The sequence below is a fragment of the Lissotriton helveticus genome, chromosome 2_1, assembly GCF_964261635.1.
Source record: "Lissotriton helveticus chromosome 2_1, aLisHel1.1, whole genome shotgun sequence".
In the NCBI taxonomy this organism is placed as follows: Eukaryota; Metazoa; Chordata; class Amphibia; order Caudata; family Salamandridae; genus Lissotriton; species Lissotriton helveticus.
In genome coordinates, this window is record NC_136059.1 from 1556817582 (window position 1) to 1557052070 (window position 234489).

At 44.8% G+C, this 234489-nt stretch overlaps 1 protein-coding gene across 2 annotated transcripts; it reads left to right on the forward strand.

Annotated features, from left to right (window-relative positions):
- The first annotated feature begins 12001 nt into the window (after positions 1-12001).
- ZBTB5 (zinc finger and BTB domain containing 5) lies at positions 12002-193442 on the forward strand. Of its 2 annotated transcripts, XM_078676524.1 has the most exons (4): positions 12053-12139; positions 25646-25751; positions 89309-89449; positions 190117-193442. In XM_078676524.1, the coding sequence occupies exon 4, from the start codon at positions 190121-190123 to the stop codon at positions 192140-192142; it is 2022 nt and encodes a 673-aa protein (XP_078532650.1). In that variant the 5' UTR covers positions 12053-12139; positions 25646-25751; positions 89309-89449; positions 190117-190120; the 3' UTR covers positions 192143-193442. The 2 variants fall into 2 exon arrangements, with proteins under 2 accessions (XP_078532648.1, XP_078532650.1); XM_078676522.1 differs by lacking the exon at positions 25646-25751 and having other exon boundaries at positions 12002-12139.
- Positions 193443-234489: the final 41047 nt, after the last annotated feature.

Consider the following 234489-nt stretch of genomic DNA (forward strand, 5'->3'; position numbering starts at 1 on the left):
CTTACGTCTCCGGTCTGCACCATGACCTCACGCATCTGCACGTGCAGGACTTATGACCGGGGCTATTGCATCACAGGTGTCTGCACATGCAGTACTTGCAATGGGGACTGCAGGTCTGGTTACAGCACATACAGCGCTTCACTCTGTATGGAGTAGGCACGGTGCACGCAGCGTGCACAGTGCTTAATTTGTAAAAACAATAAGTGTCAGGGCCCTCGTCAGGAGGCCACTGCAGATTGCACCACCTATTGCCCCTCCCAGCGCTGCCAATAAAAGCACCAGCACCACTGTGTGAAGAGCAGCTGCTGTTTGTGCGTTTTATTGACAACTTCTGTTTCTTCCATTGAGATGAAATACCGCCAGTGCACGGGTCCCTTCATTCTGTGACAAACAATGTCTGCTTTCAGCTGAAGTTGCTTTCCGTTCAGTATTCCGAGGTGCTTTCATCTGCGCCAGTCAGGGTGTTTGCTCTTCACCTGATATATCTAAAGCGCCCTTTCTGTTGGTATAGATGGGGAGTATCCTTGGCGCAACAACACCAACTGTTGCATGGCTATACACTTATAAGGTCCCAAAGGCGTGACCTATTGGCTATGCTAATGCTTGTTATTTTTCAGGTCTGGACTGGGGCTCTTTGTGGGGTGACGCTCCTCCACTCAAATGGAGAAGCCGCCCCTCCGTCATACCCACAGTCGACCAACAACCCCATTTTTCTTACAATGTTCAAAAACAATTAAAACGTCAAAAAGGACTGCCCCCTTTACTAATAGAGGTTTGTATGTTTCAGTCTATTATTGGTGGTCTCTGTAAGAAGGTCTATGGGTACACATATCACTGGTTGGGTAACCTGGTGCTCTTTAAGGTCATCATCTACTATTTACTGTGCTTTGAAAGTTGATATCATTAAATATGTAATGAAAAATGTGCTTTAAAATGCACCATTTTGGTCTGTCTTTTCCCAAAATATTCCCCCCCCCCCCCCAGTAGTGGTAATATGCCAGGACTGCTTTCAATTCCCAGTCCGGCCCTGCCCGTAGTACTCACAAGACAGGCACCTTCTTACATCAGTAGTACGCCCGCTCTTCCAGGGTATGTGACGACCAACCGTCCGTAAATTTCACGGACAGTCTGTAATTTCGGCTGTCTGTCCGTTAAGGATTCTTTAACGGACGCCATTTGTCCGTAATTTTAACCGGGCACCGGTCTCACCACCCGAAAGCCGGCACAGCTTCCACTCACCTCCCTTCTTGACTTGACATGACGCATTCAGGGCTGTTTGCATCTGAATAGATGCCCCTACTCTTGAAGCTGCAGCCCCCACCCCTCACACCTCCAGCCCTTGATGAGCTGGTAAGAGGTGCTTGAAGGTGACTGAGAGGGAGGGGCTGCAGCTTCAGGAGCAGGGGCATCTATTCAGATGCAAACAGCCCTGAATGCGTCATGTCTCTGCAATTTGTGTGAGACATTCCCTTTCTGCCCAGGGCCCCAAACATCCTACAACCGGTCTGGATTACACCGAGGCAGCACGTGGTTAAGAAACTTCGATTCTTCAAACATGAAGTCTTTAATGTTATAAAATAAAGAAATTGCACAATCGCACCCACACTGATGAATAAAGTAAGGAGGACAATCAGTTAAATCAGTTCTCTTGGAGTATCTCCTTTAAGTACTGTACATCACAGTGGGGGATGGCAAAAGTAACATTTTGGAAGGAGAGACTGACTTCTCATTGTCTTGTCCAGGAGGGGGTGAGGAGTCCTACCTGGAAGAGACCAAGATGATACTAGAATACCGAATGCCCACCCCTGTGCCCACCCTGGTGGATCCTGGTCCCCCTCCTGCCCCCCCCCCCACCCCCCAGTGATGACTCCTGTCCCTCCCCATCCCCCCACCTGTGGTGGGTCCAGTCTCTGCCCTGGGTGGCTTCTGTCCCTGTCCAGGAATGGCTCCTGCACCTCAAAAAGGCTCAGCTCAAAATTAATATGAAAAGGTGGGCGAGTGAGTAAGTGAAGGGATGGGTGGATGGCTGGATGAATTAGTGAAAGGGTGAATGGATGAATGAAAGATTGAAGAGATGGATAATAAAAGAGGATTATGGGGACATTAATAAACTTACCTGGAGTGCTGCATAAGGGTCCACGAACGCCGCCACCGCCCGAGAGTCATTCTACGCATTCCATCGCGCCGCCGCCCCGGGACCACAGTTCCCGGAAGCCTCAGCGGCGGCGCGCACCTCTGACCTCGCGCCAGCGCCCGGAGGCGCTTTAAATCGGCGCTGAGGTCGGCGGAGCCTGGGGACATTAATAAACTTACCTGGAGTGCTGCATAAGGGTCCACGAACGCCGCCACCGCCCGAGAGACATTCTACACATTCCATCGCGCGGCCGCCCCGGGACCACAGTTCCCGGAAGCCTCAGCGGCGGCGCGCACCTCTGACCTCGCGCCAGCGCCCGGAGGCGCTTTAAATCGGCGCTGAGGTCGGCGGAGCCTGGGGACATTAATAAACTTACCTGGAGTGCTGCATAAGGGTCCACGAACGCCGCCACCGCCCGAGAGTCATTCTACGCATTCCATCGCGCCGCCGCCCCGGGACCACAGTTCCCGGAAGCCTCAGTGGCGGCGCGCACCTCTGACCTCGCGCCAGCGCCCAGAGGCGCTTTAAATCGGCGCTGAGGTCCGCTCCGCGGGACGCCCGGGGCTAAGCCCGGGCAAAGGGCGGGCCCTCTGTAGCCCTCTAGAGGCCCGAGGAGCCTGGCCTGGGCCATAAACCCTGCCTGACTTTTATTAGCTTGTGGACTGTGGGACATCAAAACTGTAAGTTGGCTATTCATCCATGTTACTTTCTACTGTGAGCCAATAGGTTTTTGACATTTCGAGATTGGCTGTGTTCATTTGCCAATACTTTCTTCAGCTTTACTGTTGGGTATTTTATCGGGCCTGCCATGAATTGCCCAGAGACCAGAAGCATGGCAGCTGCAGGAGTAAAGAAGCTGACTGGTACCCTCGACGATTTTATCGTTCGCACCCATGCCTTAATTGATGAAGGGATTATACTCATGGACAGAAGGGTGTCTCAAGATCTAGCCTTTGCTAGGCGCTCTTCTTTAGGACTTATCGCGCAAGCCTGCACTCCTAATAGTGCATCTGTCCCGAACGCTCTTGTAATGGTACATAAGGAGGGGGACTATAACGCTCTAGGTTGCCAGGAAGGCCTGGAGGCAACCCCTAATCTCTCTTTGCTAGTGGATAGTGGCCCAGCTGAAAATGAGACTGAAAATCTATCCATAGCTAGTGTTTTAAACCAAAGGGGTATGAAAGAGGGAGCAATTCCTAAACAGAAGACTAATAAACAAAAGACCATTAAATCTACCACTCGCAAAGGGAAAAAAGCCCATATTAGCAAGAACCAAGATCCAACTAACTTAGATCCGGCGCCCTTGATTGTGAGCAGCAACCCTGTTGCACATACTAGTGACATTAGGGGAGGGCATCAGGCCAATGTTGGCCTACCATTAAGTCTCCCAGACGAAACTGTCTTAGATAGCAGCTTGGAGGAAATTTTGGAACTAAGTGGTGTAGTAAACAACCAAGTTAGAGGTAGTGAGGACAGTGGTAGCCTGAGTATGGTTAATAATAACATCTTTGAGATGCTAAAAATTCTTCTCGAACCCATTGAGGCCAGGTTATGCTGTTTGGAAACAATACTGAAAAATATACATAAAGATATAAGTGCCCCTAGCTTCACCTTAAATAATAAAGTTCCACAAGTAAAAACTATAACGAACAAGCTACCCGTAGCTGCTAAAAGTGTCCCTACTACTAATCAACCGCCAAAAACTATACCAACACTTAAAACTCCCTCCCCAACGGACAAAATAGTGTCAGTCCCACAAACTCCAAAACCACAACCGGTTAAAGATAACCCAGTAAAAAGGGAGGTGCGTAGAAATATACACTTACCCCCAAAAGCTGCACCATATGTTGTGGTTCTTACTGGAGTCCCTCAACTAGATGCAAAATCAAACGAAAATAATGGGGGACTTGTAAATAAAATTATCCACTGGCTGAATGATAACTAGCCTCTCCCGCCAGCTATCAGAAGTAATATTCTGATGGTTGAAAGGGCTCCATGGATTGGGTATAATAAAAAAAGGGTACACAGCGATTGTGTGGTGATAACATTTGAGAACCCACGCACTGCCGAATATATTACAACGAGGCCCCCAAGAAACCATGGTCTGTGTATTGTGGCCAGGGCACTATCCTATTTTTACCCTGAGGGTGAACACCCGGATAATAGGTGGAGTTGGACTAGGGACAACCGACACCAAGGAGATAATAATGGTCAGGTTTTTGATAGCAACCATTATAACACGCAGTGGGGAGGGAGGAATGAAGATGGTTGGAATGTAGTGAAACATAGAGGGAGGCCTCCTTACCTTCATCCACAAAGTTATGACCCAGGATGGTCTGGCAATCTGCAATTTCCTCCGATCTTTCCGTGTTATAACCGGTTTGACTGTTTGGAAGCGGTGGATTGACTCCCCAGGACAAAAGAAGAGGTTTCTAAGACAACTAAACCTGTAGACTTGGGGTTGATAAACCTTTCGGGGTGTGAGGAGACACTTGAAATCCCAGTGGTGGACGAGATTACACAAGGGAGCCAGGGTAGACAAGCGGGGGTTATTGCAGAAGCTTTACCCATAGAAGAACATTGCAAGGTGGTCTTTTGGAATGTGGCAGGTTTAAAACAGAAAATTTCCAATCCATCCTGGGATGATGTTATTACTGACGTGGGCATACTAGCCCTACAAGAAACTTGGGCCACCGCACCGATACACCTCAATGGCTATAAAACTTATTTTACCCCTGCGGTGGGGGGTGCACATGGAAGACCCAAGGGAGGATTGACTGTGTATATTTCTAACCTGCTAGTTTATGATAAAATCTCCTTTTCCCCTGGATCCAGTTACTATCAGAAAATAGTGATTGACACAAGGATGGGTCCAAAGATTGTTCTTTTGAATTTTTACAATAACTGTTCAAGTAGCATGATTAAGGATGTACTTGTCACTATAACTGCAGACATACAGTATGAATTGGATATTAAAAAAAGGGGTGAAGTTATGGTATTATGGGGGGGTGATTTTAATTGTACTCTGTGTAAAAAGGGTCAGAAGGGTATTTGCGGCCTGATGTTGGAACAGGACATTAACTTGACGCATTTTGAACATACCCTCTTAGGGGACTCATTAAATGAGATGATTTTTAATTTTGATTTTGGGTTTACAAATGAGTTAGCCCACCACACAATGCCATTTGTTCCAACCTTTGTGGGGCGGGGGGCTTCGTCTATTATTGATTTTAGTTTGTGTACACATAGCTCTGCGGGTAGATTGCTTAGCTCTAGTATTATGGACTTACCACTGAGTGACCACTACCCACAGGTAGTAAAAATGGAGAACCTATTTGCTGCACCCGATCATATAGCAGGTTCTAAGCATATGGTACAGGATGTGAAGCTAGGTACCCAAAATGGTTATAGCCTTATATGGAGTAGAGTGGTCCCGGTTGATTTTTTGTCTAAAATACTGAATAAGTGTATGAGTAGCTTTTTGATCTGTTTGAATGAACATGCCGAGAGTAATGAAATCTTAACCCATTTTAAAATTATTTCTACCACAATTAAGGAGGCGTTGTGGGTTGCAAGGAAAAACTCCCTAAAGTCTAATAGGAAATGGTTTGACAAGAAGTGTACTAAAGCCTTAACAAAGCTAAGACAGGCGATTCACAAAAGACCACGGGATGTTACCTTAATTAGAAATTTGAGGAGGGACTATAACATAGTACTGAAGGACAGGAAGGTCTCGATAAAAAGGGAGGCTTGGGACGAATTATGTGCATCGTCACAATCAAAGGATCCGGCTGCTTTTTGGAGGGTTATTAACACCCCCCTCCTATATGAAAAAAAGGCACGCATGGAGGTCGCCGTTCCAGAAGATGAGTGGGTGGCTCACTTTTCCTCCCTTTATAGGGCTGTGGAACCAGTCCTTGATATAGGCCAGGACCCTATGTTGTTAAATTTAGATACATCTAAAGTCTTGGTTGTAACCCTTCCTGAAGTTCTTGCGAGTTTGAAGGCAACTAAAGGGGGTAAGGCGGCTGGACCAGATGGTATACCAGCAGATCTCTATAAGGCCAACACCGAATTATGGTGGCCATTGCTAGTCCAGCTTTTTAATGTTGCTTTGGCAAAAGGTCTAATTCCCACTTGGTTTACCTCGATTATAGTCCCAATCTTCAAGAAAGGTGACAGGCAGAATTGCACGTGCTACAGGCCGATTTCTCTATTGGACTCTTCTATAAAAAATTTGGGGAGAGTGGTTTTAGTTAAGTTGCAAAGCTGGGCAGAAGACAACGGGGTGTTAAGTGATTTTCAATTTGGGTTCCAAAGGGGTTTAGGGACTATAGAACAAGGATTAAATTTGTTTATCCTGCAACAGAAGTATATAAGGGTTAAAAAACAACGTCTATACCTCACTTTTGTTGACTTATCGTCAGCTTTTGACTGTGTGTCACACAGTAAATTGTGGGCGATTATGGCCGAACTGGGGGTAGACAATGCTATTATATGCTTCTTGAGAGATCTATATTCCGGGGCCACTGCAAGTGTCCGATATGGGAAAGATGGAGAATGCAGTAGACAATTTGGGATTGGTCGGGGTGTACGCCAAGGGTGCGTTTTAGCCCCCTTTTTATTTTTGTTATATATAAATGGTCTGGAGAATTGCCTCGTGCAGGAGGGTAGGGACATGCCTATGGTGGGTGGGAGGCCTGTCCCTGCCCTGATGTATGCTGACGATGCTGTTCTGATGGCACGCACCCCAATGGCACTACAAACTCTGGTTACATCTTTTAACAGTTTCATGCTTGGCTTAGACTTGAACATTAATTGTTCCAAAACTTTGTCTATGTATTGTGGGTCAAAAACAAGCAAGCATCTGAAGCCAATTTTTATAAATTCCAATCCCTTAGAAAAGACCTCCACCTTCCCATATCTGGGAATTTTGTTCCATGAAAGCGGCTCATGGACTACAGCAATTTATGCTAGATCTCTGTTATTTTCCAAAACTATCATGGCCCTACAATGTTTTATGAAAAAATTAGGAAAAAAACCCATAAAGGAAATTTTAACTATTTATAAGGCGACTTGTTTAGCTGTAGCCACCTATGGATCGGGTTTGTGGGGTTACTCAAATATTAGTTCAATTCAGACTATGGAAAATAAGTTTTTATGCCACATTTTGTCCGTGCCTGAAAGTACTGCGACTATGATATGCCATGCTGAATTAGGAATGCTTTATGTTACCGATACGATTAAGATTCAGCCAATCCTTCTTTGGCACAGGGTTTGGACAAATGATGAATGTGTGGTTAACCGGGCCATTCTAAAGGACATTTTAGTATTGGACAACATTAATGACTTTAAATGGATTTGCTATGTCAGAAACTTCCTCGAAGAATTAAGCTGTCCCCAATACTTCGAGGATCCGTTATCAATGGCATACATATCAAGAAGAGACCTGAAAAATGTGTGTATTGCCTATCTCAGGGACAAAAGATATTTAGAGGAGGCGAGGAAAAAGACTGTTTCTGCCCACCAGGATATTTTATGTGGAGAGAAATTACAGCCATATTTATCATTGTATATGTCCAATCATGAACGTTTCCTTTTAACCCGGTTTAGACTTAACATTGTTTTTAGGTTATTATCTTTTCCTGTAATGAATTGTTGGTCAAAAGATCTATGTTTTTGTCCATGTGATGATGTGTCCCCACAATCTGATATACATATTTTATTCTTTTGTAAATTTTATACTTTTTTCCGAAAGAAACTTATCATCCCTATTCTTAAAGATTTAAACGTATACAGATGTCGCTTAGCGTTTTTAGAGTGCCAGAAAATGGAAACTGTTTTTATGGTAGCTTCACTTGCTGAATTTTTTAAATCAGCTTTTAAGTGTCGTAAATCGATTCAAATGAATTAATTTTTATGTTGCTGCATATATGTACTTAATTTTGGTGCTTTTTTCTGTGTGATCTTATATAATGATTACTTGACCCCTTTGTAAATTGTATCTTTTCATGCTACTTTTATGGTTATTATTTGTTTTTTTAACCGAATAAAGTATTTTGAATCTGAATCTGAATCTGAATGGATTCATGAGTGAGTGGTGGAAGGATGGAAGGGAGAAAGGGTAAATAGCTGGATGTATGGGTGGAAGGGTAGCTGGATGGGTAAAAGGGTGGATGGATGAGTGAAAGGATGGATGAGTAAAAAGGTGGATGAGTGAGTGAGTGGGTGGGTGGATGGATGAGTGAAATGATGGATGGATTGATGAATTGATAAGTGCAAGGGTGAATAGATGGACAGATGAGTGAAAGGGTGGATGTAAGGATGGATGAGTGAGTGGAAGGGAGGGTAGATGGACTAAAGGATGAATAGATGAGTGAAGGAGTGAAAGGATAAATGGATGAGAGAAAGGAAGGGTGAGTGATAGGGTCAATGGATGGATTCATGAATGGATGAGTAGATGGATGGGATGGTGGATGGATGGAAGGAAGGATTGCTAAGTGAAAGGGACGATGGAGAGAGAAAGGGAGGATGATGGATGACTGAAAGGGTGGATGGGTGGAAGGATGAGTGACTGGGTGGATGGATGAGTAAGGGAAAGGATGGCTGGATGGGTGAAAGGGTAAATGGCTGGATGGATTAGTGAATGGATGGATGGGTAGAAGAGTGGATGGATGAGTGTAGAGGTGGCTAGGGTGAAAGGGTGGATGGATGGATAAAGGATGGATGAAGGGATGAATGAGTGAAAGGATAGATGGAAGGATACATGATGGATAGGTTTGAAAATGGTTGAATAGGGGGAGGAGCCAAGATGGCGACCGGGACGGTCGATTAAACCCTCGGCTCCTGAAACCATCGCCTCCACCGCATCTATCCTGCCAGCGCTCCTGCATGAAAACGGCACGAACGTGTGTCCGATCCCCTCCGACGCCCGGCGGTGAAACTCTGAAGCCTCTACCTGAAAGCTAGCGGTAGCGCCGCTCGAATACGTCCTGAGGCCTGTTGTGGACTTGAGGCCGGGACCTCTAGTTGAAATCCAGGCCGGCCGCTGAGTGAACAATAGCGGATGACTGCGGCGATTGGGTGCCGGCCGGAGCACCTCCACCTGGAATTGGCCGATTTTCGAGCTGTGCCTCCGCTGGACGAGCGGCGAGGCACGGGGTGTTCTGGCTACTTTTGGGCGCATCTCTCTGCTATCCACACGGCTTGCCCGATCACAGTGGCGGCTTGTATTTAGCCTGGCGATCGGCCGGCGACTCCCACCCTATTGTTTGCTTTCACACCCGATGGGACACTTTGCCCTGCGGACAGCTCTCGAGGTTCTGACTTCCTCTGCCACTACCGTGGCCCTACGCATTTCTCCCGGCCTGAGACGGTGGGACCGTGCAGAGTACTGTGATGGATATGGATATCGACAGCCGAGAGGAGACTACATCCCGAGTACATTCTGGACGGCTGCAGCGGACTGCTGTAGTTGGGGTGAGGCACAATAGAGACGGCCGATATGGTGACCTGATGTCGGCTGTTGCTGACCTCCGCAGTGCAATGGAATATTCTGCTCGGGATCTTGCCGACAAAGTTGATGCGCTTGGTTCTTTAATGGGGAGTCTGCGGCGGGCTGGACAGGCAGAGCACAGCTTCACACCGCGTCTCCTGCCTCTCCATTGCAAGATGGCGGCCCCGGGTGCCATTGTTGAGGCTCTTTGTCCGATTGTGCCCCTTGCTGCGGAACTTCTACATCCAGACCACGCGGTGGATCCTGAGCCGGACTTGCGATTGAAGCGCCCGCTCCGATCCTTGCCCCCTTCGTATTTGGAGTCGCCGCTGCTGCCGTTGGTGGACTTTGTGTCTTCCTTCTCTGACCCAACTCTGTCACATGCCACCCTGCCTATCTGCTTTCGATCCTGGTTGGAATCCCCGGAGCGCCTTGAGGCGGCCGTGGCTGATGCCCGGTTGCTTAATGTTGGTGTTTTTGGACTGAGGATTTTGCCCGTGCTCCATAATGCGAAGTTGGTACCCTTTCTGTCGTCTCTGGGATCACCGGTTTTTCTTCTGTGCGACACGTCTGGGTTTCCATACCACTGTGACACTTCTGGACTACCGCACACGTCTTCCTCACTTGCATTGATGTGCAGTGGCGGTAAGGAAAGAACGGGACAGGGATGACCGCTTCTTCTTGCGGACTGGCAGATTCATCGTTATTGACCGTGGCAACTGGGTGGCATGCTGTTTTCTCCGATGGTGCGATGTCTTGACTTTGTGCTTTACACCGTTTTACTGCGAACTGTTTCTTACCGCCGGACTATTCACTTTGGGTTAATATTGTGTTTGCGGGAGGGTGTAGTGGAGGGACGGCTTCCTGTTGGATTTTCCTAGTTTGCAGTGGTGGGGAAGGGAGAGTGGGTCGGGGATGTGCGCTTGTGATCATGATTTGGTGGTTTCCTTGTTGCTGCCCTGGACGGGTGGGTTGTGGATGGCTGCACTTGATTATGCTGCGGGCTGCCTTTGTGCTTTTACTTTCTTTTGGCCGTTAGGCCTGTCATCGCCGGACACTATATTTTGCGCTGTTATTGGCCATACGGGAGGGTGGAGCCGAGGGACGGATAGTGGACTCCTCCCCGCTTTCCTTAGTTTATAGGAGCTTTAGATTAGGTTCTTTATCTTACTCTCTATATTTCGGGACTCCTTTTATTGGGCGACAGGCACGCTGCAAGGGGGGGGTAGGCCGTAGCCTCTGCAGGGGTGCAGGGTGGATTGGGGGGGGGGTTTGTTTTTATTTTTGGTTCTATGGGCCTTCTATTCTTTTTCTTTTTCTTCTTTTCTGGGGTTAGACGTTTATCTTCTAGGTGGTGCGCGGCGAATCTGGCTGCTTGTTACATTGTGCATTTGACTATCCTGATCGTACTTGGCCGGTTCCAATCTGTTGTGCTGTAATATCCTGTTCCCGTCTATCCTTCAGAAAAAACCTTTAAAATTTAGACCTCATTATTCCTGTATCAGATCCTTTGCGCTTATTGTGTTGCAATGTACTGTATCTGTGAGCACTTTGGGCTCTTTACTAAGCTGTATTTGCGAATTTCTGTCAATAAAGGTCTTTAAAAAAAAAAATGGTTGAATATGTTTGGATATGGCTGGGCTTACTTATATACTATTGCGCGACCTCTGAAGTGTCTGTAAAACTTATCCAATTGTCCTGAATTTTGGCCTCCTGTCCTGAATTTTTACACTCACCGTCCTGTTGGTCACCCTATCTATCCAAATACAATTAACATTGCAACACGTGCCTGTGTGACACCTTCGGTCTTATTATTTAGCGAACAGCACTTTGCATATAGACGTGCGTTATCTTTCAACGTAGTAAATATGGGCTTTTTAAAAGTCCCACCTTGCAAAAAGCTGAAGGCTAACAGCCATGACTGACTGAAAGAACTATCTATATGTGACCTGGGACCACTTTTCTGCTCCTGTGTGAGGTGGCAGCGTTCAGCACTAAGCAACGTAGAGCTAGCTTATCCACTTCAGCAATCAGTTGTCAAAGATGTTGGCCGTCACTACGTATATCGCTGGTTCTTACTCTTCCTCCACCCCTGCGCCCCCTCCTCTACGCCTCTTTGACGGCGAGAGGGGGCGGCGGAAGGAACACTCGTACAAAGATCCTTTCAGGACGCGGCTGGCTAGACAGGGACGGACCTGAGTGAAAACGAGGCGTGAAACGCATCTACCCCCTCAGCGCCGGTATTCCTCGTTCTTTTCTGCATTGTTGATGATGGCTGTAGATCAGGTCGCCGCGCTACAGTGGCTCCTGGGGCGAGGCGGTCCTCTAGTCCGTTCGGCTGCCGCCTTCCACCCTGGTCTCAGCAGTAGCCCCCCTCCCACCCCTATTGTCCGTTTATTGTAAACTGGAGACTCGTCTGGCACCGACGTCACTTCCGGCCGTCTTGGCGGCGCAGGAGGGAGGCCGCTGTCTGGTGGTGCAAATGGGAGTAAGACCCGCGCCCGGAGCAGGTGAGAAACGAGGGCGTTCTAGGGCCGGGGTAAGAGCGACACTGTTTTTCGGAAACTGGGCACAGTCCCCCTTGCCCTCGGCGATAAAAGGGGTTATAACCGGAGTTCCTGCTCCCCTTTAGAGCCGTAACGCTAGCTCACACTCCACTGTAAAAGCCCCCTTTCCTGCGAATCTTGATCGTCCACATGCAGAGAGAGTTGAGCTGCCAGAATTGCCTGCCCAGCAGTGACAACTGCCCTTGGTGCATCCCTTGTTTACCCCCTGCAGCTGTCAACCTACTTACTGTACGCCCCAGTGCCACATTTTATACAGACCAGCACAAATCTTCAGCCGTACATGTGTAATATAAGATTAACGTCAATAGCTCCACGTTTCCATCCTGTTATCCACTGCCTTACTTACTTCCCTTTCCTCAAACTGTCACTCATGCAAACCCGAACCAGGATGGCATCCTGTCTTCTGTGACTTACCTTTCACTGGTCTCCTCTGGCCTTACAACTCGCCAGTGTTTCATGTGCAACCTTTGCGGAAATTACCAGCCTTAACCTTGCTTGTGAGTGTGATAGATGCGTGTCTTGCTGTCTCGTTTAATCTTGTGAGCCCCTGAAAAACCTTGCATGTCGTTAATGTTACTTGTATTCCATAAGTGAGCATTTCGACTAGAAATGCCGCACATATCTATTTGCCTCATGTGTGGTCTCTGGAAATTGGATGACGTGACAACAGATTCAGAGTAAGGCACTCTGCCTATACAGCCGGTGGGTCCTTGACTGGTCCAAAGTTTCTCTCTGACATCATCACGGTATAGTTCCTGCATGCCCCGTAGGAAGGGACCTGCTCCTAGTCCAGCGTTTTAAGAAAGCTTTTTGCACAGGGAGAGCTTTTGGTGTTGTGGGTTCACAGTGCGCTGCTTGACCAACTTGGACCATTGACTGATAATGTCCTGTGTTTCCCCCTTTATACACCTCTTGAAACCCATATCTTCTGATAACCATATCCCCTGGTTTTGCTACTCCCCATGTAGTCCCAGCTGATTTGACGTCCTTGCTCAAAGATGCCTCTAATGAATGATGCTTAACTTGTTTTATGATTGCTGGAAACCATCTTATCTCCACTACATACTTATATATCTGTCATTACCATTGTATATATTCAGTGTGTTGTAATCCTCTATAATGCCTGACCAATTTTGTACAGCAAAGGATAGGTTTAGGTCTTGCCAAGGCAGTGCATGCACTGTCTTTTTCGAGACGTGGTGTATATACAATATGGGCTTGAAGCACCACCCATCTTTTTAATTGGTTCCTTTTACTGTACTTTGTAAATATCTGCGTTTGTATGGTGAATATGCTTAGCAGTCCCTCCTTTTCGTCTTTTGTAACCCCTGTTACATGTATCATTCCACCTGTCCCCTTATAGCTACTGCTAAAGGAACTTTTTTTGTACTTGTCTAAGAGCAGTTCACACAAGGGAGCGCTCTGTTTTCACTCCGCTAAACCTTTGGGCAAACAGTGCCGTAATTTTTATTTCGTTGCATTTGCTGTTCATGTGAAGACCGAGATCAAATGGTGGTTTCTCTGAGGGCGCTTGTTTATTTTTCTTTACCTACATTTGATCTGTCCTCTTCCTATTGCCCACACACCCTAGCAATCTGCTGCCTGCTTGTTTCCTCAGTCTCTGCATTTATGGAAAGGCGGGTACAGGCTCCCGGATTTTCATACACATCAAGCAGCAATGAATAATTCACAATGGTTATTTCAAAAACACTTTGACACTCCAATCTAGAGTCTGATTCGCTGATTGCGAACACATTAGATTTCGTCACGAGAGAAGCATAGAGCATAACAATTGGAACTGCAGGTATCTTAGTTTGATTACAATTTCCTATTAAAATAGCAAAATAAAGCCACCTTCTACGGAAGCCAAACTCTTTTACCACCCTGTGACAGCCTGGTGTGACTGCAACGAGCTGGCCAGATGGTACAGCAATTTGATCTCTTTGGAAGTCATGCGAAGAAAATGCGTTTTGCTCACTTCATGATTTATTTTAGTTTCCGTGAAATCTTTGGAAACTATTAATTCATCTTACACCTTTTACATTGGTGTCACTTTGGATAATATATTTATTAATAAAAAGCAGGCTATAATTTTTTTTAACCATTGCATTGCAGCACAATCGATTTGTTTATAAAGTGTTGTATAGCGCGAACATGACCCTAGTGGCTATCAGAGCACTTTACATGATGAAAAGTACGGTATCAATTGGACTGGTAAACAAAAGACACATGCATGAATGACAAACATATATGAAAGTAAATGTAGTAAAACGCTGGATCTCAATTATAGTCAGTAATAAGATGGTCAAACATCTAAAACGTGCAGTGATGTTTGTAGTTTCAAAAATGTTATCAGAAGTACATTAAACAAGGTAAAATAAAAAGTAAAGCGGCGTATCACTCACAAGCCTTTCCTCAAGTGGTTGAGTTACATCTGTGAAAAAATGTATAGTGTGGGGTTAGCGTTATACTGGGTGTTTAGCGCGGGAAAGCTTCAAAAAGGGGCATCAGCCCATCCGCTGGTGAAAAACGAACCTGATGGGTTGGGGATTTAAATCCGTGAAGAAATCTTCTGTAACAACAGCGCGGGCGAGTTGCCGGCGGTGCTTTGGTATGTTGTGAAAGTTCCGATCACGTGAGCATAAACATGGTCAAAAGACTATCGAAAACTTCAATGGGAATGTTAAGCGGGAGGGGGCTTCAGGTAAAACGTGAGGTTGAAAAACAAAGATGCGTTACTGGAATGGGGGTGAAAAAATTAGTATGAAAAAATAGGGAAAGCTGTGGGATGGTTCAGAAATGATTGTAGTAAAGAAATGATCAAAAGTAAAAATAACGCTGGCGGGACTCGAACTTTCAGGTGGCCATGTTGGTTGCGGGGAAGCTCTATGTGTAGAGCTAATCTGGGAATGGGTAATGTGTTTGTATTTGGTAGTGTCTAGTGGTAGATGGATCTAGCACAGTACAGTCATGAGAACAATAATTATGTTTATAAGTAACATGCCAGTTCAATTCTTTCATTTAAACCTGCCGGTTTCTGGGTAGACAGTCTATGAATCCAAAAGTTCTCTCTTTTGAGGAGGTGTTTGGTGTTGTCTCTCCCCTCTATTCTCTGGGCTGTCTCAAGTATGATGAACTTGATTTGGGAAACGTTGTGGTTTGCTTCTGTGAAGTGCGCTGATAATGCTGACTTCATGTTTTTCAATCGTATGTTAGATTTATGTTCTGTTAGGCGCACTTTTATTCGACGTTCTGTTTTCCCGACGTACATCTTGCCACATGGGCATCTTATTCCATAGATCAAGTTGCTAGTGTCACATGTAGCATTTACCTTTAGTTTTATAGGATGACCTTTCATTGGGTGGTTAATGGTGTTACCTCTTATTATACTGTTGCAGTTGCCGCAATTTAAACAGGGTTTAGTTCCTGAGTATGTGATGGTTTCAGAAGGCTTGCTCTGTAGAATCTCACCAATATTCCTACCTCTAGTAAATGCAAATAGTGGTGGAGTGCTAAAAGATTGTTTGAAGTCTGGTTCCATGTTTAATATTGGCCAATGCTTCAGAATCACTTTTTTGAATTTCTTGCTGGCTGTTGAAAATTTTGAGACTGCCACAGTTCGCTGTTGTAGAGGTTTGCTTCTAGGTGTTAAAAGTGTTGTTCTATCTATTTTTTCGATCCTTGTTTTGGTGTCTTCCATTAATGTTTGAGGGTACCCTCTGTTGATGAATTTTTTGGTGGTTTCCTTAAGTCTTATGTTGAGAGTGTTTTCCTCTGAGGTAATTCTTTTGACTCTGGCCATCTGAGAGAAAGGTAAATTTCTTATCAAGTTGGGTTCATGAAAACTTGAGTATGATAACATGTTGGTTTGACATATAGGTCTGTAGAGAAACCCTGTGGGGTTGTAGTAACTTTAACATCCAGAAAGTTCACCGTAGTATCTGACATTTCCCAGGTAAGTTGGATTCGTGGGTCTATTCTATTGAACTCGGTTAATTCGGTTTGCAGTTTTTCTTCTGTGTTTGTCCAAATGATGAATAAATCATCAATGTATCTGATGATCATTTTCAGATTGTCCGTCCATTCTTTTTTGGTCAAGATATGTTGATTTTCATACCATTGCATGAAAATGTTAGCATACACGGGTGCTGCAGAATTGCCCATGGCCATCCCTGTCAGTTGTTGGTACCATGATTCTTTGACTTTAAAATAACTTTGGTAGAGGGTGAAGTACATCAGTTCCATTAGAAAGGTCTGGAGGTCCTGGTCTAATTCTGTGTTCATAAGTGCTGCTTCCATAGCTTCAATCCCCATGTTATGGGGTATGCTAGTATAGAGGCTACGCACATCTGCTGTGCAGAGTATGATTTTGTCTTGTGGGTCCCATTTCACTTGTTGTAATTTCAACAGGAATTGTGAGGTGTCCTTTACATAAGTTTGCATTGCTTGTACTGTGGGTTGTAGATATTTATCAAGTAGTTGGCCTATTGGTTCATGAAGGCTCCCACATGTCGATACTATGGGTCTCATCGGTGGATCGATGGTATTTTTATGTATTTTCGGTACCATCCGGAGGGTTGGACTTTTAGGGTTTGAAGTTATGAGAAAATTTCTTGTCCTGTCTGTGATGGTTCCTTGTTTATGAGCCCTATCGATGATTGTCCTTAATGTTTTGGAATATTCTTGTGTCGGGTTGTGATCCAATTTGCTGTATGTGTTAGTATCATTGATGTGTTCCATCACTTTGTTGACATACATGTTTTTGTTCATGATGACAATTGCACCTCCTTTGTCCGCTTTGGTGAATATAATATTGTCATTAGATGCAAGTTTGTGTAGTGTGTCCAGGTCTTTTTGCGTAGTATTTCTATGCTTGGGTTTGGTATGTTTAAACTTGCTTAGGTCTTGTTTGACTAGGTTCTCAAATAAGTCTAATGTTTTATGGCTTGTGGGTGCTTGAAAAGTACTTAATGGTCTTAACCCTAATAGTTGATCCTTCTCTTGTTGTGGTTGTTCTGGTACAATGTTGTCAAAGAAGTGTCTTAGTCTTAATTTACGCATTAATTTGAAAAAACTGACTTCCAGTTCCAAGTGGTCTGTGGTTGTCGTCGGTACGAAAGATGTTCCCTTTTGAAGCAATCCTAATTCGTATGTGTTGAGGTGATGGTCGCTGATGTTGATCACTAGTTGTTCTATGTCTGATTCCTTTTGGGTCTCTTCTCTTTCTCCTTGTCTTTGAGTATCCCTGTGGTACTCCGTGTGTTCGGTGGCTCTCTTTCCTTTTCCTTTTCTTTTCCCTCTCCGGGGTCTCCTTTTTGGGCTTGGCCCTGTTCTAAAAAAGGATTGGTTTCAGTTGTTGCGCTGGTGGTAGGGTGTTCAGCTGTGTCTTTGTCTTGTGGTTGTTGAGTGGGCTGTGCCCTTCGTGGTTTTTGGCTGGAGTCACTACCCGTTGATGAAGTGTCCGTGTTGGATTGGTATGGACGGTTCCTCCTTTTTTGGGCGTAGATGTCTGCCCATGTGTAGACTTCACCAAGTCTGTAATCAAGGGTATCCCTCTTGAATTTACGAATTTTGCGTTCGTTAATCTCCCTGGAGTGTCGGTCTATTTGATTTTTTTATGTCATCCAAGGTTGTTTTTAATTCCTCTTCAGTCAACATTCTGGATAATTCAGTTGATACTTCTTGAATTTCATTATTCAGATCTTCCAATATTGTAGACAGTTCTTGTATTATAAGTAGAATCAGGTCTAGTGAGCATTTATTTAAAATTTCATACCAACGTTCCTGAAATTTCTTTGAATGTTTGCAGAGGGATGGTTTCAGTGAAATTCTGAGGCCTCGTGGTATCCGTTGATTACGGTGATATTTTATGAGGGTACTGGCATGTAATTGTTGGTTAGTTTTCCTTTTTGAAAGGTACAGTAACTGTCTCACATTCTGCTCTTTGGACCGAGCTGTGGTATCCTGTGCTAGTTCCTCCCTGATAAGAGAATAGATTTGATCCACATCTTTTGCTTCAAATGCAAAGGTGGAGGCTCTGGCCTCAGTGCTTTTAGATATATCTTCGTAATTGCTCATTATGAAAACGTTCGTTGGGCTGGTAAATGCGTGCTACCTGTCCCCGGGGACTCCAGTCTTTTGGAACAATAATAGAATGTTGGGTAGATGCACAGCTGTGATTATAACAATGTTTGTTGAGGTTGGAAATGTTTTTATGGTGCTCCTAAAAGTGACGACGAGGGTCCAACGTCGTCTCGTTAATGCTTAAATGTGAAATCGGATGGTATCCAATATCATCCTTTTAAGGCACACATGTTGGTTGTCTTTCCCATTGAGGGAAAAAGTACTTTCACTCAATTCAGTTTCAGTTGAATATATAAATGATTTAATGAAATTAATCTTCTTTCATATTTGTCAACTTCTTTACATATTTCATTTGGATTAGGATCCAATGCATTTCAGGCAATGTCATTATATGGTATCCAATGCATTTCGGGCACTTTACTCATGCCCTTCATCAGGGAGTCGACACTGAAAACATAATGTAATACTGGTTTGTCAAATGGTAAGAAACAAAGAATAAAACATGTTCACGGTAATTCATTTCATACAGTAATGGCTATACTTCGTATACATCTAAAACGTGCAGTGATGTTTGTAGTTTCAAAAATGTTATCAGAAGTACATTAAACAAGGTAAAATAAAAAGTAAAGTGGCGTATCACTCACAAGCCTTTCCTCAAGTGGTTGAGTTACATCTGTGAAAAAATGTATAGTGTGGGGTTAGCGTTATGCTGGGTGTTTAGCGCGGGAAAGCTTCAAAAAGGGGCATCAGCCCATCCGCTGGTGAAAAACTAACCTGATGGGTTGGGGATTTAAATCCGTGAAGAAATCTTCTGTAACAACAGCGCGGGCGAGTTGCCGGCGGTGCTTTGGTATGTTGTGAAAGTTCCGATCACGTGAGCATAAACATGGTCAAAAGACTATCGAAAACTTCAATGGGAATGTTAAGCGGGAGGGGGCTTCAGGTAAAACGTGAGGTTGAAAAACAAAGATGCGTTACTGGAATGGGGGTGAAAAAATTAGTATGAAAAAATAGGGAAAGCTGTGGGATGGTTCAGAAATGATTGTAGTAAAGAAATGATCAAAAGTAAAAACAACGCTGGCGGGACTCGAACTTTCAGGTGGCCATGTTGGTTGCGGGGAAGCTCTATGTGTAGAGCTAATCTGGGAATGGGTAATGTGTTTGTATTTGGTAGTGTCTAGTGGTAGATGGATCTAGCACATTGTAAGCACAGTACAGTCATGAGAACAATAATTATGTTTATAAGTAACATGCCAGTTCAATTCTTTCATTTAAACCTGCCGGTTTCTGGGTAGACAGTCTATGAATCCAAAAGTTCTCTCTTTTGAGGAGGTGTTTGGTGTTGTCTCTCCCCTCTATTCTCTGGGCTGTCTCAAGTATGATGAACTTGATTTGGGAAACGTTGTGGTTTGCTTCTGTGAAGTGCGCTGATAATGCTGACTTCATGTTTTTCAATCGTATGTTAGATTTATGTTCTGTTAGGCGCACTTTTATTCGACGTTCTGTTTTCCCGACGTACATCTTGCCACATGGGCATCTTATTCCATAGATCAAGTTGCTAGTGTCACATGTAGCATTTACCTTTAGTTTTATAGGATGACCTTTCATTGGGTGGTTAATGGTGTTACCTCTTATTATACTGTTGCAGTTGCCGCAATTTAAACAGGGTTTAGTTCCTGAGTATGTGATGGTTTCAGAAGGCTTGCTCTGTAGAATCTCACCAATATTCCTAGCTCTAGTAAATGCAAATAGTGGTGGAGCGCTAAAAGATTGTTTGAAGTCTGGTTCCATGTTTAATATTGGCCAATGCTTCAGAATAACTTTTTTGAATTTCTTGCTGCCTATTTCTATAAGCACAGATATATTGTCTTAGGGTAAAAACTTAGTCAGCCGAAGAGATTTTGCTTCTTTTTTGAAGGAGGCGGTAGAGGAGATTAGGCGAACGTCCAGTGCTAGAGAGTCTATATCTTAGGTGCAACAACCGAGAATGTTCTGGCGCCCATTTTCTTTTTCTGGGTTTGTTGGGGTTTTAGAAGCATGGTGTGCGCACTTCGCGAGGGTCTGCAGCCCCCTGAGTTTTCTAGTTTTTGAGCAACATATTTGGAGGTATTGAAATGTAGCGCTTTATGTGTCGTGCATCCAATTTTTTTATTGGATTCTTGCTTCACGGTGGCCAGTTAATGGATTTTAGGGCTGGGGAGGAATATGTCACCTTACCTTGCATGCTTTTTTTATGCATGCCATTACAACGCAGTCAGTACAACAACGGCGTTGTAACAACGCATGCTATCACTCCGCAAGTCGGAACGACGACTTGCTCTGGGGGGGCGGGGCGCTGGATGGTGGAATAGTATAATTTGCTATTCCAACTCCAGTCTGTGCAACAGTAGGGAAGGTGTTGGATTTTAAATCCAACACCTTCTGACCCCTAGAGCAAGTCGTTGTTCCAACTTCCGGAGTAATGGCATGTGTTGTAACAACGCGGTTGTTGTAACAACCATGTTGTAATGGCATGCGGTGTTCCGGTTTCCACGAGGGAGATGTATGTATTTCTTTTTGTACCGGCGACATGTCTGGCTGCCGTGTTGAGGGAGGCTCTTAGCGGGGCCAACTTGTATCAAGGTAAGCCACATAGTGTGGCACTACCATAATCCAGTCTGGGCAATGCAAGAGTTCGAACCGCTTGTTTTAGGTCTTCATGTGGAAGGCAGGGTTTAAGTTTCAGCAGAATGCTCAGTTGGTAATTAGCTTCTTTGGTGGCTACGCTAATGTGATGCTGCATATTCAAGCGTTTGTCTAATGTAATACCCAAGGAACTAGCAGCCTATGATGTGAGGAGAGCAGTTGAGGGCTGTAATATGTTTCAACCAAAGATATATCTTGGAGATGTTATCGGGCGGTGAGATGAGAATGAATTCGATTTTGGCAGCGTTGAGTTTGAGATGGTTATCCGTGAGCCAGAGATGTGTATTTTGCAAGGTGGAATTGAGGGATATAATGTCCTCTGGGGAGGCATTTTTAAATACAGTAAGTCTCATCAGCATACATATGATAATGGATGTTTGCAGATTCTAAGGGGTTTTCCAGTGGTTCCAGGAATAAGTTGAAGAGAATGGGTGAGAGCAGATCCCTGTGGAAGAGTGATCGTGTGAGGCTTAGACAGAGATTGGTTCATTTTGACTCAATGGGATCTGTTTTGGAGGAATGAGGAAAACCATTGCAATATGACCCCTGATAAGCCCGTTTGTTCCAGTAGCTTCAGTAGACTATCATGTTTGACCGTGTCAAAGGCGGACGATAAGTCAAGCAGTATCTGAAGGCATGATTCATTTCGATCCAGCATTTTTAGTTATGTCATCCACATCATGAGTAAGTGCAGATTCAGTGCTGTGACCTTGACGGAAACCTGATTGGTGTTGGTCAAGGAGTTGATAGTTGTCTATGTGATTGCAGAGTTGGATCTGGACACATTTTTCAAAGAACTTTGCAAGAGTAGGGATGTTGGAGATGGGTCGGAAGTTAATAGGATCAGAGCAGTCGGCGTTGTTTTTTTTTTTTTAACATGGGGGTTACTTGTCCTGGTTTTAGGCAATCGCTATAGTCCCTTGACGTTAGTGAGGCATTTACAATCTTAGTCCACAGGGGAAGAATACATGCTTTGATCTCTTTGAATATGGACGGAGGTAGAGGGTAAGTGAAGTGATTAGATGGGTTTAATAATGAAAGAATGTTGTAAATGTCATTGTTTTTGGAGGGGTGCCTTGATGGGTCACTCCCTTCAGTATACTTGTAGGTGTATGAGAAACTGAATGAGGCAGCCGGTAGTAGTTCATTCGCTAGTTGTAGTTCGTTCTCTATCTTTGTGTTTTTTTCCATGAAGAAGGCAGCCAGTTTTTCGCAGTTTGGAAGGGTGGTGGATCAAAAGTCTAACGGGTTTGATACGTTGCATGATTGCTGCTTGACTATTTCGAATAGTTTTTTTGGGGCCTATTTCTGGCTTGGTCAGGCTGTGCTCTAAAGAAATTAGCTTTCACTTGTCTTATTCTTCTGTTGTATGTGTTCTTCGTTGATCTTAAGCGTTTTAGAAGTTCCATGGAATGGGAAGATCTCCAGAGTCTTTCTGCTATTCTTAGATTGCGTCTTTCGGTGTTCAACTTGTCGTTGAACCAGGACTTTGAGTTTTTATTGGACATATTTTTTTGTTGAAGGGGAGCGACAGTCCATAACTTCCAATATGGAAGTATTGTAGATGTCTGTGAGGTCGTTGACATCATCCATGTTGATCTGTGGAATCAAGGTATTATTGCAAAGGGTAGTTAGTTCATTGTGGTTTATATTATGAAATTCCTTTTCCAATGTTTTATTTTCTTCGGTTGCCCATTCTTTGGGATCACCCTTAGATTGATGAGGAAGGTGATGCATCCAGTCACGGGGATAATGGACTCCAAGGAGATATTGTCCGTCTTTGAGATTATAAGGTCCTTGTGAGTTGGCCTGTCACAAATTCGGGACAACTCATGGTTTAATAGGAAGGCCTTTAGGCTATTCACTGATTGGTCATTCAGGTAGTTCCAGGGTAGGCTAAAGTCTCCCAGGAAGATCTGGGGCCCTTGAAGACTGTCATTCATTGTGATGACTTCCATAATTTGTTTGATGAGCAGTGAGATATCGCCTGGATGGTGATAGAAGGCATGTATATTACAAATGGATTTATTTTTGCAAGAGACATTGATGCTAAGCTATTCGCATGTAGTTAGAGCGATTGTTTTCGATTGGAATTATGATGGTGTTGGGGTAGATGCATGCATGGGTCTATCCTGTCGGATGAACTTGTGACTAGGGGGGACAAGTAGGTATATAATGGGATGAGATGAGCTGTTTAACCACGTTTCCGTGAGGATAACTATATCAAACTTATGTGAGAGGATTAGGTTGTATCAGTATTTGTGCATTTATATTTCAATGTGCACTGCTTATTAAAGGAAGCACATTTGATATATATTCTGGACAGATCCACTTATTGTTGGCTCTTATGTATTTATGTAGTTACACATTTCCTTAATTGTGTGTTTAATTGTACAGCCATGTACCCCTGTGACACAGATATTTTATTTTTCCTGTGGCGCCAAAGAAACCTTGGAATTGAGGGAAAGCTTATTAACCATTTTAACACTTAACCTGTCAATATTGGATTTCTGAGATTCTTGTGTTATGTATCCATTCCATTCCATTACTGAACTCCTGGCAATTGCTTTGAGTGGGGCATGTACATCTTTACAATTCACTAACTTAGATTGAGTAGCTTCTGAAAACCCAGTGCTAAACATCTAACTGAAAGTATCTTAACTTAAATCACAATTGGCCTATTTACGTTGTTTACTTGCCCCTGTTATTGTATGTCATGTGCTGCTAAAAAGACATAGTTAAACTGTGGGGCGTATGTGAGGTAGTTCAGTTGGTTAGTGCACTTGATGCAAAAGTCATTATGCAACCTGTAAGCTACAGGGAGGAATTCCTTAGATAGAACGACAGAAGCTCTCAACTGGGAATATACTGAAACTGCCATCTGCCTTACAGCACCATCTTACTCCTTGACCATGAGGTAAACTGCCAATGCCAAACAAAATATATTTACACAGTCTCAACAGGTATAGGGTTTCAAGTCGTCTGTGTGGCGCCTGACCTTTTGAAGTCCCTGCTGTGTTTTCACTGTAGAGTCAATCAGTGGCTATTAATCACTTGCATTTTAACTCCCCGAACCTGCCTCCCGCAGACGTTCATGCATTCTTCCCAGGTCAAATGGAGTTGGCAACAGCACACTGAATAATTAAACTCCACTACATAATTCTCCATGACACAAAATATCATTCCACATATTTTCACTCCATGACATTCAGTCCCACTCCACATTTTTCCAATGCGCTCAATACCACATAATTACTATCCACATAATTCATCTGAACACCATGCCATGTAAGCCCACTACACCAATCCTCGCCACACCACACAGATCCACTCCACACCAAGCCACAATTAACAATTCCATTCCAAACCATATAATTCCACTCCACACCATAACATATTGGAAAAAAACATTTACAACACTAATCGCTCTAGCTGTCATTTTACTTTCTTTTGTAAAGCACATACTTTTGCCTTAGGACGGCTGTTTCAATTACAAATCCTGCATAAAATCCGGTTTGGGGGTCACTTTGTAGGCATTATCTGTTCATTTTTCTAAACTTAATATTTTAGGTTATTTGGAAAAAACTTTAAAAGGTTTACTTTAGTTAAACACAATACACACATACAACATTTACAATTTTTTATAGCTACTATTGGTGTGTGGGAGAGGGGTTAGTGCATTTTAACTCTTTTTTTTTTTTTTTTATTATAACTTTTCAACTTGCTCCATAGCAGCCATGCTTCTCTACAACATAGCTCAATGACATTGGCAAAGCCAATAGCTCTGGATAATCACTTTTAACGTCCCAAAGGCAAAACCTATTGGCTATGCCAATGCTTGTTTTATTATGGTACCACTTAGCGTTGGTTGACTTGATTGGTGGTCTCTCGTTTTTCCTCTTTACAGCACTCTTAAATCCAGTTAGGTCACGTTTGCGCTTTACTAGGCAAAATATAAGTGTCAGCCTACCTTATAATCTAAAGCTAGAAATAGGTGATAGCCTAAAGAAGATGAAATGGTTGAGGCTGTAGGGCACACATATAGTGTGTGTAACAGACTACAGCACTTTTTTTCAGGATTCTGGAATAGTAGTATGGGAAACCGTTGCAGAGGTTGTTACAGTAATATTAAGTATGATCAGTGACTTAGAAAAGTGAAAGTTGAGGTGAGAATTGAAGATGTGTAATAAAAAAATGCAGCAAACTAACAGTAAAAAATCTATTTTAATCATAATGTATGGGAATCATAAGAATATAAAGAAGAGTGGAAAATGAGAGAGGGAGACAAAGGAGTCAATTTAAAATTTAGATTTCAGATGCACAGGGGACGAATATTAGTATACATTACTTGAACAGCAAATAAATACAAGTTCAGACCATATCGAGGAAATTATTCAGAGATCTAGAAGGTCTTGTAAATTTTCTTAAATTGAAATAATCAGAGATTCCGTTAAGTTTGCTAGGAAGAGAATTCAATGTCTTAGTGGCAGCATAGTAGAAGGAGTGGCCTACAACGCACTTTTTACAGATTTTAGGAACCATCAATTAGTTGGAAGATGTATTTCACAAAGCCCGAGTAGACTTGTAAAAGGTGAATGTCTTCTCAATAAAAGATATGGTCTGGCCAAAAATCAATTTGTAACAAATGCGGAGTTTTGAACTTCATTATTTTCTCCACAGGAAGCCAGTGGATTTGCCTCTGATGATGGAGAATATGTGTCAAATGTGCTTAGTGATCCTGGCTGACACATTTTTAATCAGCTGAAGCGTCTTGATTTGATATTGGGTAATGCCAAGATAAGTGCGTTGGCATAGTCAAGTCATGATCCCACAGCAGAGCAGGTTACCATAAATCTGTGAGGCACAGGAAATCCCCAGCATTTCTAAAGGTGGTTAAGGCAAGAGAATGTGACTTTAGATACATAGCTTATGTAAGTTAGATTGTCATAAAAAGTAACCCCAAATTACACACATAAAAAATGGAATATGGACTAGAACCTAAAATAGGCAGACCGAATTCATGTAAGATGTACCTCCACTAATCTCCCGCCCCCCCATTTTGTCGTTTCAAGCAGTTTTGTTTAATTTAATTGGCAACAACTGTCATTCAGGCTACCAATGATTAGTCTATTATTAACATTCACCTTCCAAATCAGCATTTTTTCTTTCTCAGTATGGATAGCACAATATTTCCCCTAACTTAGGCCACGGTGTTTGCATTTCTGCAGCTTTTGAATTCATAGCACCTTCTTTTTATCAGCAGAACTTGAAGGCTACCGTTCTAGTTCAGCTCTGTCTAGCTGCTTTTTTTGCTCTCTTAGCATTAATAGCATTTGCACTTTATCTTTTTTAACGTAGATTGTTTGCACCTTGTATTTTCTAGCTGTTATTTAGAGCACCCTTCATTATTCCCTTTATTGCACTTGCATTTATACCAGCGGTTAATTTTTTAGGTTACTTTGATGCGATGGAGTCCTTTGGCATTCTTAGCACTTGGATTTTAATTCTTTGATTTGCTTGCATTTATATTAACGTTTTTTTCTGATTCATGGTGACATCGGGTCTTTGGATATTTATTGCACTTGCACTTTAAATGGTTGTGACTTGAGATGTCTGCACTTTTATTATGTAGCCGCAACTTATTTGATCCTTAAAAAGACTGTGAACTGTATGTTATTATCTCTCCTATTTTTGCTCATTCTATCCATCAGTTCACACTGAATCGTGAAGAGCTTGTGTCTGTGTTAGCATTGTTCAATATTTATATTTACATATTATATTGTATCTGTACTGTTTTAATTGATGATTTGAAATGATTTTGATTAATCGTGCAAAAAATAAAGAATCCTCTATTTCAGTTATGAAATTCTTACCATGAGCAGCAAGCAAATACTTCTCCATTCAAATAATGTTTTGTGTGTCTGTCACGCCAGTCATGAAATCCAACCTGAATGACCCGATTAGTTAAGCCTAAGGGGGTAGGTATATATATATATATATATATATATATATATATATATATATATATATATATATATATTCACTGAAAAAACCATAGGTTATAGACCATATATAGTTAGGAATTAGCATTTAAAAAACCTTATTTTACTCACACAAAACCATTGAAATTCCATATATAGTTAGTTGCACTAACTATATATCGCGCACCCGCAATCCACTGCTGATCATGTCACATATTACATCATTCATGACATGGTCGGTGACATCACTGATGACATCACTGATGACATCACTGATGACATCTCAAATGACATCACTGATGACATCACTGATGACAACATCCAGTGACTGTATGTTTCTGTAAAGTTAAAATATGTCTTACATATTGAAGAATGAGTGGATGTATAAGTGTCTGGATGAAGGATTTAGTAGGTGCGTGACTGACTGTATGAGTGAGTGATTAAATGTGTCTCACTGAATGCATGGGTTAGTGACTAAACTGTCTTAATTTGTGCATCATTATGTCTGTTGTTCTGTAAACTGCTGCATGTGTTGATCATTAGCTATACGAGAGGCTATATGTGTTATTAATTGGTTGCCCAAGTATTTCTATGGGAGATTGAGTTTGTGTGGGGGTGGCTGGAAGGTGTGTGACTCTATGCATAGATGTGTGAGCAGTTTATTCACTAGGTGTATGAGTTCAAGAGTGCATGTGGAAACAGCTACATGGGCAGTTGACTGTGTGCATGAGTGTATTGATGAGTGAATGGATATCTCAATGCTACATGTCATAGTAAGTACATATGTAAAACACAGTACATGTGAGAGTTGGCATACATAAATAACTGTGCATGAGAGCCACTGAATGAGTGAGTGGTTGTATCGATCATTGTGAACTTGTATCAGGGATTGTATAAGAGAGTAAATATGTGTTAGTATATGTTTCAATAAGTAAGGTGTGTTTAACTGTATAGTTGAAGAAATGGAGGTGAGATTGTTTCTTTGCATGACTGACTGGGTGTGTGAGTAACTCCATGGATGAGTGGCAGTGTGTGAGTGTCTGTATACACTGAGTGTATCTAAGGTTATATTAGAGTCTGAAGAGGTTTATCGTATTAGCACAAGAATGATGTCAAATGAGATGTCAAATGAGATGTCATAGGTGATGTCATCAGTGATGTCATTTGAGATGTCATCAGTGATGTCATCAGTGATGTCACTGACCATGTCATGAATGATGTAATATGTGACATGATCAGCAGTGGATTGCGGGTGCGCGATATATAGTTAGTGCAACTAACTATATATGGAATTTCAATGGTTTTGTGTGAGTAAAATAAGGTTTTTTAAATGCTAATTCCTAACTATATATGGTCTATAACCTATGGTTTTTTCAGTGAATTTTCAAGGTTTTGTAAATGCTAATTCCTAACTATATATGGTCTATAACCTATGGTTTTTTCAGTGAATTTCAATGGTTTTTTAATAGCAAATATCATAAGCTGTCGAATGTCAAGTACGTGGTAAGTGAAAACATTTTCGTGTTTATGCACACTGATCTGCTTTGAATGGTGCCCCCCCCCCTCATTTCTATTAGGAGTACTCTCTCTTTGCAGATAGTGAAAGGTAGTTAACGCAGGCCTTTGCCCCCGTTGTAATCCGTCGTGCCTGCTTCTCTCTCCATTTGATTGATTGTTATCCAAGTATTTACTGTTTTAGAATTAGTTCTCTTTGGTTCATTCTCTATTTACAAACAAACACAGAGTCGCAATACTCTGTTTAGTCTTTGCAGATAACGAAAAATCGTGTAAAAAAAAAAGAAAAGGAATCGAGCAAAATCAGTAGGCCACTAATGGGATCTCTTTTTGACCTCGCTAAAAATAGAAACATTAGGAACAACCCCTCATGACAAATACAAAACTAGTGAGATGAACTGAACTCCACACAATGATGGCTGCAAAACAGCTCGGCTCCGCCACCCACCCCGCCCAAAATAACGATAAAGAACGGCTGCCATGATTGGTTGCGGAATGACCACGACGGAGCTACGAAATGGTGCTGCTCTCATGCTAACCCCAGCTTCAGTCTGAAACATCCAGAAACACTGTAGACTACCAATTCGATCAGTTCCGGTAGCGCCCCAATGTAACCCGGTAGAGAAGAACTAGCCCTCTCCTCTTTGACTGATGGTTCTTGTTGCCTGTCCCTTCTGTTGTCATTTAACAGAACTATTTAGCCTGCTGAAAGGGGTTGTGTTCCGACCGCTGGTTGGTGGAGACATTTTGACTATATTCTGTACCTGCGTTGTCGCGTAATGCGTCATATGACGCGCCGCGTTAGCGCATCCGGAAGTCATCCGGGGCGCGCAGCGCGTAACGTAAGCATAACAAGTCATGTGACTTGTTAATAAAACTTTTCATTGGTTCATTTTACTTTTCTTATTGTAATGATGAAAGGCTTGGTCATATGACCTAAAAATTACGCTTTTCATTACTTCCGAACATTATTTTTTCTTAAATATGTTATAATGTTCCAGGCTAATGTACTTTCCCGGAAATTTTACAACTGTCCTGCAAATAAAATATATTCTTTTTTCGAGAAAAAGAGCGTTTCTTCGTCCCATGACGGAGCCGTTGAGCAAAAGAGGGTCGACCTGCTGTCTTAGTCGCCGATACGCCTGAATATGAGATTCTTATCGATCACTTTATGTTGCAGGAATAGAAAACACAACAGCCCTTGACCATTTATCTTTACTGCGTTCCTTCGTATTATACCTTTTACCCTTCATGTAATTGGTCTGCTTTATTTCACTTGCCTTTTAATGATTCTAAAACAGTCACTATTATTAAAAACTTTACCAATGTATATACTACTACCATGTTTTTTTTTAAAAACCTTTATTGTGAAAATTTCATTATACAAATACGAGCCTATAACCACGTGGGCCTGCCACAGAGCAAACTGTAATCGTATATGATGAATAGACATTTACACTGTAGAGGAACGTAACGGGCGGGCCATTAGGTTGCAAGAACTAAGGTGTCTAACAGTTACGGAATCGGTGGACGTGCATTTTATAATTAAAATACGACAGGGCCAGTTACAATAAAATTATCTAGATATACATTTGCGGGCAAGTACCATGGGTGACGTTAATTCGAACTTTCAACAGTACAGTAATCAATAACACATCAGAACTTAATATCAATAGGGATGTCGAAATAGTCAATCAATTCTCGTCCCCGCCCGCCATGTGCTTCAAAACTGCATACGTATCTCGTGATTTCAAGATTCTGCAACCAGTACACAACAAGGAGTTACGAGTCCCATTTATTCCGGCGCCATTTTGGGCGAGGACGGGCAGGTCCAGGATATAGTCAAAATGTCTCTACCAACCATCGACTATGATGATGTTCATATGCTGTATTTATTAGAGTAACACTCATCTGTCCACATGAAATTAATTTGCCACAATCTAAACATGTCATTTTAATCTTTCCAAAGTTCTTCTAAATATTTGGGACCGTTTCCCTTGCCTCTGAAGCTCTCAGTGCCACTTCTTTGATGAATGTACTAGCAGGTCAGGGGTTCTCCTCCAAATCTCTCTTTTATGCAGCACTATAATTAATTGGTGCCACCTCTCCATATGACGATGCCTGGTATAGTTACCACAACTATATTTTTTTTCGGTTCCTCTGGAGAGTTCATCGTGGCAGATGAAGCGTGTAACGTACCGGGCATTTACCTTTTTTTGCATGTACAGGAAAGGAAAAAAAAAATCGAGCGTCCGAGTTCTAAGGTGTCCCAGGGCCATTTTAGTGGACCAGGCCCAAATCCAAAGAACAGGCCGCCATTTTGAGAGTCCTCTTGCAGCCGCCTGTCGCTGTAGCATCAAGAGCAGCCGAAACTCAGCTGAATGGCAACTGAAACGGTAAAGGGGCGCCCCACTACAGCAGACGAGCCTCCACCTAGGAAGGCCCATTCACGCCGGCTCCCCCCCCCTTCGGGCACCCCACGCCGTTATTTGGAGCAGTATTGTAGGATGGCCACACCAGTGCGGCAACTTGCTAGACATCACCTCGGTGGTAACCGAATCTCAACGCCTTGTGGTGTCTTCTATTCAAAAAACATTGTTATGCTGCCTTCGACCTATTCGCCGCAAGTGCGCACACAACTCAACTGCATAGCTTGCTAGACACCACCTCGGTGCCATCCGGATCTTGGAATGTCAGCACCTTTTGGTGTCTTCTCTTCAGAAAATATTGTTGCGCTGCCTTTGGCCCCATTCGCACATCAGTCCGCTACTGACGCCATCTCACAGGCTAATGGGGCGCCCCACGCCGACTTTCAGCATTGTAGAATGACCACACCAGTACAGCAACTTGCTAGACATCACCTCGGTGCCATCCGAATCTTGGCATCTCAACGCCTAGTGGTATCTTCCATACAAAAAATATTGTTACGCTGCCTTTGGCCCCATTCGCACATCAGTCCGCAACTTAGACATCACCTCGGTGCCATCCGGATCTTGGCATCTCAGCGCCTTGTGGTGTCAGTCAGAAAATATTGTTGCGCTGCCTTTGGCCCCATTCGCACATCGGTCCGCTACTGACGCCATCTCACAGGCCAACGGGGCGCCCCACGCCGACTTTCAACATTGTAGGATGGCCACAGAAGTGCGACAACTTACTAGACACCACCTCGGTGCCATCCGGATCTTGGCGCGTTGTGCTGCCTTCGGCCTATTCGCACATCGGTCCGCTACTGACGCCATCTCACAGGCCAACGGGGCGCCCCACGCCGACTTTCAGCATTGTTGGATGGCCACACCAGTGCGGCAACTTACTAGACACCACCTCGGTGCCATCCGGATCTTGGCGCGTTGTGCTGCCTTCGGCCTATTCGCACATCGGTCCGCTACTGACGCAAACTCACAGGCCAACGGGGCGCCCCACGCCGACTTTCAGCATTGTAGGATGGCCACACCAGTGCTGCAACTTGCTGGACACCACCTCGGTGCCATCCGGATCTTGGCGCGTTGTATTGCCTTCGGCCTATTCGCACATCGGTCCGCTACTGACGCCGCCTCACGTGCCAACGTATTTTCTCCGCATTTTATACCCTATGCCGCATAACAGGTCATGTGACTTGTTTATAAAACTTTTCATTGGTTCATTTTACTTTTGGTTTCCTAATGATGGAAGGCTTGATCATATGACCTAAAACAACACTTTTCATTGGATGAAAACTTTTTTTTTTTCCCCAAACGATGAAAGCCCCACCTTGTTTCTGGATGTTTCAGACTAAACTGGCGTCAGCATGAGAGCACCACCATCTCGTAGCTCCGTCGTGGTCATTCCGCGAGCAATCATGGCAGCCGCTCCCCACCAGAAGCCTGCAGGAGTCTGGGCCCCCAAAACTTTTGATGAATTCTCAAGGCGGAGGGGACGCTTTCGAGAATGGGGTCCAAGACCTAGCAGACAAGCGTCCGATTTCCAAGGTGTCCCAGGGCCATTTCAGTGGACCAGGCCCAAAAAGGAAAGAGCCTGCCGCCATTTTGAGAGTCCTGTGACAGCCGCCTATCGCTGCACCGCAAGAGTGGGCGCAACTCAGCTGAATTGCGGCTTTTGACACAGTGGACCAAAAACGGACGGAATGGCAACTGAAACGGTAAAGGGGCGCCCCACTACAACAGATGACACTCCACCTGGAGAGGCCCGTTCACGCCGCCTCCCCCGGGGCGCCCCACGCCGTTATTCGGAGCAGCATTGTAGGATACCAAAACCAGTGCGGCAACTTACTGGACATCACCTTGGTGCCATCGTTCTGCTGCCTTGGAACTATTCGCACAACAGTTTGCTACTGATGACCCACCCCGCGCGACGCCCCACGCCGTTATTTGCTGGGTGGCAACTTACTAGACATCACTTTCGTGTCATCTAGATTTCGGCGCGTTCTGCTGCCTTGGAACTATTCGCACAACAGTTTGCTACTGATGACCCACCCCCCGCGACGCCCCACGCCGGAAATCTGGACGTTGTGCTGCGTTGGGACTATTCGCACAGCCGACCGCTACTTGAAATAGAATATGTGTAACGTGTGTATTCAGATACGGTCATTCGCGTGTTCCCCCGCTTGAGGCCCAGTTGCAGCCCTGATTGATGTTAGCAGGCGCGTGTGCCCCCGCTTGAGGCCCAGCTGCAGCCCTGGTTCATGTTAGCAGGCGCATGTAATTAGTTTAGTGATCCGCCGCCTGAGCCCGGCTACAGCCCTGGCGGATGTTAGCAGGCGCGTGTAATTTGGTTTAATGTGATAGTTCAGTAACAGCGCGCGTGAGAGGCTGCAGTAATTGTCCCCTCAGCGGCCAGCGGCGACCGTCTAACAATTAGAATTGTGTGAGTCTTGAATGATTGTTTCCCGCTGTTCTTTTTTTTTTTTTTTTTTTGACCCACACCGACGCTGTTCGGCCCGAGTGCTTTTTAGACGCACCCAGGCCAAGCCACACACTGCGTTCGGCTGTTTCAGACGCGCCAAGGCACACACTGCATTCGGCACCCCCAGTATGTGTGAGACAACGGGCAGTCCCCCAAGGGAGTCTTGCGAATGGTTACTTACCACGCTTCGAGGTGAACGCCTTTGTGACGCCCCCAGCACACGGCCACAGCAGACGATCTGATTACTGTACGACCCAGATGGCATGAAGTGCGGAACGTAGCACACGCCCCCAGCGTGCCCCTTGATGCGGCGCAATTGCATAATTGGCGCTTCACATGGCATGAAGGGCGGACACACACCCACAGCGTTTGTCACGGCCCCAGCGTGTCACGCCTCCAGCGTGCCCCTTGATGCGGCGCAATTACGACTCTCATGGTGTGAAGGGCGGAATGTACCACACGCCCCCAGCGTTTGTCATGCCCCCAGCACTTGTCACGCCCCAGCACACGCCCACAGCAGAACGCAGACACCCCCAAAAGGGACTACTTTGCTGGCACGGTTCTTTTACATTTTAAATGTATATGGTGGCCGTCTGCATAGCCTATGTCCTTCTGCTGCAACTGCCCTTTCCAACGCTGTATTGGGTGTTGTGATTGGTGCTGTGGTTACTCAGATTACCCGCCTCAAAGGTTTGGGCTCCTTCTTTAAAATATATATATATATATATATATATATATATATATATATATATATATATATTATATAATATATATATATATTATATATTATATATTATATATATATATATTATATATTATATATATATATATTATATATTATATATATATATATTATATATATAATATATATATATATATATATATATATTATATATATATTATATATATATATATTTTATATATATATATATATATATATATATATATATATATATATATATATATATATATATATATATATATATATATATATATATATATATATATATATATATATATCCTTCAGATGAGCCCTCGGTGGGAAACAGCAACAAGTCGGAAATTTGGATCCATTTCAATCAGGATCAGATGCAGCACGAGACGCACTCCGGCACAGGCATCTCTCCTGTTCCTTGCCAAACCGGTTTCGGGATCGTCCTCCCTTTGTCAATGGCAGCTGTTCACTCGAAGAACCTGGTGTGTACTATCATACTTAAGAGCCGGCCCCAGTGGGCGTGTAGGACTTGGCGGCAACCCACAGAGATTTGACTCAGTGCACTACATCAACCAGCATTCCAAGGTGCATACGCCCACTGGGGCGGAACATTGAAATATGCGCAGGTGGTGCACTTGCTGCTTTTCTCTTTGACTGCCAGTGAACAAGGGCGACTCCACGCTCGAAACGCGTCTGGCTACAAACAGTGCTTTGGGGAGCAGCTTTCCTTATGTCCTGCATTCCAGAAATAAAGGCATTCAACTCGCTTTGTTGTGGCTCCATCATCTGTGGCACCTCTTCTTTACATAATTGCGGCCAGCCTGACCGCGATGGAGCCCCACTGCTGACATAGCGGGCCCCGCAGCGATAAAGACTACGAGCGCTGCAGGGAGGGCGGGGCCGCTTTCTGGATGGTGTATTGGCATGACGGCAGGATCGTAAGCTCCCTAGCAGCCCACTTGGGATATTCACAGAACATTTGGGGACTTGGCGGCAACCCACAGAGGTTTGACTCAGTGCACTACATCGACCAGCATTCCAAGGTGCATACGCCCACTGGGGCGGAACATTGAAATATGCGCAGGTGGTGCACTTGCTGCTTTTCTCTTTGACTGCCAGTGAACAAGGGCGACTCCACGCTCGAAACGCGTCTGGCTACAAACCGTGCTTTGGGGAGCAGCTTTCCTTATGTCCTGCATTCCAGAAATAAAGGCATTCAACTCGCTTTGTTGTGGCTCCATCATCTGTGGATATATATATATATATATATATATATATATATATATATATATATATATATATATATATATATATATATATATTTCACTGAAAAAACCATAGGTTTTACACACGTTATAGTTAGCTGGAAATTTTATTGATATAAAACCAATGAAATTCCACGTTACAGTTAGTTGGACTCACTATAACTTGCGCGTGTAATGCACTGCTGATGACGTCACATATTACATCACTCATGACATCACTGATGACACCATCCAGTGAATGTGTGTCTTTCTGAAAAATAAATATGTGTTATATATGTATATATTATTGAATATCTTAGTGAATACATATATTACTGAGTAATGCTTAAATATTTAAATATATGTATTAGTGTTTCACTTTGTGTATAAGTGGCTGCATGGGTTGATGAGTAAATACATGTGTATGTATATAGGTTATTAGATGTTTTTCTTAGTATCAGTATGAGTGTTTGCATGCTTTGGTGGAGGTATTACTTAGTACATAGATGCAAGAATGACTGAGTCTCTGTTTGTATGTGTTTTGAAGACAGCATATGTGCAGGACTGTATGGGTGGATTAGTGTGCATATGTCTGTGTTAGTGAGTGAATGACTGTCTTTTTAGTGTCTTTATCAGTAACTACATTTGATTTAATGTAGTATATGTGAATATTGATGTATATAAGTGACTATATGTGAGAGTGAAGGATTATAAGAGTTCCTCTTTAAATTAGTATGTGTTTCTATAAGTGATTTTTTTAAGAGAGTAAGTATGTGTAAGTTTCCTTAGAACTAAAGTAATAGTGTGTGTGTATAGCTGTTTATTTTCAATAGTTTATTTGCATGTGTGAGTATGTGTGTGAATAATTTTTGGATGACTTTCGGTGTGTAACAGGATGTGTAGGTGTATCACTACATATGATTACTGAATATATTTATGAGTGAATATATAGAACTGTTGGTGAATTAGTGCATGTGTATATAGATGGTGGAATTATTGAATTGGTTGTTGTAACTGGTATGGGTATCTCCATTTTTTTGAACATTTTAGTTTCTATTTTTGAATATGCGTTTCAAGGGTTAGATTACAGTGAAAGGAGGTCTGTCACTGTGTCACAAGGATGGTGTCATCAGTGATGTCATGAGTGATGTAATATGTGACGTCATCAGCAGTGCATTACACGCACAAGTTATAGTGAGTCCAACTAACTATAACGTGGAATTTCATTGGTTTTATATCAATAAAATTTCCAGCTAACTATAACTGGTGTCAAACCTATGGTTTTTTCAGTGAATTTCATAGGTTTTGTAAATGCTAGTTCCTAACTATAACGTGTGTAAAACCTATGGTTTTTTCAGTGAATTTCATTGGTTTTTAAAATGCTAATTCCTAACTATCTCGTGTATACAACCTATACTTTTGTCAATAAAGTTCTGGCAATATTTTTTTCGAAAACAAGCCGTTTTCTTCACTGTTCAAGTTGCATAGAGACTCCTTGTAAAACGATACAGAATTAGAAAGTATGTACCTTGCCTTTTTTTGAACGCATTAAAATTTGTCTGTAAATAAAAATAGCCTTTCTAAACTTTCGTGCGCGACCCGGTGTGCGCACTCTTGGCAACAGTTCTCAATAAAATGGATAGCGCATTTCCAAGCTTTCGTGCGCGACCGACTGCGCGCACCCACCTATATATTTTGTGAAAACTTTGCAATCTGAACTTATTGAATTTCTTCATAGACCCATCAAAGAACTTATAATACGTCAAACAGACTAAACCTAGGCTTATTTTTTAATATTATGAACATTTTCATTAAATGGAGCCGAATGTCTTTTTAAACTTTCGTGTGTGACCGAATGTACACACCTTGGTATTTAAAAAAAAAAATATAAAAGGTTTTATACTTTAACAATTGTATGCTTGAATCGAGCTCAAAAGATATATTAAATCCGAATATGTTTGAATTTACTTCTTTTCACGTTTTGAAACTTCGCTGAATTAGACCGCTACTTCCAAATGACGTACGTGACTAGATACTATCACCGCGTACACGTCCTGAGACGCGCATGTGAAGTCATGTGACTTGAAAACAACACTTCCAATTGGTTCTTAGTAGTTTCTATTCTGCAATTTACACGGAGGACTCCACCCACTTCCCTCACTATCTTTTGTACTCTCAAAAGAGAACAACGTTCAACACCCTTCGGAAGACTTTGCTGAAATGGCTGCCGCCCCGCATTCATCTTCCGAATCTGAAGGAAATGAGCGACTACCTTTAAAAGGAAAAAAGGAATCTTTTATTTGGGAATTTTTTACGTATCCTGAAGAATTAAAGAAAGTAAATGCGCCAAAAGTTACCTGCACGATATACAATTCGGTTCTCTCAAGAGGAAATCCAAGAAAAAAATATTCCTTTTCCATACATACCATGATGCGGCATGTCAAACAAGTGCACCCTGTGGAATTTGCAAAGGCATCGACAAGAGCCCTGGCCACGCTATTACCATCAGAGGTGGCCAGCACATCTTCTGGTGGACGACCTGTATCTCCATCGAGTGCTGTGATGGACTTGAGACCATATCTTGCAAAGGTGCACATGAAATGCAACGAGTGTGGAGAAATTCTTATGTACGGAGAGCAGAGCCTCATTCTTACTAAACTAAAAATTGAGAGTCATAAATGCCCCGAGAAAAGATAAATTTCTTCATTTCATTTTGATCCTGTGTCACACTTGAAAATGTTGTTGCAAGTTTAAAAAATAAAAAACAACATAACAGTTGTTTTAAAAAAAAAAAGTTCTTTTCAGAACTAACTCATTGTACCAAAAACAGCTCCAGGAGCATATTATAAAGGGCGTTTATCTCTCGTTTTTTGGCTTTCGATCGTGCGCGACCGTGTGCGCGCACCCGCCTATATATTTCGGGAAAACTTCGCGATTGCAACTTATTAAATTTCTTCATAGACCCATCATAGAACTTATACTACTCAGAAGATATATTAAATCCGGATATGTTTCGATTTACTCCTTTTCACGTTTTGAAACTTCCCTGAATTAGACCGCTACTTCCAACCAGATACTATCACCGCGTACACGTCCTGAGACGCGCATGTGAAGTCATGTGACTTGAAAACAACACTTCCAATTGGTTCCTAGTAGTTTCTATGCTGCGTCAATACCTACGCCTGCTTCAAACACATGCACAGTTTTGAAACAGCATGGGCCTGAAAGTCACTGAGTGAAATATCATACATTACAGTCAGCCACTTTCAAGACGCATTCCTTCAGAGGAACACTTACCGTTTATTAGAGGTAGATCGTCCGACTCCACCGGAAGACACCCCTAATAAAAAAGACATATATATATACAATGCGGACTAGCCGCTGTATCGTACTAGCAAACTTTAACTTAAAAATCGTTAGAGAAAACAAAAGGAATCGAACAAAATCAGTAGGCCACTGATAGGATCTCTTTTTGACCTTGCTAAAATAGAAACATTAGGAACAAACCCTCATGAGAAATATGAAACTAGTGAGAGAAACCGAGCTCGACGCCATCTTGCCCCCTTTTAGGCCCCATCACGAACATAGATAGCCCCACATAGCAAAACGTGATCTTATCGCCTGCCCAACTTCAGATCTGACCCCCCCCCTTTTGCTCTCATGTCCTGTCGGAATGTCCGGCTGTAGATTACAATCACATGTTACATTTGGGAGGGGAAACGACATCAGAGCGACAAATATTAGGAATATACCACACGACAGCAAAATAACAGGTTAAAACGTTTTTATTCTTGAACAAAAATATATTAAAACAACTATGGAGAACCATTACGCGAATAGTCCGGAGGCGACACCACGCGCCAAGGCCTGTCCCCAGGATGAACCAAGGGATCCGTTCCTGGGGCCGTGGCAAAGAGCAGCCGGCCGTCATCGGCCAGAGAAGGCATGGGCCCGACCCAAGATGTAGTTGTGGTCCCATTCTCTTCCTCTTTCGGCGCCTTGCAGGCCACGAGGGGGGATGTCTTGCATATGCCTCCGACCCCCCCCCCCCTCTCTTCATCGCCTGGTCCGGCCATAACAAATGTCAGCAAGACGCCGTGGGGTGCACTGGGAGGGAGAGGCGGCGCGGACGAGCCTCTCCCGCCTCCCCACGTGGAGGCCCCTCAGCTGCACCCCCAACGCTCCACGCACCCGTCAAAGGACTCGTCCACTCTTGCGGTGCAGCGACGCTCTACGCACCCTGCAAAGGGTTCCTCCACTCTTGCGGTGCAGCGACGCTCCACGCACCCGTCAAAGGACTCGTCCACTCTTGCGGTGCAGCGACGCTCCATGCACCCGGCAAAGGACTCGTCCACTGTGGCGATGCAACGATGCTTCGCCCGACAGGCTTGAGTCCATCAGCTCCGGCAACCCAGTGACTGCCGGTGGTTGCAGATCTTTCCTTTCAAAATGCTGCCAACAATATTTTCTGAATGGCGTAGCCACGAGACGTTGGCGCTCTCATGCTGACGCCAGCCTCAGTTTGAATGACCAACAATACGGGGCGCGGCGCGGAGCGCGTAACGTAAGCATAACAGGTCATATGACTTGTTAATAAAGCTTTTCATTGGTTTAGAAATATTTTTATGAGCATATTTGACTATTTTATTAAAAACACTACACATAACCTGTTTTTCAAGTTATGTTTAATTTTAAATGAAACGGTTTACATTTTCACTTTTTATTTACAGTATATTTTAAAAATAAATGTTTATAGTTCCATATGCTGAAGCACGTCAGCTTCCCACCCTATGTCATACAATTCTGACAAATTTGCATCCTCATCATGTTCTTCATCATCCTCAGGATTTAATTCATCTAAGGGATCCACTTCCACTGACGTTTCAATGACCAGTTCAACGATAAGATCGAGATCAACGGATTGCTTATTATCACTCATGGTTAATGTTGTCGTTATCTTTAAAGAAAGAGAACAACAATGAGATGTTGCAGAGTAAGAGACAAATCTCAGAGACTATAATAGTAATTTTTTTTAACAAGAGTAACATTTTGCAGCTATTATTTAGCCATGTCCAGCGATGCTGAGGAGGTGAGTCCTATGTCCAAGTTTTCAGTGAACAGGACTCCTCTCTTTTTAACCTTGGATAAGCCTCACCAACTCTGTGTCCCCTGCTCATACTTAAATGTAAAGGGGCAGATTTATGTTAACTGGCGCATCCCCAGAGATGCACCAGTTAATGTGCACCGCTGCTCTGCCACCCATGGTGTGCCGCATTTACAATGTGGAGCACCATTGAGCAAAAACAACACAGATGCGTCACGCACCTGTGCCGCAAAAGCAGCACATTGCAGGAATCACGTCGTAAGCACGACATGTCTACTCCAATGCACAGGAGCAAGCCACACATTGCATGGTGCATCACTCCTTATGCCTGTTTCAAACAGGCGTAAGGATTTGATTCAGGAATGCTATAAAGCTGACTCAGTGAAATCTTCTAAATTTCACTGTGTTAGTTTTACAGGGCTTTCATGCAAATGAATGCCTACCTGCAACAAAACGCCTATATGAAACCTGACGCAGGTTTCATGTGGTGTAGAAAATGTATATGTACATAAGCGGCGTTCATTTGTGTTCACCCTCACCACTGTTGGAGTTAAAGCGAAAGTCACGGCACAGTGGCCCCGCCATCTTGCCCCCTTTTAGGCCCCATCACGAACATAGATAGCCCCACATAGCAAAACGTGATCTTATCGCCTGCCCAACTTCAGATCTGACCCCCGCCCCTTTTGCTCTCATGTCCTGTCGGAATGTCCGGCTGTAGATTACAATCACATGTTACATTTGGGAGGGGAAACGACATCAGAGCGACAAATATTAGAAATATACCACACAACAGCAAAATAACAGGTTAAAACGTTTTTATTCTTGAACAAAAATATATTAAAACAACTATTTACATGACAAACGGCCGCAGCAACAAACCCACAATGCATTTCGCCGTCTACTTGACGCCGTCCCTGTCCCTCCTTCCCCAAAGTAGCAATGTTGGGCTACTTTTGGGCTGCTTTCTAGTAGGGTTTTTGAGCGTCAGAAAGTCTACAAAAGCCGTCGGCAACGGCCTGGGGTGGAGAACCATTACGTGAATAGTCCGGAGGCGACACCACTCGCCAAGGCCTGTCCCCAGGATGAACCAAGGGATCCGTTCCTGGGGCCGTGGCAAAGAGCGGCCGGCCGCCATCGGCCAGAGAAGGCATGGGCCCTACCCGAGATGTAGTTGTCTTCCCATTCTCTTCTTTTTTCGGCGCCTTGCAGGCCACAAGGGGGGAATGTCTTGCATATGCCTCCGACCCCCCCCCTCTCTTCATCGCCTGGTCCGGCCATAACAAATGTCAGCAAGACGCCGTGGGGTGCACTGGGTGGGAGAGGCGGCGCGGATGAGCCTCTCCCGCCTCCCCAGGTGGAGGCCCCTCAGCTGCACCCCCAACGCCCAACGCTCCACGCACCCAGCAAAGGGTTCCTCCACTCTTGCGGTGCAGCGACGCTCCACGCACCCGGCAAAGGGTTCCTCCACTCTTGCGGTTCAGCGACGCTCCACGCACCCGGCAAAGGACTCGTCCACTCTTGCGGTGCATCGACGCTCCACGCACCCAGCAGGGTCTCGTCCACTGTGGAGGTGCAGCGACGCTTCGCCCGACAGTCTTGAGTCCATCTGCTCCTGCAACCCAGTGACTGCCGGTGGTTGCAGATCTCCTAAAAATGGCGGTCGACTTTGCAGGAATGGGCCTGGCGTGAAAAGTTGGCCTGGTCGCCTGTTAACCAGAAAATGGGCCCCTGTCTTTCCTTTCAAAATGCTGCCAACAATATTATATCAGACTCTGCATCGGTACTTACTTATAAATGCAGAAACAACTCAATTAACACAAGGGCTCTTTTCAGAGCCACCTTATATCAAAGCACTCAAACTTCTGATTTATCTCCATTTTCACACTTTTGTAAATAGTTGTGCGCGCCCGAGTGCGCGCACCCCGCAACTTTTTTCGGGAAAAAAATATATATTTTCGCGTTTAAGTTCCTTACTGCACACCCTGAGAAAACCTACGCAGCAAAACAATCTCTACCTTCTCCCCTTTCCATGTTCCAACGCTTTGAAATGACAATATATTTACTCGCAGTGACAAAATGGCGGTCAACACTTCCTGATTTCCTTCGAATCGAACGTTAACAGACGTCACGCAGCAAAAAAGAAAACGGGCGCAGCAACAAACCCACAATGCATTTTGCCGTCTACTTGACGCCGTCCCTGTCCCTCCTTCCCCAAAGTAGCAATGTTGGGCTACTTTGGGCTGCTTTCTAGTAGTGTTTTTGAGCGTCAGAAAGCCGTCGGCAACGGCCTGGGGTGGAGAACCATTACGTGAATAGTCCGGAGGCAACACCACTCGCCAAGGCCTGTCCCCAGGATGAACCAAGGGATCCGTTCCTGGGGCCGTGGCAAAGAGCGGCCGGCCGCCATCGGCCAGAGAAGGCATGGGCCCTACCGGAGATGTAGTTGTCTTCCCATTCTCTTCTTTTTTCGGCGCCTTGCAGGCCACAAGGGGGGAATGTCTTGCATATGCCTCCGACCCCCCCCCCCTCTCTTCATCGCCTGGTCCGGCCATAACAAATGTCAGCAAGACGCCGTGGGGTGCACTTGGAGGGAGAGGCGGCGCAGACGAGCCTCTCCCGCCTCCCGCCTCCCCAGGTGGAGGCCCCTCAGCTGCACCCCCAACGATCCACGCACCCGGCAAAGGGTTCGTCCACTGTGGTGATATAGGGACGCTCCACGAGCCCAGCAAAGGGTTCGCATACTGTGGCGGTATAGGGACGCTCCACGAGCCCAGCAAAGGACTCGCCCACTGTTGCGGTACATCGACGCTCCACTCACCCAGCAGGTTCTCGTCCACTGTGGCGGTGCAACGATGCTTCGCCCGACAGGCTTGAGTCCATCTGCTCCTGCAACCCAGTGACTGCCGGTGGTTGCAGATCTTCTAAAAATGGCGGTCGACTTTGCAGGAATGGGCCTGGCGTGAAAAGTTGGCCTGGTCGCCTGTTAACCAGAAAATGGGCCCCTGTCTTTCCTTTCAAAATGCTGCCAACAATATTATATCAGACTCTGCATCGGTACTTACTTATAAATCCAGAAACAACTCAATTAACACAAGGGCTCTTTTCAGAGCCACCTTATATCAAAGCACTCAAACTTCTGATTTATCTCCATTTTCACACTTTTGTAAATAGTTGTGCGCGCCCGAGTGCGCGCACCCCGCAACTTTTTTCGGAAAAAAAAAATATATATTTTCGCGTTTAAGGTCCTTACTGCACACCCTGAGAAAACCTACGCAGCAAAACAATCTCTACCTTCACCCCTTTCCATGTTCCAACGCTTTGAAACGAGAATATATTTACTCGCGCGCACCCCGCAACTTTTTTCGAAAAAAAAAAATATATATATTTTCGCGTTTAAGGTCCTTACTGCACACCCTGAGAGAACCTACGCAGCAAAACAATCTCTACCTTCTCCCCTTTCCATGTTCCAACGCTTTGAAATGACAATATATTTACTCGCAGTGACAAAATGGCGGTCAACACTTCCTGATTTCCTTCGAATCGAACGTTAACAGACGTCACGCAGCAAAAAAAAATTCCGCTTGAGTGCGCGCACCCGTCCGCGCTTATAGATATATAATTGACTTTGACTTTAATTTTCTCAACAACTACTGAACGGATTTACACCATTCCACAAAAAGCGTAATCTGCGAGCCGGACTCTACAGTTTTGCCAAATTTCTTATAAATCCATTCAGCCGTTCGACCTGTAGCCGTGTCTAACTATAACTACCTACTGGCGACCGCCAGTAGGATATGGATATATATATATATATATATATATATATATATATATATATATATATATATATATATATATATATATATATATATATATATATATATATATATATATATATATATATATATATATATATATTTCAAGTGCAGAGTAGCCCCATGAAGACAAGCCACAAGAAATTACTTCACTCGCCTTTATTCTTTCCATCACTATATATATATTCGAAAAGTTGCCTAACAACGGAGAGGTCCAAACACCAAGTGGATTCAGCATGGTGAAACGCGTCTGGGCGAGTATTGAACAATGTTGGGCCAGATGATTGTAACTTACATGGCAGCTTCCAAATAAATACATGCTGAATCCACTTGGTGTTTGGACCTCTCCGTTGTTAGGCAACTTTTCGAATTTATATATACGGCTGGCCTGAAGCCGTGGAGACGTCCCGCTGCTAGTCAGACCCGCGGTGCAGCCAATGTGGTGAAACCAGAAAACGGGATCAAGAGCGAGTTTGGAGGCATAAGACGCTATTGAGTACAAACGCTGTGTCTGACCACCCACTGGGGGAACAATTGATAAGAATACATCATGGACTGAGGCTGCTCACTGTAGCGAGATGTGAACGCACTACGAGCACCAGCAGGCTGTGCGAAGCAGCAACGCCCACTGGGGCAGGTGCCGATGATTATGCTGTGCGTTAAAACCGAAAAGCCGAGGCAGAGATGTTTTAGCCCATTGAGAAAGTGCAGGAGTACGAAACGCGTCTGGGCGAGTATTGAACAATGTTGGGCCAGATGATTGTAACTTACATGGCAGCTTCCAAATAAATACATGCTGAATCCACTTGGTGTTTGGACCTCTCCGTTGTTAGGCAACTTTTCAAATTTATATATACGGCTGGCCTGAAGCCGTGGAGACGTCCCGCTGCTAGTCAGACCCGCGGTGCAGCCAATGTGGTGAAACCAGAAAACGGGACCAAGAGCGAGTTTGGAGGCATAAGACGCTATGGAGTACAAACGCTGTGTCTGACCACCCACTGGGGGAACAATTGATAAGAATACATCATGGACTGAGGCTGCTCACTGTAGCGAGATGTGACGTCACTACGAGCACCAGCAGGCTGTGCGAAGCAGCAACGCCCACTGGGGCAGGTGCCGATGATTATGCTGTGCGTTAAAACCGAAAAGCCGAGGCAGAGATGTTTTAGCCCATTGAGAAAGTACAGGAGCACGAAACGCGTCTGGGCGAGTATTGAACAATGTTGGGCCAGATGATTGTAACTTACATGGCAGCTTCCAAATAAATACATGCTGAATCCACTTGGAGTTTGGACCTCTCCGTTGTTAGGCAACTTTTCGAATTTATATATACGGCTGGCCTGAGCCGTGGAGACGTCCCGCTGCTAGTCAGACCCGCGGTGCAGCCAATGTGGTGAAACCAGAAAACGGGACCAAGAGCGAGTTTGGAGGCATAAGACGCTATGGAGTACAAACACTGTGTCTGACCACCCACTGGGGGAACAATTGATAAGAATACATCATGGACTGAGGCTGCTCACTGTAGCGAGATGTGAACGCACTACGAGCACCAGCAGGGGCAGGTGCCGATGATTATGCTGTGCATTAAAACCGAAAAGCCGAGGCAGAGATGTTTTAGCCCATTGAGAAAGTGCAGGAGCACGAAACGCGTCTGGGCGAGTATTGAACAATGTTGGGCCAGATGATTGTAACTTACATGGCAGCTTCCAAATAAATACATGCTGAATCCACTTGGTGTTTGGACCTCTCCGTTGTTAGGCAACTTTTCGAATTTATATATATATATATATATATTCACAGAAAAAACCATAGGTTATAGACCATATATAGTTAGGAATTAGCATTTAGAAAACCTTATTTTACTCACACAAAACCATTGAAATTCCATATATAGTTAGTTGCACTAACTATATATCGCGCACCCGCAATCCACTGCTGATGATGTCACATATTACATCATTCATGACATGGTCAGTGACATCACTGATGACATCACTGATGACATCACTGATGACATCTCAAATGACATCACTGATGACAACATCCAGTGATTATGTGTTTCTGTAAAGTTTAAATATGTTTTACATATTGAAGAATGAGTGGATGTATAAGTGTCTGAATGAAGGTTTTAGTAGGTGCGTGATTGACTGTATGAGTGAGTGATTAAATGCGTCTTACTAAATGCACGGGTTAGTGACTAAACTGTCTGAAAGTGTGCATCAGCATGTCTGTTGTTGTGCAAGCTGCTGCATGTGTTGATCAGTAGCTATATAAGTAGCTATATGGGTTATTGATTGGTTGCACAAGTATTTGTATGGGAGACTGAGTGTGTGTATGGCTGGCTGGGAGGTGTGTGACTCTGTGCAGATCAATGTGTACTTGTATCAGTGATTCTATAAGAGAGTAAGTATGTGTTAGTATATGTTTGAAAATGTAAGGTACTCTATGTTTAACTGTGTAGATTAGAAAATGGAACTGTGATTGATTCTTTACAGGACTGACTAGGTGTGTGAGTAACTCCATGGATGAGTGGCAGAGTGTGAGTGTCTGTATAGGTGTATGAGTGCATATGATAGTGTTGTAAAGATGAGTGATTGTATGTATGAATGATTGTATGGGTGAATGAGTGAATGTGTGTGTAGACGTAGGAATCAGTGAGTGCGTATGTAGTAACTAGTATTGGTGTGTCAATGGTTTCAAAAATTATACTCTGTATTTAACACTGGGTGTAACAGAGGTTATATTAAAGTGTGAGGAGATGCATTGTATTGTCACATTAATGATATCATCATTGATGTGACCATTGATGTCAAATGAGATATCATCAGTGATGTCATCAGTTATGTCATTTGAGATGTCATCAGTGATGTCACTGACCATGTCATGAATGATGTAATATGTGACATCATCAGCAGTGGATTGCGGGTGCGCGATATATAGTTAGTGCAACTAACTATATATGGAATTTCAATGGTTTTGTGTGAGTAAAATAAGGTTTTCTAAATGCTAATTCCTAACTATATATGGTCTATAACCTATGGTTTTTTCAGTGAATTTTCAAGGTTTTGTAAATGCTAATTCCTAACTATATATGGTCTATAACCTATGGTTTTTTCTGTGAATTTCATTGGTTTTTTAACAGCTAATATCTGTAGCTGTAAAATGTATTCTTCTTTAAATCCAAAAATATATTTTATATGTTTATGAATAATTTTTTTTTTTAATATTTTTTTTTCTACGTTCCCGCTTCGCGAATCGGGAAGCTTCCCGTTAGCTGACCTTGATGCCGCGAAATAGACCGCGAGCCGGTAAACGTTTCTTTACCGCAAGTGCCGCGTTAGAAAACAACATCGTGACGCCTCCCGTCCGCATGACGTTCCACGTTGTCGCGTGATACGTCATATGACGTGCTACGTTAGTGAACTGGTACGCGAAGCGAGTCGCAAAGCGCAGGTTTCTGGAAGCAAACCGTGAGGCCCTGCAAAGCGCTTAACGTAAACACAGCAAGTCATGTGACTTGGTAATAACACTTTTCATTGGTTCATTTCACTTTTGGTTTCCTAATGATGTAAGACTAGGTCATATAATCTAAAATGAACACTTTTGATTGGTTGAGAACTCTTGTTTTTCCCAAATGATGAAAATCCCTCCTTCTTTCCTCACTCTCACTTTCATCATTGTGAGAGAAAGACCCTTTGTGATCACTGAGCAATGGCTTCTTTAGTAGCTTCAGCTGGTGCTTCCCCACCACCTCCACCACATCCAAGGAAGAGTGGACCACCTGCTCAAGTTATAATTCAACAAGAAGAGGAAGAAGAGGAACAGGACGACGAGCACGAAGAGAGGCAGTTTTTGCCTGAGCAGCCCAAGACGTCTCACCGGAAAGAAAACTTCATTTGGCAATTTTTTAAAATTCCCAAAGGTCAGAAAAAAGTAAATGCAAGATACGTAACTTGCCTTATATGTCAAGATAGACTGTCCAGAGGAACCGAGAAAAAATACAGTTTCGGAAACTACACAATGCATCGCCATATGACTAGGTGGCATCCTAACAACTACAGTGCTGCACAGTTTCGGAACGACCTAGATAATCTCCCTATTGTGGCCAGAAGATCTGTTGTACCGGAAGTAACGGGACCAGAGGGCAGGGAGATGGTGCCAAATATACAAATGAAATTTGGTGAAGTAAAACACATCTGCGTATTTTGCGATGGATTCATTTCCTACGGAGAAAGAAGCATCACTCTGATCAACAGAGCTATTGACTATCATATGCAAGTTTGTACGAAACGCCCAAAATAATAAATACTTCTTTTTTTGTTTTGTTGCTCCTGTTGAGCCCTTTACAATGAATCGTTTTCATTGCCCCCTCCAAGAAAAACCCAAAAAAATATAAAACTGTTCAGAAAAATTCAAAAAAAGTAAAAAAATGTTCCGAAAAATAATAAAAAATATATAAAACAACAAAAACAATAAAAAAAAAAGTTCTTTTCAGAACTACCTCCCCGTTATTAAAAAATTGGTACAATATTTGGAACTGTGCCAACCTCTATTTCTCTTAGTTCGCTTCCCAGTTCGCTCGCCGGTACGCGAACCGGAAGCGAACCAAAAACAGTAAGTATAAGGGAAGGAAACAGACACTTATGTTAAAAGAAAGACAGCTATAGGGGAGTAAACTAGAGATACTATTACCCGTAATCCACTGCTGATGATGTCACATATTACATCATTCATGACATGCTCAGTGACATCATCAGCAGAGGATTGCGGGTTTTTTGGCAACGTGCCTTATCCACGGTTTAATAACGCTGCCTTTTGCTTTATATAAGTTTTCAAATTGTATGAAATATATACCAATAGGTCGTTATGAACCTTTAGGTAGTGCTTTTCTTCATGAGGTCTGGTCGCTTCCATACACATACAGATGTTTCAAAGATGATCAAGAAGTTTATCTGAATGGAGAGGAATGCACTGAGACGCCAGATCATTCACTAATGTGTAGGCACATACAGTTACACGGTTCATGCAACAAACACCGACCAAATATGGCTTGCGTGTTGCAAGGCACGCCAGTTCCTGCTATCATCCCCACGTTCAAGTTGTTGGAAAATGGTAGTTATTTGATGCTCAATAATGAAGATTGTTCTGAGTTAATTAAAAGTATTCCTTTTATCGTAACAGTAAGTGAACGGGTTATTTGCTGCAGAAATGTTCTATTTCCTCCCACACATGAACATAGGGAGTTTTCAATCTGGCCACAAATACCAACCTTGGGAGCACATTTCAACGGCATGGCAAGAATAAGAGCTCTTTTGTCTCAGAGAGAGGTGGCCTTGAGTTCGGCCCGTGAAACTTTCGTGCTTCACATAGCGAACACCCGTACAGAGGTGCAGACCCTTTTCAATTAAGATTTGCCTTTCAATTTCAGCAAGATGGTTCCGACTATCTTTAACGCATCCTCCACAAAGGCCCTGGCGCACTTTTTTAAAGTTGTTACCAGTGGTCTCGTGACTTCATTTGAGAAAATCTTTGGAGTCATCCCTGCTTCCTTTCATTATATTTTCTCCACTCTGCTTCGTGGATTGGCATTTTTACTTGCATTACCAGCGGACGCTCTTGTGCTTTTTTACATTTTTAAATATGGATGTCCCTCCTATGCAACCTCCCACCCTGCAGATGCTGACACTGTTCCGCAATCGCATGCTAGAATATTATGGCACAATGCCGTTGGCGATATTAAGCACGGCATATGGATTATCTTTTCGATTCTCCTACTTCACCTGTGTCCAGCCTGTATTTCACTGCCTGACCTGTGATTTCGATTGGGCCATTGATTTGTGTCTCTGCGGACCGGTTTCTCCTGACGTCGACTTTAATCAGCTGATGACTCCTATCATTACTCACGAGTTGGTTTGTCCTGGCGAAAGGATTATGGCTGTGGCATTGATGCATGGACTACTTGGTCCCTGGAATTTACTGGCGGCAGCACAGTCTTTCTTGGAACAGAGCTTTCTTGAAAACCCACCGAGCTGTCCTCTGATGGTGATAGAGGATCCGGTGCTGGGAGAGCACGTATGTTCTTTTCCGCTTTTAAATTGGATGGCTGAACTGTTTTCGGATGAAGACGGTGACTTCCTATTGGAGGCTGTTGCAGCTTATTTTGCATACACAGTTATGTCATAGACCTTTTTCATGTTTGATATGCTGAGTACTAGCATTTCATTGACAATTCATTGACTTATTTGTCAAGTTTTTATTATTTACCTTGCCTATTGGCTTAAGACTCGATAAAGTACTTGGCTGTTTTATTTTTCTTTAGCATTAAATTTTCCTAGTTTTTAATGCTTTACCTTGCGGACCGTCCACATATAAACTTGCAATCTACTCTCATGAGATGGCACTTCTATTATCTTATTCAGTTCGTTTCCGGATCATGGGGAGGTGTCATCTAGGTCCTGGATATCTTTACACCGTGTTAAGTTAGCATGGGCTCATTACCGGTTTAAACGCCATTTTTCCTTTTTTGCAACTTCTGCACACGACACTTAGTTGTTGCTTTAGCTTTCCACCTAGTAGTTCATCGTGGTTTACATGAGAATAATATGTTATTGCTCTACTATCTGCTTTGCTTGTTAAACTATATCTGTACAGCGAGTGCTAAAGTTTCAAGAACAACACGATACAGAATTGTTATGAGGTCTGATCTCCACGACTTCATACTCATAACATAAGTGCAACTTCTGCCAATTCTGGGCATGAGGCGGGTTTTATATTGCTTTGCCGAACACACATACACAACAGTTGATGCGGTTCACATGAAGAGAGAGCTGGTGTATGCTGATGTGATTCCTTCAAATCTAAGACACTAAAGTATGGGCACGCCCTAAACCAACACAAAGAGACCTTCTTAGCAAATAATATAATATGTGTATTAGGGAGGGTGAGATATAAGCAGCCGCGGGCCGTGGAGGGAGTTACGGTGAGGCAGGGAGGCGGGGAGGGGGAGAAGCAGGGTGGAGCCCTCTCTACCTTGCCCCTCCCCCTCCCCGCCTCCCTGCCCCACCGTAACTCCCTCCACGGCCCGCGGCTGCTTATAAGTGTTGCTAACTCTTATTCATTTACAGCATGTTAACATACTGTCACCATTCGCTTTTTATGTACTAGTAACTATGCTGGTAATTTTGCTACTGATAATATGTGTACTTGTATTCTCCACCCTGCTTCTCCCCCTCCCCGCCTCCCTGCCTCACCGTAACTCCCTCCACGGCCCGCGGCTGCTTATAAGTGTTGCTAACTCTTATTCATTTACAGCATGTTAACATACTGTCACCATTCGCTTTTTATGTACTACTGACTATGCTGGTAATTTTGCTACTGATAATATGTGTACTTGTATAATCTAAGATACTACGCCTCAGAGACGGCATTAGTAAATAAACATTTCAAATACACATGTGTTCTTCTTAACTCCATGTTCTGGTTTCTAAGAAATATATAACGACCGACTGTTCATGAGTTCCACGTATCCTGAGGTACTATAAGTTCATATTCTGGATTGTCTAAACATTGAGAGTTTGTTATATCCAATGTGACACTGTACCTAGCTTGCTAAGGAGTTTTTGATTACTAACGTGAGTTTTGGGACACCCTAATTCGCCGAGGTTCCAATCCTCTGTCCACAGTTCTGTGTGAGAACAGAAACCCTGCGACAGGGGCACCCCCGACCCTTGCTGGAGCTTCATCACACTTGCGATACAACTCCAGCAATGCGCCACCTTTACGGCACAGATACATCACGCATCTGTGCTGTTTTTGCCCCATGATGCGCCGCATTGTAAATGCAGCACACCATAGGTGACGGAACAGCGGCACAGAATGACTAACACATCCCTGGTGATGCGCCAGTCATCATAAATGTATCCCTATGCTTCTTATCTTGTTAGAGATGAACCGCCATATGTATCATCAAAGTTTTTTGCATTTCCTAAATAGCGAACTTTAAGGAATAAATAGCGATTCTTTACCATTCCTAGTTTGCGATTAGCTATTTGCTAATTACAAATTACCCATTCATTTCCTTCATTTCCATAGGGCGGTTGGACTCACTTTTAGCTCGAACGGCTGAATGGATTTGCACGAAACTTGGCAAAATTGTAGGGACTGGTAGCCCGATGTGCCTTTGCTATGTCTCAAGATATATGCTCCAGTGGTTTTTACGAAAATTAACTTTGAAAAATATATATTGGGCTACATTGGCCTATATATATGTTGGAGCCCAAATGTAGCCCAATGTAGCCCAATGAAGCCCAATGTAGCCCAATGTAGCCCAAAGATGGCCGCCAGACACACAAAAAAACAAATGTAGCCCAAATATCAGCCAGATGTAGCCCAACTATAGCCCAGTGACAGAATGACCAATCCGCTTCGCAAACCTCCGTTACGCGAGGCGGAGCGCTGTTACAGATATATATCTTTTTTTGAACGTTAATTTCTCAAAATCCACTGGAGCACATATTTTGAGACCTAGCAAAGGCACATCGGGCTACCAGTCCCTACAATTTTGCCAAGTTTCGTGCAAATCCATTCAGCCGTTAGATTATTATTATTATTTTTTTTTTTTTGCCCCGCGGGGCCCTTTTAAAACCTCCACATCAAACCTAGGGGGTCAGCGAGGATCTACTATTCCCCCTTATGGTCATTTGCCCCTTCGCTTTGGCCTCCTCTTGTCTCTCGATCCTACCGAGAGACAAGATGGCGGCCGCTACGGACTGTTTGGAATGTTGACAGACGCCAGAGAACCAATCAGCTTCGCTTCACAAAGCTCCGTTGCGCGAAAAGTACGCGTCCTGGGCCGCTGCCCGGTCCGCTGTTACAGATATATATCTTTTTTTAAACGTTAATTTCTCAAAATCCACTGGAGCACATATATTGAGACCTACAAAAGGCACATCGGGCTACCAGTCCCTACAATTTTGCCAAGTTTCGTGCAAATCCATTCAGCCGTTCGGGCTAAAAGTGAGGCCAACCGCCCTATGGAAAACTCAATGTTAAAAACACGTTTTGGGACCCCCCTTTTTTCTCGGCCCCCACTGGACGAACCCCCCCCCAAATTTTCAAGGGCTGCTCAGAAACAAAATGTGCCATTTTCCTGAAAATTTCAGCCAATTCCGTCCACAAACGCCAAAGTTATTAGACATAGAATTTTCAAAAAACCCATAGAGAAAAAATCCTAACTATATATACCTACTGGCGACCGCCAGTAGGTAATATATATATATATATATATATATATATATATATATATATATATATATATATATATATATTCACTGAAAAAACCATAGGTTATAGACCATATATAGTTAGGAATTAGCATTTACAAAATCTTGAAAATTCACTGAAAAAACCATAGGTTATAGACCATATATAGTTAGGAATTAGCATTTAGAAAACCTTATTTTACTCACACAAAACCATTGAAATTCCATATATAGTTAGTTGCACTAACTATATATCGCGCACCCGCAATCCACTGCTGATGATGTCACATATTACATCATTCATGACATGGTCAGTGACATCACTGATGACATCACTGATGACATCATCTAGTGTCTGTGTGTTTTTGTAAAGTTTAAATACGTTTTACATATTGAAGAATGACTGGATGGATGGAAGACTGAGTGTGTGTGTGGCTGGCTGGGAGGTGTGTGACGCTGTGCATATCAATGTGTACTTGTATCAGTGATTGTATAAGAGAGTAAGTATGTGTTAGTATATGTGTGAAAAGTATGGTGTTCTGTGTTTAACTATAGATGAGGAAATCGAAGTGTGATTGATTCTTCACAGGACTGACTAGGTGTATGAGTGCATATGATAGTGTTCTAATAATAACTGACTGTATGTATGAGTAATTGTATGGGTGAATGAGTGAATGTGTGTGTAGACGTACGAATCAGTGAGTGCGTATGTAGTAACTGGTATTGGTGTGTCATGATGTCATCAGTGATGTCATTTGAGATGTCATCAGTGATGTCATTTCAGATGTCATTAGTGATGTCACTGAAGTATGGTGTTCTGTGTTTAACTGTATAGATGAAGAAATGGAAGTGTGATTGATTCTTTACAGGACTGACTTGGTGTGTGAGTAACTCCATGGATGAGTGGCAGTGTGTGACTGTCTGCATAGGTGTATGAGTGCATATGATAGTGTTGTAATAATGAGTGACTGTATGTATGAGTGATTGTATGGGTGAATGAGTGAATGTGTGTGTAGACATAGGAATCAGTGAGTGCGTATGTAGTAACTGGTATTGGTGTGTCATGATGTCATCAGTGATGTCATTTGAGATGTCATCAGTTATGTCATTTGAGATGTCATCAGTGATGTCACTGACCATGTCATGAATGATGTAATATGTGACATCATCAGCAGTGGATTGCGGGTGCGCGATATATAGTTAGTGCAACTAACTATATATGGAATTTCAATGGTTTTGTGTGAGTAAAATAAGGTTTTCTAAATGCTAATTCCTAACTATATATGGTCTATAACCTATGGTTTTTTCAGTGAATTTCATTGGTTTTTTAACAGCTAATATCTGTAGCTGTAAAATGTATTCTTCTTTAAATCCAAAAATATATTTTATATGTTTATTAATAATTTTTTTTTAAAATATTTTTTTTTCTTCGTTCCCGCTTCGCGTATCGGGAAGCTTCCCGTTAGCTGACCTTGATGCCGCGAAATAGACCGCGAGCCGGTAAACGTTTCTTTACCGCAACTGCCGCGTTAGAAAACAACATCGTGACGCCTCCCGTCCGCATGACGTTTCGCGTTGTCGCGTGATACGTCATATGACGTGCTACGTTAGCGAACTGGTACGCTTACCGAGTCGCAAAGCACAGGTTTCTGGAAGCAAACCGGGAGGCCCTGCAAAGCGCTTAACGTAAACACAGCAGGTCATGTGACTTGGTAATAACACTTTTCATTGGTTCATTTCACTTTTGGTTTCCTAATGATGTAAGACTAGGTCATATAATCTAAAATGAACACTTTTCATTGGTTGAGAACTATTGTTTTTCCCAAATGATGAAAATCCCTCCTTCTTTCCTCACTCTGACTTTCATCATTGTGAGAGAAAGACCCTTTGTTACCAGTGAGCAATGGCTTCTTTAGTAGCTTCAGCTGGTGCTTCCCCACCACCTCCACCACATCCAAGGAAGAGTGGACCACCTGCTCAAGTTATAATTCAGCAAGAAGAGGAAGAAGAGGAACAGGATGACGAGCACGAAGAGAGACACTTTTTGCCTGAGGAGCCCAGGACGTCTCACCGGAAAGAAAACTTCATTTGGTAATTTTTTTAAATTCCCAAAGGTCAGAAAAAAGTAAATGCAAGATACGTAACTTGCCTTATATGTCAAGATAGACTGTCCAGAGGGACCGACAAAAAATACAGTTTCGGAAACTACACAATGCATCGCCATATGACTAGGTGGCATCCTAACAACTACAGTGCTGCACAGTTTCGTAACGACCTAGATAATCTCCCTATTATGGCCAGAAGATCTGTTGTACCGGAAGTAACGGGACCAGAGGGCAGGGAGATGGTGCCAAATATTCAAACGAGATTTCATGAAGTAAAACACGTCTGCGTATATTGCAATGGATTCATTTGCTACGGAGAAAGAAGCATCACTCTGATCAACAGAGCTATTGACTATCATATGCAAGTTTGTACGAAACGCCCCAAATAATAAATACTTTTTTTTTGTTTTGTTGCTCCTGTTGAGCCCTTTACAATGAATCGTTTTCATTGCCCCCTGCAAGAAAAACCCCAAAAAATATAAAACTGTTCAGAAAAATTCAAAAAAAGTAAAAAAAATGTTCAGAAAAATAATAAAAAAAATATAAAACAACAAAAACAATTTAAAAAAAAGTTCTTTTCAGAACTACCTCCCCGTTATTAAAAAATTGGTACAATATTTGGAACTGTGCCAACCTCTATTTCTCGTAGTTCGCTTCCCAGTTCGCTCGCCGGTACGCGAACCGGAAGTGAACCAAAATTTTTTTTTAAAAAAAAGAACAGTAAGTATAAGGGAAGGAAACAGACACTTATGTTAAAAGAAAGACAGCTATAGGGGAGTAAACTAGAGATACTATTACCCGTAATCCACTGCTGATGATGTCACATATTACATCATTCATGACATGCTCAGTGACATCATCAGCAGAGGATTGCGGGTTTTTTGGCAACGTGCCTTATCCACGGTTTAATAACGCTGCCTTTTGCTTTATATAAGTTTTCAAATTGTATGAAATATATACCAATAGGTCGTTATGAACCTTTAGGTAGTGCTTTTCTTCATGAGGTCTGGTCGCTTCCATACACATACAGATGTTTCAAAGATGATCAAGAAGTTTATCTGAATGGAGAGGAATGCACTGAGACGCCAGATCATTCACTAATGTGTAGGCACATACAGTTACACGGTTCATGCAACAAACACCGACCAAATATGGCTTGCGTGTTGCAAGGCACGCCAGTTCCTGCTATCATCCCCACGTTCAAGTTGTTGGAAAATGGTAGTTATTTGATGCTCAATAATGAAGATTGTTCTGAGTTAATTAAAAGTATTCCTTTTATCGTAACAGTAAGTGAACGGGTTATTTGCTGCAGAAATGTTCTATTTCCTCCCACACATGAACATAGGGAGTTTTCAATCTGGCCACAAATACCAACCTTGGGAGCACATTTCAACGGCATGGCAAGAATAAGAGCTCTTTTGTCTCAGAGAGAGGTGGCCTTGAGTTCGGCCCGTGAAACTTTCGTGCTTCACATAGCGAACACCCGTACAGAGGTGCAGACCCTTTTCAATACAGATTCGCCTTTCCATTTCAGCAAGATGGTTCGGACTATCTTTAACGCGTCCTCCACAAAGGGCCTGGCGCACTTTTTTAAGTTGTTACCAGTGGTCTCGTGACTTCATTTGAGAAAATCTTTGGAGTCATCCCTGCTTTCTTTCATTCTATTTTTTTCCACTGTGCTTCGTGGATTCCCATTTTTACTTGCATTACCAGCGGACGCTCTTGTGCTTTTTTACATTTTTAAATATGGATGTCCCTGCTGTGCAAGCTCCCGCCCTGCAGCTGCTGACACTGTTCCGCAATCGCATGCTAGAATATTATGGCACAATGCCGTTGGCGATATTAAGCACGGCATATGGATTATCTTTTCGATTCTCCTACTTCACCTGTGTCCAGCCTGTATTTCACTGCCTGACCTGTGATTTCGATTGGGCCATTGACTTGTGTCTCTGCGGACCGGTTTCTCCTGACGTCGACTTTAATCAGCTGATGACTCCTATCATTACTCACGAGTTGGTTTGTCCTGGCGAAAGGATTATGGCTGTGGCATTGATGCATGGACTAATTGGTCCCTGGAATTTACTGGCGGCAACACAGTCTTTCTTGGAACAGAGTTTTCTTGAAAACCCACCGAGCTGTCCTCTGATGGTGATAGAGGATCCAGTGCTGGGAGAGCACGTATGTTCTTTTCCGCTTTTAAATTGGATGGCTGAACTCTTTTCGGATGAAGACGGTGACTTCCTATTGGAGGCTGTTGCAGCTTATTTTGCATACACAGTTATGTCATAGACCTTTTTCATGTTTGATATGCTGAGTACTAGCATTTCATTGACAATTCATTGACTTATTTGTCAAGTTTTTATTATTTAGCTTGCCTATTGGCTTAAGACTCGATAAAGTACTTGGCTGTTTTATTTTTCTTTAGCATTAAATTTTCCTAGTTTTTAATGTTTTACCTTGCGGACCGTCCACATATAAAGTTGCAATCTGCTCTCATGAGATGGCACTTCTATTATCTTATTCAGTTCGTTTCCGGATCATGGGGAGGTGTCATCTAGGTCCTGGATATCTTTACACCGTGTTAAGTTAGCATGGGCTCATTACCGGTTTAAACGCCATTTTTCCTTTTTTGCAACTTCTGCACACGACACTTAGTTGTTGCTTTAGCTTTCAACCTAGTAGTTCATCGTGGTTTACATGAGAATAATATGTTATTGCTCTACTATCTGCTTTGCTTGTTAAACTATATCTGTACAGCGAGTGCTGAAGTTTCAAGAACAACACGATACAGAATTGTTATGAGGTCTGATCTCCACGACTTCATACTCATAACATAAGTGCGGCTTCTGCCAATTCTGGGCATGAGGCGGGTTTTATATTGCTTTGCCGAACACACATACACAACAGTTGATGCGGTTCACATGAAGAGAGAGCTGGTGTATGCTGATGTGATTCCTTCAAATCTAAGACACTAAAGTATGGGCACGCCCTAAACCAACACAAACAGACCTTCTTAGCAAATAATATAATATGTGTATTAGGGAGGGTGAGATATAAGCAGCCGCGGGCCGTGGAGGGAGTTACGGTGGGGCAGGGAGGCGGGGAGGGGGAGGGGCAGGGTGGAGCACTACCAAGCATGAGCCACCACCAGAGAACATAGCCTGCTGGCTGGATGGATACTGTTGTTCAAACAATTACAAACATTGCCCTAACATCTGTGGATATGAATACACCATGCAACCAAACCACTTTTCTGCCAGAGGCAAACAAGGCCTACTTAATGTCCCCTTTGTTGAGGATGGCGCCTCACAAGAAATCTCACACTCAAGATTACAGTCTGTGCTGATTCGGTTTTGTTTCGCTTGTCTAGAACATCTAAGTTTTGATTACGCTGCAGATATCATTAGTACTGTTAAATGAGAAAGTTATACAAAGTTACTGTTTTTAACTCTAGCAGCTTGAGCATCTCCAGATCAAAAGACTCAATCTTGACGTGTGCTTTAATGATTACATCAAACTGACAATATACTGAGAGCGAATTGCTGGATGGAAATTGAATATTATACCAAAAAAAACTTATGAAAAGAAGGACTTCTTACTCCATGCATTCCTTATTTGTTGTTTAAGTGTATACATATCAGCCAGAAATCTCTTAATGGTTCATAGCCTCCGGCTTTGATCAGTTTTAGCGAAGGTGTTGGTAGCCAGAACTCTAATCTAGGTAAAGCTTGCTGAGTAGGTGGCCTTAAAGAAAAATATTAAGAATAGCTTTACACCCGCATTTATGTACTTTGCCTTCAAAGGCTCCATTTTCACATCTTAGACTGTGTTAGGCTGTTAATGCTTTCAGCATCCGAATCATGCTTTGCACATATCTGAAGGTATTATATTGTAGGCATTTCTCTTGATCTAGTCAGAGGAAGTGATCAATGAACCATTGATGTTTCGTTCTAAATGGTTCTACGAACTCACTACATCTAGGGACGAATTTCCCAACTTCCATGTAAACTTGCGATTCCTCGAGCTGATGCACCTCCTTTTAGTTTCAGACATGTACACTTAAAAAAAATATATATTTCTTGATTCACTTCTATATGTGTTCCTGTTAAAAACATTAAGGAAGCATTGGCAAATCCAATATATTTTGCTTTTTTGCTTTACCAGTTCTTTTTGCCAATGTTGTTCAGTATCAGCAACATTAAAAAAGAAAGGCTCAGCATGAGGATCAATATGCATGCATGCACATGTACTCCATGATATGGCAGCCTTCTTTTAAGCAAACAAAAAAAAAACATTCTCTAGATGTCCATTTTGTTATTTATTAAAACAATTTTTATTTTTAATTGAGATTGTTCGGAGTATTTATAGATAATTGGAATTTCATCACTCCTTGCTTTTACACATCTCAAACGCGGCCCCAATCTGATCACCTACCTACCCTTCCAAACCCTGTTCCACCCTCTTTGACTTAGCCCAATTGTGCGCCGACCCACATCATGTGTATTCAGGATGCCTCCTGTCCTCTTCTATGTATACTGTTGCCCTTGGTTTCTCCTGTATGGTATGATGTCTAGTGCAGTAATTCCAAACTGTATTTTCCCGCTTGAACCTACATGCAACACTTCTGTTATGTACAAGTCGCACCCTATGTACCCCAAACGTTTTCAAATTTCTTCATGCATCCCCTGCTCTTGTATATCTCTATATCCAGTAACTTTCACTGTTCCATACCCTGTCCCGATATTGAGGGGGTGTCTGATCGCCCTATTTCTGGATAATATTGCATTTGGCCACCACGCAGCCCATGTTAACCAGGATCTTCTGGCCCCTCTTAGATCTCTGCTACCCCAAATCCCCAGTATAGCAACCCAGGGTTGTAGGTTCTGAGGCGTCTCCATCACTTCCTTCAATGAGTTACACACCTGATCCAACATGGATGCAAGGTGAGACAGCTCCAGATTGTGGGCAGTAGTGTGCCTTCCATTCCACAAACTCGCAAGCATCCTCCACTCACAGCTCTTCCTATTTTGTGAAGTAGGACCCTTGTGTAATATGCCCTAAGCTGTATTTTAAGATGGATCAGTCGGTAGTTTGCTTTTATTGCAGCTTCTGCTGGGAAGCCAGGTGCCGTTTTCCAGTCCTCATTACTATCTCCCCCACATCCTGTTCTCATCTTTCCTGCAATTGTGTAAGAGGACCCTGTGTATTTCTCACAAGTATGTTATACGCCAGGAAGGTACGGTATTTTTCCCCTATTCAGCCATCCAGCAACCGCCCTTTTTTCCTCCCTGGGGATGCTTTTGCTGAGTGCTTGCTTCAGCTGTCTGCACCTCAGCCATTGTGTCACTGGCATTCGGTATTCCTCCTGCAAGTGTTCGAACAAAACCATTCAATCCACATCCCAGATATCAGCAAGTGTAGAAAGGCCTAAGATGTCTGAAAGTCCTGAAGCGTGGCCACCGGCGGCGTTCTGGTGCTCTCTCACAATGGTGTTTTGGGAGTCAGTCGCTTGTCCCACTTCATTACCCTGTAAAATCTAGATTATACGTCTACCACCAGCTTGGTCGCAGGTCCCATGCTCGGATACAGCTTTTCCCCATACAGCACGTGTAAGTAACTCCTGTCTCCCATGCTGTACTTATCTAACCGGAAGGCCGAGTCATCCCAGTCAGAATAGGTGCATTCATTGACCACCCGGACCTGTGCCGCCTCATAATATTTCCTCAGGTTGGGAAGGACTATACCACATCCTATTTACTGCTCTGGAGGACCCCAAGCCCACAGTAGTGTTCTGATTGTCCTATCTACACCGTAGCAGAAGGCTTCCGGAATCTTGCGCAGGACATTTTGGAGGATGTAGAGTAGCCATGGCAATCCAGTCATTTTAAACATGGCAACCCTGCCCATAAGGAACAGTTGTAGCTTATGCTGGTGTCTCACACCCCCTTCTAGTCGTTGAAGCATTGGCAACCGGTTTGTGTCAGTGTGCAGTCGCATTCCTAGTGATCCATATCCCAAGGTATTTAAATGTGTGGGGTTCTATCCGTGTTGGAAGAGTCATCACTCCCATCTGCACCCATCTTCCCACTGGGAATAGTAGGCATTTCTGCCAATTGATTGCATAGCGAAGTATCTACCAAATATCTGGAATATAGTACTCAGGCGAGTGAGCGATTGCTCTGGGTTAGTTAGATAGAGTACGATATTGTTAGGATACATGTTGTTAGCATACATGTAAATACACTCCTCCCATCCCATACCTCCCAACCATCCCCAAACCGGGGCGTCTACTTACACCCATGCCATCAGCACCTCTATCGCCAACGCAAACAGCAACTGCCACAGTGGGCACTCCTGTCTGGTGCCCCTTTCTGTCAGGAATGTTTGGGAAACACACCCATTGAGTTTTACTATTACCCTGGGTCGATTATATGTCTGCCTTATCCACCTGATGTACTTGGGGAGACAAACCCTATAGGGCCTAACCCTAGGGCCAAACCCTATTTTTGCCAAAATCCCTATTTTTGCCTAAATCCCTAACATGTAGGGCCACTCCACTGAATCAGATGCCTTGTTGGCATCCAAGGACACTAAAATTCTCAGGTCCCCAGTCTCTCTATCTGTAAAGTTATTATGTAGGCGTGTCCGATTCAGTTTGGTTGAGCGACCTGGCATAAATCCATTTTGGCCTGAGTGCACTACATTAATTGTTACTGCACTCTTGTGGATAATGCCTTTGCAAGTATTTTGATATCTGCATTAATCAGTAATATTGGTCTATAGGACTCACATTTATCGCAAGGTTTCCCTTCCCTGGGGATTAGCACAACCATTTCTGTTTGCTGATCCTGTGTTAGCTCTCCGCTTTCAAACATAGCCAAGTAGGCGGCGTGTAGGGAGGATGCTACTTGTTTGGACAGCCTACGAAAAAGTTCTATAGGTAACATCTCCCCAACTGATAACGCCTCCCGTGCCCCCCTCTGACCTGGGTTGAGACAACGCACTGGACGGTCATTAACATACTCCAGCACATCCTCCTCAGGAACCCTGAGCTTGGTACCATAGAATAGCTCCAAATAGGTTGCAAAAGACAACGCAGCCTCTCACATGTAATTTCTCTCTTTCTTCACTACCAATCCACACCAGTAGTTTCCCAGCCTTATCCACAGCATCATAAATATGCAGTTGTTTAGCAATGTGTGCAGTATTTACCTCATTCCTTGCCACTATTTGGTATTCTTCCCTTGTTAATTCCATCTCCATTTTCAGTTGGTGAGTGAAATTTGTTGCATAATTCCTCTATTGTTGCATCAGTCCTTCCTTCAAGAGAGTCAATCTACCATGACGTTCCCTTCTTTCCCCCATTTCACCTTAAATAATCACCCCCCTGATAGTAGCCTTTTATGCTTCCCACAATGTAATCCAACTTAGCACTGACCCTTTGTTCTCCTTAAAATAATATTTAGTGGCTTTATCCAGCTACCGGACCTCCTGCTTATTAGTGAAGTGCCAGTCCTCCACTCCTGGGGAAGCTTACATCTGTTCGGGAAGCACGTTACCTGTGTGGGGGGGGGGGGGGGGGGGGAGTGGTTGCTAACCCCTCGTGCTAAGACGTGAGCGATTATGAATTTGTGTAGTCTAACCCCAGGGGTGAAGAAGTAGTCCAGTCTAGATTGCATATCATGCATGTGTGAGTAGATTGAGTAGCCCCTGTCCTACTCATTAAAGGCCCTTCAAATGTCACACAGTCCGATCACCTAATCAAATCCTTCCATGGTCCCCCTTGTCGCGTTCCCTTCCTGTCTGGTGCTCTGTCTGTCTCAGTGTGTATTTAAGGCACGTTGAAGTCCCCCCTCCAAACCACTACCCCCCCCCCCAAGGATCACAACTGTCAGAAGTACATACATCAATATGTTTCCTAACTTTCCTAGCATCGCTGGCTGCAAATCCGGCGGGACATGCACATTTAACAACACAATGGACTTTCCTTCCCAGTCACCCGTCAGGACCGCATAACAGCCACTGGTGTCCGTCCATGTACACGATATGTGGAGGAGCAAGGATCTCTGATAGGGAATCGCCATCCCCCTGGAGCCTGATGTATTGTGAGAAAAGCAAGCCACCTTCTATCTCCCCTTCCCAGGCACTGGAGTTGACTCTCTAGTAGATGTGTTTCTTGCAGGAATACAAAGTCGGCTTTATACCTGTTAAGGGCTTTTGTGTCCAGGCCTCTTTTCACCTTATTTCCTATTACGTTAACATTCCGTGTGAGTAGTGGCAATTGTTGTATCTGCATCTTGGTGGTATGAGATCCCTAACCCCCCTCTCTCCTGCCGCTCTTTGACCTAGCAGTTCCTGTCATAGTATATTGATTCTCTGATGTTGCATGAATTTCCCCCTTAGCTACCCCCGCCCTACCTTACTGTGCAGTGATCCTGAAACTGACCACCTCCCTAACTCACTGTATGTGTAAACCCAAAACACAAACATTATAAGTGCTGAACACCCATGGCTGGATCGCCGCCTGCGGTTTCTTAAAAGGTCGCTGATCACCTTTGCACTTGTCCAGACCCTGGCCGCCCTATTCAGACCCCGGAACCCAACTTTGATGCCCAATTGGCATTAATTCCACCCATAATAACTCACAATAAGTACATTTTACAAAATAAGTGGATTGGAGGTGCTGCCAATGGGAGTAGCCCGTGTCCGGGAAGAGATTTCATTTAGGACAAGAACCTTCATTCACCTGAGGGTGACATGCTTCATAATGGGTAGGGCTCCTGGCTTTATGGTATTTATTTTTCTACCATTCCTGCCTGTATTTATCCATATTTGTTTTTTGCTAATTGTTTCTGTATTTATCCATATTTATTTGGGGTTTTGTGGAATATTTAAGCTAAAATTAGCATGTTTCCACATTTATTTAACCAATAAATATGCACTCATGCTTGAAGGTATGCCAGGTTTCAGTGCTGTGAGCACCCGCAGAAGATAAATCAGTGCACTTATATGAAAATATGCAAATTTCACTATCAACCTTGTGCATATCTACTGCTGTTAAAGCCTCATTACTAAAACCCCTTTCTTTTTTAACCTTCTTTTCTATCAATCCACACATCTATTGGCCTGGCAGTCATGGCAGACAGTATTTAGAATCACTCAGAAAGCAACCCAATTTCCATTTTATCCAGATTTAAAAATAAATAGAGACAAGAAAATGAATGTTTTCTGTCTATATTTGTCTGTAAAAATCAGTAAAAACGGAAAGCAGGGAGCCTTAATCATGGGGTACCCTCCTCACGCCAGGGCCACAAGGCCACAACTCTTTTGGGTTTTAAGAGGAGCTGAGGTGTTTTCAGGTGAAGGGCTAGAGGTCCAGGCAGCCAGGGGCAGGGTGCCAAAAAGGGGGAATTAAAACTGTCTCCAGAAGGCCAAATAGGTTTTATTCTGCAGATCACTGGAACAGGGTTAAAAAAGAGAGAGGACTAGGGGTTCTCAACAAATATACTCCTAAAAAAGGTCAACCTGTTTCTGCCCTTGGTGACCCTAGTCAGGGTTCATGGCCATTGTTCTTCAAAATCATAAGTGTCCGCATTAATGGGAAAAAAGGTGTGTAAGGAAATATACTGGCACCACCAGGGGGAGGCCTACTCAATAGTACGTTGGCCCTGGAGTATGAAAGAGAAAAGGGTCAAACATATTATCTAAAAGGGTTTAAGCAAAGTGCCTCTCTCCAGCCTTGTAGGTGACTCCACTACTTGCACGGCTCGCCGGGACACACACGAACCAGAGAGCGCTGACTGCTGTTGCAGCCCCTCCAATCCACTTCTGTTGTGAAACGTACTTTTTGTGAGTTATCTTTCGGATAGGGAGCAGTACGTTCTCCTGGATAGGTCCTCTTCCTTGGATCCGCAGTGTGATTATATATGAATTCCGCCCAAAGAGGGCCAGTATATGGGCCCTTCCTACAGCCATCCATTAACATTTGCATCTTACCAACCCCACGTGGGAGCCAGGCATCTCAGATTAAAAAGTCCAAGGTTATTGGGGTGACATCTGGCAAGTGTTTTCCCCATCGGTTTCCAATTACCATCCACACTAACTCTCCCTCCCTCGCCGCCGCCCCCCCCCCCCCCACCCCATGCCAGGGCTCTCCACTTGTTATCGAGGATACTGCCGCATTGTTTGATCTCTTCAACTGTTTTGGCCTGTTCCACCTGCATTTGTGCCTTCATCAGTGTGGCTCTCTGTTCATTTCGCCTCCTGTTTTTGCCCAGTTGTGTCTGCGAGTCTGTCTCCTTGGCAGATGACTCAGCTGGTCCAAACCATAACCCATGGTGTTCTAGCCAGTCCCATGTGTCCTGCACTGAAAGCAAAACATGCACTTTTTCTATGTAAACAATCCTCAATTACTCTGGGAAGATAAGCACATACATTAGGCCCAGCTTACACAATACTTTTTTTCACTGGAATAAACGCTCCTCTTTGTCTCTGGACCTGGGTAGTGTAATCTGGTTAAATGTTAACGTTGTGACCGTCAATTTGCTATGGGCCATCCTTGTGCAACAGCTGTAGCATCTTAACCTGATCTCTGTGATTCATTAGCCTCACTATGATTGGTCAGGCGGTGGGCACACCCGGAGCCGGTGCCATCGCTGGAATTCTGTGAGCCCTTTCCATCAAGTAGAAGTGAGTTGGTTTGCCTTGTAATGCAGTTTTTCAAGTTTGTCATCAATGAATAGTTCAATGTTTGGGCCTTCCGCCCTTTCAGAGACCCCCACCAGTCTAATATTGTGGCACCATGATTGGCCTTCTGCATCTTCTACCTGGCCAGAGAGTAGTTTCAGTTCTTTCTCCATGTGTGCACATTTCCTCGTGAGAGCCAACCCCTCCGGGTGTGTCGCTTCAATCTTAGTTTGTTTCCTTTAACTTTTCTGCCATTTTATTCTTATTGTCCCTCAAAATTCTCACTTCAATCACAACCACAACTATTTGTGCTTCAAGAGACACTTTATTGTCCTTAATAGCCGCCAGAATCACTGCTGTGTGTGTTGCCAGAAGGTCTTCATTCTTTTCACGCTGTTCCACATTATACTCTTCTCCATGCATCGTGTTGGATTTTCCCTTTTACTGGCCGAGGTTTCCCCATAGCAGTCCAATTCCAACTCCCTCCACTGGTGGAGAGAGACTGGTTCGGGGGGAATCGGGATACTGAGGACTGAGGAAAGGGTCCATGCAGTCAGTTGTTTACAGCTGGGCTATTTTACATGATCCGGCATCCTGCCCGGGAGTCTCTAGTTCACCTGCCGCTGCCATTCCCTTCCCCACCTCTGTTGCAATGTTCCATTGGGCTAGAGTACAACCATCACCCCCCCTCCCCCCTCCCCATGGGGCGTCTGAGCATCTCTCAGTTTCTGTGCACACGGGAGCTCTGATCCCCCTCCAGCATGGCCAGTTCAAATGTATATTCTCTGTACCCTCCTTCCAGTCCCCCAGACCAGCTCCAGCCATCACTCACCAGAGGTAGTCTCACAAGCTGCCCACTGTTCAGGCTTCCCTCTCAATTCAGTCTTTAAGAAGTGAAGCATCTCTTCCCCGAGCCAGTCTTATTCCGTTCTCCTCTCTCTCAATGTAAGGGGCTCTGTCTCCCTTGGGCCCACCGCAGCCAGCTGATGGTTTGGATTACTCCGAGAGCGCACTGGGCAGTCTTTTGGAGTCGGGAACTTCTAATTAGGTGCCACACAGTTACAGTGGACGCCGATCCCCGATGCACTAAAATTCGTCATGGGCCGCCAGCTCACTCGCTCTGCCATCTAGGTCCTCTATTATGCCTACCTTCGCTGCAGACCCTTTTGTATTTACCGGGGGAGAGTATGGCTCTCAGTCTCCCCTGCTGCCACTGTGCACGTTCTGTTCCCGGGGCACTAACACCATTCCTCATGTCGGTGACCCTTCAGGTTCCTTGAGGCACCTTCGGTGTGTGTTGCACGTCCGAAGCAATTACAAGCACTGTTCTTATTCCAAGGGGCGACTTCACCACTCGGCGCGGTCCCGCATAGTGCTCGCCCTCACTGCGGGTATGTCACCCTGCATCCAGGAAGGGAGTGGAAGGTGAGCCGCTGGATCAACCCTGTCACCACTGTCCTGAGGGGTTTTCTTATGGCCCTGGTACTTCCCTGTAGGCAGCTGACCCTACTGCCTCCTCAGTCTGCTGTTGGTGCCATTTTGTTGTGCCTCTCGTCTGCGACTTCAACAAGTGGCAGCCTGTTTCTGCGGTAGTTTCACTGTTGACGGCGAAGAGCGATTTCCCCCCACAGTTCCGGGGTTCTCTCTCACCGTTTCCCTGGTGGCCAATGTGTAGGGGCAGGATTATTGAATTCTAAGGCTCGATTGACCACGGGATGCTCAGCTGAGCATCTCCACCTTCTCTGCCCGGAAGTCCATGCACCATAGCCCCCCCACCCCGATGCCCATCTTTGAGCGCTAAATTTGAAGGTTTTTAAAAAGTGCATCAGAGCACTTTTTTATTTATGTATTTTTTGTTTTGATTTTGAAAAGAGTGGCTGGGCGGCAGTAGATTGCAAGTGGCAGACCCTCCTGAAAAACAGAGAATAAGAAAAGAATGCAACAGGTAGGTGTGGGATAGTGGGGGTTAGGAGAGGGTTTAAAAAGTAACTGCTTCCAAAACAAAACCACACAAGCCGAGAAAGTGGGGGAATAACAGTGAGGCAGTCTGAGGTAGGGGGATAAAAAGTAAAAAAACAAAAGAAAAAAAATAACAAGTGAGCGGGATAGGGGGCAAGCAAAGCAGTAGATTAGCTTGGGGAGGAGTAGCACAGCACAGCACAGTTAGGGGAGGGTGACAGCGCATGGGGCAGATAGAGCAGTAAAACACTTGCTTTCATGGAGTGCTGAAATAAGTGCTGTGCTATGAACACATGACCAGTCGCTAAATCAAAAGAACGGTAAAGAAGCTATAATCCAGGGTAGGGACAAATACAAAAAAGGATGGAAAATCATTGTAAGATTGACAAGATAGCCAACCAATGGCAACCTATTGTAAGAAGTGGTCTCGCTTAAAGTCCTCTGTAAGCATTGGTATTGTCCATTAAAGGTCTTAGAGAAACATCTAAAAGCACCTTAAGTGGATGGTTTAAGAATCCCTTGTGGCTATTTACATTTTCAGGAATTTTGACCGTTTGTACCTTGGGTAAAGAGTATTTGTGTTTGGAGTTAAAGTGCATGTTTTGTTTTTATTTTGCATTGACATGCAACTTAACAGAAAGCTTGTTAGAGGCATCACCCTCTAGAAGTCAAAACAAGTGATGGCTATGTTATAGTGTCTGCACATCTAGATGCTGCTCACAGTCAGGAAATGTGATATTTAGTATTGATGGTAGCTGACCATAGGTTGGTGCTCTCCTGGTACGTTCAGCCTGCCACCAAGGAAGAAATGGCCGGTCTGGAACCGAAGTCCCAGAATGGCAAACTTGTAGAAAAGAAGTACCAAAGCACACTAAGAAGTCCAGTTAGTACCGCTTATATGCACCAAAGTCCAGGTGAGTGTCGATTTACGTTTATTCTTCTCAATTTTTTCAGTCATTGCAAGTGAGATATGACATCAAAGAAAACAGCAACTGCTGTTATAAATGGTCTCTACTGGACTTCTTAGTGTGCTTCGGTACTTCTTTTCTACAGCCCTCTAGAAATCAAACCCTACACCACACGTCCAAGACAGGAACACATTCCACTGGGCTATCTGATTCTTCTTGTCAGTAGAAGCCTTGGCCTCTCTTTAGTTGGGCACCGTTTTGTTACAAATAATTACTAGTTTCTGGCTCGTATAAAGGCCTTGATGATTCACAAATCACAGAAACGTTTTACACAAGTCGGTTTCTGTCTCGAATGGTCCTGTAGGCTTAAATGTATAACTGTGCTGCTTTGCCCTGCTCTTGGTCAGCACATTATTAATCTTTGCGAATTCGTAGTGGAGGGTGGATGAACTGATCTTTTGAGACTCTGATGCTAATAGTGATCACTGATAGCATACCAATAGGTGAATCTTCAAGGTTGAACTTAACAAATACACAATTTGTTTGGAACACACAGTGTGCCAAAGAATGCTGTTAAAAACAGCTAACAGTGAATCTTAGAACACGGAAAGTAGATGGTGATGTAGCCTACTAACTAAATTGTTATCCATATTTCCACTCTGCAGGGTCTCACCAGGGCTTGTATCCAGTAATAGGTCACTGTCAGGCCAATTAAGTTGGTACATAAATTGCACACGCCCAACCATTTGGCAAGGAGTGCATTGGGGTCAAAGAGAATATTTTTTCAATGAGAGGTAATTATTAGAGGACTAAAAATACCTTCCCTGTAAAGTCTCGGCACCAAAGGTTATATGAATTCACTAATGTACTTTAAAAAATTCAACAATTACAAACAGCTGCGAATTGAAACCTCGGCGCATGCATGCTAGTGACCAAAGCTCACTCTGTAGAGTTGTTTGATCACAGATATCAAGCGATAGCCTTGGATTTGCTGTTATGTGGCCACGTGTCTTGCTACAAATTGATCATAGAATTTGCTTTGCTGCCAATGCTTTACAGTTTCACGAGTCATAGAAAGCTTATAAACAACTCTTTCGGATGGTGTCACATGCTCAAATGTATTCTCATGCCTGATTTCCCATTTCTGAATGGGGGTCTGGAGGTAAATGTGAAAGTCTGACTCGACTTTTGATCAGTGATTATGAATAGACATCTTGGATTCTTCTTTCAACATATGCAATTCATTCAGTACCCTCTTCATCTAATAGTATCAAGAGTGGTAAAGGTGAAAATGGTAGATGGCATTACAGGTGTTATGTATCGTGAACATTTTTTGAAGGGAAGGACAGGAAGACGATTTGGCTTACTGACTACTTTACAGTCCTCAAACCCAACATACCTGCAGGGGAGCAACGATGGAGATGGTTTGAGGGCAGGGGGTGACTGATTAAAAATAACAGGGAGCGAGTTTGAAAGAAGGGGTAGTTAAAGTCCTTAATCTATTTTAAACACACTTGACCTGTGCCTTTCTAACTGGACTCCCATTCGCCATATTGGTGTGAACAGTGAGATTCTGTAAGAACCCTGAAATTCACATAATTTACTCTTGTTTGGGTGGTGGGATTTTGGGTTCTGGTATTCTAGTGACAGCAAACTAAGAAGTTGGGGCTTTACTCCACGAAGCTTTCCAGGTTTGCAGCTCAAAATCTGATCCATTAAAGCAAAGGGTTAGCTTTAGCATAGCTAGTATTTTACATTTACATTGTACCTGTTGTCTGTGCTACCTCTATCCCATTGATTTGAACTGTAAAGACAGACTAAACATTATAGTAGCAACCATACAGAATAGTTGCCTTTCACCCTAGTCCCAGCTGGTGCTTTGTGTTTTTCAATGCATGTTTTAATGTAATTGCTATTTTTCCTCAACTGTTATTACAAGCCTTGTTCTTGTTTTTTAACCCCTTCGATGCTCGTGACGGAACCCAGCCGTCATGAGCCACGGGTGGCCTGTGCGCATGACGGCTGGGTTCCGTCACGACCCTGCCTGCGATTGGAATGTCCAACACCGGGCTGGAATTCCTGCCGCAGGCAACGTGTTAAGCAGTAACACTGGGATGGAATTGCATTTTAGTGTTATTACCAGACTTTCTAACCCTTACTTCCTCCTAAAGCATGCCTTGACAGTGCAACTATACAATCATTAAAGAGTCAGGTGCTGAAATGGAGTAATTTGTCTATCCACTGATAGTGCAATAATATCGGTTACAGTAGACACCAATGGTTAAAACAGTAGCAACTCAGAATGCTGCCAGGTCTCTAAGGTAAGACCAATTAAGGTCATGTTGAGTAAGACTAAGTCCTCAATGTAACGAAGGCAGTTGCCGATTTACCCCTTAGTTTTGGAGGAAAAAATGTCTCTTCTTTGGTAAAGAGATAAAATAACAAGGGTACAAATTCTAACCCATTCTTCGTTAGGATCCTGTGTGAAAGATTCTTGCATGTACTTACTATGTTTAATCCAACCCCCTGTGTCTTCGCGCTTATCTTCTAGTAATGAGGATCATGATCAGCTACTGTTCACCCAGTTTCAACTGTAGTGATAAAATCCGCGTTTTGTACTCTATAATTGGGTATTCATTTACAGACAGTAAAGACGTGTTTTCATAATTAGACATGGTAAACATCAACTTGGGGGTTTAAAAATAATTGTAAATCCTCCATGGGTTTCTTTTAAATCTGCACAATTCTTTTAATTCTTAATATCACCCTTATTATCAATGTGTGCAAAGTCTATTACGATAACCTCTTCCCAAGGACTTTGAATTCTTTTAGACCTAGTAAACATTCTACATAAATATAATACCCAGAATGTAGTCCTAAAAAGACAGAAGCAGTAAAAGCAAACGTTTGTAGTGAGTACAACCTTTGTTTATAGGAGCATCACAGAGAAACGGACTAATTCCTCTTACAACTAAATCCCTGAAATCTTAGCTACCTTTTCCTTACTTAGTACTGGGCAAGTTTTAAGCCTACTTAAGTCTGCCAAGTCCGGTTCCCCCTGGGATCCTTGTCCCCCAAAAAGTGTACCTCTTGCCCGGGAAATTATAAGTGCCCACCTGATCGTAGTTTTAATGTGATAACCAAGTCAGAATATTTTCCGCCAGAATGGAAGAAATCTTCTGTTCTTCCTCTCCTCAAGAAACCTAGCCTCAACCCACAGGAGCCCAGTAGTCACAGGCCCTTTTTCCAGCTACCGTTTCCATCTAAATCTTCGAAAAGGCACTGAATTTGGAACTTGCATCTGTCATCAATGCCAACTAGCTTTTGGATTCTACACAATTTGGTTTCAGAGGTGATCACAGCACAGAGTCGGCTCTGATAGTCTCATCAGAAGAGTTAAGGTCCATACTTGATAGGGGTGGCAAAGCTGCTCTTATTTTATTGGAGCACTCTGCGGCTTTCGACATGGTAAATCGTGACCTCCTGATTGACCGGCTTTTTAACTGTGGCATCAGAGGTTCTGCTCTCACCCTTCTTAAATCCTTTCTTTCGGAGAGGGAACAATGTGTTGGGGAATTCAATTCTGATGTGTTTCGCCTGCCATGTGGTGTGCCACAGGGCTCCTCCGTGAGCCCCTCTTTTTTCTAACCTATGTTACCCCCACCGGCTCAGCTCATTAAGTCCTTTGGATTTTTGGTTGTCTCATATGTCAACGATTCTCAAATAGTGCTCTTGGTATCTAGCAACCCTGAGGAAACCGCAAGCAGGCTCATCAACTGTATGAGAAAGATAGACAACTGGATGAAAATCAATTGTCTAAAACTAAACTCCGGTAGAGCGGAGGTCCTTCTTTTGGGCAATGACACTTTTTGGTCTCCTAATCGGTGGCCGCAAGAACTGGGCCCACTGCCCATTCCTGTAAAGAAAGTTAGAAACTTGAGGATTATTATCAACAATAAACTAAGCCTTCGGAGACAGGTCAACGCCCTAGACTCCTCTGTATTCTTCATCTTGAAAATCATAAGGAAGATATGTCCTTTCATTCCATTGGATCTTCAAAAAACTGTAGTAATGGCACTTCCCTTATCAAACTTAGATTATGGCAATGCTCTTTTTCTGAGTATACAACACAGATTCCTCCACAAATTACAAATGTTGCAAAACGCATCAGTATGGCTCCTTCTGGGAATCCCCAAACATCAACCTGCCTCTCAGGCATTGGTTAAGCTCCCTTGGTTCCCCATAAACAAAATTGAATTCAAGGCCCTGCGTAATCCTTTTAGGCATTTCACAAATCTGGCCCTAATTATGCGAGGAACAAATTCACTTGATATTTCCCACCCAGAAAGCTTAGATCCTCCACAGCCAAATGTTTAGTGGTACCCAAGATCAAACAAGCCTCTTGTGGAGGCAGAAGCTTTATCTTGGGAACTGCCAAACTGTGGAACTCTCTCTCCCATGGCAGCTGAGCAGGAAATCTCTGCAAATCTGGCTTTTCTGGTATTAGTATAGCATTTGAGCGCCCCACAAATCCAAAAATTGAATCATTTAAACTATGAAAACGCTATTGAAACATTGCACATTTCAAGACAAAAAAGTAATTCAACCAGCCATGAACCATATACGAAAGTAAACTCCCTTGTCAAGATATATATTTAGCCCACACCTTCAACAATGTAATTTCTGAGTTGTTTGTTTACTGACTAAATAAATGTCCTATACACATGAATATATATTGTTGGCAGATACATCTATATTTGTGTACCTTTATATTATATACAAAAGTCACCTAAGAACATACACTGCAACTTACAATAACCGGAACAATACAAACCACAGTTATTGGTAAATGCAGAGGATTAATTTAGGGGGGTTGAAATGAAACCTTAATGGATACGTGGCATACTAAATTCCCTCCATGTGTAAACTCCTCTTCATTGAAAAAAAGAAAATTATTGTAAGGAAAGTTTCCTATGGCAAAGATAGACCCTTAAGATTACATAAAAGTTGACCCAAGGATAAACACACTTTGCCCATGTTTTGGAAAATTGTAAAGGTTAAGGGGCAATGGGATGGGGTTACCGGAGTATACTTAACCTTTGTGAAAGAATTAGAAAAATAAATCTTCACCTTCGGGGCATGCTTATTTAAAATCCACATATGCTCAAGTTTCCTGGTGAGCAGCTGTGTGGTCTTCCGGTTCAAGGACTGCCCTTTTCGGGGGAATAATCAGACCATAGAATTCAAGCTTGCAGGTACCACTAGCGCCCACAACTGCAGGCCAAGACCAGTAACCTGGATCGCATGCATGATACCATCACACCGAATGGTTTAAGAAAACCAGAGCAGAGTAACCATTAGTGTAGCTAGGACCAAACTCATGCCTTTTAGAGTAAGGATCTAGGTGTGCAGTATAAAATTACTCTAGGGGCATTTATTGGATCAGAAAGTGTGTCTAAATGGTCTGAACGGGCAGTGTGGCCTATCTGTGTAATGCTGAGGTGCAACTTGAGCAACCTATTAAAATGTAAATTCTGTTATCCGTTTACATATTGTTGGCAATATCTCCCCAAAGTAATCAACAACTTGTGAAGCTACATCTCCAAAACAATATAAATAGATTCAAACCAGATTAGAGTGACTAACGTGATGTGAGGCAGGTGCTAGAGATTTTAAGAACGCTACAAGGGACTTAGATTGTGAAGCCTCAAACAATAGCAGGAGATGGGAGGCAATATAAATACATCACATTATACATATGTTGGATTTAGCAAATTAGAGGTCAAGTGAATAGACTATGAAATGGGATTTTCTGGAGAGACCTGAGTGACAAAGGCTTTTTACAGAAAGATGGGTGGTAAAATGTTTTCCAAGAGTAGTAGATATAATTTAAAAGTCTTTAGACAAAATAGGATGCTTTAGCATGACTGATCAGGTAGAGGTGTAAACTAATTAGAGTGAATGCTGTTGGAGCAGTCATCAAGTGAACAAACTTTGCAGGCTTTGCCTCATATAGTGGTTATCCATATCAATTTATCTGAAAATCTTTGCAACATGGCAGTTCTTTTTTATGTTGATAGCTCCTAATAGCTGTTCCTATATTACTTATGTGAAAGAAGATGTGTAGGATAATTTCTCCACTACCATTCCGCTTAATGACCAGATAAAACTATCCAAGTGAATCCATCGTCTTTGTGGTCCAAGGCCATTAAATACTTGGCCCTACTAGAAGTTCAGACTCGCAATAAAATAACCTAAATATTAGTTCCTTCTCTGCACCCAGTCAGCCTGCAGAGTCTGAGCATGCTTTGCACGCAAGCCCTGTGTCGTAGAGGTCATGGAATTGTAGTCTATTTCTCAAAGAGCATCTTCACTACTCTGATGTTGCCTTTACAGCACCTTATACCTCTTTAAATAACCCTTTATACAAAATGTCTAAACTGAGAAAGTATGCCATATTTTCCTTGGTGTTTCCATGTAGGTTTGGTTGAGCAGGGGGTTGGGATCTCTTAGCAAACTCTTTGTCACCTTTGACTTTGATTGGCCATGTCTAGTAACACCAGACGATGATGACAGTCACCCAATCCTTTAAAGGTCCATACTCATTTTAACATTCCCTAAAAGGTGTCCATTTGGTAAAATAGATGCATAATTTCTAAAACATTTGGTAAAGCTGAAGACCGTAAAAGATCAGATCCCCATAGTTAAAGCAGCATTTGGTGATATCTCTTCTCATCTCAAATGCATGGAAAACGCCTAGAGATTTTGGTGGTAAAAACATTTGACCTTTTACCATGGTTGGGAGTTAAAAAACATTTTCTAGAACCTATGTTCAGTTAGTGTGGAAACAATCCCAGAAATGTTACATTGTGGCATTAGATCACATTCCAATTCCACTATCAGTTAAATACATTTTAAAGCCAGGAGATCACTCGAGAAATAGCTGTTGAATGAAATCAGAATATTTTGTTCATCTGTCTTCCAGGTTGACAATCGATCAAACATGTACCGAACTCTTGGGGCATTCAACATGTATGACAAGAACAGTTGGCTCATAAGAATTATCTCTTGACTACTCATCCATAAAACGTAATTCAAAAAGTGTTTTTGTGTTTCTTTTTCGGGAAGTATGAATATTAGCCCCTGCTGATTTTCTGACAGTGTGTGCTATTTCAGTCTCTTCGCGGTTTACATATTTATATTACAATATGATGTTCACCACAGTTTAGTTGACAGTCCTTTACTGAGTGGATTGATCTGAGATCTTTTAAATTTAGCACATCTTGTAGAATAACAGAGAATTGTTTTATTGTAGGCTGATCTTGCTTTTCCCAGTATATGAGCATTGGAAAAGTGGCAAGTCTTGGTGCTATGTGGTCATGAATATATTATAAGCACATTAAAGCCAGACAAGAACCGAACGCAAACATCATTGAAATCTCCATACGTAGAAGTAGTTCCTAATACAGTTGCATGCAAGCACTTGGAGAGGAGGTGGAAAGATGCACACTGGTAACATCCAATGAGATGAATATTCCACTGGGCTGAGCCAGAGGTTGGCCAAAAAATGCTAGTGAATAAAAGTGAAAGACAGAAGCCCACACTATGCTTATTGTAATGTAAGCAATTGGTATTCTGTGTAGCAGACCTAAAAACATTAATAGCTTATTTTATTCTGTTCACCTAATCGGAAGTTCTCACCCACAAACCCCCCTCTTTTTTGTGTTTCTCCAAGTTGTTGGAAACAACCATGCGTTGTTCCTTTCCACTTGCTGTCGCCATTGAATTTACACAGTCCTCACCTAGGCTCCTTCTACCTGGAATCAGTACGGAATGTTAACAGTTTCTTACTTTTGCTCCATCATTATAAATATTTGGAATTTGATGCTCAGGAAATAGAGTTCACTACTCTCCTGTTTATTCCTTTTTTTTATTTTTATTTATTTTTATTACCACAGTTGGGTCATTTGACGAATAATACATTCATAGCATCAAAAAAAGAAATAAAATATAGATATCCATAACCTTCTTTTGCAAAATTGTCTAAATCAAAAAGGGAGGACAGGATTACCAAATTCATATACACAATACGTAGAACCATAAACTATTCCTCTAGGTACTCTTTAAGAGCCCCCCAAATCGATATACCTAGTCGTTTTTTCCTAACACCCTTTAGAGCGTACAGATTCCATTCCAATTCGTATACATTAAACAGTTTCCTTCGCCAAAACTCAAACGTCGGTGCTTCGGGTTGTAACCATTCTGTGGCTATACATAACCGGGCAATGGTCATTGCTACAAATAAGAGGTTCTTAAATTTACATAAATTCACATTATTATTGACACATTGCCCCCCCCCCCCCCCCCCCAAACTAACATAAGTGCAGGGAATATTTTAATAGGATAATGAATAACTAAGAATATAAACCTTTCTATACTGGAAATAAAAGACGATAATTTGGAACAGTTGTAGAAGACATGAACAACATCTGCATCTTCCCCTCCACATCGAAAGCATTTTCCATCATACATAGGCCCCCATGTTGCCATTCGTTTAGGCGTGTAGTATAATCTGAATATAGTCTTATATACCTGCGCTTTCAAATTAGCTGACAAACACATATCCTTAGCCATCAGAATAGTATCTACAACATTTAAGTCAGTTTCCTCCAGTTGATTCTGCCAGTATACGTTATATTTGTTCAAGTCATCAGGTTTATATTCCGTCAGCAACCGATATATCATACCAATCCTTTTTTTAATCGAATTGCCTCTATTAATTTATTGGGAGTGGGTGTGTTTAATTTCTTTAAACAAAATTCTCTCTCTAACTTGTAAATATTTGAAAAAAGAAGAATGAGGTAGCTGATATTTGCTCCCCATATTTGTAAAAGATGTAAATATTCCGTCTGCTTCAAATAGATAACCTATTCTGACCACCCCTTTCTTACTCCAATCCTTAGCAACGCTATCCCAAAATATCGATGGAAGTATTTTCTCCGCTGAAAAAGGAGTATAGTATGTAATTCTCTCTAACTTCATAATCCTCGCAACCTTTCTCCAGACTTTAAATGCAGACTCAACCACCTTAAAGCGGGTGTGTTTGTAGTAGTTCCCCTCCAACTCTTTTAACAAACATCCCTTTGCATGCTCCCCCAATAATATATAAAATATCGATGGGGACTCCGCCGGGTCTTCAATTTGTTCTCCAGTCAGCAAAATTCTCATTCTTTGTAAAAAAAAAAAAACATAATAATAAAACACAAAATCCGGAATCCCACGCCCACCTCTCTCTATTGGCAAGGTCAACCATTTCATTGCTCGCCTATTTTTACCAGGAGCCCAAAAGAAAAGTGTTTTTGAGTATTTAAACTCTGAGTTGGCTAATTGGAGCTCTCCCTTGGTTGTGTGTGGGGACTTGAACATTAACTTGGCGGTTGGGGAGTTAGAGGCTGGAGCAGAAAATTATAAGGGGCGAAAACCACGAGTTTTTAAGGCATTATACAATCTAGTTAAGGACTACGCGCTGGTTGAAATCTGGAGCAAAAATTATCCAACATTACCAGGGTATACTTACTATTCCTCACCACATAGGAAGTTTGTCCGCTTGGATTATTTTTTTACTTCAACTAGTATTCAATCCAATATAAAGATTCAGTTATACCCAAGGGTAACATCGGACCACTCCCCACTGATAATTGAGATTGCCCACGTTGGAAAAATGAAACAAAGCAGGAGCTTTTCGTGTGACAGGAAGCTTTGCCTGGACGAACAATACAGAGACAATATGGGTAAATGGATTGTAGAATTCATACAGAACAACAGGAACTCCACTAATATTGAGATAATTTGGGATACCTGGAAAGCTTGTTTTAGAGGGGAAGCGGTGAGCTACGGACTTTATCATCAAAATCAGCAACTGGGAAAAATGCGGGACTTGTATGGTCAGTTGTGTAAGGCTGAAGAATATTTGATCAAAGAAATAGAGAAGAGGGATAATACGACTAAAATCCAGGAGTATGAGGGTTTAATTGCTAAATGCCGCGCTAATATTACAGGAGTTTGGTCTGAGGAGATAGCTTGGAAATATTTAATATATAGAAGGTATACTCATGAGTATGGGGAGGCTATAGGAAGGGCACTAGCTCTGTAATTAAAAATGAAGGAGTCTGCTCGTCAAATTGCGAAAATGCAAGATAAAAGTGGTGCCATGTATGAAGACCCAGAGAAAATACTGGAAATACTATGTCAGTTTTATACTGAGTTATATACCCATCAATTTATTGTATCTCCTGATGTCTTCTTGCATGAGATCAACTTTACTAAATTACCAGACTCTGAGAAAGAGGCGTTAGATCAGCCTTTCTCAATGGAAGAACTGGAAAGAGCAGTCAAAAATATTCCGAATGGGAAGGCAGCTGGCCCTGATTTTATCCCAGGGGAGGTGTATAAATGTTTTTTTGAACCTTTAAAAATTCTTATGTTGGAGACCTTTAGAATGGCACAACTGGGGTGAGCTCCACAGTCATGGGATGATGCCTCAATTGTAGTTTTCGCAAAGAAAGGGAAACCCCCAGAGCAACCCGCCTCATATCGGCCCATATCTCTACTAAACTGCGATAGCAAGATTTACTCGAAAATGCTCGCAAATCGCCTGTCTAAGGTCATAACACCTCTAGTATCATTGACTCAACATGGGTTTATCCCTAATAGAGGAACCGTAGCACATGTCAACAAGGTGATCACTTTGATAGATATAGCTGAAATCGAGAGAAGAGACTTGGCGTTGATACTACTCGACGCTGAGAAAGCGTTTGATCGCATAGAGTGGACATATTTATGGGCAGTAATGGGATTTGGTAGAAACTTCCTGAGAGCTATTAAGGCATTGTACAGCTCACCTAATGCGAGAGTGGTAGCTATGGGCCGACAGTCGGAAAGGATAGTTATTACAAGAGGTACACTCCAGGGGTGTCCCTGCTCTCCACTTCTCTTCGCGCTATTTATGAATCCATTTATAAATAAATTGCTAGAGTCACCACATATTAAACCATTTTACGCCTCAACATACCTCACTCAGTATTCGCATATGCGGATGATATAGCTATTATTACCACTGATCCTGGGCAGGCAATGATAGAGATTGAACGTTTGGCCACTGACTTTGGAAATAGCTCCGGTTATAAGCTAAATGCTGCAAAAACGCAGGTGCTTTGCTCAGATAGCGTTCAATTTAATGATCATAGGGTCACTCAGGAAGTGACATATTTAGGTATTACAATTAAATCCCATACACAAGAGATAGTGGACGCTAACTGGGATAAGATATTGCAACAAATTAAACAATCTTTAGACAGATGGGGGAGACTCCAAATGTCCATAATTGGGAGAGGTAACATCATCAAGATGAATGTGCTACCCAAGATATTGTATTTATACCGTAGTATTCCTTTAGAGATACCCTTAAATTATATTTATAAGCTGCAAACTTTATGCATAAAATTCTTTTGGGCTCCTGCTTATTCCTTATGCAGTGCTTTACTTTATGTTGGGACCGACTTGTCTTTACTAGGGGTGGGCAGAAAACTCTGCTCTGACAGCGTAGTGGATGAAGCCAGCCATACCTGCTCCCCGGGCCCGGTCCCAGCTTCCGAGTTAACTTCTTTTTTTATTACTACACTAGCAGCCCGTCCCGATGTTGTCCGGGCACTTACATGCCACACACCGCGTCCGTGTCCTCTCCCGCCGATGCTAGACGCACACAAACCAGTGGGGCACTTACACGCCACACACCGCGTCCGTGTCCTCTCCCGCCGACGCCCCGACGTGATAGAACGCTATCCTGGCGCTGATGCTGCAGGCGTGAGTATCAGACCACACATGCCCACAACGCTATTCTCACGCTGTATAATGGCGTTTCACACGCCCACCTCTGAGCTGGTGCCACTCCTACGGACTACTTTGCCCCACAATGTTTTTTCCCCTTACAAAGTATATGTTGGGCTGCTGTATAGCCTATGTCCATCTGCTGCAACTCCCCTTTACAATGCTGTATTGGGTGTTGTGATTGGTGCTGTACTTCTTGAGCTTACCTGCCTCAAAGGTTTCAGCTCTCTCTTTATAAAAGTAGTGTGGATATGGATGGACTAATTTCCTGATTACCATTAGGTTTGCATAGCAGTTCTTTGTATATCCTGCATCGTTTCAATTCACTCGCCTTATGTTGCTATTTCAATGGGTTTGGTTTATAAAAATAGATGTTTTTGTTGTTTGTAACGGTTTCATAGTCTGCCCCTTATAAAGTGAGGTGGTTAACGTTTAGTCATTCTCCTTAAATATTCAGTTTTGACAGTGTTGGGCACCATGCATCCGTACTTGCAGTTGAAGCATCATTTATTTATATATGTTGTCAGTGTGTCTTTGTCGCGGCCCGTGGAATGGACATTTTCGAAAATGTTGGGGCTTTCATATTACAGCTCTTGAACTGCATCTGACGCTAGCATTTTAAGACCAGGGGAGTGACTTTTCACGCCTTTTGTCCTCCGGGCAAGTTGCTATTATTGAGCCCCACCCGCAGTAGGAAGCCAGGTTTGTTCATTCTTCTGCCAACAGGATGTGGAATGTAGTTGAGGTTTGAAAGCAAACCTCGCCGACTGCCACTGTTTCACTATGATCATGCTGTCACAGCAAGCCGATACACTTTCTATTTAACCCTCCGTTCTGCAGATTTCCTGAAGGGCAGCAGAAACAAAGGCACCGTTGATGCTTCGATGTCTTAGCCAAGGGAAACCGGGTAGGCATGTTTCCTTCAGTTTTAGTAAAACAATCTTCAGTTGCGTTGCAAGTGTTATATTTTTACAGATAAACCATTCTCTTCTACTTCTGCTGTTATTTTTGCTAATTTTCTGTGTATCTCATTTAGGGTCAGAATGACAGTTTTATCTTAATTTGATGTGCAGAAAGAGTCTTCGGTGTTTCCTTCTATGGTAGCGATCTCTACCGATGCAACATGGTGAAATGCATAAATATCTAAGAGGGGCAAATGAAATAGGCATTTTGTCCATGAAACATTTTTCCAACACTGGTTGTGTTGGGTTCATCGGCTTAATTAATGCAGGGTTTCCAACTGTCTAAATCTAGACCCAGTGTTTGGCAACATAAGTTGCATAAATGTAGTGAAGACAGATCCACAGACAGTCCTAAAGACGTTTTCCGGATTGTGAAGGTCCTCCATACAGAGCTGAATTCAAGGGATTCTTTGATACTGATATCATCATGAGGCTCTAACGCTAACCATTTTCAGCAGAGTTCTGAGTGTCACTCTCTCCTTCTTGAATCTGGCTATGGATAGGTTGGTTGTGAGATGTTGCAATATAATCATTCGTCCCTAAACTGTTACTAAAAGATTGGTGGTTTGTTCATTCTTTTTTTGGGCAGGATGCTGCCCCTTCATGGACTGTGTATTTTTCACCTCCATGGCTAGTCCCAAGGCGTAGGTCTTACAACCTTACCTCTCGTTGGGATGAAGGGAGCGTACCATTGCTCATGGTTTGCAAAACTTTCAGAATGGAAGCTTATGTTTCCATTTTATTCCTTGACGTATTTGATAGTTTTCCAGACACCTGCTGTTGGTCCTTTCAGGATATGTTCTTGATGCTGCTTTGGAATTTACCTGATTCCTTTGGTCTTAAGGCCTCACAGCGGCCATGGCAGTCATAAGGACTCTTTTCTGAGCCTAAGGCCTTTATAAATTGTATAAAATCTGATGTCAAGGTTGCTAACTTTAAGGATGTAATAAAGTTCACCTCATTCCCAGGCTTTGATTGTTCCATTGTCTCCCAGCTTTGTGCCTGAAATATGACAAGTTTGTTAGTTAACTAGTTTACTGTCTTTACTGTTATGTCAGCTCAACATACAGATTATTGGGAAAGTGCTTCAAGGAGAACCTCTATCTGAAGATGTACTATTTAGCATTTTGATGTGGATGGCATAAGTTAATGGAATTTTGATTCCTGAGGGTCATGGGAGATGCCAGACAGTGCAGAGGAGCAAGTCAAGCAACACAGCCTCGTTGGGACTATCTATCCTGTATTGTCACCGAATAGCCATGATAATTGAGAGGATTCTCTAATGATGTAGATGCATTTTCAATGTGATTTTACCTTTAACTGCATAAATGTAAGCTCTTGCACCCTAGTTTTGGTTACAGTTTTTTTTTATTTATTAAAATAAACCACCATGTATATGTGCCGACTATTAACCTTTTTGAAGGAGGAGAGAGGTTTTATGAACCATTGTGAGTAGAGTACTAACATAAAAATCCCAATAGGTATAATTTTCAAAAAGGAACAGAGATCAAATAAAGTAGACCTTAAAGTAAAAAAAATGGGGTGTGAGACAAAATCTAGTCCATTTAGATGCAGTACAAATCTAAAGAAAGCTAATGTACTTTAAACAGAGATAATCTGAGCATATAAAGAAGCAAACAGACCGTATGCTTTGAAAGTTTAAAATAAGTAAGCCTCGATCACTGTGAGAAATTGGAGTAACCAAAACAGTGATATAAAAACTTGAGGTCCAAGACCGTTCTAGACTAGAACCAGATGTAGTGGAGGAGTAAAACTGTATCTGAAAGACAAAAGAAGAGACGGCGTGCATTATTTAAACCTCAGTTCTGGCTCCTGGTTATACGTTCTTGCAGCCAAGAAGCTGTGAAGTATATCAGCTCACCCTATAGCTTTACTAAACACAGCTTTTTGTAATGATTAAACGGATAGCACACTGACTCGACCGTATATTTGTGTCGTATACAGACCAAATTGTTTTTGTTGGGTCGAAATGGAATTGAACAATATGTGATGACTGATAAGTCAGTCTCTGATAGGCCACTAGGGAAGGAGTGTGTTTGTGATGGCGCTCTATGCAGAGGAATCTTTTGATCGCATTGAGTGGCAATGTCTGGGATAGCATTTGAGTAGGTGCACTTCTCGTAGAGGTGTGGCAAATATATTCAGAAACTGATCTTGCGTTCCTCATCTGATCATGGATGGGTACGAGTAAACCGAGTTTTCTATCATCCCATTTGCACAATTAAAAGAGGCACCTGGCAGCAATGTCTATTATACTGCATGCTGTCAGTTTTTACAAAGTAACTGCTTGCAGAGTCCATGTCAAAATAAGGTCATAGCGGACAGAAAAGGTAAAGTTGTTGATAAATGTACATTTCTCTGTAAAAATGACATCCAGCTATATATATCATCACCTGAGCTTTTGGTATCATAATTGAGTGTTCACCATTACAGCTGGTCTAGGTATGTAAGATCAATGCTGATGAATAATAACTCAAGAGAATACTAGAGATCTGACAAAATTGGGATATGAGACCCATTTCCACAATTTTTGAAGAAGTACACATTTAATTATATGGTCATACGTGTTACCCAGAAATCTCAGAGAAAATATTCCAACAATAATGCTGCACTGCTGTGCAACCCTGTGCAGTTAAGACTCCTGAACTTGTGGTTCCCAAATGTAAGTTCACTCATAACGGATGTACATATGTGTGCTCTTTTGTACTTCTGTTGAGGTAGTGTGGTTGGACGTCTGTAGGGTGTGCGGAAACGGGAAGAGAGCATACCCTGGATATACTTTTATCCAAGTTGCCCCCCCCTCCACAGGTCTTGTCTTACATTTCTCTTTGCAGCTATTGCTCGAAGTGCTTAAAAATCTTTCTATTGTTTAGATGAGGATTTTGTTTAATTCTCTAAAATGGCATGTTTTTTTATACCTAGATTTATAAAAGTTTTGTTTCCCTATTATGTAAATCCTAGAGCTGCTCTTCTAGTTAATGGTGTTTGTATTAAATTAGTGCTGCCCATTTAGTCCATCAGTATTTTTAGCAATGTTACTTCCGCGCTATTTGGACTTTTACTCTTATGTTAACTGATTTTATAAAGCGCAAACAATTACCCGGAGTCGTCAAGGCGCTGCTGAGTTACGGAGCGTGTAAAGCTAGGTTAATAGGCAAAGAGCCAGGTCTTCAATAGCATGCGAAAGGAGGGAAGGTTTGTCTGGGATTTAATGTTCAGAGGCAGGGACTTCCACATTTTTTAAGCCCCTGTCACAAAACGTCTACCACCCCAAGAGGCATGAGTGAGTCTCACTACTTGAGACTCGCTCGCAGTAAATTAGTGGTGATTGGACTGAGCAAGCTAACTGTCAATGTCTACCTTTTAAGATAAGGCCACTGCTGAGCACCTACGGTAAAAGGCACCGGACGCGTTGCATATGAACTTGCTCATTTGCACACATTTTTGGGCTACACGTGTGAGACTACTGTTGTGCGCAATACAGTATCTGTACACAGGCAGCCTCTTTCAGAAAGGAATCTGCAAGGATTATTACTGACCTGGGTATGAGTGCACATTCATAGTTTACGTCTGTAGGGCTTACTTGATAATCTGTGGTGCTTCACTGTATTATACATTGTAGACAAAATCTGCCCTAAAGTTCAGTTCCCTTCCATTTAGGCCTACAGGGTGTTGCAGCGCATCAACTGAGGTAAAACATACACACCAAGTTTGTATTTGCAGTCCCCAATAACCCACATCCTAAGGGACTTTAAGATTTCTTATATTTCTCTGGCCCACTCATTAACAGATTATAGGACTCCAGGCCTTCATTCCCCCTGCTGTGCCAAATTAATTACTCTGCTCTCCAGCAGAGGGATGAAAGACCTGCCCCCTCTAAAGGGCATTAAAAAGCAATTGACTAAGTTTCTGGGAGAGGAAAGGGGTGGGGAGCAAATCTGCATTTGATAATTAGCTTGTCACAGGGAACCAGGGCAGGTGTAGCTGAGGCTCACTATTTGCCGGAGGCCATGGCCCCTAAAGCTTTCCACCCCCACTCAAAAGCTGCTGCACAAGGGAAAGACAGTTGAGACCCTGGACCTGGGAGTGACAAAAGGGAAATGATGCCCAGCTGGAAGGAGAAGCCACTTGTTGCCCTCTAAAGGATGGACATGTAATCCAGTTAATCTTCAGAAATAATATTTGTTTCTCCATACCTCCTGAGAAACAATTGGAGTAAGGAACCTTCAGGGGACTCTTGCCAGCTCTGCTAGGACTTTTGTGAACTAGACCTGGGCTCCACTGCTCCCTCTGGTGCCCTTCGGGAAGCTCTCGGTCCTGGGGAGTTTGGCAAGGAGGGTGTTCTGCTTTGCTGGCTGGTTGAGGAGGGCCTGCACAAGATGCCCCTGCCAGCAGGAGAATGGCACCAGGAGCCCAGCAGAGGACAGGTCTAGGGCAGGGCGTAGTGAAAATCCAGTTCCCCGCAACAACACACAAAGTTGGAAGAAATTGTCCCAAAAGGGCTGCAGATATGCTAATTCAAACACTCCAGCTTCTGCGCAGCAGAGGAGCTATGTGCGGGCGCCAGCGAAGTCATGGGGGCCTTAGGGGCTCTCCGCAGCAAGCCCTTAAGGGACTGGTTCACCCATAAGAAAAAGACACCTAAAGGAAAAAAGCACGAGGCTGCGAAGGAAGAAGAGAGCAGAAGGACCCGCTCATTAAATATTCATTGTTTGAGCACCCCATAATGTCCTGCGTGGGCTTATGTTTGCATATATTCTTTCTTGTGGTATCCCAAGGATGGGCAGGGGTGCCATCAGTGGCTTTTTAGGGATAGTTTTTTTTGGGGGTGGGGGGGCGAGAAGTACTGCGGGCCCTTACACTCAAAGCTCTCCTGGAGCTGGAGGTCATTGCTCCTGGGGTCTAGAGTACATGGATTCCTTGTGGCTTGTCCTATGTTTGCATTTTGTGGCCCCGAGATTGTTAAGAAAAACTCGGAAATCAATGTGCTTTATTGACAGCCTTGATATTGAACAATGATCATTATCATGTTATTGAATGCTGTGTATTATGAATACTGCCCTTATTGATTTTAATGGTGTAGAAGTTTCAAACGAAACATGACTGATTCTATTAATATGGTGACACTCTGAGGAAGCTAATATGACTGCCTTATATGTACAGAATCCCCGCATAATGTTCTACATTAAAAAGGAGAACATGGCTGTTTTTATTAAGCTGGTGACCCTCCTGACAAAGCCAGTACACCTGCCTCATTTAACACAACACTCCCTTATATTGTGATGTGTCACCTGGTAACGGTGGGATGTATAGTGTTTATGGGGTCCAGGCTCCACTAGGGGCATAATGTGGTATGAGGGTGTTCCCAAAGTTCTTTACATCTACCTGAATGTGTAGATTTGTAATCTAATGCATAGCATTTAATAGTCTTTGTAGTAAAATTGCTTTTTCTTTTTAAACCGTTGGCTGCGCCGCCCGTTTTGCGGAAGTGCGGCACTTCGCAAAATGGGTGGAGCCGCGTCGGCCATTGGCCGACGGCAGCACCAGCGAGGTAGTGCTGCCGTCTGCCAATGGCCGACGGAAGAATGTATAGAGTTAAAAGAAAAAGCATTGACTGTATGATAATTTATTGAGTATTGTTGTTGTGGGCCAGCTAATTGGAATTACCATCCCCCACCACTTCCTTAAAGTAGGCCTTGGATTGCTATGCTTTTCTACCCTGAAAGAGTCAAGTGCTACAATGGCGTACTTGGTTCCAGTAATAAGACAATTGTGGACCTATTACTTGGGAAAGGTTCTCATCCTTCGCAACTAATAAAAAACTTCATAATTCCCTTATCTTTTCCGTAAAACAGAACTAGATAATAGTGATATGTTTCACCTCTTGTATTTATTTTGGCTTTATAATCCGTTTTATTTAATTATATACAACTTTTAATATTAAATATTTTTACTTTGGGAAGGGAGAAGTTAAATATCCAACTTATGGAGGTGATAGTGATATTCATTTACATGCTAATCACCAGATAAACCATTACCATCCTTTTTCCTAGATGTTCACTTGCACTAAAAGATGTCAGGTTGTAAGTTGATACTACAGTTGATCTGTTGTCAAACGTTAAAAATCTTGGGCATTTGTTTTTCATGTTCAATTAAAGATATAGTCACATTTAATTTAGTATACATTGCAAAAAATGGCTACATGATTTTTTTTTAAAAAGGATCCCTTTACATCCAGTATGATTGGTCGTCTGCAGTCTTTTTTAAATCACCCTGATCATCCTGTATTCATTATCTCTGTTACCAATTATTCTACCCAACACATATTTGAAACACTACTATCAAGCAAAATATTGGTACATTTTTGGATTTTGTAAGTACATATCCAACATGACTATAGAAAGTTACACTGATATTTACAAACGGCAATTTCAAACAGTTAGTGGTTAACATGCATAAATTGCATATTGAAATATAAAGGCAATGTAATACTTGTCTTGACCCACACACCCTACAAACTCCAGCCCCTCGCAAAGAGAATTAGATGTGAAACAAATCCAAGGAAGACAACCACTCTCAAAAATCAAAAGTGGCATTAGAAGTAGAAACAGACTTCCTCGTCATAAACTGATGGACAGATGATTGTAACAGTTCCATCTACAGACAATTAAGAGACCGAATTCAGTAGCACAAATCCTGGCTCCCAAACACAGCCGTTCTTGTTTTTGTTGTATTAGCCAGTATCGTGACATACACGACGACTGTGCAGATGTCTGTGTACTGTGCATTAAGCTGTCGAGCTGCTGTGGAGATTTCTTTCATTATCTTATTTTTTTATTTCTTATCTGTTATACACGCTGGAACAGTTTGGTCATTTGTTATATTTTGCCTTTGAGGAACATATGTTTTTGATGTTTAATTGTCATGTATCCGATTGTGTTTTTCTTATATATACCAATTAAACATATATCACTTGCAGCCTGTCTGCGCGACTCTCGACTGGACTCTACACAAAACATTTTCCATTTGTAGGTCCCTAATTCCAAGTAAGCTGATGCATCTGTAGTTCCATTTTTGTCAGGGCCAGTACAATACTGAGAATGAGGCACACGCTTTGCTTCTAAAGTTATCAATGCACTAATCACATAATCATTCAGCTTGCTTTCTGGCAAACATTTCAACCAGTCATTTGAATCAGTCAGTCAACTTTCAAAGTTTCAAAGTAACCCGTTTTTGTACCTGTTTGATTGTACTTAGTCTGCATTGTGTTCCATGCCTTTTAGATTGCCATGGCGATTCGTCAATTCAGGCTCCATAGCAAAGATGCATCCATCCAAAAGAGCCATACCAGAGGATGTGAAACGTTGGCATAGTCTTCAGTGAATTGTGGAAAATTGCACCAACTTCAGAAAGCACACATCTTGGTAAGAGGAGTCGTAGTTATTATTTCAGTGTCTAAATCTTTGTTCTTCTTGTCTACACCCTTCACAATAGCATCTTAAACTGCTTAATTTGTTCTCTGGCTTGGCAGTCCTTTTGCAATTGTGATATTACTTTATATAGGACAATTTACTAGCATTTGTTAAATTACTTAATTCCTTAAAAGTGCAATTATTTTATTTTGGGTTGTTAAATCTCATCTTTTTTTGTACAACCCAACATAGGTGAGTAACCATTGTATAGAGTTGTATGATGTAGAGTGTAATATTAGATATTAGTAATACATCTATGTTGGGTGACATACACATGTACCGAGCAGTACGTTGCTATTGACACATTACTCTGTTATGAGTTCCCTCATTGTGCACTTATCACAAACATCTGGAAACAATAGAAAGCGTTTATTGGTGATTACCTAGGTCAGTCGTTGCTAGCCTTTTGACTTCTGTAGAACCCTGCTTAATCATTCCTGGAGTCCAGGGACCTCCAATAAATTATTCCTGGAATACAGAGACACACACACAGTTATTACTGGATGCCAGGGACCCGCCCTAAGCAAGTTTAATGATTTGAACATCAAAAACAATACACAAAAATACAGTAACAAACGTTCATCAAACATATACACAAATGATGAAATATTATATTTAATTCACACACATAACAAAAAAAAATACATTTTAATGGGAAGGTTTAAAGTTTTTCTAAATTCAATTAGTCACATATCTTCCATACTATTTTTTGTGTGATGCGCTGGGCTGATCCCATGAATCAATCTGAGGGTACCAACTTAATTTTTAGCCTCAAATCTCAGATTCCTTCACATTTACAGAACGTTTTATAAATCTGTTTGCATTTTGCTTTTTTTATGTGTATCCACCCTATTAATCTGTTAATATTATTTCGTGTTCTAACCAGTCGCGGACCACCCCAAGTAGGTATCACAGACCCCCAGGGTCCCTGGAAAACAGCTTAAGAACTGCTGTCCTAAACAGCAGCTTCACCTCTAAGGTCAGATCATTTTTTCCCAGTGAGCATTCAGTTGTTGTGTTCCTTCTTGAGGTGTCTTGTCTCCTTGAAGTTTCATGGATAGGTGTTCCCTGCTGCTGAGCTGGATCCCTTACGACCATAACAGCTCCCTCTATTGATATCTACCTTAGTGAAGGAGTGGGAATGTTTTTTTTCTAGAAGTTTCCTGCTGTGGATTAGAGGAATTACTCTTTGGATGAGTCCTCATAAGAGGAGGTTTTGACTACCTCCTTTTTCTCTAACAGTTTTATTTACGGAGAAGCCAAATGGAAATATCTCTTCAGTGTAAGACCTAGTTTAGATAAGCTTGCTATGAAAAGCCTAGAGGTGGACAGCCTCCTTGATGGCAAAACCTTAGAATGCAAGTGTCAAGCAAGCATTGGCAAAGCCAAAATGTCCCACCGATGAGAGCTCTTGCCTTTGTTTTGCAACCATGGTGTCCAGCAGTGCGGATGCTTTGCAGTGTGGCTAAAAAATATTTTAAATAGTGCTATGATGCACCCAGGGCAAATGCACTTTTAAAAAACAAAAATTCAGTGAGGGCTGGATGCATCATAACAACACAGCTATAGCAAATGGCTACATAACATTCCTAAAGTTGACAATGTCCATGCTGTAGAGCATGACTTCTCTCAAAGTCGTCCTAATAGCTATTCTAATTTGCGGTGTGAGCAGTTTAACTGGTTGCTGAGATATACCTTGAGGTTGTCTGCAAATAACAAAAATATGTTCCTCCAGCCTAAAGCAGCATCTAAAGCTCGAGATGTCACTGGCCCCTTTGATACTCTCTGCCAATGGTTCCACAGGCAGTGTGAATAGTAAATGTGAAAGGGGATATGCCTGGTGGGAGCCACAACCTATTCAAGAACACTAAGAGAACTCCATTAATGCATACCTTAGTTCTTGGTTTGCAATATAACATATTACTCTACAAAACAACGATGAACTGAGATTAATTGTATTAAGGACTGCAAAGAGATGGTACCAGTGAAGATTGTGGTGCGGTGGAAATGGGGATGGGGAGGGGGTACGAGGGGTTGGTGGGCATTAGTTAAAGAGCTTTAAATGCTCTCGGGATATTATGGAGGGTAATGCTATTAGGGATTTAGTGAATCTGAACAAGAGAGCAAATCAATGAGCCTGTTGACCAGTAAATTGGCTAATATTTTTGCTTTGACCAGCGAGATTGGCCTTTATCATTTGAATTGGTTTTGAGGTTTGATTTGCTTAGGCATAGAGCAAATAGTTGATTCTTCTGATCTTACTGGCAAGTCTCTTTTCTGGCTTTTAAATATTGCCAATAATGGTTAGCATCCCTGCATAGCATTTTGAAAATTCTGTTGGTGGTCCATTGGGCTCCAGTGTTTTCATCATCATCATAATCATTTCGGCCAAATAAGAAACTACATCACATTTGTTATAAACAGCTAAAATCAATGTCATTACATTCAAGCATTGTCATGGGCCGTTACCTCAGTGGGGACACCAGCACAAAGATCTTATACATCATACGAGCAATCTTCCAGATAATAAAGTGCTTGTGCATTATACAATATCCATTGTCCCTTATCTTTGAAATTGCATTCCTAGAAGGCCCATTCATAAACCACTGAAAACACTTGCTAATTGAACACTATAGTTAGAAAATGTTTAGAAAACAATTCCAACTTCACTTCTTTCAGTTTTAAAAGGGATATCTAGACTAAAAACAGAGCCCGTTCAGTACAATATGATACTATGTGTTCTCCCATACTAGCGAATTCTCTTTAAAATGGCACTATGAGCACAACACATTGAGAATAAAAAAAACGTGAGATGGCCAACACAATGGGTGGGTGTGTGTCATATTTCAATAACCTGTATGCCTCTGTGCAGTGTCTAAAGCCCAAATTTCTGAATATCTGGCATAGCCAACAAATCCTTATCCTTTTGTATCGTTGGCAGATAAAAATTACATGATTGTCTCTCTCCTCTGTGTTACTACAAGCTGGACAACCCCTATCGAATTGCCCCCCCCCCCCCATGCTGGTGATAGCACGCAGTGGGGAGGACTGCATGTCTAAACTGGAGATATAATTTCTTGGCCAAAAGTGGTTGGATATCATCCAAAACCAATTCTAGCCTATAGTGGTCTTTAACTTGTAGGTACTCGAGTGTTAGACAACCAGCTAGTGGATTCCCTGTAACCTGGATTCGTTTGTATTCCCTGTAGCTTTCCACTAGGGCTTTCCTAGATGTAATGGGACACATTTCTTCTGCATTAGTCCAAAGACTGCCTCTCCCTATTGCGGCACAGATGTTCAAACCACGGAAGTTTACCCACGCCCTGGAGCCTCAGCACATTCCTCAGCTCATCTTTATAGACCGATAGCTCTGGGGTACTCCACAAATGGTGCCAGAATAGAAGGGATCTAAGAGCAGCCTCATCGGAAATTGGCCTAATCCCCAGGTCCATTCTAAGAGGTGTAAGTGGGGAGCTAGGGGGAAGACCAAAAAGTTGCCTTGCAAAAGAATTCTCAATGTTTGCTAAGAGGCCCAGGGGGCGATGGCCCCAAATTTTAGCACCATATCATGCAGCACCCCTGACTTGTGCTTTTTAAATTTCAAGCGCTGGACTTATGGATTTATGTGCGCATCTCCTGTATACCTTCGTTAGGCCCCCGCATTGATTGTACCACCTTTAGGCTTCTTTCTGGATTTGGGCAACCCAGTCCAGTTTTTCTGTAAGAGTGATCTCGAGATATTCGAAGTAAGAGACCCTCTCTAACAGATTACCATCCAAGCAGGGATTAGGCTGAGTGCTAGTCATTGCATTAAAATTATATGTTTAGTTTTTTGTAGATTAATCTCTAAACCTCGGCTCCTACAAAAACAAGCATTTACAATGCAACAGTCTCGCCTTTGCAAAAGTTAGAATTTTTTATTTATGTGTTGGGTTTGAAAGCAGATAAATAAATGGCATTGTTATTTACAATGCCAATAGCTTAAACTTCCAAATGCGAGAATGTATTGTGCACTGAGAGGGACAGTAAGGAGGCATTTGCACTGAGAGGGGCATTGAGGAAGTATTGTGCGTTGAGGGGGCAATGAGGAGGTATTGTGCGTTGAGGGTTCAGTGAGGAAGTATTGTGCACTGAGGGGGGCAGTGAGGAGGTATTGTGCATTGAGGGGGCAGTAAGAAGGTATTGTGCACTGAGGGGGGCTGTGGGGAGTTGTGGTGCCAGCACCTTTAAATCACAAAACTCTAAAGAAAGTTATTATTACTTGTGTTACCCAAAAGGTGCATCGCTGCTTGAACTGCTAACAATAACCAGTACTGGAGAGTGAGTAGTAGAGAGTAGGAGAGAGTAGTAGAGAGTGAGTAGTAGAGAGTAAGTAATAGAGTAGTAGAGAGAAGTAGAGTGTGAGTAGTTCATAGTAGAGAGTAGTAGAGAGAGAGTATTAGAGAGAGAGTAGTAGAGAGTAAGTAGTAGAAAGTAGTAGCATGTGTAGAGAGTAGTGAGTGAGTAGTAGAGAGTAGTAAAGAGTGAGTAGTAGAGAGTAGTAGTATAGAGAGTAGTAGAGAGAGAGAGAGAAGTACAGAGTAGAGAGTAGTAGAGAGTGAGCAGCCTCCTCTGACCTCACAGTAAGGGGCTGCAAGGAGCTACACATGCATGTACCCGGGGAAGAAAAGAGGGGGTGTAGAAGAGACAAACAAGTTAAATAAGAGGTCACCACATACGTATACCTACACTGAGAGCAGAGGGTTTTAGGGTTTTGGTGTAGTTGGCGCTATAAAAACTCCAATGCCAACAAATTAAGAATGGGTCAAAAATGACTAATGTGGGAGGGGGGGGGGGGGGGGGGGGTATTGCTCGCCCACAGCATGTGCTCTCACAACCCAGCAGGGCCTGGGCGGGTAAACGTGCTCATTAGAGGAAGTGTTGATGAGTGCTTGGCAGCTCAGCCTTCCAGGCGCTGCCTAATAGTTACAGGGTTTCAGAGGGCGGGGCGAGGGTGTAATCATCCCGGGGCTCCTTGAAATCTGCATTAGACTTCGGACTTAGAGGTTCGGCGTAGGCACGCACGCACAGGCACACATATGGATAGACTAGTGCAGCTGCACACACATATGTGCACACTCGGATGCACAGTCACACGCACGTATGGGCACAGACACTGGCACGCGTGGAGAGACTGGTTGAAACACACCCCTCCTCCCCCGCCTCTATTTTTAACGCTGGGCAACTTCCGTTCAAGTCAATTCAGATCACGAAATGGATGTTTCCAGGCTTAACTGAGAGCTCTGCAATATCATTCTGGTCTGTATAGCGCTGAATGTTAGGCACTAAGTCCATTTCCAAGGGCTGCTTTTGTTTACAGCTGGAGGAACCCAAGAGGCACAAAAAGACACAATGGTTTTGCTCAGGAGCACATGCATATAGGGAGAGCCGTTACTTAGCCGGGATTAGAGTCTTCAGGTCAGGGCGTTATTTACCAGGGAGATCAACTAACCAATGACTTTGTTTCCACGTGCTCAGACTGGACTCTGGTAGTGAGTACTCAGTGAAAGTCACAGGGTCTCCGATAGAATGGACATCAACTCGCTGCACGGAACACACAAGGATGAAAAAGTCACGTGTTATAAGGCGACTCTGTACCCATAGTACTGATGTGCATGTGTAATGTAGCCGGTGCTCATGTAAAGCGCTCCAATGCTGGGGCTCGGGTCAGATGTGCGCTATAAATAAACTGCAAAAACACTTTGTTTCCGGTTGCTCTTTGACCGTGGTGCTGCACTGGAAGCACTATATTGTAGTGTTGTATTTATCTACGCGTTTCTGGGGTGCGTACTGAAACGTAGTCTGTTCCAGGTCATAATGAGATGCCCCTTCCAAAGCAAGCACATGGGGGTCGTGCCCCATCAATCACGCACCCTCCCTTCCTGTGCCCCGGAGAGAAAGGTCTCTGTAACCTTATGGGTTAACAAGGAGGGAAGGAGCCAACACTGAATTGTAGTTTCTCAGGTTTATTAAATGGTTTCTACAGAGTCAAAAGGCTGTCCGATCCACAATCTGTATCCACGGGGCAAAGGTCCTCTCGAGAGGGGATTGGCCTTCGTTCTAGGCTGGTGTAGTCCTCTTGGGCCCGTTTCGCCCGAACCCAAAACAAAAGGGAAAAGAAACGTGTCTGTTAGTGCACAGCTTGATAACACATACGGATTGGGAATGGGGCGTGAGGGTAACACTCGTGAGGAGGCAAGAGACCGTCACCAGATGCTGGAGAGATAAACCGGAATAGTGCAGGGTGTTGTGCTCAATAGTTCAAGTGCCCGGTCAAGTCCCTCCCTCTGTTACCCGGTTCCTGCCCGGTTAAAACTGAGTAAGGCACGCAAGCGTTCCCGTACCTGTGATAGCCACGCGACTTCCTGCGCGTGGCTGGGCGAAGCGTGGGGACGTTGGCCTCCTGGCTTCTCCTGGGATGATGCCTCCAGGTCGTTCTCTCGACTACCGGCTTCCCCGACTTCAGCTTCTTCTTGGGCCGTTGCTCCACTGGCGGCTCTCCCTTCTCCGGCGTCCTCCACGTCCAGTCCTCCGAGGTGGTGGGCTTCTCTTCGGCTTTGGTTCTCCGCCAGCTCGCGCCACGCCGTTCACCACTCCGCGTCTTCCGGGTCCGCCTTTGACCTCCCTGTGCGCGAGCCTGATAGGCTTGCGGAGTCTGTTGTCACAGAGGCGGAGTTCCAGTCAGGGAAGTCCAGGCCGTCCTTAAAGGGCCCCAACCAGTCCTGCAAGCGAGATCGAGAGTCTGTTACGGGGCAGGTTTGACCCCGTGACAGTCTCGCATTCTTGTTTTGCCACAAAGAGTCCAAGGAGCCCAACCACCGTCCAGGATTACACTTCAATAGTCCCCCCCCCATCCCCACCATAAAGCAGACCATGTGCCCCTGCAGATGCAGATACCAAGTAGAGCACCCTCCCGGATCTGTCCTTTATTACCAACTGCGTTACGTACATTAGTCACGAAGACCGCAGGATGTGGTGGGTTAGAAAGAGGAAGCAGCTCCTCCTCCCCGCCAAGCGTTGCGCAGGATGCATTTTGTAGAGCGTTGCATGGGTTGCAAAAATGACACAAATTGAAGATTCATGTTCTTATAATCGCGGCACCCCCGCTTTACTTTTAACATTTAAAAAGTAAAGCACAGGTGCCGCGATTATACTAACATGAAAGAAGTTTCTCTTTTAGCCCCGTCCCTTGCTGACTGGGTGCCCCTACTTCCTGCTGGGGTAAAAGGTTCCTTATCTTCTTTATGGGGCTATATGGACCCATAAAGAAGATAAGAAACCTTTTACGCCAGCAGTAAGTCAAGTAACCCAGTCTGAAAAGGAGGGGGCTTAGAGAGAAAGAAGAACGTCACTAGGACCTCTTCTCCAATGGCTGGTCACCGTTTAGGACGCCAGCCAATGGAGAATAGGGACAGGGCTTAACCTCGCTAGTGAACAATCCTTTATGTCATTGAATCTCGCCAGCTCGACTGCGCATGTGCGCAGTCTTTCGCAGGCCGAGACCTAAAAACGAAAACTGTTAAGAACCCTTTGCATCCCCATAAGCAATTTGGACAGAAGGAGGGTATCGTCCGCAAACCTCATCGCAGGAATTTTGCGACCGGCAAGTTTGGGAGCGTCAATATCCATGTTCAAAGACTCAAGCAAACCATTAATAAAGAGACAAATAAGTGTTTCGGGGCCAGGACACAACCTTGGCGAGACAAAAAAGTGTCGGGTCCAGGACACAACCTTGGCGAACGCCTCTTTCTACTAACAGTGGGGCAGTTAGTGCGCCATTTTTCCCATGCCGAATTTGGGCGTAGTTTCCCTGATGGAGACGTTCTAATTGATGGCAAAGATATGGTGGAACACCCATGTCCAATAGAAGTGCCCATAATTTCCTCCTCGGGACCAAATCAAATGCGGACTTAAGGTCCACAAAGATCAGGTAGAGGCTGCCACCCTCTACAAGTACAGACTTTCAGTATAGCATATGGAGCCTAAAGATTTGGTCAGGTGTTGAAATCTTAACTCTAAACCCAGCTTGGATGGGACTAATTATGTTATGTTCATCCATCCAGCTCTGTAACCATCCAAGGAGAACCCGGGCAAATATTTTTTGACTTGCGTCAATAAGGCTAATTGGACGATAGTTGGCAGGGAGAAGTGTCGATCCCTTTTTAAAAATGGGTATAATTTCAGCCCCGGCCCACGTGGTAGGGATCGACATTCCACGTAGAATAGCGTTAAACAGGGAGCGCAAATAGGGGGTCCAGATGGTGGGTTAGAACGAAAGAGATCACCCGGGATCTTGTCGAGCCCTGGTGCTTTGGAGGGTGAGATCCTATTAACTGCATCGGCTGTTCCTTTTAAGGTGATAGGTGGAGCAATTATCTCATGAGGCGAAAATATAATCCACCCTGGCTCACCATCATCTCCCTCACTCACATATAAGGATTCAAAATATTTTCTCCGCTATGTTAGGTTCTATCGCCCTTTTGTCATTCGATGATCCCCTATTAACTATGTTCTAAAAAGTTTGCATATGGTGCGCGCTTAGGGCATTGTTCATAATATCCCAGTCCCTGTTTTCCCAGCTTTTTTTTGCTTCCACAATAACTTTCCGATGGGTAGCCCTTTTGAGGTCTCGCCTGATCCAGCGCATGGGCTGCTCTGCGAGACCTTTAGTAAGTGGCTTTTGAAAGTGCCACCACAGGCTTTTGGTGGCCTCAAGCTTGCGTGCACGTGAGCAGCCGCCATCTGCTTCTCGCGGGCGCTCACGCGTGCACGCGGCCAATGCTTGCCACGCTTGATCGCAATCACTTTCACTGTCGTGTCACTTTCACAGCTGTGCGGCCAATGCTTGTTTTATTAATGTTTTTCTGGCTGTTATGTCATCATAACTGTATATCTATTGTTAAATATATAAATGCTCCCACATTGTATGAAGATAATATATGTAATTGTGTGGTACACTAGTATAAGGAGTATATATTGGAGTCTCAAACAGCGACAACTCATATGCATCGATGCCTGACAAATCTATCATGTGTTAATAATTTAAAAAAAATAGAGAGATCGCACGATCTGTGGGCCCTCCGATGTGGTAGGGATGTGTTACCTTTATAATATGCATCAATGTACTTATTCCCCATTAGGTTTCCCTTTGCATATATGGCTGCCCGTGTTTTACTAACCTCTGTAGTTCGCTTTAGTCTTGATGTGACTTTTTCCTTTACACTGCGTAGGTGTCCCACGGACATAAAATAATTTTTCTAATAGGCCGTATTCTTTTGCACTGTAGAGAATGAGCGTTTTAAGATGGCTGACACACTCCGCCAATTTAGACTATCACTATAAAAGAAAGGAGTGCTCCCATGGCCCAGCTGCTCTGGATGATGTAACGGAGTGCTAAGTGAACGCCGACCGAGCGATGACGTTCGCGCGTCCCAGTGCGGATCTTTTGAATGTACGTGCAAGTCATGTTCTAGATACGAAACGGCATTGACATGCTGCGTATGAGTACGTGCACATGCTCTATTTTGTGACAAGACGCTGGCAGCCAGCGTTTTAGGTACATACAGCGTTTCGGTCTTTCTGAATCCTCTGTTTTTACACAGTGCATCGCAGCCTAGCACAGCTTCGGCGAAGTGCTAACATTCGCGCTAAGATATTTGAGTAAGGACTCTAGTTTGTACCTAATCCTTACCGTCGGTTTGAACTCGGATTGAATTGCATGTTCTAATGGCGGGAACCGCATTTGAGACACACTGTGTCACCATCACAGTCTCTGTAAGTAAATTTGTTGACACCCCTTGGAGTGTAGTCAAGTCAAGTCAAGGTCATTTGTATCGCGCACAAATCACATCCGAGGAGTCTCATGGCGCTTGCAGACGGCTCTGACGAGAGAAACAGATGGTCTAATATGCAAATAGCCATGTCTTTAGCTTTTTGCGAAAACAGCTGTGTTCAGGAATACTGCGGAGATATAGAGGCATTTTATTCCATGAGGCACGGGCAAGGAAAGAGATCGCACGCCCTCCATTTCTGGAGGTCGATATTCTCCGAGGCGTCAGTCGTGACTCATTGCTAGATCTCAATTCTCTTACAGGCAAATACCATCTTAACGTTTGAGACCAGTATTTGGGCCCATTTATGTACATGATTTTGTGGACCAAACATAGGGTTTTAAAGAGAATTTGCTTTTTCACCGGAAGCCAGTGAAGGCTCTTAAAACAAGGCGCCGATGGGGTTCTTCGTGGGAGATTGAGAGTTAGCCGGGCTGCGGTGTTCTGAAGGACCTGAAGTCTGTTCAAGAGATGTTCGTTTATGGATAAAAGGAGTGCATTCCCATAATCCATTCTGTTTATGATTAGACCCTGGACTAGAGGTTTCCGGGCCTCAAAGGGGATCCACTTAAAGACTTTCCTCAGACTACGTATTAGTCCAAAACAGGTTCCCACAATGTGATTGATTTGGTTTTTCATATGTAATTTATTATCCATGTAAACACCCAGATTCCGGACTGATTCCTTGGGCGCTGGACAGTTTCCCAGGTTATCTGGCCACCAGTCATTGTTCCAGTGTTCTGCAGCTTTACCAAAGAGCATAATTTCAGATTTGCTGCCATTTAACTGAAGATGGTTGGTGTTCATCCATTCTTCAAAATGGATCAGGCAGTTTTTGAAACGTTGTTTGGTTTCATTTGGATTTGGGCCCCGTGTGACTAAAATCTGGGTGTCATTGGCGTAGGACAGAACATCAAAGCCATAGGCTCTGATCACTTTGGCCAGAGGTGTCATATAGACATTGAAAAGCGTTGGGCTCAGAATTGAACCCTGAGGTACACCCATCTTTACAGGTCTTTTATGTGCAACGTTCCTTTCGATCTGGACAGCTGTTGTACGTTTTGATAGGTAGCTGGTGAACCATATTAAGGCAGTACCTCTGACACCAATCTCCCATAGCCGTTGAATTAGGGTGCGATGGGAGATGGTGTCAAAGGCTGCCGACAGGTCGAGCAGGACAAGAATAGCTGATTGGCGCTGGTCTAGAGCCAATCTGATGTTGTCCACAACCTCGACCAATGCTGTCTCTGTACTATGAGATGCCCTAAAGCCCGATTGCGAAGGGTCCAGGAGTCCTTGATTTTCGAGGTGACTCACAAGCTGTTTGTTAACGAGGAATTCTAGCATTTTTCCGAAATAAGGGAGTAGTGAGATGGGCCGATAGTTTAATAAGATGTTAGGATCTGCCGAGGGCTTTTTTAGGATTGGTCCAATTCTAGCTGCTTTCCATATTGTAGGAAAGTCTGCTTCCGAAAGGGATTTGTTGAAAAGACCGGACAGATGTTATGCCAATACAGGAGCAAGTATGGAAAAGAGTTTGGGGGTGATTAGATCAGTGGGGGACCCAGATTTTATTTTCAGCCCAGCCAACATGATCACATCACTATCTAGTCTTTCAAACTCGTTTAAAACATATGGCGGGTCAAAAGATAAGTTTGTCAAAGCTTCAGAATGCGTTGTATTAGGAAGAGAGGGAAAGGAGAGATGAATGGCAGTTGTTTTGTCCTAAAAAATTCCAAAAGAGCGTCTGTCCACTCTTGGGAATTCGGTATTTCTAACGAGTTTCTGGAAATAGTGAATTCTTTAAAAATTTGGAAAAGTTCTCTGGAAGAATTTCCGACTTTGTTTATCCGTTCCGTAAGGAAAGCCCTCTTTGTCGCCTTTATATCTCTCATATATCTGGAGTGCAATATTTTGTATGTTTTCCGGTCGGCCTGATCTTTGCTTTTTCGCCAATTTTTCTCAGCAATTCTGCACAGAGACTTACTAGTTTTTAACTGCTCTGAGAACCAAGGGGCAGTTCTAGGCAATTTTGTCGAGTGCTATCTCTATTGCCTTTTCAAAATTTCGTGCTGCTATACTTGCACTCATGGGTTGGGCTGCCAAATCAAAATGGAAATATTTAAGAAACGTAGGTGATGTAATTTTTTTCAAAGGCCTGCGTAATGTGAGCTCGCTTTTCGGTGCCACTTTGGTTTGGGCCATAGAAAAAGTACATTTCAGTAAGTAGTGATCTGTCCTAAGTAATGGGATAGGGGAGGCCACTATAAAGTCAGGGGAATTTGAAAAGAGAAGGTCCAGTGTGTGGCCGGCCTGATGTGTAAGGCCTGTGACCTTTTGAACAAGGTCAAGGGTGTGCATATTAGAAATTATTTTTTCAGTATTCAGATTAGATTGCATTTCCGCATGGTAGTTAAAGTCACCAATTAAAAGGAATTTGTCGGAGGCCAAGACGTGTGGTGCGATAATCTCAAGTAATTTATTTGCAAAATCTCCTTTGGCGCCAGGAGATCTGTATATTAAGGCTCCTTTCCAGACATTGTTTGGAGATCCCTCAATTTTAAACACAATAATTTCTAACTGGTTAGAAACTAAATTTTCTAAACTGGCGATGTAGACCTTGTGGGAGGAAGCACTTAGTAGACCGCCGCCTCCTCTACTATCAGCCCTATCGAGTCGTGTTATTTTGTACATAGGGGAGAAAGCAGTATGTACGTCGGGAGAGGCATTTTTGTGTAGCCAAGTTTCGGAGACCAGGCAGATATCCGGAGCTTCAGAATCCAGAAGACTCCAGATTTCAAGCACATGTTTTGAAGTAGATCGGGCATTAAAATATATAGCGTTAAGTTGTTTGACAGATTTGCAAGTACTAGACAGGTTTATGCTGGGGGGTACAAAAGTCTTTGTATGGTTAGGAAGGGGAGCGAGACGAGAGATTTCAGGATAACTAGCTATTTCTGAAATTAGGGTCTCGGAGAGTTTAATCAGGGTTGTATTTATTTTATTTATTTCTTCGCCGGAATATCGACAATCAGTCATTGTATAGAACTAATAATAAAGGCGACAGTGCATTACCAGATGGATAGGTGCAGGGGTCCTGGCAGCTGGCAGCATTCGGGCGCAGACGGGCTTGCCTTCAGCGCGCCGCCCGCGCGTCCGCTCCCTGCTCCTGTTTAAATAGTAGGTGAGCAGAAAGGGCTGGAGCGATAAATTATGCTTCCGGTAGTGTAACCGATAGTGTGGTGCCAAAGAGTCGACCCTCCGTACAAACGGCACAAGCCGTGACGGACCGGGGTCTGTGGCAGATGGAAGGATAGAAGAAAATAGAGGTGATGGTCTTCGTAAGATGCAAGGATTAAAACAGCGGGCCCTGGACGGCATCGACCCCTGTCCTCCCCCTGCAGCTACCCTCTCCAACCTTCAACGAGAGCCGCCACTCCTGGCGACCCCCGGCTCTCCCCCTCAGGAACACGGCGACCCCTACTCGCCCCACTCTGCTGGTCCGGCCCTACCCCGGGCCGCCATCTCAGGCCACGACTCCATCTTGGGCCCTCCACGTCCGGACCACGTGGCCTCGGCCCGACCTCGGCTGCGGCCCTAGCGAAGCCCCGACATCGAGGCACCAAGATCCGACCAGGTGGTAAAGCGGCCACTTGACAGATCAAGGAGGAGGGGAGTTTCGATGGCCCTCCAGCCGTCCCCGGACGCCTGGTTTCGATCACCCTCCGGCCTCCCTGGGCGCTGGCTCCACCCCCTGCTGGGTGTCTGGACCCTCTCATCCCGGCCCCTCTGACCCCCAGGCGCGAGGGTCTGGACATCAAAGGACTCCAGACCTATATCTGGGGCAGCTCTGGAATGGATCGGCAGTTGTATCCTGGAGTCGAGAGCCCTGCTGATCGAATCGCGGCTGACCCTGAGAAGAACTCGCTAGTTGAACCCTGGAACCTCGGAGCCCTGCTGACCTGGTCGCGGCCCCCTTACTTGCTGAGAAGAAGATCCTCACGGAACATCGGAGCCCTGCTGACGCTGTCGCGGCCCGACCTCGCTGAACCATCCTCGGAGCCCTGGTGACGCTGTCGCGGCCCGACCTCGCTGAACCATCCTCGGAGCCCTGCTGACGCAGTCGCGGCCCGACCTCGCTGAACCATCCTCAGAGCCCTGCTGACGCTGTCGCGGCCCGACCACGCTGAACCATCTTGGAGCCCTGCTGACGACGTTGCGGCTCGACCCTGCGGAACCCCCCAGCTCGAGGATTGAGAGCTGTGCGTAGGGTATCCCTGTGCCAGGCTGGTACTAAGACTGTCCCGCTACCCCCTTTCCACAGTTACCGAGACATTAAGGATCCCTCGATCCGTTTGTACATATTGCTGAGAGAACCTACCTTTATTGTTGATAAAGACTCTAAGAATCTACCCTCTTGTGTGGTGTCCCTTTGTAGTGGTGTGATTGCTCGGCTGTTAAGATTCTAGGAGAGGAGCCTCGCCAAGGAGGCCTCTCGACGGCGCTCGGCCAATTCCAGAAGGAGAGGTGGGTCTCGGGGTGGTCAGTCAGACATCTTCTGCCTCCCCTGGGATCGCCTTTCTAACATTGGTGGCAAGCGGTGCGATCCGAGCCGACGCAAATCGTACAGAGAGTAATTCACCCACTACTGACAGAAACACACCACAACCATGAGTACCAAAGAAACCAGACCGACCGCGGAGTTCCAGAAGGAACGGTTGGAAGAATATACCCACAAAGAATTGAAACAATTCTGCAAGGACCTGGGCATCGCTACCACTGGACTAAGCACCAAGGACGATTTCCAGCAGGCCCTACAAACATGGGTGGAGGCAGGAGCGACGCCACCCCAGGTCGAAGATGACACGGTCCCAGACATGCACCCGGAAACCCTCGCAACCCCAGCGGAGGAAAGAAATGCCAACGTATACACGGGCCTCTCCCACGAAGATGCCCGAGAGCGAGAAAGGAGACGGCTCCACAAATTGGAGCTGGCCCTACTCCGTCTGGACGAAGAACTACAGCTGGCCGAGAAAAAGATAGCCCTTGAGCAACTACGGCTGCAAGGAGACCTGGAGGAGAAACGAAGGCAGAGGGACTTAGAGGAGAAGAAGCTCACGTTCGAGCACGAGCGGGGCTTAAAAGAACTTGAGATCAAGGCCAAACGTGGTGAGGCCAGCGCCTCCTGGAACCGAAGCCCACCTCCTCCTGCGGACACGAAGGTCCACATCCCCAAAGATGTCGTCAAAGAATACTATAAAAACGACGACATCCAACAATGGTTTAAGGCCTACGAGGTAGCCATGGCCTCTCATCGAATACCCCAAAAAGACTAGGGTGCCGGCTTGTGGGGGAAGTTCGTCAGCGAAGGGAGAGACACCCTGCTAGAGCTCCCAGACGCCGAGATGACCTCTTACGAACATATGAAAGACGCCCTACTTACTCGCTATGGACTCACCCCCGAGATGTACCGGCAGCGATTCCGATACTGTAAGAAAATCCCCGGTACTACATGGGTGGAGTACGTGAACTTCTATAGAAGAGCCCTAGAGGGGTGGATCAAAGGCAGCCAGGTCACCACCTACGAGCAACTGTTCAACCTCATTGTATGGGAGCACCTCTCCAACAACTGTTTTGTCGAACTCAGACAGCATCTCCTCGACAGCAAGCTGACCGAGCCACGTAAACTCGCCGTCGAGGCCGATCGATGGGTGAGCACCCGGGTCCCCCGGAACTCGATGGGAGACTACGGCCGAAACACCCAGGGGTCCCCCCGCCAGCGAGGGAGCGGAGGAGGCCAGAACAGGAACCGAGACTCCCCCGCGGTGCCGCCCCGGAGTCCACCCCGGGGGCCGCCCCCGACCCACACTTCGCCATCCCTGGCCAGAAGAGTGGTCCCCCCAGCACAGCCGGGGCCCCGCTTGAACGCTACCTGCTACAATTGCCAGCGGCCCGGTCACTATGCCAGTGACCCCCACTGCCCGATGAACAAACGACCCGGCCCCACCGGTCCTCCAAACCGCCAGATCGCTACCACCGCCCTGGGAGAAGAAAGGGGCGAAGAAGAGAACCGTGACGAAGACCAGACCGAGTGGGAGCCCGCCGCCATGTCCCTGGTATGTCTAGGCGAAAGAGACATGATCCCCCGGGCCCCGATCCCGGGCAACACTCAGAAGTACCGCCAGTGGGTCACCATTAATGGGCGCCGGGCCGAAGCCCTCCGCGACACCGGAGCCAGCGTGACGGCCGTCCGTTGCCACTTGGTGACCCCCGACCAGATCCTGCCCAATGTGCTGTGCCCAGTACGGTCGGCGGACAATTCAGAGAGCCTGTGCCAGATGGCCCGAATCCCCTTCGAGTGGGGGGGGGGGGGTGTCGGGCACGCTGAAAGTGACCGTCCGGGACGATGCCCCCGTGGACTGCCTCCTCGGGAACGACCTAGAAAGTTCACCCTGGGCCCACGTCTAGCGGAGAGAACATCTGGGGATGCTAGGCCTTCCCGAGTGGGTCTGTGCGACCACCCGATCCATGGCCGCCCGGGCCACCGCCCCGACTGAATCCACCCCGACCAAAGAACCGGAGTGGCCCGCGCCTCCGCCGCCCTCCGTCCCCGAAGACGCCGACCCTGAGCCCGGCCCACGGGGGCCCACCCGTGAAGAGATTGCCGAGCTCGGCGACCTCCCGGAACTAGCCCAATGGCGCCAAGAAGGTGGCCCCACACGAGAGCAGTTCCGTCAAGAACAGAAAGCGTGTCCCTCCCTTGAGGGAACCCGACAGCAAGCCGCCGCTCAAGCCGCCGGAGACCCATCGGGGTCCCACTGGGTCTATTGGGACAACGATCTCCTCTACAGCGAACAGAAGATTGCCGAACTGGGGGCCAGCCGGGTGCTGGTGGTCCCCCTCCGATTCAGAGACTTCCTCCTGAACCTGGCACATGATGTGCCCCTCGCCGGGCACCTGGGGCAGGACAAAACCTACAGCCGCCTGGTGACCCATTTCTACTGGCCAAAAATGAGAAATGATGTGAACAATCACTGCCGGACTTGCCCAACCTGCCAAGCCAGCGGGAAGAGCGGAGGGAAGCACAAGGCCCCCCTTCAACCCTTCCCAGTCGTCAACACCCCATTCGAGCAGGTGGGGATCGACATTGTGGGGCCTCTGGAGCCCCGAACCTCTCAAGGTCACCGATTTATCCTCGTCCTGGTGGACCATGCCACCCGCTATCCCGAAGCCATCCCTCTCCGGACCATGACGGCCCCCGTGGTGGGCCGGGCGCTGATGGGGATCTTCTCCCGGGTGGGCTTCCCCCGAGAGGTCGTCAGTGACCGTGGTACGAACTTCATTTCCCGATACATGAAGTCCCTATGGCAACAGTGCGTGGTCACGTACAAGTTTACAACCCCCTACCACCCCCAAGGGAATGGACTGGTGGAACGTTTCAATCGAACCCTCAAGGGGATGATCATGGGCCTGGAAGAGCCCTTGCGACGCCAATGGGACGTGTTGCTGCCCTGCCTCCTCTTCGCCTATCGGGAGGTCCCTCAGAAGTCCCTGGGGTTCAGCCCCTTCGAACTATTGTACGGACACCCCGTCAGGGGCCCCCTCAGCCTGGTGAAAGAAGGCTGGGAGGTTGCGGTCCGAGATGCTCCCCCCGACGTCTACCGGTACCTCCTGACCCTCCGAAACCAGACTCGGAAGTTCCGGGAACTTGCCGAGGCCAACCTCGAGGCCAGCCAAGAGGAGATGAAACGCTGGTATGACCAGAACGCCTCTTCCATTGAGTTCGAGCTGGGCCAACAGGTCTGGGTCATGTCCCCGGTCGAACCCTGCGCCCTCCAGGACAAGTGGACTGGACCCTTCAAAGTGGTGGAGCGCAAGAGCCCTGTCACCTACCTGGTGGACATGGAGTCCCCCAGGAACCCCCTCCGGGTCCTCCACACCAACAGGCTCAAGCCTCACTTTGTCCGAACGGAACTTAGCCTGCTGATGGCTACTGATGGCGGGGCCGAAGACGACTCCGAGCCCTTACCGGACCTCCTGAGCTCCTCAGAGAAAGACGGCTCCATAGAGGGGGTCACCCTCTCCTCCGCCCTGACCCCAGAACAGCGCCAGGACTGCCAAAAGCTGTTGGGTTAATTCACAGACTTGTTCTCTCTCACCCCCGGAGTCACCCAGTGGTGCGTCCATGATGTCGACACCGGGGACAGCCCGCCTGTGCGACACCGGGCCTACCGAGTTCCCGACCAAGTTCGGACCTGCATTCAATCGGAGGTCTCCAAGATGCTGGCCCTGGGGGTGGTCGAGCCCTCTGACAGTCCATGGGCCAGTCCCGTCGTCCTGGTCCCAAAAGCCGCCGCCCCTGGCGCCACTCCCGAACTGCGATTTTGTGTAGACTACCGGGGGCTGAACGCCGTCACCCGGACTGATGCCCACCCCATTCCCCGGGCCGATGAACTGATCGACCGCCTGGGGGCGGCCCGCTACCTGAGCCCATTCGACCTAACCTCCGGCTGCTGGCAGATCGGACTCACCCCGGGCGCCCAAGAGCGCTCCGCGTTCTCAACCCCCGATGGCCATTACCACTTCAGAGTGATGCCCTTCGGGATGAAAAACGCCCCCGCAACCTTCCAGAGGCTGCTGAATAAGGTGCTGGCAGGGCTAGAAGAGTTCAGCGCCGCATATCTGGACGATATTGCGGTGTACAGCCTCCACTGGTCCGAGCACCTCAAGCACCTCTGGGAGGTCCTGACGGCCCTCAGACGGCCGGACTGACCATAAAAGCAAGCAAGTGCCAGATCGGCCAGGGGTCCGTGACCTATCTGGGACACCAAGTGGGGAGCTGCCATGTGGCTCCCCTTCAACCCAAGATCGACGCCATCATGGCCTGGGAGCCCCCGGTCACCCTGACAGCAGTCAGAGCCTTCCTAGGGCTCACTGGGTATTACCGGCACTTCATGAAGAATTATGGGAGCATTGTGGGCCCCCTCACCGAACTCACTTCCAAGAAGCAGCCACAGAAGGTGCACTGGACACCCGAGTGTCAGGCCGCCTTTGAGACTCTGAAGACAGCAATGTGTACCGCCCCCGTGCTCCAAGCCCCCGACTACAGCCGGGAATTCGTAGTCCAAACCGATGCCTCGGAGCACGGTGTCGGGCGGTCCTTTCCCAAATCAACCCCGAAGGAGTTGACCAACCTGTGGCCTTCATCAGCCGACGTCTGCTGGCCCGAGAGCAACGCTGGAGCACCATTGAACGAGAGGCCTTCGCCGTGGTGTGGGCCCTCAAGAAACTCCGACCCTATCTCTTCGGCACCCACTTCCGGGTGCAAACTGACCACCGGCCTTTGCGGTGGTTGATGCAGATGCGAGGAGAGAACCCAAAGTTGCTGCGATGGTCCATCTCCCTACAAGGGATGGACTTTACTGTGGAACACCGCCCCGGCAACGACCACGACCACGCCAACGCCGACGGCCTGTCCTGCTTCTTCCGCCTCGGCGAGGAGAACCCCCAAGAAGATGGGTGACTCTCCCTGCCTTCAGCTGGGGGGGACGTGTGTTGGACCCGGCCTCGTGGCGTGGTCCCACTCCTCCCGCATGGCGGGCCCTGGACGGCATCAACCCCTGTCCTCCCCCCTGCAGCTACCCTCTCCAACCTTCAACGAGAGCCGCCACTCCTGGCGACCCCCGGCTCTCCCCCTCAGGAACACGGCGACCCCTACTCACCCCACTCTGCTGGTCCGGCCCTACTCCGGGCCGCCATCTCAGGCCCCGACTCCATCTTGGGCCCTCCACGTCCGGACCACGTGGCCTCGGCCCGACCTCGGCCGCGGCCCCAGCGAAGCCCCCACATCGACGCACCAAGATCCGACCAGGTGGTAAAGCGGCCACTTGACGGATCAAGGAGGAGGGGAGTTTCGATGGCCCTCCAGCCGTCCCCGGACGCCTGGTTTCGATCGCCCTCCGGCCTCCCTGGGCGCTGGCTCCACCCCCCTGCTGGGTGTCTGGACCCTCTCATCCCGGCCCCTCTGACCCCCAGGCGCGAGGGTCCGGACATCAAAGGACTCCAGACCTATATCTGGGGCAGCTCTGGAATGGGTCGGCAGTTGTATCCTGGAGTCGAGAGCCCTGCTGATCGAATCGCGGCTGACCCTGAGAAGAACTCGCTACTTTGAACCCTGGAACCTCAGGGCCCTGCTGACCTGGTCGCGGCCCCCCTACTTGCTGAGAAGAAGATCCTCACAGAACATCGGAGCCCTGCTGACACTGTCGCGGCCTGACCTCGCTGAACCATCCTAGGAGCCCTGCTGACGCTGTCGCGGCCCGACCTCGCTGAACCATCCTCGGAGCCCTGCTGACGCAGTCGCGGCCCGACCTCGCTGAACCATCCTCGGAGCCCTGCTGACGCTGTCGCGGCCCGACCTCGCTGAACCATCCTCGGAGCCCTGCTGACGCTGTCGCGGCCCGACCACGCTGAACCATCTTCGGAGCCCTGCTGACGACGTCGCGGCTCGTCCCTGCGGAACCCCCCTGCTCGAGGATTGAGAGCTGTGCGTAGGGTATCCCTGTGCCAGGCTGGTACTAAGACTGTCCCGCTACCCCTTCCCACAGTTACCGAGACATTAAGGATCCCTTGATCCGTTTGTACATATTGCTGAGAGAACCTACCTTTATTGTTGATAAAGACTCTAAGAATCTACCCTCTTGTGTGGTGTCCCTTTGTAGTGATGTGATTGCTCGGCTGTTACGATTCTAGGAGAGGAGCCTCGCCAAGGAGGCCTCTCGACGGCGCTCGGCCAATTCCAGAAGGAGAGGTGGGTCTCGGGGTGGTCAGTCAGACATCTTCTGCCTCCCCTGGGATCGCCTTTCTAACATAAAACATACCAGCATTATCTTACCCGAATTAGGCAAGGAACAAACAGCGAGAGCCTCAGTCAGAGGCGCAGCAGTCTCTATTCCTTCACATGCATGCTACACGGGTGTGTCCTAATAATATTCCACAGGGGAGCAGCAATGGGCTAAATGGATGTTTCTTGCCACATGGGAGTAATTCTACACAAGAGTAGAATGAAATACTAGGATCTAACAGTTCTCTCATTGTCGCACACATTTCAGTTTTTAATAAGCACTTGTTTTTTTGTTCTGTGCTAACAAAAATACCTGGCTGATAATCAGGTGGTTCTGCATGTCATAGCCTTGAGTCAGTCCCATGTTTTTCCCTTTCGAGGACTGCACTTCCACCTGCAGTACACCAGTTTTGGTTCTCACTAGGATTCCTGTCACACACCCATGTGAGGGATCGAATCCCAGAACAAGTAGTTCAGCCAGCTCTTACAGAATATATTTTAGGAGACACAAATATTTCTAGACAGGCACATTCAATATTTACTGTTCTCAAAGTTCACTAAAACTGCGTAAACATAATTAAAAGTTGAAAGATTGATAGCACGTCAATGGCAATTTCTCTGTAAGAAATGGTCGACGGCAAAGCTAAAGTGATATATTCTTTGCGCGACTCCTCGTCGAGGAATTAGATTGCAGCATAAACCTTTCTTCCATTTATAACCTCGTAACCAGGTTGCCTGAGATCAGATCTACTTTGTGTGTTCACGTCCCCCAGTGAGCTGTGGAGCTGCTCAGGTGAGATGCGGCACCATAGGCAGTTGTTATTGCAAGCATTGTCTGCACCGTGTGCGAATCAATTCCGGAAGTTAGCTTTGCCATGAGGCAGCTCAGCATGTTGTCGTGCAAGCAGGGCAAAACATTCCGCTGTGACAAATATTCTGCAAAAAGCAAAACCCTTATTTACACACAGTGGGAATGAAAACACTCCCACAGGCCCAATGTGAGCAATTGATAGAGGCATTTCATTCTGGAAATTTTTAAGGAGCGCAGCTTTGCTGAGCCAGCTCTTTAAATCAGTGCACTGTTGGGAAGCCCTGAGAGTTTTCTCACGTGTGTTTACTTCGTTGACTGTTGTGCTTTTGACTGCAATTGATGGCATGTGCTTTTGATAGAAATGCGTTGAAGACATGTTCGATTTTAATATTGTAAAAACGAAAAATGCTATGGATGCCATGAAATAAAACCTTTCTAGAAGAAAGCCATTTTCTAACTTCTGGGGTTCGGATGGAGAAATGACTATCCCTTGGTTCCTGGGTAGCACGCTGCACTTCCTAAAGTGCTACAACACCTCGTCTGGGGTCGTAACTGCTATATAAATGCAAATACAATAAAAATACAATGTACTACCCACACTAATTCTAATCCCTGCAGCACTCCGAAGTCCAAAGTTGTGGATTGAGCCTGCCTGTCTCCTAGGAGATTCTGAACAGGAGCAAGCAGCTGCCCAGACCCCACCCCCAGGCCAGCAGACCATTGGCTATTCAGCTACCAGGCAAGTCTGAGCCCTCCTCTCACACCTGCCCAGGCCCCTTAAGGCCTTGCTGGGTGCACCCCAAATCATTCTCCTCCATTTTGTGAGTTGCAGCCTACATGTGCCCCAGATTGCAGTGAGCAGAGTCCAGGAAGTGGTAAGGAGACAGACTAGTGCTGTCTCTTCCCAAGACAAAAGGTTGTTTAAAAACGATTTTCACTTTCTGTGTTTACTGTCTATGCCTGTGGTTGTTACAGTTAAAAATTGTAGTTTTAGCCTGCCTGTAATTGCATATTTTATCACCTGTGTTGTGTTTTAAATGTGTGGTTTTCCCTGCCCATGATTGCCTTCAATTAGTGTGTTGAATTGTGGGATTTGCAGTCCAACCTCTGTGGTTTGTCCCTCTCATTCATTGGTGACAAATCTGTTTTCCCTCCAAATTTCTCCTTTGCTCTGTGCTTAGGCCTGTGTGCTCAAACAGTGCACCCCCAGCCACCATTTAGTGTTCACAAGCCAGTGGGGCCCGCCCCCCTGCCCCCCTGCCCCCCCTCGATCCCCCCCTCCCCCCCACCGCCAGCAACAGGGATTTTCTACATCAGAGGGTGATTCTGTGAGCTGTTTAAACGGATGTATGACGTTACAACGCATACTTTTACAACGCCTACCTTTACATCGCAAGTTTTACAACGCATACCATTACAACGCATAATGCTTTTGGGCGCTGGATAGTGAATAGTTTAATTTACTATTCCAACTCCAGTCCCCGTGGATAGTAGGGAAGGTGTTGGATAGTACCTTAAACCTATTCCCTATCCTAGAGCGCCCCCCAGCGCTATGCGTTGTAATGCTTTGCGTTGTAAAAGGTGCATTGTAATGGTAGTTCGTTGTAAAAGTTTCGTTGTAAAGGCTGTATACCGTTTAAACTGTATTTACTGGGGCCTGTGCACTTCGTTTTTTGGCCAGCAGGGGGAGTAAAGCTTTATTCAAACAGTATTGTTAGATTTCGAGTTAGTGAAGCCTTTACCTGCAGAAGTCCAAAGTTGTGGATTGAGCCTGCCTGTCTCCTAGGAGATTCTGAACAGGAGCAAGCAGCTTCCAACTCCCAGGCCAGCAAACCTTGTCTGAGGTTGCTGGAACCTTATATGGTGTACTAGTGGTTGGCACATGTGTACACTGATTGGTGGTTGTATCTGGTGTTTCTATTGGGTTAGGGTTAATGTCCTCATTGGTTGGGTATTTGAGGGTTCTTATTGGTTTCTCGGTCTGTGATTCAATCATTGCAGGGTTGGGACTAGGGCTAGGGTTAGGATTTCTATTGGAAGTAGGGACTAGGGCTTCCTATGTTATTGGTAGTAGGGTGGGACTAGGGCTAGAGTTAGACCTTTAATTGGAAGTAGCTATTTAGGGCTTCTGGTGTGATTGGTTGTTGGACCAGTTGTGGGACTAAGAGTAGGGTTAGGCTTTCTATACGAAGTAGGGACTAGGGCTACCTGTACCATTGGCTGCTTGGACTTGGGTTGGGAATAGTGGTAGGGCTAAGGCCTTTATTGGACGTAGAGATCATGGTTTTTCAACTGATTGGGTGCTTGGACTAGGTTTAAAATTGGCTGCAAGGTCCTGGTCTCCTATTGGTTCTAGATGTTAGGGCTAGTGTTGTGATTGGATAGTGTTAGGGCTAGGGTTCCCATTGGATGAAGGGGTCACCTGATTACTAGGGCTACAAGAAAGGCCAGGCTTAGGGCGTCTCAGCGAAGGGCGGAGAGCACAAGGGTAGTTGCCTGTTTGAGCCTGTTAAGGGCGGAGAGGACAATGGTAGTTGCCTGTTTGAGCCTGTTAAGGGCGGAGAGGACAAGGGTAGTTGCCTGTTTGAGCCTGTTCGAGACTGGTCGGTATTAGGGCCAGAAATGCTGCCCTTTTTCTCATTTAACAATACCCAGCTCACACCATACACAACCACCAACAGAGCAACACACTCACACCAAATATACACCACTCACAACACTATGCACAGATTAATGTACCAGCATGCACCACCAACCCAACCAAACCACATCTACACACACTACTATCCCAATTACCACACATAACCACCATCACCCACAAACAGTACACAACTCTATCCTATACCACTAAACAATACACTCATTACTAACACAACACCAATCAACACCATACATAACTACATCCCACTCAGACACACTCTCCCTGCTGTAATTACACCTAACAGTCCACCTTTTATCATTAACAAATATATAATGATACTTCCATCAGTTGTCCAACAAACACCCTCCTCTCCCTTCTACCATAATAACACTAACACACAACACACACACTACCACACTTTGTAACTCTTGAAACAAACCAGTCTAAGATAAACACTCTTACCTCTACTTCATTCCCTCCTACACACAACATACACTTTACACATAAACACATCACCACCCGCTCTACGTCACAACCTCCTCTCACAAACAATACTACACAACCAAATCAGGTGCATGAAACATATACTTTTCTAAACTCTCCCCTCTGACTCCTTCCCTCCAAAACTCCTTTTTACTCATCCAAAAGCCTCTTCCTACTGCCAAGACAAAAAAAAAAAATCCTTCATTCTTTTATCCCTCCTCTATCCTTTTTCAATCAAAATTAACAGACTAATATGTTCACTTCTCAAATTCCATATTCCATATTCAACTATACTAATATACTGCCCAAATAACTGAATAACATATCTACTACTCAAATTACTTCACATTTATACTATACTGATTTTCAACACTAATCCTTTACGGGTTCCGGAGTGGCATGCTACTCGCCAGAAAAGCGCTTCAACACCCATCAGGGGTAACAAGTGCTATATGAATGCAAATCTTTCTTCCCCTTTTATCCATCCGCTATCCTTCTCACTCCAAGTAACAGACTAATACCCACCACTGAAATTACCTCATATTTCACCATATTAATTCACCACTAATCCTTTATAGGCTCCCTGAATAGCATGCGTCAACAAGCGAGCGATACATAAATACAAACCTTTGTCCAACTCTATCCTTCTGCTATCATTCTAAATCCAAATAACTGACTAACCTATCTACCACTTAAAATGTACTTGCATGTTTCACTATACTAATTCAACACTAATCCTCTATGGGTCCCGGAGTAGCGTGCTACCCGCTGAAAAAGCGCTTCGACGCCTCGTCAGGGGTAGTAAGCGCTATATAAATGCAATTACAATACAATTACAATACAATTATAATTCCCTTTTACTGCTTGACACTTCCACTCACATATGGCACAACTGCTAAGAGTCATGTCCCACACCTAGCACTGTACCAGTCCACAGCAAATACACCTCCCATCACCAACTGATCAGGCATGGAATACCTGAGATATGCCACATGCTGCTGGCCAACAGAGAATTTTATTGTAGTCCACCACTGCAGGTCACAACTAGCTGCTCTCTAAGACTGCTTTCGGGTACGTGGCAATGGCAATCAGATATTGGATGGTTTAACAAAGGTCATACCAGCAGATCTCTCCGCCGTTTCCACCATTATATGCCTGCTCAGGACCATAACATTAAACAGAAAGGACAAACACACACTGTAACCAGCTAAGTTGTCTATGAACCTAACATATGCTAACAAGCATTGGCATAGCCAAAAGGTCTCGCCCTTGGAACCTTGTAAGTGTTTGGTTATGCAGTACAATATCCTTGGTGCAACAACATCAACTGTTGCTTGTCTAAACACTTATAAAGTCCCAAAGGCGAGACCAATTGGCTATGCCAATGCTTGTTTCTCTAGTAACTAGTCTATCATTACTTTTAATTGCGGCTATGAGGTCTGCCTTAGCCTCACGGCAACTCACAATATACCATGTGTATTGTGAAGGTCGGACCCCCTTCATTTTTTTGTTAGGGTTAAGTATGTCAGCCAGACTAGATACTAAGTTTTGATGATTATTATAAACATCAATAAGGGAATTTGAAACCCCATCAATCACGGTTAATTGTTCTGCAGTTGTAAAAAAGGGGATAATTGTTTGATGTAACAGAGCAGCTTTTCATCGGATTGGCAAAATCACTCCAGCATACTCTCCTTCTGCAATTACACAGTTTTAACCTATGATCAGCTGGAGATAATGCTACAGAAGCAATCTCGTCACAAGGTGAAATTACCTCTAGAATGAGAGTGTTATGGTCCCTATCATGGCGGGGTGCAATATTGAAATCTAGCACCCTGTGCCATGATTTAGAATCTACCAAAATATAATCTATGAGAGATGATTGCCCCAGTCAGTTAAAAGTATATTTCCCTGGCATATCAGATTTGGTGCGTCCATTACAGGCTCTCAGTGCGTGGTTAAGCAATATACCAGCTCCGCTGTAGTCAGGCGTCGAAGCACACCCGGGGCACGCTAGGTGCTACTGGGTGGGCCCGATGATGAAGCATGCCACCAACTAGGTTGGTGGGTGAGGGCTTTATGAACACACCTGCCGGGTGTTCACACTCCGTGACAAAACATACCAGAGTCTTCCCCCTCCCTTAATAACTTTTGTAAATTAAGTTATTTGAGCTAGTCTCTTTTTGATTAAACCACATAAGTGTGAGGGTATTCATCTGCAATACAAGTGGGGACCAAGCACGTACAGGTGAAATATCTGGCTGCGGAATGGCCCAATAGCGATCCTCCTTGCTTAGACTTTCGGTGGCCCAACCATTCAGTGTCTCGTATTTACAATTAAAATCCCCTCCCATTATAATCAGAAAATTATCAGGAATTGAATGGAGAAAAGCTGAACACTGAACGAGGGTAGATGACTCTAGGCCAACATGGACCGGCTGAGAGTAGACATTAATCAGGGCGATTCTGATCTTCTTCAGAAAGATCAAAAAAATACAAAGAATATCATGGGATGATGTCTCTATCTGTTTAGCGTCACACCCCAAATGTGTACCAACCCACGTACATAATACCCCCGACTGTCTTCCCCTGCCCTCACTAATGGCAGCTATACTAAAAGTGACATAGCCCACTCTAGAGATATGTGTCGTAGCCCAGATTTCCTGTAGCATGCAGATTTCGTGTAAACCAATAAATGAGCCCCATTCTGGGTTATCCAGTTTGGAGGCGAGACCTGCTATGTTCCAGGAAAGACACTTTAACCTGGAGAGGCCCTTGGTTGCACCTTGATTTAAAAGACAAGCACCCTGGTTCGCTGTGCCATTATGAGATGGTGGGCTTATCGCCCTCAGCCTAAGTGACTGTGGACTTTCAGTGAAAGCTATGTGGCCAGAAGTATGATCTATAACATTTTCAGTCTCCCCTTGTTGATCAATATCTGGCCATAAAGTCAGCCGGGGATGGTCAGGGGCAGTTTGGATGTTAACAGCTAGCTTTCATCCCTTATTATCTGCTCCACTCTCTAACCCCACCTGGGCGACAGGCTCTATCCCCTTATGTTCATAATACCCCAGCCTCTGTGTCTTCCACCCCACGAGTTCCCCATGGGAGACAACGCTTTCATGTAGGGGCCCCCTACATGCAAGTCAATCCACCATTTCCAATGAATCAAATCTATTGAAGAGTGGTAGATTGTACACTAGTGGGTTTAGATGGTTAGGTCCCCTAATGGGGAATCGCTGAGTATGTTTCCACACCCCCTCTCAAATTCATCCTGTGGTCTCTGTTTTGGGGTGTGGTTGATGTGAGTCGTTGGGGGGGTAGAAAAAGCCAAGGGGCAAACATTTATTCCATTGTTATTCACAAGATCGCTACCAAGTCTATCTAAAATCTCATGTACTAATCTAGGTGTTTTAAAAGTAAGAACAACACAATCACCTGGAAGTTTTTTGTCCCTTCTGTCCACCCACCCTACACGTCTCACCTTTTTGAACTCCCTAAACAAGGCCTCTGAAAGCCTGGTTTTCGACGCGAGCCACCAGAGAGCCTTGTTTCTCAGAACCTCCCATGACTCATTAGCCAATATCAGTGTGCTGCGGAACGTTTGCAAAAATGATAGTGTACGGGGTTGCTTCCGGGGGTAAATTCAATGTAACCACCTCCCTGGCCAGAGGAGTCACAGGAGGGGTGGGCACGATCTGGGCATCCCTTGGCTTATTACGAGCTTGGATGCCAATATGCGGGGTACTGCTAGAATCCCAGTGTTTTCAGTTACTCTCTTTCTTTTTTACAAGGTTTAATTGATACTGATTTTGCTGAATTTGATAACCATTGACGCATAGAAAATGTGTGGTTTATTTTAAGCCTTCCAAATTCTGAATTCCAGAATGGCTTATCTCTGTTCACTGTTGTAATCAATTCTTACTTCATTACCTTTAGCCAGTAGCAGCCCCTTTGGAAGGGTTAAGTACTTCACTGTAAGATTGTCAATCCCAAATGTTTATCACCAACAGCTATGGAACTTTCTTTTTTAGGGCTCGGCTGAACGCGCAGAAGCGCGTCTCCGCCGAGACTCTTTTGTCGGCATGTGTGCTTCCCAGGAGACAATCCTGGCCGCGCGCATCGCCTTGGAGGCGATTTCAAACTGACACGCGTACGCGAACGAGCGCTGCGGCCTGGCGCTGTCTCCTGGGAAGCACACATGCATGCGCATACACACACACAAGCGCCCACGCACATACATACAGAGACACCCCCCCCGCGCACACATACACACACGCGCGCGCACACACACGAGTGCACCACCCTCTCCCCCGCCGTCGCACACATGCATACACACACAGGCACACACACAACGAGGGAACCGAGCCCCCCCCCCCCCCCAGCCCTTTGTAACTTACCAGATCAATTCTGAGGGGCTCCGCTCTCCTTCTGGCGTCGCGAGACGCTTTCACTCCGCCTTCTCTTCCGGTTACGTACGCAGCCCCGCCCCCGTCACAGGCGACTTTGCCTGACTTCCCGCATTGGCATCTCCATTGGAAAAGCAAGTATGACAAAAAGGTAAGACTAATTCACTTTGACAATGTTTGCTGCTTTTTTGAGGATTTCAGTTCTGGAAAAACCCAGGCCAGGAAATATAAACCTGTTGCTGCGGTAATAGACTACTAGAGTTTGAAAAAATTAATTCATGGGTACATCTGTTATATTGGAGATGCTTAAAATTCTCTATGTCCTATCAAGTTAAATATCGAAATTCTCATTTTCGGACAATATGCGTCTGAAGTGCCTCAATATCGTTCTCCACGTTTTACACACTGGGGATCTCTGGGACTGATGTAGCGTATTCTGATAGTATTTCTACTTGAGCGACTTCCGCTGTCTTCAAGGGTCTTTATCACGCTGGTATGTTTGGACTCCAATTCGGTCACCCACTCGGCAGTAAATCTTGTTTGCGAGCTCATTCAGCTATAAACGTTTCAACTTGATCCAGCTTGCACGCCACTTTCTGCAGATTGTGATCTCTGTTCATCCAGTCAAGATTTTTTATTTTCTTGCTGGGACTTGTATTTTTGATTCATAAGGGATAAACCGGACAAGTCCCAAACTGCAACAACTTTGTAAGAGAAAAAAACTGGGCCTAGGAGGCAAAACCGAGGCTAGATCCGATGAGAGCACACAGGCCGCTGCAGTGAGAGGCAAGCAAGAGGGAGTGGGAGTAAGGAGGGCTGCAAGGAGGAGGGGCGCTGTATGCGTGGCAGTGTTTATATGAGATCAAAGCCGAGCCAAGCCCATCGGTGGCCGAGGAAGATTGCGACTGCTGATGAGTGACTCCCTCCCGACGCTCTGGCAGGGACTTCCCGAAGCCCCCTGCCGCCGGGAGGGACTAACCTTGGAGAGAATGGGGGCTGACTGAAATAAGTCTACGTTAACCCGATCGTCAAGCCCTTGTAGAGTAGAATGCCAGATTTTAAGCCTCATCCGGAAAAGGTAATAAACTGAGAGACAGCAACAACCCATGCTGTCACCCTGTAGATTTAGAAGGCATGGTGGTTTCCGGGATCAATATTTATGCACTTTTTAAATGAAAGGAGGTTAGTGCCCCTATAGTTGGGAAGTAAATGCAAATGTAGTCTGTGAATTAACATAAATCTAATTTCAGCAAATTTTCTTCTGGCTCCAGCAAACAATAGAGCCTAGTTCTGTGTCTTGCTTTTTCAATTTAGTGGAATATTCTGCAGAAGTAATTGACTGACCTGGGCAGCCAGTGCAAAATACATCCACCTACGAACCAATACACGTTCCGGTATTTCCAAAATGAAAGGCTAAAATAGCCCGTGTTCAAGATCTCTCACACTCGTACGTCTTCACACAGATCAATATTTGTGGATTGGTTGGTGTGGAATAATGGTTAAGTCACTCAGCTATTCACAATCACATAGATACAGTTGGTCATAAATACCAACATTAGTATCTTATCACTGCTTTTAACACTGTCCAGTAACTTCAGAATAACATTTTTTCAAAGAAGCTATACTTGGACAATTTTTAACACCACTATTTTTTGCACTACTCAAAAAAACCCGCTCCACTGTAATCAGGTGTCGCAGCACACCCGGATGGCACTCTGCTGTTCGGGTGGGACCCCTATGATGAAGCATGTCACCAACCAGATTGGTGAGTGAGGGGTCTTTTAACAAAAGAAAAACTTCTTCTTTTGTTTTTTCTCCATCTCCCCCTTTCCTTCTGAAACAATTTCTGAGGTTTGGTTTAATGGTGATGCTCTTTTTGTTGGTTATATGATTTTAATGGCTGCCAGACTCCACCTTCGACTTTTGGTGACTGGGCTAATTTTCTAAAGTTGTGGGAGGGCATCACCATGGATAATCACAGTGTAAGAGTTAGTCTGCATGGGTCACTCATTCCCCTTTTGACAGCTCCTCATTTGGAACATCCTCCATCTGTCCTGGAGTGCATTTCGCCCTGCCCCTCCATTTTGGAGGTGGAAGTCCAGACTTTGTTTCAGAAGAGGGCTATAGAAGTGGTACTCACTGGATTTCATTCCTCTACTTCTGAGTCCCGAAGACGGATGGGGGCCTCATGCTCATTCTGGAGTTGACTTTTGAGCCTCTTTACTCGTCCGGGCAAATTAGTCAGGTTGACAGGTTCACTTGACTTATTTTCATCGTTTGAGCTTCCTAGCACGCAGAATTTACTGTGCTTCACAGAGGAATGCCAACCCTATCAATTTGCTTTACTGCCTAGTGGTTTGATGGCCAGGTCTTGACTCTTCACAAAGATGCCGACAACCTCCTTCAGAATGAAAGGAGGAGTACTCGTATTTCCATAGTTGGATGATGGCTAGTGAAGACAGGTTCACCCATACTGATTTGGACCATTTGATGTGCACCATGGCCTTGTTACATCTCTTGGGGTTCCCATCGGGGGGCAGAAGTCTCACCTCAACACAACTTCGAGATTGGCCATCATTGAAGCAATATTAGACACAGCTACACAAGGACTTCTCTTGTGCCTCAGAGGGTCCTAGATATTGGGGATTATGATACCGGTGCTTTAGACTTCTGTGTTGCATTCCCAGAGACAGATCAGGTGCATCCATTGTTGCCTTTGACAGCAACAATTCCAGCTTCAGGAAAACTTCCTGCGCTGATGGGGTTCTTAGCCTTCAACACAGCAGTAGGTTGTCCCATTTGACCTTCGCAATCAGCTGTCCTGTTTACGGGTGCCACCTAGTTTGGGTGGGGCTCTAATTTGTGGGCAATGAACGACTGATCAATGTGTTGGAGCTGCAGTCTGTTTGACTAGCTCTGAAGGCATTTGTCCACCTCATCAGGCTGTATTTTGCAGATTGTTTCTGATGGAAAATGGCCTTCACAGAAGAGTCACCCCAGACTTTTTGCCTTCCTCCTCTTATTTTTTCTAACCAACTTTTTATTAGCTTTAGGACTCTGAAACAGACCCCCCAGGATATAGCGGCATAGATTTGCAAATTTAGCGGCACAAAAATGAAAATTTTGCGGCACAAAAATGACAATTTAGCAGCATTATTGCGGCACTTTATTTTACTCTTAGTCATTCCTTTTCAGCCTTAAATCTACGCAAACTGATTTAGCAGAGTATTTAACTATGCAATAGGCATTATAAACTTCGAGTTTTTTTTGCTATATTCTCCGTTGTGGTAACATTCCAGCAGTATAAGCTCAGTCAAGCACAATAGACCCCAGGGACGCCCCTGACCATGAAGACGTCAGAGACACTCCGGACCATGGAGATGTTGGAGACACCCCTGGCCATGGAGACATCATCTCCTCACCCTCTCTTCCGACAACAATGCTGGTACAGGAAAGAGTTTAAAACGTCAGCACTATTAACTGGCCCAATCTGTAAAGTGGCGCTAATGTCTTTGCATGTGACAGAAAACATTCTGGTCACTTTGCAAACACTTTGTCTAGTTGGATGCAGTTATTTTCCATGTATTGTATTGTATCTTTAGGGCTTTAAGTGGGCTGGGTCTCAAGGGGTCTGAGCACTGGCAGTTTTTTAAAGAGGGCCTCGAAACGGGTCTCTATCGGGCTCTGTTTTGAGTCCTGGCACAGGCGGTCCGTTTTTTTTCTGCAGTGACAGCAGTTTGCTGTCACTGCAGTCAGTCCGGAAAAAAGTGCCAAGGCGCAAAAATGCCCGATAGAGACCCCTTTTCGAGATAGCAGGCACATCGATGTGCGCTGCTCACTTCTCGCTAGTGGTGATGTTACGGTATGATGACGTCATGCCAGGTAAGCACTGTAGGGGAAGGGAAATCCTTTAAAGAGTCATTTTCTTTCTGGATTTCCCTTCTCTTTCTGAAACACAAGAGCAGCAACATTGTGGTAGGGTCACCAGGGTTTTAATTGGAAGCTTTTTCAATATTAGATGTATCAAGCAATAGTTGCAGCTTATTTATTTTATACAACTAATAACCATTGACAAAGCCAATAGTCAATAGTCCTTACTTGTAGGTATGATATTACTTGTTGTATCACATATCTGGATACAATGACAGAAACGGCAAAATACAAGTCGGGCGGCACACTATGCTAAACACAGATTTTTAGCCTAAGTGTTTTAAAGACACGCCCCTAATTACACTGGCCACGCCCCTCAGAGACCGCCCCAGTTTTTTCATCCCACTTAAAGCCCTGTGTATCTTTTATTTATTTACCCCTGCTGTCCCGAGTCTGCAGCTCGAACAGAATATGCCAGGGAAAGACCAACAAAATGTTTCTTTCCTTGTTTGGATCCATTTCACAAGGCAACGAATGGAGAGTTAAGAGCCGCTTGCTGAAGTCACAGTTTTCCTTCAGCAAGCTTGGATGTGGGAGGACATAGGCCTCCACGGACCACTGACCAACAATCCTCCCCAATCCCCCACCCCCGCCCCTTCCTTCCTGAGGCTGCCGCAGGAACAGAAAAAAATGCCCGAGAAAGATGAAAGAGCACTTTCTCGAGCTGAAATTTAAACACTGCCTGGCTTTCTCGAAATTCTTGGAGACTCACCTCATCTTCCAAAGCGCATAGACATAAATCCCAGTAAAGGCGTTCAACAGGAGTTAACAGGCTATTACGGCTGTACAGTGCCACGGAGTGACGTGTGCGTGTACAGCCAATAAGATGTCACCATCTTTTTTGCTGCCTGCCGGAGCCCATTTTTCGCGGCCAAAATGTTCAATATCGCGGCCATCGCGCTCTTCTGCTAATTTTGCGATTGTTTTGCAAATCGCGAAATGCTGGAGGGTCTGTCTGAAAACTTTACCACTGCTGACCAATGCTAAAGTGCATGTGCTTCTTCCCTAAACGTGGTAAAATTGGCTTATCCACAATTGACATATTTAGTTTACTTGTAAGTTCCTTGTAAAGTGGTATACCATATACACTAGGCTAGTAATCTACTAGTGGCCTGCATCACTGATTGTGCCATCCATACAAGTAGCCTTTCAAACCTGTCTCAGGTCTTCCATAGCAGGGCATCTGTTTGCAGTTTACTGCCACTTCGACTTATCATTTAACACTATTTGCCAGGCCTTAAACCCCTCCACCCCCTTTTATTACACATTAGTTACCCCTAAGGTAGGCCCTAGGTAGCCCGTAGGGCAGGGTGCTTTTTGAAAGTAAAAGGTAGGAAATGTACTGCTCTATTTTTCATGTCCTGGTAGTGACAAGCATCCAAATTCGTTTTTTACTACTGTAAAGTCTAGTCCTCTCATAGGCTAACATTGGGAATTCCTTAAAACCCTTTTAAGCTGTAATTCCTGAGTAGCTGCATCAGTTTTATATCTTTGTAATGGTAATCATAAATCCTCTTTACTGGTAAAGTTGGATTTAACATTACTGTTTTACAAATGCCACTTTTAGGATTTGGATATTAATCTGCATTTCATCCTTTCTCCAATACACATCTGGGGTGGATCACAGCTACACTTTGTTCATTCCCTCTAGACAGCCACAAACATAGGAATGGTGGATTTGACAGCAAACTCATCTGCATTCATCTGCATTTGGATAGCTCTTCCTGTGCAGGAAGAGAGGGGAGAGCAGACACTTCTACCTGAATAGGCAGTGTCCTGTTTCCCACATAAAGGGCTGATTACCCCTTACTGAAAGTCTGAAGCCAAGGTTGGGAAGAAAGAAGGACTTCACAGGCTTGCTTTGAAGTCACCCCCACTTCAAAGGCACAACTTGGTATAAGTACTGAGTCTTTGACCCTACCAAGACTGTATACTACTGGATCTGTGAAGAACTTTGCCAGGAGTAAAGAGTGCAGTACTACAAGGATTGCCACTCTGCTAACTGCTGCTCTGGAACAACTGCTTTGCTGTGCTGCCTACTGATCCCTGCCCTTCTGAGGACAAGGACTGGACCATCTCACTTAAACCCAGAGTAACTCCTAGGGCCTGCCGGCTTGTCCCCTGTCCTGAAGTCTCAAGGTCATCAAAGACTTCCTACATCCCTGCAACAGCACTTGGATTCTGCTATCTGTGAGTCCTGCCCTGCCAAGTGGTGCCAATCCAGTCCTGTGCCCTTGAAAGTGAGCTCCTGTGCAACACTATCGAAATTGACGCAGTGACGACTTTGCACCAAATTAGAACCGATGCAGGGGCCGATTGACAACATCGCTTGGATGGACTGTGCAGCTCAATGACGATGGAGAGTGAGGCTCGACGATGATGCAGCACACACATCCTAAAGGGGATCGTCTACTAAGCCTTAATCGGCTGCGTGGACCAGAACCGACACATCGAACCTTTGATGTTGATGCTTCTTCCATCCAAGGTACTTTACAGTGGGGCCTGCGTTCGTCCTGTAGCTGGCCTGCCCACCATCACGGTCAGCCTGAACTTTGGATTTATGCCGGTCCGGAGTGACCTCAAGTAACCCCAAAGCGCTGTTTGCTTCTAAGCACTACATTTTGATGTAATCTTTAAAATTTCCTACCGCTGGTTCTACCTATTGTTATTTTGTCGTTTGGGTCTTATTTTACTAATGAAAATCTATTTTTCTAGCCCTGTTTGAAGTATTTTTGTGATGTTTTCATTGTGCTACTCTGTGTGTGTGTGTGTGTGTGTGTGTGTGTGTGTGTGTGTGTGTGTGTGTGTGTGTTGCACAAATACTTTACACATTGCCTCATTAGATAAGCCTGACTCCTCTGTGCCAAGCTACCAGAGTGTGAGCGCAGGTTATCTTTTAATGTGTATCTGGCTTAAACTGACTGGAGTGTTGGTTCCTGCTTGGACAAGGTGCATACCTCTGCAAACCAGAAACCCCATTTCGAACAGTTTCTGAGAACTCTACATCCATACACCACTACAACAGATGGAGTAGGTTGCTGGACCCTTTGCTGGTAGGCCATGCCTTTATGGCAGTGGGCTGTAAAAGTGGGGATTATTTTCCTGCAGAAGTTTTTCTGGTAGGTGCTCTGATATCAGGGCAGATGCCTTGAGTCTCTTCTCTCCGTAAGATCATTAATTTGAACACCACAAGTTTATGGATGTGGTCTTTTCCCTGCTGAGGTATCCCTGCATCAATCTCTTTGACAGAGCTCTTAAAAATAAAAATGTCCTCTATTCTGCACCCTGAACCTGCCTCCAAGTGGTTCTCATGGGGACGCCATATGCTTCAGCTTATCTCAGGGCTAACTTTGTGTTCCCCTTAATCCCATTGATCTCAAGGGCTCTACAGAAGGTGTGAAAGTATGGTGGACAGCTGATTTGCTTTACTCAGGACTGCGCAGGAGAATTTTGTACATCTGTTTGTTTGAACACCGTATTGCGCTTGCCCCACCACTTCTGGTAAGAGTTGATCTGTTTCCACTGCAGAATGGTGGAATATTCCACCCCAATTTTCAAATAGTTCACCTGTACATGTGGAGATTGAGTTATGCCTATGTGAAGCTTTCAGCCTCCTGCCAGTGGTAACCAATGTCATCCTGGCTGCTTGGAAACCAGCCACCATTTATGCTGTGCATTGAGTCAAGTCAGTCTCTTGGTGTCAGGGTTTAGGTTGAACCTTTTTGAGGCTCGTTTTTCAATTTTGTTGCACGTTTTACTTTCCTTGACTAAGTGTAGCGAGAGCAAGAAGTCACAGGCTTCTTGGAGGAGGGTAGTGAGGGGGTGCTCAAGCTTGGAGCTCAAAAATCAGTCAACCAATCTAATAAAGTGAATGCCCTGCCCAGCGCATATCTTTGCCAACAAAGAAAATATTGTAATCACACGTGCACTCAGTACTACATGCTACCGTAATCAAAACATGTTAGTCTTTTTTTTTTTATATATATTTTTTATTAGAAAAGGTGATTACGCAGAAACAGGATCCTTCCATAGTATATTTGAAGGGGAGCATAACAAATACTTCAATTAAACAATTCTCCCCAGAAAGAATGATCCATAGGATCTTCTACCCCTTCCTACACTGGCCCTCCTCTTCACGTTCCCAACCATACAATGTCTTGCACAGAAAAAAGAGGACATTCCCCCACCTCCTCTGTCACCCTTCCCCTGACCTCCCTAAAATGACTGCAGATATAGATCACATTCTACACCCATGTTTACTCTCTGTTCTCCTGTACTTTACTTGCCCAGCCTCTCCAATACCTATGGTACATAGTGTACCTATTCATTCTGGCATGAAACCTAACTTCCCATTCCCTGACTTTCTTCATGTTTGCCTTCCATTGCTCACAAAGCTTGACCCTACAGGGCACTTCCAGTAGTAATCATTGACTGTGCGATAAAAATAATATTCCCTGTGTTCATGGTTTTATGAAAGTGCCGATCCACTTAGCCTAAAAGAATCGCTCTCTAAGGGATGAACTGTTTTTTAATGGTCCAGTTTACCGCATTGAATACCCCTTCCCCATAGAAATCTGAATGAAATACAGGTCCAGAACAAGTACAACCAATCTTTGTCAGACCTACACTTTGGGCACCTCTCAGATACTGAGGGACATATTTCATTCAGAGCCTGTGGTGTTGAGTAGAGCATCCACCTTTTAACCTCATGCGCGCTAAGCGTTTTACCGCCGTGCGCTGAGTTTTTCTAAAACCCGCGGTTCATCACGAGCTCAGCTCGTCATGAGCGTACGAGAGGCGTAACTCATGACGAGCTGAGCTCGTCATGAGCGTCAAAGGGGTTAAAGAAAGCCATGTGCTGGAAATTTGCACCCCTAAACAGGTGAAACATAAGCTAAAATACCTCTCCCACTGTTGGTCACTAATGTCAATACCCATAAGTTGCATCCTTTACTCCTTGCTGCATCGATTAACCGCGTAGGGTCTGGGCTTAGTGCCTAATACCAAAATCTAAAAAACAAATCCTTCACTATCCCCTTAGAAGCTTCGATATCCAACCCAGTAATATTGCCTAGTATTGCTCGTATTTGGGCTTACGTAAAAAACTGCTGTTGTCTATGAAGCATTTTACCCCAAAACAGCATCTGTGGTGATTTGAAACTTAGGGCCCTCAAAAAGATCCCCAATCTTCGTTATGCTTAGATCTTCCCATTTACATATGATTTCCTTAGGTAATCCAGGCGACATAAAGCTGCAGAGGCCTAACAGTGTTTCAGCATTGATACTAGGTATACTTTGACTTGAAAAAACCTTCGGACTACATAACACAAATTGGGATAGCGTTTTATATCTCACTTTTTTGGGTGTTTTGGGGGATTTTCACACACCATGATAGGGCACAAATATTCAAGGCTTTCAACCTTTGTTAAAGGACTGAGTTATCAAAGCTAGGAGACTCCACTGACAGACTGCATACCTTTATTGGCTAGAAATGCTAAATAACGCTGTAGATCTGGGAGTCCCAGCCCACCCTTTTTCTTGGGCAGTTGTAAATACTCAGTTTTGCTCGGGGGAACTTCTGGTTCCACACAAATGAGCGTCGCTGCTGGTCGAATTTGGCAAAGAAAGGGTTATCTAATTTATATGAATCGGCCAGGAAAAGGAATTAAAAGAAAGGAAGGACCAACATCTTGAGAAGAGCAATCTTACCAATTTTTGAAAGCGGGAGTTGCCTCCAGATTCTCAATAGATTGTCAACCCTCCTTAGGACTGGGCTATAATTGTCATGAACGAAATCTCCATGACCTGCGAAATCATTCCATCATTATCACCCAGGGTAAGGCCGAGCCTACCCCAACCTGCACCAGCCCCCACAATGGTCCTGCTGCCAGTTCACCCGTTAATACTGCACCATAGTGTTGATCCCTAGTATTACACACATCGAGTTAGTGCTGCCCCCAGGTGATAGACGGGGGTCAGCCTAATCCCTTCCAGACCACATCAAAAAGCCCAGCGCTCAACGTACATCAAAAAGCCCTCACCACTACCAGGCCCTGTTGTAGGGGTTTGAAGGGGTAGCAAGGGCCTGGTAAGTAAGGCTAGAGCCGCAGCCATCCTCTACAGTGCGGAAGCGGCCGGCATCAGGCGAGTGCGGCTTGTACACCAAGAAGGCTGCATCAAGTTTGCCTTCAGCAGTACCTTTGTGTGTTTTTTCTCCTAACACCGCTCTCAGTTTCCCATGCCTCAAAAACGGAACACCGCCACCACAGCCAGGGGGCAAAGAAAGTTTGATATAGGGCCCCTCAAAAAAAAAGGCGACTCCTCGCTCACTTCACCACTTCTACGGTATGGCTTATAAAAATCTCAGATCGCGAACAGTGCACATGAAAAGACTGGGCGCGGCTCAATCCTCGAGAAAGAGTAAGTGTAAAGCATCTCATAAATTATATACCAGCCACCAAGTGGCATCTGAAACAAGAAAGGAGACATTGCACTTACTTAATATCACACCAAGTAACACTACAGATTTCGTGGAAAACTTTTCTCAGTCTCCAGAATTTCTGTACTTTAATACATTGCAATCCCCGAATAGGCGAGAACCTATATCTAGCGCCTTCTTCACATTGCAGAGAATTTTGGAATCCATATTGGCACTCTTTGAAAAGAATATGGAAAATTCTGACCTGGTCCTAGAAACTCAAACTGGAATATTACAATATCTAGTGGACAAAAAGAGAAAAAAACAACTTAATCAAAATTCCTAAACTTCAGTAAGTTGCCCAGAAAAGAATTTGTCGAAAAGAACAGTGTTCTAATCTGCCCCAGGTACTCTTTAACCATCCTATAGGGAAAAGTGCAAAAGGCGACTCAAACCGGGGGATTTACTCTAAAAATAAAAAAACAAGTGACTCGACAACGAAAAAACATACTCTCTTCCTAAATTATTTGAGAAAACATTGACAAAGTGCCCCTCAAGATGCTATTCCTTAGTTTCTCATTTTTGACCAAAAAGTCAGCAAAGGTCACCAAATCAACTTGCCAAAAAAGGAGATAAGAATTCCTGAGGATCTCCAACCATAAAGGAATCTGAGCCCATGTAAAAGCAAAATAAAAAGAGAAACAATACTAAGGGGAGAAATAATAACAAAAGAGTAAAACGCAAAATCTCGATACGATTAATTAGGAATGTAAAATTTCCACAAATATCTGAACAGACAGTCCGGGGAAATGAACAAATTATGAAAACTCCAGAAACACCTCAAAATATAGATCAATATCCTCTACCACTTGAAAACAAAGGGGAAAAGAAGCAATTAAACCCATTGGCACCAAATTTCTCTATAAAACAGCTGAAGCATCCGAAGAGCGCGCCACGGATGTGACCCTCTTGCCGAGCTGTTTATAGACTGCGTGCACGGACAGTGCTGCTGTCCCAGGCTTTCCAGGCTCCCGCTTTCCCGCTCTCCGCCCTCCAGCCAGCCAAGCCAGCGGCCGCGGTGAACTCCCGCTTGGCTCCGACGCCGAGATCAGGCTTCCATCGGCACGGATGCCCTCCGGTATCCCCCTCCACGCCTTCAGGCAAAGGCTGATAGTGGCATCTGCAGATACAGTGGATTCCGGCCCCGGCTGTCTCCCGAAGAGTTCCAGGTGGGGGCAGGTAGAGGCAGCGTAGCGCCCGTCTCTTTGTTCCACAGTGCCAAACCGGAGGTGAGGCCACAGAGGTCGAGCCAAGCTGAGCAGCGGAAATTAAGCCCCGGAGCTTGGAGCTCAGCCGGTAAGCTCAGTGTGCCAGCAGTGCATGTCTCCTGCAATCTACGCTCACGCTAGGTACCTCAGGCACTCCAGGTACCCCAAGCAGGCTCGGCAGTGGTAGTGAGCGCAGCCAGACTGAGTGCGTTTTCCAGTGTTCTTCAGGTCTTTTCTGGTGCCTTTACTTGCCTTGCTCCTGCCTTCCGTCTGCATTCCTGCTTTCCTGCAACCGGGTGGTTGCGCTGAGGACGACCCCAGCCAGCTCAGTGCTTTCTCCATTTTCATCATTAACAGCATCCACATCAACACAAGCCGATCAAAGCTTAAAGTTCCCCGTGAGCGAGAGGGTGTGCCGCTCGCAGTTGATTTTGAAGTGACAGCTTGTCTCTCTGTCCACATCGGACTATTACTGTGCTCTTTCCCGCTTTGTCTGCCCGGAGGCTTTGGCGTTGCAAAGGACCCTGATTGCAAGGACTCACTGCGGGTGCCCAGGACTGCGAGGAACAGCATCCTTTGCTTCATTCATAGCTGGTGCCTCTTCCCGGGCGAGCCCCGCCTTCCTCCACCAGGTTAATACTGCTCGCGGCCCCCGCTTCTCGGGGGCCGCTCGCAGTTGATTTTGAAGTGACAGCTTGTCTCTCTGTCCACATCGGACTATTTCTGTGCTCTTTCCCGCTTTGTCTGCCCGGAGGCTTTGGCGTTGCAAAGGACCCTGATTGCAAGGACTCACTGCGGGTGCCCGGAACTCCGAGGACCAGCATCCTTTGCTTCACTCACAGCTGGTGCCTCTTCCCGGGCGAGCCCCGCTTTCTTTTTTACTTAATTCTTGTTCCTTCCGCGCATCGCGGGACGCGCGCGGGACCCAGCCCGGGGCTAAGCCCGGGCAAAGGGCGGGCCCTCTGAGGCCGGAGAAGGCTGGGCTGGGGCCAACCCCTTTAGTGCCATTTAAAGTTTACCAATTTTATCTTGGCTGTAATTATCTTATGTTTCCGGCTCATTTAAGGTAAATGTTGCTTTGGGGCTAGCTGTGTTTGTTCGTGACTACTATAACTCTTTTTCTGTGTGCATAAGTTAGGGAAGATCTAATAGGAGTAAAAGCTGTTTTTATTTCTTTTGAACTATATTGGTTTCCGCAGCTTTGTATTGATAAACTGATACTTGTAATGACTGCTAAAAAATTAAGGTCTGGGCGATTATTGGTGGGCAGGACTTGCTCCAAGACTAAATCAAATCCCCCTACGAAATAAGGATGCTTCTGTTACGCTGTTAAAAGGAAAATGTCAATTATATAGTTTATGGGAAAGGGGAAAGGACAAGGTCCCCACAGAGGGGTCAAAGTCAGAAGATAATAACGAAAGAGGAGAAGAAGAGGGCCAAACTACTGGGAGGGGGTACAGCAATCATGTTGTTCCAATTGATTTGACAAATAAGGTAGAGGTTGCTGATCTTCTCACTGCTGGGGTGGGTGGGCCCTTAGACCCTCTGAAATCCTCGGTGCTTTCAACGCAAATTCCCGGGGATAAAAATAAAAATAAAAATAGTACTTTGACCCTCCATGGACCATTTGGTTCTATTTCTAAGACAGTGGAGGTGACAGTGCACAATCCCTTACTTTCCCCCGGTGAATTATTATTAAAAGAATCCCTTGGTCCGTCCCAGTCTGTGGAAGTTCGAAGTAATGATTTTACTCTTCCAGATCTAGATATAGAGCTCTGCAAGAGATATATCACTTACGATTCTAGTAAGATCACAGACCTAGCAAACACTCCAGCAGTAATAGCCCCTACAGGGCTTCAATTATATAGTAGTACTCCCTCTGATAAATCCCAATGATTCACATCACAGTCAAACATTTCTACGACCCCTGATCTTAACATCACAGACATCCATCTTAACCAACCCACTAGGCACGATAAACCAGTCTCTGATTCTTTGTCCGGTTTAGAACATCTGCTTTCTTCTATTTTACTGTTACTGGAAAAATTTGTGGCTCAGATTGTGTGCTGGAAACTGTAACCCAAATACTCAAGGTATTACTAAACAGTAAACAGGAAGGAATCTAGCATAAAATATGAGTCTACTCCAGTGGGGCCGAAAGTGATGAAAGATAAGATGGCAGAGAATAAGCTTGAGAATGCCCCCCCAAGACTCAGTCCTAATTGGACATGATGAGAACACCAACCTACTGATAGAAAGAAAACAGTAGTAATGTTGGGGGATACCCTCGTAACCCCCATCAAAAGCCCCTGTAGCTAACTGTGTTATTGAGCTTGATCAAGAAATAGAAATCATGACTGACTCTGAAAAAAGGACAGATAAGGAGCTATTCCCTATTTTTAAACCCCAGATAATTGAAGGGAAAGAGGGTGTTCTGGACTTATCATATGAGGGGGGAAAAAGGAAAAAAAAGGGGAATTTTAAAAGAACAGAGGAAAAAAGAGGAAATCAACTCGAAGATTTGCAAAAAAGAGGCAGAGGAAAATTAATTTTGAAGAACATTTAGACACCTCCATTGGAAAAGACCTCTCTCAAGGATCTATGCTTAATGCCTCCCAAGATGTGATCCGGCAAGTTAAATTAGACCAAGAGATCCTGAATCCTATAGATCAGGCGGCTGATCTATTATCGATTCATAACGATTCACCCCTTAATTCTATACCCCCCATATCTGTTGCCTATAATATCGTAACAGGGGGGGTCCTCCAACACTATTCCATCTGTGGAGCAGATGAAACCTGCTAGTCTTGTTTTAACAGCCCTCAATCCCCTAACTAAGTCGTTCCCTGACACAATTGGAAGAGAAAAGGCTCCTAAAAGGCCAAATGATGTCCCTGAAAAGGAAAGTATAGATACTCTCCATTTAGATTTTTTCCCTCTGTTTGACACGGATCTTATACTAAATAGATCTTCGCTCCTCAAATGTTTTTTGGAGATCGAAAGTCTGAAACTTATTCAAACTAATGACATAAAGTCCACATTTGTAAAGCGCACAATCACCCGTAAGGGTCTCTAGGCGCTGGGGGGCCGTCGGGAAGATTAAGCGAGCTATTGCCCAGAGTCACATGGTGCTGGGCTAACCTGCCGCCGGAGCCGGGGATCGAACCGTGGTCCCCAGATTCCAGCGTCAGTCGCCCTGGCCGCGGCGCCACACCTCTTCCACACATAGATGTAGTTACCATTTTGAAAACAGAGGTTGGGAACCTAACGAGGGTAAGGTTTTATTCTAAACTTATTGTAAATCATATCCTTCAATGGTCAGAAGGGTTACAAAGTAGGGCGATTGATGTTATCTCATTTCTAGAGAAACCCCGAAATGGAAGACTTGTTAATAAGCCCCTGCTACTTCAGACAGTCTTGGGTAGCACAGATTGTCCTGCTGAAATTGAAGACCTAAAAATCTGTATTTCAAAAAATGTACGTCATGTGACATACATAAATCCCCTCTCCTTCCCTTCCCAACGAAATGTTGCAGAAGAGAGTCTTCAATGGAATTGGTTGCCCGGCGTCTTGTCGAGCAAATCTAATAATAATCCCAAACCATATTCCCATTTTTAGCAACGATTTAAAAATAATATCGTGGAATGTCGCCGGAATAAAGAATAGTCCAGAAAAATTACAATTCTTACACTCATTAGAAGCTAACGTGATTTGTCTCCAAGAGACTTGGTGTGTGGAGAAATTATTTGCGGGAAAGGATTATTTTTCGTTAGATTGCAGAGCTACTCCCTCTAGGAGAGGCCATGCAAGGGGCGGAGTGGCCTGTTTGCTGTCTAATAAGATAAAATGGAATTTTGCTCACTATATAGATCCTAGCAATCTTTTCCAGGCAGGCACATTGTTCAATCTTGACAATGCTGAAATCTGTAAACCAATTGTTTTGATAAATGCTTATATTCCCCCAGATGCTTGTCATAATGTACTTTTAAAGAAGGTCTTTTCCTATATAAAGAAAATTTCCGATATAGAACCTTCCCTCCATATAATTTTGTTAGAGGATTTTAATTGTAAAATCTCTAACTTCAGCCTAGAGTTGTTCAGAAATAAGCACAAAGAGGAATCCTTGCAGATTCCTCAAGCCCTTTTTCCAGGCAATATTAAGACAAACAAGAGAGGGAAATCGCTTCTTGAGGAACTGACAGAAGTTGATGGAATCATAGTAAATGGAAGGCTTTCCTCAGATACACCGGCAAATTTCACCCATAAATCAAACAATAGTGAATCCATTCTAGATTATGTGATGGTGGGAAGTACCTCTTTCTCGCTCCTGAAAGAACGTACGGTCTCCAATACATTATATAGCGATCATAAAGTATTAACTATCACTGTAAATTTGAATCCGCTTAAGACGGATCCATGGTCATTAAACAGTGAATTGGTCAGCTTTGGAGAGAAATCAGGGAGATGCCATTGGGATATTAGGGCAATTAGGGGCTTGGAGAGTATTCTAGAGGCTGCTGTGAACAATTTGGTTAACTGGAAAGGATCTGAAATAATGTTTCGCTGATTTTATGAACGTGGTGATTTCCATTGCAAAAAAAAGAATCAAAAAGGAAATACCAAAGTAATTCCCATTTCTCTTTGTTTACTTAATACTGAAATAAACAAATTAGTAAGGGCACATTATTTGAATCATTCACCCGAAAGATACAGTAGAATAGTTTTATTAAGAAGAAGGAGGAGTAGGGTGAGGGTTAAATTGAAAAAAGAGAGGGAAGATACCTTATGGATAAAACTGCGGGAAGCTGCATTTAAAGGTCAAGTAAGACATTTTTTGTCGCTCATTGGGGAGGGATGTGGAGTAAGATCCAGACCACTTCCAGTACCCATTGAAGAGCAAATATGGGTTGGTTACATCGAGAACCTGTATGCAAGTAACGGAACGTGGTTGGCTGTAGTAGAACAAATGAGGATAGCTCTCCATATGGTCCGTCTTCTGAAAAGGACATCGAAATGGCTATTAAGGGTTTGCGTTCCTCTGGGGCTATGGGTCCGGATGAGCTTCCCATCTCGGTCCTAAAACAAAATAGCGATATGTGGAGCAAAATTCTTTTTCCGGTGTTTAGTTTTTGTTTTTCACGCAAAACCGTTCTCCCTTCTTGGAAGGGGAGCATATTAGTCCCCATTTTTAAGAAGGGAGACCGTGACGCTCCACATAACTATCAACAAATTGCCCTTATGGACGCTATAGGCAAAGTCTTCGCAAAATGCCTTCTGAAGCTAATTAATGATTGGGTGGTTAAGGGTGAAATTTTACCCCTCGAGCAGACTAGGTTCAGGCAAAGACATGGAACCATGGATAATCTAACGGCATTGCAAGTTATATCTGAAAAATACATCAAGGTCCGAGGAGGGAGCGTCTATGCAGCCTTCATAGACTTCTCCACAGCATTTGATAAAGTAGATCGTCCTTTGCTGTGGAGGAAATTATCGGACCTTGGCATACCGACCATGATTCTGGAGCTAGTCCGGGCTCTCCACTCGGATACCTGGTGTAGAGTCTTGTTGGGAGGGGAAAGAGGTCTTTCTCAAGCTATTTCTTCAGCTAATGTTTTTTTTTTTTTTTTTTTTTTGTAGAGCGCGTAGTCACCCGGAGGTATCCCAGCGCTAAAAAATCTTATCTCCTGAGTACAGTGGACCAAGGGAGGGGGAGAGGGAAGGAGGGACAAGGAAGAGGACGGGGAGGGCGGAACAAGGAACAAGATAAGGGCCAGGAGTGATTCACTGTGGGAAGAGGTGGGTTTTGAGCTGTTTCCTAAACCGGAGGTATTGAGGTTCGAGACGCAGGGCTCGGGGGAGAGCGTTCCAAAGTCGTGCAGTCTGGACTGAGAAACGCCTTCCTCCCGATCGAGCTCTCTTGAATTTGGGGGCAACAATGAGGTTTTCGGTGTCAGAACGGAGAGGTCTTGAGGATTTGTAAGGGGCGATGAATTTCTTGAGAGCAGGGGGGCCTTGATTTCGTCGTAGTTTGTGGGCCAGACACAGGGCCTTGAATTTGACCCGCTCTCTTATGGGGAGCCAGTGGAGGAGTTTTAAGGCCGGTTTGGCCGACGCTCTGGCAGGGGTATTCGTGAGGATACGGGCCGCGGTATTCTGAATTCTTTGAAGTTTATTCAGGGTCATCTCTGGGGCGCCCAGGTATATCACGTTGCTATAGTCAAGCCTCGAGATTATTAGGCCTTGAATAAGCAACTTTTGGGAGTTGGGGGGCAGGATGGGCAGGACTTTCCTCAATGACTTCAAAAGACCAAAGCAGGTCCCGGCCACTTTCTTTGCCTGCACGTTGAACGAGAGGTCGGTGTCAAGCCACACTCCCAGGCTCTTTACTTCCTCTCTGGGTTCTGGAGGAGGGCCCAGACAGGCTGGCCAGATGTTTGGGGACAGTGTGAGTCCTTTTGGGCCCAGGAGCAGAACCTCCGTTTTTGACCCATTTAATTTTAGGGCAGAGGTGTTCATCCAGTGATGGACCTCCACAAGGCAATTAAATAGATCTGCTGGTTGTTGTTTGGGGTGGGATAGTGACACAACCAGTTGTGTGTCGTCAGCATAACTGACGACACTCACTCCGAATGGAATGATGACCTCCTCCAATGTGGACATATAGATATTAAATAAAGTGGGGCTCAGGGAGGAGCCCTGAGGCACGCCACATTGGAGGGGAATTTCGGAGGAGCGGGCGTTGTTCTCCCAGATTTGGTAGGTCCTTTGAGCCAGGAAAGATGTAAGCCAGGCTAAGGCGGAGCCCTCTACACCGGCTCCCTTGAGTCTTTTGATAAGGAGTCGGTGGTCGACGGTGTCGAAGGCCGCGCTTAGGTCGAGGAGGATCACTGCCACTGATCCTCCTCCGTCCAATAGCGTTCTGGCCTCTTCAACCGCTGCTAGGAGGGCGATGTCTGTGCCCTGCCCTGAGCGAAAGCCCGTCTGGGAGCTTTTTAGTATGTTATTGCCCTCCAGGAACTGGGAAAGTTTTCTATTCACCAGTTTTTCAGCAATCTTGCTGATTCCTGGGAGTAGGGAGATGGGCCTATAGTTTGCCAGGTTTTCGGGGTCGAGGGAGGTTTTTTTTAACAAAGCTTTCACGACCGCCGCCTTCCAGCTTGGGGGTACGACTCCCTTTTGGAGTGAGGTGTTAATCAGGTGAGTCACGGGGGGGATGATCGTGGAGGCTACCTTTTTGAGAATTCGGAGTGGGGCGGGATCCTTAGGAGAGCCGCTTTTTATGGATGTTAACGTGTCTTCTACTTCTTCAGTCGTGACTTGGCCCCATGAAGAAAGACGGCAGGGTGTTGACGGTTGCGGGAGATGGTGTTCCTCACCCAGAATCGCGGAGGGAATAGCCTCGAGGATTTTTAGGATTTTCCCGTGAAAGAAATCCGCCAATTGTTGGCATTTGGTCTGGTCAGCTGTAGGGTCAGTGGGATGTTTAGGTCCGGGTGCTGGGGTTTTCAGAAGGTCTTTTAGGATAGCATAGGATTCCTTGCTGGAGCATACTGCTTTCTCTATTCGCTCCTGAAAAAACACGATTTTGGTTTTACGGATGGTGGTTTTGTAATTAAGGAGAGAAGCAGAATAGATCTCTTTATTTGTTTCTGATTTGACTTTCCTCCAGGATCGTTCCGTTCTCTTACACTCTTGACGCAGGGCTTTAAGCTCTGGTGTGTACCATGGAGCCGAGGCTACTCTTTTGGGGTGTTTGAGAGAGGAGGTTTTAGGGATGAGTGCATCAAGAGAGGAGGTGATCCATTCAGTGACCTGCTCGTCAGCCATAGCTGGATCGCTGGAGAGCTCGGGAGTGGACTCTGCTAGAACGGCGGCCCATTCCTCAGGTGCAAGTTTGTGCCACCGTCTGTCAGTGGTCTGAATTTTAGGGGTTTGAGGGTTGGTGAGGGGTGTTTCCCAAGAGATTGGGACAAGAAAGTGGTCTGTCCAAGGGAGGATCAGGGGAGGCTTAGTAGTGATGGCTGTGGCATTGGTGAGGACGGGATCCAATAAGTGTCCCTTCTCATGGGTGGGTTCATTGTTTACCAGTCGGATATTGAGTGACGACAGGTCTTGGAGAAGGTCAACGGCTATCCGATCTGTAGGGTCTTTCAAATGTAAGTTAAGATCGCCTAAAATGAGAAAATTGCTGACAGAGGATGCTAGTTGTGCGACTGATTCAATAAGGGCGTTAAGGAATTTTCCCGGGGGGCCCGGGGGGCGGTAGATCAGTAAGCCCGACAGGGAGTGGGCTGGGGAGAATTGAATGGAGAATTGGCAGCTTTCGCAGTCCTCGATTTGAGCATCAGTGGTTCTACAGGTGAGATGATCCTTAAAAATTATGGCTACCCCCCCTCCCCTCCCTTTGGGTCTATGAAGTGCTTGACAGAAGTACCCTGGAGGCAGGGCCACGACGATGTCCGAGTCGGTGCTGTCTGATAGCCACGTTTCCGTAAGAAAGAGCAAATCAAAGTCATGGTCTAGAATTAGCAAGTTTGTTTCAATTGCATGTTTGAGGAGGGAACGGCAGTTAAGAAGGCCAATCTTAAGTCCGGGTTTTGTAGATGCGGTAGGGGGTGGAGCGCAGCGCATACAGTAGTAGAAAGGTTTACCTTCGGTATGCGTATGGTGACAGGCCAAGATTGTTCTCGGTTGAAGTGCGCGGAGCATGTCTCCAGTGTATACCATGCGCGCGCGTGGGGTTTCCGGCAGCATTTCTGGGCCTGGGTCGACGGGCTTGCCTTTGGCGCGCCTTCGGCGCGCTGACGGCGCGCCCGCTGCGCCCGTCCGCTGCGCGTACGGGTGTTGCACATATTTAAGCACAGATTGGGTGTGGCCTCAAGAAGTGGGCGTGGCCTGACTGCAGGCTCGCTCGCTGCTGTCGGGAATGGCGTTTTTCTATCCCGTGGCGGTGTTGAAATCGACTGCCAGGGAGTCAAGAGGTAAGAGTAAGTGCCCAAACCGCTATGCAGGTGAGGGGAAGTGCGCAGTTTTAAAATCACAATGACACACAATTTTTAAGAAAATACACGTTTTTTTAAAGTAAAACCTCCCGGCTGAGCCTCAGGAGTACAGATGTGAGGAATTAAGGTTGTTATGGTGATCTGCAAATAAGGTTTCTGGGTGTAGACAGAGCATTTTATGTTTGAAATTCTTCTTACCATGTTTGGAGAGATGGGGCGGGGGGTAGATGATGGACCAAGAGTTTGGGCCGAGTTTAGAGATGGGAGGGGTTGAAATTGAGGGTGGAAGAGAGAGTGGAGGCACTGTTTGGAGAAGAGGGGGAGAAAGGGGATGGATAGCAGATTGGATCGTACTGGTCAAAGAAGCGCAGACGGGAGGTGGAAATAAATCATAGAGATTAATTCAAACGAGAACTTGAAGCAGAATACAGTGATATGACATGAGGGTGAGTTAAACGGAGGAGCTTCAAAATAAACAATGTAACAAAATGTAAAAGGAACATCAAATATACACTAAAGCAGAATATATAACAACAGATTATACATAAGGATAAAGTGCAAAGTGAAGGATGGCACAATGACATAGGCAGTCTAAACTAGAAGAATTAAAATTAAAGTTGAAATGTATGACAAATAGATAACAACTATATGAAGAAAATAAAATGCCATGAGGAAGAGGGACATAACTTAATACACAATCAGTAGATAAAGAAATTACAAATGGAAAGTATACAAAGCCAGTTGGAATGTACAGTAAAGAAATCACAAATCAGAATAAATAAAATTAGATTTAAAAAAAAAATAAAAAAAAATGTATATTATTAGAAAGTTATAAAGTGCAGGCATAAAGGAGGTAGAGAAGAAGTAAGCTAAGTGAGAATAAAATAGTATGAAATAGCATATAGTGAGGATAACTGGTTTAAGGGGGGTATAGTGAGGTTAAAGAAAAGAAAAGAAAATGGGGTGAAAAGGAGGAAAATGACAGGAGGAGATATAAGGGAGCTGGTTGTGAGATGACAGTAAATGGGATAAAGAGCAGAGATAGTGGGCATAGGCTTATAATTGTGATTAAAGATCAGGGCAGTCTTCAAAGATGGTCGCCAGGTTTGTAGAGGAGAAAGCAGTCCTTTTTTAGTGTCAATGTTACAAATAGGAGAAAGCAGTCCTTTCTTAGTGTCTATGTCATCAATAGGGAGGAGGAGTATATTATTGAGTGGGTAGAGATCGTCAAAATGGAGGACAGATTAGCTAGTTAATGACTGAGGAAAACAAAATGGACCAGGGCAATGAGTGATTTTGCCCGTATGGGAGTGATGAGGGCTGCATCCTTACAGCTCACGATTTGCATGTGTCCTGCATGGGTTGGCGTTGAACATCAGTGCCCCCACTGTTCAAATCGGCAGCAATGTGGCTGCCCAGGGCATCAGCCCAAAGCCATGATCTGTTCCCTGTAGGGACCGTTTGCAGGAAAATACACTGGAGTAGCCGAGCCCCACTGATCCTACCTGTATCAATGAGGTATTCCAGGACATCAGGAGCGAAGCTGCCTACACTGTGTATCAGGGGCGGGCTGGGTATTGAACAGCGTCATGCGGCAGGGGTGTCTCGGCCTACCTGCAGCCTCCAAGCTGTGTGTCTGCAGGCAGACCGGTAGACTGCAGCATCAAAAACGAAAGAGCAAGGGGGGGTGGTAACAGACTTCCTCCCGGTCTCCGTCACCGACGATCACAGCCCCTAGCCCCGGAGGTCTCCCAGGAAGGGAGTATCAGGAGCAACACGCTCGGATCAGTCTTCCAAGACGATGCCGATCAAGCTTCAGGGGGGCCCGCTCTACAGAGGCACCAGGACGCAGAGCGGAGGCTGGCGAATAAAGTACGGAGACAGCGGCTGCATCAAGGGAGTCACGGCAGGGCACCCAGATCAGAGGCAGCGTCGAGGGGGTCTCATCATTGCCCTTGGTTCAGATGAGGTCTCATAGGTAGGGAGCAGCGGGAGCATCGTGCTCGAGTCAGCCCAAAAAAACAATGCAGAACGAGTTTGTGACCGAGTTAATACAACGTTGCAGAGGCACCAGGACGGAGAGCAGCAGCTGGCAATTAAAGTATGGAGGCAACGGCCGCATCAACAGGGGTCACTGCAGGGCACCCAGATCAGCGGTAGCCTCGAGCGGCAGCCTCAAGGGGGGTCCCGGAAATGCACTCGGTTCAGCGGCAGTGGCCAAGGGGTCAAGTCAATGTCCTCGGCATAGCGGCAGCATCAAGGGGGTCCCAGTAGTCACTCGGCTGGGCGGCCGTATCGAGGGGGTCCCGGTGGTGAGCACGGCTCGGACCAGAGGAGACCAGCAAGCCGCCTCGTCGCTCGGATGTCTCCAGATACGTGAGTAGAGATCCGAAATTAATTTCAATATCGTCGATAGATAAAGGAAGTCTTCTTGTCTTACTTAGTTGGTGTGTTGAACGGAGATGGTTTTAGGTTTATCCGGGGATTTACACCAAAAAGGTGATCCCTAAACCAGGAGCTTTTCTTTCTGCTCCTCCTCAGGCGGCCATCTTGCCAACTGGTTTAAAACAAGGTTGTTTATTGGCCCCTTTATTATTTTCCCCATACATATCTGACCTCCCCTATGCCCTGTCTTTGAGTGAAGGTATCGCCCCTGTATTGGGAGGTAAACCGATTTGTTTGTCTGCTGTATGCAGACGATATATTAATACTGGACTTAACACCAAGAGGTTTAAATAATCATCTACAGGCACTACATGAATACGCAGCGGCCCACCACCTGAAGATAAATGTGTCAAAAAGTAAAGCAATGTGCATGACGGGAAGGAAAAAGCTGAAATATGGGAGTTTCGCTTGGTCTGTAGGTGGACAAAAGTTGGAAGTGGTAAAATCTTATGTCTTCCTAGGAAAAACAATAGTTGGCAATTTAGGTGGTAAGGCCCATATAGCAAATAATACCCGGAAGGCAACGGCACAAGGCAAAAGTTTAATCTCTCTTTATAGATCTACAGGCAGAAGACACTTTGCCTTCTTGCTAGAGGTCTTCCGTGCTAAAATCCCAGCTTCCCTACTGTATGGTATTGAATAAGTTGATCTAGGAAAATGTTTTTTTTAGGTTTCGCCCGGGGCGTTGCAACTGCGTAGCAGTTGCTCCGCCCACGGCGAAACCTCATGATCCTACATATGGACTTTGGTTCCGCCTCTGTCTCCCATTGGCTAGCTCCATAAATGCGTGACTCGCTGTGTTGTATTCTGAGAATATTCTTTGGACCTTCGAGGATCCCACTTACTGCGTGCAAGAGAGCGCTACACACGGCTGGGGGTTGTGTTGGATTGCAGAACCTCCTGGACAGTCTTTACTTCAAACTTATCATTCTAACACAGCAGGATAATAATGGACTTTAAATACTTCTTTGCTAAGGCAGGGACAACGTTTTGCACGATCCCGTTTGTGTTTAATTTTATTGTACTTGATTTATTGGAACCTATTTTAGACCTGGGTCTGCGAAATGTTTGTTTCCAGCACGATGATGTTTTCTTTTCACGTAAAATCGTTCACATAATAATTGTACTGCAACAGTTCCATAAGGCGTTTAGCCCACAGGGTGGCACTGCTCCACTATTCAATTTTTACCAAACATGAGGCTGAAGGAGGGCAGTTGATTACGTGAATTTGAACTTGCAAAGTGTACTCCAGGGGCGTCCAATGTAGGTCTTGGAGGACTGCACTATGGCTGGACTTGGTGTTTGAGTATCTCTGTAACTGACTAATATATATATGCTCGGTTCGGGTTCATTGTTTTCATATATATATTATTCTAAACAGTGGAAATCGGCTATGCGTTTTACCTATTTTGGGCGCCTACGTTTAACACAGACCTCTGCCGGGGGTGTTTACCCCAACTGAGCTAACTGAGTTTGACTGAATCCTTTACATTGAATTTGTTCGGTCAGACCAGGTACTTAGAGCTGTCAGCACCATAACCTTCTAAGCAGGGGCATGACCTCTGGGTATGTTTCGAAATCGAGATGCTTAGTCTGGGGAAACCTGATTTTATCATGAAACGCTTTAGTAGCTGCTTCCGGCTTTAGGGGCCAGCCCGGCTCTGGACTTTTATCTTGAAGTGTATATTTGTAGGTTCGAGGCATGTGGGCTGCTAAATTCATATCTATTGCATAGATCGCTGCCTAGTGTTGGGTCCGGATGATTGCACATTGTTGTCCTGGAAGAGTCTTCGAAGTATCACGAGATAGGTGGCTCCTCCCCTGGACTACAGTGCGCATGGGCATCGACTCCATTCCCAGATTGTTTTTTTCCGCCATTGGGTTCGAATGCGATTTCGACGTCTCCTTGTCGGAATCGAAAAACTTACTTCTTTAAGGCCAAAAGGCCTTCGTTAACCCGTCGGTATTGTTCGCGTCCGGTCTCGTGTTCCATCCGACTCTTCGAGTCGAACTTCTGCGGAGTCGATAACTCTTCGGACAACAAGGCCCTGTCGTCGCAGCAAGACCCCGACGAACTTACTATGGAACGGAGTCCGTTCAAGCGCTGCCCCGTGTGTGGGTCCAAGTACCCACACATCGACGTGCATCCGGTCTGTAACAAATGCCTCTCGCCGGACCACAACGAGGAAAACTGTATGGCCTGCTCAAAATTCAGGTCAAAGAAGACGCTCAAGCTTCGGCACGCGGCGCGCCTCGAGGCCCAGCGAGAGGCTCCGGCACCCGATGACATCTTCAACGAGCCCGAGGCAGAAGGCACAAGCCATCATCTGCAGATTTCACCACCGTCGACGGAGGTCGAGGCCGATCCCGGAGAACCCGTCGAGGGCCAGGACCTAGAATACGTCGAGGAGGTAGGGGACGACGAAGAAGTTTATGGGGCCGCGGAAGATAGCTCGGAGGAAGAGCTATGCCCCGAAAGTTACATGACTCAGGCTCAGGTCACGGGATCGCCACTCGGCCTTACCCACGACCCTGCACCGCTATCCCCGGCCCCGCCTTCTGGCCCGGCCACGGACTCAACAGCGGAGACGCCATTGCGCGTATCGAAACCGAAACCTTCGGATTCGACAACACCAAAGATGGCCGACGTACCATCGAAAACGAAACCGAAACCCTCGGATTCGACGACACCAAAGATGGCCGACGTACCGGCTACGTCATCGACTACGTTGCCCACCAGCACTCCGAAGTCGAAGAAGGCTGTCGCGCCAACACCGAAGAAGGCTGTCGAGCCGACACCGCCACAGAAGGTGGCCAAGGACCCGTCCTCGAAAAAGGTCGTCCAACACGTGTCTAGCGCGGTTACTCCAGTAAAGTCCACTAAGACTGTTCAAAGTCCTTCGGACGCGACTGCGGCGCCGACAGGCAAACACCCAATCGAAGCACAGTCGACAAAGGGACACGACCCGAGGTCCGGAGGCCCTACGCATCGGCACAAAGACGCCGGATCGAAAGCAACGCCATCGGCGCCTAAGCCTGCAAAGGAGGCACGGACCATTGGAGCCGAAGATGCGTCGGCGGACACCTCGTCGACACCGAGGGCCTCCGATAGTGACGGACATGGGGCATCAGTTACCAAACCCTCCGCTTCCTTCACAAAGCAGGTCACTGACTCCCTCCAACGTATTCGGGAGAAGACTTTAACGTCAACGACTCACACGCCGTCAGCTCCGAAACTGGTTGACGCACCTGCGAAGACTTCAAGCAAGCTTCTCTACACACTGCCGCCAAAGGTGGCACCGAAGGCATTTGCACCAAGATCGGTGCCAAAGATCACTGAACCATCAGAACCTTCGACGCTAGGTGGCCGATTGGATCGACATCAAGCTTCAGAGGAACAATCTGAGCATTACATCGATGCCGAAACTGGGACATTGACGCTCTATAAGCGAAAGATCACTTCCCAGCCATTGGAATCCTATGTCATTCCACTAAAGAAGAAAAGGCCGGCACAGGACATTCCTGCCCTTGTTGAACCTCTTCAGCCTCCACCAAGGAGGAGCCCATCCCCTTCCCCCACCCACTCAGGGGGAGAGGAAGATGACCAGGATGACCAGTACAATTTCCCAGCTGACAATGACCCTGATGAACAACAGGACTCATATGACGACACTGGTGACCAGGGCGGCCATCAGGTGGTACAGGACCCACAGGTTTTTGGTGCACGTACATCCCCAACTGAGGATTCTGCGGCATTTAATGCCTTGATAGAGCGGGCAGCTGCAAATCATAATGTGGACATGCATGCAGACCCGGTGGAAGTAGATTTTTTGTTTGACACTTTCTCAGCATCAGAAAAAACTGTTAAAACACTTCCTATGCTAAAAGGTGTCCTTAAGCATGCCCCGGAAATCTTTAAGGAACCTACCAGGGCCAGAGTGGTAAACCCACGTATTGAAAAGAAATACAGACCGGCACCTGGTGACCCTGCATATATTCGGGGACAGTTGCCTCTGGAGTCGTTGGTGGTCGCAAATGCCCGCAAAAGGGCGAACTCCCAGACAACGGGTGAAGCTCCTCCCCCAGACAAGGAGTCCAAAGTGCTTGAGGCATCTGGCAAAAGGGTGGCTGCGCAGGCTGCCAATATCTGGCGCATATCGAACACACAGGCACTATTGGCACGATATGATAGGGCGCATTACGACACCCTAGAACAGCTCCTTCAACACCTCCCAGATGAGTTTAAGGAGGCAGCCGAGATGCTCATACAGGAGGGAAAGCTCATTTCAAACGCTGCAATAAAGTGTGCGCTTGATGTGGCAGATACAGCGGCTAGGGCTATTAACACTAGCGTCATGTTAAGGCGCCAAGCATGGCTTCGCATATCAGGTTTTAAACCTGACATTCAAACAACTATACTCAACCAGCCCGTTAATCCTGACAGACTGTTTGGCCCTGAAGTTGACACCACCCTCGAAAAAATTAAAAAAGACAATGAGACAGCAAAGTCCATGGGGGCGCTTCAGTCTCAGATGTTCAGGGGGAGCACTTTTCGTCGCTCAGGTACCCGCGGTGTTACCAGGGGACACCTGGCACAACAGACACAATTCACGAAAGGTGGCGCACAGTCCTCGTACCCCAAGCAAGGTAGAGGGGGTTACAGAGGAAATAGTACCAGGGGCAGAGGCAGAGGAAACAACAACTCCCGTTCCTCTGCCACCAATAAACAGTGACTCTCTGTCACTGCCCCCCGACCATCCAACACCTGTCGGGGGGAGACTCCAGCAGTTCCTGCCAGTCTGGACGTCCATCACCACAGACAGGTGGGTGAAAAAACTTATCCAATACGGTTATTGTTTGAAGTTAACATCCACTCCTCCCAACATTCCCCCAAGACAACGTCCTATGTCGGCAGAGCACTTGCACTTATTGCAGCAGGAAGTGGTAGTGATGCTGTAAAAAGGCGCAATAGAGCTCGTACCAGTGGAGGAGGAAGGTACAGGGGTCTATTCCCTGTACTTCCTTATCCCAAAAAAGGACGGATCCCTCAGACCCATTCTGGATCTACGCCCTCTCAACCTGTATATCTTGTCAGAACATTTTCACATGCTGACGCTGCAGCAGATTCTTCCCCTACTAAGCCAAGGGGACTTCCTAGCGACCTTGGACCTCAAAGACGCTTATTTTCACATACCACTCCACCCATCCCACAGAAAATACCTCAGGTTCACCATCCAAAACAGGCATTATCAGTTCAAAGTCCTACCCTTCGGAGTGACCACTGCCCCCAGAGTGTTTACAAAGTGTCTGGCAACAGTTGCGGCGCACCTCAGGAGACAAAACATACATGTCTACCCTTACCTAGACGACTAGCTTGTTCAAGCAAAGTCGGAACAGCAGTGCGCAGCAGACATGTCCCACACCATTCACCTCCTTCACAGTCTGGGGTTCTCACTGAACTACCCAAAGTCGCACCTTCAGCCAGCCCATGTGCGGCAGTATCTGGGCGCGACAATAAATACCCTAACTGCTATGGCTCAGCCGAACCCGGTGAGGATCGACAACATTCAGTCGCTCATCCAGAGGTTCAGACCGCAGCACTCACTACCAGCGAGAGTGTTCATGCAGTTGATAGGCATGATGGCCTCCTGCATCTTCATAGTCCCGCACGCAAGGTTGCATATGCGCCCGCTCCAAGAATGCTTGGCAAATCAGTGGACACAGGCTCAGGGACAACTAACAGACCTAGTGTTGGTGACCAGTCGGGCATACACCTCTCTGCATTGGTGGAATCCACACAACCTTTGCAAGGGCCGACCGTTCCAAGAGCCTGTGCCACAGATTATCCTAACGACGGACGCATCTCTCCAGGGGTGGGGAGCTCACGTGCTCCTCTACACGGTGCAGGGACTGTGGTCAACGCAGCAATAGAAGTTGCACATCAACTACCTGGAACTGATGCCAATCTTCCTGGCGCTAAAGTCCTTCAAAGTACATCTGTGCAACAAGGTCGTGTTGATCCGGACGGACAACATGACAGCCATGTACTACATCCAGAAGCAGGGAGGTACTCACTCTCCACAACTGTCTCATCTGGCTCAGAGCATGTGGAAGTGGGCCATTCAGAGGAACATCTTCCTCATGGCGGAACACCTCCCGGGCAAGGACAATCAGATGGCGGATCTGCTCAGCAGGTACAGCCATCAAATGCACGAGTGGGAGATACATCCATCAGTACTCCACCCGTACTTCCAGCAGTGGGGTCATCCAGAGATAGACCTCTTTGCCACAAGGGAAAACGCAAAATGCCAAAGCTTTGCCGCCAGGTTCCCTCACCCGGAATCGCAGGGGAATGCGATATGGATGAACTGGTCAGGCAGATTTGCGTACGCTTTTCCCCCAGCGCCTCTCATTCCGCTGGTGGCAAGAAAGCTAAAGCAACACTCGATGACGCTCATCCTGGTTGCTCCAACGTGGGCACGCCAACCATGGTACACCACGTTTCTAGAACTTTCCGTGGTACCGCATCAAAGGCTGCATCTCTCCCCAAGCCTCTTGACGCAGAACCATGGCGACATTCAGCATCCAGATCCGCAACAGCTCAATCTGGCGATCTGGCTCCTGAGGTCCTAGAGTTTGGCTACCTCAACTTGCCTCCTGAATGCATGGACATCATCCGGGAGGCAAGAAAGCCCACCACCAGAGCTTGCTATGCAGCAAAATGGAAGCGGTTTGTCATTTACTGTACAAACCACAACATCAACCCGCTAGATGCATCCATTCCTAACATCATCTGCTATTTGTTACATCTTTACAAATGCAATCTAGCGTACGCTTCCATTCGGATACATTTATCCGCCATAGCGGCTTATCTCCAGAACAGGCAGCATCTCTCTGTTTTCAGGGTGCCTGCCATTAAAGCTTTCCTGGAGGGACTAAAACGAGTCATTCCTCCGAGAACACCACCAGCTCCAGTGTGGAACCTCAATGTGGTCCTCACTCGGCTGATGGGCCCACCTTTTGAGCCACTCCACTCATGCGAGATTCAGTTCCTGACATGGAAAGTGGCTTTTCTCATTGCTATTACATCGCTCAGGCGTGTTAGTGAGCTACAAGCGCTCACGATCCAAGAGCCATTCATCCAGATTCATTCAAACAGGGTAGTGCTCCGCACTAACCCCAAATTCCTTCCTAAGGTGGTGTCACAGTTTCATATTAACCAAACTATTGACCTGCCCGCGTTCTTTCAAAACCCACAAACAGTAGCAGAAAGAATGCTCCATACATTAGACGTTAAAAGGGCGTTGATGTACTACATTGACAGAACACAACACTTTAGGAAAACACAACAACTTTTTGTTGCCTTCTCAGCCCAGCACAAAGGCAACCCTATTTCCAAAGCAGGAATAGCCAGATGGATTGTTAAGTGCATTCAGATCTGTTATCAGAAAGCTAAACGTACTTTAACAATACCCCCAAGGGCGCACTCCACACGCAAGTTGGGGGCCTCCATGGCTTTCCTAGGGAACATTCCTTTGGAAGACATTTGTAGAGGAGCCACGTGGTCTACACCGCACACATTTACCAAACATTACTGTGTCGATGTGCATTCCAAGCAGCAAGCAGCTGTAGGACAGGCTGTTCTCAAGACACTCTTTCAGACTTCTGCAGCTGGCACGGGCAACCGCCGTTAATGGAGGGACTGCTATGTATTCTATGCAATAGATATGAATTTAGCAGCCCACATGCCTCGAACTGAATATGCTACTTACCAGTATGCATCTGTTCTTGGCATGTTGGGCTGCTAACATTCATATCGCCCACCCTCCTCCCCGGTGCCCGTAGCGGCTGCAGACACTCTCTTGCATTCAATCATTAGCATGGACATCCTTTACACTATTTCACTCCATCTCTGCCACAATGGCTAAAAACAATCTGGGGATGGAGTCGATGCCCATGCGCACTGTAGTCCAGGGGAGGAGCCACCTATCTCGTGATACTTCGAAGACCCTTCCAGGACAACAATGTGCAATCATCCGGACCCAACACTAGGCGGCGATCTATGCATTAGATATGAATGTTAGCAGCCCTACATGCCAAGAACAGATGCATACTGGTAAGTAGCATATTCAATATATGCGCCTGCGGGGGTGGGGAAAGCATTTGCAATGCAATAGGTCTCTGATTTATGCGAGTTTAAGCTATTGGCATTGTAAATGACAATCCCTTTTATTTACGTTTTAAAAACCAAAAAATAAATAAAAGTAATTGTCATTTACAATGCCAATAGCTCTAACTTTTCCAAAGGCGAAACCATTGCATTGTAAATGCTTGTTTTTAAATACTACGGAAGGCAAAATCTTGCGGTATTTAATAACCCTGGGCGAAGCACTACGCTACGCTCGCGGAGTTTGCGAAGTTTTCGCAACTTCGCACTACGCGAGCTGCACGTAGCACAGTGCGAACATGCGTAGTGCAGCGTAGCGTAGTGCAGCGGTCATTTTTTGCTTGTTCGCGATCCTGAACGTCATGTTTGCGACCGCGAGCAAGCAAAATGACATCCCGGCGAGATTCTCAACGCGAGGAGGTCAGGTTTCTCATTGTGAGTGGTTGCGCATGCTTGCGACCGCTCTCAATGAGAAACTACCTGTTCGCGTTGAGAAAACTGCTGCTCGAGTAATAATCTACTCGAGCAGCAGAAAACTACAGCTCGCACTGTGCAAGATGGAGTTTTCAATGCTTGCACAGTGCCGGATGCTTGTCCGCACTGTGCAATCATTGAAAACGCATCTTGCACAGTGCGAACATGCTACTACGCAGCTCGCGTAGTGCTACGTGAAGTTCGCGTAGTGCGAAGTGCACTTCGCGTAGTTTCGCGTAGCGCTACTTCGCGAACTACGCCCACCCTTAGTATTTAACCACAGTTAATACTGCCTGTACTGTGGCCGCTCTTAGGTTGGAATTTGGCCTGCGTAGTAGATGGGTTCAGGGCCTCGCAGGGATAGTGCGATGGGTTTCCAGCCTCGCAAAGGGAGAACCTGGTACTCTAAGACATCTTATTCAAAAAGAATTACTAGGAACTCTAAAAGAGCACTCTTTAATTGTAAACATTTTTAGAATTGCAGTTGATCTTTTACAATTAGATGAATCGGTACTTTTTTCACTATCTGTATACCAGCTGAAGTCCACTCTGAAACTGGCTTCCTGGAAATTAAGTTTTAAGATGGATAGGGAAGCCCGTATCTCAAAGAAAGGTGCTTCTCTGGCCATTGACTCCTGCCTAATAAGAAAAGTACAATCTTATGTTACTTGGAATCTCCCTCATGGTGTACGCCGTTTCTGTTTTTTATTGAGGCAGGATCTTCTCCCTTTGAATAATTTATTGTCCAGATGGTATGGTTCCTCAGATATGTGTAATCTTTGTAATAATTCAACTCAGGATATCACTCGTGCTTTTTGTCTGTCCGGCTCTACTTTCACATCGGCGTAAGTGGTTGAGACCAATTTGTCTAAAATTAAGTATTTTGTCTGCCACCGCGTTCATAGACGCCATTTACAATCCACCCAATGAAATGTTTTGTCACAAAAATTTTAACTTTTGGGGGGACGTGGCTTCGCGTGCGAAGATGGTGGACGCAGCCTTCTAGAGCTCCCACCAGCCCGACATCCATCCGTCGATTTATCCTGGCTCCCGGACCCGACCTGCAGCTCACACCCGGGATGATTGTACTGGACAGCGGGGGGTATCATCCGGTGCAGAGTGTGGCGTTCCCGGGCCCTCCGAAGCGGTGATAGTGGCAGAAGCGGCCTGCGGCCTAGTCCCGGCGAGTTTTGGCGCCTCCCGGACGGGAGATCTTCGTGCGGGCCGGCCGCGCCAACGTATGCTCCTGGCCCGGTGCCCCTGATCGGCGGCGGAGCTGTGGGTGATACATCGGAGCTGTCCCTTGCTAAGCCTGTGACGGCCCGTGCAGCGGGGACGCCTGAAGAGAGCTGCGGCCTACCCAGAGACCGAGAGACCGGGGCCTCGAGTTTGGAGGCTCCCGGCTACGAGTGGTGGAGTCCGGTGGCGGCCTGGGCGGCGAAGTGGAGGGACCGGCGGTGCTGTGACCCCTGTGGCGCGACCCTGCCCCATGAGCTTGGCATAGCGCTGCGTCGCTTTCTTGGACCACGGGCCGGTGGACGGCCAGAAGATCCGGCGGGTGTGCCACCCGAGCCCTGGGAGTCCCTGCAGCAGTGCTGGTGGTGACGACGAGAGGGAAGTGAGTGATTCCCGGGCCCCCTACTGTGCGTGTGGACGAAGGGGCAGGGGGGCCGCGACCCGCAGCTGCAGCACCCTAGGGCTACCCAGTGCGATTGGACTGTGCAGTGAGGGGGCCCCCAGTAGTCCAGGGCCGGCAGCCGATCGCTGAGTGGCCTGGAGTGGAGCCACGAGGCCCCCCTGTGGAGCAGCGTCCAGACCTGGGGTCCTACAGCGAAGGGACAGGATCCGGCCGAGACCACGTTGTGCACCTTAGACGGGAGGGCGGAACTGTATAAGGACCCGGGGTGCCCCTCAGCAAAAGACGACAGTGTGGGGGAGTTGTGAACCCGGGAGCAGGAGAGACCTTCGAGTGGTGTAACCTTGGTCACTATTGGTGGTGCGGGGTGTCTGCGCTGCGGCAACTTGCTACCGCTTTGAAGACAGCCTCCCGGTGCGCCTCAGACATGACCAGGGGTGGAGGGGGCAGCGGGGCCTCCAAACAGGGGCCCATTGATAAATTCACCGGGCCGAGTGGGTGCCCTGAGCATCTGGAGGCGGTCAAGGGACGGGGCCGGACAATGCAGCGCTCATGGCAGCGATTACTCAATCCAGGGACATGCTGGACACCAAAATCGGAGCGGTTGGGGCAGATGTGACCCTGCTGCGCCAGGACCTGCGCAATGAGGTGACACGTATCACAGAGGCAGAATCCAGAATCTCGGTTGTGGAGGACGACGTGGGGGCCCTAAAGCAGAAACTGGCGGCAATGGAAAACATACAAAAAGGCCTTGCGCTCCGAGTGGAGGATGCCGAAGGGCGGGCGCGCAGGAATAACCTTCGCTTTGTGGGCTTTCCAGAAGGATGTGAGAAAGGGAATATGGAACGCTTCTTGTCCCAGTGGCTGGAGAGCTGGCTCCCTCCGGATGTTCTATCGCGCTGTTTCGTGATAGAGCGCGCACATAGAGCCCTGACGCAGAAGCCACCTGTGGGGGAGCGGCCGAGGCCGGTGATAGCTAAAATTCTGAATTTCCATGATAGAGACACTATTCTACGAGAGGCGAGGGCGAAGGACTCTCTTCTATTTGAGAGTCAGAAGATCATGATCTTTCAGGACTATACTAGAATAGTGCAACAACAACGACACTCATTTCTAGCTGCCAAGGCGAAATTGCGAGGTCTGAAGATCCAATACTCCTTACTTTATCCGGCCCGCCTACGGGTGGTGTTCCAGTCGCGGACCCACTTCTTTGATACCCCGGAGGCGGTCTTTGAATGGACGGATGAGACAGTGAGGGTCAGGCCGCATGCCCAGCCGGGCCTGAACCCGGGTCAGTCGAGGGGCCCATCGCAGGAGCGGGATGACCAGAGTGTCCGGGGCAAGAGGAACAGGAGATCTAGATCGCGGAAGCGCTCCTCTTCTCGCAGTGGAAAACAGGACGGCGCGCCTACTGACTCTGCCCACTCCGGAAACGATAATTGAGGAACTTCAGGGGGGCGAGTTTGTCTGCGGATATCACAGGCTCCCGCTGGGAGGAGTTGCATAGCTGTGCCTTGCTGAGCTGACAATTGAACACTGAGCATATGGCCGCCGCTCGCTTTACATACTGGTGATTGTGTGAGGCGGCGGGGTGGGGTTCGGGGTGCTATTATGCAGGGGCTCCTTGCCTCCTACACGTGTGGGAGTTGGCGGGGGGGGGGTTCTTTTGATTGAGTGGGTAGTTGGGATCCATTGGTATGGTTGGCCTTGGGCGCTCTGTTTTGGGCCCGAGGTTGCCCATGCCGCGACAGATACTTCAGAGTTCTATAAGGTATAGGGGTGGGGGGCAAGGGAAGGGGGATAGGGAGTTGAGGGGAATGTTCTGGGGGAGTGGGTGGGGGGGTTAGGGGTGGTTGGTGGGGGGTGCACGTGATTTCTAATGCCTTGCTACTGACTGTGCTGTGCGCCTGGGCCTGGTGCTGGGTGCTTTTGTGTTGTGTCCCATTGGATCATGGCTGATGCATCAATTCTGGGGCTCCCCAGGGAGTCCATGCGCATACTGAGTTGGAATGTTAGAGGGATGCTGGATAAAATCAAGAGGGGGGCGATTTTGAGGTGGGGGAAGAGGGAGGCAGCAGATGTCTTACTGCTACAAGAGACGCACATGATGGGGACGAAAGTGCTTAGCCTGCAGAGATTTGGTTACCAACAGGTTTTCCACGCTGAGTTTTCCAGGGGCTCCAGGGGGGTCGCCATCTTGGTCCATCGCAGGTTGGCTTACATTCATGAGCGACAGTGGATAGACCCGCAGGGCCGGTACGTTTTTGTAAAAGGAATGGTGGGTACGGAACCCGTTGTGTTTGGGAGTATATATGCCCCTCCCCCTTTGCAGTGGTCCCTGGTTGAGAGGTTGTTTGCGGTGTGGGCGGAAATCCCAGAGTCCCTAGCAGTGTTGGGAGGAGATTGGAATGATGTGATGGATGTGTGCATGGCCCGTCGGCGACCGCGGGAGACGCTGACTGCTGCTGCCCCTACCCGGCTGAGTGCGATGGTGGAAGGGTTGGGCTGGGTGGATGTTTGGCGACACATGCATGCTAAGGCCCGAGAGTATACCTATGTTTCTGCTGTGCATGGTTCCTTCTCACGGCTGGACTATGTTTTTGTGCCCTGTGAGTGTCTGAGTAGAGTGCGGGGGCGGGTATCCTGCCTAGGGGGTTGTCTGACCATTCCCCGGTGGTCGTGGAGGTTGAATTGCATAGGAAGAGACAACCGTTCCGATGGAGGATGTCTTCGTGGCACCTTCAATTAGCTGAATATGTACACCACATGCGGGGTGCGATCGCCCATTATTGGCGAGAAAACCTAGTGGCGAACATGGATGTGACGGTGGTCTGGGAAGCCATGAAGCCCACTTTGAGGGGAATCGACATAGCGTGGTGCGCGGCGGCCCGTCGCCGACGTCGGGAGGCCATAGTTGCGGCAGCGGCGCGGGTGGAAATTCTGGAGCGGCGGTGTCACGGAGAGGGAGATGATGTGGCGGTGCGGCTGCTCCTGCAGGCGCAACAGTCCTATGCGTCCGTGTTGATTGATGAGGCCCGACAGGCGTGGCTGGCCATGCGGAGTAGAGTATATCAGTGGTGAGACAAGTCCTGTACTATGCTCCATAGGTTGTGTCAACGTACCCTGCAGCCACTTACCCTACCTGGACTCACGGATGGGGATGGTGTCACTATAACGGACCCGGTTGAATTGGCAGCGAGTTTTGCCCGATATTATGTGGGGCAATATGCGCCGCAGGATTGCCTTCCGGCTGACGCGGTTGATAAATTTATTGCCGACCTGCCCCCGAGGGCAGTCTCTGCTGAGACGAGAGCAGCGCTAGACCTTCCTCTTACGGCAGAGGAGCTGGGGGACGCGCTGGGGCAGCTCAACACCGGGAAGGCACCCGGGCCGAGCGGCTTCCCGTGTGAATTCTATAAGAAATTCCAACTCCAATTGGGGTCCCATTACAGGACTGCACTGGAGGCAGCGCGGGAACTAGGTAGGCTGCCAGCTGACTGGCGCCACGCTGAGGTGGTGGTATTTCAGAAGCTGGGTAGGCCCCCTGACCGACATGACTCGTATCGCCCTATATCTTTGCTTGATATCGAAGCTAAACTGCTGGCTAAGGCGTTGGCGAACCGCCTTCTCCCCTACGTAGCTGCTCTGGTCCACCCGGATCAGGCTGGCTTTATGCCGCGTAGGGCAACGCGGCACAATATTAGAGGGGCGCAGACGGCTGAGGATGCAATGGGGGCCACCGGGGAGCGGGCAGCCCTACTGTTGGCGGATATAGATAGGGCTTTTGATTCTGTGAGTTGGACCTATTTATTTGCGCTCCTGCCTCATCTTAATCTAGGCCCGGTGTTTATCTCTTACATCAAACTGCTATATACTGATATTACAGCGTCCGTGCGTGTTTCCGGAGCGGTGTCGGAGAGGTTTCCAATCGGTCGTGGGACCCGTCAGGGGTGCCCGCTGTCCCCGAATTTATTTGCACTAGCCATGGAGCCCCTGGCCTCTTTGGGTACACATTGACGCGCAGCTACGGGGCTTCGTGTGGGATGGGGGACTCACCGACAGGATCGCGCTCTATGCGGACGACGTCCTCTTCTTCCTCACGGATTTAAATAGATCGGGGCCCCGAGTATCTTGGAGTGTTCCTGTCCGAGTCCGCGGCGATCTCATGGGACCGCAACGTGATACCGGTGTGGGAGAAGGTCCAGACAGATATTAAAACATGGTCCCGGATGCCTCTTACCATATATAGTAGGTCCGCGATCTTTAAAATGGTCGCACTTCCGCGCCTTTTATATCAGCTGCAGAATCATCCGCACCAGATCGCGTCTCAGTGGTTCCGGCAGGTCAATTCTGTCCTAGGCCGCTTCTTGTGGGCTGGGTGTGCAGCTAGGGTGGCGCTGTGTACCTACTTCCTATCCACGTATTGTGGTGGTCTTGCTACGTCGAACTTACTGTCATATTACCAGGCCTCCCATTTGTTAGTACTGAATGAATGGTGGTACGGGGACGGTGGAGACCCGGCATACGCTCTAGAGCGCTCGCTGATGGGGGACAATACGCTGCACACAATCCTATACTCGGCCAGACTGCGAAGGCGGCTGCCATGTGCCACACGAGTGGTTTTTGCCATTTGGCGACAAGCACTGCATCGCATGGGCTGGTGGGGTAGATTGACGGCGGAGACCCCGTTGTGGAATAACGGGCAGCTCCCCGCGCTGGCCTCCCTAGCGGGGTTTGGCGGATGGGATTCTATCGGGATCTCTTTGCTTGGAAATGTTATGACCGGTGTAACTCTCAAGTCATTCCAGGAGCTTAGGAAGGAATTCCATATGCCCAAGACCCAATTTTTCAGGTACCTGCTGTTTCGCCACGCGCTCGCGCCTAGTCTAGTTGGTTTGGAGTCGCTGCCGGAATTCAGCCCAGTGGAAGCGAAAGTTTTCATGGGAGACCTTGGGGATAAGAAGGTCTCCTGTATCTACCAAACACTGGTCACTCACTGTTCCTCCTCCCTACTTCCGTTAAAGGAAACCTGGGAAAAGGATGTCTGACCCCTGGATGAGGATGACTGGAGGGAGGCCTTGGAGTCCCCGCGTGGAACCGCTATCGCGGTACGACTCAGATTGATCCAATTTAAATATTTGCATAGGGCTTACTATACACGGGAGCGGCTGTGGAAGGCGGGCCTGATTGCGTCCCCGGAGTGCCTGCGGTGTGGAGCTGAGAGGGGTACTCTGTTGCATACTGTATGGTCTTGTGCTGGCCTGACTAGGTTCTGGAATGGTGTATGGAACTGCCTGTCGGAGGTACTGGGATGGGATCTCCCCCGCACCCATCGCTTGGTCCTTCTCCATGTACTGGAGGGTGTGGGAGGGAATATCTACAAACGTCACCTTTTGTTACTGGGCCTGGTTGTGGCCAAGCGGGACTTGGCACGAGCATGGAAGAATGAGCGAGCCCCCCCACTGTGCGCATGGAAGGCTGGACTAGACTAGACTATTTTATGGGGCTAGAGCGCCCAGTGTTTGAAGCCAGAGGATGCCCCCGCAAACACTGCAAAATTTGGAAAAGGTGGGCCGACTATAGGGATTTGGCTCTGGAGCCTCCAGCAGAACCTGACGATGGTCCGGATTTAGACAATGGACTTCAGGCCTAGGGAGGCGCATGGCGCCTGGCATGATACAAACAGTTACTGGAGGCTTACTGTGATCACATGCACTGGGTTAGGGAGGGATAAGGGGTGGGTAGAGGGGTTGTTGGGTGGCTGTGGGAGGTGGGGGGAGTTGGGGGGGTCGTTCTTTTTATTGATTGGGTTTACAAGATGCTGAGCCATGTGTTGATATTTGGCAGTGATCTCCTGACTGTGGAGAGCTGTGTATATGCCTTGACCTGATCAATCAATAAAATCTGTTGTGAAAAAAAAAAATGTTTTAACTTTTTTAAAAGCTTTTTAGATATATATTAGTGGTTCATAAAATGTTTACTCCTTTTTGTATTTTTTATTGCCATTGTACGAAAATGTATATTTTTCTTTGTTATTCTCTTATGTGGATCTCATCTGAGTTCCAAAATCATGAATAAATAAAATTGAATGGCTAAAAGACTACCAGCAAATGATTCTCAGAAAAAGAAATTCATCCCCTCGCCAGGAATGCACACGGAAAGGGGGAACAAACTATCTCCTGTACCCTGGAATTAACAAAGTTATTCCCCAGTGAGAAAGCCCCTTTACACCACGGGAGAATCGTAAATCTACTGCACAAGATCCATCAACTTCATTCCCTCACAACTGAAGAAATAAAACTAGTAGTCTTTCTGAACGAACTCCATCTAACAGCGGCAACTGTAGAGTTTTGGTCTAACGTAATTCCATCTGTTATTCTAAAAGAGAGAGATATTCTCTATAAAAATGGATTCGATGTGGCTGAAGTTAATGCAAATGTTATACAGCACCAAAGGAGAAGAATGAGAGTAAGTTCCTCTATCAATACAATCACCCTCATTGGACCCCCAAAACTCAAAGGAACGCGTCTGAAGGAACTCTAACAATATTGATCAAAGATGTAGAGTGTCGAATCTGGAATCATATTCTTAAAAAAATAGATTCACAATTAAAACGAAAATCCTGGTTCTGGGTTCCCGGCAATTTGAATAGCAATAGACACCATGCCATTCCAGTTTGAACCCAGCCATATTCAAATCAGTCTTGACCCTGTGCCTCATGGAAACAGTCCAGCCCGAACTGCCAAGCCATGTCCTCCCTGAACTGGAAACAAGCATCGAAGGGCCGGTTTCGAGGTTTCACCCCTCATCAGCCAGGATAGCTTGATTCCAGCGGCATGGAGAGCACGGGACCCACATTTGGGCAAACCCTTCCCACCTGGGGGGACAATTGCAAAAACAAGTGTTTTTTGTTTTTTTTTGGTATGTTCTTATATAGCGCTCGAATAACCCGGAGGCATCTCGGCGCTTGCCTTGGGAACCCGTCCTGGCTTTTCCCTGTGAGATAGCCCCTACAGGGCATCCCCAAGGTGAAAGCCAGGCATCCCGCCGCGGGGGGCCGTTGTAGAGATTAAGCAAGCTTAATGCCCAGAGTTGCAGAGTGAGAACCCATGATTAGGGCAGGCACCGGAGCGAGAATTATCGAGTCCGTGGACATTTGAGCTCAAGACCCTGCCGCGTCTGGAATTGAACCCTGGTCCCGGGTCTGACCTCTGCTCCAGGGTCTGCCTGCTCTAACCAGTGGGCCACACTTCTCCACAGTTGATGGACAGAATGCAGAACAATGTCATACATTCACCCCAGTCCAGAGATCTGGGCCTAAATCCATCGTTTTTTGCTCACCATGCCATTCCAGTTTGAACTCCGCCGTATGCAAATCAGTCTTGACCCTGTGCCTCATGGGAACAGTCCAGCCCGAACTGCCAAGCCAGGTCCTCCCTGGACTGGAAACAAGCATCCTAGGACCGGTTTCGGGGTTTCACCCCTCTTCAGCCAGGATAGCTTGATTCCAGTGGCATGGAGAGCACGGGACCCACGTCTGGGTATACCTGTCCCACTCGGGGTGACAAATGCAAAAACATCAGTTGATGGACAGAATGCAGAACAATGTCATACATTCTCCCCAGTACGGAGATCTGGACCTAAATCTATTGTTAAGGGTTATTTTCAACATAAAAGATGGGTATATAACCTTTCACACACCGACCTAGGATCTCTAATGCACATTTTAAAATTTGGAGACTTTTATAGACGAGTCATCGCAGTACACATTTAACAAGAATCTTAGTATAGCTCTCAACCTGTCTCACTGCACAGTAACACTTTTACAAATCTGGCCACCAGCACATTTTAAGCTTTTTTTTAAAGAAACTCACACCAAGAAAAAGTTTTGAACAGGCTATCGAACATTGCTCTCAATGAAAACACTAAGTTCGAGGCATATGGGCTGCAGATGGTACATTTATGAATAGATCGCCATCTGGTGTTGGGCTCGGATGATTGCACTTGTTTTTCTTCTGGAGAAGTCTTTGTCGTCATAGATGACTCCTCCTCTTGGTGTTAGTGCGCATGGGCATCGGCTCCATCCTTAGATTGTTTTTTTCCGCCATCGGGTTCGGATGAGGATCGAAGCGCTCCGGACCGACTTCGATAAAGAAGGTTATATTCGGCGCGTAACCCTTTCCAATTCGACGGTATTGTTATCGAACGCGACTTCACTTCCATACCGACGCGTTTCCAAAGACGACGACTACGAGAAACTCGAAGTAGTCCAGCCCGGGGTCCATGGAAAGGACTCCATTCAAAAAATGTCCAACGTGTGGTGCTAAGTTCCCACACAAGGACCTACACAAGGTGTGCAACCTCTGCTTGTCCCCTGAACACGAATCCAGGGACTGTGAGGCCTGTGCAGCGTTCTCTTCAAAATCGATGATTAGAAACCGTCGAGCCCGAAGACCCGAGGTATCGAGAATGCAGTCACAGGCAATCCCGGAGCTGTTCGAGGACCAGCACCCAGAAGAGGAGGAAGAAGAGGCCGACGAGGCGGGGTCTGAAGTGGACAAGTCCGACGTCGAGGAAATCGACGTCCAACAAACCGTGAGTGACGACGTCCCTTTACCAAAGAACAGACCCCGCACGGTGTCGACCCCGCCCTCGAGCCCGGTCAGACAACCGAAAAAAGTTTCCGACGCCCCGCCTTCAAGCCCGGCAACGAAACCGAAACACTCGGTCTCCCATCATGGTGGTTCCGATAAACGGACCACATCGACACCGAAGCTCCAAGTCAAGGAAAGCTCGAAGTCGAAGCAGTCCATGTCGACACCGAAACACGTTTCGACGTCGAAAACACCCTCGACACCGGGGACATCTTCAATACCGAAGACTTTCGTAGGTCCACCTATAGAGGAGGATCCAAAAATACAGGTACAAGCCAGCAACAAACCTCTTTTACACCTACATCACCCAGAGGTAATTCTAGAGGTAGTTACAGAGGTAACAACAACAAGGGTAGAGGTCGCGGAAACAACAACAACCGCAACTCTCCAACCCCAAAGCAGTGACTTCATACAGCTCCCCCAGACCATATAACACCGGTCGGGGGACGCCTATCACAGTTCCTACCTGTCTGGGAAAACATCACATCAGACAGGTGGGTGAGACAAATTATCCAACATGGTTATTGCCTGGAACTCACATCTACCCCACCAAACATCCCCCCCAAACAGCGTCCAATGAAACAAGATCACCTAACACTGTTAAAGCAGGAAGTACTATCCCTGCTAGGAAAGCATGCCATAGAGAAGGTTCCACAGCACCAACAAGGAACAGGAGTATACTCCCTATACTTCCTAATTCCCAAAAAAGATGGGTCTCTAAGACCGATACTGGACCTAAGACCTCTCAACGCATACATAAATTCGGAACATTTCCACATGGTCACGCTCCAACAGGTACTTCCTTTACTGAAGAAAGGGGACTTTCTTTCTACACTGGATCTAAAAGACGCTTACTTTCATATCCCGATTCACAAAGCCCACAGGAAATACCTCAGGTTTGTGGTAGAAGGACAACATTATCAGTTCAAAGTCCTTCCGTTTGGTGTCACAACGGCACCAAGGGTGTTCACAAAATGCCTGGCAGTGGTGGCAGCTCACCTAAGAAGACAACAAATACATGTCTTCCCATACTTGGACGACTGGCTAATAAAGGCCAAGTCACAGGAGGAATGTCTTCAAAACACACAAAAGACAATTCAGATACTACACCAGCTAGGGTTCACGGTGAACTACACAAAGTCACACCTACAACCAAGCACGGTTCAACAATATCTGGGGGCTACTATAGACACAGAAAAAGCCAAAGTATACCCCAATCCAGTCAGGATCCAAACAATGCTTACAATCATTCAAAGATTCCAGCCACAACACTCACTACCAGCAAGAGTGTTCATGCAGCTATTAGGGATCATGTCATCCTGCATACTGCTAATACCATATGCCAAACTACAAATGCGTCCGCTACAAGAATGCTTAGCGACACAGTGGAATCAGGCTCAAGGACAGATTACAGATCTGGTGTTGGTAGACGACCGCACACACCGCTCTCTGAAGTGGTGGAACACAACAAACATTGCCAAGGGGCGGTCGTTCCTAGAACCAATTCCACAGGTGACAATAACAGCGGACGCATCGCTCACAGGATGGGGAGCACATATGGAGAAATACACAGTACAAGGAAGGTGGAGTGTGCAGGAAAAAAGACTGCACATCAATTACCTAAAACTACTAGCGGTGTTTCTAGCATTAAAAGCCTTCCAAATACATGTTACCAACAAAGCAGTCCTGATCAGAACAGACAACATGACAGCAATGTATTATATTCAAAAACAGGGGGGGACGCACTCTCTCCAACTATCCAGACTAGCACAGGAAATCTGGAGATGGGCCATTCCTCAAAACATCTATCTGTTAGCCGAACACCTACCAAGAGTCCAAAACCAGATAGCAGACATCTTAAGCAGACAGTCGGAACAAATACACGAATGGGAACTGCACCAACAAATACTGCAGCCATTCTTCCCAAATACTCCAGCCATTCTTCCAAAGATGAGGACAGCCACAAATAGACCTCTTTGCCACTCATCAGAACGCAAAATGCCAAAGCTTCGCGTCCAGGTACCCGCACCACCTGTCGCAGGGCAATGCGTTATGGATAAATTGGTCCAACAAATTTGCATACGCTTTTCCCCCTCTCCCACTAATCCCATTAGTGGTCAGAAAACTACAACAACACTCAATGACCATGATACTAGTAGCACCCACGTGGGCAAGACAACCGTGGTTCACCACGCTCCTGCAACTCTCACAAGTGCCACATCAAAAGCTACGAATTCTACCCATGCACCTTACACAGAACCATGGAGAAATAATGCACCCAGATCCCACACAATTGAACCTAGCGATCTGGCTCCTGAAATCCTAGAATTTGGGTACTTAGATCTACCCCCAAATTGCATGGAGATAATTAAACAAGCGAGACGTCCCACCACCAGAGCATGCTATGCAGCTAAGTGGAAGAAGTTTGCTATACACTGTACTAATAACAATATCAACCCTCTGGACGTATCAACAAAGGAGATTATTTGCTACTTATTACACTTACAGCAATGTAATCTAGCGTACACATCTATCAGGGTACACCTAGCAGCTATAGCAGCGTACCTACAAAACAGGCAGCACATATCACTGTTCAGAGTACCAGCGATAAAAGCCTTCATGGAAGGCCTTAAAAGAGTCATTCCACCAAGATTACCACCTTCCCCAGTCTGGAACCTCAACGTAGTACTCACCAGACTAATGGGGCCACCTTTCGAACCTATGCATAGGTGCGAAATACAATTCCTTACATGGAAGGTGGCTTTCCTTATAGCCATTACCTCACTCAGGAGAGTAAGTGAATTACAGGCATTGACAATACAAGAACCATTCCTACAGTTACACCAGAATAAAGTGGTTCTTAGAACAAACCCAAAGTTCTTGCCTAAAGTAATTTCAGCATTTCACATCAACCAGCCAGTGGAACTACCAGTCTTCTTTCCAAGGCCACAGATGGTAGCAGAAAGGGCTCTACATACACTAGATGTCAAAAGAGCCATTTTGTACTACATAGAAAGAACACAAAAGTTCAGGAAAACTAAACAACTATTTGTAGCATTTTCCCCAACACATAAGGGCAATCCTATCTCTAAAGCAGGCATCGCTAGATGGATTGTAAGATGTATACAAATATGTTACATTAAAGCAAAGAGAACATTAACTGTTCCTCCTAGAGCTCATTCTACACGAAAACTAGGAGCATCTATGGCATTCTTAGGGAACATTCCCCTAGATGACATATGTAGAGCAGCAACTTGGTCTACACCACATACATTCACAAAGCACTACTGTGTTGATGTACAGGCTGCACAACAAGCCAGAGTGGGCCAAGCTGTATTAAAAACTCTATTTCAAACAGTTGCGACAGACACTGGTGACCACCGCTAGGGAGGTAACTGCTGTACAATCTATTCATAAATGTACCATCTGCAGCCCATATGCCTCGAACGGAATATGCTACTTACCAGTATGCATCTGTTCTTGGCATAGAGGGCTGCAGAGTGGTACATGCCCTCCCTGCCTCCCCGGAAACCTGTGTCTGTCCCAACATTATCTTATTTAGATACACTTACATGGGCATATCTTTATGTATTATACTACACTACTCCATCTAACCCTACTATGGCAAAACAATCTAAGGATGGAGCCGATGCCCATGCGCACTAACACCAAGAGGAGGAGTCATCTATGACGACAAAGACTTCTCCAGAAGAAAAACAAGTGCAATCATCCGAGCCCAACACCAGATGGCGATCTATTCATAAATGTACCACTCTGCAGCCCTCTATGCCAAGAACAGATGCATACTGGTAAGTAGCATATTCCGTACTATATGTAAAAAGCATAGAATATACATCTTCTGAGCAATACACACACTTTCTACTAGAACACAGGGTACAGCGCTGTATTCTTTCATTGCGGTTGGGAATACTCCCTCTAAAAGTATATACATCCAAAATGAAATAACCTAGAAAACACAACAGGAATCTGTGATCCGTGTAACAGAGGAATTCAAGATCTACCTTATGTACTGATAGTCTGCCCAAATTCGATTCTGGTAGAGGCCCGGCTTCGGTCTATAAAGTCCATTTGTTACAATTATAATGTCTCTTATGCACAAAGTTTAATTATGTTATGCAAATCACCACCTGATGAACTTGCCTGTTATCATTTGTACAAGATTTTAAAGAGCTTTTTAAAGTTGTTTTAAAGTGTATTATAGCAAATGTTTTAAAAGTATGTGTTTCGTATTTGTTGATCTCAGTAGAGGTCTTAATCAAATCTAATAAATAAGCTTGAACCATGACTTTCAGAGAAATGTATGCCTTAACATCTCTTAGGACCTTGTATATTATTTATTGTCAAAAGAAGAATGAGACTTTCTGGGGAGACATTAAAAAGTAGGCATTCTGTCTAGGTCTTGTTTATCTTATAAACTCCCAGAACTGTCAAGCTCTTAATTATTTATAGCACCCTATTTATATTGTGCAATGTAGGTGTTAAATGCAGTCCCTCATCATCCTCATATAACTTAATTACTGAAGTCCTGGAATAGGTGTTGCGGCCTGGCTACTTTGGCACAGGGCTTGAGCCAGTGGCTCAATAAACAGGATAAATGCCAATAGGGAGAGAGAGCTCCCCTGCCTGGCCCCCTGCTCCAGAATTATTTCCCCTGCCTGCGTGTTGTTGATAATCAACTGAGCTGTTGCTCCCTGGGACAGATCTAGTCTTCTGTGTACACTCTAGATTAGCAGGATGCCGGGCCCCAAAAAAATATTTGGATATTCAATACATGCAGTTGGGCACGCAGGGCAGGTTAACACATCCGTTTACCATGTAAGGAACATTTCTGTCCCAACAGACATTCCTCATAGTATTGTCGTTCGAACCATTGCATTGTTGTTCTGTTGGTCTTTTGACCCTCAATGGTGTTTGTCTGGTGGCGAGAGTTATAGGTAATGACAATCTGTTATCCATTTATTGCATTCTACCCAGGCCTACTTGTTCTGCATAATTGCCTCTTTTTTATTCTAATGATTATGTGTGCCTTCAGTATGGAAAGAATATGGGGAGCGTGAGGAGCACTCACTATTTGAAAAGTTAAGCCTGCTTATGGGTTGGTGCTGTGATTGTAAGGGTTGTCACTCCCAGATTCAACTGTAGTTTAGACTAGCCTAAGGGTTAGTCCAATCACGCACTGTTCACTCTGTGTTTTCCCACACCTATTCTGTTTATAATTTTAAATTAATTCATAATACCATCACTGTTCATACTATTTAATTTTCATAGTTTTGACCACAATTCATTATATATATTGTGAACCATTAATTCTTCATGATTATCTCAAAACTGTAAATTGCATATACATTTACATTTGTACATAACATTATTTTCCATAATGCATTTCAGAATCAATCAGCATTAACATTTAACACGCCCGATGCATTTCGGTACCCTCATGGTACCTTCCTCAGGGGCAATACTAAAAGAAAAGAAGAATGTGTGCATTAATTCACGAGCCCATGGTAGCTGATTGTTTATATGTTTCCTTGTATTTAAGTATGCATACCTTATTTAGAATAATATCTGCAAGGTCCCCCTATAAAGTAGAAACATTTCTGTATGTTATATGTATTCTCACAATTCCATGGTGAGTTTAAATGCTGTCGTTGTTTGTCTCTTACCTAGAGGTACTGTGGGCTGGGTCTAATGCTGCAATGGAGACCATAAGTGTAATATGTTAAAACCATACCTATAGATAATTCAGCAGCCATATGAAAGAAATTCAATGCAATGGAATTGCAAAGCCTACCTGTATGTGACGATTACTTGTGCGAGAACCTGTGAGTTATTACAAAGAAAACAGTTCGAAATTACGTTAAATCTCACGTTTCCCAATGAGATATTACTACTTCAGTGTACGTCGAAACGGATCCTATCTTAAAAGTTGTCACTCTGCTTGTATCTGTGAAAAAACAGACACGCACATATTTCGGCCGTTATAATTCATGATTCGGAGTAAACTTTAGTTTTATAGAGAACCAATCGGTTGTAAAGCGCTTGACGAATGACATACCGTGTGCTGATGTATTCTCGACTGCTCTCACGGACGCCAAATGATCCCGGGACGGTGTCTCCCTCGTTGTTTCTTATGTTAGTGCACGCCTGTATTCGCGGTCACTGAAAACGGACTAAAGTTTACCCGTGTCGGGCGCCATCGTGGAATGGAATTCCACTATCTCGATTGAAAATGTGTGTTGGCAAAAACCGCATCGTGATGTAATTATGTACAATTTAATAACAGCTGCCACTTATGTTTGTAAAAAACACGGTCTTGTTAGGCGGGTGTAATTCGCAAATATTATTCTAAATAAGGTATGCATACTTAAATACAAGGAAACATATAAACAATCAGCTACCATGGGCTCATGAATTAATGCACACATTCTTCTTTTCTTTTAGTATTTCCCCTGAGGAAGGTACCATGAGGGTTCCGAAATGCATCGGGTGTGTTAAATGTTAATGCTGATTGATTCTGAAATGCATTATGGAAAATAATGTTATCTACAAATGTAAATGCAATTTACAGTTTTGAGATAATCATGAAGAATTAATGGTTCACAATATATATATAATGAATTGTGGTCAAAACTATGAAAATTAAATAGTATGAACAGTGATGGTATTATGAATTAATTTAAAATTATAAACAGAATAGGTGTGGGAAAACACCGAGTGAACAGTGCGTGATTGGACTAACCCTTAGGCTAGTCTAAACTACTGCCTTCAGTATGGGCCAGCTTTCTTTTCCCCTCCTCATCCTTCCAGGATGAGGAGCAGTTACACAGACTGGACTCTAAGCATGCTGTCTCCTATTACATCGATCGGACAGGATCAGATCTGGTGGATGTTCCCCAAGAAGGGCAAACCAGCAACCTTATTTACTATTTCACATTGTATCACTCTGCATCAAGACTTGTTACAACTTTGCCATTTCTGCACTCTCAAATAGGGCTATGATGACTTTTAGGGCCCTGAATGGGGCGCCACAGTGACTCTGGTAGCTGCATGGTCTTCATTGTATACGTTTACCATGTATTACTGCTTGGTGACTCTGGCTTCGCGATACCCTGCTAGAACTCTGCTGCGTCGCGTCCTTAGTGAATTGGCTTTACTCCGTCCCCCCTGCCGGTGGCCACTGCTCTGGGACTCATTAATAGAGTGATGAATTTCCAGAATAAAGTATTCGTTTGAAGAAAAAGTTACTTACCTTCTATTAGAAATGGGGTTTCTGGTGCTAAGGTTTACACCCAGGCCAGGCAAAACCCACAACTCTAGTCAGGGTAATCTAGACACACAACTGAGATAACATGCTCACCCTCTGGTAGCTTGGGGCAGAGCAGCCAGACTAATCAAAAGAGGCAATGTGTAAAGTATTTGTGCATCACATAAACACACAGTAACACAATAAATACACCGCAAAAAGACTCCACACAGGTTTATATATTTATATTTCTGCAACTTGCCATAAAAGCACAGAATGATAAATGCATACAAGTGCAATAAAACAATTTAAAATCAAAGAAGGACTTAAATCAGTTATGAGTTAAAAAACTAAAAGTATTCACTCTATAGCAGCATATTTCATAAAGTGCATTTGTAATCAATAAAAACCCAGGCACCTACGATCCAATATAAAAACACATTTGACCAAGAGTTCATACATGTTAAAAGGGACAAATCAACCAACACCACATGTTAAATACAGGAGACAGCAAAGACAAAGGGTTGTGATGCATCAGTTCTAATAGCAGACTTGTAGTCCCTAATTCCCAAATTGCGACATTAAGGCAAGATCCATTTCCTTCTAGATGCATAATACGTAGGGTAAAAAATAAGGACAGCCTTAGTAGATTCTAATGTCTCAGGGCAAAAGAGACAGAACAAATCTGGCCCTGAACCTAGTTGCTGCCATTTCGCCGTGGCTGTGCATAATGGCAAGGTCCCAATTTGAAAATTCACATAAAGAGACGTAGCCAATGGTGGCTCGATTTCATCCAGGTAGCCTTCCAATAAAAAAGTCTTGTTGAACTCCCAGAAGGCTGTGGTGAGAGAGCCCACCCTCTAATTTCTACATATCCCTTCATCTATGAATCGGCAACAAATTCCCTTGAGCATGGATTTAGGTAGCGCACAAACGTTCTGTGAGACAGACCATAAATTCTCACAACCGATTTCACTGAGGCGATGTTTAATGAACTGAAACCATGGGATACTTACAGCACCAAGTAGGTTCAAAAGTTCTTCTAGACCCAACCGATAAGACCTTAATTCCGGAGATCTTTATATCCGCCTCCAAAACAACAGGGGTCTTAGGCCAACTTTGCAGACAAGGGATATATCACCCATCTCTAGCTGCAATGGAACAAGCGGGGTGCTAACCAGGAGATTAATTAGGGAGCAAAAGAACCTGTTCTCCTCTAAATTCAAATCGTCAACATTTGCATGACCCCAGAGTTCCCTCCTCCCATTTACATATAGTGATGCTTCAAGGGCTTGTAAGTTGTACATTTGCAGCGCAGGGTAAATAGGATGTAGAGAAGAACAAGCAAGCCCGTTTGCGCCCGTCCGCGCTCAACCGGGACCAGGGACCAAAAGCGCTGGTCCATTTATGAGGGGTTCTTACAGTTACTCTTCCTCTCAGTTAAAGGAGCTTAGGATTTTTCCCCACCATGATTGTTTATTGAAATTATGGACTCACACTGCCCTTGTTGAGGTTATGCACTTAGGCTCAGCGGAGGTCTTTGTCCTGTAACTGATGATTCTGAGGCTATTTCCTCAATTACCCACTGCAAAGATGTGGTGGGAAAGCATTCCTTTCTCTATATAAATTGGCGCTCACTTGCAAAGCATAAGTTAGATATTATGAATCTTTTTCTTAATGAGAAACCAGGTGCCATTTTCCTTACTGAAAAATGGCTTAATGCGAGCTCTGGTTCCGATATAGCAATTGCTGTGCCTTCGAACTACGCCATTGTCAGGCGTGATAGGGGAACTAAAATTGGTGGTGGCATAGCGATTATTTTTTTAAATTATTTTATTTGCAAATTTGATGTGTTACCCTTTCAGGGCTGTGAAGCTTCCTTTTTCAGACTTGTATAAACCCCCCATTTTACTTTTTCTGGTATTCTACTTTATCGCCCACCTGGGCCTGCAGGGGCATGGGTTGCGTCTTTTACGGATCAAGTTATACCATATCTTGTTGAAACTACGAACTTCACTATAATGGGCAATCTTAACATTAATTTTGAAGAGAGTTCCCGTGCAGCTAGTACTGCTCTTATTTCTGATCTTGCTGCAGTAAATCTGCTGCTTTGTAATTCGGGGACTACTCGTGGGGCTGGTCATCCACTTGACCCCATTTTCTCTAACATGCTTTCTGTTTGCTGCTCTTCAGCTTTGCCCGTTTTGTGGTCTGATCACTTCCTAATTGGTTTCTCAATTTTAGATGATGTATCTGATTCATCTCCAACGGTCTCCGGTCTCTCAGCTAAATCTAGAAAATGAGGCAATTTGAACATTGATATGTTCAATAAAATGTTATCTAAAACTGCCCCGACTACTGGCTTTTCACTGGCTACAGATATAGTGGCCGTTCAAGGCTGGATTTCGAATTCTGTGGAGGTCTGTCTTCCTTTATCTACTACTAAGGCTAACAATCACCGTCCACCTGCACCCTGGTTCACAGATAATTTAAGAACTGAAAAAAGCAAATGTAAGATGTTGGAAAGACTCTGGAGGAAGAGTTATGCCCCAGAGGCTAAAGTAATCTATAAAGAAGCTTTAAGAAAGTTCTATGCATGTTGCAAGACTACACACACAGATTATGTGAGAGCTGCCGTGTCTAGAACACAGTATAATCCCAAGCAACTATTTAAGCTTGTTAAAAATTTGTCTGGTGCCGATTGTCTACCTGCCTCCCCTGATCTAAATAATTCACAATGTGAGGAGCTTGCGACTTTCTTTTTGAGCAAAATCGAAAAAATCTATAGCTCATTCCAGGAACCTACATTTCATAATACGTCTCAGTTAACTGGGAATTCCCACCTCTCTTCTAATGTCGGGCTCATTCAGGCGGACTTGTCTGTTGATCACGCTGACAAACTTGATCTCTGGGTACCTCTAGAAATTAATTCTCTTAGGAAGATTCTGGGAAGCCTTAAATCTGGCTCCCCTAGAGACCCCATTCCGGTTACTGTACTGCAGAAGTTTGAACAATCCTCCTTGATACTGATTATGGAGCTGCTCAATGCTTCTCTTAAAGAGGCCATTGTTCCACCTATTTGAAAGCATGCAATGGTTCTTCCATTATTAAAAAAAGGCATTGGCTGACCCTACTCAGCAATCTAAGTTTAGACCAATCTTTCTTCTTCCGGTATTCTCTAAGATTCTGGAAAAGCATGTCAATTCCCAACAGACTGCTTTCGTGAATTCCCGGAATTTTCTTCTTGGCTCCCAATCAGGCTTCAAAGCAGGTTTTTCAACCGAAACCGCTCTGCTTGGGGTTATGGACATGATACGTCAACAAGTAGGCGCAGGCAGCACTGTGGCTGTTATACTTTTAGACCTCAGTGCGGCTTTTGACACTGTGTCGCTCAATGTGCTATTGCAGGCCTTGCAATCATTGGGGGGACCGATAGAGCACTTAAATGGCTTGCTGATTTCTTGACGAATCGCACGTTTCAGGTTTTTTCACCAATAGCGTGCTCAGAGAGCCACAAGTCATTATATGGTGTTCCTCAAGGCTCTAATCTCAGCCCTCAATTATTTAACATCTATGTGAGGCCGATGGTGTTGATTGCAGAGGAAGCTGGGTTGTCTCTTTTTTCATACGCTGACGACACCCAGATTGTCTTCTCCCTCTCGGCTGATGGGCATGTAAACCGTCATTACTTCAGGATGGCTTGCGGAATATTCCGGGCTGGATGCATACCAACCTATTAAAACTTGGAACTGTTGATCGTGGGCAATAACATGTACTTGTGGGGTCCACAACATTGGCCCGCAGAAATGGGTCCAGTCCTCCAACCCAAACATCAAGTTCAAAATCTGGGTGTTCTTATCAACAACCAATTGTCCATGAAGCAGCAAGCAGGTAGAGTAGCCTCTACCTGCTTCACTATCCTTAGATGGCTAAAAAAAAAATCTCATGGATGTTACCTTCTTCCGCCCAACGTACAGTGGTCCAGGCGCTTATCACCTCAAGGCTGGACTATAGTAACATCCTGTACTTGGGTGCCTCTAAGGAAGTGCTACGTAATCTGCAGTTAGTACAGAAAGCCGCAGCACGGCTGCTTTGTAAGAGCCCTAAAACTGCATCTATCTCAGGATCAATTCTAGAACTTCATTGGCTCAGGATTGAATGTTGCATTAAGTTAAAGGCTTTGAGCCTTATGTTTAAGATAAAATCCGGCAAGGCTCCCCCCTACTTGATGACCCATGTTCACCCTTATGTTACTTCCCGCTTACTTCGATCAGCTACCCAGGCGAAGTTTGTCATTCCTAGGATGCGTCTAATGCGTATGGGCGATCGCTCTTTTTCCTATCTGGGCCCTTCTTTTTGGAACTCCCTTCCGGCAGGTCTTCGTAGTGAATCTTCTTATGAGATCTTCAGGAGAGGTATGAAAACGTGGCTATTTAATATGTAGCTCTCCATTTTTTGCTTTGCACTTTTCAGGTGGCGCCGGGAAACCCTAGGGTAGCTGTGCGCCTTATAAAATTAAAATAACAATAACGATTGTATGACCCTCACTATACCCCCAGTATATTACTTCAGCTTTAATCTATTCTTTTGGATCTGCAACATCCAACCAAATTGTCTCGTAAGTTAAAACCCCAGGTATTCAAAGGTGTGGACTCTCTCCAAGGGGACACCATCTAGCACAGGATAGGAACGTGCTGACAGGCAATGACTGAACTCCATATACTTGGTTTGGAAAGGTTGACTTCCAGGCCTCTCTGCTCACAGAACACACCATACTGATTTAATAGATTTTGGATACCCATAGGAGATTAAGAAACCAGCAGGGTATCGTCGGTAAACGGGAGCGCCGGGATCCTCCTGTTAGCCAGGCTAGGGGTGTCGTGGTTACATAGATTACAAGGGAGCCACACCTGACCTGTGCATAGTTATTTAAGTGAAGCCGTCTAATCACATCTGTAAGATACTTGGGCACTCCCAGGTTGTTTATGACCTTTCATAGGGCATCCCTGGGCTATAAATAAGTCGCCAGACACCTGTCTTACCCAGACGCTTTACCTAGGGTAGTCCAGTCAATCCCTTATGAGCCCTCACTTGCCAAAATAGACTCAATACTGCTTTTCTCTGGCCTAAAAGTGCCAGACCCTAGTGAGATTTCAGCACCACTTCCTTACCCTGCGGGTCAGTATAAAGTAATGGGGTAGCCCAGTTATGTGCAGAATCTGGGGATTTGCACATTAAGTGAACAGTGGATCTGCCACCTATTGGCTTTAGAAAGCGTAAAACCTTTTTATATAATTTGTCCCTCTACTGAGATGAGACTAGCCTTTAATGAAGAATATCCAAATTAAGTCCAAACAAAAGAAATTCATGTACCTATGAATCAGTAAAGGATTTATAGAAAATTAGTTAAAGTTATGTACTAAAAAATGAGAACAGAACAAATATTTGCACACTCAGATGTACACTATACAATTACACTTAAGTTGGTGACGTGAAGTGAAAACAAAGAAATATATGTTCGAGGCATATGGGCTGCAGATGGTACATTTATGAATAGATCGCCATCTGGTGTTGGGCTCGGATGATTGCACTTGTTTTTCTTCTGGAGAAGTCTTTGTCGTCATAGATGACTCCTCCTCTTGGTGTTAGTGCGCATGGGCATCGGCTCCATCCTTAGATTGTTTTTTTCCGCCATCGGGTTCGGATGATGATCGAAGCGCTCCGGACCGACTTCGATAAAGAAGGTTATATTCGGCGCGTAACCCTTTCCAATTCGACGGTATTGTTATCGAACGCGACTTCACTTCCATACCGACGCGTTTCGAAAGACGACGACTACGAGAAACTCGAAGTAGTCCAGCCCGGGGTCCATGGAAAGGACTCCATTCAAAAAATGTCCAACGTGTGGTGCTAAGTTCCCACACAAGGACCTACACGAGGTGTGCAACCTCTGCTTGTCCCCTGAACACGAATCCAGGGACTGTGAGGCCTGTGCAGCGTTCTCTTCAAAATCGACGATTAGAAACCGTCGAGCCCGAAGACACGAGGTATCGAGAATGCAGTCACAGGCAATCCCGGAGCTGTTCGAGGACCAGCACCCAGAAGAGGAGGAAGAAGAGGCCGACGAGGCGGGGTCTGAAGTGGACGAGTCCGACGTCGAGGAAATCGACGTCCAACAAACCGTGAGTGACGACGTCCCTTTACCAAAGAACAGACCCCGCACGGTGTCGACCCCGCCCTCGAGCCCGGTCAGACAACCGAAAAAAGTTTCCGACGCCCCGCCTTCAAGCCCGGCAACGAAACCGAAACACTCGGTCTCCCATCATGGTGGTTCCGATAAACGGACCACATCGACACCGAAGCTCCAAGTCAAGGAAAGCTCGAAGTCGAAGCAGTCCATGTCGACACCGAAACACGTTTCGACGTCGAAAACACCCTCGACACCGGGGACATCTTCGATACCGAAGACATCGGATCCGAATAAAATCTCGGTGCCGAAAATACAAATGGACAGTCAGAAGAAAAAACACCTTTCGGAACCGAAAACTGCGGTACCGACACAGGAATACAAGACCGATCCTAAACAAAAGACTCTGTTTATTGATCCAAAAACTGGCAAGGTAGTCACAGAACTACCTAAAAAGAGGAAGAATGAACATTCGGACGACAAAACTCATCCGAAGAAGAGAACAATGGGGACAAATACAACTCCTCCCCCTTCTCCAAAACCTAGACACACACCATCTTCTCCTCTTCCTCACAATAGACCAAATATTCCTCCCACACGACCATCTACACCTACAACAGATGTAGAGAGTGACACAGGGGAGGGGGAACATCCTGGGGATGATGAAGACACAATCCCAGAGGAGGTAGACCCATGGGAAGAGTACAATGTAGGGTCAGATAACGATAACGACCCTGAAATGTATCCTTCAAAACCTTCACCTCCTGATGATAATACTGGTTTTGCGCAACTCATTAATAGAGCAGCAACATATCACAAGGTAGAACTACATGCAGAACCTCAAATAGAGGATTTCTTATTAGAAACACTACCTACTGCACAAAGAATATCAGGAACACTACCAATGCTTAAGGGCCTTCTCAATCATACATCAGAAATATTCAAAGACCCAGTGAGGGCTAGGGTACTGAACCCAAGAATCGATAAGAAATATAGGGCAGCTCCAAAAGACCCAATATACATTAAAGGGCAAATTCCTCTAGACTCACTAGTGGTCACAAACGCTCGTAAGAGAGCAAACTCTTTATCTACAGGAGAAGCTCCACCTCCTGACAAAGAGTCTAAGCTAATAGATGCCTCTGGCAAGAGAGTAGCATCTCAAGCGGCAAACAGCTGGCGCATAGCTAATACGCAAGCACTACTTGCAAGGTATGACAGAGCGCATTATGATGAATTAGAAAAACTCATCACACATCTCCCTAAAGAACATCAAAAGAGGGCAGATCAACTCATACAAGAAGGGAAGTTAATTACTAACACTTCCATAAAGTGCGCCCTAGACGCGGCAGACACTGCAGCAAGATCTACAAACACAAGCATCATGTTAAGGAGACATGCATGGCTCAGGGTATCAGGGTTCAAACAAGAGGTACAAACATCGTTACTGAACCAACCTTTTGATGGGAAAACACTTTTCGGCACAGGGACAGATGAGGCCTTAGGAAAAAGGATACGGAAACGGCTAAATCAATGGGAGCATTGCAACAGCCGACACAAAGAGGTTCCTTTCGTAGGTCCACCTATAGAGGAGGATCCAAAAATACAGGTACAAGCCAGCAACAAACCTCTTTTACACCTACATCACCCAGAGGTAATTCTAGAGGTAGTTACAGAGGTAACAACAACAAGGGTAGAGGTCGCGGAAACAACAACAACCGCAACTCTCCAACCCCAAAGCAGTGACTTCATACAGCTCCCTCCAGACCATATAACACCGGTCGGGGGACGCCTATCACAGTTCCTACCTGTCTGGGAAAACATCACATCAGACAGGTGGGTGAGACAAATTATCCAACATGGTTATTGCCTGGAACTCACATCTACCCCACCAAACATCCCCCCCAAACAGCGTCCAATGAAACAAGATCACCTGACACTGTTAAAGCAGGAAGTACTATCCCTGCTAGGAAAGCATGCCATAGAGAAGGTTCCACAGCACCAACAAGGAACAGGAGTATACTCCCTATACTTCCTAATTCCCAAAAAAGATGGGTCTCTAAGACCGATACTGGACCTAAGACCTCTCAACGCATACATAAAATCGGAACATTTCCACATGGTCACGCTCCAACAGGTACTTCCTTTACTGAAGAAAGGGGACTTTCTTTCTACACTGGATCTAAAAGACGCTTACTTTCATATCCCGATTCACAAAGCCCACAGGAAATACCTCAGGTTTGTGGTAGAAGGACAACATTATCAGTTCAAAGTCCTTCCGTTTGGTGTCACAACGGCACCAAGGGTGTTCACAAAATGCCTGGCAGTGGTGGCAGCTCACCTAAGAAGACAACAAATACATGTCTTCCCATACTTGGACGACTGGCTAATAAAGGCCAAGTCACAAGAGGAATGTCTTCAAAACACACAAAAGACAATTCAGATACTACACCAGCTAGGGTTCACGGTGAACTACACAAAGTCACACCTACAACCAAGCAAGGTTCAACAATATCTGGGGGCTACTATAGACACAGAAAAAGCCAAAGTATACCCCAATCCAGTCAGGATCCAAACAATGCTTACAATCATTCAAAGATTCCAGCCACAACACTCACTACCAGCAAGAGTGTTCATGCAGCTATTAGGGATGATGTCATCCTGCATACTGCTAATACCATATGCCAAACTACAAATGCGTCCGCTACAAGAATGCTTAGCGACACAGTGGAATCAGGCTCAAGGACAGATTACAGATCTGGTGTTGGTAGACGACCGCACACACCGCTCTCTGAAGTGGTGGAACACAACAAACATTGCCAAGGGGCGGTCGTTCCTAGAACCAATTCCACAGGTGACAATAACAGCGGACGCATCGCTCACAGGATGGGGAGCACATATGGAGAAATACACAGTACAAGGAAGGTGGAGTGTGCAGGAAAAAAGACTGCACATCAATTACCTAGAACTACTAGCGGTGTTTCTAGCATTAAAAGCCTTCCAAATACATGTTACCAACAAAGCAGTCCTGATCAGAACAGACAACATGACAGCAATGTATTATATTCAAAAACAGGGGGGGACGCACTCTCTCCAACTATCCAGACTAGCACAGGAAATCTGGAGATGGGCCATTCCTCAAAACATCTATCTGTTAGCCGAACACCTACCAGGAGTCCAAAACCAGATAGCAGAGATCTTAAGCAGACAGTCGGAACAAATACACGAATGGGAACTGCACCAACAAATACTGCAGCCATTCTTCCAAAGATGGGGACAGCCAGAGATAGACCTCTTTGCCACTCATCAGAACGCAAAATGCCAAAGCTTCGCGTCCAGGTACCCGCACCACCTGTCGCAGGGCAATGCGTTATGGATAAATTGGTCCAACAAATTTGCATACGCTTTTCCCCCTCTCCCACTAATCCCATTAGTGGTCAGAAAACTACAACAACACTCAATGACCATGATACTAGTAGCACCCACGTGGGCAAGACAACCGTGGTTCACCACGCTCCTGCAACTCTCACAAGTGCCACATCAAAAGCTACGAATTCTACCCATGCACCTTACACAGAACCATGGAGAAATAATGCACCCAGATCCCACACAATTGAACCTAGCGATCTGGCTCCTGAAATCCTAGAATTTGGGTACTTAGATCTACCCCCAAATTGCATGGAGATAATTAAACAAGCGAGACGTCCCACCACCAGAGCATGCTATGCAGCTAAGTGGAAGAGGTTTGCTATACACTGTACTAATAACAATATCAACCCTCTGGACGTATCAACAAAGGAGATTATTTGCTACTTATTACACTTACAGCAATGTAATCTACCGTACACATCTATCAGGGTACACCTAGCAGCTATAGCAGCGTACCTACAAAACAGGCAGCACATATCACTGTTCAGAGTACCAGCGATAAAAGCCTTCATGGAAGGCCTTAAAAGAGTCATTCCACCAAGATTACCACCTTCCCCAGTCTGGAACCTCAACGTAGTACTCACCAGACTAATGGGGCCACCTTTCGAACCTATGCATAGGTGCGAAATACAATTCCTTACATGGAAGGTGGCTTTCCTTATAGCCATTACCTCACTCAGGAGAGTAAGTGAATTACAGGCATTGACAATACAAGAACCATTCCTACAGTTACACCAGAATAAAGTGGTTCTTAGAACAAACCCAAAGTTCTTGCCTAAAGTAATTTCAGCATTTCACATCAACCAGCCAGTGGAACTACCAGTCTTCTTTCCAAGGCCACAGACGGTAGCAGAAAGGGCTCTACATACACTAGATGTCAAAAGAGCCATTTTGTACTACATAGAAAGAACACAAAACTTCAGGAAAACTAAACAACTATTTGTAGCATTTTCCCCAACACATAAGGGCAATCCTATCTCTAAAGCAGGCATCGCTAGATGGATTGTAAGATGTATACAAATATGTTACATTAAAGCAAAGAGAACATTAACTGTTCCTCCTAGAGCTCATTCTACACGAAAACTAGGAGCATCTATGGCATTCTTAGGGAACATTCCCCTAGATGACATATGTAGAGCAGCAACTTGGTCTACACCACATACATTCACAAAGCACTACTGTGTTGATGTACAGGCTGCACAACAAGCCAGAGTGGGCCAAGCTGTATTAAAAACTCTATTTCAAACAGTTGCGACAGACACTGGTGACCACCGCTAGGGAGGTAACTGCTGTACAATCTATTCATAAATGTACCATCTGCAGCCCATATGCCTCGAACGGAATATGCTACTTACCAGTATGCATCTGTTCTTGGCATAGAGGGCTGCAGAGTGGTACATGCCCTCCCTGCCTCCCCGGAAACCTGTGTCTGTCCCAACATTATCTTATTTAGATACACTTACATGGGCATATCTTTATGTATTATACTACACTACTCCATCTAACCCTACTATGGCAAAACAATCTAAGGATGGAGCCGATGCCCATGCGCACTAACACCAAGAGGAGGAGTCATCTATGACGACAAAGACTTCTCCAGAAGAAAAACAAGTGCAATCATCCGAGCCCAACACCAGATGGCGATCTATTCATAAATGTACCACTCTGCAGCCCTCTATGCCAAGAACAGATGCATACTGGTAAGTAGCATATTCCTTACATATCACAACACAATATATACCTAACTAATGAACATATATTCAAGACACACATTTGAACACAGTGTGAGGTATATGAAATTATGATTCAACCCAACTAGTAATTAGTCTAGTTATTCTCAATTATTCTGGGTGATCATTAACACTTGATAGTGTGAGTCGACGTTTTGACCCCTGGACAATAGTGCGATTGTGTGATCGTCTGTGGGGGGTCCTCTTCAGGACTATAAATAGAGTCTGTGTGTGGCCTGTTTGACAACAATTAAGGCACTTTAGAGTTCATGCGGTGTTTGGACAATTATGATTCAATGTGGAGAGACCATATGTCTCTGCTCACCTTAAACGAGGTTCCACCCTGATACCAAATTGTGTGGTATTGACAGCACGGCAGCTTGTTAAAATTAGATGGTTGACCTGTCAGAAATAAATTATGGCTGTCAACACCTGTGTCCAGAATGAGCATTCTTAACCGCATGCGTGCGGCTGCTTTTTTTCGCGTTACGCGGCTTTTTTTTTTTTAAAAAGCCGCGTTACATGACGAGCTCAGCTCATCATCAGCGTGCGAGCGGCGCAACTGATGACGAGCTCAGCTCGTCATCAGCGCCGAATTGGTTAAAATCCTTATACAATATGCCCTTGCAGGGACTGTACCTGAATCAAAAGTAGCTCACTATATCAGCTGGTTGGATTTGTCAGTGGCACACGTGCCTACAACTTTATAAATATATGATTATTCGAGTTAGACATAGTATTTGACTTTAATCAGTCAAGAACAATAGGTAACCTTATAAACTTCATAAGTAAAAATTACTAACCTCCGGCGACTGACGCTCGGGGTCTTCAATAGTTAATCACCCTTTACTCCAGGGCAATGCTTGTCAGGGCCGGCCGCCTCCAGACAAAACTTGCTTATGGCACTCAAGGCTAAATTATTGCCATTGAATACTCTGAAATGTAAATAGAAGGGGACGCCTTCATTAATTACAGGAAAAGCGCAACTCGTGTTTCGCCTGCCAAAATGGGGCAGAGACGATAAAATCTACGTCTTACCTCTGGCCGTCATGTCCTGGAATGAAACTCCGGAAGCTGATTTACCGAGTGCCTCTGATCGCTTCTCTTAAATAGATGCTTTCAGGCGGCATTTACGTTTCAGTAGCGTCCTCGTGTGCAGATGCTACATGCACGACAAGGCTGCCCTCTGGTGGGGATCAGCTAAAAAAGAGTATGCCTTACTGAAGCCTGGGGAATGAGGCTAAACTCCCGGGTTATGCAGTTAAGATTGAAGAGAGCCCTGTTTGTTTTTCAGAAACCTATCTGAAAGGAAAATCAGCATTATGGGTGCTAATAAAGGAAGGCCAAGGTTTCAAAGGCCGATAAGTTCCTCATAATATTTGTGCAGACCATACAGTTAGATTCTAGAAACCAATACAAACCATTAGATGGTAACTGTACCTAAAAACGACCATTTGTTACAAAGTGTAAAGTTATACTTCTACATTATGTTTTAGTGTAATTAGTGTAACCCTTCCTTTTATACAAGTCCACCTATTCGAATTGGTGACATGCGATGGTGACATTATAAAATTGAGGCACATATTGTATAATTATAACATTTGGAATACTTTGTTTCTGTAATACATATGAACACACACATCATTTAAGCAGTTATATACCTATAATATTGATGTACATTATATGGAACGGAATCATCACTCCTGTTTGGCAGTTGCACATATGTTGTAATGGTATACATCAGCAAAAGGAAAAAATCCCTTGGATTAATGTCACTAATGGCTGTCCTAATTCAATCCACACTTCATTCACACCAGTGTCAAAAATCAGAAAACCCCTTGGTTATACACACAAAAAACATTACGGAATTAAAAACTAAATCTTTACAAGATCTGGTCCAATTTATTGACCAATCAGTGAAAATTATTAAAAACACAATAAAAAGGTTTTCCTATGCATTCTTAATGTTCAAAATAGACTGACAAAATATATAAAAATACAAATAGAGACATTGAATTGAATCATTTAAAAAAACATCGTGAATAATTAATCAGTTTGGAATCTATACATCATGTCACGCTAGTATCAGTAGATGACACCCAAATAGTTCTTCAAATTTAATTCAAAACAATTTTCTGCGTCAACGCGTTTCGGTGTTGTGGCTTGATACGCACCACCTTTTTCAAGACAGAGTGATAGATTGTCTCTTTTTCAAGTTAAAATAACTAAAAAAAAAAAAAATACATATCAGTATCTCATCCTCATCATATCACGTTTAGCATTATCTCTTTATCCTAATAAATTATTTAAAAACATTTCATTTATTAAAAACAATTTGTCCAAACGTATAAACATATACATTCAATGGGACTCTGCATAGTAGTCATTATTGGCTAGACATTTTATTCACATTAACTAAATGGAATCCCTCTTGAGCACTATTGACCACTAGGCACTTAATTCATGTAAATTAACATTCATGGGGTTCTCACATTTGACACCTATTCACACATATAATACTCAATCGATCGCCTTCTTCCATACCTAAATGAACCATATATTGCACTCACTGGCTACACAGAACCAGAGGCCCCCAGCCATTTACAGACCTCTATGTTTTCACATACAAACTGTTATGTAAAATCTAAAATGCCATTTTGGCCTGATAATATTTATCAGCAATCTATAAACTATAAACTGTAGGTATTATGCTACAAACCTCCTAAAATGAGTCAATAAGACTCAATTCTTAATTTGAGACCTCCGGAGACTACCCCGTTTTTTTTCTGAAATACAGAGGAGGACAAGACAATCAAACGTTAGGCCTATATCAAACCCATAATAGAATTCTGTTTAACCAAGATATGACAGAAACCATGATTTTATATACCTGTTGCAGGACCTATGTATGTTTTCTACGATAGTTTCCTCAAAGGGCTGATCTCACAGAAACGGATTACATATTTCACAATCGTGGGTATATCTTAAGTCACAAAGGCGATCTTATTATATGGTCTTTACTCGTATGTTGCTCTATGATCAAATATAAAATAAAAAATTTGGTTTTAGATAAATTCCTTTTTTTTTTTTGGATCTAGTCACTCACTGTTAAAGAAACAGCCGTGCATTTTATACCTGCATCAATACTGGCTCCGCCCCATCAGGTCAATGGAGTCCTGCATTATAAAAATCTGGGTCAGCAGTGACAGTGCTGTGTAACCGTCACAGTGCTGCTTCGTTGTATGGTTCCCAAGTACGGCGAACATTCGGTAGTAGATTCGAAATGTCCCTATTTTTGCTAACGGTAATCGGGAAAGAGTGTCCCCATGGCGACATACCTGTAGTTCTTACGAGCGGCGTGCAAGATAACGTGTCGTCCTTGTGACTGCCAGTAATACGCCGCCTCGTTGCAGAAGGTGAGTTTTATACAGCCCGCTCGCTCAGTGATCATCAACACCTGTGATAGGGTTACTAATGCGCCTGTCGTGTAAATAATACGTAATGGAGTGCGGGCGACAAAGTTTACTACTCTTATTACCGTAAACCATCTAATATGGGACCTCAGAATGTCCTGATAATGTCCGAATTCGCTACCGTAAAGCTTCGTATACAACGCCTTGACATCTGCTGGTAGTGCCGGGAACAGTGGATGTATATCGTCTGTTAGTGGAGGCGCAAAAGTATTGTCTCTAAATTACTATTTAGATCTACATCACAAAGTTGTTTATTTATTCTTACTCTCTGTCTATATTATTTGTTCTCTGTATGTATTATTTACATGTTAATGTTTTGTAATGGTATACATTACATAGTATGGAATCTTAATTCATGTATATATTGTTCAAGTGATGAATAATAACAGGCCCCGGTTACAAAAAATACCTGCCTAAGTCATACTGAGCAGAGAGATCTGTCTAGAAATCTCTTCCTGCTCGTTCAGTCCCCCATTCACCAAGTTAAGCAAATGAATCCATTTGCATTTGCGTAGGTTCATGGTTGCAGATGGTGAACCACCTCTGGAATTTGGTAGTGCCCTCGCAAGTATCCACCATTCTAGGTTGTTGCTAGAGTGTTGTTTCTCACTATAGCGTTCAACTAGCGGGGAACCCTGCACCTTACAGCGAATGCGTGAACAGTGTTATAGAATACGTGTCTTTATTTTCTGTTTCGTCTGCCCTACATATACTTTTTGACAGGGGCACTTGATTAAATAGATTACGTCCTGAGTGTTACAATTTGTATGATGGTGTAAGTTATAGTTCTTGCCATTGTGTACAAATTCCTTTTGCTCAACAGTGAACTTGCAGGCTTTGCAACGTCTGCATTTAAAATGTCCTTTTAGTGGTGGCAACATAAAAAAAAAACTTGTGTCTGATGTAAGCTCGTACCTCAAGGACGAGCCAGCAAGTCTTTGATGTTTCTTCCTCTTTAAATGCGAACAAAGGACGGTCTGTCCTAACCCTGCGAGAGCAACAATATCCACTGAACCAGGAAGTCCACATCTTATATCCATACCACCAGGATTATTCGTAAGTGGACTATCGCTTACCCAGGGAACAAAACACCCTGCCACTTCAGGCTCAGCCACAGTTCTTGCAGTATGTTATGTTCTAAACACATTAGGGCCAAAACGACAAAAATCCAATGCATACTTTTTAACCCCTTCCCTGCTCATGATGGAACCACACCGTCATGAGCCACGGGCGGCGTGTGCTCATGGCGTGGTTCTCTCATGCTGCAGCAGCTCCGCCCACGTGGCACTGATTGCTCACCTGTGCGGGCGAATTAATGAGTGTGCGTAGTCGTGACGGGAACCATGCCGTATTGAGCACAGCTCGCCCGTGGCTCATGATGCCGTGGTTCCTTCACGAGCATGGCGTCGCCCTGCTTCCCTCCCTCCTCCCCAGCTCCGTGGCGGAATTACTGCTGCGGCCAAGGGATTAAGTTATAAATACTTTACAGTCATTAAAATAAACACAGTGCTAGCCGCACTAATGATAATACATAATATGGGTAGTTTCAGGTGTTACTTCCTTGCATGTGCGGGCCAGATAGTGCTCAATAAAGCATCATGTGTGGCTTTCAGGGTTCACTCGGGACCAGAGGATTTAGGCACTCGGGGCTCAAAGTGCGACCTTGCACCAAACAGTACCTGGGCGGTGGCTGGAGTAGTGGAAGCTTTGGAACAGACTTAGCGGCACAACCGAAACACAAGTGGCCCAGATGCTGCAATCTCGTTCTCGGCAGGGTCCTCCTTTCTAGGGTATGATGATCACCGATGTCAGTGTACAGCGAGCCCTTTATTGACGGGGATGGGCTGGTCCAATGCGACGTAACGGGGTAATCTCTGGTCACCAGGGCAATGCTGGGATCTGCGCTGGAAGCCTTCCATCTGCACGCTGGCTAGAATACAGAGAGTGGTATCTCGATTGGCATGGATCGGTGTAACTTGAAATTGAAGGTCAAAAGCAAATGCTGAACCTTTGTAGAGCGAACCGCTCGGTCTGGTCGGAATGTGCATGTCAAAAGCAAATGCTAGACCTTTGTAGAGTGAAGCGCTCAATCTTTCTGAAACAAAGTGTTTGATGGCCCTGAGACTTAAAGAACAGGAGGGAAGCCAGCAAGCTCTTGGAGAACACTTTAGATCAGCACAGCACAACGGTAGCAGGCAGCAGGCCAGCACAATAAGGCTGATAGCAAAGTGGCATCCCTTCTGCAACTCAACAAGCAGCAGGCCAACACATCAGAGCAGTTAGCAGAGCGGCAGTCCCTCCTGGTAGCACGATTCATAAAAGGGGGTGGTGATGGACAGAGTATCTGAATTAAGCAGAACACTCCTACCCATGTCAAAAGATCAGGGCTTGATCCATCACCGTTTTTTAGCTTACTGCACCATCCCAGCTCAGAACCTGGCTACATGCAAATTAGTCTGACCCTAGCCCAGTGCATCATGGGAACAGGGCAGACCAAACTACCAAGCCAATTCTTTACTGGAAAGGAAACAAGCTTCCGGGGACCGGTTTCTGGCATTACAGCCGTCTTCGGCCCGTCTTGCTTGAAACCTGATGGTGCAGTGAGCAAGGGACTCACATCTGAGTATACCCTACCACACTTATGGTGGCCAAAAACGATTCATAAAAGGGGGTGGTGATGGACAGAGTATCTGAATTAAGAAGAACACTCCTACCCATGTCAAAAGATCAGGGCTTGATCCATCACCGTTTTTTAGCTTACTGCACCATCCCAGCTCAGAACCTGGCTACATGCAAATTAGTCTGACCCTAGCCCAGTGCATCATGGGAACAGGGCAGACCAAACTACCAAGCCAATTCTTTACTGGAAAGGAAACAAGCTTCCGGGGACCGGTTTCTGGCATTACAGCCGTCTTCGGCCCGTCTTGCTTGAAACCTGATGGTGCAGTGAGCAAGGGACTCACATCTGAGTATACCCTACCACACTTATGGTGGCCAAAAACGATTCATAAAAGGGGGTGGTGATGGACAGAGTATCTGAATTAAGAAGAACACTCCTACCCATGTCAAAAGATCAGGGCTTGATCCATCACCGTTTTTTAGCTCACTGCACCATCCCAGCTCAGAACCTGGTGTCAGTACCGTAAAGGATACACTGGTTCGGCCCCCTCAGGAACAGACGCTAATTCCTCAGTCCCCTTCTAGCCAAGACCCAAGACCGCTTAGATATACAGTCTTCAGTCCTCACCAGCAAGGGAAAGGGGAAGTGGACAGACAAAACAAGAGAGACTTCTTCCTCGTCAGGTTTGCTCGACAGCCCTCAGGTTGGACTCGCTGCAAAGGAAAAGACAATTCTTTAGCCTTCTCTACTTAACAAATTTTAGTTACTCTGTCTTATTATTATTATACCCTCTATGTCTTACCTAAGCAAACTAGGAAGATAGCCACTCTCTATAAGTGATGTCTGGAGAATTACTACTGGTTCACTGGAAGAATGAACTCTGGTCTTTGGAATTTTCGTGACTAGAACAATGCTTCAATGCACTCTGTGATCTGTGAAACTCAAGTCTATAACTCTGAAGGTACAGTCTTTCAACTCTGAGAATATTTCAGAAAACTCCACAGGAAGTAGTCTTTCATCTCATGTTTTTTTTTTTTTTTTTTCTCTCTGGACACGTTTTTTGGAAATTCACGTTTTTAATCAAAATCTTTCTCCTCAAGATGTCTCAGTAAGGCTCTTGACGCAACGCTCATCAGCATCTTTGCCAAAGTGAGTCCTAAAGCGTCTTTAGTTCATTGCCTGGAGACTTCTCTCGGATAACTCAAAAATAATACTCTTACTTGAAGGTCTTTGAGGGAACTTCTCTTGACTGAAGTTTTTCCCCAGCTCTGACTCCGCCACACAATTTCTCTCCTGAACTCCGACAACGGGATTCTTCCAGCTTTGACAATACTGAAGGGAAAAAGGCGAATTAGGAAAAGTCTTTTTCTATAATACAAAGCGTAATGTGTTACTTTCCTTAAGGTTTCAGTTCAGCCGCCTTGTACACAAAACTCTGGTCAAAAGAACTTTCTCTGAAGAGAGCGTGAGGTAAGCACGCGTCTCCGGTATTTTCCTCAGTTGAAGTGCGCAGCGCGAATTGCGCGCGTGCGCGATATGCAGACACTCTCGAATCAACTGCAAAGTAAACCGCCACACAGGAAACGGAATGACTTCCGCACTCCCAAGATGGCGGACCTCCGCAGCGCTGTCACTAGGAATTTCAATGAAGTTTTCCAACAAGGGTTTTTTAGCTTGCATCTTCTACTCGATCCACCCTTCTGGCGAGGGGGTGGACGGATCCTGACACCTGGCTACATGCAAATTAGTCTGACCCTGGCCCAGTGCATCATGGGAACAGGGCAGACCAAACTACCAAGCCAATTCTTTACTGGAAAGGAAACAAGCTTCCGGGGACCGGTTTCTGGCATTACAGCCGTCTTCGGCCCGGCTTGCTTGAATCCTGATGGTGCAGTGAGCAAGGGACTCACATCTGAGTATACCCTTCCACACTTATGGTGGCCAAAAACGATTCATAAAAGGGGGTGGTGATGGACAGAGTATCTGAATTAAGCAGAACACTCCTACCTATGTCAAAAGATCAGGGCTTGATCCATCACCGTTTTTTAGCTCACTGCACCATCCCAGCTCAGAACCTGGCTACATGCAAATTAGTCTGACCCTGGCCCAGTGCATCATGGGAACAGGGCAGACCAAACTACCAAGCCAATTCTTTACTGGAAAGGAAACAAGCTTCCGGGGACCGGTTTCTGGCATTACAGCCGTCTTCGGCCCGGCTTGCTTGAATCCTGATGGTGCAGTGAGCAAGGGACTCACATCTGAGTATACCCTACCACACTTATGGTGGCCAAAAACGATTCATAAAAGGGGGTGGTGATGGACAGAGTATCTGAATTAAGCAGAACACTCCTACCCATGTCAAAAGATCAGGGCTTGATCCATCTCCTGGTAGCACAGCAGTCCATCTGGCAATGTGCAGACGTAGAGCCAGCGGTATCTAGTTACAAGTCCAAAAAGTGTCTGATATGCAGGGGCCACAGCCCCAGTACTCCTGCCAAAAAGTGCCTTTTTAAGTAGGGGGTGACTTCAAAGGAGCCCTGTGAAGTGCACAAGGATCCCTCACAACCCAGTCCTGTCTGCTAGGCTGTCAGTGGGGGGCTGATCAACACCATGTGTGTGGGCAAGACACTACCTATTGAAGTGAAGTGCCCGCCCATCCAACTCCTCCTTGCCCAGGAAGACCCATCAGAATGTAGATGCAGTTGAGTGTTCTGTGTTGTGGCTGTCAGGAGGGAATGCATAAATGTAGCTGTCGCCCAGCCCAACCCAGATGTGTATTGGAGACCGGCTGTAAGGCACATAGATAAGTAACTGCAGAGAAATGGCCACTTTCTAAAAGAAAATGTGAATGTGGGTGGGCCTGCACACCTGTGGTACACTAAATTTTATCCAATAATGAAAACTAATGTTACCAATGTATGTGCGTGCGAAGCAACGGGAAGGGGCACCACCCCCCCTAAGTATGAATGAATGAAGTGAGCCCCTGGAGACCATGGGCTAAGCTGAGCACAACTCTCAGGCCAAAGGCCTATCGAATTTCTGCCTCTGTTTTAAACAAATGTTTATTCAATTTTCTTGTATGTATTTTTTACCATACTCAAACATCATAACTCTCAAAATATCAAAAGTAAAACAATTTCTTACTCCTTAAAGCATAGATATCAAAATATAACATGACATTTCTTGTTCAAAAAATTCAATAATGAAAACCCAATGCATTTCGAGTTCACACTGAACCCTTCATCAGGGGTTGTAATAACTCTTGATAAGATTGAAGTTCCTCGGGATAGTTCAGTTTCCGTGTCTACAACAAAAAAAATTATTTTTTACATTGTAAAAAACATACATGGTTTACATGTTATCCCCTTCACCAATAGTCTCAGGGTTTGCATTCCTTCTAATACCGGAAAAATTTAGAAAATTATGCCAGCGCACCAGGTTGTGCTGTATGATGTCAGGTGTAGTCACTTCCTGCGCAAACCTCGCTGGAGAGCCATTACGAGAGAGAAAGAGTTCTGGATCCACTATAGCACCTGGGGCTAGTCATAAGGGGATTAATCTATGGAAATATATAGTATGCACCAGAACTTTTTTTACTGAAGGTAAGTAACTTTTTCACCCCTTGCTTTGAATTTCTTATCTCTGCATTGTAGCCATTGATTTCCTAAAGGTAGTTTTCTCTCTTTTCAATTTCACTATGTTATAATATTCTCCCTGCAAATTGCTGTCTGTAATAGTAATGGCAAGGAGGCAGGTGCGATTTAGCAAGACTTCATTCACAATTTTTCTACTCCTGCTCTAGTTTGACTCGCTAACACGAATTTCAGAAATACAGTAATGCAATCAGTGGTGCTTAAGGAAAAAACAGGAGTCCGCACTCTTTGTATGGAATGACCTAATACCATGTTCAGATTTTACTAAATCACTGCCGGTGATGTCGCTAGCATGGGGCTCTTTGGGAGTTCTAATCTTATGTGCAACCTCTCATGGTAATCTCAGTTTGTTGAATTTGCTACTTTCTTATAAATGTGCCAGAATTGTCGTCGTCTTCCATTTTTTGTGACTGATTCACACAGGATACATTGGGGAAAATGTGCAATAAGATGTTTGTCCCCTTTTAGCATTATAGCCAGAATTATACCATTGACATTCATGCATCATACATATATTTTAGGCCCATTTTCCAGGGAGCAGAACCTTAGTTTATCCTGACCGCATTTCCAAAATCACTTAGGACATTGTAAATTATTGATGTTTTTGATTTAATTAAGAAACCGGTAATATAAATCCTCATGAATTAAGTAGCTTGATGTTTTATTTCCTCTTTAATTACTAAACAGTTGTATTACCAGTAGAAAATTATTTGTGGCTAGGTATTGAATTTCCCACTTCAATCAGCTCCTGTGTTTCGTTTCACATTTCCCTAAAATTGTGAAGGACCGACTTTTTTCTTGACAATTACTTTGACTACAGATTAACTATTGTACATCTAGGACAGTAACGATTTTGCCATTTCATCCATCAAGCTGTTATTGTGCTCTCATTAAATACTACTCTGCCAAGTTTTCTAGAATATATTCGTACAAAATTATAAAAAAATATATTTGCATATTTTGGCTGCAAAATACATTCAGAGTGGAACATTTCTGAATAATGTGCGGGGAGGACCGAGAATATGACTGGAATTTATCGCTTTATCTGAAATGTGTTATCTAATCACTTAATCAAAATCTGAATATTTTTTTAATTTAAATGTCTTTACTGACTTGGGTTTGATTGTGTTAGTCTTTAAATGCTGGATGACAGTTGTATAAAAAAGAAATTGCTTCATTGAGGTCTTAATTTTTTTTTTCATCTTTCTTCTAATAGGATTATGGATTTCCCGGGACATTTTGACCAGATTTTCCAGCAGCTTAACTATCAGAGACTTCATGGGCAGCTATGTGACTGTGTCATCGTTGTGGGCAACAGACATTTCAAAGCTCATCGGTCGGTTTTGGCAGCATGCAGCACACATTTCCGCGCCTTGTTTAGTGTAGCAGAAGGCGATCAGTCAATGAACATGATCCAACTGGACAGTGAGGTGGTGACTGCTGAAGCTTTTGCTGCTTTGATTGACATGATGTACACCTCAACACTCATGCTTGGGGAGAGCAATGTGATGGATGTCTTGCTATCTGCCTCTCACTTGCATTTGAATTCTGTTGTAAAGGCCTGTAAGCACTATCTTACCACAAGAACATTGCCTCTGTCTCCTCCTAGTGACAGAGTTCAGGAGCAAAATGCCCGCATGCAGAGGTCGTTCATGCTACAGCAGCTCGGCCTAAGTATAGTAAGTTCTGCTCTAAATTCCAGCCAGAGCACAGAGGAACAATCCAATCCAATGAGTTCATCCATGCGGGTCAGTGGCGTGGAGCAGCGAGCTACTTTTCCCATACGTCGTCTTCACAAACGTAAACAATCCTCTGAAGAGAGGGCCAGACAGCGCATGAGGGCCTCCATTGAGGACTCCATCATTTCAGATGTAACACAAGAGAATAGTCAGTCTTTAGTTCATTCCCGCAATGATTTTTTTTCACAAGATGCTCTAAAAATTGTGGAGGATTCAAAATCTGATACCATAGCAGACACTCATGAGGATAACACTATCATGTTTGACCAGTCTTTCAACACACAAGAGGACTCCCAAGTGCCCAGCCAGTCAGATAATGTCGGAGGGAGCTTGTCTCAGTTGACAGTGGCATCCCAAACAGCTCAAGCAGAAACCAACTACGACCAGGACTCAGCCTGTGAAAAAAATGTCTTCCAGCATGAAAATGCAGTGATCAATCTGAATGAGAAAGAACATATGAGAGTCATTGTCAAATCAGAGCCCCTGAGCTCTCCAGAGCCTCAGGATGAAGTTAGTGATGTAACATCCCAAGCAGAAGGAAGTGAACCTGTTGAAGTTGAAGGGGGAGTGGCAAGCACAGAAAAGATTGAACTGAGCCCTGAAAGCAGTGACCGTAGTTTTTCTGACCCACAGTCAAGTACGGACCGGGTGGGGGACATTCATATGTTGGAGGTATCCAACAATCTAGAACATAAGTCACCATTCAGCATCTCCAACTTTTTGAGCAAAAGCAGAAGTGTCAACTATAGCACTAATCAAAACAATGATGACAACATTCCGAACACAACTAGTGATTGCAGATTGGATGCAGATGCGCCATACTTGATGAGCCCAGAATCTGGGCCCAATAGTGGACATTCTGCGTCTGCAATGTCTCACATGGACATCCCCTTCAACGACTCCCCTGACTCTCATTTTGTTCGACCAATGCAGGATATAATGGGCCTTCCATGTGCACAGTCTTTGGGTTACCGAGCAGCAGAACAGTTTGGAATGGACTATCCAAGATCTGGCTTGGGTCTCCACTCTTTGTCTAGGTCAATGATGATGGGCTCTGGTAGGATGGGAGGCAACAATTTTCCTGGATATCGCCGTATTGCACCCAAAATGCCCGTTGTGACATCTGTTAGAGGTGGTCAAATACAGGACAGTGCATCTAACATGAATGGGACATCTTCCTTTGAAAATGCACACTCGTCACAGCAAGGCCCCCCACAGTTGACTAGGGCGTCTGCTGATGTTCTTTCAAAATGCAAAAAGGCCTTATCTGAGCACAATGTCTTAGTTGTGGAAGGCGCTCGTAAATATGCATGTAAAATATGTTGCAAGACTTTCTTGACCTTAACAGACTGCAAGAAGCATATCCGTGTGCACACCGGGGAGAAACCCTATGCCTGCCTGAAATGTGGGAAACGGTTCAGCCAGTCCAGCCATTTGTACAAACATTCCAAAACAACGTGTCTCAGGTGGCAAAGCAACAACCTTCCCAGCACTTTGCTTTAATTTTGTCTGCCTTCCCGAGAACAAAAAGTGATGCCAAGACCATTTAATTGAACTTTGACACAAAAAAGATTTTTGAATGTGGTCTACGTTTAAAATGTAATCAATGGAATTGACCTGGTGAATAGTAAAAGAGTATGTTTCTTTGATCAAGCTGATGGTTCTTTTAGGGTTCAAACACCAGCTTAACACTCCTACCAGTGGACCCACTTTTTCTTTCCCCTTCCAGGGTAACTGTTTTCAAAGCAGGGTTTATTATTTTCAGAGAGTAGATACATTGATGAGAATGAACTTCGCTTGTCAATCATAGATTGCTAGAAAAATGTTCAACACTGCCTGTAAAAGACCTTGGCTCTATGTAACCAAATTTAGTTTGCTGCAGAATTTCCATCGGTTTGGAGGGAGTGTAGGGTGAGGGGCGAGCAGAGGGTTGGGCTCCCCTACAGGTGTAGTAAAACACAGTTCCAATTTGATGGGGGAAAAACTATAATTCTTAAAGTTTCAGGCCATTTTGTAAGTGGTGTGACAAAAGTGGAAGAGCCAGCACTTTTTCTGATAACCAAGATTATTGATTTCGAAATTGTATATAAAGTAATCAATAACAATGACATTGCCAATACCCTTGCTCCCAGTTAGACATCCTGCAGAGGAATACATGCGGGATAATTTATGTAAATGCTCGCAGTCCATAGTGGTCCAGCCATTTCCCCCATACTTGTTCATGTTTACGAGGGCAGCCTCATACCATGTAGATGGGTTCCTCTTGTGCTGCACTCCAGTCCATTCCTTTTCTCCATTCAGCCATCGTCGGTGTGAGAACCCCCACTGTTGAAGGGAAGCTTTTCTCTGGTGTATCTCTAGCAAAATAATTTGCTTAGTATGGCACTAGCAAATGGCACATCTGATGTGTACGCAGGGCGCAAATCCCTTTTTGTTGTTAGTATACATAACTTGAAAAAGACAAACTGTCTACCTTAAACTGCTTAAAAGTACAATAAATATTACAATTGTTTTAGGGGTTCAAATTATTTTTTGACTGATCTGCAGAAGTAGACTGTAATAATGGTGCTTACAACACGTTTAGGATGGGTTGGGATTGCACTGTAAGGTGTACATAATTTGCATTGTTGGAAACGCCAGGATTTTATGTGTGGTGGTGACATTGTTTTTTCCTGTAAAGGTTGTTTTGTGTGACCAGTCAAGTTATGTTTTTGTATTTGTTTTTCTTAGCAGTATTTTAACCACGTTGTGTTTGAGAATATATATATATATATGTATATATAAAAATACCTTTAAAAAAGTATGACAAATGCATTAGTCTTTTTTCACTGTGTCCGTTAGAACATGGCCATTATCTGTTCAAGTTTTCATATTTGATATTTGGCTGTGCACCCCATTCACAGTTTTGGGTCTGTTCTTTACTACTCATTGTTTTCAAGTGCATGATTTGTGACTATGTGCACCGGTGCAGAATGTTTGATGCCCTGAAGGAGATGCAGTTTTAAGAGCTTTATATCTTCTTAGTATTCACAACTCATTGCTGATTGAAGGGGAAACCACATCAAACTCTTATTGATCATACATTAGGGGTTCCTATCCAAAAGGCAGGTCTCTGACGCTAGTTCGATAGTGATGGGCAAATCAATGGCCATGTACCAAGGGGCAGGACCATTTTGATGGAGACTTCTAACCAGATTCCTCACCTTGTGAATGACCGCAGGTGCCAGACTAGATCTGGAAACATTTGTATCAATTACCTCTTCCTTCTACAGGTAGCGTCATTTGACTCCATGTTGGTTCTGCCCAGTCCAGACACGACGTCAGGGGGTCCTTTCTTTCCACACTTTCCGACACGGAGCTTATCGAATCCGGTCTCTCTCTCTCTACAGGGATTTTTTCCTTCTCTCAGTGTGTAGACAGTGTCACTCCCTAAAACTACTTGGTTTAAAACCCTGTCTTGACTGTCCCCAACAGATGTTGGTGACGGATATTCGCTACGTCTGTTTATCATGCCTTGGCTCTCAACACAACTCTGCGTCGTGTCCGTGCTGTGAAAAGATGACCAAGAAGGTAGTCTGGCCAAATGTGCCATCAGCGAACTCAGGACGTTGAAAAATCTCTAAGGGTTGAATTTGGAGGTGTGGAACCCTCGTTTGAGGGCACCGATGTTCCCAAAGCGGTACAAAAGGGGGGGGTGATAGACGGAGCATCTGAACCAATCAAACACTCACATCCAGTCAACAGATCTAGGTTTAATCCATCACCGTTCTTTAGCCCACTCTGCCACCCCAGTTCAGACATGGCCGTATGCAAATCAGTCTGACGGGAACAGTCCAGCCCGAACTGCCAAGCCATGCCTTCCCTGGACCGGAAACAAGCTTCCTAGGACCGGTTTCTGGCATTACAGCCGTCTTCAGCCAGGCTTGCTTGAATCGAGTGGCAAAGTTAGCAAGGGGCTCACGTCTGAGCATACCCTGCCAACTTATGGTGAACAAAGCGTTACAAAAGGGGGTGGTGATGGACAGAGCATCTGAACCAATCAAACACTCATACCCAGTCAACAGATCTGGGTTTAATCCATCACCGTTCTTTAGCCCACTCTGCCACCCCAGTTCAGACATGGCCATATGCAAATCAGTCTGACCCTGTGCCTCATGGGAACAGTCCAGCCCGAACTGCCAAGCCATGCCTTCCCTGGACCGGAAACAAGCTTCCTAGGACCGGTTTCTGGCATTACAGCCGTCTTCAGCCAGGCTTGCTTGAATCCAGTGGCAAAGTGAGCAAGGGACTCACGTCTGAGCATACCCTGCCAACTTATGGCAAACAAAGCGGTACAAAAGGGGACCATTTCTGAACTGGGGTGACAGAGTGGGCTAAAGAACGGTGATGGATTAAACCCATATCTGTTGACTGGGTGTGAGTGTTTGATTGGTTCAGATGCTCCGTCCATCACCATCGGTTAGCTCCCAAAAATAGCCTTTCCGTTCCATGCATCCAAGTTCTCCTTCCACCAGAGCCTCTCCTTTTTCACCTCCCTGTTCAAATCAACCATGTCTCCGTACCAAAATCCTTCCACCAACCTCTGAGTCTTCAGAAGCTGAAGCGACCTGTAGTGAAGTGGACCTGGAAAACCTGCCTAAATCGGAGAAGACAAAAGTCCGATCACTCGAGCCAACTCTCTTAACTTTACTGAATCCTTTTTTGACATTGAAAAAAACTCCTGCTTTATTTTCTTTACCTTCTTTTCTGGTAACCGCAAACAACATTCCTTTGTGTCCACTTCAAATCCTAAAAACTCCAAACTCTGAGAGGGAATCATTACTGACTTCTCTTTGTTTATCACAAAACCCAAACTTTCTAATAAACTCATCATCACATTCAATTGCATTCTGATTCATCAATAAAATATCGTCCAGATAAATTATCAATCTCATTCCTCTCTCCCTTAAATAACCTACTACTGCTCGCATCACCTTTGTGAAGCACCGTGGCGCAGCTGACAAACCAAACGGTAGACACTGGAACTGAAAGAACTGACTTTTCCATCTGAACTGAAGAAAAACCTGACTCTCCTTTGCCATTGGAATGGTGAATTATGCGTCTTTTAAATCTATCTTCACCATCCAATCTAAATCCTGTAACAAATATCTCAGACAATGTATCCCCTCCATTTTGAAGTGCCTGTATTTCACAAACCGATTCAAGTTTCAAAGATTGATGACCGGTCTCCATCTTGTGTCCTTTTTCCCCACTACGAACAAGCTACTCACAAACCCTCTTTCTCCTTCTTCTATCTGAATAATCGCACCTTTCTGTAACATCTGGTCTACATCTTCCTGAATTACTTCCTGTAAATCCCCCTGAAACATTAATTCTTTTGGTTCCACTATTTGAATAGGGAAAGACTCAAATTCTATTGTATGACCTGTTACAGTCTACAGCACCCAAGCTTCTGCGGTTATACTCTCCCATATCTCTCTGAAGAACTTCAATCTTCCTCCCACCTTTGAAGGGGTAAAACCAAAAATACTCTTCATACTCATCTTGATCGTGTCCTTGTCCACTGGGTTGACCTCTTGATCGCAATCCCCTTCTTCCTGGACTTCTCCTTTTCTGAGGATAGAAAGGGGTAATGTTTGTCTGTCCTCTGTAACCACTGTATCCTTGATAAGAAGAGTTACTATACTGGGCTCTGAACCCTGCTCGTCCAGTAGACTGCCCTCTCCTACTGGCCCTACCATATAAACCACTATTCTGAAACACTTTTCGCATCGCAAACTGAGCTTTATCCAGACCCATAAAAGTCTTTACATATTTTGTCAGTGACCTTACTAGTCCATCTCCAAATAATAAACCCTTTGCATTTTCCGTAGATTTTCTTTTTTTTTTGTTAGGTCCATTAATTTGGGGTTTATCCTCATTAACTGAGTTCTGCGTCTTTCTGTTAATAAACCCGCATTCGCACAAAGCAGATTGCCCTCTGACACCAGCCTCTCAAGAGCAAAAGATCCTCCTTTGTACCCTTCAAATACGCCTCCTCTACATAATCAAAAATTCTTGCCAAAGGAAAATATCTAACAGTTTATCTTTACAAATTTTGAGGGACTTCTTCAAACCCTCTCTGGGATCCTTTCCGATTTCAAACATATATGTAATCAGGTCCATATTTAAGTTTGGAGTCGGTCACCTTCTCTTCAATAACCGGTCTAGAGCACTCAGCCCTCATCAGGTTAAGCTCTTCCCTTTCCAAAGACTTACGCAATCTAGCCTTAATGTACTGAGACACATGCTCCATGGGCCACCATTCTTTTCCTCTGGGATGCCTTATCTCACTAGGCTCAACTTGGCCTCCTGAACACCTTCTTCGTCCTCGTAGTCATCTTCATGCTCTAAATCAAGTATATATTCATCTAAAATCACGCTAGACTGATTTTCATTCTCATCAGTTCCAAAATCCTGTGATTCAGCGTTCTGCTGACTCTTCCTTGTGCCGCAAGGGGCACCTAATCCATGCGAGGCGCTTTGGCCCCCTTTATTTGTATCATTTTTATCTAAATGCCTCCTCTCTTTAATGCATTTACCACCTGGTCCTCTGTTCTCAGACTCCTCCTCTGAAATCGTAAAATATTTTTCCTCATCTACATTTCTTCTATCCCTTTTACCTAAAACCTGTTTAAAAGTTTCTTCTACCACTAAGTTTACTTCCTCACAAACCATTTACCTTAACTTTTCCTCCTTATTCTCCTCCATACTCGCAATAATTTCCATCTCTAATGAGAAATCATATATTGAATCCCAAATAATTTACATTTTCGCTTCCTTCCACTTCAATCGTTTCTCTCACTCGTTCGCTTCACAAAATGAACAACCGTCAACGAGCGTCTAATTACACCTAGCGCTTGTTGCCTGGCTACCATCAACACACTTCCTTTAGAAAAAAGACCTCAATGTTACTTAAAGGCCCAACTTACGTTAGAAACTTGTCCGCCGAACTCTAATGATGCGGACGTTTCAGGGTCGTGAAACATGCGGGCATCCATTTTGAATACGAGAATCCAGACTTCTGCGCTCGAGCTCTCTCATGGTACTCAACAGTCGGTAAAAAAGTTCTTTTAATCTTTAAACGAAATAGCTCATTCCTTTTCCAAAATTTATTTCAAACAAAGGAAATACATACCTGCTGCTTTGGAAATACCTTCTAAAAACTCCTATAAACAATACTTTAAAAAGTACTTCACCGAATCTTATCTAAATAACTAATTATACCTATTAAACAAACATAATATTATATCATTACTAAAACAATAGAACCCATAAATTGGGTACAATTTATTCCATTATAAACTAATGCTTAAAAAATAACATTCAAAAGATGTACTTAGCTTGCTCAGAAGCAGCAACAAAAGAGGGAGAAAATGAAGGACGCTGAGACTTTGTGTTTGAACATTCTTTTTTATTGTGATGTTATTAAGTTCCATTCTGGGAGCTTTTACGTGTTGTTGCTGCTTAGAAGGAGTTAATAAAAGATTAATGCATAATGCATAATGCTAGCATCCTGTCTTGCTATAAAGTCAAAAATTATGGATCTATACGCAAAACGGATTTTCTCCTCGCCCAGTCTCGCCATCAGGTCAGTGAATACTACATGCCTCCTGGGCGTTATTCATGTGAATTCTAGGACAAAGGGGCATATACCTTGCCAATGGTCTCAGACAGCATCCATCAAACCTTTTACAGGCTGACCTTGGATGGACAAGATGTGGCAAAATATTCTGGTCTGAACAATACATACTCTCTGGGTAGGGCCGTCGGAACCAGCTTGGTGCTTCAGCCTAACGTCTGGATTCGCTCCACAGCTTGGGGTCCAATTGCCTTTTATGGCCATGCCCTTTGACAGATCTAGGCTATTCAAAGCAAAAATGGACTGCCCTTGAGAGGTTTAGCGACAGTAAGGTCACTGGCTGCTTTCTCTGCTTAGCTCTAGCCTCAGCAGCTACAAGCCTCCCAAGCCTTGAGGCGCAACGTTTGCGGGATTCCAGCACAGAGCTTCTTCAAGACTTAGCTCAAACGCTCCGTGAATATCACGAGGAGGCGGATTCCGAGGTGAAATACTTAGGCAAGTATGCCATTGCGAGATCCTATGGTGAGGGAGAGCGGCCAGGAGCTGTATTAGCGCGACTAGCGAAGCAGCGTAGACAATGCACGGCATCTCCTGAGCTACGATCCCCCACGACTGGGGACCTGTTGCCGGATGAGCACGTTGCGGATCGTTTTCGGGACTATTATGCAACGTTGTACGCATTTAGGGGGCCGGCCCCGGAGGAACGTATACTGGATTATTTGACACATATCCAGCTGCCATGGCTGAACAACACACATCGTGAGTTCTTGGTCCAACCGTTTGAACGGGAGGAAGTCGTTTGGGCACTCTCGTCGATGAGAGCTGGGAGCGCGCCTGGCTGTGACGGCCTAACTGTGGCATTTTACAAAGCGTTCTCAGATTTGCTGATTCTTAGATTATTGACACTAGTCGAGCAGATGGCGGAGGAGGGGGAGATGCCACCCACGATGCAGGAAGCAATTATAGTAGCCATTCTTAAATCGGGAAGGTCCCCTGAGGACTGCGCTTCGTACCGCCCGCTCTCGTTGCTCAATGTCGATGCGAAGATATTCGCGAAAATCATCGCTAACCGTCTCAGCCCGCTGGTCACTAAACTTGTCGCCCCAGAGCAGGCGGGCTTTGTCCCTAGTCGCAACCTCACTTACAACTTGGGGACTGTGTTTGCCGCATTCCACACACATGCCCAGAAGTCTCTGCAGTAGCAGTTTTCCTGGACATGGAAAAAGCCTTTGATTCTGTCGAATGGCCCTTTCTTAGGCAGGTGCTGAGCCGCATGAGGGTGGGAGACCTCTTCCAATTGCTAAACACACTCTATGCCTCCCCCTCGGCCAGTGTCCGCATAGGCTCGCTTACGACAGAGCCATTCAATATCTGTCGCGCACCAGACAGGCCTGTCCCCATTCGCCCATTCTATATGCATTGGTTGCCGAACCCCTGTCTTGTGCATTACGTGAATACCACGGGCATCGTGGTATCCGCTTCCCCACGTACAATCTGATAGTGTCCACCTACGCCGATGACACTCTTTTGTACGTACGGAACCCAGAAGATAAACTCCAGACGGTTCTGCGTGAAGTTGTATTATTTAGCTCGTTATCGGGGATCCATGTGAATTGGAACAAGACATCACGCCCGCCACTAGGAGATTTGACTCTGAGTATCCTATTCAGTGGAACTCAGACTCAGTGCGCTATTTAGGAATTCGGCTGCACGCGGACTCGGAGGTGGTTCTCAGGGAGAATTACGGAGTGCTGGTATCTAGGCTAGAGGATGACGTGAATAAATGGATAAACCTCCCCTTGTCGTTGATGGGCCGCATTTCCCTACTTAAGATGGTCGTTCTTCCACGATTCTTGTTCTTGTTTAGTAACATACCCATGGTATTATCGGGGGCCTTTTTCCGGCAGCTCCACTCGCTCCTACTGCGGCTAGCGTGGGCTGGGAAGCAGCCCAGAATTGCATGGGAAATACTCATACATCCCTTTGAGGAGAGAGGGCTGAACGCCCCGGACCTGGAGCTGTACTATCGCGCAGCACAGGGCGCTCATGCGTATGGCTGGATACATGGCCCGGCGGATACACCGCACCTGCGTATAGAATCGATAGTCGCAGACCCGACCCCGCTCCTGCCGCTGCTGTCCCGACCCAGAGATCGCCGGACGGGTATACTCGACTCCCTGAATGTCATGACGCATGCGTGGCACCATTTGATGGACGCACAGGCCTGTTCGCTCCTATATGCACCACGGGCGCGGCTGGCCTGGTGTTCCTGGCTTGATCCCTGCAGGGATAGGGGAGTGCTGACTGCACTTGCCACCTTGGAGATCACTCAAGTGGGCGACCTGTTCGTGGACCGCAGGGCTCGAGTCTGGGAGGAGATTGTCCCGGAGGCTGCTCCCGGCTCCCTCCTCCCCCGCTTTCAGTTCCACAGAGTCCGACTTGCTTTGAGGGGGCTGCTGGGGGAGGATATGACAGAGCCCCGACGGTTTTGGCTTATGACTTTATCGTTAGCGCTAAGACGCCGACTAAATTAATAACCAACCTGTACCGCATTACACTTACGGAGCGAACAATGGACTATACCAAGCCCCACTTGGCATGGCAGACGGATCTGGAGGTGGAACTGCCTGAGGATACGTGGAGATATTGTTGCCCAAATGTAAAAAGGGTGTCGATTAACGGACGCCATAGTCTACTGCATTTTAAATTCCTGAATAGGGTCTATTACACCCCCGAGCGGCTGTTCCAAAATGGATTGCGGGAAAGCCCTGGATGCGAGCGGTGTGGATCCCAGACTGCCGATTTTCTTCATCTGGCCTGGATATGCCCAAGGGTTTAGGATTTTTGGTGCGCTGTCTACGGGAAAGTGAATAGAGTCACAGGCTTGCCGCTAGCCCCTTCCCCTCTGCAGACCTTACTGGGGTACTCTAAAGATATTCGGCCTGAACACAGACTGCTTGTAGACATGGCCTTTTTGGTCGCCAAGAAATGCGTGGCGACTACCTGGATGCGGGGCCCGACCCCGACACTCACTCAATGGTCTCGTTATACTGTTGTACACAAACTGAGCTGTATAGCGAATTACTACCGCCCCGCAATAGACCTATGAACTTCTGGGCACTATACTTCGAGAAACGATCTGCACAGGTCGCATCAGATATGGACGCGACAGATTCAGCTCGGGCGACAGAGGGGTTACTGGTAGATACATTGCACTACACTATCGAGGAGACACTTACTTAAGGTGACACCAGCAGGAACACTTACTTCTATGTATTAGACCTGTGCTGGGACTGCGGCGAGGGTGGGGGGATGTCATGGGAATAAGCTTCAACTGTCCGTCACTTTTGATTATTGTGCTGGAGTCTAAGAATTATTGTTGGATTGAACTGTGCATGCTTTAATGCTACTGTACCGTTATCATACTCTTCGTGCCTGACACTTGTCCCATGGGACTGTTTGTTTTTGAAAAGCCACTAAATAAATAATAAACAAAAAAAAAGGCAGGGGATCAGGCTGACAGCATCACGCCCCCAGAGTCAACTGGTTACCACAATACAAGCCTCCCACCTACATTGAAATGATATCACTGAATATTCAGTATTGGTCTTGTACACAAAGTCCTTCAATTTGGAAACTCAGTGCCTTTGATTATTACATCTCCGCTACTATGGAGATGGGATGTTGCTGGATTATGCTAATGCCAGTCAGTCAATTAAATTTATTGACAATATGTATCAGAATTTCAATGGATCAATCTCAGTGCATCGCATATCCTATAAGCATTGTAGAACATAATGTAACCCAGATTTGGATTTCTTAATTGCCCCTTACTGTTATATGGTCCCTACAGATTTAGTAGGGCTGTGCATTAGTGCAACAAAACTTCATAATGCAGAGGCCGCGACTTCTTATATCGTGAGTAAATGTTGAATACTCTTACCCTCCAGCACACGCTAACAGAAAATCCATATATAGTTCATTTGTATCTGTTTGAGATTTCACAGTTTTCTACGCTGACTTGAGATTGGACAACAGGGAGATTACCCACAGAACCTTTAGGTCCACACCAGGACAGAATTACAACAGGCAGTAAGGAGGACTTTTGTAAACAAACAGCCCTGAGGAAGTTGCGGGTTAATCCCCATATGTGACGAAACGCGTGTTGGCTTTCTTGCTAAGGATCAAACATTGAATAAGAGATTAGAAGAATAAAAGGAAAACTGTGAAATCTCAAACAGATATAAATGAACTATATGCATTTGATGTTAGCGTGTGCTAGAGACTGAGTATTCTATATTTATGATTTTTGGTCACATGTTTGAGAGTAGGGTGTATCTCCCTACCTTATGAATACCGCATCTATAGTATTGGACAACAAATAGCAAGTGGAATTCTTTAGATCATCATTTCACTTCAACCATTCACCCTTTAAGTCAATATACATTAGTAAATGTTAGTTCAGCTAGCTCACAGTACTGCATCTAAACTCCTAAACCTCCAGAGTCATATGCTGTAGGTATTGTCGAACATGATTACTCTTATTCACAAGGAATTTGTGGAAACCGATCTAACCCTTTTTTCATGTCCAAAGTTTTACAAAGAAAAAAAGACAATAATACATTTTTAAATGTTTATAGAAAAGCTCCAATCTTTGTAAGTAAAACATGAACTGTGATTATTTGACAGATTAAACACGTTTTTATTAGCGTTATTATAATGGTGAAAAACACAAACCATTCAACCATGTCAATTGTTCCTAATGTTACTCCTATCTCTGTCTAAAATCCCTACTCTAGTGAGAGCATAATGAGAGTACCCTTCCTTCAAACCCATTTGGAAAGATCTAACCCCATAACCCCATACTTTGGTATAATGTCTCAGGAAGCCAGCCTCAGTGCATTAACAAATGCACTCTGTCTCATTGTGCATGCCTGCACACATCTCCTCTTGCACAGCTACCTTCCTTCCTTCCTAGCATGAATGTCCGGGTCTGTGGAGCTGCATCTCAGCCACAGCTCTCAGCAGCTTCCAGGATAAATCCGGTGTGGACTCTCACAGAATTTAACATGGACGGTGTTTAAATAATAAAACACAGGCTTTATCTTATTCTGTTAGAGATGCAGACCAACGTCTTTAATTAGCCTGGAGAAAAAGAGTCATCTTCATTGAACACATAAAAAAGCAAGGACACTACGTTGTAATATGTGTGTCCCTGGAACTAACTGTGCAGACTACGAACAACGTCTACCAAAAAATAAATGTGTATGGCATTTTCTCGTTTTAGTGAAAAACATGGTCAAAACACTATCTTAAAAAGATGCTAAGTTAAAGAAGAAAACTAAATTGGAGACTAAATATAAATAAGGCTCCATGTTTCCTGTTTTTACTGATTTTTACAGATAAATACAGACAGAAAATGTTATTTTCTTGTCTGTATCTATTTTTAAATGTGCGTAAAAATGGAAATTGGGTTGCCTTTTGAGTAATTTTATTTTATGTTTACCATTACTGCCAGGCCAATAGCTGTGTGGATTGATAGATAAGGGGGCTAAAAAAGAAAGACCTTTTAGTAAAGAGGCTTTAACAGCAGTAGATATGCACAAGGTTGATACTGAAAATTGCATATTGTCTTCCAAGCGCATTGATTTATCTTCTGTGGATGTTTACAGCATTGAAACCTGGGAGGCATTCAAGAATGAGTGCATATTTACAGGTTAAATAAATGTGGAAATATACTAATTTCAGCATCATTTTTCTATAAAACCCAAAATAAATATGGATAGTTAAAGATAACATTTGCAAAAAATAAATATGGATCAATACAGACGGAAATGCACGAAAAATAAATACCATAAAACCGGGAGCCCTAAATATAAACCATGTAACATTACGATGGATAAAAATGCAATATAATCCTTTACTAAATAACCAATAAAGCATTTAATTGAAACTGATATAGAGAACACATTTGACAAATTCACCAAGCAAGGATAAGAAACTAAATAAAATATGTAAGAAGCTGCAAGGTTGCAGGAAGCTTGCTTTTTATGTAGTGTACCAAAATGAGGTACACTATGCAGAAAGTCCAGGCAAACCCCTATTGGCTTACAGGTCTTAAATTAATAGTCCCAAATGCTCTCTTTTGTGGTAGTGTGGGTGAGCAATTTAAGCTTATCAAAGGGTAGTGGTAAGCATTTGTTGTACACACAGAGTCAATAAAAGAGATACACACCCAAGAAGAAACTTGACACCAATTTAGAAAAGTAAAATTGTTATATAATGTTAGACACTAAGATCATCAGAGTCAGGTAAGTATTTTAGACGTTATCAAATTTCACAGTAAAAACAGTAGAAAATGACAGCTGTCAGATTTGAGGCATGAGCCTCGAAAGCATTATTGTTAACCTACGGGAGAAACATTCACTGCATAGGTAAACTTACAGACTACTTACAGGACTGTTCTTCTGGACTTCAGGTAAGTAGGGACCAATGTCAAAGAAAGCACCAACAGTTAAAGTTTACCTGCCCTGGGGTGTCCGGGTGCAGACGTGTTTTACGCGGTGGTAGACTCAAACACTACCTGCTAAAGTCAATGGGGGAAAAGTAGGCTGCAAGTAGGAGACTGGGGGACCAGTCCAACAGAGCCCAAATGGGGGCTCAGGACTACAGAGACACCATTGGTTTATGTTAGTCAGGGACGGGGAGCTGTGGTGCAGAGGTGTTTTGTCTGGCGGGTCGGTGAGTTGGAGGCTCTCACAGTTCTTGGTTTACCTGCAGAAGTGGGAAAAGAAACACAGCAGGTCTACTCTCTTTATGGAGCTGGCCTGTCTCGAAGTCCCTTGACGTGCAGGTGAGTTTTGGCAGCAGTGGTGTTCCGACTGAACACAAACGATCCTTGCTGCTTGCAACTGGCTCTGGTACCTCGGGTATTGGTGCAGGGTGCCTCCTGGGGGTCCTGGTGCCTCCAATCTCGGTAGGGAGCCGGATCTGACCTCTTGGAGCACAAAGAACTCTTGCAGGGGTGCTACTCCCTCAGTGGGCCCGGAGTCGACAGAGCACTGTACCGGGCAGCTGCAGCCTCTGCCTGCTGGTGCAGGAAATGGCTCCTCCACTCCTAAGGAGATGATGCTGGGTTGAGGAAGTGCTGGGTAGACCTCCAAGGTTTTGGGAAGGATATTCCGTTTCTGGACAAGTCTGTGTCCGTGATCGTCAGGAAAGCAGCAGCCAGGCAGGGTTTTGCACCAAGGAAGCTGCTGGTCCACAGTTCTCATGTCTTCGGCTCTTGTTTGTCCTCCTTCAGGCAGACTAATCTGGGTTCCTAGTGTCAGGGGGACACCTAAATACTGAATTTTGGGGGCATTAAGGGGAGTGAAGGATAGTAGCCACTGGGCTACTTGCCCTGGGGGTCACTACACCCCCTATATCACCACTTCCTGTGGCGAGTGGGCATAACCCTATTCCAGAGTTCCTAATTCCACCAAAAAAGATTGTGGAGTCCTTCTTTCATGGAACACATCAGGTTGCTCACCTTAGGGTTGTGACTAGTCTGGTAGTGCAACACACCTACTGCATAGCTAATTTCCTGCCTGTCCTGGGGCCAAATGGGCCTCAGGGCAGAGGGGGGCACCTGCTAGGTTTGATGAAAGCCAGCATCGCATATCAAGGGCAGCAGGGGCTTTGAAGCACTAAATCACTAGCCATCCTGCTCGGGGAGGTGTGAACACCTTCCTCCAGTGCAGGCATTGTTTCTGGCTTCGAAGAGCTCGGGTTCTCACCTGCAGGGGGTCAGAAACTTGCCTGTGGTGGCAGGCTGGAAGATACCAGTTAGCCAGCAGACTAGATAGTGTAGGCTTTTCAGGGGGCACCACTAAGGTGCCCTCTGGATGAATGTCATAATAAATCTAGTACTGGCAATAGTTCAGATTTATTAAGACAAGGTGTTTGATTCAAAACCCCATAGGTTTCAGTAAAACCATCATGTAGCTGCATATACTTAAAATGGCTTCCCTGTTCACTTGTACTATCTAGTAATTGCACTCGACAGCAGAGGGGCATATCTGTTCAAGCAGATATGTCCTCACGTAATATAATGCACGGTGCCTTAGGACTGTACAAATGACTTACATATATTATATGTAGTTACTTGCATGGCACTCAGTGAGTGCGTTTGCACCAGTGTCACAGCCTGCATCCAATTTGCATGGGGGTCCCTTAGGGTGGCATAATAAATGCTGCAGCCCTTAGGGACCTTCTTTAGTACCCATGCCGGTAGTACCACAGGTACCATTTACTAGGGACTTGCAGAGGTGCTAAAGTATGTGCCAATTGTAACACAATTAGACCATTTTACCTTGTTTTTAGGAAAAGAGCGCTGGCACTGGGGCCTGGTTAGCAGCCGAAAAACATCAGTACCAGTGGCACAAAGTGGTGGTGACCATGACAAAAAGGGGCTCTATCCTACAAAGGTCACTTACATAAATGTTACCCCCTTCCAATCATTGAAAAGACATCGCCACTAAGAGCATATCCTGGTCCAAGCCATTTCCTGCATTCTGTGAGTAATGGAGGACAATTGCAAAGAATATGCATTAATGGCTCTGACAACTAACAAAAACAGGTTTTGTTTAAGTGCCTGCTATGCAATGGGCATGAGTACCTGAATTCCCTTAATGGAAAGGCTAAAAATTGGATTCTAATGTAGGGATTCTGCTCTGGAACAGGACTATGCTTGGGACCATAGAAAATCGGCAGCTAGGGACTGAGTCACCACACCTTCTCAGTATCTCTGAGCCCGAGCCTCACTAGCTATCGTACCTCACTTGCTCTCCTAACCTTACCAGAGAGACAAGTGACTTGGCACCCCAGAACACAATACTCTCGACCCTCTCAGGGATCGCAGTGACAGGACACACCCTTTCGTTTTCCAAACTTAGATCAACAAGAAACACGAAAGAAGTTGATAATATTTACTTAAACTATTGTGTTATAAGATGCAGTACTTGCACCACAATTAGAAAACAAGTGCATATCCAAAATATTGCTAGCATGGTTAACAAACTATATACCATAACAAGCCCTGCCATTATATAGTACAGACTAGACCGTCACCCCCCTTTCCTAATGAAGCTAGATGATTATATATCAAAGATCTCTGGGATTAGTGACAGACCCCATACCTTAGCATACATTGATAGACGTTCTACATCTGAGCAGACACAGGAATTCTTTCTTTGGACCTTTGTTCAGAGAGAGAGAGAGAGAGAGAGAGAGAGATTAAAAAAACCTGTTCTCAGTTATATGACAAGACGCGTGTTCATAAACAGCAGCTGCTTTCTCATGTTATGTCTGGGTGCTAGTGTCTGACCAGAGAGAACAAAGGGCATTGTTATTTGACTTTGTCTACGGTTCTCAGACTAACTCCCAGGAAAAGAACAGAATGCGAGCACATAAGGAGGTTCTGGATGAAAATACAGGGTGGCTCAAAAGCACATGCGTTTACATACTAACGTGTACAATTTGGCTAACATAGAGGAAAGGACAATAGGCCTTGCAGAAAACACACACCACCCTCCCTTTGGTCAGGATAATAGCACAAAAGAAAACATTAAATGTAATTTAAAGATAAACATACTCTGAACATAAATCAGATATAGGATATATGTTATTGGATTAGGAGGAAAGAGTCCATTTGGAAAAATGATCAAATGAGGATGTTTCGGAGGAATCCATGATGTTTCTCGCCAAGTCAAAGGTGAAGGACTCCATGAAGGTGTTTGGCTCCACATCTGATGATTGATCAACCGCCCAAGTCACGAGCTCCAAGGAACATTCATGGTCACTGGTCTCAACCAATGGTGAGACAGTTCCCAGGCAACCTGCATCTGTGTTAGTAGAACCTGTGTCCTGCAAATCTTCTGCCGATGCACGTTTCCTCAAAAGTCAGAGGGTAAAACTTTGTGTTGTGAAAAATTCGCAAACCCAAAGAACAGTCCTGAAAATGTGTCGCTAAGGGACTCAGCAGCCCAGTGTCCAAAGTAGCGGCTGTCTTTGAAGCCAGGCAAACATCTGGTGCCCATTCAAAGGGGCACTAGATACAGTGGAATACGGGTTGCATGCAGATTAACTAGGCAGGCCAAAATGTTAGGGAGCAATCAAGACCCAACTCCTGAAGCAGGAACATCCAGAAGATTTGAAGCATACGCCCACGGTAGCGCTGGAGCGATTCCATAAAGCCTGCAATTGTGGATAAGAATGAACAGAATAAGAATGACACAAATGAGGAAAAACAGCAATGGGAATCCTCCGAATACACTGGAAAAATTGAGTACATAAAAACCAGGATTACTCCAAAGATGGTTTGAAACAAACTAACAAGGCCTGAGCCTACAACCTTAACAAAAATTGGACGAGGCCAGCTGTACTAGAGGCATTGAAAATTTGATGCACTAATTCTACGAAATGCAGGGTAAGGTTTGTATTTAACGATCTGTATTTCACTGGATTTCTAGTCCCCTGCAATTCAAATGTTTCACGGGCAGATGTGAGAGCTACTTCTTGTTGGAACAGTAATGCTTTAAGTCGGCTTAGCTTGTTGAAATCTGCCTTCACAGTTGGAATGCAAATAAACAACAAGTTATCTACAATCCCATGCGAAGGGAGAATCTGATGTTCTTGCTGCAAGTGACTAACTGGGAAACGGACCAAATATGAGGGCCTCCAGCTCGCATTCCGCAACCATCTTGATCCCATTAGACAGTACCGTAATGAAGGGGAGAATTGCGGGAACCATAATTCCTTTTAAATAACAAGCTAAATTAGGCACCAAAGTATTACATACACTGTGGGTTTTAACATGTTTGCAAACAGGTGAATATGTCTAACAGTAGTGTCACATTCTTATCCAGCAATAAAAACTTCCTTATTTGTGCGTTCACAATGATATGTAAGGGGAGTGTCCATAATTCATGACTAGGGATTGAAATCTACCTTCAGGTAAATGTTTCATTCAAGCTGTAAACTGAAATGTCGAAATAGCCAGTGAAATAACACCATGTATTAACCACACTGCCAAATGTTTTCAGCAACAATAAATGGAAGTTGTTCTAACTTTTCTAAATGGAGCATTGTGTATGTTGCATCTTCCATGGCCATCAGTTGTTGTTTGCATGTTAAATTAAAAGGCAAAACAGAATCCATGAAATTCAAATAATGCCATGGAACATGCACATTTTTGAGTGTTTGAAACTTCCAGCTAAACTGCATAATAGAGCTAAGCTGACTTTGCCACTGATACAATGTTGAAATGTCACTCTGTACAATATCAATAACAGATGACAAATTGTTGCTTAAATTGTAAATATGAGATGACAAAATGTCAAAATGATCTTGGTCAATTTGTCTCTAGGGTGTAGCAGTTTACATTTGGGATAATTCCCAAATCTCATTATAAGTTAGAAATATAAATCTTTTAAACCGTGGGGATTTAGGACCTAAAAGAAAATCTGAAAAAATTCATGTCCTTGGCCAGGAGAGCAAGAAGTTGTTCCACTGCAGATAGTGTGTAATGTTCCAACCATTGTTGACAAAACTTTCCCACCGAATAGATGGTAACAATACCAGAATGGTGTGATTGAGAGCATTGGGGATCAGGTCTGCTTGATTTTAACCCAGGTGTGGAATTAAGAAGATGAGCATGACAATCATTTGTGTCTCCTGACCATAACAACCACCTGCCAAGACTCTAAAATGAGGAATTAACTGTACCATTCTCCACCATGTTATTTAATTGTTCTTCAGTATAATTTGTCAGAATTTACCAGTTGTCAAACTGGGCAATAGAGGGAATGGTCAGACATTCATTTCTTTGATTTGTGCCAATCCCGGTCAGGTAATCTGCTGGATTGTTTCATTCAAGAAAATCATTTCTGTGGGAATTAAACAGGCTCAAAATAAAGTTTCTGTGCTCTATAGCTGCCAAGTTTTTGTCCCCCAAATCAACTTCAAATTAATGGTGTTCTTCCAGTAATCATAACCCTTGAGGGCTACCTAGCTGGCAAACGAAGCTGCATATATGAGCTTAGTTTGAGTGAGCATATCATTTTTAGGTGGAGTGGTAACTAACTTGAAATAATGTGATGTGGGGTCTAAAGTGTCATATCCTGTAAAATATGTAAATTTGTCCTTTTGCTTTTTATTTCAGCTCCCTGGTGGGGAAGTTGGACAATGTTCCCTCTATGTGTAATTAAAATAAGGATGAGAACTGCTGGCTCTGTGTAGAAAATGATGTCCATAACAATAACAGAACATATTGCCCTAATTAGCAGAATTAAGATACAAGTCCTCTGATTAAAAAATAGTATAATATTCTATTTCAGAATGCATAGAATTTACAGTGTCAACATCCCAATCATCCCAAAGTAACCCAGGTATTATTACATCACCCATAAAAACACTTAACACATATGGTATCTGTAGGATCTTCAAAGGACAAAATATATGGAAAGGAACTTTATCCCAAAGTATTCCATCATTCACTGGAATGGCTGAAATGTTAACAAGGGACAAGTCTTGTTTCAATTTATGTGATGAAGGATGAGGGGCTAACACCCTGTTAACTAGTTCCATACCATAACGTGTTATGGTAGTGGCCATTGTTTAACAGGAAAAAACCTGTGATAAATCCAATCCACATGAACAGGAAAACCAAGGCGTGTATGATCCAGACATATATATATATATATATTTTTATTGCCATTTTTCAAAGACCTATAATGTCCAACATAATTAACATACAGACCATTGTACAACATCCATCATCCAGTTTCTGCAGTGTTTACAGTATTACCCATAGCCACATTTTCCATTGTGCAGTTGCCAATTACAATGATTCAACTCAGTACATTTTGTAGCTATGCAATCAAGTATGACCAGTAATCTCTGGGCTTTGATCCTGTGGGTAGCTCCTCTTCATAAGTATGCAGGGTGTCTTTGCAATACACTAGATCTTGAAGCCATTGTTTAACCTTTGGGGCCTTCCTACTTCCCCAGCACATTGATATCCTGCCTTTGGCCAGGAGTAATGCAATTACACAAAACTTGTGCTTAGTACCACGCATTTCGGGCAACAGACCCAACAGGCACACCCGGGCAGTGCAGTCAACAGTAAGCCCACCATAGTATCCAATGTTTGTGTTACTTTCACCCAATACTCCGCCACTGTCGCACAAGACCATGTAAGGTGCATAAAATCAGCTAGTTCAGTATTGAAACGTTTAGAGTCTGTGCGTAAATCATACCTGCAGAGCCTTGCAGGAGTATAATAGGTCTGGTGGAGGTATTTATAATGTAGCGTGGGTAAATACCCATTGGGTGTTAGCAAACCAGTTAGCGAGCATGTTATGGCCCATTCTTCCACTGACAAGGGTTCGTCCTGGCTATCATTCTATTTCTGTAGCGCTTTCTGCATAGTATCCCCTATATCTTCCTGTAGTTTAATATATAATCTAGACACCATGTGTTTAGCAGTAGATGTGGACAGCAATAATTGCAATGTATACAACTGTGGTTGCTCCTCGGGATAGGATGAATATAATTTCTTTATCGCCCCCTGTAGTCTATGATATGTAAACCTAAACAGTAATGTTTGATTGCTGATATAGGAGAGCTCATCAAGCAATTTAAAAACACCATTGGAGTATAGCTCCCCCATAGTAGCAATACCCACTTGTCGTAGTAACCCCATGCCTACTTCCTCCTGCGTCACTGATAGCTCTGGGTGATGCTGTAGCAGCAGTGCAGGAGCGTACAATGGCAGTTTATGTGCCATTCGACCCATTTCTTGCCATGCACCATTTGTCGCGTCTATAGTGTTGATATCCCGTATATGAAGTGGTGGTCTGCAGTGAGTAATAATAGCATTCAACGGAATTGGCAATGCATCGCCTTCTTCAATGGCAACATGAGTTAGATAAGGGATTTGATGGTACCAAAAATGCGCGTTTTGTGCTTGTGCGCATAAGTAATAGAGCAAAAAATCTGGAACCGTGAAGCCACCTCGTGAGTATGGCAATGTGAGTATGTAATTCGATCCGGACCTGTTTACCTGACCATATTAGGTGGAGCACCAGGGTGGAGATTCTGCGAAAGACTTCAGTCGGTGGTTTCATTGGAATATTATTAAAAATGTATAGTAATTTTGGTAGGATAACCATCTTCAGGATAGCTAGTCGGTCGTCCAATAATAATGGTAACTGAATCCATCGCCTTATTTTATCTTCCATCGCACTAATTGCCCTGCCATAATTGGTGCGGATTACAATTTCTGGGTCGCAGTGATACCAAACACCTAAATATTTTACAGGTTCTAATTGCCACTCCAGTGGATATTCCGTTAGGTGTGGGTGTGTAGTATCTGTTAGTGGAATAATCAGGGATTTGGACCAGTTTATGTTAAGACCAGAGTGTTGACCAAATTTAATATACTCCCTTAGTAGAGGATTCAAATGTAACTCAGGGTCTCGGACATATAGCATCATATCGTCTGCATACAACGATATATGCAAGGGCCTCTGCGGGGACTGAAGGGCGGAGTAGTGGTGTCCCTGCCTAATTTTGCAAGCCAATGGTTCTAGCGCTATCGCAAATAACAAAGGGGACAAAGGACAACCTTGCCTCTTCCCCCTAGCAATAGATATTGTGTCTGATATGTATTTATTGCCTTTGATACGCGCCGTCGGCGGCGTATATAGGATTTGTACCCATTGCAAAAAAATAGGGGGGGAACCCCATGCGCCTCAAAACCGTATGTAAGTAGGACCATTCAATAGAATCAAATGCTTTGGCAGCATCTAAAGGAATCGCAGCAGCCTTAGTGGTGGGAATCCGATAATGTGAAAGAGCAAAGAGAGTTCTGGTATTATGCGCTGTTGATCTCGAGGGAATAAACCCTGACTGGTCCGGTAATATTAAATTGGTCATCAGTGGCTGTAATCGAGTGGCAAGGTGTTTGGCCAAGATTTTAGTATCGACATTGATTAGGGACAATGGTCTGTAGGAATCGCAGTATTCAGGATCTTTGTTGGGCTTTAAGAGGGCAATTAACATGGCTTCGCTCAATGATGGTGGTAAAATTTGCTTATCATGGGCGTCTCCAAACATTTCTACTAAGTGTGGTGCTAGTTGATCAACAAATGACTTATAAAATTCACAGGTGAACCCATCCGGGCCCGGCACTTTACCATTTGGCAGTGACTTAATGACCTCTGTGACCTCTTCCACTGTGACCGGTAATGACAGGTAATCTCTTTGTGCATCAGACAACCATGCTATCGACACATCTGCTAGATAGTCCATTATTATGTCAGGTGACGCTGTGGGTTGTGAAGCGTACAGATCTCTATATGTGTTCATGAATTCTCTCAATATGCCCTGGGCATCCTGATGTAGCTCCTCTCGTGCATCCCTTACCGCCCGGACCACCTGTGGTGCATTACCTGAACATATTTTAGCTGCCAGAGCCCTTCCTCGTCTACCTCCTTCCCTGTATGATCTCGCTATGTGACGTTTTGAGACATATTTGAGTTCGGCTTCCGCATATGTTTGGTATTCCGACAACACAACCCTAATATCTTTTTGTGTCTTGCGTGCGCTCGTATGCATGTTCCAATGTGCGGAGCTTATCCTCGCGTATAGATATCTGATGTCTAATATCTTTGAGAATGCCCACAGTAGTACTTATACAGACGCCCCTAATCGTAGCTTTAAAAGCCTCCCATAACAGGCCAGGATCCTCAGCAGTAGGTGCATTTAGGTCAAAATATTCTGTTATTGCCTGACTAATAGTGTCATATACTGAGTCTAGTAATGCTTTTGCGTTAAACCTCCAGCTAAATGGGGGTGGTACAGTGTGGCATGTTGATGGATAGCAATACCGGGTTGTGGTCAGACCGTGTTCTAGGCAAATGAGACACAGAACGTGTCCACAGTAATATATCATTGGAGCCCAGCCAGTAATCTATGCAAGACCAGCTGCTATACGCAGCTGATGTGTGGGTGGCTTCCATACGCCCAGGGTGTCGATTTCTCCAGATGTCAGTAAGACACATGTCAGACATAATATCTTTTAAGGTGCCCAATGCCCTTTTATGGTGTTCTACTGTTGTACCTGATCTGTCAAGGTTGTTGTTGAATGCAATAGTGAGATCACCGCCCCAAAGCAATGGAATAACTGGTAATTCACTGATTTTGCGCCATAGTGTGTGGTAAAAGCCAGGATCATCAATGTTGAGGCCATATATGTTAATTATAGCGAGTCTCTGTCCCCTGCGTGTACCTGTTATAATAACATAACGACCCAGCTCATCCTTCATAGTAGGGTCTATATTAAAGTGCAGTCCTTTTTTGATCAATATGACGACCCCTCTAAAATAGGAGGAGTATGATGAGCAGTGAATCGTCTCCGCCCACCTACGCCCGATATTAGCGGTAGAGTTGGGCGCAAGATGTGTTTCTTGCAGGAGTCAATATTAATTTGCCACATGTCAAAATATGCGAATACCTGCCGAATTTTTTTCCGGTTATTGAGCCCTCTAATGTTCCAAGTTAACAGATTTAGATGATTAGGTTGAACCCTCACAGTAGACATCGCTAACTCTGTATATCCCTTGTTGAGAGATTGCAAATGTGGCAGCATGCACCATAGACTTGTTCTAAGTAAGATTTATCTGCATCGTGTATTTTGTTGTTATTCTGGATTTCAGCGATGTTTCTCATGTACATATGCCTGTGTAACAATCCCCAACCCGTCTACCCACCACCCACTTCAGCATCCCAACCATGCCAAAGACATACCCCAGAGTAAAGAAACAACATAACTTTGTTGGGGGAGCACCCGCTTGGGGGTGTCCGCCAAGTGCACACAACTCCATCCAGCAAAGTGGATGTGGTCAGGTGTACATTAGTGATGCAGATTCCAACAGTTGCTGCAACATACGAGTTAACATAAAGACCACCATTGGGCCACGCCATGCCTGGTCCACATAATACACTGTCATGGTTGCTCTCTCATGTCCCCACATGACCAACACAGTTTGCAATGTGATATGTTTGGTGGGAATGGACTTCTTTGTTCAAATGTACCATATAACTACAGCATCATAACCTTTGCAAACCTCCCTCCGCACCATGGACATAGACATCGCATAGATCAGCGAACAAAGAGCATCAGAGTTAACTAGTTAACCTGCGTACAACATTCCACAGTATCTAGAATGTCTGACAAAACCAGAACAAATATGAAAAGTATAGGCACTTCCACCTGTGGCAGGCAGCGATACCATATTGGACACCAATTGCATTAGTGAAGTATGGCATACATCATCAGTTCGGGGTTCCATGCTGGTGCAGGCCCAGTATAGCAGAGGTTCATCTGTAGCTGCCTACATTAGTTCCCAAGTGGTGCTGTCTGTGTAATCCCTCGTGGTTGTATAAGTTAACCAGCAATATAACCTGCTAACACAGAACACTCTCGAGCCTTACCAGCTTACATTGTACGAGGTTCAATGAACTTATCCTTTCCATTAGTGCTTATTCCGAGTCTCGGGTTTGTTCTGCCCGCTTCTGTTCTCCGCGCGTGTTAAGTTTTTTGAGAAAGTCTTGCACTGCCCTCGGCATCTGGAGAAGTGTAGACCGGCCATCATGTGTCACCCGCAGTCGAGCCGGGTAGAGCATAGCGTATTCTATTCCGAGTTCTCGCAGTTTCTTTTTTGATGGGTTGAATTCCTTTCGTGCCAGTTGGACCTATATGGTGAAGTCTCGGTAGAACTCCAGTCCATTGCCCTGACAATTTATCTGACGTTTTTCTCGAGCCAGTCTCAGAATTACATCTCGGTCCTTATAGTTGAGAACTCGGGCAATGATAGGTCGTGGAGTAGCGCCGGGTTTTGGTCTTGAGGCCAGTGACCTATGCGTGCGCTCTATCAGGAAGACCGTTGAAAAATGTTCTGCACCGAACACATTGCGGAGCATGTCCTTTATATATGTTTCCATTTTTCCCGTGTTTGTGGATTTCGAAACTCCTGCGATTCTGATGTTATTGCGCCGAGATCTCGCTTCTAAATCTTCCAGTTTGTTTTTGATAACATCCAACAATTTTTCCATGTCCGTGCACTTTTGTGTCGTGGCATGCGATTCGTCCTCCACCGCTGTCATACGGTTTTCGGCCTCCACGAGGCGCTCACCATGCTTGTCCAGTTTAGCCGCCATGTTGTCGACCTGGAGAGTAATGGTGTCCAATTTTCCATTAATGTCCTGCAGACTCTGTTGAATGGCCTGCAGAACAATTTCCATGCCAGTGCGTGCCGTAGTTTCAATTTCAAGCTCGGTGTCCGAATGCGCCATCGCACCCCTGGCGTGTCTTTTCGTTTCAAATGGTAGCTTAGACTGTTGCTTATCCGGCTTCCCCATTTTTGCAGAAGGCCGCCTTCTAGCCGCGGATGTAGCGTGCCGGCCGTTTAGTTAGTGTGTGTGTGTGTGGAGGTGCGCAAGCCACAGCTCCCCTGTAGGTGGATATTCAGCTGGTAAAACCTCAGAGCCACTGACCCATCGACACTTCACAGCATATTAATCTTCCAAATAGTAGCGGGAGAGTTTCATGGATTGCAGGGCAATGTCATGTCAGGACCGAATTCCTCTGTCACAGAGATATATAAGCTGGCTAGATATCCAATGGCGCAGTCGTATTGTAGATGAGCTCCTCGTTTGCCAGAGTCTTGGCGCGATTAGCAGTGTATCGCAATGACATCAGCCACATGCGTGCGCGCATAATGGGGGCGACAGGATATGAAAGTAATAGCTGGTACAGTCCATATATCGCACCACAGCAGGAGCAGATAGTAGCAGCGCCAGGTTCTTGAGCAATTATAAGCGACACACATTCATAATTTTACAGTGCTGACATCGAGTGAGTGCCAACATAGAGCTTCCATGGAGGGTGAGCCCCCATTTTTCTCCGTGTACCTCGCAGGTTAATCACAGTGCAGTGAGCGTGAGGCATGGAATACAGTCACGAAAGCTGAGCAGAATCACCACTAATCGGCATCTCACATCACATGACCCCGTGATTTGGTAGGGCGCAGATGAGCAAAAGTCGGCTAGTATGGAGTAGTGGAGTTCTGCAACACCCACTGCATCCGCACGCTTCATGTCATCTTAGGTGCCGCCATTTTACTGATCGTCATTTCGCGCCGGGACATGGGGCACACACCATAAATACCTCACTCGCGCCATGCAATGTCTAGGGCTTGCTTTGTTAGTGCGGCGTGAAATGTCTTCCCGCCACTGCATAAGAAGTATTGCAAAGACTCACTGCTGTTTGCTGCATCACCGCATTTCGCTCTGTGTCTGTCCCGAGTCCCCGGCACGTAAGGGCGCCACCATTTTGCACCCTCCAGGCCCCGTCTCGTGCCCGGCCACCTCACTCGATATTCCATTGTTAATCGCTCGCTGCCAGCTGGTCGATCAGCTCATTTTAGGGCCAAAGCATTCTGATTGCCATTTCCTCTAGTTGCAGTCGAGTCGGAGTCCACTGAACGCTCTATTTAGCTGTATATTTGACCTGACCGGCGGAGCTGACTTAGAAGGCAGCCATTCTGCAGTGTGCCCTCTAGCGACCCCTATGATCCAGACATATATCAAAGGAAGGATTAGATAAGTGTGTTTCAATCATGAAATAAAAAAACAAACTGAATTTGAGTCGCAGTGAACTCATAGTCAGAGGGCCAAGAAGGGGGGGAAAAAGAGGTAATCGATTACCTCTTTTTCCCCCTTCTTGGCCGTCTGTATAAATGACATCAGTTGTAGAAGATGTAATAGTAGAAAGAGGTACGGTGCCTGATAAGGTGTCAGCGAAGGACTCAGCCTCTGCCCCCCCACCCCCAGCTGGGTAGTATTTGCATCGGAGGTGCTCACACAGGCTGTAATGGAAAGTCTTGCGGAAGGGCATGAACACTCCGCAGCATACTATAAAGTATTGGACACATGTTGTGGTTGGGTATGTTCAATTGAGACAAAGCGATTATCTTTGTATCCTGGAAGCGGTGGCAAAATCAAAGTTCGCGTAACTTGAAGACCAAGGACTAGAACAGGAGAAAGGTTTGTAGGGCTGAATTCCTTTTTGACTGCCACTTTTTCTTGAACTAGATCTCAACTTTTGGAAGCCAGTCGGAGACTGAAATTTTATCCACAGCATTTGAAAACAGAAGCAGGCGAGACTGCACATCACAGAACTGTGTAGGTCCTGTAAGACAGTACAAAGATGCTCAACGTCAAAGGTTGCGACAGCCACTACAACGTCTGGACCGTCAAGATCTGGAACATACATCTTGAGGCCAAAAAAATACTTTGTATGGGTCTGCCCGCACAGCTATCTTTTAGGGAGGTTATTAAGTGCTTTTTGAACCCCATAGAGATGGTTCAACCAACCAAGCCCTGTACCTAAAACCCTAGCCATTAAGGACTGCTTTAAGTCACGGTTCATTCCACAATGGAATTACCCTTGGGGCTATGTCATCAAATCCCAGTACGCTTTAGAAGCGAAAGCCAGACCATGGTCTGAATGGAACACACAACAGGCATAAGTACCGTTGAAGATCCGCAAGTCTGTAGTAATGGTTCGAGTGTCAGCCGAACACTGTAGCCAAACCCAGGGGAATCTTGAGCAAGAATCAACAGCAACCAAGATATACTTGAATGTCGTATCTGAAATCAGTGGACCGCAGTGATCCAAGTAAATACAGCCAAGAGATGTGTCTGCGGTGGACGAGACACATTGGAAACTTTGGAAACTTTAATTTGTTGACAGAGCCCTCTCTCTTATTTAACATCTATGTTACCCCACTTGCTAGGGTGGTGAGATCTTTCGGATTTGAGGTGCTATCGTATGCCGACGTTACCCAGATCATGGTTTTCATCACTCAGTCGGCAAGCGACTCAGCACTCAAATTCAGAGCATGCATGGAGGCAGTCGCCCAATGGATGGTACGCAATTTCCTAAAGTTAAATGGGGAAAAGACTGAGGTTATGGTCTTTGGAGGAAATCAGGACCTGTGGTCTAAGGAGTGGTGGCCGACTGCCCTAGGGGATTGCCCTCACCCCACCCTTTTCGCCAGAAACCTCGGAGTCTTGATTGACCCAGCCCTTTCATTCGACCCTCAGGTCAACAGAACGGTGTCCACCTGCTGTGCCATCATAAGAACTCTGAGGAAGATCGCCCCTTATCTGTCTCATGCAGCTCGGAGACAAGCAACAGTGGCCTTGGTCTCATCCAGGCTTGATTATTGTAACGCCCTTTATAGCGGCATCAATAAGTGCTCCATCCATCGCCTGCATATGGTGCAGAATGCTGCCGCCAGGATGGTCTTGAACTTGCCGAGGATGGCGTCGGTAACTAAGGCCAGAAAGGATCTCCATTGGCTCCCGATCCATTCCAGGATCTCCTTCAAACTCCTCTGTCTGGCCCATAGAGCTGTATATGGCTCAGATTCAGAGGGCGTTAGGTCTCTCCTGTGTGTCTATACGCCCAGAAGAACTCTTTGCTCATCCTCCAAGAATCTGCTCTTGGTTCCTAGATTTGTGAAGGCAAGGTGGGGTGGCAGAGCCTCTGGCTCCCAAACTGTGGAACGTCCTCCCCCCAGAACTGTCCAGTGAGTCCTCTCTGATGGTCTTTCGTAAGCTTCTAAAGACCTGGCTCTTCTCCCAGGCGTACTAGGGGTCCTGCATTAGTTTTCTGAGACTTTTTTGTTTGTTTGTCCTTTGCGCCTTGATGCCCTTTCTTGGCTAAATCTGCGGGTTATAAAACCTTTTTCATTAATTCATTCATTCAGATGTCAAAGCAGAGAACTTATTTTTTGGTCTTCTCATATAAACCCTGCCAACATTATTGTCATTGTAAGAGAGGGAAATAGTGGAAGCCACTCCCTCATGAGCAGAATCAATATCTTATGTGCAATCACAATTAAATCGTGTCTGCTGTCTGCGTTGGGAATCACATGATAACCAACCCTAGGAGTGGTTACAAAAGTAATTTTTCCTCATTTAAATTATAAGAGTAGTTAGAAGGATAGCCCTTTGGTAAAGGGGTGCAGTTTTAAATGCATTCTCAGCAGCCAAGATATTATTGTCAATACAAGTTTTAGTGCTTGTTACTGCTGCTAATTTAGCTGTGGCTATTGCAGATTTGGCTGCTTCATCAGCCAGAGAATTCCACACATTGATGACTCAATGTATGTATAAGATGAGTTTGTGGCAACCTATCTTTAAGATCTGACACTCTAACCCAAAGCAGTTTGTGTTTAATTATGCTACCCTTGGAATTGCGGAACTCGTTTTGTTTCCACAAATGTAAATTATCATTAAAGAATTGTACACAATAATACAAAACACACACTATGAGCATAGGGAATTCAGGATCCTTATTCTCAAGAGCAAGAATTAAAGCCTTCAGTTCAGCCAACTATACAGTACATTCTCCTAAAGACTGTGGGCGTGTTGTTTGGGGGTGAAAAGCGCCATCTAACAGTGCCAATAACGATAGCGCATGTGGCAGAATATTGCTGCTTAGAACCAATAGCGGGTTGTGCGTAACCATCAGTATAAATAATGTATATTGATTCAGAGGCAGAACCGAAGAAGGCAAAGGATAAACATGTCCATATTGCAAAAATTGCTGTGTTTGCAAAGAAGGGTCAGAGATGAAATCTACGTCCACGGCTTTAACGTTTGGAACGCTAGCTTTCATAACAGCCTCTGAAGTTGGTACACGAGAAACAAAAATAATGCATTTTCCTTGAGCAAGCGACCTTTTTTAAAGAATGGCCATCCGCATAGCAGTCGTTTTTTTTTTTTTTAGTAGAAGCAAAACGCATTTCTGGTGTTTAGTATAAATCCAATTTAATTGCAATCGGTACTGTTTCACCTTCTTTAAAGGTGCCGTATATAAATCCAGTTGCCCCAATAAGACATAGATGATGAAGTTTGTGGTATTAACACACGTATGTAAGTAGAGTGTTTCAAATAAATCAGATTGTAAAGATCTGAGAGTGTCTGTGTGTTCAGGTGTCAAGCAATAAGGAGAAAAATCAGGGCTTATCAAAGCATATAATGGTTTGATACGTTGTGTATAAACAGGTATGTAGGTTCTACCAAAATTCAAAAATCCTAGTTGTGATTGTAACTTTTATGTGTACTCAGAGGCTGCAGCAGTGCACACTTCTCCAAAATAAAAAAAGGGCAAGACTTTTTCCCTCATTTGTAAGTTCATATCCTAAGAACAGGACATTGAAAAATGCAATGTGAGATTTTTTAAAGTTAGACTTATAGCTCAGCAAATCACAGAATTATGCGATTCACTCTTGCTAGGTGAGGACTTAATTAATCATCCATTAGGTAGATGTCATCCTCATAGAACAGCGCATATGGGTCGATATCATGAAGTATGGACACAATTCGTGATGCAAAAACTCCTGGACTATTCTTCTAGCCCATAGGGAGTCATCTATAGCGCATTTGAAAACCTAAGGCCCTAAATGCGGACCAGTCACGGCTCTCGGACGTCAAATTGTGACTGAAAAAAATATTGGATATATCCAAGGTGGTCTTGTATTTCTTACGGACAATATTATTGAGTGCCATACTACGTGAATTCCGTACTGCAAATGTGCATGCATTACTATTCAGATGTCTATAATCTAAGATGATACCAATGATCCGGTTTCAGAACAGGAAAAAGAGGATTGTTTATTTGTGAGACACAGGCTTCAATTACTCCCTGGTACTTCAGTTGGGAAAGAATTTCCTTCACAGCTGCCTTTGCATCCCGTTTAATTGGATACTGCAGTCGTACCGGAGGTCTGAATCGTATAGGAATAACATGAAAAGGGGAATCCCTATCCCAACCAGAGGTATTAGGATAAAGTGCTTGGGCCAATGCAAGGGCCCATTCTAATGCATAAGCATATTCGACTTCGTCAGGGACAAGGTGAGAAAAGGAAGGTAAAATTAAGCCCTTACCCTACAGGACGCACGTACAAAAGTTGGGGGCCAATCGACTTCTACCAAAAGAATGTTATAAGACTCAGGTAAATTGTTCCAAAATATTGCTTTAATTTTATGCTCAACATCACCTTCAATTTGAATATCCAAAAGATAAAGTCTGTCTGAAGGGGCTATGTGGGTATCTGCGGTTTAAACTGTATAAAATGTTTCAATTCCTTTAGCAATGGTGGATGGTGGAGATTCCGGTACACTATGGAGACATCTGCCGCGCTGTCGAGGAAAGTTCCCGCCAAACTCCTGTTTTAGAGGAGGGTTCTCATCGTCCGTGGCATGCTTAGCAGTTAAAGCTGCAACTTTCTTTTTCTGAAAAGTGGGCTTATATGAAGGTCTGTCCTCCATCTTAACCTTCACGTCAGACAAGCATTGTGAGTCCTTTTTTGGCTTCACATGCTCTTCTTGTCTGCTGTCCGATCGCCCTCCTCTGTCGGTTTGCAGGGCAGATGATTCCTGAAAGGAATGAGGAAAATGTGTATTTTAATGCGATCAAGAAAATCGTATCGTCTTTCAAAGGATTCCAGGGGTGGAGTATCTCCACGTTGTCTACCTTTCTGTTGTGGCTGTTTAGATTTATCCCATGTTCTCTTAAAAAAATCGTTGGCTCGTCTGGCATTCTTGTCAGAGCTCGGCTTACCAAGTGGTGGTACTGAAAGTCTGGTTCCCAAACTATTACATCCTAAGGAAGTATCTACATTAGCAATAATAACTGGCAACTCGTGTTCAGCTAATGCCACCACGTCAAGTCACTGGCTTATATCCGAAGACGCATTAGAAAGAATCATTTAGAAGACAACAGGAAATTACCTGTAAGTATTATACTCAAATTAAGGGCAGGACCTGCTCCATCTGTATTTGTTTGAAGACATTCGGTTGAACAGCCGTCAATTGAGTGCCATGACAAAGAGTATAAACTGTGACAAAAAAGAAGGTGTTACAGTCAGTTAGAGCGGGAACTAAGCCAGTGGGTAAGCACTTAGTTAAAATCCTGTGCTTGTCCTGTTGACCGGTAAGGAGAAACACAGCTTCGAGTTGATTGTTTTTTTTTGTTTTTTTCGGGCAGTCTAAAATGGTATTTCTTCACGATTAGTGGGTCTCTTACCTATAACTGAATGAACAATTACAGGACTATTGACAGGTGCTGCAGTCAACTGGGCTTGTGCTTACAGGCCAACTCTAGCTCAACCAGCTAATACCGTATGCAAAATGAATTGCGTGAGATGTCTATATAAGATGACAAGTACATTTTTATAAACCACGAGTTTGTATGAGATTTAGTGCACCGAGATCAGGGTATGGAGTGTAAACAGCTTATACTGGCCATATAGCCCCTTCGTTGCTCAGAGGACCCCTTCAAACAGAGGCAAGAACATGGAAAAGGGCGCCATTAAACCAGGTCTGGTGTTCCCAGACCATAGGAGGAATTTCAATAAGAGCATATGGTCTATATGCAGCAGGTGCTTGGGAAATTGAGTATTCATGAAAAGTATTACAATTGGCATTCATAGCCGGGAACATTACCCAAAAGTAAAAGACTTCAAAGTGGAGTGCTGGATCTGCTTTCACCACAAAAATTACAGGAGCTCCCGCATTAGGGACCCCACGTTGTGTCAAATGTGCATATATCGCTGGTCGGCAGTTGGCTGAAATTGCTACAGGGTGCATCATAATTAGTATACAACTGATTCAAAGTGGGTAAAACCTTTTAATATTCAAGCTTGAAAACCCAACAGAACTAGGTGGTCCCTAAAAACTGTGGAGGAGAAATACCCAACACCACAGAGGTTTCAGAGAAAAAGGTGCCAGGGTGTTGTGGACAAGTACAAGCACTACTCAGGATTTACGCAAGTAAGTACTAGACCAAAATGTTGGCGGCGCCATGTTACAGGGATTCTGCTCAGGCACAGAGCTATGCTTGCGACCATAGAACATCGGTAGGAAGGAACTAAGGGGCATATTACTGAGATGTGCGTTGCAAAACGCACAACGCACATCTCCGTATCGCCGGATTTCATCGCCTAATTAGCGCGCAATTATCAATGCGCATCAGGCAGGAGATCAGATAGTCGGCGATATGGCACATTAGCGCATGAAAAAAACGTTGTTTTCATGCGCTAATGTGGGCCTTGATAATATGGGGGGGTGGATTCAGCTTTATGATCCACACCCGCATGTTAACAATGCCTAACGCCTGGTCTGAGCAGGCGTTTGGAGACCTGCGATAAATGAGTTTATCGCAGGTTTTTGTCTCCCAACGCCTGCCTTGGTAATAGGGTGTTCCCACCTCCAACCACATTTTACATGTGGTTGGACGTGGGAACGCCCACTTTGCATGTCATTAGCGATGTGTATCGAAGACATGCAAAGTGGGCTCGGGCCAGACTTTAAAGTGCCCTTGGTAATAGGGCTCTAGCTGTATCGCCGCTTTCTCGGCACAATTCGCCGAGAAAGCGGCGATACAAGCCCTTGGTAATATGCCCCTAAGTCACCATATCACTTCAGTATCCTTGAACCCGAGTATGACTAGCTATAGTTTCTCACTTGCCCTCCTAACATTACAAGAGCAACAAGTGACTTGGCACCAGAGAACACAACCCTCTCGACCCTCTCAGGGATTGCAGTGACAGGACACACCCTTTTGTTCTCTTAGCCGTATTTGTCCACAATAAGATAAACCAGAGACACGAAGGATGCTTAGAATATTTATTTAAACTATTGTGCTCTAAGATGCAGTACTTGCCCCACCATTAGAAAACAAACGCATATCAGAAATATTGCTAGCATGGTTAACAAACCATATACCATAAAACGTCCTGTCATGTTATCATACTGAATAGCCTACCCCCTTTTACTAATAAAGCTAGATAATTATATATCAAAGATATCTGGGATTAGTGGCAGACCCAGTACCTTAGCATACATCGATGGGCGCATTAGATCTCAGATGATGCAGCAGTCCTGTCTCTTGACCTTTGTTCTCATTGTCTGTGTTGTGTTGAAAAAACCTTTTCTCAGTTATATAACAAGACGTGTTCATAAACAGCAGCTGCATTTTCATGTTATGTCTAGCTGCTAGTGTCTGACCAGAGAGAATAACAAGGGGCACTTAAATTTGACCTTGTCTATGGTGCTCAGAATAAATCCCAGGAAAAGAACAGAACATGAAAACGTATGCAGGTCTATCTGAAAATAAAGTGTGGCACTAAAGCAAACATGTTTACATAGTAATGTGTGCAAAGGAAAATCGGTCTATTACATGTACAATTAGGCTAACATAGGGCAACTACAGTGGGCCTTGCGAAAAACACACAACACTCATAAATTGATGCCTATTTGCCTTGTTAAATGCGAGAGGGAACTGCTTCCATATAGGAGAATATTCATGCCTCAGTTTTTGTATTTCTTGGAGGAGTGTTTTGCTCCTCTGCACACCATTAAGCCCTGATGAAGTTCTAGTGGAGGACGAAACACGTTGGTTGAGCTGAGACAATTATTGTGAGAAGATTTTATAATTAAAACATGAATACAGCAGAATAAATATATTTTCAGGCTACAAATTGTTATTTAATTTGCCTGCATCGATTGAAAGACAATTGTGAAGGATTTTTGTAACACCAAGAACAATTAAAGTTCAGTTTGAATTTATATTTGGAGTCCTTCTCTTTATGTTGTAAAATTTGCGTTTTTTGTGCTAGTAACGTTTTTTTTGGCAGTGGAACCTCAAGAGGTTAGGCATCAGATGTGAACTGAAGTGATTTAGACCAGTTTGATGATTAAGAAGCATTACTGCTAACAATGCTTTTGGGTTTGGTACATTACACACGAGCATGCTGGTTGGTCCTGAAGTATTTACTCGGTTAGCTTGACAATGTTATGTGAGTTGTGTTACAGAGACAATCCCACTTCCCCAATGTCCTTTTGGGAGAAGCAGGAGATGCATAGTTTGTCTTATTCATAGAGTGTCTCAAGATTTAAGAGTATCGCCTGGATCATATTATCCAGCGTTGCTTTTCCTCTTGCATATGTGAAGAATATGGCATCAGAACCGTTGATGTAACCAGGAATTGGTTTCAACAGTGTCCTAGAAGGATGCCTCAAACTGACATACATATGGCTGTCAACAGAATAGTACCTGTCCTGTGTAAGGGTCACAGACTTTTTCGGGAAGGCCACTTGGACTGGTCATGGGTGGTCTGTTATGTCTTTAATTCCTTTAAAGGCATTCCCAACCACTATCTGTCTTTGAAATAGTTTATTACACAAAACTCTATTTCCATCACTTTGTTGTCCATATTTTCACTAATTGACCTCATCCATTACGGATGTACTGGCACAGCAGTAATAACTTGAAAATAAAGTTTAGTGGAACAGTGACCTCATATTACCTATATACCTAGTTCCCACAGGCAGTATCGTGTCACCCTTTCTTTTAGAAATGATTTATCTAGGTTCAAAATATACTTGCGCCTATTCTTTGTAACATCTCTGTAATATTACAACATTCATTGAGAGCTCTTCATTTCTATGTGGGAAGAGTAGCACATTATCGTAGAACTGGTCTGGAATTGAGAAGTGTCATTTAGCGTACTGAAGAAGAGGTTAGATGAGAATGAGTAGCCAAATTCACAGAAAAACTGCAACCCTCCAGATGCGTTGGTGTATGCCTGCACACTGCTAATCTTTACATGTCCTTGCACCTTTCACCAAATATCAGGGTTGTGCATAGATTGCTTGTCAGTTTCTGAATTCACATACATATCGTGTTAATATACATGGAATACAATATCTGCTTCCTATAATCTTACATGTGGATTAGCAACATGCTGGAAAATCTGCATCCATGGAATTAAGATGCCAACTTTTACATTATTTTCCTTCTGAAGGAAAACATTCTTCCACATGGCCTACCCCCAACCACTGTGAAAAGAGGGGGTTTTCATGGATATTTTCTAACACATACGGATCATTTAGACACAAATGTATGTGCAAAAAGGCTTCACGAATGGCTGTGACAGCTCATAACGTGACAACTATGTGGGTGCCACTTTGCATGCATGCATCATTTCCCTTAGAACATGCATGAGATCTCAGTTGAAATTGCAAAAAGATCTGTAAACTTAGAAAATTAACATCTCTGCATGCTGAAATACAGCGTGCAGGTTTTGCAATAATTTGACCTAGATGCATAATATTTTGTTAGTTCAGCGCCACTGTTTTTAATCAAGACCCTATATTCATATATAGGTTTAGAACATCAAGATGTGTATCAAAATTATATTTCTTTCGGAAACTGTTGTACGTTTTCTAAAACTACAAACACAAGCCTCCGATGACGTGCATTTGTAGACATAAAAGGATAATTCCTTTATGGAAAATAGGTGTGGCCATGTATGTTTATAGATACTGACCATCAAGACAGAGAAGTTGGGCCCGATTCACAGAACTAACTTAAAACAAAATCCTAAACTTACTACCATTTTGGTATTCACAGAAGGCACTTACTCATTTTGGTATTCTCAGAAGGCACTTACTCATTTCGGTATTCACAGAAGTTAGGAGTCCTAACTTTAGGACTACTAAATGCCTTGTCTGAATACCGAAAGTCTTAAAGTTAGGATTTTTCTCAATTTAGTAATAGTAAAGTTAGGATTCCTAACTTTAGGACTACTAAATGCCTTCTGTGAATACCCAAAGTATTAAAGTTAGGATTGTTCTCGATTTAGTAGTAGTAAAGTTAGGACTCCTAACTTTATGACTACTAAATGCCTTCTGTGAATACCCAAAGTATTAAAGTTAGGATTTTTCTCAATTTAGTAGTAGTAAAGTTAGGACTCCTAACTTTAGGACTCCTAAATGCCTTCTGTGAATACCGAAAGTTTTAAAATTAGGATTTTACTCAACTTTACTAGTACTAAACTGAGAAAAATCCTAAGTAAGTAAGTGTCTTTTGTGAATACCAAAATGAGTAAGTGCCGTCTGTGAATACGAAAATGGTAGTAAGTTTAGGATTTTGTCTTAAGTTAGTTCTGTGAATCGGGCCCGTTGTCTTTAAGTAGATATGCATAGCCTATACATTATAGCATATCTGTCCTATTATGTAGGTGCCTGTGGTAATTGTGAGGGGTTAGGTTTACTTTAGGTGAAGTGTATGACTAAAGATCAATAGTATGATAGTTTATGTCATTGGAGGCATGTTTGGTATTTGCGTGTCTCCTCCAACACGTCCAGAAATTGTGTAGAAAAACACGCTGAGTAGCGTAGGCAGGGCTCGAGTCGGGCATGCATGTGGGTGGATGGCGTCCACCCAATCTTTTCACAGAAGTTGAGCCCCACTCTAAAATATGCTGAACTCGTCCCAGTGTAATTTTGAGACGCCGGGATACATTCAGCAGCGCCTGCTCGTTATCTGCTTTCCTTCCGAGCAGCAACGTGCAGACAGGAAAGGAGAGTTTTGTTATTTGAGACTCCAGCTGGGCCATAACAAAGGCCGAACTTAACGCCTTAACCGCGGCGGTTCTTCCGCCACGGTGCGGCCGTTCTAAAGGGCGGGTGGGGCTGCGTCGGCCGTTGGCCGACGGCAGCACTGGGCAGGGAGTGCTCCCGTCGGCCAACGACCGACGGGAGCAGGGAAGGTGTTAACGGCCCATTTGGTCTTCTTTGTCCGAGTATCCAGGCTGGTGGCTGCCTGTAGCCTCACACCTAGATGTAAATACAGAGGAAGGGAAACCAAAGCAGCAGCTTGTTAACACTTCAAAAGGCGCATAAGAGAGGCACGAGTTTGACTTTGTTGGGACCCCATATATAATAAATATTCGTGCACTGTAAGAAAGTCAGATGCGTTACTCTGTCCCAGTGTCAAATAACAATTTAAATAATGGTATGTTGTATTTGTTTTACAGCGCTATTCATCCCAATGTAGGGTGCCAGATCACTTTACAGCAAACATACATATTATAGTATCAATAAATCACACAAGTTTGTAAATCATTGTACAGGATGTGTTACATTAGACAGTGAGGGTTATTGGGTGTAGGAGTCACATATCACCCACCATAGCTCAAGGTGCTGTACTAGAAGGATTACATTGCAACTGAATGTACCAAAAGGATCTCTGTGCTCAAAGCAGTAACCTACTTATATATCTCCATAAAATCTGCCATCTGCATGTTATATGATGTGCTTTGTAGTAGGCGCATTAACCCTGTATGCTAATTTAAGTCAAAACTAGGACTAGACAAAAACAGATCTTTCCATCAAATGTGGTAACCACCAGGCAGCTAAAGCAATCAGCACTACATGGAAATGTGCTGCACTTGGAATATTACGCCTGGTGGGGTAGGCTGGCAGCAGAGTTAGCTTGTCAATCTTTGGGTAAAGGAACCTTCCACGCGCTGTGATGTAATTTCCAGTGATGTCACTTCCTGCAATGCCACGCGCCGTTATTTCACTTCCTGTGATACTACCTAACTTGGAGAGTCCCCTCACTTCTTTGTTTAGGACTTGTGCCCTGAGAGTAGGGAGTCTCATTCATTATCTTGTACTTCCCATAGTTTTGCTTTTCATGAGCCTATGTTTTTTCGATTACCTAAGGTTGGTCTCAAACCTGTGGCCAAAGTGTGAGTGTTCTGACACAACTGCAGACTAAAAGCAGTTGTTTTCCTCTTCTTCCAAAATGAAATTTACTCAAAACTTAGGCCCGATTTTAATCTAGGTGGACGGCCTGTTATTCCGTCATGGGATAGGATAAATCACTCCGTCCCCATGATGGCAGGACTGCTGACCAATTTATAAATAACCGCCAAGCACTGTGTCATTTATAAAACATTGGCAGGTACTGCTGTTATGGTTCCTGTCAAAGCATTGTACTCTGTGCTATGGGGTTGCATCAGAAGTGTGCAGCCCTGTAGCATAGAGTATGTGTTTTTACTTTGCAAAAAAGAAAGTCCCAAAACTTTATGTAGAGCAAAAACACAATGCTCTACTCACCATGGGAGTCTTCTCCCATGGCAGGGGGAGCATTATTACAATATTACTGTCCCCTACCAGCAGGTTTTATCTGGCGGTAAGATAAGAAACAGTATAAAATGCCTACATGCCTGTTCATCTAAATTGGCCGGACGAACATGGAGCCATTTCTCCGAAGGTCCTTACTCCCTAGGGCAGTTGGAGAAGTTTGGCCATGGCCAAGACAGGGTAGTCTCCCCCAGGTCAAACTTAAGGGCCGCCTGCAATTAAATACAGTGGGCGGACCATTATGTCGGGGTGGGGGGAGGATTGGTCTCTGTTGTCGCCGCAAAGGAGTTCCTTTCCCACCATCATTTAAATCAGGAAGTTAATTCTTTATTACTTAAGAAACACTTCAAAAGGAACCAAGCCAGGATGCAAATTGTTCATTGCTGCTGCTTCTTTTACTTGGGCTTTATTACTCTTGAGCAAAGGTCTGATTGTTGCATTTTCTGTTGTTGGGACTAGATCTAATGATCCTGGTTTAGTTATTTCACACGCAACTTATTATACTGAACTTTAATACTTTTTCCTAGATTGTTCGATAGGAGATGAAGGTTAACTTCATGTTAGTATTTTTTTTTTTTTTTTACTTTTGTAACATACATTTTGTTTTTGTTCTAGTGGTTTTATATTTGTACATTTTGTAAACTAGTGCAAGGACCAAAGAAATATTAACTCCACTTTCAATGAATTACAAAATGACATAGAACACATACTAGCATGAATCTTACTGGAGTAAGACTAAGCTTGACACATGTACCATAATGCAACCCCTTAAAAGTACATTGAAATATTCAGTTGCAGCGTGGTATGTCTGGTATGAACAACATTCCACTGTCTGACTTTACAAGCCTATCCTAGTGACTTCTGTGCATTCTCCCAGTCTGATTCAAAAACTAGTGCCAACAGAAAATCCACCACTATCACTCAATTGAGATATCGCGATCTGTGCTCTCTCTTGAGAATTTCTCATTAGAAGGACCCATACCAATATTTGTGCTTACCACCATAGACGTTTATGGGCCCTCAGAGACCAACATCATTAGAAGACCAGCTCTTTATAACTGCTGGACATTTCCTTCATTTTTTTCCTGACTTGGTTACATTGCTTATTGATTTAAAAAAATCTGAATTCCATTTACGATGTTGCTACATTTTGTATCCTCTCTCCCCCCCAATCAGCTCCTCTGTAGTTTATTTTGAAGTTCACAAATTTCATCAAAAGGTTAGATTGGGTTATCACAGGACACTTTGTTGCCTCTATCTGTAAACAGAAGGGTTTTCAATGTTGTGGAAGCTCAGGTACAGTCATAAGGCTTTTACTTTCTCTTCCACCTGCCCCTGACCCCCAAACAACAATCAACTGTCTGATCTTTAACCCTTCTACTGCGCCCGCGATTTTGCTGAAGTCCGGCACTTCCGCAAAACGGGCGGGGCCGCGTCGGCCATTGGCCGAAGGCAGCACCAGCGAGGTGACGGCAGCATGCAAGGGGTTAAACACCACCACCATAGAACACGTGGACGTCAATGAAACGAGACAACTGTGAAGTCTTTTTCTTTTCCAAGAATGGTTGCTTGGAAAATTCCTGACTTGAAAGCAACAAAGGCTGGCAAGCAAGAAATGAGCCACAGATGCATTCTAATGATACTGTGGTTCTGAAAATCTGGATTCATATAATCGTTCTGGACTCGAGAATTAAAACCTCGTCGAAACATGACGAATTTGGTATCAAAAGACCGAGAATGACGAGCACATCATGTACCTATATTTTCAGCATATTCGAGTGACGATTTCACCTCGAAATCGTCATTTTCGTTCTAAACCCTTGGCTCCCATTTATGTGTTGCCCTTTACATAGGCCTTAATCCAGCTGAATTCAATTCCACAAGGACACGCACTCCTTAATCGACTTTTCCATGACCTGTGCAAGTTGGAACCATTGCCCCAGGCCGAACTCTTTAGGTCAGTTCCCCTCCCAGTGGCCGAGCAAGATAGCATCAAGGCTCAACAAGCCATAAAACCATTTCAGCGCGCACACCTGCCGTATCTTGCTCACATCTGTCTCTACTCTTTTGCTTCACTTACTTTATGATGGGGAGGTGCCTGTTTTATTGGGGGTCCACCGATATCTGATGAAATGTTGGGCCTCGCCAAGTGATTTGTTGTAGGTAGCACGAAGTGAAATATGGACATGTCATCATGACTCTGCTTTTTCTTTATATTGGAAAAATGTTAACTATTTACTTTACAACCAAGAATGTTCTTGCCTGAAGCTTAAAATTGTGTATAAGAAGGGAAGCCTGACTTTGTAAAGGCGCAGCAGTCTCCTGAGAATACACTTCCATATGTTGTACTTCTAGGACACTTGTTACCTTGGTTGCAGCCAATAAAATCGATCCTTGACTTCACCTAGAAGACTCTGAGTTTCTGTGGTCTGGATCAGGAAGAACCCGAGGTCTCTGGGTGTACCCTGACACCGCTGGGTTACCGGTGTCTGTGCCGGTTCTGAAAAACCCACCACCTCAGCTGGCGCCCAACGTTTGGGGCGATTCCAGTGGTACCAGTCAGCCAGAAGATCGTGAGGAGCTTCTTGTGAAAATTCCGGAGGACGGCCAACCACCTCATCGTCCCCTGCATGTTGACGTGGTCCGAAGGTCTTTGCCGCGAGGTTCCCCGCTTCCCGACGGCTACAAGGACTGCTGCCCTGGCTATCGCCCTGATTTGGACCCTTGAAGTTTGGTAGAGCGAAACACTAAGATGAGTCTTCTGGTGACGTCATCGATATTTCAGTTAAGTATAAGTGGAGCGTCTCCCAGTCCTTAGTTGGTCTTAGTCTTGGGTATCCTTTGGGATAATTTGTTGGTACTTGCAAGCACCAAAACCGAAGGACTCGTGTATTCACGAGAAATATCGTAATCGATAATCCTTTAAAGTTTGGAACTAGACTAGAGAGCGAAGATGCCTGGTCTTAGACTTGGAAATTTGTTTTGTCTTGGTGGTAATAATAGGGACTCCTGATTGGAGGACTCCTGTCCGGTTCCTCCAGTTGGAACTCCGACTTACGAGCTATATGTGAAACATGGGGTAGGCCCCATCACCTACAACGAAGTATGGATTAAATACACCAGAAAAGATGGTGTTCTAAAATGGCCCCAATATGGTAGCTTTGATTCCGAAATCTTAGACAACCTTGAAGTAAAACTCTTTAAAAAGAAAGCCCGGCCGGCGATGTTTGACTCTTTCCGCCTATGGCGTAAAGAAGCCAAGCAAAAAGAAATCAAATTAGCTAAGAAAAATAAGAGAGAAGGGGGACTTTCAGTAATGCAAGCTGCTGTGCAGTTTAAAGACAATGAAGAAGAGCAGATGAATGAGCAGTTGCACAGGCAACGTAAAATGGCAATAGATAAGTGTTATCCAGTTTTGCCGTCTCTTCAGCAAGAGGCAGCAAAAGAGCGTGAAAAAGACTCATTAATGTCGCATTTACTAAATTCACCACCCCCCTATGCGCAGAATGCCACAGCACCCCCGCAACCTTTAGTTGCGCAAACTACGCCTCCTGCTCCTCCACAGCACCCACCAGCTGTTCTTCAGCTGGCTCCTACTTCTTCGGTGCAGCCTTCTCCAGGCCCACCGACCACCTCTGGTTCACCTGTGTTTTCTACGATTTTGCCTACTGTATTTTTCACGTCGCCTAATGCTCCCTCTACGATTTTGCCTAGTGCCCCCTCTATTTCCCCTGATACCTCTTCTGCTATCTCTGCCCCTGCCTTATCTCACCCCGTTTTTTCATCCGTTCTCCCTTCAGTTTCACCTTCCATTCGGCAGAAAATGGCCAGCACTGTTACTAACCTTCTTTTACCTCTTTTCGGGTCGCCTACTACGACCCCTAACATGGGAAGAAGACAGTTGCGAAGTCGACTGCCTGATTATCAAGAGAGAGATTCACTGAATAGTTTAGCACGGAAATGGGTCATGGACACTGTAAAATATGATATACAGTCTGTCATGGAAGTCTTCCATCAATGGGAAGCAGCGACACAGAGATATGTTTTCGAACAGATGTGTTTTTTCCGTTGCGAGGATTTAGAAGACAATGATCAGGAATGCATCCCACAA

What these genes read in the sequence shown, in the direction of transcription:
- ZBTB5 (XM_078676522.1), top strand. Translation starts at nt 190,121, where the DNA reads ATGGATTTCCCGGGACATTTTGACCAGATTTTCCAGCAGCTTAACTAT.